Genomic DNA, 288,358 nt, shown 5'->3' on the forward strand with positions numbered 1-288,358 from the left:
GTAAAACAGTCCTGCCTATTTCTGCCCCATGTAAACATACCCCAGTGATAACAGTGACCCCCCCCCCCAGCGGCCCCAGCGATAATAGTGACCCCCCCATGGCCCCAGCAATAATACTGCACCCCCACAGTAGCCCCAGCGATAATACTTAGCCTCCCAGTGGCCCCAGCGATAATAGTGACCCCCCAGATGGCCTCAGCAAGAATAGAGACCCCCCAGTGGCCTCAGCGATAATAGTGACCCCCTAGCAGTAATAGTGACCCCCTCCCACAGCGGCCCCCAGTATTACAGTGACCCACTCCCACAGCAGCCCCCAGTATGACAGTGACCCCCTCCCACAGCGGCCCCCAGAATCACAATGACCCCCTCCCACAGCGACACCCAGTTTCACAGTGACCCCTCCCATAGTGGTCCCCAATATCTCAGTGACCCCATTCCACAGCGGTCCCAGTATCACATTGACCCCCTTCCACAGAGGCCCCCAGTATCACAGTGACCCCCTCCCACAGCGGCCCCCCAGTATCACAGTGACCCCCTCCCACAGTGGCCCCCAGTATCACAGTGATGCCCCACAGCGGCCCCCGGTATCACAGTGACACGCCACAGTGGCCTCTAGTATCACAGTGACACCCTACAGCAGCCCCCAGTATCACAGTGACCCCCACAGTGTCTCCAAGTAGCAATAATGACCCCCCCCCCCACAGCAGCCACTAGTAGCAATAGTGACACCCCACAGCTCTTCCCAGTAGTAATAGTGACACCTCACAGTGGCCCCAGTGTAATAATGACACCCCATAGCTGCCCCCATTAGTAATATTGACACCCCACAGCTGCCCCCAGTAGTAATAGTGAAAAAAAGAGCCAAACAAGGAACACAAGTTGTGTCTAGGAGTGCAACTCAGCATATTGTGAATTCTTTTGTTAGTTTTCTTTGATTTTCAAATAATGTAGTTTACCAGGGCCAATATACCCCCCCCCCCCCTCACACCCCCCTCAAATATGTGTACTTCACCTGATGTGTGTTGCAGCAAGCATTTTGCCCCGAACATATCTATGAGAGTCATCCTTGGTATCGGTTCATATTGTGCGGGCTGGGTTTGTTGGCAGTCTCCCCTTGCCCACCCTGGGTTGAGTTGACTGGCTGCCCAATCAGCCTGCACCTGAACATTTTTGCTCCTCTATAAAGCAATCTGGCTTTCTACATGATATCAGGTTAAATGGTGAGTGGGCATTTCCTGTAGTATATCTCTTGTATCTGGCTGCCTTTTCTGTGAGTTATGGCTGTTAGTTAACAGGCCTTAGCTAGTGACGCTAATTAGCTGAGTCTCATTAATTGCATCCATTGTGCAATAGACAAAAAGGAGACTTGCTAGAGGCAGATGTATTTTGCCTACGTGGGTCACGTGGACTTATGTTTGGGGAAAAAAATCTTGATAATATGTGTTGATGAATGAAATAGCTTTATCAAAAGGGCCGTTAATCAGACAGTGCATGCCCTTTATAAGTATGGGGGAAGAGTATTCAGCCATGTGGCAGAAACATTAAAATTATCATCATTTCTAAAGGGCCTAAGGCAGACTGGCAATAAAGTTTCTATTGGTGTGACCAATTTTGAAGCACCACAAAAGACTGCTAGGGTGTGACGTGTAGTCTGTGGGTGCAGACACTGTGGGAGGACAAACCATGCATTTAAATGGGTACACAAACAATGTGAGTTGCTTTACAGGAGTGGTTTATACACACTGGTAGTGGGATTGAAAACATACAATTCTAACATAAAAACAAGCCGTTTGTACAAAGTGTTTTATCTTCTACATCACCTACTGGTGGCTCCTACTGCGATATTCATTTCTACTTACGGGGCAAGGTCCATAATTGGCCGCATAAAATATAAATGGTCTGCAAAATTGTAGGCTTGTGCCTATGAGCCATGATCTCGTCGCTTTTGGAGGTTCTTGCGAAATCCATCACGTCTGGAGCGCCATAATGTCATAACTTCAGAAACTACAAACGTATAATACAAGATAAAGCAAAGTAATCAAACAAATGTCAACGCAGCATAAACATAAGAAAGTCGAAAAATAAACCCAATAACATGTACAGTATCAGGACACAAAATAAAGTCACAGCAAAGGGTCCAATGCATGAGGCAATGGCATGCAAGTGTTTAAGGCCAGTAGGTCAGACTCCATAAATATCATAAAGGCACATACACAGCAACCATACTTCATGTACACAGGCTAAAAAACACAGACTCATTAAACTGATACTTATAAGCAATTTGGGGGCGGGGCAGCGATAATTGGGACATAACCCGCTTTGGCAAAAGCAATAACATAGTGTGAGCAGGGTGCAAAAACAAACAATTAATTCAACTCACTTTTTTGTTGCTGGGTATTGTTGTTAAAAGAGCACCATTGTATTCTATTGGTCGCTTGGGCTACCTCCTCCCACAGCAGGATCTTCTGTTCGCGATTCTTATAGGCGCTGCATCGTGTATTTCACAACGCGGGGTGACTCTCCACAGCGCCAAGTATCTGTGTTTTGTCCATTTTGTTTTTATATATAAATGCCAGCCGTACTTCACCCAGTAACCAGGAATCTTTTATAGTGGAGACACAGAGGCGGGGAACATACACCCCTAATTAATCGAAAACAGTTGTGAAAAATTCGAAGGTCATAGCTTTGGGTTAATGGAAGCGGCCAAATTTACATATGCTTGAACAAAGGGAAGCGTACTAAGCAGGTTTGGAAATACATGAATCGAAGTCCAACATAATTACAGACGATTGCAACATTCAGGTGGCGACGTTGAAAATTCCAGGAAGCAAAACAAGTATGTTAATTGTAATATTATATGTTTTGGCCTTTAAATAGGAGAACTATTTTAATTTTAGCTGATAGCGGCTGACCAAAATGAAATAGGATTTGGTAACGAAAACAAAAAGGCTGCTAAAACGCATACGTCTATGAGCCTCCGCCAGGAGGGTGTAGACCATGCAAACCTTCTTTAAATGCCTCCATTCATACGACCCCTTTGCCCAGAAGTTACACAGTAGCCCCAGTAAGGGACAACATTATCAATTTCGGAGCCTTTGCTCTTGAATTCACTTTCACATAGAAGCTTATGCATTCGTTCCGATGATGGGAGTACATGCGGAGATTTTAAATCCCCGGCTGCTGATAGCTCAGCAGCGCTACAGAGCCGGGGACAGCGGCAGAAGTCGCCGCTGAGCCCCAGCAGCCGTCAATGGCTTTTCAAGGAAGGGCTTCATAAGCCCCTCCCTGAAAAGCTATTTAAAATAGTGAAAAAATAAAATAAAATATTCCCCTGCCGGGGCTCAGCCGCTCCTTCTGCAGCTGTCCCCGCCTCTGTAGTACTGAGCTATCAGCAGCCGGGGATTTTAAATTAGGGCTTATGAAGCCCTTCCCTGAAAAGCCATTAACGGGGATGCCGGCAGCAGGATTCTCTACCGGTTGACAATTGAAGAATTCCTCTGCTGCATCTGCCACAGATGTGACAGATGTAGCAGCAGGGAATTCTTTTAACTAGCGGGGGTGAAGGAAACATCTGCTGCATGCAGCAGATGTGTTCTTCATGCCCGTGGGGGTCACGGCAGCAGCAGAACGGTAATTTTTTGCTTTTTTTTTTACACTAAAATGTTTCTTTTTCAGGGAAGAGCTTATATGTAAAGCCCTTTCCTGAAAAAGAATGCAGAGGGTCGGCAAAGCATTGTTTTCAGTGGAGCTGCCGGCAGCAGCCGCAGCTCGATTGACAACAAGCATGCAGCTGTGTTTGATCATTTGATCGCTTATACAGTATAATGCAATAATATAAAATTGCATTATACTGTACTCTTATCAGCGATCTATTAGGACCTGCCAAGGGCATGACTTAAAAAGTGAACAGAAGGCCCTACACTGCTATGACACCCAGATGTCACCCTGCGATCTAATTGTGGGAGAATTGTTAGGTACATGGGAACATCAATCTGGAAATTTAAATATTACTGTCAGAATTGTTATCTCCAATAATGAACGTTGCAGGCTGGTGTTGACTCTTAAAGATGCTAATTTTTAATGCTTCATTACCTTTCTTATGGCACTACAGTACACTGCAATACAACATGCCTGCCACAATCCCCATCAAATAAGGGTTCCAACTGTGTGACACCATGTGATCATTTTATGGTTAGAGGGCCCTTCAGATGACATGTAAAGTCATAGGAACATAATTTTTAGTCCCTCCCCCCATACCCACCTTCCCCCCCACACACACGCACATATTATATCATAGAGTATAAATTCAGCTATAATTACAATTATAATAAAGCAATTACAATATCCATCTTTAAAAGCAGCCAGGATTGAATGGGCACCAGTGAGACAAGTTCCAAGGTCTGACACAATAACAGGCAACAAAAGCTAGAAGACATCACCATTTGGCAGTGAATAGGGATGAGTGAACTTTTGAAAATTTTAGTTTAGCCATATCGCTGAAAAAGTGCCAAAAGTTTGGTTCAGCCTGAATTAGTTTGAACCGAACTAGAAGTTGACCAAGACCCCTAAAACTACTTTATGACAGTCTAAGGGTGCGTTCACACGAACGTATATCGGCTCGGTTTTCACGCCGAGCCGATATACGTTGTCCTCATGTGCAGGGGGGGGAGGCTGGAAGAGCCCAGGAGCAGAAACTCAGCTCCCGCCCCCTCTCTGCCTCCTCTCCACCCCTCTGCACTATTTGCAATGGGGAGAGGCGGAACGGGGGTAGGGCTAATTCCCGGAACTTAGCCCCGCCCTGTTCCGCCTCCTCTCATTGCAAATAGTGCAGAGGGGCGGAGAGGAGGCAGAGAGGGGGCGGGAGCTCAGTTCCTGCTCCTGGGCTCTTCCAGCCTTCCCCCCTGCACATGAGGACAACGTATATCGGCTCGGCGTGAAAACCGAGCCGATATACGTTCGTGTGAACGCACCCTAACAGCCATAAAAGCCATTTGAAAGTCTAAGACAGTGTTATATGCTAGTATTCAGGAGTTGAGCAAGCTGAACTAGCAGTACCTTGTTTCAAGTAGAACTTTGCTAAAAGCTTAGCTTGGGTTCGTGCTGAACCAAACTTTTAGCAAAGTTTGACCTGAAACAAGGTTCTACTGGTTTAGTTTGCTCAATACTTGCAGTCACTTTGGAGCCAATCACTTACCACTATGGTCTATTTGTTATGGGATGATTTACTAATAACCTATTAGACCTTATTGATGATACATCTTGTACATTCAATGACAACAATGAAATTAAAAGTAGATGTGCCTCTGTTTAGAGTCCAATAGATGAAGATGGCCCTCAGAATCTTTCAAGGAGCATGTCCAAGATTTGAAGAAGCTAACTTGTTTTCTGATCTTTTCCAAACAGTAGCATGCTAGTTTTTGCACTGCAAATAATAAAAAGTAAAAGTAAAATGAAAATACAAAAAAATGGATATAAAAAGTGTTGTTGGATTTTACAAGTGGTGACTATGAAGGCAGCATTATTTAAAAGTGGAGTTTTGCTTTTTAACATTCGCGGACAATAGTACCTACTGTATTCTCCATTAATTTTATTCATCACTTTGAAGTATGTTACTAAAAAAGCTGATATTGAGGATGAGAAAAGTGAAGTGATGAATAAATAAATTCAGCAAGTGTAAAAGCGCAATTAGTCACTGACCATTAGTTAGGTGGTGAAATCTTTATGACATCATTTGTAGGTATTATTGTAACTATTCCACGCTCTCGGCTTTTATACTGTATCATCTTTATTTTATTCCTTTCATTTTGTGCTAAATGTAAAAATAAAGATGTGGAAATCTCATCAATTGTGTTATAAAAAGAGGAAAGAACTGGAATTATTTTAATTATATTTTGATTTATAGTCTCAGCCACAGAGGAAGAAGTTGACTCATGTATGTGTATTAACACTGCAAATTTATAGTTTTATGAATTAAAAGCTCCACTACATTAACTGCATATCAACAACTTATTTATTCTGAAATTCCTTGGTCTCACATTCCAGAGATCAGGTCCCTGTAGATACAGGAGCTTAAGCTGCTAATGTTACAATCAGCAGGCATTCTTCTGCTGTTTCATCATCTCCTGTCCTCTAGTGTGTTGTTGACGCAGTTGCTATGTAACGATTCTACAGTTGATCCATTAGAATGAGTCAACTAACCTCACTGCTGCAGCTCAGGCTTATTTGGAGAGGAGATCCTGATTGGTCAGCCACTCTTAAATATTCCTGGCTTCTGCAGGGGGTTGCTGATTATAGCATAAGCTATGTTCATTTCAATTCAGTATTCATTGTGTTGTAAGTAGAGTAGTTTGTTCATCTGGTTATTTTTTGTCCGGTCTTTACTTTTTAGGGCCGTTTCACATGGGCTGACATATCGTTTAGATTCCTGCCATCAGTAAGTATTAAATGATTGTTCTTCTATGTAAAAACATGTACAGGCTGAACGATAACTTATTTGACGTTCAATTTATGCATGTCTTAAAACTAAACAATAAATTTGCCAAGGAAACAGACAGTTGTTTATCTAGGAATGACTGCCTGTTTGCTGTGAATGGAGGTGGTTGGGCCAAAACTAACTCCATCTCCATTCACTGACAGATGATTGTTACTGGGCAAAAACACGTGAATGATCATCACTGGGACAACCTGTAAAAGGACCCTTAGCTTTGTAGTTTCCTATTTTTTTTTTCCATGTTTTTGACTTGCTTTCTAAAGTAAAAAATCAAAATTGCTCAGGAGGAGGCAGAAAGACTGATCGCCAAAAAGAGCAAGAATAACCCTAAACTATTCTTCAATTATAAAAACAGTAAAAGGATTTACACTGAAATCACTGGCCCTTTAACAAATAATGCAGGAGAAACCATAGAAAATAATAGGAGGAAGGCAAATCTATTAAATAGTTTTTTTTTTCAAGTGTATTCACGAATGAAAAAGAAATGTCACTCGGGATGCAGGAGAATAAAATGAACCCCCCACTCAATATTGCATGCCTAACACAGAAGAAAGTGCAGAGCCGGTTAAAGAGGATGAAAATCGATAAATCGCTGGGCACAGATGTAATACACCCAAACGTTCTAAGGGAACTAAGTGACATGATAGCTAGATCGCCATTTCTTATATTTATGGACACTGGAGACCAGGTTGCATCACTGGATTGGCACATTGCCAATGTGGTTTCAATATACAAAAAGGGGTCTAAAAAGAGCATGGTAACTACAGGCCGGTAAGTCTGACTTTAATAATTGGAAAAATATTTGAGGGGTTTCTGAGAGATGACATGTTAGACTACCTCAAGGAGAACAACGGAATAACTCCTCACCAGCATGGGTTCATAAGGGGGCGATTATGTCAGACCAATTTGATCAGCTTCTACGATGAAGTAAGCTCTAGGCTGGACCTGGGAGAGTCTATTGATCTTGTATATCTGGATTTCTCTAAAGCATTTGACACCGTGCCACGTAATAGGTTGATATTTAAAATGAGACAGCTCGGTCTGGGGGAAAACGTATGTTTCTGGGTAAAGAATTGGCTCTGAGATAGAAAACAGAGGATGGTAATGATTTATACTCTGATTAGGCCACCATCGCTATTGGGGGGGGCACAGGGTTCAGTATTAGGCCCCATTCTGTTCAATGTATTTATCAATGACCTGATAGAGGGGCTGCACAGTACAATATCAATATTTGCAGATGATACAAAATTATACAAGATAATTAATACAACAGAGGACAATGTACGGCTACAAACAGACCTAGGTAAGCTGGGGGCTTGGGGAGAAAAATGGCAAATGAAGTTCTATATTGATAAATGTAAGGTTATGAACATGGGCAGGGGAAACCAATATACACTAAATGGGGTACTGATAGGGAAAATTGATATGGAAAAAGACATGGGGTACTAGTGGACTATAGATTTAATTGGAGCAATCAATGCCAATCAGCTGCTGCAGAAGCAAATAAAGTCTTGGGGTGCATTAAAAGAGGTATAGGGGCGAGGGACGGGAACATTATTCTCCCACTATATAAGGCACTTGTCAGGCCTCACATGGAATACTGCGTACAGTTCTGGACACCGGGGCTCAGGAAAGATGTTGCAGTGCTGGAGGGGGTTCAAAGAAGGGCAACTAAATTATTAAACAGAATGGGAGAACTGGAATACCCAGAGAGGCTATTAAAGTTGGGATTATTTACCCTGGAAAAAAGACAGTTAAGAGGCAATCAAATAACTGTGTGTAAATACATGAGGGAACAATACAAGGATCTGTTCCATGATCTGTTTATACCTAGGAGTGTGTCAGTAACAAGAGGGCATCCTCTATTCTAGAAGAAAGAAGGTTTCATCACCAACACAGAAGGGGGTTCTTTACTGAAAGAGAAGTGAGACTGCGGAACTCTCTGCCTGAGGAAGTGGTGATGGCAAAATCCATAGAGGAGTTTAAGAGGGGACTAGATGTCTTTCTAGAGCACTATGATATTACAGCATATAGGCATTAGGTTACCAGCGGGGTTGTTGATCTCAAATGTTGATACAGGGATTACTCTGGTTGCCATTATGGAGTCGGGAAGGAATTTTTTTCCTCCAAATGAGCTAAATTGTCTTTTTTTTTTTGCCTTCCTCTGGACCAACAAGGATGAGGGGGGGGGGGGATTGTAACAGACTGAACTAGATGGACATTGTCTTCATTCAGCCTAACCTACTATGTTCCTAGTTCAGCTTTCTTCAACATAGTTTGCTTGTCCCTGGTCTTAGTGTACCCTTATTTTTTGTTAGGGACAGTATTTCAGATTGGGTTTCGAGGTTTACGGGGGTCTCAATGCATAGATGGGCTGGCTGCACTATTCCAGTCCGTCCTGTTTGAGGGATATGTGGTTTATATGCCTGCCCTCTTGTATCAATGTACCAGTAAGTATGGCTGCTTTCTGTGATTTTTGTCTGTTTGACAATTCCCTTTCTGTGATTTTAACTATTAGTGTAGGGACCCACAAGAAGTGAAGTCCCCTTGCCATGGGTTGTGCTGGTGTGGTGCACCTTTGAGGTGCAGGGCAGCCAGCTGGTTTCAAATATGGGGACATTAATAGGTTGCAAATCTGCGTGGTGCACTACACGTATGCTGTGGTCTGATATCCTATATTTGACTTTCTGGTGCATAAATTAATATTAAGCAACCACCCCCCTCATTATAAAGAGGGTATGTGAGTGGTTGTCTCATCAGTGTCCTCACATGTGCCTGTTTTTGGCTCTGCCATATAGCAGTCTGGACTCCGCATGCTTAAAGGATATGTGGTTTATATGCCTGCCCTCTTGTACCAGTGTGTCAGTGAGTATGGACGCTTTCTGTGATTTCTACTAGAGATGAGCGAGCATACTCGTCCGAGCTTGATGCTCGTTCGAGTATTAGGGTGCTCGAGATGCTCGTTACTCGAGACGAGCACCACACGGTACTCGTCTCGATTAAATGAGCACTGACTATTGAATTCAATGGAGCCGGCAATACAGCCGACTCCATTGAAAGCAATGGGCTGCCGGCGAGCGCGGGATGAATTTTTGGGAAGGGCTTAAAAATATAAGCCCTTACCTGAAAATCATCCTAAAATGTGTAAAAAAAAAAAAAAAAAAAAAAATTATACTCACCTTGCCTCACCAATCAGAGGCAGCTCTCACTCACACCCATTCATGAATTCATGAATGGGTGAGTGAGTGCTGCCTCTGATTGGCTCAGCGCAGGGATGACAGCTGAGAGCTGCCCCTGTTTGGTCCCTGTGCTGACTAATCAGAGGCAGCACTCACTCACGCATTCATGAATTCATGAATGGGTGTGAGTGAGAGCTGCCTCTGATTGGTGAGGCTGTGACCAATCAGAGGCAGCTCATTCAGCAGGCGGGGATTTTAAATCCCCAGCTGCTGAATACTACTCACAGCAGTTCAGGAGAACTGCCGGCCGGCCGCGCTGAACTCCGTCTGCCGGGACCAGGTGATTATATATATATATATATTTTTTTTACACATTTCTGGATGAATTGCAGGGAAGGGCTTATATTTTTAAGCCCTTCCCGAAAATTCATCCCGCGCTCGCCGGCAGCCGATTGCTTTCAATGGAGCCGGCTGTATTGCCGGCTCCATTGAATTCAATGGGCTAACATCATTCTTCTCTGCCACAGCTGTTACAGCTGTCGCAGAGGAGAACGATCTTTATGCTGACAGTGCGGGGGGGAGGGGGTCTCACTCTTGCCACTATTGTGGCTCAATAGTGAGACCTCGGAGCCCGAAATGCAGCCCTGCATGTTGCTCCTCACCTGCCCTATCCATTTCTGTGTTTTTTACATTACTTTGGTGATTTGCTAAGATTTTCACAAATGAAAACCTTAGCGGAGCACCAGTCATATACAAAAATGCTCGAGTCGCCCATTGACTTCAATGGGGTTCGTTATTCGAAACGAACTCTCGAGCATCACTGAAAGTTCGACTCGAGTAACGAGCACTCGAGCATTTTGGTGCTCGCTCATCTCTAATTTCTACCTTACTGTGCATGCACAGGATTTCACTCGTCTCGCACGAGTGTTACCCATCCAGCTTTACAGAGCATGTATGCGCATGCACAGAATCCACAACCTATCATATTGCCCTATTCTCGTCTGTTTCTCAATATGGATATATTCTTGGGACTAGGCATGCGCATCATCAGCTTTTGAATGTCTTGACTGGCAATTGGCAGTACGAAATGACCCCCTGTGATGAGATCATGAGGTCCTGTTTTGTTTCCATGGCAGCCGGGGGTCTTCTGAAGGTCTTTCCAGGCTGTCATGGCCAACTGCCTATCAAGCTATGCCTGTGACGTGGCTTGATAGATTGCCTGTCAGCAGTGTAATGCATTATACTTTATGAGCGATCAAATGATCTCTAAAAGAAATGAGCCTTAAAAAAAATGTATTTATTAATTAATAAAAAAAAAATGCAGCCATTTACTTCAATGGAGCCGCTGCTGCTGTCGGCGGCTCCATTGAAGACAATGGTCTGCTGCCACACCTGAATTGTTTTTCATGGAAGAGCTTTACATATAAGCCCTTCCCTGAAAATCAAGTAAAAGTGATTTAAAAAACAAAAAAAATGGATACTCCCTTCAGCTGCCAGGGCACAGCCGTGTCTTCCCCTGCTGTCCCCTGCATTGTGGTGCTTATATTCAAAGCCCTTCCCTGAAATCAATTGCCAGCAGCAGAATCCTCTACCGCAGCATGTGTGACAGCTGCGGTAGAGAATTAAAGAATTCCTCTGCGGGGGGACACAACAGCGGCAGACAGGTAAGTAATTTTTTTTTTTTTTACACTATTTTTAATTGCTTTTCAGGGAAGGGCTTATGAAGCCCTTCCCTGAAAAGCCATTGACAGCTGTTGGGGCTCAGCGTTGACTTCTGCCGCCGTCCCCGGCTCTGTAGCGCTGCTGAGCTATCAGCACTTCAGCTAATCACAATTAGAGCTATCAGCAATCGGGGATTTTAAATCCCCGGCTGCTGATAGCTGAGAACTACAGAGCAGGGGACAGCAGCAGAAGTCAACGCTGAGCCCCAGTAGGTGAGTATTTTTTTTTTTTTTATATTTTAAAAGGCTTTTCAGGGAAGGGCTTATGAAGCCCTACCCTGCAAAGCCACTGACAGCTGCTGGAGCTCAGCGGGGACTTCTGCCGCTGTCCCTGGCTCTGTAGCGCTGCTGAGCTATCAGCAGCTGGGGATTTAAAAATCCCCGCCTGCTGGTAGCTCTGATTGTGATTGGCTGAAGCACTTCAGCCAACCAAAATCAGAGCTACCAGCAGGCGGGGATTTTAAATCCCCGCCTGCTGATAGATCAGAACTACAGAGCGCCAGAAGTCGCGGCTGAGCCCCGGCAGCTGAAGGGAGGTGAGTATTGTTTTTTTTTTTATTTTTTGTACTATTTTAAACGGCTTTTCAGGGAAGGGCTTATTAAGCCCTTCCCTGAAAAGCCATTGACGGAATGCCAGCAGCAGGATTCTCTACCGCAGCTGTCATGTGTGAAAGCTGCGGTGGAGAATTGAAGAATTCCCTTTGCTGCATCTGCCACAGATGTGGCAGATGTAGCAGCAGGAAATTCTTTTAACTAGCGGGGGTGAAGGAAACATCTGCCACATGCGGCAGATGTGTTCTTCATGCCGCGGGGGTCACAGCAGCGGCGGAGAGGTAAGTTTTTTTTTAGTTATTTGTTTTGCACTAAAATGTTTCTTTTTCAGGGGAGGGCTTATATGTAAAGGCCTTCCCTGAAAAAGAATGCAGGGGGCCGGCAGAGCATTGTTTTCAATGGAGCCACCGGCAGCAGACACGGCTCCATTGACAACAGGCACGCAGCTGTGTTCACACGTGTTTTGCTCGTACCTAGGTGCGGATGTATGTACGCACCAAAACATGCTCGTGTGAACCCACCCTTAAAGTAATGCAGAATTCATTCTGCTCGGTGAATGTCATAAAACAAATGTACACAATGCCTGAATTGCGCTTTTTTTGTCACCCAGTCTCCAAGAAAATTTTTAAATAAAAACAATTTTATGTCCTTACCTTTAGAAACTATAAGGAATCCAACAAAAAACAAGCCCCCACACAACCCAATCGACAGATTAAAAAAGTTATGGCTATCAGAAGATAGTGGAAGAAAATAATCTGATTTTTTCCAAAGCTATTTTTTTTAAGTAGTACAAAAAAACCTACATACATTTTTTATCATCGTAATTGTACCGACTCACAGAAAAAAGTCATCATATTATTTTTTGGCTGTGGTGTGTACGCCATAAAAACAGGAGGAAGGAATTGTGTTTTTTCCATTTCAATCCACTTAGAAATTCTTAATACATTATGTGGTATATTAAATTGTTCAAATGAAACTGCAACTCGCCTAGCAAAAAACAAGAAGCCCCAGACAGCTACATAGATGGATATCTAAAAGTTAGGATTTTTTTAAAAGTGGGGAGGAAAAACTAAAAAAGAATAAAAAAAAGGTTGTGTTATTAAGGGGTTAAGGTCACTTACCATAATTGGGTTATGAATGAAGAAATTTACTGCCACTTTGTTATGCGGCCACTATGTTCCTAAGTTGCTGAAGTTTTGCTGGACGCATTCGATACCTTCTTGATACAAGACTTGCAAGAATTGCCATTTTATGGAATCCAAAGAATGGGAAGCCTCCTGGGGAGAGGTGGGGGGGGGGGGGGGGAGACAAAAGATCACCTGGTGATGTACATTTATAGAGGAATTACGTGTTGTCAAACTTTGAGGCTGAAACTGCTGCCTCTGGGCTCAGTCACACGGGCGCATCGGAACCCACACACTGACCAATGAAACCGGTCACATGTTCTTTCCTCCGGCGCTGCAGAGAGACGTCCGTCTTCAGGTACGACCGTCTGCTACCTGCAGTAACACGGGTGCCAATGCGCCCGTGTGACTGAGCCCTCCGATTGCTAATAATAGCATTATTGTGTCACCTTATGTACTGAAAGGCATGGAAGGACTTTAATCTAGGTAAGTAAAAGATCCTACTGTGTGCATGAGGAAAAGAAGAAATAAACTTTGTCCTAAAGTGACTTTTCGGTGTAGAGAAGATCCCATTGTTTGACTCAATTTCTAATTATGTCTGATGGAGATTTTCTCAACACACCATTAATTTGCTTGAAGCTCTTCTTCATGTTCGGAAGTCATTGTGACTCAATCTGCATCTTGACCATAATATTTATATGGAACACAAATGATTGTCATTATAAGAGTTCTATAAGACTGAAGATAAAGAAACTCAATACTAAAGGCGATGGCTACGACAATTACTGTTTTTCTTCCTGTTGTATTTTTAATGTAACTAATTTTATTTTATTGTAGCAATGTATGGACAGATGGGAGATATCGCCCACCATAATGGTTTGTTAGTAATTGCTCCAGAGTGGCTTTAAAAATCCAATTACCATGTACATGTTTATGTGCAAGATACACAGACTGTCTTTTGGCAAAAAAGTAATAAAGGAAGTTTTATAGCTTTTTGAAAGCAATAACCAACATTAATCTCCTTCTTACACTGAAGTTTCTTGCTAATTAAGAAAAGGGGAGGAGGGACAACAAAACCATCTTGAAGGCTTTTTACGTCTGGCCTCCAATTTAATGCCAAGGGTTTTTTTACTTTATAACTTATTTGCTGAGTATTCCATCATTTATATTATTTCTTCCGTCTGTCCAGTGGCGTTAGAAGTGGTTTTGGATGTACTCAGGCCCGGAAGCCTAAAGAAACCCAAAAGGTCCCTTTGCCAAATAGACCGGTTCTATAAATGGCACATCAAAGTTATAGCCTAGGAAATTTAAATAAGCCTCCAGAGTTTGTTTTCATATTTTTAATGGCCTTTGACACCATTAGCACTAGGGGTCATCTCGTGTTGTACCAGAATCTTCCATATTTGTGAAGACCAAGTTAGTTTACTCAATGAAATGAAGGTTGGTCCAAGACATTAGGTAAACTGAGAATTATTCAACTTATAATTATCACCCCCAATTAGTTTTGGTGGAAAGGGGAGTGGGCTTCCAGATTTACTCAGTGTGGTTTATCAACAGGGAAGGAGAAAGTAATGACAAATAGTTCAAATTCATATCATCTTGCATTACATTGGATCTTTTTACTCCATCCAATTACAGCTGGGCAATTAATCAACTTAATTCAATTAATTGCTATTTTGCTGAAGCAGGATTCTAATTTTTGTCAGAATTGCTAAATTTACATTAGCTCTGCTCTCTGTGGGTGTGACTAATATCGTGTTGGGGGGGGGGGGGTCCAGGATGATGGGGAGCTGGGCTTTGAAGATTGGTGGGAGGTAAGCACATGGGGCTGTGATGAGGGGGGAGAGAACAGCATATGGAGGCTGTGATGTTGTGTGTGCATAGCACTTGGGGAGCAGGGATGACTATTAAGTGTGGAACTCCATTCTTTATATGTATATAACTAAAGTTCATACCACAGTCTTTTACAGAAGGAAATCACATGCACATCAATTATTGCTTTCAAGTCTAATCAGCATATATTAAGGATTTGCATTGTGTACTATTCCTCTATGTAAGAAAAAGTGAATTGTTTTTTTAGTTTGTTTAGCAATAAAAACAAAAAAAGAATAAAATGAAGATTAAAATTGAGAAGAGTTTGAAAAAAGTAAAAATTTTAATTTCTGGCTAAATTGCTCAGTCCTACATTTTTTTTAAATAATGATGAGCCTTGATCAACAAGATTGGTGCGCTCATCTACCTAGCCTTTACACAGACCAATTCAGACCCTATTAGGAAATGAAAGATCTTACATATGATAGTTTGTCCCGCATAGAGTTTCATCATTGTCAGTAGTACATCACACTAGGAGAGATTCTGGCAACACTGATGAATTTGTGTGCCACATAAAGAGGGCCAATCACCCAACGAACAAGCTTTTTCTCATTCACTGGGTCATTAGCAGTGCCTGCACACAGCCCGATGATCGGAGAGATAAGCATTCCTAAGACCATTTTTGCCCAATCATTGGGCCCTGAAAAAGGCCCTTTAAATATCAGATGGCTTTTATACCTGTAAAAATTGATAAGGACTCTGGAAAGAACACAAATAACTACAGGAAATCTAGGGCTGGGTTGAATCATAGGTAAAAGAGCTGGGCAATCTTGGTAAAAATTTTAGACACCAACCATAGCAAGAAAGAAAATAAAAATTATTCAGTATACTGGTCCATTTTAGAATTGCAGTGATTTTGTCAAAAACAGCAACAAAAACAGCAAAAAATAAAACAAGAAACAGTAGAAACCAGATGTAATTTGTGAAGGCTACATGCACCAGTTTCTTTGTTTCCAGTTTCCTATACACAAACAGGGAAAGAGCTGTCACTCTCCATGATGTGGGCAGGCAAAGGCCGGCATGCCGTCATCCCTGTGATTCAGGGCACCCTTTCAAGTCAAACTTCACAGCATGTTAATTTGGAAATGCCACAGTTTTACAGAATAACATATACACGGGCACATTGTACATACTTATCCAGGGCTCATGCTTCCCATGATTCAGGCAGTATCAACATGGTGACAGATTCCCTTCATGTGGGTGAACAATTCCTTCAGAGGGGTTGTAGCATAATTACAAGATATCCCTTTTCAACCTCCATCTGGGTCATGAACGGAGTCATGTTCGAGGTCATGGCAGTTTTGTCCTCATACGTACTGGGCTCTGGCCACAACGGATCGGTAGTAGGCTTTTGACCAGTACTAAGCCTGTGGTATCGCTGTGCATCTTAGGCTCCTGGGGTAGGCCACACAAGGTTCATCTGCAGATGTGCTGCTCAAACACCTTTAATAATCACAGAAACAAGAGGCAAATTGTAACGGTGTGGTCACTCTACCAGATGGGGGACATGCTGGCCAAATCATAGCCATTGTTGCACGTAGACTACGGGAAGGTGATTTTTTATCCCAAAATGTATCCACTTATCTATCCTGATTATGTAATGCACCTTCTGTTTGATGTGTCTATAAAACCTATTAGGGGAATGGTTCACCCCAGAGCCATTTTTCCTTGATTGAATCAGAACATTGTGTCAGTCAGATTTTCTTATAGGCTGGGATCGTTTACGACTCTTTATTTTAATTCCACCTGGTGTGGTGAATTTCTTTCACAAGGGTTAGTTTTACTATTCTTGGCAACAAGTCTTTTTGTTTCCACCTTTACTGCTTTTAACATAATTAGTTTTTTGCTGCATCATTTATTAGTGCTTCTTCTCTGCCTTCTTGTTTTAGTAGTGTAAAGACTTTCTTTTTGTTGTCTATTGCCTTCTTTATTGAGCCACATTGGTTTTCTCCTATTCCTAACGCCTTTTATTCCTGTAAGGTATGAACCACTCACAGTAAGCATTTAGGATGTTTTTCCCATTTGTCGTCTGTATTCTTATTCCTGAGGATATTGTCCTAATCAATAAGGTTAAGGGCTTCTCTGAGCTGATTGAACTTTGCCTTCCTAAAGTTTAGTATTTTTGTAGCTCCCTTATAAAACTCTCTCTTGAAGTTGAAATCTATTATTTTATGGTCACTCTTTCCCAGGTACCCCCAACCTGCACACCTGTTATTCTGCAGGTCCGTTGATAAATATTAAGTGCAAAATGGACATCCCTCTAGTCAGATCCGCAGGTTTTGGCTTCCCAGTTTATATCCAGATGGTGAAAGTCTCCATATTAATTACCTCATTGTGATTTGCTGCTTCATCTATTTGACTTAGTAATAGATCTTCAGTAGCTTCTATTCTATTTGGTGACCTATAAAAACCCCTATGAGGATTTTATTGTTGTTTTTCCATGTATCTCTACCCATAGAGACTCCACATGTTCATCTTCCTCCCATATATCTTCCCATAATGTAGTCTTAATACATGATTTTACATTAAGACAAACCCTTCCCCTTTATGGTTTTCATGATCCCTTCTAAACAGACTGTTACCCTGTAAGTTTACCAACCAGCCACAGCTTTCATCCAACCAAGTCTCAGTTATTCCCACTATGTTGTAGGTTTACTCAGAAATTAATACTTCCAGTTCGTTAACTTTATTGTTCAGACTTCTAGCATTACACATAAATATAGTCCACCAGCAGCAAAAACTTAACCCTTCCTGGGGTCAGGCTGATATATGCCAAGCCGAGTCGGAACCAAAGAGCACAATTAGGACAAAAAATAAGTCATTACCTGTCTCACGACATTTTGTCGAGGCTAGGCACACCATTGGTCAATTAAAGTTCAGGGTGATTGACCATGTACCCACACTACCCAGAGGTGGGGACAGGGAAACACTCTTGAAAAAACGTGAGCTCAAATGGATTTATGAGCTGGACACCATGTCTCCCAAGTGGCTCCATCAGGAATATGTCTTTCAGCCACATCTGTAAATATCCTGTTGATCCATTTCAGAGTATGCATTGACATGTATATAATGATTTTAATATTAATCACATGTTTGTTTTTGTTTGTTGTAGGACTTCTATCATGTTGGTTTCCTCGTCTATGGTTGTCTCCAATTCATGATTCATGTTGTGTAACAAAACATGTTGATGCCATTATGCTGTATTTTTTTCAATAAAGAGTGTGTGCATTTGAGACCTTTGACTCCTTTGGTCTCTTTAATGAAAAGATATTTCAATATCTCTGTTTTTGGATTGGTATATATCGTGCTATTGAGTAATGCTTTTGGATATGAATAGGATAATATCAATAAATACCACCATGATTACATAATAATTGCAGGTCATATACCCATTGTCCCTACTACAATGAATTTTCATTTGGAATTTATGCATGGCCTTTCAATGGTATTGCCAGCATATTTAATGAATTAATAAGGGAGATAATGGGATCTTGTACCCCTTGGATATATATGTTTATTGTCTGATGAGCTATCATGATTGCATCACTGTTTTGTTAACAATGATGCAAGTTATATTTATTATCTCTTGGAATCTTGGTGATGGTTACATCTTAAATTTGTAATTATAGATACACCATATAAATATATGGAGTGTAGAGACCCGGATGCATCAATTACATGCCCAAATAATAATACCCTGTTTCCCCAAAAATAAGACGCGTCTTATATTAATTTTTGCTCCCAAATATGTGCTACGTCTTATTTTCAGGGGGTGTCTTATTTTGCCGCAGCAAATCCGTCTGTGGCCGCTAATCTCTCAATTGGCCAGCTTTGTGGACGAAATTTCTCAGAAATCTCGTCCCCATGGGACAACAAATCTGTCACGGCGATGCTGGGAGAAGCCGGTGTTGTGGTGCGGATTCACCGGCCACAGAAACGGAAAAGCGTGCAGCCAGGTCGCTTCAAAACAAGCGGCTGAGTGCCGTGGGTTTTGAAGCAGTGCTTTCCCGGCGGAAATCTCGCTGTTTATCGCTGTGGCCAAACTGCGAGATCTCCGCTGGAAATACGCTCTGTGAGAACCCAGCCTTAAGAATCACACAGGTTGCCTGACTCACACACAGAGCCATAAAAAAATAAGGGCTGTAAAGTAACATACCTGTCTGCAGACAGAAGTTCCTGTACCACTTGTAAGCAGGGATGGCATTGCAGCTTCCGGCCACCAGGGGGAGCTCATCACAGCAGACATGTACAGCAGGAACAGAACGTACAGTATGGACTTTTCCAGCCAGCAAAGGGAGCTCACAACAGCACAGCAGGGACAGGATAACAGCAGACTGTCTGCAGATCTACCTATACATCTGGAGGTAGGAGACAACGGGGATGGCAGCAGGGGACAGGCCTCTTGACTTGCCTGCACACTTTACTATGCCTTACTACCGGGGGTGCCTTATATTTGGGACTTCTGCACATTTCAAGGGGTGCCTTATTTTCAGGGGTGCCTTATTTTCGGGGAAACGCAGTGTTATAAACATAGATGTCTACTGGTATAGAACGTTTATTGTACACTTCATGTTTAAATACCATTAAAGGTGCGGGATGTATGCCTTTCCAAAACAGACACTCTTCCATGATACTTCTACGATTAACATTTTGTGTGATAGTTGTAGAAATACAGCAGACAAGTGAATTTGCTACAAATTTATTATGATATTATGAGGTATGAAGATTCTTTCCACATGCGCTTTCGCTGAGAGATTTGATGAAAATTCTCTTTCCATGCACCGGCGCTGCGCGAACGGCGAAGATTTGGACCTGTGATTTATTTTATGCCGCATATTTTATGACGGCGGTGTGGTCCAGGATGCCGATCTCACGATACTTCAAATTCTCGCGCATGCGCACTATGAAGAGGTGTTTCTTCAGGGATTCTAATGAACTTGTTCTGATGACATCATCTCACGAGCGCGGTAATCTCGCGCATACGCAGGAGTCTCGCGGCCCAGCGTTTCCATCACACACTAACAGGAGGAGACTATGGAGCGACCGGATGACGAGGCAATCAGCGATTGATAACCTACATCTGTATGTAATACGTGTCACACTGTGATTTGTTGATTGTAAATAAGGTTGTCTTTATATATGATATGTCTGTGGATATATGTATTAGCATGAGGAAGGCCACATAGGCCGAAACGTCGCTATCTGTGTAATGGGCAAATAAAGGAGTTTTTTTTGTATCCTTGCATATCCACCAATGCTGCCGGTCATTATTCTATACAGACTTCTAGCATTAGTCACCATACAGTTTAGAAGGTTTTGATTTTTTTTTTTTATGTTAGGTTATCCTTATAAACTGTTTTGCCAGTTCAAACTGTGGAATAACATCTTTTAATGTTGGAAAGACGTGGTCCAAGATGCTATAAAAAGAATAATTTACATAAAGTTGTGCAAAAACTAATAAAATGCCCAAATGAGTAAATATTATACAACTGATATTACTTAAGTCTCCCTCTTTAATAAATGCACTTCCCAGTATCATCAGATGAATGCTTTCATTACTGGTAATCTTTTGTACTGTAATCACGTCAGCTAATTTAAGACGCTGTAAATTTTTTTTTCAAATCGTTAATTGCCCTCCCGGGATAAAACTGGAGGAAACAGCATCTTGTTACTTAATTAACCATTTGTTGTTGAGACTCGCTGACTAATTATGTTAAATCAGTTGGTGAACTGGTAAAATCAATGCTTAGTACAAACGGGCGCCGTGGGAATGAGACAAAAATCTACAATAGTTACGTTGGATAATATAGAAAAAGAGCTTTTATCTCTCATTCAGCATTTGTATCAATTCTGTTATTTTAGGTAAACCTGCCTTAAAAAAAAGAAAAAAAAATTCTGAAACCAGCAGTGTGGGCTCCACAGTCCCCTGATGGGTCATCACTATCGATATTATTTACTAAACTACTGTGCTGTAATGTATCCTAATTCTGCTTGAAGACCATTACCCAACTGATGGCTTGTCTAACTTTGATTATTCTTACTTCCATTGTACTGTATATGAAATGGGGGCCCTTGGGTGGTGTAACGGTGCTCACTAGTTTTAGGAGATAGAGGTCTTACCTTGACTTGCCTCTTGTCCAAGACCCTGGTTGTGTGTTCCGGTGCTCGAACTCACAGCTCTGTTGCTGGACTGTAGGGCTGATAGTGAGCTCGATTACAGCTCTGCAATAAGGCTGACAGTGGCTCGTGCCGAAACATGAATGCAGTCGCTGATGCTTTAAATGGTTTATTGTGAAACAGTAGAAAAAAATGACCATCTGAATTCTTGGCAATATGGCACTTTATAGAAAATAAAATTGGCAACAGAAGTACTAAATGTCCTTGTACCAAAATATCCTAAACATCCTTGTGGTTAGGCTCTGTCACATCACAGTACTTATAGTTCTTCACTTAGGTCTGGATTGAACCTAGTAGTGGTATCAGTCTTCAGAATGACAATGCAGCAATGCACCTCAGCAGGGACCTCCACCGTAGCTGTAGTGGCCCAGAGTGAATAGGCCCCTTCCATAATGTTGTATGTCTGTCTCATGCCAATGCCTTGTCAGCATCTTATTTGTGGAATGCATCAAATTTATGTGTATTGGATGTTTGCAGGCCTGAAAGGGTTAATGTATGGGATGTGGTGTCCTGTCTGGAAAATGTATCGCATTTTGTGTATCATTTTATAGTCACGTGAGGATCTTAGATTTAACAAGAATGGAAGAGAGTCAGTCGGTTGCAGGGAGACCGTCAGTCACAGAGAGAAAAAGGAGAGGAAAGAAAGTGAGTGAGTGAGCCACACAGACACTGGACATCGGCCTGTGTGTGGGGAGAATGGAGGAAGCTAAGCGACTGCCTTATGCTCGGCCTGGGGCCATTCCACCCAGTAGACCTCAGTGCTGCTACTGAGCACTGGGAGTAGGACAAGCCGCTTTACAGTGAGAGTGAGTGTTAACGGGTAGATAGTCGCCGGGACCGGGATCACACAGATAACTTGGCTGTGGATTATCTGAATATCCCAAGAATCCTCCCTGTTGCACCACTCTGGTTTGTTGTATTTGTACCAGGATTGTTTGTTTGGAATTATGTTGAGAAGTTTACAGTAAATGGATAGAACTGACCATTCCCGGTTCTTGTTCTGAAAGTCGTGCTGTGTGTGGACTACTTTATTTCATTTTACAGATCTGCCACAGAGGACGGAACGGAGGTGTCACGAGTGTCAATTTGACTTAAGGTAACCTCAGATTTCAACCTCTGGGATCTCCTCCAGCAGTAACGTGGTTGGGTTCCGAGCTACCCCCAGGGGAGGAAATGGTAGAGGCCTGTAACAAGGCTTTTCTCCACCCAGTGGGCCCACTCCTCACACGCTGCATAGCCAAAGAGCTCTATTCAGGACGTATGAAGATAGCAGCAATAAGAATGCTGCAAACAATTTATTAACTATAACCAGGGCCACAGTCTATTATACTTCTGACCAGATCGGAGGCGGTCACACATGACCTGAATGTCCCCAGGGGCTTAAGGATCATCAGGGTTTCACTCACCCTCTGCTCAGTAACAGTCTCTGTTCTGTAGGAAACTTCACTGTAACAAAGACTGTGCTGTCAGAGCCCACCAAGTGCCAGTCCCAAACAAAAGTAATAGAGCATGCATGCAAGTGGCAGCAGAGGAGCACGTGGGCAGTCATTGCCATCCGAGAAATACAGCCATTGTCTCAACAACAGCGGGGTTACATCATCATCTCAGCAGCAAATCCTTGCTTCTAAAGGGCATAGGCCTGACTACAATGTAGGGACACCTTTGACCTGATTCAGCAACCAGCAGGTAGTCAATGCTTCCCATCGCTCTTCTGGCATAAACTAGTGTTGAGCAATTTTTAAAGTCATCAGGTTCAGAGTGATTGACCCGATTTAAAAAAAAAATCTGAATCAGGACTCCCTACTAGAAAGCTAAAATAAATAAGCCTACATGCTTTTTCTTGCACCACACTTAGACGCCTTTGCTTTAACTTTGGTGGCTGATGGTGTCATTAGATGAGTCACAGGCTCACCAGTGCCATAAAATCATTAAACCTGAGTTTAATACATTTAGTGAGCTGTCAGGAGAGTTTAAAGTTACAAGTCTATGGCAGTGCTGCTGTGCTTCAGGTGCCCGCTAAATTCAGTGAAGTGTTGCTAAGTGGCGGCGGGTCAGGAGAGAGAACAGTTGAGCTGAAGCTGTGGCCGGGTGAAGAGAGAACAGCTGAGCTGAAGCCACAGCAGGGGGAGGAGAGAACAGATGAGCTGAAGCTGTGGCCGGGTGAAGAGAGAACAGCTGAGCTGAAGCCACAGCAGGGGGAGGAGAGAACAGATGAGCAGAAGCAAGGGCTGAGGGCAGAGGTGATAAAAGAGGTAGAGAAAGGGGAGAGGGAAAGAGACACCCCAAACACTAAGTCACACTCTAAATAAGCATACTGACAGAGTGAGAGAGACAGATAGACACCTGTAGGATCACCATTCTGATTGCCAAAGGCAAAAAATCCCCCTAGGTAATATCCCCGAAATATAATCTAAATACTTTATTATTATTTAAAAGAGGCAAAGACATCGAATGACATTTAGAATAATGGGGCAAATGATGGCAATGAGATGTGACCAGCAGTCATCAGTCAGTATCATGTGTTAAAACATAGGCTGGATGGCCAACTGTCAAAAGCCTATGTGGAAATTAATAAATCAGCTCCTCCTAAACCCTATTGAAATCTAATCTATAGCCCCTCCGACATGTTTCACCTTGCGGCGTCCTCGGCGGGGGGGGGGGGGGGGGGAATAAATGCCACTGCTCCTTGACTGCGCCATGCAGTTGGCAGCCCTGTCTATGATGTGATCATTCACTTGTCCTTTACAGTACATTTCTGCTGGCTTTTCCGGTTGTTGCTCCCTGTAGCAACCGTACTATAAGGGGGGAGTGTTTTGTTTCTTAAGTTTAGTGTGCTACTGCATTGTTTGTGTAATTGTTCCCAGTGAGAGAAACCAAGTAATCTTGTAGATATGATACCTTTTAATGGCTTACAAAAATACATGATGTTACATCAAGTGTTTGGGGATATCTCACCCCCTTCGTCAGGCTAATGAATGGATGGCACATAATTATAACATACAGATGCAGAGGGGAGACGAACACATTCTTCTTGATCCAAATAAATGTTCACACACAGAAATTTGAGACTGTTTTCACTCAAAACTTAAAATACCAGACAAACTGAACCGAGACATAAATCGTAAATCAGTCCACTGAGCTCAGGACAGTTTTATGATGTATCTTATCTCTCCTTCAACTTGCACATGGAAGGAGATACCACACCACCTATTTGATGGCAACATTATTACAAGTCAAGTTCAGAATTTTTATGAAATTTTAAAGAAAGAAGAAATAAAAAATGATTGGAAAGAGGACATCCCTCTTCCCCTCCTTCAGACCTTTCATATTTTCCACTTATGCAAGAATCCTGGGCTGAGGTTCACTCCATTCTTGAGGGTATCAAACATGGCCATAAATTTGTACTCCCAAATTCTTCCCAAATGCCATAGCATTACATCATACTGTGATTAGGCAGGCAGTCTTTCAAGCCATCCCCATCGGGACAGCTTGATAGACAGTCTGCTAAGACAGCCCTAGGGATTTCAGTAGGATCCCTGCTGACATAACACCCACTCAGCTCCCTGTGTATGGGACCTCCAAACATCGTTAGGGGGATTTAGATGCCGCTGTCAGAATTGACAGCGGCATTTAAAGGTTTACTAGTGCTGATCAGCCGCGTAGCTGATTGCAGCTATTGCCCGCGAGTGTCAGTTGTAATAAACAGCCGGCGCCTGTGCTGTATGAAGAGAGGTCATTGAGTGATCTCTTTTCATACATACCCTGATGCTGCAGGATGTAACTGTACTTCCTATAGTGGGAAGAGGTTAAAGGACAGATGAGGTGGATTTAGGGAGAGGAGGAGTCCAGCTTCTGGTTTTCAGGCATGGCAAAGAGCAGAAGTGTGAACAAGAGAAATCATGCAGAGACACAGTTCTGAATAGCCAGTGGAGAAAGAAGGGAGCCTAATGGACAGCCATGAATGGCAAGTTATCAGTCCTACAGGCTTTTTTTTTTGCACTTCGACTTAAACCGGGCTCCACTAACAGATTCCACTTACTGTGTCTAGTCAACATAGCTACTTCAAAGTAAGGTCATCAAGATAAACCCAGCATCCAGGCCAGCCAACAATTACAGTGTTCTACGGACTGCCAGTAAACCGGCCGTGTTGCAGACACTCCAAGTACTATAGAAAGCCGGGTTCCTGGGTCTAAAGGACTTTGTTTCCGGCCGCCTGGCTTATTGTTAGTTGTTCCAGTTCAATAAAGGTTTAGTTAAGCATTAGCAATGTCTAAGGAGAAACTGTTTACAGCATTCTCTTGAAGTTCCAGGGTTAAAGCATTGGGCTGATGGGAGTTTCTGGAAAACCAGTACTTGCCACATCCTAGTTTACAGTTGCCAGAATCCAGCCATGAAGCCCTTATCTTATTTGTGCCCAAGACAGCTGTTACATCTACAATGACCCCCATTATGGTACAACCTTTGATGCAAACAGCGTATGCTATGCTGCCCCCATTGACATTAAGGCACTGTTCTAGTGCTCAAATAGCTGCCCTTTAAAAAAAAAAAAAATATATATATATATATATATATATATATATTACATCTCACTCATGCAAAAATCGCGTGAACACGGGATTTTCAGTTATGAAGTCTCAAGCCTAATTAGCAGTGAAATTACCCATTCATACAATCAGAGGTGCGTGGTGTGTGTTATCCAGCTCCATTGGAGTCTATGGAAACTCCCAAACATCACACACCAAAGATAGGTCAGGTCCTATCTTTTCTCGCACCACGGACCTCAGATGCAAGCTTTGCAGTAGCATGTCCTATCTTTGCTTGGTGCGAGTATTTTGCGCTTCTAAAATTCCTTCATCTGAACAGTTCTATAGGAAACCATTGGTTCTATTAGATGCTATCTTTTCACATGCCTATAATGTGCTAAAGCAGTGCTTGTGTGAACAAGACCTAAGGCGAAGATTGGCTTCTGCAGCCCCCTGGTGGATAAGGAGACATCCTATCCTTCTCCCAGGTGTTGCATCCTGACAGGACATGCAATCGTACACCAACACAAAAATAAGCACAGCCGTGCGTAGCACAAACAAAAGTGCGACCGTGCAACGTAAAACAGAACAAAACTAAGGGAAATTCTTACCTTGAAAACCCCGTCCTCAGGAGGTACCCCTGCCTAATCTGCAGGCCGATCGTTCTAATAGGCGCGGACCCACACATGCACTTTGTCCGCTAAGAAATCCCTACCAGGTAACCCTAAATACAAAAGAAACAGTACAAAGAAAACTCCTGTGGTACTTAGCTGTAGCAGAAGTCTGCAGCCAGGAAAAGGAGCTCCAGAGTCAGGCGGTGCTCCTCAGTAATCCCAGGAGGTAACAGAATTGACCAGCACAGAATTCAAATCTAAGTCAGACTATATATATATTGTGGCAAGTTGGGGTCTGCTTGCCACAGGATCACCCACTTTGTCATACCGGAATGGCCACCTCACACGAAACAGGCTCCAGAAACAGAAGTTTTTCTTCAAATCTGGCTCCTGCCAGCCTTTATTTCACAGCACACAACAGAATTATATACAGTCCACAAAAGCAAATAAGGTTCACAACTAGAGATGAGCGAGCACCAAAATGCTCGGGTGCTCGTTGCTCGAGTCAAACTTTCCGCGATGCTCGAGGGTTCGTTTCGAGTAGCGAACCCCATTGAAGTCAATGGGCGACCCGAGCATTTTTGTATATCACCGATGCTCGCTAAGGTTTTCATTTGTGAAAATCTGCAAAACCCAAGAAAGTGCTGGAAAAGACACAGAAACGGATAGGGCAGGCGAGGGGCTACATGTTGGGCTGCATCTCAAGTTCCCAGGTCCCACTATTAAGCCACAATAGCGGCAAGAGTGCCCCCCCCCCCTACCAATTTTTACTTCGGACAAACCCTCATTAGCAAGGCATACCTTAGCTAAGCACCACACTACCTCCAACAAAGCACAATCACTGCCTGCATTACACTCCGCTGCCACTTCTCCTGGGTAACATGCTGCCAAACCCCCCCGCACGACGCAGTGTCCACAGCGCACACCAAAGTGTCCCTGCGCAGCCTTCAGCTGCCCTCATGCCACACCACTCTCATGTCTATTTATAAGTGCGTCTGCCATGAGGAGGAACCGGAGGCACACACTGCAGAGGGTTGGCAGGGCCAGGCAGCGACCCTCTTTAAAAGGGGCGGGGCGATAGCCCACAATGTTGTACAGAAGCAATGAGAACTCCAATCCTGTGCCACCTCCATCAGGAGCTGCAAACGTGGGCATAGCAATGGGGAATCCATGTGCCACACAGTATTCATTCTGTCAAGGTGTCGCATAGCTCAATCCACATTGCAAGGGGAAAGCCGTCAGCGCTCTGCCCTCTAGCCAAGTCAGTCAGTGCCTTTGTGCAAGACAGGTCAAACACCGCGATGGGAACTAAGTTTGCACCAACAGCATAGGGGGGTCCTAGGAAGCCCAAGACATGAACAAAAAATTGATCTGAGCGGCCAAACATGGCAGACTTGCACCGCGCCCATGACATAGGCCTCGGCCCACAGCTTCAGCAATCCTAGGCAGGAAGCGGACTTTCACTGCACCAAGGACATAGGCCTTTTCACAAACCCTCAGCAATCGCGGGCCTACAGCGGACTCCTATGCTAGCGTAGCTGTGCACGTCTCATTAGCGCTGTATTGCTCCTGTAGTTTGTCCCAATGCAGTGCCCCGGATAGTAGAGCTAACGTCAGATTAAATACAGGTGGGCTTCGGCCCACACTGCATTCCCCAGTCAGACCGGGGTTTTTAATACACAGGCAGGTACAACTCACTAATGTGAAGTCCGTGTGGACCGACAGCATGGGTGGCTCCCTAAAAAACCCACCGGCGGTACATAAATATATCCCATTGCAGTGCCCAGCACAGCTGAGGTAACATCAGGTTTAATGCAGGTGGGCTTCGGCCCACACTGTATGCCCCAGTCAGAGTGGGGTTCTTTATAAGTAGACACATGCAGTTACAACTCTGTGTGGACCGACAGCATAGGTAGGTCCCAGGAAGCCACCGGCGGTACATGAATATATCCCATTGCATTGCCCAGCATAGCTGAGGTAACGTCCGATTAAATGCAGGGGGTCTTCGGCCCACACTGCATGCCCCAGTCAGACCTGGGTTTTTAATACATAGACACAGGCAGGTACAACGCACTAATGTGAAGTCCGTGTGGAACGACAGCATGGGTGGCTCCCTGGAACCCACCGGCGGTATATAAATAAATCCCATTGCAGTGCCCAGCACAGCTGAGGTAACGTCAGGTTTAATGCAGGTGGGCTTCGGCCCACACTGCATGCCCCAGTCAAACTGGGGTTCTTTATAAGTAGACACATGCAGATACAACTCCGTGTGGACCGACAGCATAGGTGGGTCCCAGGAAGACACCGGCGGTACATAAATATATCCCATTGCATTGCCCAGCACAGTTGAGGTTACGTCCGATTAAATGCAGGTGGTCTTCGGCCCACACTACATGCCCCAGTCTGACCGGGATTTTTAATACATAGACACTGGCAGGTACAAATCCCTAATGTGAAGTCCCTGTGGACCCACAGCATGGGTGGCTCCCTGGAACCCACCGGCGGTACATAAATAAATCCCATTGTAGTGCCCAGCACAGCTGAGGTAACGTCAGGTTTAATGCAAGTGGGCTTCGGCCCACATTGCATGCCCCAGTCAGACTGGGGTTCTTTATAAGTAGACACATGCAGTTACAACTCTGTGTGGACCGACAGCATAGGTGGGTCCCAGGAAGCCACCGGCGGTACATAAATATATCCCATTGCATTGCCCAGCACAGCTGAGGCTACGTCCGATTAAATGCAGGTGGTCTTCGGCCCACACTGCATGCCCCAGTCTGACCGGGGTTTTTAATACATAGACACTGGCAGGTACAAATCCGTAATGGGAAGTCCCTGTGGACCCACAGCATGGGTGGCTCCCTGGAACCCATCGGCGGTACATAAATGTATCCCATTGCAGTGCCCTGCTTAGCAGAGCTAATGTCACATACAATACAGGCGTGCTTCGGCCCACAGTGCATGCCCCAGTCAAACTGGTAATATGTACCTTAACAGTAACCGCGTTGGTGGGAATGTGGTGGCGACTGCGGACCTAGTAGCGCGGTTTTATTTAGTTGGTTTTCGGAATGTGGCCAGGATTAAGTGGGCTGTGGCGGGGGGATGGTAGGGGCCTCTCTTGTTGTGTCGGTAAAGGTGAAATTCTTGGACTGCCACCAGACGGACCAATACAAAGGTATTTGACAAGAATGTTTTCATTGTTGGAGAAGGAAGGAGATGTTTTTGAGGCACTACGTGTCCTCTCCACGTGTCCGTGGTTATATGCACCTTAACAGTAACCGCGTTGGTGGGAAATGGCCTCGCCGCCATCATGTCTTTGGGAAGCCTCCGTTTCCACACCCCAGTGACATAGCATTAGCAGCGGTATAGGCAGAGCCCAGAATTAGTAACATTTCAGCGGTAGCATTAGGGACAGGCCCCAGTAACATATCACTAGCAGCATTATAGGGGGAGCACAGTATTAGTTATATTTCAGTAGTAGTAGCAGTCCAGACAGGCCCCAGTAACAATTCCGAAGCAGCAGTATAGGGGGAGCACAGTATTAGTATTAGTAAAGCGCTGCGGAATATGTTGGCGCTATACAAATAAAGTTTATTATTATTATTATTATTAGTTCCATTTCAGTAGTAGTAGCAGTCAAGACAGGCCACAGTAACAATTCCGAAGCAGCAGTGTAGGGGGAGCACAGTATTAGTTCCATTTCAGTAGTAGTAGCAGTCAAGACAGGCCACAGTAACATTCCCGTTGCAGCAGTTTAGGGAGATAACAGTCTCTTTCACATTTCAGTAGTTGCAGTATAGACAAGGCCCCAGTAACATTTATGTAGCAAAAGTGTAGGCCAGCCCCACACACCTTGCTGTAGCATGAGTGCAGGCGAAGCCCATAAAAATTACTAGGATTACACTGTAGGCAAGGGCCCAAAAGAATTGGTGTACCAACAGTACTAATGTACCTCAGAAAAATTGCCCATGCCCAACCGAGAGGGCAGGTGAAACCCATTAATCGCTTTGGTTAATGTGGCTTAATTTGTAACTAGGCCTGGAGACAGCCCAGTTAAAATAAAAATTGGTTCAGGTGCAAGTTTCAACGCTTTAATGAGAATTGAAACGTATAAACATTGTTTACAAAAGTCATATGACTGAGCCTTGTGGGCCTAAGAAAAATTGCCCGTTCGGCGTGATTATGTGAGGTTTCAGGAGGAGGAGCAGGAGGAGGAGGAGGAATAGAATACACAGATTGATGAAGCTAAAAGGTCCCCGTTTTTTATGGTGATAGAGAATGATGCTTCCATCCGCGGGTGCAGCCTACGTATTGTTTAGGCACCGCTGCTGTCCGCTGGTGGAGAAGAGAAGTCTGGGGAAATCCAGGCTTTGTTCATCTTGATGAGTGTAAGCCTGTCGGCACTGTCGGTTGACAGGCGGGTACGCTTATCTGTGATGATTCCCCCAGCCGCACTAAACACCCTCTCTGACAAGACGCTAGCCGCAGGACAAGCAAGCACCTCCAGGGCATACAGCACGAGTTCAGGCCACGTGTCCAGCTCCGACACCCAGTAGTTGTAGGGGGCAGAGGCGTCACGGAGGACGGTCGTGCGATCGGCTACGTACTCCCTCACCATCCTTTTACAGTGCTCCCGCCGACTCAGCCGTGACTGGTGAGCGGTGACACAGTCTTGCTGGGGAGCCATAAAGCTGGCAAAGGCCTTGGAGAGTGTTCCCCTGCCTGCGCTGTACATGCTGCCTGATCTCCCCTGCTACCTGGCCCTCGGAACTGCGCCTTCTGCCACTAGTGCTGTCGGATGGGAATTTTACCATCAGTTTGTCTGCCAGGGTCCTGTGGTATAGCATCACTCTCGAACCCCTTTCCTCTTCGGGTATGAGAGTGGAAAGGTGCTCCTTATACCGTGGTTCGAGCAGTGTGTACACCCAGTAATCCGTAGTGGCCAGAATGCGTGTAACTCGAGGGTCACGAGAAAGGCATCCTAACATGAAGTCCGCCATGTGTGCCAGGGTACCTGTACGCAACACATGGCTGTCCTCACTAGGAAGATCACTTTCAGGATCCTCCTCCTAAGGCCATACACGCTGAAAGGATGACAGGCAAGCAGCATGCGTACCCTCAGCAGTGGGCCCGGCTGTCTCTTCCCCCTCCTCCTCATGCTCCTCCCCCTCCTCCTCAACGCGCTGAGATATAGACATGAGGGTGCTCTGACTATCCAGCGACATACTGTCTTCCCCCGCCTCCATTTCCCAGCGCAAAGCGTCTGCCTTTATGCTTTGCAGGGAACTTCTCAAGAGGCATAGCAGAGGAATGGTGACGCTAATGATTGCAGCATTGCCGCTCACCATCTGGGTAGACTCCTCAAAGTTTCTAAGGACCTGGCAGATGTCTGCCAACCAGGCCCACTCTTCTGTAAAGAATTGAGGAGGCTGACTCCCACTATGCCGCCCATGTTGGAGTTGGTATTCCACTATAGCTCTACGCTGCTCATAGAGCCTGGCCAACATGTGGAGCGTAGAGTTCCACTGTGTGGGCACGTCACACAGCAGTCGGTGCACTGGCAGATTAAACCGATGTTGCAAGGTCCGCAGGGTGGCAGCATCCGTGTTGGACTTGCAGAAATGTGCGCTGACCCGCCAGACCTTTACGAGCAGGTTTGACAAGCGTGGGTAGCTTTTCAGAAAGCGCTGAACCACCAAATTAAAGACGTGGGCCAGGCATGGCACGTGCGTGAGGCTGCCGAGCTGCAGAGCCGCCACCAGGTTACAGCCGTTGTCACACACGACCGTGCCCGGTTGGAGGCTCAGCGGCGAAAGTCAGCGGTCGGTCTGCTCTGTCAGACCCTGCAGCAGTTCGTGGGCCGTGTGCCTCTTCTCTCCTAAGCTGAGTAGTTTCAGCACGGCCTGCTGATCCTTGCCCACCGCTGTGCTGCCACGCCGCGCGACACCGACTGCTGGCGACGTGCTGCTGCTGCTGACACATCTTGATTGCGAGACAGAGGTTGCGTAGGAGGAGGAGGAGGAGGAGGGTGGTTTAGTGGAGGAAGCATACACCGCCGCAGATACCAGCACCGAGCTGGGGCCCGCAATTCTGGGGGTGGGTAGGACGTGAGCGGTCCCAGGCTCTGACTCGGTCCCAGCCTCCACTAAATTCACCCAATGTGCCGTCAGGGAGATATAGTGGCCCTGCGCGCCTGCGCTTTTCCACGTGTCTGTTGTTAAGTGGACCTTGGCAGTAACCGCGTTGGTGAGGGCGCGTACAATGTTGCGGGAGACGTGGTCGTGCAGGACTGGGACGGCACATCGGGAAAAATAGTGGCGACTGGGAACCGAGTAGCGCGGGGCCGCCGCCGCCATCATGTTTTTGAAAGCCTCCGTTTCCACAAGCCTATACGGCAGCATCTCCAGACTGATCAATTTGGCTATGTGCACGTTTAACACTTGAGCGTGCGGGTGCGTGGCGGCGTACTTGTGCTTGCGCTCAAACAGTTGCGCTAGCGACGGCTGGATGCTGCGCTGAGAGACATTTCTGGATGGGGCCGAGGACAGCGGAGGTGAGCGTGTGGGTGCAGGCCGGGAGACGGTAGTGCCTGTGTCCTGAGAGGGGGGTTGGATCTCAGTGGCAGGTTGGGGCACAGGGGGAGAGGCAGTGGTGCAAACCGGAGGTGGTGAACGGCCTTCGTCCCACCTTGTGGGGTGCTTGGCCATCATATGCCTGCGCATGCTGGTGGTGGTGAGGCTGGTGGTGGTGGCTCCCCGGCTGATCTTGGCGCGACAAACCTTGCACACCACAGTTCGTCTGTCGTCTGCACTCTCAGTGAAAAACTGCCACACCTTTGAGCACCTCGGCCATTGCAGGGTGGCATGGAGCGACGGGGCGCTTTGGGAAACAGTTGGTGGATTATTCGGTCTGGCCCTGCCTCTACCCCTGGCCACCGCACTGCCTCTTCCAACCTGCCCTGCTGCTGCACTTGCCTCCCCCTCTGAAGACCTGTCCTCAGTAGGCGTAGCAAACCAGGTAGGGTCAGTCACCTTATCGTCCAGCTGCTCTTCCTCCGAATCCTCTGTGCGTTCCTCCCTCGGACTTACTGAAATTACTACTACCTGACTGATAGACAACTGTGTCTTATCATCATCGTCCTCCTCACCCACTGAAAGCTCTTGAGACAGTTGCCGGAAGTCCCCAGCCTCATTCCCCGGACCCCGGGAACTTTCCAAAGGTTGGGCATCGGTCACGATAAACTCCTCTGGTGGGAGAGGAGCCATTGCTGCCCAATCTCGGCAGGGGCCCGAGAACAGTTCCTGGGAGTCTGCCTGCTCCTCAGAATGTGTCATTTTCATGGAGTGAGGAGGCTGGGAGGAAGGAGGAGCAGCAGCCAGAGGATTCAGAGTTGCAGCTGTGGACGGCCTAGAAGACTGTGTGGTCAATAGATTGCTGGATGCACTTTCTGCCATCCACGACAGGACCTGCTCACACTGCTCATTTTCTAATAAAGGTCTACCGCGTGGACCCATTAATTGTGAGATGAATCTGGGGACCCCAGAAACTTGCCTCTCTCCTAATCCTGCAGCAGTCGGCTGCGATACACCTGGACCAGGAGCTCGGCCTGTGCCCACACCCTGACTTGGGCCTCCGCGTCCTCGCCTCCGTCCACGTCCTCTAGGCCTACCCCTACCCCTCAGCATGGTGTATTACGAGATTAGCAGAAACAGAACGCTGTAATTAAATGTGCCGCTTATTGGCCTGTGGTTGGAGGCTGACTTTGCGTATGTAACGCACTGCAGAGGCAGGAAACAATTATGCGCAAGGCTGGGTATTAATTCACCAACTACTACCCCCCAGCAGAGACGCAGTAAACTGAAGGCAGTGACAGGCAGGCCAAATACAGTATTTTTTTGAAGTTCTTGTGAACAACCACACTGCCTGTGATATAGTCTGTATTTCGATTTCCCTGTTGGAGGCTGACTTCGCGTACATAACGCACAGCAGAGGCAGGAAACAATTATGCGCAAGGCTGGGTATTAATTCACCAACTACTACCTCCAGCAGAAACGCAGTAAACTGAAGGCAGTGACAGGCAGGCCAAATACAGTATTTTTTTGAACTTTTGGGGAAAAAGCCCACTGCCTATATAGCCAGTATACCTCTTTCCCTGCCTCACCAGTTCTGCCCCTATACTCTGTAAAATGACTGCAGACTGAGGATGCTATGGTCTGCACGCCCGATATACAAAAAAAAAAAAAAAATTGTGCAACACTGCTCCCAGCAGCCTCAACAGTACTGCACACGGTCAGATGTGGCCCTAAGAAGGTGTGGTGACCTCTTCTCCGCTTGTGTAGAGCTTGTTGACCACTAGATGCCTCTACGACGCAGAGAAGAGATTTCACCCTGTTACCAGTGTCTGAGAGGGGCACATTATTGGAATTTGAGAAGCTCGATGGTCATATTGACAAATTGCCCACCACCTTGGCCATTCTGAGAAGACTGTTAGAAGATGTTAGGACCAGTGGAGGTGTGAGGGTACGGCAACCAAACACCCTCAGTAGACCACCAGTAGAGAGGTTCCTGTAATAATCCAACAAGCATGAGCAGCTCCAATTGTTTCATTGTCTGCCATTCAGAGACAGGTGGCACCATCCTTGTAGGCCCCAGTGTCTCTCGGAGCAATTTCTAAACGCTTGGCTGAAGGACATTTGAGCTGACAGTGCCCATTACATGTACTGCTTTTGCCTTCTGTAGTCATATGCCCTTCTTGCAGACATGATCACTGAGGCCAGTGATTGGCTGCCATTGTCATGTGAATGTTGAACTGGACCATAAACATGACAGGAGCTTCTTGGACCTAGAATATTCTATGGGAGGACGCATTCTGTGTGTTTGTGTGTGTGTGTGGAGGGGGGTGGCTCTAGTTGCGTGAACAGCCTTGGGCCTTTAGTCCCCTTATTCCGGCACTGATTGTAATCACTTATTTATAACAACCTTACAATCACACATAAAACATTTAATTCTATTCCCACAAGTTCTTCTGAGCGATGGATTTTCTTTTACGAGTGTTTATGTGTCGGCTCAGTATAAGTTCTGTGTAGCAGCAAGCGGTTGTGTTTAACTAAAGAATGAATTGAAGCAAAGGCAAAATGTGAAGGGTATATATTATCAGATAAGGAAGCTAATGGCACTTGACAATTGTATAATTAGGTATTCCGCTGGGTTTTCAAACACTGTTAAAAAGAATTTTAAAAATTTTTGAAAAAAAATTTGAAAAAATCAAATCCGCTTCTCAGGGAGCGTTGTCTGTTCAAAGGTTCTTTACATCTGCCGCTAATTCTCCTAAATCTTGGCATTTGTATCCACATAGAAATATGTCTCAGCTGTTTTTTCTCAACACTTGTCCAATTTAAGCTTCAACTCGTATCCTTTAATGCTGCATTGTAAATCCCTCGGCGGACATTTTTTTAAAGCAATGTTTCTGGCATTATGCATTGACGTGGCAATATGCAAATGTCAGTGGGAAATGATTTTACTGTGGTTTCCACCTATTATATTGTCATGCATAATGGCTTCAGATTGTTAATGATACAGATACAAGCACTAACAATTCTAGGGAAAAAGAAAAAACCTCTCCGCCGATTGTTGTTCTTTATTGCTTCCTTTCTGGAGAATATTTAGAGGGAATTTATCATCATTAAAAATTCAACGTGCAAATATAACAAATAAATGAGGCGACATTTATGGAATGTTTCCAGTGCAGAAAAAATATATATAAGACATGAGACCGTGCAGTGCAATCTATCCTGCTGTAATGGGGAACCCTCCAGGTCAACATTGGGTAGATGTCCTAGGGCCACAGGCTGTCTGGCAAACATTAGCCTGGGGGCAAGCACACAGCACTGGCCCATGAGTGACCCAAGAGGTGGATGGCCACACAGAGTCAAACTATGTTCATCGACTGAGGCCAAGGGTCGTACTAATTATTGTCAACATTATGAGCCAATTGTATCACACAGATCACAGCAGCACCACGTAAACAATAGTACACTCCAATTGGAGTATTCACTTTGCAAGCCCCAATCCGGACCCAGACACCAAAGATCCACTTATCTGAAGCAAAATCATCTACCAGGAGAGGCAGCAAGTGGATGGGATCTTCATCCAGAAAACACGAGGAATCGTGTTAAAACAACCTCCCAAGTTTTATTAAATAAAAAACTGGCATTTCCAACAGCGACATTTCGGCCAAGATTTTTATGGCCTTTGTCAAGCTATGTCAAAGGCCATAGAAATCTTGGCTGAAACGTCGCTGTTGGAAATGCCAGTTTTTTATTTAATAAAACTTGGGAGGTTGTTCTAACCCGATTCCTCGTGTTTTCTGGATGAAGATCCCGTCAGTTGCTGCGTCTCCTGGTGGAACATTATGAGCCAATGGCCACCATAGGTAGGCATAATTTGGCAATGTGTAGCCAACCCCACCTGTTTATCTATTTAACATAACCAAGCTCTGTACATAAATGCAGCTCTAGAAACAAGCTAAGAACATAAATATGACACCAACATCAGTACATAAATATGGGCGCACTTCTGCTTCCCGGCCTGACCATGGGTCTACTGACCCGAACTGAAACATCATAAAGATATATCCTAATCACAATGGTTATACAGAGACTGATATTACCACCACAGAATGACCATACATATAAATGGGAGGTATAGACATGCGCTCTGCAGGCCACGTAAGGGATTACAGTACAAGTATATCTATAGATGCTCAGGTGATGTCCGCTCTGGAACTGTTCACTTTTCCATTTAGCTCCGATCTCAATAAAGATTTTTTCCAATCCCAACTCGTCTCCGTAAGGTTTACAGCACAGACATCTTTGTCTCTTTGCTTTCCCATCATCCCACTAACCCTTTTCTGATTTACAGTGCATAAACTCTGTTGCCAACCCAGTAATGTGCCTATTGCTGCCCTATATGTACGTTTTTTTGTACCTTCAGCGTGGCATAGTGCCTACAGAGTGCCAAACCGATAGTGCCCCATATTATCCCATAAAAGGTAGCGCTACATTGTAAAAGGGACACGTTTTGTGCTCTGAACAGTATGGTGCTACTTTTAGTGCCACATACAGTAATAATGCCCCTTTTGTGTCACCACATAGTAATAATAGCACCACCGTGACCCTTACAAAGTAACAGTGCCCTCTTAAAAATAATGTTCCTCCAAGGACCCACTTAATAGTAAAAGGACCTCCAAGTGCCCCCTTAACAGTAGTAGCACACCCCAGTTCCCCCTTAGTAGTAATTTGCCTCTTTAATATTTAAGGGATTCTGTCATCAGGTTCATCTCACCCCAACCACAGGCAGCATGAACGTGGGACAGGCATGCACATCGCCTCCGGTATGTTGTATTCTGAAATGCTGTGGCATTTTAGAAAAAGCATATTTTACATTTTGGCGTGAGAACGGAGCTCCGAGTCACAGAGATGCTCTGCGCTGGCCTCTCCCCGCCTGCAGCATGTAGACAGATGGCTCTCTCCCCGATTGTGTATAGGAGGGAGTCATCAGTCTACATGGTGGGGCGAGGAGAGGCCCACACAGCCCAACTCCCTGGTTTGGAGTGCCACCAAATAATATGACCACCAAATACCCCCTTAGGCCGGCTTCATGCAGGCGTATTTGTGTGAGCAAAACGCAGATAACAGAACTCATTGATTCCAATGGGTTCATTCACATTTCCATAACTTGCCTGCCATTTCAGTCATGCAAAAAAACAGAATGTGATATATAGAGTAGATAAAATGTTACCTTTTTTCTGCGGGTCGATACAATTACGGCGATATCAAATGTAGTTTTTTGTGTATTACTATTTCACTACTTACTGTGCTTACCGTGTGGTATAAATACTCGGAATATGCTACCTTTAGTCTTTGGGACAATACAATCATGGCCCAACCACAACCCTTTTTATTAAAAAATAAGTTGTTTTTGCATCGCCGCCTTCCACAACCCACAACATTTTAATTTTTTTTACCAAATGAGCTGCAGTAGGCCTTTTTTTTTGATGAGCTGTAGTTTACCTTTTGGAGTACATGAGACTTTTGGAACACTTTTTATTGAGTTTTCTTTTGCAGGCGGATGAATGAAAAATATAAAATGTTCACAATGTTTTTTATTTTTTTTAATGGTTTTATAGAACAAGTCATTACAAACAAGTGATATGTGAAATGTTTATTTTTTGTATTTATACACTAAGCTTGGTTCTGGTGCTGTATTTATGTACTGAGCTTGGTTCTGGTATTGCATCCATGTACAATGGTTGGTTTGTGCTATATTAATGTTATAGGCTTGGTTCTGGTATAGTATTAATGGTACGAGCTTTGGTCTGTTGCTGTATCTATGTACTATGGTTGGTTTAGGCTACATTTATGTTATAAGCTTTATTCTAGTGTTGTATTTAGGGTATGAGTTTTGGTCTGGTGATGTATTAATGTATTGAGCTTGGTTCTGATGCTGTAATTATGTTATAATCTTGGTTCTGGTGGTTATTCACTGAGCTGTTCTGCTATGAGTATGCTGTTATCTTGCTGCTTTCTGCAGATCAGAATACAGGCAGACTTGTAAATAATTTTTTAAAATTTATTATTATTTTTTTTTTTCTTATGACGGGGGAGAAGCACAAAAAATACAGGGTGGCATTTAAATGTAAGGTTGTCTCCAAGTGATTCCAAGATAGGAATGGCACTCTTCCCCATAAAAAAGTAAATAAAGAAAAAACTCAGACAATCCCTGAAATCCCACATTCATATAATGTGACAAAAAGTTGCAGAGCTCTGATAAATATTTCTTCAGGCCATTTCATCCCTGCCACTCCAGAGCCGCGACCATAGTATAATGTCTTCCCTAAAGTACTTCTGAATCTGCTTGATAAGGGCACTCAAAATGTTGATAGCTATAATCTTTATAAAAAGGGTCAAAGGAAGCAATCGCAGTAACATTTCAATGGCTGGCTTCTTGCTACTGAAGAGAGCAGTAAATGACACTCCGCAGCTAAATTTCCCACTTGATCTGGAGCTGCAGATAACTAGTCTGACTTTTCTCGTTAGACACTGCGCTAGATGGCTGCACCATTTAATTGAATAGTCAGCGATACAAATGCCGTAATTTAAATTTTATTTTTTATTTTTTTCTGAATTCGTAGAATAGAACTGCATGAATGTAACATTTTATCCCTTCCAAATTACAGTTATTACAGCTGCAAGAACCGAAATTTAGTTATAACTGCAGTTAACTCCATTATCCCCCCTCTCCCCCCACAGTCAGCATCGCCTTTTCATTAACCCCTTGGTGACAGCCTATTTTCTTCCGACATGATTTTTTGGGATTTTCATCTCCACTTATCAAAAGCCATAACACTGTTTTTCTATCGGCACGGCTGTATGAGGACTTGCTTTTTGCTTGGCGAGCTGTCGTTTTTATTAGATCCATTTTGGGGTACATAAAATGTACTGCATAACTTCTATATTTTTTTTTTGAAGGTCAGGAAGAAAATACATATCAATCCCGTCAATTATTTTTTACAGCGTTAATCATGACATGATAATTTTTTTCTGCGGATTGTTACGATTACAACATTACTAAAATTATATGTTATAACTTTCGTATTTCTCTATTGACAGAGCTCTCTGAGGGTTAATTTTTTGCCTGACGAGCTATAGTTTTTATTGGATACCATTTTGGGGTACAAATGGCTGTTTTAATCACTTTTCATTCCAAATAATTTTATTTTTTTTTGTAAATGATTAAATATATAAAAATAAAATCACAATAATAAAGTATATAATAAAAGGATAAGAAGCAGAGATTGTGGTCTGAGCTATTTAGTATGAGTCACTCAGCTTATACCCCCGCACACACAAGGTAGAAGGTACAGGCCCCAAACACCTCCACAAAGCGTAGCTTCCATCCTCATATAACGCCTTTTCAGTACCCAATAAATATCATCAATCACTGTGGTTAACAATAGAGGCGTAACTTGAAGATTCTGGGCCCCAATGCAAAATATGTTACAGGGACACCCAACTATAATGCTTCATTCATAGAACTGGGCTCTCTATATGGAGAAGATAGGTCTAATGGGCCGTCTAAAGGGTCCTGGGCCCGGGTGCAACCGCATTCCCCATAGTTATGCCCCTGGTTAACAGGCATATCCTGAGAATTTGAGCAACTTCGCCTATGGTCTCCTGAATCTATCCACTTGATCCAACAAGGAAACAATCAGATGTTCCATCAGGCAGCTGTGTTGAACCATTAAGAAAATTTTAGTTAAGAATGGTATATTTGTGCTTTTCCACTTTTTAGCTATGGATACTCTAGTTTACGTTAGGATATGGGAAATAATAAGAAGGTCTGTGAAAGTGTGTCTTCCATTCACAATGACCAAAGAGCAACATCTGGGCCCCACTGTACAATGGTCTGCAAAACATAGTGCATAGTGGACTTGGTCCCAAAGACACTCAGGGGGGTCACACAGCCACCAGATATGTAGTAGTGAGCCAACTCGTTTGTGACATCTCCAGCATATCTCAGTCTTGTGGATAGATTCTAGCTAGGCGGTATTGCGATAAGTGTAATGTCCCAGAGTTGGACACTATATAAGGTCTATGTGCTTACCTTTCATTGATGCGTATGCGTCTTTAAATGTTCATTTACTGGTAGAACAGTATTGCATAATCTGCCTTACAGCCATCCTGTTTCCTGATTGGCTGTCAGTTGCCTTGTTCACACTGTTCATTCTACCATATGATATCTGCGATTAGATTGGCTGCCAGACAGGAAGGGTGAAAGAGGAGCCCTGTGATTGGTGGATTGATTCCTGTCAGAGCAGAGCAGTGAGGAGTAGGAGTTTAGCTATTCAGGAGAGAAGTAAGAGACAAAAGCAGGAGCGAGAGCCAGTGTGGTGAGAAGGAGAGAGGTGTGAGTACAAAAAGGAGGATTGTATCTAAGAGAGAAAGATCAGGAAAACTAGTTTAAGAGGACAACAAGGATGGATAAAAGAAGAATTGATAGACAGGAAAAAGAGACAAAAAGAGAGACAAAAAGTAAAGGAGATCTATACAGATAAAAGCAGAGAGAGAGAGAGAGAGAAACAGAAAGGCAAAGCAAAGTGTACAGATGTGAGTTCCTGTACTTACTCTAATCTATTGTAAAGTAAAGCTCACAGAAGTGTTCCCGGTATTTACTTGTAATCATCTACCTCAGGAAAATAATAGATACAGATGTATTGCCTGTATGTCTAATGATATGTCCGACTTAATTTTTGATTTAAAATCTGATTTAATTTTTTAAAATAAAATAGAAAAATGTCTCCCTTTCCCCTCTGATATGTTCTGTGTTTTACTGTTAATAAAATATGCTTAGATGAGATTTTTAAATCATTGCATTCTTTTTTTGTTTACATTTACTTATATTTTACACAGAGGCCGTACATTTTTGAAGTTGGGATTGTACATACATACATAAAATACCTGCCGCACTTTACACATCCCCCCCTCCCCCAAAAAAAGGAAATAGGAGCCCTGGAGAGATGAACGGTTGTACTAAACTTGCCTACAAGGCAACAAAGGCCTAGAATTATATCTACCCTAGCCTAAAATCTTTATAAATAAATAGATATGTAAATAGTATAACGCGAACTATCAGGCATACATATAACCACACTAACAGTTCCCGCCTTTTTGCCAGTGCTCAGTGATACAAGTTTTTCCCTCTTTTGCCCGCTGAAGTCTTTCTTCTTCTCTTAGATATAATGGCGCTGTAACTGGTCGTCTGCTGTTATATCATCCGTGCGGAGGAACGGCGAGTTGTGAGTTCGGATACGTTAGTTTGAGCTGCAGTGTTGTATTCAGCCACCATTGACTATACAATGCTTGTTGGTCAGAAGGATTCTTGACATTCTCCTTTCGGCAACAAGTTGTCACCGTCCATAGGATCCCATTTTGCTGGACATTTTCCTCAATCGCGACATTCTTGGTATACTCTCCAATACAGAATAAAACCCCCCACAGTTAGCTGGGAAATCCTCATCCTAGCTAGTCTAACACCGATGACTGGGCCTCATTGGAAGGCGCTCAGATCGCTGGATTTTCCCATCGAATATAGATTCAAACGAAAACTGATCCGCGGAAAACTTGTTGTGTGATTTTATGCTGCATTCTGGGTCACAGGTAGAATTACCATACAGGGAAGCGCCAATCGTGAGAGGAGCGGGGGCTCTAAAAAAGGTCTAGTGCTCTAATAAAATTCCCATTTAGCGTAGGTACATACCGTATGCAGCAATCACCTGTCAATGGCGGCTGGCAGCAGCCTTGCAGGTCTTGGCTGTTATAGGAGAGCTCCCCAATTTTGAGAAACTTCTGGACAATTCAGAACAATGGGTGATTCTGCTATTAGCATTACTATAAACATTCTCATTAACATGCTGTATCATACACGTATACTATAGAAACACAATATGGCACGGTATATCGTACAACGGGAGATTTCTCATCCTCACTATGCAATGATTAGGGCCACTCGGCTGGCGTACAATATAAGCAATAACTGGTCTTCCTTGTCAGCCAGTGATGGTTTAAGCTGTGATTATAGAACCGCTGGCTCATTACAAAGAGGCAACAACACAGATTGTGTACAAGTTGTGGAGGTTTATGATAATGAAACGCGTTAGCCTTGAGTGCAATCAATGTTTTCCTCTTCACAGAAAGAACTTTTGCTTGTATAATCTGCTGAAAAGAAAACGTTCGCTTCAAGAACTTTGCCATTTTCCGTTCTGAATTCTGAAAGGTTTTCAACAATCTACCAGGAAAGATGTCAAATTTTTTTAGCAAATTCAAAGCTAAACATATAAAAAGTTTCACAAAATCTTTATTTAAAGTCATATTTTATTTCCACTCACCAAGTTGGGTGTTAATTTAGTACGTTTGCAATAGGATTTTGGGGAATGAAAATCTGCTTTTTGGGGGCTGAGATACTACGGAAGATGATTGATTATCCACAATTTTCTTTTGATATTTGTTAGAAGTTGTAAAGGCTTAAGGCCCATTTAGACACAACGATTATCGCTCAAAAGTAGAGATGAGCGAACGCGTTCGTCCGAGCTTGATATTCGTGCGAATATTAGGGTGTTCGGGATGTTCGTTATTCGTGACGAACACCATGCGGTGTTCTGGTTACTTTCACTTCCTTCCCTGAGACGTTAGCGCGCTTTTCTGGCCAATTGAAAGACAGGGAAGGCATTACAACTTCCCCCTGCAACGTTTAAGCCCTATACCACCCCCCTGCTGTGAGTGGCTGGCGAGATCAGGTGTTCGCCTAATATAAAAGTCGGCCCCTCCCGCGGCTCGCCTCAGATGCGGTGTGAGTTAGATGAGGGACAGTGCTGTTTATACCGGAGCTGCTGTAGGGAAAGAATTGGTAGTTAGTGTAGGCTTCAAGACCCCCCAAAGGTCCTTATTAGGGCCACTGATAGCTGTGTGTTGGCTGCTGTTAGCAGTGGGATTTTTTTTTCTTTCTCAAAATCGCCTCTGCAGACCGTTGCACCTGGCATTAGGGACAGAAGTGCTGCATAGGCAGGGAGAGTGTTAGGAGTGAGTGTAGCCTTCAAGAACCTCAACGGTCCTTTCTAGGGCCATATTTATCCGTGTGCAGTACTGTCCAGGCTGCTGTTGGCTGTGCTGCATTTTTTTTGGGCTTCTCAAAATCGCCTCTGCAGAGCATTGCACCCTCCATTGATACTGCAGGGAAAGAATTGTATAGGCAGGGCCACAACACAGTTATTATTCATAGAATATACGCAGTGCTGCCTGTTGGTGGGAAAAAACTGAAAAGAAATCTATTTGTCCAGCCTGTGTCCGTCCTTACGCCTGTGGAGACGTGTGAGCTGCGTGAAAAACATTGCTAAATCATACGCAGCCAGCTACGCTTTACTGCTGGGTTCGCCATTTGCTTTCCTTAATTGGGGAAAAAAATACCTGCTCTCCAAGAGTTATAATAACTCTGCTACCCTCACGTTCTGTGACACATAAGCAGGGACACAGCGCAGTTATTAAACTTCGCAGGTTCATTGAATATACGCAGTGCTGCCTGTTGGTGGGAAAAAACTGAAAACAAATCTATTTGTCCAGCCTGTGTCCGTCCTTACGCCTGTGGAGACGTGTGAGCTGCGTGAAAAACATTGCTAAATCATACGCAGCCAGCTACGCTTTACTGCTGGGTTCGCCATTTGCTTTCCTTAATTGGGAAAAAAAATACCTGCTCTCCAAGAGTTATAATAACTCTGCTACCCTCACGTTCTGTGACACATAAGCAGGGACACAGCGCAGTTATTAAACTTCGCAGGTTCATTGAATATACGCAGTGCTGCCTGTTGGTGGGAAAAAACTGAAAACAAATCTATTTGTCCAGCCTGTGTCCGTCCTTACGCCTGTGGAGACGTGTGAGCTGCGTGAAAAACATTGCTAAATCATACGCAGCCAGCTACGCTTTACTGCTGGGTTCGCCATTTGCTTTCCTTAATTGGGAAAAAAAATACCTGCTCTCCAAGAGTTATAATAACTCTGCTACCCTCACGTTCTGTGACACATAAGCAGGGACACAGCGCAGTTATTAAACTTCGCAGGTTCATTGAATATACGCAGTGCTGCCTGTTGGTGGGAAAAAACTGAAAACAAATCTATTTGTCCAGCCTGTGTCCGTCCTTACGCCTGTGGAGACGTGTGAGCTGCGTGAAAAACATTGCTAAATCATACGCAGCCAGCTACGCTTTACTGCTGGGTTCGCCATTTGCTTTCCTTAATTGGGGAAAAAAATACCTGCTCTCCAAGAGTTATAATAACTCTGCTACCCTCACGTTCTGTGACACATAAGCAGGGACACAGCGCAGTTATTAAACTTCGCAGGTTCATTGAATATACGCAGTGCTGCCTGTTGGTGGGAAAAAACTGAAAACAAATCTATTTGTCCAGCCTGTGTCCGTCCTTACGCCTGTGGAGACGTGTGAGCTGCGTGAAAAACATTGCTAAATCATACGCAGCCAGCTACGCTTTACTGCTGGGTTCGCCATTTGCTTTCCTTAATTGGGAAAAAAAATACCTGCTCTCCAAGAGTTATAATAACTCTGCTACCCTCACGTTCTGTGACACATAAGCAGGGACACAGCGCAGTTATTAAACTTCGCAGGTTCATTGAATATACGCAGTGCTGCCTGTTGGTGGGAAAAAACTGAAAACAAATCTATTTGTCCAGCCTGTGTCCGTCCTTACGCCTGTGGAGACGTGTGAGCTGCGTGAAAAACATTGCTAAATCATACGCAGCCAGCTACGCTTTACTGCTGGGTTCGCCATTTGCTTTCCTTAATTGGGAAAAAAAATACCTGCTCTCCAAGAGTTATAATAACTCTGCTACCCTCACGTTCTGTGACACATAAGCAGGGACACAGCGCAGTTATTAAACTTCGCAGGTTCATTGAATATACGCAGTGCTGCCTGTTGGTGGGAAAAAACTGAAAACAAATCTATTTGTCCAGCCTGTGTCCGTCCTTACGCCTGTGGAGACGTGTGAGCTGCGTGAAAAACATTGCTAAATCATACGCACCCAGCTACGCTTTACTGCTGGGTTCGCCATTTGCTTTCCTTAATTGGGAAAAAAAATACCTGCTCTCCAAGAGTTATAATAACTCTGCTACCCTCACGTTCTGTGACACATAAGCAGGGACACAGCGCAGTTATTAAACTTCGCAGGTTCATTGAATATACGCAGTGCTGCCTGTTGGTGGGAAAAAACTGAAAAGAAATCTATTTGTCCAGCCTGTGTCCGTCCTTACGCCTGTGTAGACGTGTGAGCTGCGTGAAAAACATTGCTAAATCATACGCAGCCAGCTACGCTTTACTGCTGGGTTCGCCATTTGCTTTCCTTAATTGGGGAAAAAAATACCTGCTCTCCAAGAGTTATAATAACTCTGCTACCCTCACGTTCTGTGACACATAAGCAGGGACACAGCGCAGTTATTAAACTTCGCAGGTTCATTGAATATACGCAGTGCTGCCTGTTGGTGGGAAAAAACTGAAAACAAATCTATTTGTCCAGCCTGTGTCCGTCCTTACGCCTGTGTAGACGTGTGAGCTGCGTGAAAAACATTGCTAAATCATACGCAGCCAGCTACGCTTTACTGCTGGGTTCGCCATTTGCTTTCCTTAATTGGGAAAAAAAATACCTGCTCTGCCACAGTTAATAACTCTGCTACCCTCACGTTCTGTGACACATAAGCAGGGACACAGCACAGTTATTAAACTTAGATAATTCATTCACTAGAGGCAGTGGGGCCTTTCGTTTTCCAAAAAGGGCAAAAATTATATTTGGCCTGCAGTCTTGCGCCAATTTATTTCCTGCCTGGGAAATCTAATCACTGGTAATACAGCATGCTGAGGGGTAGGGGTAAGCCTAGAGGACGTGGACGTGGACGTGGCCGAGGACGCGGAGGGCCAAGTCAGGGTGTGGGCACAGGCCAAGCTCCTGATCCAGGTGTGTCGCAGCCGACTGCTGCGCGATTAGGAGAGAGGCACGTTTCTGGCGTCCCCACATTCATCGCCCAATTAATGGGTCCACGCGGGAGACGGTTATTAGAAAATGAGCAGTGTGAGCAGGTCCTGTCCTGGATGGCAGAAAGTGCTTCGAGCAACCTATCGTCTACCCGCAGTTCTGCGCCGTCCACTGCTGCCAATCCGAATCCTCTGTCTGCTGCTCCTCCTTCCTCCCAGCCTCCTCACTCCACTACAATAACACCTGCTCAGGAGCGGGAGCACTCCCAGGAACTGTTCTCGGGCCCCTGCTTAGATTGGGCAGCAGCGGTTCCTCTCCCACCAGAGGAGTTTATCGTCACTGATGCCCAACCATTCGAAAGTTCCCGGGGTCCGGGGGAAGAGGCTGGGGACTTCCGCCAACTGTCTCAACAACTTTCTGTGGGTGAGGAGGACGATGACGATCAGACACAGTTGTCTTGCAGTGAGGTAGTAGTAAGGGCAGTAAGTCCCAGGGAGCAGCGCACAGAGGATTCGGAGGAAGAGCAGCAGGACGATGAGGTGACTGACCCCACCTGGTGTGCAACGCTTACTCAGGAGGACAGGTCTTCAGAGGGGGAGTCAAGGGCATCAGCAGGGCAGGTTGCAAGAGGCAGTGCAGTGGCCAGGGGTAGAGGCAGGGCCAGACCGAATAATCCACCAAGTGTTTCCCAAAGCGCCCCCTCGCGCCATGCCACCCTGCGGAGGCCGAGGTGCTCTAAGGTCTGGCAGTTTTTCACAGAGACGCCTGACGACCGACGAACAGTGGTGTGCAACCTTTGTCGCGCAAAGCTCAGCCGGGGAGCCAACACCAACAGCCTCACCACCACCAGCATGCGCAGACATATGATGGCCAAGCACCCCACAAGGTGGGACGAAGGCCGTTCACCGCCTCCGGTTTGCACCCCTGCCTCTCCCCCTGTGCCCCAACCTGCCACTGAGATGCAACCCCCCTCTCAGGACACAGGCACTACCGCCTCATGGCCTGCACCCACACCCTCATCTCCGCTGTCCTCGGCCCCATCCAGCAGTGTAGTTCAGCGCACCGTTCAGCCGTCGCTTGCGCAAGTGTTCGAGCGCAAGCGCAAGTACGCCGCCACGCACCCGCACGCTCAAACGTTAACCGTCCGCATCGCAAAATTCATCAGCCTTGAGATGCTGCCGTATAGGGTTGTGGAAACGGAGTCCTTCAAAAGTATCATGGAGGCGGCGGCCCCGCGCTACTCAGTTCCCAGTCGCCACTACTTTTCCCGATGTGCCGTCCCAGCCCTGCACGACCACGTCTCCCGCAACATTGTGCGCGCCCTCACCAACGCGGTTACTGCCACGGTCCACTTAACTACGGACACGTGGACAAGCACAGGCGGGCAGGGCCACTACATCTCCCTGACGGCACATTGGGTGAATTTAGTGGAGGCTGGGACAGAGTCAGAGCCTGGGACCGCTCACGTCCTACCCACCCCCAGAATTGCGGGCCCCAGCTCGGTGCTGGTATCTGCGGAGGTCTATGCTTCCTCCACTAAAGCACCCTCCTCCTCCTCCTCCTCCTCTGTCTCACAATCAAGATGTGTTAGCAGCAGCATGTCGCCAGCAGTCGGTGTCGCGCGGTGTGGCAGCACAGCGGTGGGCAAGCGTCAGCAGGCCGTGCTGAAACTACTCAGCTTAGGCGATAAGAGGCACACGGCCCACGAACTGCTGCAGGGTCTGACACAGCAGACGGACCGCTGGCTTGCGCCGCTGAGCCTCCAACCGGGCATGGTCGTGTGTGACAACGGCCGTAACCTGGTGGCGGCTCTGCAGCTCGGCAGCCTCACGCACGTGCCATGCCTGGCCCACGTATTTAATTTGGTGGTTCAGCGCTTTCTGAAAAGCTACCCACGCTTGTCAGACCTGCTCGTAAAGGCGCGCCGGCTCTGCGCACATTTCCGCAAGTCCCACACGGACGCTGCCACCCTGCGCACCCTGCAACATCACTTTAAGCTGCCAGTGCACCGACTGCTGTGCGACGTGCCCACACGGTGGAACTCTACGCTCCACATGTTGGCCAGGCTCTATGAACAGCGTAGAGCTATAGTCGAATACCAACTCCAACATGGGCGGCGCAGTGGGAGTCAGCCTCCTCAATTCCTTTCAGAAGAGTGGGCCTGGTTGGCAGACATCTGCCATGTCCTTGGTAATTTTGAGGAGTCTACCCAGGTGGTGAGCGGCGATGCTACAATCATTAGCGTCACCATTCCTCTGCTATGCATCTTGAGAAATTCCCTGCAAACCATAAAGGCAGCTGCTTTGCGCTCGGAAACGGGGGCGGGGGAAGACAGTATGCCGCTGGATAGTCAGGGCACCCTCCTGTCTATTTCTCAGCGCGTACAGGAGGAGGAGGAGGAGCATGAGGAGGATGAGGAGGAGGGGGAAGAGACAGCTTGGCCCGCTGCTGACGGTACACCGGCTGATTGCCTGTCATCCTTTCAGCGTGTATGGCCTGAGGAGGAGGAGGAGGAGGAGGAGGATCCTGAAAGTGATCTTCCTAGTGAAGACAGCCATGTGTTGCGTACAGGTACCCTGGCACACATGGCTGACTTCATGTTAGGATGCCTTTCTCGTGACCCTCGCGTTGCACGCATTCTGGCCACTACGGATTACTGGGTGTACACACTGCTCGATCCACGGTATAAGGAGAACCTGCCCACTCTGATTCCCGAAGAGGAAAGGGGTTCGAGAGTGTTGCTATACCACAGGACCCTTGCGGACAAGCTGATGGTAAAATTCCCAGCCGACAGCGCTAGTGGCAGAAGGCGCAGTTCCGAGGGCCATGTTGCAGGGGATGTGCGTAGATCGAGCAGCATGTACATCCCAGGCAGTGCAACAGTCTTTAAGGGCCTGGCCAGCTTTATGGCTCCCCACCAAGACTGTGTCACCGCTCCCCAGTCACGGCTGAGTCGGCGGGAGCACTGCAAAAGGATGGTGAGGGAGTACGTAGCGGATCGCACGACCATCCTTGGTGACGCCTCTGCCCCCTACAACTACTGGGTGTCGAAGCTGGACACGTGGCCTGAACTAGCCCTGTATGCCCTTGAGGTGCTTGCTTGTCCTGCGGCTAGCGTCTTGTCGGAGAGGGTGTTTAGTGCGGCTGGGGGAATCATCACCGATAAGCGTAGCCGCTTGTCAACCGACAGTGCCGACAGGCTAACACTCATCAAGATGAACAAAGGCTGGATTTCCCCAGACTTCTGTTCTCCACCAGCGGACAGCAGCGATACGTAAGCAATACGTAGGCTGCACCCGCGGATGGAAGCTACGTTCTCTCTCACCATCCAAAACGGGGACATTTCTGCTTCATCAATCTGTGTCTAATATTCCTCCTCCTCCTCCTCCTGCTCCTCCTCCTGAAACCTCACGTAATCACGCTGAACGGGCAATTTTTCTTAGGGCCACAAGGCTCACTCAAATAATTTTTCTGAACAATTTTTCTAAGTTTCAATTAGCTTAAAAGCGTTGGAACTTTAACTTGAACCAATTTTTCGTTACACTGGGCTGCCTCCAGGCCTAGTTACCACTTAAGCCACATTAACCAAAGCGATTCACCTGCCATCTTGATTGGGCATGGCCAATTTTTACTGAGGTACATTAGTACTGTTGGTACACCAATTTTTTGGGGCCCTCACCTACAGTGTAATCATAGTAATTTCTATGTTCTTCGCCTGCACTCATGGTACAGAAAGGTGTGTGGGGTTGGCCTACAGTTTAGCTACATAAATGTCACTTGTGCCTTGGCTATACTAAGGCTACTGAAATGGAACGAAGACTGCGCTCCCGCTATACTGCTGCTTCAGAATTGTTACTGGGGCCTGTCTTGAGTGCTACTATTGCTTACATGGAACGAAGACTGCGCTCCCGCTATACTGCTGCTTCAGAATTGTTACTGGGGCCTGTCTTGAGTGCTACTATTGCTTACATGGAACGAAGACTGCGCTCCCGCTATACTGCTGCTTCAGAATTGTTACTGGGGCCTGTCTTGAGTGCTACTATTGCTTACATGGAACGAAGACTGCGCTCCCGCTATACTGCTGCTTCAGAATTGTTACTGGGGCCTGTCTTGAGTGCTACTATTGCTTACATGGAACGAAGACTGCGCTCCCGCTATACTGCTGCTTCAGAATTGTTACTGGGGCCTGTCTTGAGTGCTACTATTGCTTACATGGAACGAAGACTGCGCTCCCGCTATACTGCTGCTTCAGAATTGTTACTGGGGCCTGTCTTGAGTGCTACTATTGCTTACATGGAACGGACACGTGGAGAGGACACGTAGTGCCTCAAAAACATCCCCCTCCTCCTCCAACAGGGAAAACATTGTTGGCAAATGCCTTTGCATTGGTTCGTCTGGCGGCAGTCCAAGAATTTCACCTTTACCGACACTACTAGAGAGCCCCCCCACCATCCCCCCGCCACGGCCCACTTAATCCTGGCCACATTCCGAAAACCAACAAAATACAACCGTGGTACTAGGTCCGCAGTCACCACCACATTACCACCAACGCGGTTACTGTTAAGGTGCATATAACCACGGACACGTGGAGAGGACACGTAGTGCCTCAAAAACATCCCCCTCCTCCTCCAACAGGGAAAACATTGTTGGCAAATGCCTTTGCATTGGTTCGTCTGGCGGCAGTCCAAGAATTTCACCTTTACCGACACTACTAGAGAGCCCCCCCACCATCCCCCCACCACGGCCCACTTAATCCTGGCCACATTCCGAAAACCAACAAAATACAACCGTGGTACTAGGTCCGCAGTCACCACCACATTACCACCAACGCGGTTACTGTTAAGGTGCATATAACCACGGACACGTGGAGAGGACACGTAGTGCCTCAAAAACATCCCCCTCCTCCTCCAACAGGGAAAACATTCTTGGCAAATGTCTTTGCATTGCTTCGTCTGGTGGCAGTCCAAGAATTTCACCTTTACCGACACAACGAGAGCCCCCACACCATCCCCCCGCCACGGACCACTTAATCCTGGCCGCATTCCGAAAACCAACAAAATACAACCGTGGTACTAGGTCCGCAGTCACCACCACATTACCACCAACGCGGTTACTGTTAAGGTGCATATAACCAGTCTGACTGGGGCATGCAGACACCTTGACAGAATGAATAGTGTGTGGCACATAGGTTCCCCATTGCTATGCCCACGTGTGCAGCTCCTGATGGCGGTGGCACAGGATTGTATTTCTCATTGCTTCTGTACAGCATTGTGGGCTATCGCCCCGCCCCTATTAAAGAGGGTCGCTACCTAGCCGTGCCAACCCTGTGCAGTGTGTGCCTGCGGTCCCTCGTCGTGGCAGACGCACTTCTAAATAGACGTGAGGGTGGTGTGGCATGAGGGCAGCTGAAGGCTGCGCAGGGACAGTTTGGTGTGCGCTGTGGGGGGGAGGGGGTGCGGTTGGGCAGCATGTAACTCAGGAGAAGTGGCAGTGGAGTGTCATGCAGGCAGTGATTGTGCTTTGTTGGAGGTAGTGTGGTGCTTAGCAAAGGTATGCCATGCTAATGAGCGCTTTTCAGAAGTAAAAGTTGTTGGGAGGGGGGGGGGCCCACTCTTGCCGCTATTGTGGCTTAATAGTGGGACCTGTGAACTTAGGATGCAGCCCAACATGTAGCCCCTCGCCTGCCCTATCCGTCACTGTGTCATTCCCATCACTTTCCTGAATTGCCCAGATTTTCACACATGAAAACCTTAGCGAGCATCGGCGAAATACAAAAATGTTCCGGTCGCCCATTGACTTCAATGGGGTTCGTTGTTCGAAACGAACCCTCGAGCATCACGGGAAGTTCGTTACGAATAACGAACACCCGAACATTTTGGTGTTCGCTCATCTCTACTCAAAAGATGTCTTTTGAGCAACTTTTGAGTGATAACACAGGTCTGCAAAAAATTTTGGGGGGTTTTTGGTTATTCCACGTACACTTTATATTTTTCGGTACGTTGAATCCAAAAATGACCTCCGTTTTGTCATTAGACATTACTAGAGATGAGCGAACACTAGAGATGAGCGAACACCAAAATGTTCGGGTGTTCGTTATTCGTAACGAACTTCCCGTGATGCTCGAGGGTTCGTTTCGAACAACGAACCCCATTGAAGTCAATGGGCGACCGGAACATTTTTGTATTTCGCCGATGCTCGCTAAGGTTTTCATGTGTGAAAATCTGGGCAATTCAGGAAAGTGATGGGAATGACACAGTGACGGATAGGGCAGGCGAGGGGCTACATGGTGGGCTGCATCTCAAGTTCACAGGTCCCACTATTAAGCCACAATAGCGGCAAGAGTGCCCCCCCCCCCCCCCCCCCCACTGTCAGCATAAAGATCGTCCTCCTCTGGCACAGCTGTAACAGCTGTAGCAGAGAAGAACGATGTTTGCCCATTGAATTCAATGGAACCGGCAATACAGCCGACTCCACTGAATGCAATGGGCTGCCGGCGATCGCAGGATGAATGGTCGGAAAGGGGTTAAATATATAACCCCTTTCCTGCAATTCATCCAGAAATGTGTTACACTAAAAATATATACCGGCGTATAAGGCGACCGGGCGTATAAGACGACCCCCCAACTGTCACCTTATACGCCGGTAATACAGTGGAGCAAAGAATAAAAAGCATTACTTACGTTTTTAGATGATCTGCGGCGCTCCTGCAGGCTGTCACTCCCTCCTGGTCCACGGCAGACAAGCTTTCTCCACGAAAGACTTTAAATCCCTGCCTCCAGAAGCACATGTGCCTTCAGCCAATCACAGCCAATGACAATGATGTCATTGAATGGCTGTGATTGGCTGTGTTTCTGGAGGCGGGGATTTCAAGGCTTGAAATCCCCGCCTCCAGAAACACAGCCAATCACAGCCATTCAATGACATCATTGTCATTGGCTGTGATTGGCTGAAGGCACATGTGCTTCTGGAGGCAGGGATTTAAAGTCTTTCGTGGAGAAAGCTTGTCTGCCGTGGACCAGGAGGGAGTGACAGCCTGCAGGAGCGCCGCAGATCATCTAAAAACGTAAGTAATGCTTTTTATTCTTTGCTCCACTGTATTACCGGCGTATAAGGTGACAGTTGGGGGGTCGTCTTATACGCCCGGTCGCCTTATACGCCGGTATATATTTTTAGTGTAACACATTTCTGGATGAATTGCAGGAAAGGGGTTATATATTTAACCCCTTTCCGACCATTCATCCTGCGATCGCCGGCAGCCCATTGCATTCAGTGGAGTCGGCTGTATTGCCGGTTCCATTGAATTCAATGGGCAAACATCGTTCTTCTCTGCTACAGCTGTTACAGCTGTGCCAGAGAAGAAGGATTTGTCTTCTATATGTTCTCAATGGGGTCAGCGCTGCTGCCGCTGGCCCCATTGAGCGCATATAGAATGCATCCATAGCGAGCAGCGGGAGGGGCAGACTTTCATATCAGGCGGACACCTTATCTCCCCAGCCACTCACAGCAGGGGGGTGGTATAGGGCTTAAACGTTGCAGGGGGAAGTTGTAATGCCTTCCCTGTCTTTATATTGGCCAAAAAAAAGCGCTAACGTCTCAGGGAAGAAAGTTTAATTTACCAGAACACCGCATGGTGTTCGTTACGAATAACGAACATCCCGAACACCCTAATATTCGCACGAATAGCAAGCTCGGACGAACGCGTTCGCTCATCTCTAGCGAACACCAAAATGTTCGGGTGTTCGTTATCCGGAACGAACTTCCCGCGATGTCCGGGTGTTCGTTTCGAATAACAAACCCCATTGAAGTCAATGGGCGACCCGAACATTTTTGTATTTCGCCGATGCTCGCTAAGGTTTTCATGTGTGAAAATCTGGGCAATTCAAGAAAGTGATGGGAATGACACAGTGACGGATAGGGCAGGCGAGGGGCTACATGGTGGGCTGCATCTCAAGTTCACAGGTCCCACTATTAAGCCACAATAGCGGCAAGAGTGCCCCCCCCCCCCCCACTGTCAGCATAAAGATCGTCCTCCTCTGGCACAGCTGTAACAGCTGTAGCAGAGAAGAACGATGTTTGCCCATTGAATTCAATGGAGCCGGCAATACAGCAGGTTCCACTGAATGCAATGGGCTGCCCGCGATCGCAGGATGAATGGTCGGAAAGGGGTTAAATATATAACCCCTTTCCTGCAATTCATCCAGAAATGTGTTACACTAAAAATATATACCGGCGTATAAGGCGACCGGGCGTATAAGATGACCTCCCAACTGTCACCTTATACGCCGGTAATACAGTGGAGCAAAGAATAAAAAGCATTACTTACGTTTTTAGATGATCTGCGGCGCTCCTGCAGGCTGTCACTCCCTCCTAATCCACAGCAGACAAGCTTTCTCTATGAAAGGCTTTAAATCCCTGCCTCCAGAAAGACACGTGCCTTCAGCCAATCACAGCCAATGACAATGATGTCATTGAATGGCTGTGATTGGCTGTGTTTCTGGAGGCGGGGATTTCAAGCCTTTCGTGGAGAAAGGAATACTTTGCCGTGGATTAGGAGGGAGTGACAGCCTGCAGGAGCGCCGCAGATCATCTAAAAACGTAAGTAATGATTTTTATTCTTTGCTCCACTGTATTACCGGCGTATAAGGTGACAGTTGGGGGGTCGTCTTATACGCCCGGTCGCACTATACGCCGGTATATATTTTTAGTGTAACACATTTCTGGATGAATTGCAGGAAAGGGGTTATATATTTAACCCCTTTCCGACCATTCATCCTGCGATCGCCGGCAGCCCATTGCATTCAGTGGAACATGCTGTATTGCCGCTCCATTGAATTCAATGGGCAAACATCGTTCTTCTCTGCTACAGCTGTTACAGCTGTGCCAGAGAAGAAGGATTTGTCTTCTATATGTTCTCAATGGGGTCAGCGCTGCTGCCGCTGGCCCCATTGAGCGCATATAGAATGCATCCATAGCGAACCGCGGGAGGGGCAGACTTTTATATCAGGCGGACACCTTATCTCCCCAGCCACTCACAGCAGGGGGGTAGTATAGGGCTTAAACGTTGCAGGGGGAAGTTGTAATGCCTTCCCTGTCTTTATATTGGCCAAAAAAAGCGCTAACGTCTCAGGGAAGGAAGTGAAAGTAACCTGAACACCGCATGGTGTTCGTTACGGATAACGAACATACCGAACACCCTAATATTCGCACGAATATCAAGCTCGGACGAACACGTTCGCTCATCTCTAGACGTTACATTTCCTGACAATTCAGTTATCTATGTCAAATAAGGCAATACCTCAAAATAAATGGAAATAGACATAAAATTAATTTTCAATTACAAATTTTACATGAAAATCATTTTTGAACTGAAATGAGCACTAAAACACACTAAAATAATTTATTCTTCCCTGTGAGGCTCATCTTGGTACAGTTACGCTTGTGAGTAGCATCTAGAATGTCTCTGTTAAGCATCTAACAGTAGCCTGCCATCATTGGAATGCTCCATTTTCCCTGATATCTTCTTTCCATCTCTTTAATGTCCTGGGGGAATCGTTCACCTTGTTCTTCACTCACAGCTCCCAAATGTTCAGGAAAGTAGTCAAGGTGGGATTGGAGGAAATGCACTTTCAAACTCATCAGGCAACCTAAAGCTTGAAATGGTTTCATCTTTCGTCCGACGATCTTTTTGTAGTCAGGATCTTTCTTATTGCCTAAAAATTTCTCTACAACCTCTTCAAATGCAATCCACCCTTCTTTTTGAGAATTCGTCATGGTATTGACAAAGTCTTGATTAGCTATAAGCCTTCTAATGTCTGGCCCGATAAACACACCTTCTTTCAATTTTGCCTCCGAAAGGCCTGGAAACTTGGTAACCAAATATTTGAAGCATTCTCCATCTCTTGGAAGTGATTTCACGAATTGCTTCATCAATCCCAATTTCATATGGAGAGGTGGTAGAAGAACTTTTTGTGGAGGTATCAAAGTTTTTCAGAGGACAATTTTTTTGACCGACTGTGAGTACCCTCGGCCTGCCAACTCTTCTTGGTCCAGTGTTTTTGTCGGCCTCAACTGTCCTATAGAAACAGAAAACAAAGGTATTTGGTAAATCCAGCTTGTTGCCTGAGCAGCACGCACAAGACCTTTAAATCCCCACAAACTTGCCAACCGTGATCTTCATATTTAAGTTTACAAAGAACCAATTCCAAGTTCTTGTAGGTTTCCTTCAAGTGTACGGAATGACCTACAGGGATGGATGTGCACAAACCGCTGTTGTGGAGCAAAACTGCTTTGAGACTTCTTTTTGAAGAATGTATGAAAAGACGCCATTGCGTTGAATCATATTGGATTTTGAATTGACCCATCAAACCTTTGACATCGATGCAATAAACCAACTTGTCTTCCTGGGCAAAAAAAGGAACGAACTGCTTTTCACGATGTCTGAACCATGAAAAAAACATTCTTGGCAATAATAAATTCCTGCTTTTCAACCTTGAACCGAGTAACTCAGCGGCATCTTTGGGAAGATTCAAGTCTCTTACCAAATCATTCATCTCATTCGGGAAAAAAAATTGGTTTTGTATCATCTTCAAAGTCAGAACTTGATTCGTCATCTGGTTCAGGTATAACTCCACCTTCATCACAGCTAAGTATCTCTTCCAAGGTAGTGAAGATTGGGGTATGAAATAGCATACTTCCATTTGGAATTCTACCCTTTCCCATTGCATGAACAAAAGTAACAGTCGTCACTATGGTTCTTTTGCTCTCGCCGTACCATAGGAATCCCATAACGGAAAGCTTTTTTTGTTACCCTTGAACCAATTTTGGAGTTCCTCAACACCCCATTTGCACACTTAATGAGGCACCCAAACTTTATCTTGATCTCCAAGTTTTAGTCCAAAGTATGTGAAGTATACTTTTTTCACAAAGTCTGTAATAATAATTAACACTGTAAATTCACCACAAATGAAACAGAAACTGTCAGGCGAATTAATACACTTCCACGGAGCCATAACGCTAACTTGGGGAAACATGATTTAAGAAAGACAAGCTAACACGAAGAGATTGTGGGAGTTACACCCTCTCTTTCCGTTTGTCAGCTGCCACAGCAGCAGAGAGCCGGCGTCTGGGACAGAGCAGAGAGGCGGCACAGTGGCACAGACACGTCTGCGAAGGGAGCTGTGAGGGAGCAGATGGCCAGGGGAGATGCTCTGCGGCTTCGTAAGTCACAGCGCAAGGGCTTCGCCAGGGGAGATGGGAGGGCAGTGGGGGGGGGGGGGGATTCCTAGAGCACGAAATATCCAAAAATGGGAACTAAAGTGCTTTTCACACAAGCACTTTTGTTCCCGTCTTTGGATATTTCATGCATAGAAAACCACTGTGACCGGATGGCAAATAAAGAGCTTGTGAGTATGCCTGTCAAATGGAACTCATTTTCCTATAGTAGGATTCCTAGAGCAGCTGCAGTATCACACTGTCAGCACAGGTGCTGCCTAGTGGTTCGCCACAGGGAGAAAGAAGGCGGACGGCTGCTCCGGGGAGAGTGATTGCTGTGGCGTGCTAGGACCTTGCTCATGGCAGCCAATCAGCTCCTGGGGGCGTCACCGCCCTGTCAAGCACCCTATATCTTGTCTCCACCCATACTTCCAGTGGCGTTCAGATACAATAGTACCACAGGTGAGAACCAAGAAAAAAAATTGAATCAAGCCCGTGCATGTCAGAGCCTGCTCAGTCAGCTTGCAACATATTGATGCTGGTTTCCATTAGCTCACTCTGGAAGTTCTTTTCTTTGAAAGTTATGTTTTTTTGGCATTGTATATCTTAAATGCACTGATGTGAATTAATTAATAGTAATTTTGACTTTAAATTTAGTTTAAAACCCTAAGATAAAAAATACCAAAAATTGAGAAACATTTGCTAAATTTGAAGAGAATTTTGCATTTTGTGGTAAATCCTGATGACTATGAATTTTTTCCAAAATTTTTTCGTTTTCAGCACACCAAAATACATGGAAATTAGTTGAAAATAATCAAACAGCTTTTTTTTAGACACTGTGTAATCGTTGTGTCCATTTGCAGCGCAAGGTGATCGCTCAAACGTTGCGCCCCTCAGCGGGATCACTTGTCTTTTGCATCCAGCTGTTCTCTGCACACAGTGCCTGGCTGTTATACAGCCGAGCGCTCTGAGCGGAGGATGCGGAAGACAAGTGGGGCCACTTGTCATCTGCATCCAGCTGTTCCCCACTTGGAGCGCCCGGCTGTTATATAGTCGAGCACTCCAAACAGAGGATTGAGAAGACAAGCGGGGTAGCCCCACTTGTCTTCTGCATCCAGCTGTTCTCTGCTTGTATAACAGCCGAGCGCTCCGAGCGGGGTATGAAGAATGCAGCTGGACCGCTCTGTACTTCATACCCAGCCAGTGTTCAGGGAGTGGTATACAGCTAAAACAATAGTATCAGCTGTATCCCACTGTGAATTCTTGATAAGGCTCATCGTTGTCTTTTAGCATGCTGAAAGACAATGATGAGCGATGGCTTAACGAAAGCTGCACAATGTCAGTGCAGTTAGACACAACGATTATCACTCAAAAGACAGCTTTTGAGTGATTTTTGAGAGATAATCGTTGTGTCTAAATGGGCCTTTAGGAGTTACCAAAGCATGTTCATGTGCATTTCTAGGACTCAATAAAGTGGATGAAGAAGCAATAGTGAGTGCTGAGATTTTTTTTTAGTATGTACTGTACTTGGCTATTTCAAACAGTGCTGTTAACTAAAAATGAAGTGGCATTTCACATGCTTAACTGAGTCCATTTCAGACTCTACCTAGGTTCAATATACTGAAAAACAAGTCTGACTCAAAGTTCCCCATAAGCATGCATTTGAAATTGAAATTCCCCCACACATCTATCAAAAGTGGTGGAAAGCAGCTTAGGAGGGTTTCTGCAGTCATTGAGGACAAAGGTGACCCACCACCATAGTGAAAATGTAAATAAAATAACATTTTATAACCTTCTATGTGTGTACAAATGCATTATGTATATGGACATGAGCATTATGAGAAGATATCTGCCATAATTAATTAATTTTTTTTAAAAAATTAAGCACCTAGAAAGTGATCAAGAATTTGGAGCCTGAGGTCCGGTGTGGATCAGGTGTGGATCACTCTGGGCTGTCACCAGTCTGACAGAGGAGGACACTCTCTAGACTCCCCATGTGGGGTCGGTGACAGCGTCCCAGTGGGTTGTTAACCCTGGATAATGGACTGCCTGCTGTGTGTATTGTGAAATTGCTGTACTGTGAAATAAATGCTGGCAGGCACCAGATTTAAAATAACTCCTGTAGCCTTTATACACATGTGGTGCCCATTCAGGTCCAAGATGTTGACAATCTGCAAGCGGGTAACCCCAGCTTGCCACTATATTTATATATTGTAGTAGTACAATATATATTGTAGTAGTGCAGTACACAGAAGGGCCTGTAGAGGGCAAGAGACAGGACTTCTGGTGTGAGGGTTAACCAAGGGGTGGAGCAGGAACCAGATAAAAGCCAGTTCCTGCCAAAAAGCATAGGAGAGAGAGGGCCAGCACAGCATATGGAGGTGCTGTAGGCTGGTGGCCTAAAAAGGCAAGAGTCCGACAGGGATGACGCCCCTGGACTCACCCAAGCAGAGCAGAGGCTGGTGGCCTGGAAAGGCAAGAGTCTGACAGGGATGATGCCCCTGGACTCCCACCCAAGTTGGGGTGCTTATGGACATTGATGTGATTTGCTGTGCTATAACGTCTGTGAAATAAACGCTGGCAGGAGCCAGACAAAGACATACGCTATTCCTGAGCCATGTTTACTCATGTGGTGCACCATTTCTGGTATGAGAGGTGAGCGATCCCGAGGCAAGAGTATCCCCCTTGCTACATATGGTGGAGGATGTGGGCAGGGTGCAATGAGTGCAGCCAACGCCCATGTGGAAGCCGGTGCAAGTATACCTCTAGTGAGAGAGGGAAAGAATAGTGAAGATAAGGGGTATAGGACTAGAAATGCTGGAGTGAGTAGTACTAGGCCTTCAGAGAGAGAAAAGATATATTGTACTAAATCGGCAAAAAAGAGACAAAAGAAGAAAAAGGCTGCTGCTAATTAGACAAGTGAGGTTGTCAGTGCAGATCCTGAAGATCAGGTTGAGACAGCAAGAGAACTCTTGGTTAAAATCCAGGATGGATTTGCACCAATGCAAGCTTATATAGCATCTCAAACTGCTAATGAAAGACTTGACGCACAGTTTGAGAAAGAAAGGACTAACTTGTGTCTGCTTGGAGAAGAGGTCAAGAGGAAAAGGCTGCTAGCAGAGGAACAGACAGATAAATTCCTAAAAGAAAAGGAAAGTATTCTTCAAGAAGTTGAGCAGCTGAATGCAAAGAGTCCAGCTCTCTTAAAGGAGAATGAGCATCTTGAGAGATTGGCTAAGTAGGGAGCTGATCACCGGGTGTTGCTGGAACAGAAGAATGTTCAGTGTGAACAGAGCTTTGAAGAGATGAGAAGTGAGAAAAAGAAGTATGAGGGATATCTTTCAACAGCCCATGAAGAGATACAAGACCTCAGAAATGTAGCCAGAGCTGAGGCTGATCGCAGAGTATATCTGGAGGCACAATCTGTGCAGTATAAACAGGACTATAAGAAACTGCAAATGAAAACCCAAGAGTTGGAGATGACATGTTGCGAGTTAGAAAGAGCTTCTACAGATGCACATAATCAAACTACAGGTTTGCAGAATCAAGTTGCAGAGTTGAAAATGCTGTTAGCAAAGAAAAATGGTGACTTGGAGTGCCAAATAAGTCAGCTTAAGGAAAAGCTGGAACTAGAGAAAGCTGCTTGCAGTCAGGCAGAGAAGCAAGCAGAGATCTTGAAAGACTTACTGGGTGACAAGAAAAACCAGGAAGCGCTGCATGAGAGACTGGTGTCCCAGCTACAGATGAGCTTGGATGAGAAAGCCTAAGTACATGGAACCGAAATCCAGGAGCTGGAACGGAGTCATGCTGTAGCTGTGGGGAAACTGTCCAAGCAGTTGAAGCAAATTGAAAAAGTGAAAGAAACATGGAAAAGTGAGTGTCTTGAGCTGACCCAAAAGGTGAAGGGGTTGTTGGAAGATAAGTGTGCACATGAGTGCAAGAGAAAAACAGTGGAAATGCAGCTTCAAGAGCTACAAGTAAAAGTTACTGAAGGTGACAGAAGGAAGACAGCACTGTCTGAGCAAGTGAATAGACTGCAGGTAAAGCTAGAAGCTCAGACTGAAGATTCTCAGAGGCTGGTGCAAGAAGAGACACAGCAGAGGCTTGGTCTTAGTGCACACCTGAAGATAATGTAAGATGAGAGAAATGTGTTCCTCAAGCAGTTAGAGGAAGATGTAGAAACTAAGAGGAATCTGTCAGAACAGATTGCAACACTTCAGGCGCAGGTGTCAGAGATGGAAGAGAAACTGTATGAGAACCCTGCATGCTTGGTCACGGTTGAAGAGCAAGACAGTGAAATCCTAAAAGAAGTGCAAGCGATAAATCAGCTGTTTTGTCTTCAAAGTGATGTCTATGATGAACTTGAGAAGTTTACAGTGAGTCTTCAGCAGGAAGTAGAAGACATTAGTGTGGAGCTTGGTTACTAATGTCAGATGGTGTCCAACGGGGAGAAGAAACAGAAGATGTGTGAACAGTGGCTTACTGAGGGGAAGTCGGTGTTCCCTAAAGTTGCAAAAGAAAGGCGTAGCAAGCGGGTGCGCACTGAAATGCAAGACTGGATTAGCGCCAAGACAGATGCTGAAAAGAGAACCCTGATACGGGAAAAGCTAAAAGGTGTGTTCCAACGACCGGTAGAAGAAATGGAGATCCTGTTGGAGAATATTAAGAAACCTTGAAGCGCCCCCCGAAGGTGGTGTCAGAAGAAAAAGTGGTATTGCAAATGTCCGCTAAGAAGTTAAATGCAAAGGTGAAGCTCTGGAAGTCAAAGAGTCATATTGCTGAAAAGAAGGTTCAGAGACTAGAGAGGTCTAGGGCCTAGTTCAGACAAGTGGAAAAAAGAAGACCCTGTTGAATTCTAAAAAAGAGATAAAAATTGTGAACAGTATTGGGAAAGTGATAGCTGAGCTACAGATAGAGGGTGAGCAATCCTCTGAAGTTCAAGTGACTAAAGAGAAGGCAGAAGGTGAAACTGCTGAAGCAGAGAAGGCCACAAAGGTAGCAGAGACTGGGGAAAAGGCCTCAGAAATTACTCCTGTCCTGGATAAGGAAGTTGTGCAAATGAATGGAAGTGTCTCGGTGGTAGAAGGCACAGAGATGGAAATAGGTGCACATGCCACTACTGAAGTGCAGACTGAAGAAATGGCCCCTGCAATAGTTGAACAGATGAGTGATGTACGAGGTGAAGTATTCAACATGGAAGTTGAGCTTCAGAAAGTGCCAGTTAGGGCAAGAGACCCCCGAGCCTGGAGCTTTGACCCTGGAGGGCCAAGAAGAAAAGGTGATACGGCTTACGGCCTATATCAAAGGGTGTGTGTGTGTGTGTGTGGGGGGGGGGGGTATGTAGTAGTGCAGTACACAGAAGGGCCTGTAGAGGGCAAGAGACAGGACTTCTGGTGCGAGGGTTAACCAAGGAGTGGAGCAGGAACCAGATAAAAGCCAGTTCCTGCCAAAAAGCATAGGAGAGAGAGAGGGCCAGCACAGCATAGGGAGGTGCTGTAGGCTGGTGGCCTAAAAAGGCAAGAGTCCGACAGGGATGATGCCCCTGGACTCACCCAAGCAGAGCGGAGGCTGGTGGCCTGGAAAGGCAAGAGTCCAACAGGGATAACGCCCCTGGACTCCCACCCAAGTTGGGGTGCTTATGGACATTGATGTGATTTGCTGTGCTATAACGTGCTGTGAAATAAACGCTGGCAGGAGCCAGACAAAGACATACGTTATTCCTGAGCCGTGTTTACTCGTGTGGTGCGCCATTTCTGGTATGAGAGGTCAGCGATCCTGAGGCAAGAGTACCCCCCTTGCTACAATTTATATAGTATATATCAGCAGGGACAGCTGAATGGATGTGTTAGGAGGTGTTAAAACCTAAAGACACATGGAGCCACCTGCTGAAAGCCAGAGACTGCAGAGGCAGTATCAGAGACTGAGAGCCTGATGTCTGACGCAGACCAGACTTGGCTCGTAATGAGTCTGACAGTGGATGATACCCCCTAGACGTCCTTGCTGGATAAAGTGACGGGGATCCTGCGCACTGTGAACCCTGAAATTGTATTGTATGCCGATGTGTATCCAGTATGTTGATGCCTGTAATCCTTTTCCATGTGTGAAGTAAAGCTGGCCGAAGCCTAAGTGTCAAAGTAATTGGGTGCCCTGAGTCTCTATGAAAGTGGCGCCAACCATCTTGGCTGGAGAAGATGCCATTCCTGGTGATTGAATAACCTTCAGGTTACTGCAATTGGTGGTTGAGGCGCTGGCAGGGAATGTAGCATAAAGCTGCAAGTTGCATGTAAAGGGCCAGGTGGCCGAAAGTGCGGTTGCTGTGAGGCAATAAAGGTCCAAGAATAGGTCTGGGCTGTGTGGATTGCGGATTAAAAATGCCAAGTGATCAAAGGAGACTACCATAAAGAGCCCTGCTGGGCATGTCTACAATAGACTTGCATACATGGATGTCCAAAGTCAAAGTGGGCAGTCAAATCCCACTGGAGTGCAGACGGAGTCTCATGGTCTACTGGTCTAAACAGAGACCAAAGCAGTCTCTCAGTTTGTCCGGACAAGCTACCAGATGAAGAGAAGAGTCCATGGAGTGGTGAGGCTATTCTAAAAACTGTTGGTTCTGTGCAGAATGGATTTAAAAAGACTGATAGATACAATGATACAAGAGTTGATACAATGTCTACAAATATCTAAAGGCCTGTCACAGTGCAGAGAAATCAGCCCTATTCTCATTTGCACAAAGAAAGACTAGAAGCAATGGGATGAAACACAAATTAGATATTAGACAGTGAGGGGGATCAATGAGTGGAACAGGTTACCACAGGAGGTGGTAAGTTCTCCTTCAATGGAAGTCTTCAGAGGCCGGACAGACATCTATCTGGGATGATTTAGTGATCCTGCACCGAGCAGGGGGTTGGACCCGATGACCCTGGAGGTCCCTTCCAACTCTACTATTCTATGATTCTATGAGTTCATGATTATAATGAATAATAATAGAAAAAGGTATAGATGCAGCTTCAAGAGCTACAAGTAAAGGTCGCAGAAGGCGATAGGTTAAAGACAGAGCTGAGCTGCCTGAGAAGGCAAGTAGACTGCGGGCGGAAATGGAAGCGCAGATCCAAGAGTCTTTTTAATTTTTGCAAGAAGAAATTAGTCAGAAGCTTGACCTTAGTGCACACCTGAAGAGAATGGAAGATGAGAGAAATATGTTCCTCAAGCAGTTAGAGGTAAATGCAGAAACAAAGAGAAACCTGTTAAAGCAGATTTCAATACTTCAGAATATGGCTGCAGATATGACAAAGAAAATGGAGGAGAACTTTGCATGCTGGGTCTCTGTTGAAAAAGGCCTTGAGAGGAAGAAGTTAAAGCACTTTCCTTGGTACACAACCGGCTCATGGTCAATGGCATATCTCGCAGATATGTTTTTGTCTTCAGTAAGCCCCTATTCACAAAGACTTGTTTTAAGCTTCTCTCATTTATCATAGACAGCTGCTTATTCTTCATACTGTTCATTTATAGCTTCAAATTCTTCTAAAATTTCGCTCTCTTGCTCTTTAACAGAGACCCAGCATGCAGAGTTCTCCTCCATTTTCTTTGTCCTGAGTCTCTATGAGAGTCGTGCCAACTATCTAGGATTGACCATAACAGCAGGCAATCAGTTCCAGCGCTGTTGTATCTAAAAGAAAATCACCATCGGTTCAGAGTGCGTCCGTCTCTTTCGTCTGCAGCGCTTTGTTCTCTGATAGGCTGCTGTACATGTAGTAAGCACATCGCAGGCTCTAGTAGCGTCAGACCTCTTTTATTTGGTGTTCAGAACTGCAACAATTCATCATGCTGGAGACTCCACTCAGTGATGAAATAGTTCTGCAGAAATATTGGCCCCTGCGGACAGGAAGCTTCTTGTTGTTCCTGCAGATTAGATGGAGTTGCTAACATGTTCTGATCAGCTGACAGGAAGGGGTCAGCGATTCATGCTGCTTGCAACAAATTCTGACCTCCCATCAGCAACAGAAATCTGGACCCGTCTGACCAGAAGATGTCTTCCCGCTGCTCAGTGATACAAGTTTTGGGCTCTTTTGCCCACTGGAGTCTCGTCATGTGGAAACCAGATAATGTCAGAATAGCTGATATGAGTATATAATTTGATGCAAATTAGGGAACATCTACACACTATATAAATATCAGAGTGAACTTCTCCAAATAGACCACTAATCTATTTCAACCAGATTTTTGGTGATAGGTTGTTAAAGGGCCACCCAGGTGAAAACACTTTTTCTCATTTTTACCCCCTCAGCTGATTGCTTGTCACACTCTGGAGGTCTCCTCTATGTATTCCAATCACATGGACTGTAGACCCCTGTCTAATGCTTATCAGGCTCCACCTTGTGAGTATTTTATTTTATTTTTATTTCCTATCAATCGAATAATACATTAGCTAAGGCTAAACCATTTTTGCCTGCTGGGTGAGGGGGGGGGGGGGGGGGGATTTAATTATTATTGTCTTATACAGTCACCTAAATAAGCTACAGCCCATAAGTATACAGTCAGGAACACGAGCTGTGGTCTCCTCTATTATACCTGTGTGACAGAAGTTGTATAATCATCAGTAACTGTGATAGGAGTGTCTGTATCCCCCAAGTAGATCTGAGCTGGTCAGAACTGAGATCACATGAGCATCTGAGGAACAAGAGGCTGAGAGTTTCAGATTGAGAGAAATAACTAACCGAGATAACGATACGCTGACTTATGTATACTGGGGAGGGGTTGGGTAGCTACATAATGAATAATTTAAAAGTAATCTCCAAGGTGGCGCTTTAATTTTATTATATCTTGAGTATATTGGCGTCAACCTTGAGAGAATCGTCCTCTTTAGAAGATCACTTTTCAATGAAATTTCAGACGGTCATCTCAAAGATAATAAATAAAGCTAATTGTAACGGTAAAAGGGCAACATGATTTGTTTATGCCAAACTAATCTTTGCTACATCTGTAGACCACCTATAAGTGATCGGCGCTCCCAGCAGTGAGGGGCTGGACGGGGAAGTTTATGAGCACAGATTGAATATTTGGCTCCCCGAAGACCACAATAACGGCAGCGTTATCAGCCACAACTCATTATTTACTTTTTTTTACGCTCCAATAAAAAACTTCAATTTGTGTTTTATGATATTGGACGGGATAAAAAATAAGCCGAAGAAGAAAATTACAAAAACAAATGAGCAGGGGAGTTAACGGAATCTAATAAAACCAGACTTAAGCACCGTTATTACTGAGCATGAGCTTCTCGCGGTGAGCAGAGTGAACGCTATAGGAGATACCGCCTATACATATTGTCAGCAGTGTAGAAATGAAAGAATATTATCTACCCTCCGGGGATACAAAGATGCAGCTGCACATACAACTTCACAGCAATGTCTCCAAGTGAGTTGTTATAGGGCTTGCAAAACAGGCATGATAAATTAACCCCTTAGTGATCAAACCTGTTTGAACCTTAATGACCAACTGATTTTTTAGTGTATTTCATCATTGCACTCCTAGAGCCACTTATTTCACATATTTCAGTTGACATAGTCATATGTGAGCCTGTTTTTTGGGGGGATAATTTGTATTTTTGTAAACAACATGATTTATTGGTGGATATAAAGTAAAGTGTAACTTGTATCCGTTTTGATAGGAAATGGGGGGGGGAAAGAAATTCGGACATTTCGTTTTGGATTTCATTTTTGCGATGTTCAGTATATAAAATAAATAACGGCATAAAAAGGCAATTGCATCAGAATAATGCGCTTAACGGCTACCTCTAAAAGTGGTATGAGCGGTTGTTAAGGGGTTAAAGGACTTGTCCAGATGTACCAATGACTGATCCAACGAAAAGGCTATGAATAGTATAGCTGCGGGGTCCACCGACCTGGGGCTCCAACTGAGCAGCTGTTTGCTGGGCCAGGCTGCTTGTGCATGCAGCTGATTTCTGCAGGAAGTAGACAGCTCTGCAATAGCCAGGCTTGGTATCATAGCTCATTCACTTCAATGGCAACTTAGAGCCGTCTGCTTCCACAGAAATCAGTTTAACGCGCATGCACAGTGCCCTGTGGAACATCTGATCAGTGGTGATTCCGGGTTTCAGAACCTCATCGATCTTCTATGAGTAGCCTATCCTGTGGATAGGCCATTGATAGTTTACAACTGGACAACCCCTTTAGGCTTACAGACTATATACAATAGAGCAGTCATGGTGTGTATTTAAAGGGAACCTGTTATCACATTTAAGCCCAATAAACTACATTATGGGGCTTAAAAGTGGGGAGTTTGGAGAGTTGAGTTTCATACTCACTTGGTGCCCAGTTCCTGCTCTGTGTCCCCACAAGGTTGCTGCATGACAGTTGCATGACTCTTCTCAGATGGCTCTGTGACTCTTTATCTCTATGGAAAAAACACACAGAGTAGTCAGAAAAGAGTCAAGCGTTTAAAACACCACTTCCTGGACTCCCTGTCCCCTCACTTGTAAGCCCCATAAAATAATTTATGGGTCTCAAAGATGATGACAGGTTCCTTTTAATAGTCCTTGTAACAGTACATATATATTCTTTGTAAAAAAAAAAAACAATCCCGACCCCAGAAGAAGTTGCCGTTTTGCTGCAGGACTCGGCATACAATTCCATCTCAGGCAGTTATGTAAATGAGGAGAGTTGTGGTGTGATTAGATGAAGGGTATTGTCACCGGAGACCCTAAAAGTGGTTCCCCCTTGTCCTATAAAAGGCTCTCAGAGGCTCCTTGTGTGCAGTGACCACTTCTTCCGCTTGTGTAGAGCTTGTTGACCACCAGACGCATCTTTGATGCAGAGAAGAGATTTCCCCCCGTTACCAGAGTCTGAAAGGGGGTGCATTATTGGGATGTGATAAGCTGGATTGTCATATCAATGAATTTTCCCCCACCGGCCGTTCTGACCAGATTGTTAGGAGGTGTTGGGACCAGTGGATGTGTGAGGGCACACAAGGTGACCGAGCTCAGGACGCCCCTACAGACGCTCAGTCGCCAGATTTATTGCCAATAGAACATGTATGGGACTATCTGGGATGTCAACTTTGACAGCCTACAAACCTGTATGCCCTTATGCCCACCCATATCACATTTTGCATCCAAGCTAGAGCCGGGGCAACAGGGTAGTTGAGCCTCCATGCCTGCCATATCACATCTTACATCCAAGCTAGAGGCGGTACAATAGGGAACTAAAGCCTCCTCGCCCACCTGTATCACATCTTGTATTCAAGCTAGAGACAGTACAACAGGGTACTAGAACTTCCATACCCACCTGTATCACATCTTGCATTCAATCTAGAGGTGGTACAAAAGGGTACTAGAGCCTCCATGCCAACCCGTATCACATCTTGTATTCATGCTAGAGGCAATACAAAAGGGTGCTAAAACCTCCATGCCCACCTGTATCACATCTTGTATCCAAGCAAGAGGCGGTACAACAGGGTACTAGAGCCTCCATACCCACCTGAATCACATCCAGCATTCAATCTAGAGGTGGTATACAAGGGTACTAGAACCTCCATGCCCAACCGTATCACATCTTGTATCCAACCTAGAGGCGGTACAACAGGGTACTAAAGCCTCCATGCCCACCCATATTACATCTTGTATCCAAGCTAGAGGTGGTACAACAGGATACTAGAGCCCCCTCGCCCACTTGTATCACATCTCGTATCCAAGCTAGAGGCGGTACAACAAGGTACTAGAGCCTCCATGTCCATCCGTATCATATCTTCTATTGAAGCTAGAGGTGGCCCAATAGGGTACTAGAGCCTCTCTTAAAGTGGTCTGTTTTCCACAATAAAGTATATTTTTGCTTACGCTATGATCACACGTATGAAATGTAATTCCATTCCAACAACTCTTTCTAACTGCTTGATATTTTCTGACAATAAGTGTATATGACAAGATGAGAGGTATGGGCATGAGCCATGTATATTTACAGAGGACCTTATGCTTCCACATTGCAACTGAAAAACCAACATAAGGCCACTTCCACACAGCCGAGAAACTCACACGAGATTTGAGTGTTGAGAGGTGCACAAATATGAACCCCATTCTTTTCACTCGAGTCACATACACCAACGATCTTATTTCTTCTTGTCCCATGGAACGCATGGCCCATTGATTTCAATGGGACCTTTAAAGCATCGCCTGCCTCTCGCATGCAGTGCAATGTGCATGTGAGGTTTCCCATTGAAATCATTGGCACACACTTCAGATCCTCTACTACGCATGAGAGGATAGAAATTTCGCTCTGTACCACCGATAGTAGTTGCACCCATGCTTATCAGAATGAGACCTAGGGCTGGCTTCATGTCAATGTATTTGCCCGTGCAAAATGTGTGCGCACAATATGCAGTGATCCATTGATTTCAATGGGTTCATTCACATGCACGTATTTTGTGTTAGCACTTTCAGCTGGGCAACAATGTAGAACGTGCTCTATCGTACTCCAGATTTGTGCATCAAAGGCTCCCTGAGAATTCAATGGGGGTGCACGAATGCTCCATTTCAATCAGTGCATTTGTTTGCTAAACGCCAATGAACATGCCTTGAGTGCAAAAAAAAGTGTGGTCAAAAATGTCGATAAATGTGTGAAAAAGGCTCGTTCATGGCGCAAAAAAGTTGCTTTAAGGCATGCACAATTGCGCTTATGCCTATGTAAAGCTGGCCTAATGTCCTACTCACATGCGTGCCAGAGGCTCCAAACAGAACCTCTGGTACAGATCTGTCATGGAAGAGAGCTGTATGCCGCACCATCCGACCTCCAGTGCCTTACGGCAGACATGCTCCTGATCTCTCTCTCTCTCTCTCTCTCTCTCTCTCTCTTTCTCTCTTTCTCTCTCTTTCTCTCTCTCTCTCTCTCTCTCTCTCTCTCTCTCTCTCTCTTTCTCTCTCTCTCTCTCTCTCTCTCTCTCTCTCTCTCTCTCTCTCTCTCTCTCTCTCTCTCATTTTAAATCTCCTTCTCTGAAATGTATTCTTCTTTTATGTCTGTGGCCCCAAGATTTCTATTTATGCCCCTGCTCAATCTTCAAACTTTTTTGCACTCACAAAATAAATAATAACTGGTGCTAGTAAAAACACGGCCCATCTAAAGGGAAATAAAAAAAAGTTGTGGGGTCTCCAAACAGGGAAAGTAATTTTTGTTTAAAAAAAAGGGTCTATTTACTATTTAAAAGTAGTAAAACATAAAACACCATAAAAATTTGGAATCACCATAATAATCATATGGCCTTTTCTCTTCACCATGAATGCTCAAAAAACGAAACCCACCAAAGATGGCGCAATTGCATTTTCTTTTCATTTCACCAAGCTTAATTTTTTTAAAACGTTTTTTTACTACATTAAATGGCACCATTAAAAAATAGCAGTCGACCCCCAAGAAAAACAAGTCCCTCTGTGGTTATGTTGATGGAAGAATAAAAATCTTCTGGCTCTTGGAAGGTGGGGGCACGAAAAAAACAAGATAAAAAAAAATGAAACAATCTGTGGTCTTGAAGGGGTTAAACTATTACTTGAAATATTCGCATATGAAACTATTATTAGAAGATAAAATTATAAGAACCTTCAAACAATATATTCATTTCTTATATGAAGTCTTCTGATTTCTTTAGTTACTTGCCGTTTTTCAGCAGCAGCAGATGACAAGCTCCTCCGGCATCTTCATTACTGGCGTCGCCAGCATCCTTTTTCTTAATATTTCCTTGAGAAGTCACGGCGACATGTTTATTGGCGTACATTAATACCGCACTAAAAAGTAAATATAATTATAACAAGGCATGGAAAACTTGGAGTGTCATACCCAGAGCTTACGACGTGTTTTATGGGCTGTAATTATGGTTCATTATTGAAATTTTATTTATTAAATGTATTACTAGATGGAGCTGCAAAACGCCGCGGTCAGAGAATGGCGCTCCCTCTAGGTACGAGATTAATTCATTCTGTTATAACTGTAAATTGACACCATAACTCTATGAAAAACAGCAGCTAATCCGGTCACAGGTAACATACATAGATGTTGCGCAGTGTAGCACATGTAGTACAGGGAAAGAGCCTACAGAATAGGTAATGAAAGGCCTCAAAGAGCATAACGCAGCGGCCATTGACTGCGGGGACGTACCGTGCCTTTAAGGCTGGTGGGGGCTGCAATCCTGGCTAGAAGCACCTGAAAAGGGGCATTGATAGCAGGGGTTAAAAGTTGCAGAATGGGGAGGGTAAGCTACCTTCAGCAACTGGCCAAGTCAGCACAGCAAGCCTTGCTGGAGTTTATGATGATATCCCTAAAGCTGCTCCTCTTGGGGAAGGTGTCCCAGGAGGATCAACTATGGTTAGAAGAATTCCTGTAGAGGTGTTGGCCATCCAATTCAATGGTGGATGTCGGTCCCTGCCATGAAAAAAAAAATAGAAGTAGGTCATGGTGGCAACATCACTTACCTTTCATCTCAGCCCCAGTCCTGCTGTGAGGAACAGCAGGTCCAGGAAAGAAATGGGCCAGGAGCATTTGCGGATGTGTCTTCTTGTTAGGGCCCCACTGAGCAGTCTGCCGTTGTGCTGTAACAGTGGGAGGCGGGATTGCTGGTGGGAGCTTTGGCAGAGCAAGTGTGACTGCATTGCAATTGGATGAGCTGTGACTTCCTTCGTCTGGTGGCTCTTTTTCTGGCATGGGGTTTTGTTCCCCCAAGGCCAGAGATAGAGATCAGTGAGGGCTTGTATCTTGCAAGGAAATAGCAGAGCATCTGGCTGTGGGCAGCAGGCCTGCCCGAGTGGTGGCAGTGCAAATTGGGGTGTACAGTTTGTTCAGTCTGTGCTGCCTCTTCGTTCTTCTTCCTCACTGCTGACTCTAAATACCCTGAGTCTGCCGGCTTTGGGTGACCAGCATGGGACAATGCGAGGAACTGCATGGTTATGTAGAAGGCTTTAGGGCAGAAGCTATTGCTTCCAGACTGGCAGCCGCTAGTGTAGCTAGCCAGGAAGAAAGAAAGAAGAGTTCTGCTGTGCAGAGAACAAACTCCTATGTCACAGTGGCATCAGTGGAAAGCGCAGTCATGGATTCAGATATTGTTTTGACAGTAGCGCTTCAGCATTTCATGTGGGTCCTTGAGAATACCATCTCTTCTTTTTCCACAGGTCAACAGTTGCATCATGCAAGTGCATCCAGGAGAAGTGACAGCGTTATGCAGGTCGGTTAGGCTGGTAGGCTGACCATGATCACCGGTCCTATAATTCTCAACACAGGTAAACACGTTCCTCTTCTTTGTCAGAGATTTTGTCCAGAAAAAGTCAACATCAGCGCTAAAGTCTCAGACATTCTTTACATTGAAGCAGTTGCATGAGGACCAGAGATGACTGCAAGCTGTCAGCCCGGTGGGCTTCTTCTAATACTGTCAGTTTAGATCAGCCCAAGGGACAGCCTTCTATCGAAGCGCCAGCTCCGCTTTCACCTTTGCCAGTCACAGAACACAGATGGGACAGGGAGTTGATCTGCCAGCGTGCCTGGTCTTCAGGGTCTGTTCCTGGTGTTTCTAAGGATTGTGACCTCGTTACTGTACTTATGCAGATGTTGTCACAGTTTGAACATGTAAATTGAGCAGTTTGCCCTTTTGTAACACTGAGGGGCATATCGTCTCCACCTGATCTGGATGTGGAGCCGTGTCGTTCTCCATTCTTGCTGGTGGCAGTTGGGTTTGTACCCTTCGGAGCTTGGCACTTATTCATTTTGGATTGGTGCTGCTACTACATTGCATGCTTGTGATCTTGATGTTGACACGGTTAAGTGGTTGGGTAGGTAGATGTCTGGGTGTTCAGGTCACATGTAAGACTGGATTTGTTGACTTTATAGTATCACTATATTCTAATTCTTATAGTTATAGTAGGTAGTTTAGTGGTGATACATGCTATTTTGTCTTTCTTATTTCAGATTCCCCGGTCATTTAGATCATCGGCCATTTTTACACATACTGGGCTGAGCAGAGAGCAAAGGAACATCCGTGCGGCTTGCAGCTGGGTTTCACTGAAGTTCATTGGCATGGCATTAGAAGCCCATTTAGTCCAAGTAGTAATCCGAAGTGATTCAAGTAAGTCGTTTTTTAACTGGCCATGTAATTATACTTCTACATAGTGATCATCGGAGATTTTACCCATCCAGACATTTGTTGGGAATCTCTCAGGTTAAAATAATGGATCCAACAAATTCTTATCCGCTCTTGCTGACAACTTTATCTTCCAAAAGCTAGAAGAGAAAACAAGGGGATCTGCTATCTTGGACCTAATTCTTACCAACAAGGAGGGAATGGTTGAGGAAGTTATGGGGCTCCAACTGCACCTCTGATGTGGAAAAGAAGACTGGAAAAGGGCAGATGTTGTCCCTATCTTCAAAAAAATGTGAAAGAACTTTGCACAAATTATTAATCAGCATGTATGCAAGTACTTTAATAAGAATGGAGTAATTAACCAGAACCAGCATGGGTTTGTAACAAACAAGTCATGCCAGGCAAATCTATCATATTGAATACCCTGGCTACTGCAATGGATAGTGGTGTGTTTTTATCTTAAAATATCTGTCCTGCACTGTCTTTTCTCCTGCTTCCTTTTATTCATGTTGTTATGTGGTCTCCAAGCAACTTGCAAACTATCCGATTAGAAACCCGGGCCTATCCAAAATGTAATTGTGGATGCACTGCAATTCGATCAGTCCCATAGAGATGAATAGAGCCCATCTGCACAATTCTGCTAAAAAAAATTGCAATTAGCATCTGCACATCTCCTTGAAGATGTGGAATTTAATGCCCTCCAATGGGCAAATATTACAGGGGATCATCCATGTGGGTGCCGATCGCGAATTCCGCAATTCAAATCCATTCGTCTGCAAGTGGCCTTAGTCAGACCATATCTGGAATACTGTGTCCAGTTCTGGGCACCCAATTTAAAAAAGACAGAGACAAACTGGAGCAAGTTCAGAGAAGAGTTACCAAGATGGTGAGCGGTCTGCGAATCCTGTCCTATGAGGAACGGTTAAAGGATCTCAAAATGTTTAGCTTGCAGAAGAGAAGGCTGACAGGAGACTTAAAGGGGTTATCTCGCGAAAGCAAGTGGGGTAAAGCACTTCTGTATGGCCATATTAATGCACTTTGTAATATACATCGTGCATTAAATATGAGCCATACAGAAGTTATTCACTTACCTTCCCTGCGCTGGCGTCCCCGTCTCCATGGCTCCGTCTAACTTCAGCGTCTAATCGCCTGATTAGACGCGCTTGCGCAGAAGGGTCTTCTGCCTTCGGGTCTGTCCGGCAGCAGCGGCGTTCTGGCTCCGCCCCCTTCTACGCGTCATTGCGTAGCTCCGCCCCATCACATGTGCCGATTCCAGCCTCCTGATTGGCTGGAATCGGCACATGTGACGGGGCGGAGCTACGTGATGATGCGTAGAAGGGGCGGAGCCAGAACGCCGCTCGTGCTAGACCGAGCCGAAGGCAGAAGACCCTTCTGCGCAAGCGCGTCTAATCGGGCGATTAGACGCTGCAGTTAGACGGAGCCATGGAGACGGGGACGCCAGCGCAGGGAAGGTAAGTGAATAACTTCTGTATGGCTCATAATTAATGCACGATGTATATTACAAAGTGCATTAATATGGCCATACAGAAGTGCTTAACCCCAATTGCTTTCGCGAGACAACCCCTTTAATAGCTGTCTACAAATATCTGAAGGCCTGTCACAGTGCAGAGGGATCAGCCCTATTCTCGTTTGCACAAGGAAAGACTAGAAGCAATGGGATGAAACTGAAAGGGAGGAGACACAGATTAGATGTTAGACAGTGAGGGGGATCAATGAGTGGAACAGGTTACCACTGGAGGTGGGGAGTTCTCCTTCAATGGAAGTGCTCAAACAAAAGCTGGACAAATATCTGTCTGGGATGATTTAGTGATCCTGCACTGAGCAGGGGGTGGGACCCGATGACCCTGGAGGTCACTTTCAATTCTGTCATTCTATGATTCAATGAAAACATTTTTTATGTTCTGCAACAAAAGTTCAGAGTTTTTGTTTCCATTGCTAATAAATTTATGTCATTAAATGTGAGTTATGAGGGTTTCAAATTGGTAAAATCATTTGTACTAATCCTGTAAGATACAAACTCATTGCACTGGAACCAACTAGAAGTGCGTGTCATCTGAACAGCTCTGTGTTTCACAGGCCGGAAGTCAGCCAGCATTCCAGATTCGCTGCCGGAGCTACCTGAAAATTTGAGATAGAGCTTGCAGAGGGGGTAACTGGTGACATCAATAATGATGTCATATAATGACCAGATATAGTGTTATTCCTTATGGACACTTTCAAAAAAATGACCTAAAAGTATGACTATACTTTAAGAAAATCAGAATGAGATACAAAGTTACCATATAAGATCATATATCTAGTTTGCACATCAATGTCATAAACTTAGATGAGACCGAATAATTACTTTTGGGCTTTTTTTAGCAGGTTTGTTTTTGCACTGTAGCATAAGAAAATGTAAAATGACAGCAGTTTTCCTGTTCAACAAGAATGCGACAGACGGCACCTGTTACATGATAACTTGCATAACAAGGGGTTCTAACCTGTTTTATAGCCCCATTTTTCACTTCTAAATTTTCAGCTCATCTCCTCCCCATCCCCCACAACGTACATATATTTTAATAATTGCAATATATATCCATATGTTCCTTTTTCACGAATGACAGATGGTGGATTCACAATACCGTTCTGCTCAGTTTCATGCTGTCAACATTTGGAGCTATTATCAATGTATATTACATGGAATAAAATAAGTAAAGATATTCTGCATTTCTCAGCATTCACCAGATATGTTAATGATATGCAAATGAGGAAAAAATGGAAACAAAATATTCAAAACATCTCGATTTATTCAGTATAGAGTATGAGCGCAACGCACAGAAATACATGCATTCACATGCCTTGGCATGTTATCACTGGGGTTATTGATGGTTGTCTGAGGAATGTTGTGCCTTGCTGCATGCACTTGATGGGCTTGATTGGATACAAGTCCAGAGATGCCGCAGGCCTCAGTAGCACAAGTAACATCCGGCTGGATGTTGGCAGGTTAAACAACGGCTCCTGAAATACTTTGTAGAAATGGTCGTATCACTGATAGCGCTCAACTGTTAGTCTACCTGGGATTAAGACCAAAGGGGTCCGGCGACCATACATTATGCCACCCCACATCAAAATTCGTGGAGTTGGATCGGTGTGACATTCCCTCGTGAAGGTCCCTTTATGGCATTATCTACGTGGTCTACAGACCAATCTCCAGCTATCATTGCATCTGAGACAAAATCAAAACTCATTGTGGAAAAGTATAGACATCTATTCCAGCCTCCATGGCCATCTTTCTCTGCACCATGATAGCCTTTGAGAGTGGTTGCGTAAAGTCAATAGGGCACCTGTCTGGTTCGAAGCCCAATGTCGTGCAAGTGACTTCTGATGAAGTGTAGGCATTGTTCGACACCCTAGGCTTGGGATAGGATGTCCAATTTCACTCAAAGTACAGAATGCATCACTACACGCCATTCCTCTACATGCCATGCAGAGTTCATCTCTGTGCACCTCTTGCTGTCATTCAAGTTCATCATTGATCTCCCAACCATTGGGATATGCAACATTGAAGAGTGCTGACATCTTGGCCTATGCACGTAGCGATCTGCTGGTGTGATAAACTGAGGTCTCTTAGTCTAAGGATTCTGTCCCTCTTAGTTTATAAACCAGTGCTGATAACTGACATGTTGACAAACAGAAAACATACCACAAGACCTTATCTGATTTTCGAGGTTTCTTATGGCTGAAAAAAATTGCCTTCGATCTGGCTTTGATACCATTGAAAATTTGATAATTTGCATATCTAGGCAACACCTGCTACTTCCTGTGTAGAAAGTCCACAGTGATGAAAAGAGGGGGACACAGAGCCCCTGTTCTCAGGCTTGGTGGGGTGCTCAGTTGTGAGACTCAACCATTATATCCAACCCAGGAGTATAACTGTAGTGAATGCAAAGAGTGTGGTAGCACCTGGGTCCTGGAACCTTAGAGGGGCCACAAGTTCTCTTATCCCCTTATGAGGAGACAAGTTCTATAAATTAACCCTTTAAGGACCAATCGCAGTAAATTTAAGGAGCTTGATCCTGGGCTTCAATCCTGGCTGATAGCAGAAGTACGGTGCGGGATTAAAGCTCCTGCATTTAAGCAGGTTGGGTCCTTTGCTATCAGAAACAGCCAAGGACTCGGAGGAGAAGGGAAAAGCAATTTTTAAAACTAAAGACTGGAAAAATAGTTAATAAAAAAAATATTTAAAAAATAGCCCTATATATCACGGCAAAGAAAAAAAGCTGCAAAAGTAATTTTGGTAGCTGAAGAAAAAAAAAATAGGGCAGTAAAACTACCACATGGGTAAAATCCCTAAAAAGTGTCTAGTCCTTTAGGACCAAAACACAACTTTAGATCCTTTAGGGGTTATTCCCCAAATTGATTTTTAGCACTTATCCACAAGATTGGTGATACAAGTCTGATTGGTGGGGGTCTCATCGCTACCCCCTTTCTTCCTCACTGCAGGATCACTACACCGCCAACTATGAGGAGGAACTGAATTCAGTGATAGTCATGCATGATACCACTCCATGTATCTTCAATGGAACTGCTGGAGATAACTAAACACTTGTACTTGGTAATTTCCTTTAACACCATTGAAATGCATTGAGCGACACTGCACTTATTCGACTGCCTCTCCATTTAATCTCCATGTCATAGTGGGCGGGTGCAGCAAACCTGCAATGAAGAGAAGTGGGGGGTCATGGGAATTCTGTTCTCTGGATTGATGGGGGTCTCAGTGTTGAAACCCTCACCGATCAGACTTTTATCTCTTATGCTATGAATAGGAGATAAAAGTAAATTTTGGGAAAACCCTTTAAGCAATATAGTTGGAGGCCATGTTAGAGAATTTGTATTGGGGCCCAAGTTACCCCTCTGCTCGCACCTATGGGTTTCTAGTTGTTACAACACTACAACTCCAAGCACGCTCTGTGATTTGTAATTTACTTTAGCTCAGTCTTTCCCAATTACTGATGCAGGCAGTATATTATCCCATCATGAGCTATGACTTAGATTTCCTCTAATTAGAAGTTCAGTTTCGCAGTTGAGAAGCCATTCTGGTCCAGTATCCCCGAGAGCTAATTCTACTTGTAAAATGAGTGCGAGTTGTAGGGATGATAACATCCTGCAAGTTGGTGCAATAACCAATAAACCTGTCACACACTCGTAAATGGCCGTTTTTTAACATCTCCTCCTGTAACCGAATCTCTCCTCAATGGCCTATAAAGATGGGAGTTTAGTGTAAAAGTATTGCAAATATCTTACCCGGAATATTTTACAATGTAAACTTTAATATCTAATTGCGGTGCTCACTTAATATGTCACTTTTAAATACAGAGTAATCACAGTAGCATTAAATTAACCTTCACTCCACAGCGCAATTTCATTATAAATGGCCTGCTGGCATTTCAGAATTAAAAAGATACTTGAAGACAGGAGATGCTGCAAAACCGCCGGGACTCTGCCTAAAATAAGCAACCGAAAAGTACATGTAAAGACCCCCGTACATTACCTCCAGCAAGCAGGTCTCGTCTCTGTATAAAGTATTGGCATTCATTTTTTTTATTATGCCAAGAAAAATATACACTATGATGACAAAAGTATGTGCCCCCACCAGTCCTGTGCTGTCAGTTGATGTGTGAGCATTATGTATAAAGGAGAGGATCCCACAGCAGACCCTAGTACAGAAACCATCAGATGTACCCAGATGCAGAGCTGGCAATGGGGTCTGGTGGTGGGATGTCATCAAGTGTAGAGCTGAGAATGGTGTCTGGTGGGGGGATGTCACCAGGTGTAGAGCTGACAATGGGGTCTGGTGGTGGGATGTCATCAGGTGTAAAGCTGACAGCGGGTCTGGTAGTGGATGTCACCAGGTGTAGAGCTGACAACGAGGTCTGGTGGGGGGATGTCACCAGGTGTAGAGCTGACAATGGGGTCTGGTGGTGGATGTCACCAGGTGTAGAGCTGACAATGGGGTCTGGTGGTGGGATGTCACCAGATGTAGAGCTGACTATGAGGTCTGGTGGGGGGATGTCACCAGGTGTAGAGCTGACAATGGAGTCTGGTGGGGGGATGTCACCAGGTGTAGAGCTGACAACGAGGTCTGGTGGGGGGATGTCCCCAGGTGTAGAGCTGACAACGAGGTCTGGTGGGGGGATGTCACCAGGTGTAGAGCTGACAACGAGGTCTGGTGGGGGGAAGTCACCAGGTGTAGAGCTGACAACAGAGTCTGGTGGTCCAAAAACAGGAATAGGTTCCCAGCAGCACTGCACTAGTCCTCTGATAGAGTCAGGCAATAAAGATGCAGACGCCAGTAAAGGAGCCCAAACCAGGCGAGCTCACCAAATGCAATCCAGATAAAAATAGCAGTAACCGGTAGCAAACAGGAATGTAGAAAGATACAAAAATATTTATTTACCCCATTACAGAAAAAATAGTAGCGACGTTTCGGTCAAATAGACCTTTCTCAAGCTAATACAAACTCATTGAAGTGCACACTATATACAGGGAATGTGAAATGAACAAACCAATAAAACCATGATATACACAGATGTACCTCATAGATCGCTGATTGCCCCGTTCTCCACGTCTAGGCTGGTATCTGGCGCATGATAGATGACATCATATCCTAGTCGACTCGAAACGTGCAGCTGCATATATGCGGGCCCTGCAGTGCCGTCCCCGCATCTGCGCATGCACGGGTTCTCAGTCATCGCGAGAGCCAGCACTCGGCCCCATTGGAACGCGGAAGAACTTTGTATTATCCCAGCGCATGTGCTATGTAGCGGAAAAGTCTACTTAGCTCTTCATGAATGGTTACCATAGTAACCCGCTGTATTAAATACACACAACGGACTATATGTTGCATAATCAGAGATCCTTCCTTGTCATAGCAGGGATGGAAAGACCTGCATATCCCCAGATTTTGTCATATTATTGCATACATCCAGCCATAGATTTATCTCACATATGTATATGGGGAAATAGAGTTATTCACCCCATATAATAAATGTATAATACGTTAAAGCAGGTAAGTTACAATCAAGGTGGACAAAGTATAATGAATACATGCACAATTTTGGGATCTGTCCCAATAATTTGTTTGTATACTGTATAGCATAGAATAGGGAAAATAGTAGTGACTATCTCTATCTCCAAGAGATGGGAAAGAAGACAACCAAATGGGCATGTCAATATAATATCCCCAAAGTTACCTGGAGTTTCAACGAGATCATTTTATATATCTATTAGAGATGAGCGAACGTACTCGGATAGGCACTACTCGTCCGAGTAATGTGCCTTATCCGAGTACCGCTGTACTCGTGCTGAAAGATTCGGGACGCGCTGCGGAGCGGGGAGCTGCAGGGGAGAGCGGGGAGGAACGGAGGGGAGATCTTTCTTTCCTTCTCTCCCGCCCGCTCTGCCCCGCTCCCCACTGCGACTCACCTGTCAGCAGCGGAGCGCCCCGAATCTTTCAGCACGAGCGGGGAGGTACTCGGATAAGGCACATTACTTGGACGAGTAGTGCTTATCCGAGTACGTTCGCTCATCTCTAATATCTATGATTTCTATTATTGAGGAAATCCAAATTGTCCCATATGTGCTGTATTAACTATTCCACCACGATGAAACTATAGACAAAAAATACAGGAGCGGAAATGATATCTGACATGCTAAATCACATCTTTATTAATATTACATATGAATTTTTCAAAAACACAATGTTAGAGATTGTAACCACAGCCGACGTGAGACAAGGGAACCAGCGATAGAGGAATCCTGTGAAGACAAACAAAGATGTAATTACACATATACCCAAAGATAAAATAAAAAAAAAATGAATATACATATTTAAAATTGTATGCACAATACATATACTGATGTGTGTCCCAAGATGTTAGAGAAATGGCTGACAGACATATTCTTGGTTAAGTCCCTTAGGGTGCATGGTGTCCAGCTCGTATATCCATTTTAACTCACGTTTTTTGAGTAATGACTCTCTGTCCCCTCCTCTGGGGAGCAGGGGGACATGGTCAATGACCCTATATTTGAATTGGCTAATACTATGTTTAGCCTCCACGAAATGTCGTGATACCGGTAACTGCAGATTTTTCGTCCGGAGAGTGCTCTTGTGCTTCACCATACGTGATCTCACCTCCATGGTGGTTTCACCAACATACCCCATGCCACAAGGGCAGGTAATGAGGTAGATCACGTATGATGAAGCACAAGTATACCTCTCTCGTATTTTGTAGCTATTGCCCCTGAGGGGATGGCGGAATTCATCGCCCCTAACTAAATTGTTGCAACAACAACAGGCAAGGCATGGAAAATTACCCCTCCTGGGGGGTTGTAAGGCACTCTGGACGCTGGATTTTTTTGGGACAAAATGTGAATGGACCAGACGATCGCCTATGCTCTTCCCTCTTCTATATGCCATTAAAGGTTTGTTGTTAAATTCAGGTATCAAAGAGCCATCCAATGTCAACAGTGGCCAATGTTTCTTAATGATGTTGCCAACTGTACCACTGAGGTTATTATATGTTGTTACAAATGGAAATCTATCCGTCGTTTTTCTCTTCTGTTTTTGGACCAACAGGTCATGTTGCGGTATTGTCCTGGCCTGTACCACTGCCTTTTTAACGATATGTGCAGGGTATGCCCTGTGTAGGAGCCTCCTGCACATCTCATCCAACCTTTGATCAACGGTTTGATCATGTGCTATCCTTCTTACGCGTAAAAGCTGGCTCCATGGGAGCGAATCCTTCATGGCAACAGGATGATTGCTACTGTAGAGCAATAAACTGTTGCGATCAGTTTGTTTTGTATAAAGATCTGTTTGTAATCTTTTCCCTTGTTTTTTGATCAATACGTCGAGAAATTGAATTTCCACAGTGGAGCACGACATGGTGAAATGAAGCTCCGGGTAAACGGAGTTTAAGAAGACGTGAAATTCATGTAAGGCTTGGGAAGAGCCCTTCCAAATAACAAACACGTCGTCGATGTACCGACCCCAGTACATCAACGACGCTCCGTACACGGAAGAATAGATGTAATTTTCTTCAAATTCGCGCACAAAAATGTTGGCGTATGTGGGTGCCATATTTGAACCCATAGCAGTGCCCTGTCGCTGTCTGTAGTACACCCCCCAATCAAAAAATAATTGTTCTGAGGATGTACTCCAGCAGCGACAGGGCAAACTGCATGCATTCAGAGGACATTTCAGAGGCCATCAGAAATTGTCTGACAGCCTCCACTCCCTTATTGTGACTAATGGAGGTGTATAGAGCAGTCACGTCAAAGGTGACCAAGATAATGTCATTGGTCACCTCGAGTGCTGCAATCTTGTTCAAAAAGTCAGATGTATCCCTGATATGTGAATCCGCCTCTTCTGCAAATCGTCTCAAGATTTTATCTAAGAAACGTACAATATTGCAGAAGAGTGAGTTTCTACCCGATACAATTGGCCTGCCCGGCGGGTTCTGCAGATCCTTGTGGATCTTTGGTAGGGTATACAGAGTAGGGACAATTGGATGTTGGATATCCAGGAATTTAAGTAATTTGTTATCAATGAGACCTGCCAGTAATGCATCATTAAACATATTTCTTAGTTGATGTTGGAATCGGATTGTAGGATCCGTTCGTAATTTTTCATATACATTCTCATCATTGAGTTGTCTATGAATTTCTGCTGTGTACATGCTAGTGTCCATTACGACTATGGCCCCGCCCTTGTCCGCTGGTTTGACTGTGATATTATCATCCTGTGCAAGTGTAGTAAGGGCTTTCCTCTCAGTCATATTTAAGTTGTTTTTTAACTTGTTCTTTTTGCTGAGTGTTTTAGATCTCGGTTTCTCTATGTCTTTTAGCACTAATTTTGCAAATACCTCAACTTGAGGGTTAGACATAGGTGGTTGGTAGGTACTCCTGTTGCGAAGACCAATTCCAACTAGGGAAAAAGACCCCCGGGAATCAGTCTGTGCAACAATACGTGTAGGCTGTGAAGAGAAATAGCTTTTTAGTCTTAAATTCCTGAACAAGCGATGTACATCAAGATTTAAGTCGAACCAATTCATAGATGAGACAGAACAAAAGGATCAGCCTTTACCCAATACAGCTGTCTCATCAGGCGACGATACTCTAGAGGAGATATTAACTACAATACCGTCATTACTTGTATCACACGGTCCATCACTACTTATTTCCTGAAGTCCATCAGAGGCGGTCTCTTGGTGGATCGGGTTGTCAACCCGTCGGGATCTCTTATATGTCCTGTGATGTTTTCGTCCGCCTCGGCGATGCCGGATGGTCCCTCCTTCCTCTTCATCCTGCTGGAGGCTAGACGGCCTAAAAAAGAAGATGTAGAGGCCCCCACATTATCATTTTTAGCAGAGTCATCCGTAGAAATAGAGCCCCGAGAGGAAAACCCAAACTGGCTTCTATTCCTGGGTGGGCGGCGTCGTTGTCGTCTTTGTTTGGTGTTAGATTCAAAGGGATCTGTTACTTTGTTCTTAGATGATTGCCAACAGAAAACACGACCATGGGTGTAGTCATCAACGTCTCGAAACCACTTGGTTTTCTTAATATTTTCTAGTTCCTCTTGATGGCGTTTCAGAGACACTGCTTTTTTATACTTGTGTTTATTCCAATCTTCTGGTGTCAGAATCTCCAATATATTCTTTTCAATAGAAGATAGACGAGTCGTACTCTCAGCAATCTCCACTGTAAAAACTCAACATTCAAGATAATCATATTGAAGGAAAATTTATTTACTATGCCTTCAAATTTTGAACAAAACATCTTGTTGTCTGCCATTAGCGTAGGTCGCACATGTGGGCATAACCCTCTGGGTATACGTCTGGCTTTGTAGTACTCACATAATGTAGACATGTGTAGAGTGAGGGAGATGTTCTTTTTGCTTTCCGTCTCCCACTTTCGTAGTAACATATCCACCATAGGCATTTCCAGATAGCTGTTTTTACGTGTAGCTCCTGAAAGAATCTTGTTCACATCCACATCAGAATATGAAAAGGTAATGGGGTTACCTGGTATATCAGGATCTAGGTGTCTTTCCATTTTGTGCCTGTCTGGTGGTGGGATGTCACCAGGTGTAGAACTGACAATGGGGTCTGGTGGTGGGATGTCACCAGGTGTAGAGCTGACAATGGGGTCTGGTGGTGGGATGTCACCAGGTGTAGAGCTGACAATGGGTTCTGGTGGTGGGATATCACCAGGTGTAGAGCTGACAACGTGGTCTGGTGGGGGATGTCACCAGGTGTAGAGCTGACGATGGGGTCTGGTGGGGGGAAGTCACCAGGTGTAGAGCTGACAATGGGGTCTGGTGGTGGGATGTCACCAAGTGTAGAGCTGACAACGGGGTCTGGTGGGGGGATGTCACCAGTTGTAGAGCTGACAACGGGGTCTGGTGGGGGGTTGCCACCAGGTGTAAAGCTGACAGTGGGGTCTGGTGGTGGGATGTCACCAACCAATCAGTACGGACATCTCAGTGCTTTTGGACCTTCTAAAGTACACTTTTGATCATGTTATTCAGAAATAGAAACCAACTGATGTGTGTGGTGCCTCCAAATTCAAGGAGACCTTGTAAACTGACAAAACGTAGATAACGGAGCCTTGTAGGAGCTGTGAAGATATCACATACATCGTCTGCCCTTGCTCAGGGGATCTCACAGGCCATTGGAACATCCATTAGCACCAGAACCCTCCGTAGGTAACTGAATGTGAAGGGTTACCATGGACAAGCAGCTGCACACAACATCCCAGAAGTAACTGCACAGCGGCGCCTGCAATGGTGTTTGGAGTGTCGGATTGTAAATGACTGGAAGCAAGTGTTGTGGACAGCTGAATCACAGTACCCCATCTTCCGTTCAGATGGCTGCAGTTGGGTGTGGCAGTTGCCTGTAGAGCATTGTCCCAGCAGTGAAGATTGGAGGAGGTTCTATTATGGTGTTGGAGGTGTTTCTGCTGGAAAGGACAGGGGCCAATGGTTATAGTGAAGTCCACCCTCAATACGAATGGATACAGAGACATTCTGGACAATGTGGCATTACCTATCCTGTGGCAATGCTTTGGTACAGCCCCATCGTTGCTTTTTAAAAGCTATAATTTTTTTTTCTGTCGACATGGGTATGTGAGAGTTTGTTTTTTGCATAACCTTAGTTTTTATTGGTACCATTTTTGGGTACATAAAATGTATTGTAAAACTTTTATTAAAAAATTGTTTGAGATAAGGGAGAGAAAATTCTGCAATTTTTTAGTGTTAATCATGCAATTCTTAATTGTTGTTCAGTCACTGCTGCGTTTATGCAGAATGATTATCGTTCAACTGTGCACAATCCAACAGTTTTTGGAACAATAATCGTTCCTTATAAAAAGGCCTTTTGACCACCAATGCACTGTACCTGCTCTCTGATTGGCCAGCACTGATCCCTCGAGCAGCCCTGGCCACCTATCAGAGAGCAGTGCATAGGGTGCATTAGATAATTTGAAAATTGTGACGGGCATCTTGGACAGCTGGAAACAAGACCTGAAACCAGCTGATCGGGGGAATGGCAGAGATGAAAAACTGTAGATCACAAATACCTTCAAGCTCTGGTCCAGAGGCAGAATTGTGTCTCAAAACTGTAAGGTTGCGTTAAGCACATGTTATTTCTATTTTCAAGACAGGAGATGTTGCCTATTTCATGCTTCGGTGCTTTTTGAATCTCCTCTCCTTCTGTTCCAACCATTAGGACTTGGGAGTGGGGTGAGGGGTCAATGCACCTGTAGTGCTTGCTCTTACTTATCATTATAATGGTGAGATCTCATCTCATCTCAAGAGGCTACGCTGAGCTTTAGAGAGACTGCTTTGATATTGACACAATGCGGTTACTAAAGTCACACACTTCTGACACCCTCTGAAGACTGCAGAATCTGACTTTGCTGTAAAGGTCTGTCTGTTTATTAAAGGGATTCTGTTACCAGCTTCATGAAGTTTGACTTAGAGCTAAGCTCCAAGTCACAGAGGCGGACCGCTCCGGCTTCTCCCTACCCACAGCATGAAGAGTGACAGCCCTCTCCCTATACACCAAAGTTGAGCTCCGAGTCAAAATGAATGAACCTGGTGACAGAATCTCTTTTAAAGTTTGTTTTGGTTTGAGCATCAAAGGACTGCCTCTTGTGGTCTTTTCTCGTGTATCCACTTACCTCAGTCATGCATGTCCCATATCTCTGAACCACTAGGGAGAGGATGTTTTCACCTGACCCATTGCAGCTGCATATCTGTCCGGCAATCTGTTGCCCACCACCACCACCACTCTTACCTGACTGGCCTACCAATCAACCCTGCTTTTATCAACTCCACAATGATAAAATCACTCACCTGTCCACGAGACTAGGCCCTACCTGCTGCAACTTTCATGCAACCTCTCTACACAAGGATTCCCCGTGTGCATGTTGTATTGACCAAAAATCTGCAGGTCTACCGAGGTTCCTCCTATTTGGTAGGGTCTGAAGTTTTTAGCTACCAGAAGCCAGGGCCCAATTTTTCAAGCTGTGGAGCTGCTGTTATAATGCCCAAATAATCAGACTGCACATATAATTATGTAAAGAAAACTGTAATCAGGATAAAACAGATGAGCAAACGTAACAAAAATGAGTGACATTCCCTCTAAGTCTTCGTCAGAAATAATAACATTCACAACCAATTAGCGGTGACTTCTCTTTAGTTCTTCAGTCTACATCGGGAATAATACGAGTCGACAACTTCCTATAGTGCCGTCCCGGTGATGGACATTTCACCGAGCATTTCAGTGTAGACAGTTGATGTGGAATGAATTAAACTAATTTATAAGATAAGTTCCGAGAGATATGGCAACACTTATTTTGAAGCTCAACTTGACGTTTAGTAATAGGGACAACTACTAATTTTCTCTGATGAAGTGATCATCTGTTGTTTTGCAGTTTTAAACAAGGATAAATTTAGCTGATATTGACTGTAGCCGGCAAGATCCCACATGGAGTACCAGAAACCCATAGCTTGTAGCAGTTATGCATAGTGCAGTAGTCATTAAAGGGGCACTTTGGGGAAATTATGGAAAAAAATAATTATGTAACTAGTTCCCCCAGTACACTACTGAAAGTAATTGGACACCTAAGCAAAAATCAAAAATAGTATGTATTTCCATATGTTATATTTAATGGTGCTCCTTTGGCCCTAATGTCATCAGATGCTCTACTTTCTACTAACTTCTTATACTCCAGCTGGTGTTTCCTTACATTCATCTTGCAAACATCTGGTGAGCTCTGTCAAAGAAAATGCATTAAACTGTCTACAAAGGTGCAAGAAGCATTGGACAGCTGAGCAATGGAAGAACATTTTATGGAGTGTCAAAACACCCTTCTCCATCTTCACAACGGATGGATGTACCTGGTGTGGAGGATCCTGGGAAACTTCCTTTCGCTGGAGTGTGTTGTGCCAACAGTTAAGTATGGCAGAGGATATGGTCTGGGGATGTTTTACATGTCATGGCCTCATCTGCTGATTGCAGTGACAAGAACCATGAACATGGAGGTGTACCTTGACATTCTAGACAATAATGTGCTGCCAACAAGCTGGCAATAATCTGTGAATGGTCGGCCATACTTCCAACAAGACAAAGCACCTTGTCACAAATCCAATGCTGTTTTATGTTGATTTGAGGAAATAGCATCCATCTTCGTTGGGAGAACTCACCAGATGTTTGCAGGATGAATTGAGGGAAAAAACAGCTAAAGTGTATCAGATGTTAACAGAAAATAAGCAACAGAGAGTATCCGATGTCAATAGGGACTTTAACCCCTTAATGATGTGTCCTTTTTTTGATTTTTGGTTTCTATTCCTCACTTAAAAATCATAACTCTTTTATTTTTTTGTCCACGTAGCTATCTGAGAGCTTGTTTTTGGGGTACGAATTGTATTTTTCAATGATTCTATTTTATGTACCATATAATGCATTGAAGTACTTTTAAAAATGTATAAGTATAGTGCCATGGAAAAAAATGCAGGGGAGACTATTGTTGGTACAATGTGCATACTGCAGCAAGAATGACATGATACCTTTATTCTGCAGGTGAGAAGAATTAAGACGATACCAAATGTATTTTGTTTTTATTTTTTTGTTGTACTGTTTGAGAAAAATAAAATATGTTTAAAAAAAAGAGGCCAATAATTGGCCGAATGGTCACATGAGCAGAGAATGGCAGGTGACCATTGCAGTCTCTACCACCATCGGACCATCAAGGACCAGAGTGGTGGTGCTGGACGAGGGAGCCATTCGAAGGCTGAGTGTAGGTTTTTTTTCTATTTTACTCCTGTATCTGCTCCCACCTCCACCCCCCGTAATTTTTTTAAACACTTGGGAAAACCCATTTAGGCCCAAAAAACTTTTTTTTTTTCCAAAATATTTTTCATTGGATTTCACAAGAATTTAATTTACATAACAGTGTTTTCTCACAAAATAAGATACAGATAATGGGACAATTAATATCATTGGCTTGAAGAGTCAACATGAATAGACAATTTATATGAGAGTTTGAGTATAGCAACTCATTCTATTGTATGTGAAAATGATGTATAATTGAACTGAAAACATCGAATGTGTAATATAATTGAACATGATATCAATGTTTATTGCAGCCAAGGATTCCAATTGCTGTTAAACCTATCGAGTCTATTATTGGATCTGGCCTACATTTTTCATAAATATAGTGGCCGGCTACCATGTCTGTTAATTGTTTAAGACTAGGGGGGGTGCTTGATTTCCATTTCCTGGCTATAACGAGTTTGGCTGCAAGCAAAAAATGACATATCCATTTCCTATTTTCTTGTGGAATGGAATTGCACTCCAAAAGCAGTAAAGCTCAGTAAGGGTTGCATGTCAAGGTAATACGAGTTATAGCCTGAATGGTCTGGAATACCTCCCCCCAGTCGGACTGTATTCGGGAGCATTTCCAGAAAATATGATACAGTGTACCATCTTATCCACACTGCCTCCAGCATTTACTACTACGCTTAGGGAAGCTTTGCGCTAACTTTGAGGATGTGAAGTACCATCTGGTTAGAACCTTGTCCTGGGTCTGTAGAAGGTTAGCAAATAAAGTAGATTTGTTAGCCCACTCGAAGGATGTCAACCACTGAGCTGGAGACTCATTTTCAGGTCTCTCTCCCAGTGGATTTTTTTAGTTTCTCCGTTATAAAATCTCCTAGCTAGGAGACTTCAAACCTTCAGATAAAAGAGCTAGCAGATTAGCTGGGCAAGTGAATTTCTCCATATGAGAGCTGAGAGGAGTGAATCTGATAATATGAGTGAAATTCATTAATGGATACATTGTATTTCTCCTTGAGTTTATGAAATAGAATTATTTCCATGCCAACAGAGAGGTCTGATATAACCCCAATACCCTGTTTTCTCCACTCTCTAATATTCAGGTTGGGGATGAAATACGTGAGAGTTTCTAGGAGTAGTTTGAGATGTTTCCTGTCCAGAGCCAATTTAAACTTGTATAGACATAGGTTCCAAGCCTGGAGTGTCGACAGCATAGGGGTTGATAGGTTCTGAATATCCAGGGAAAGAGAAAGTGTTGGATTTAATATAGCAAGCATTGAGGCTTTGAGGAGGGAATCTAAAGATCTGTTTCTATTGAGTTGTTTTTCTATTATACTCCAAGTACCATGTTTCCCCAAAATAAGACCTATCCTGAAAATAAGCCCTACCCTGACTTTTCAGGAGTTTCAAGGAGTATTGAAACATAAGCCCTACCCAAAAAAAATGCCCTAGCTACATTACATTTTTAAAAAAAGGAATACATTAACTAGCAGACACAGTTTGGGTCCCTCGCACTGCTCTCTGGAGGTCCGTGATGTTCCCACAGTCTTCAGAGTTCTAGCCACTCATACAATTTTTTTTTCCTGGTTAAGAGATTCATAAATCCCGCCTCTAGGAAATGATGGCTGTGATTGGTTCTTGAGCGTAACGGCTCAGCCAATTCATAAAATTCCCCTTTTAAAACTTGATGGATGTTGATTGTTTTTTGTTCTTTATAATGGGAAGGTTCATTTTGTCTAAAAGTCACTTATACTAGTGGAGTTGGGTTGGGGAATAGGGGTGTCATCCTTTAAATTATATAGTTTGGCCTAAAAGGATTTAAATTCCTCCGCTATGGCTTGAGGATGAGATAATTTACTTGTCTGATCACTAGTTTTGACGATAAATGGGATTTTGGCTTTAACATGTCTATTCTTTGTCATTTTCGCCAATGATTTTGAGGGTTAGTCTAAGGAGACGTAGAAATTTGAGAGTTATGCAAAGATGATCGCTCAAAACTGTCACTCAAACTGTTGTCTAAGTGATTTTTGAGCAATCATTGCTCCGTGTAAATGGGCCTTTAGGTTTATTTCGCAGTAATGCAGATAGTAATTTTGTTAGGAAGTAATTTAATTCGGATTGGGAACTATTTTGGGGTATGCCCCAAAACTTCACATTATTCCTCCTGCTATCCTTAAGGTTAGCCATCTTGCTCCTCAGGAGTGCAACCTCCTCTTCCAGGGCATAATGTGCATTTATCAAATTATTATGGGAGATAGTGAGTTCCTCCATTTTGGTTTCTATGTGCTCATTGCACACTCCCAGTTCTTGCAGGGAGGTTTTGAACATTGAAGAAATATGATTTAGGTCACTTTGTATGGATCCTCTTACCATAATTTTAATAAAGTCCTCTGTTGATAGCTGGCTAGATGAAGGGACATTTGTAATGGGGGAAGAGCATAGGTCTTTGCTTTCCGGGGCTTGCAGACGGGGTAGCGCGGGATGGGAGGAGTAGTGTAAGCTCTGTCACCATATTCTTATTAATATTATTGCTGCAGAGAACCTCTCCGTTTGTGTCACTCACCCCATCTTGCAGCAGAGTTGCTGGTGAAAGACTCTGTCGTGGTCTGATGATCACTGCTATGACAGTAGCTGAGTTAGGAGAAGCCAGCATTTCATACTCACACGGAGGATCCAGCAGAGAAGGAAAGCTCTTAGGAGCTTGGTCCCAGCCAGTGCCTCGCACCTGAAGAAGTTAGAAAGGTTCTGTGGTGGTGCTTTAGAGGTCTTTATTTTGGTCATATTCAGTGTTCAGGTGGGACACAATATTCTTTCTTCACTTTTACTGCTGGTTTCTCTTGAAAGATTGGAAGGCTGGTTTTGAGCGGAGCTCACTGAGAAACGTCCGTCCTAGACTGCAATCAGGCCACGCCCACCAGGACAGAGAAACTTTCTCACATAGGTTGTGTTTGGTGACAAAAAGCCTTCAGCCGGATCATAACACTTCTCATAGATGTTGCTGAAATTTTCGTGTATTGATTCTTTCCGGTTGTAATATTGGGAAGCGGTAATCTGAAACTGGCTCATGTGCGTAATAAACTGCCAGCACAATCTGCTAAGGAGAGTACAGACACCCATTACTCATCAGTGCTCCCCACCCGCAGCATTCTGCTCGAAGAGGTGAATATTTTGTGGCATTTTTCAGACATCTCCCGATGTCTTTGAAATGCTCTAGGGTCAGAAGGCTCATGAAGCCAGAGAACAATTTTACTAAAAGTACACAAAACATAATTTTAGGTTATTTCTAAAGTGCCGGATAAATAGGATGCACCAGTTGTTTTCTCCATAATGTAATGCATAAAGATAAACATTTTTTATGAACTGTCTTTAGCGCTGCCAATTTCATGGCTAATCCTCCAAATATGCACTACAAAGAAAACCTGCACACCTGTTACTGAATAGAACATCCACGCAACGATTTCCAGGCATAACAAGAATGTATTGTAGATAGTTAACTTTTATATGACTGCCAAAAAGCCACTAGAGGATCTTTGAGAAATGGAGATAGGTAAATGAATAACGCAGCCCACGTCTACTAAGAGAACCGCTAACCATGTTAGTATTTCTAATGGGAAGCTTAGAGATGCTTTCTTTATTAGAGAATCCCCTCATCAAATCTTAATATAGTTTATCATATAATTTCTACCATATTAAAGTTTTATTCTGCGCTCAAGGGTAATGAGGATAATTTCCATATAGGAAAGCGCCAATTGTGAAAGGGTCTGGGGCTCTCATAAAGGCTCCGAGTCTTTAACAAAGGGTCAATTCGGTATATATAGTATGACATATATAATGACCATGATTTATTTTCAAAATGTAACAAAATTTAAGACATTTGTCATGTGACACTATTTATACGGCTTTACATTGGCGCTGCAGTCCCTAAACTTCCATCATGTCTCTAAAAATATTATTTTAAAATTCTCCTTCAAATCAACTTTTTTTTTTCTAAGAACATATAAAATTTCACAATTCGATGTATTAATCTCCATGACAAAACCATTATAATTTCACGGAGATTATAAAAATGATTCACATATGTTATGTTCCTGAGGCAAGAATTAATTATATAATGAACAACCTTAATGTATTCATGAGTATTAATTCCCACTTTGATATAAATGCCACAGGCGTGAAATCGCGAAGCTTAAACGGGAAAGTGATTTCATTTAAATAGAATAATCAAAGAATTGTTTGTAGGATTTTTGAGGATTTTTTTTTCTGCATAGCTTCAAATCTTTTTTGCAGCTTTTTCATTTCAATTGATGTAAAATATATTAAAATGATGAAGATATAGTTCACAGGAACGGATGAATCTATAGTCTGACTTCTGTCTGCCCTACCTGTCATTTACATATTGTAAATGAGCTTTTAAGGAAGTTTCCTGTGGAGGCCAATTATTAAAAGAGGTGAAATCCTAGTACATTTTTGAATGTTAGTTTAAGAGATGAGCAAACTTTTCAATCGTTTGGCGCACCCCTGTATAACACTGTCTAGGCAGTGGCGGCGGTCCAAAGTGGCTCAGTGGTCAGAACTGCTCTTTTGCAATGCTGGGTCAAATCTGACAAAGGACAACCCCCGCATGGAGCTTGCACATTCTCCTTGTGGTTTTTCCTCTTAATGCATGTATGCCCTATATAAGGTGATTATTTTTATCATGATGAAACCCACACAAACACAGGGAAAACTTACAAAGTCCATTTAGATGTTGTCCTTAGTCAAGTTGAATCTAGGACTCCAGCAATCCAAGGCAACAGTGCCAACTACAAAGCCACATTGGACCTCCACCACCACCAATGTCTCCCAAGACCAAGATGAACTGCCCGTGATTCGAGTTCGCATTGAGACAAACTTTTAGCAAATTTCGACCAAAACAAGATTTTACTGGTTCAGTTCAGTGAACACTAGTTTATATTTCCTGAATAGTTTTTAGAGATTTACTTCCAGGTGATAAAAGTATGATCGGTGAGGGTTTTGCCACTGACACCTCCACCAATCAGACTTTTATCACCTAACTTATAGATAGATAATAAAAAAAATCAGTTTTGGGAATACCCCTTTAAGGTATTGTAAAGAAGAGGCAAGTGAGCATGCCCTGGTTGATGCAAATTACTATTTTGTTGTGATTTTGATATGACATGAACACCTCAAAAGATTCAATGGTCCCATTCGAGAGGACAAATATGTAATTAATGAAGCATCCCCAATAAATAATATTTTACTCTACTCTGCTGTATGCCAGAAAACCAAAGTGTCCTCCATCAAGCTCAAGAACAAATTAACATACATGGGGCACAGGCTCCCCATCGCAGTTCCCCTAATCTTGTGGAAGAGGGTGGTGCCAAATTGAAAGACATTGTTGCAAAGAATGAACTGTAACAATTGAGTGCCCCTTATCTGCAGAAAGTAAATAACTGACCCGAGCCCCAAACCATGTGGGATGTGGCTGTACAATGCTTAAACATCGATGGATGCCAATAACACATTGTCATCCACCGATATTACATCAAGTTTAAGGAGTAAATCAGAAGTATCACACAAATAAGAAGGCGAGGCTTGAACAAAATCATGGAAAATCCTATCCACATAGATGCTATTGTTCTGGTTGATAGAATTCACCCTGACACTATTGATCTCGCCTTCAAATTCTAAAGACTGTTATGCACTTTAGGTAATACCTAATGGGCGGTCATTTGCGGGCGACTGGGTATTAAAACATCAAATTCTTTCTTATTAATCAAATGTGCCTTTTTGAGCATATTTTTCAGACCTGCCATAAGTTCCTTATTAGGGTTAATTTTACAAACTAAATCTATTCTTAATTACCAATCAGATCTATTACATACGGGATTTTTGTAATAGTGAGCCGGAGGCGGTTGTTTATCTCTGCAGATGTTCCTACCCGTTGAACTATGTGGGGAAAACCTGAAGGCAGTTTAGAAGGAGGGTTGGTGATCATCTGAGGAATATCCATCATTGGAAAAACATGCCAACTGCAAGGCATGTATGGGCTAAACATGGAGGTAATCCGGATGTCTTAAGACTCACTATTCTGGAAGTGTGCAGGAAATCTCCAAGATGGGGACATTGGGATATAATAATAATCCTTATTTGTATAGCGCCAACTTATTCCGCAGCGCTTAGGGATGGACATATACATTGTAGGGAGGCTTAATGGATTTTTCTAATGGAATCTACAGTGCCATCTGGTTTAGTGAGACTCTTGTCTTGACTAGTTTCCTGTAATTCCAATATAGATATGATGGGTATCAAGTAAAAATCTACCTGGATTATATTTCATCTGTCTATATAGGATGCAAACAATTAGTGTTTTTTTATAGTTGCTCCTTTTGGACATTTGCTAATCTGTCTTTAGGTTTTTGATTTTTTGTAAAATTGATTGTGATGTTTTTTGCTCCTTGGGTCATTGTTCACATTGCTCTATTTCTTTGCTACGATGGATATATCATTAATAGGCATGCTCTGTGTGATTTGCCCATAGGTTTATATCCTCTTGCCAATATTTGGAGCCTTTTCACGCATGCACATGTGCAGATCTGAGCGCTGGAGCGAGTGTTATGACGTATAAATTCTGGGCGAATGTTGATATCTTTGGGCACATACGTATATTTACGTATGTGCCCAAAGATATTGTATGGTGGTTTTCGTTCCATATGTTGCTGTTCACATTGTTCTGTTTTTTCGCCACCAGGGTTAATATCATTAATGGTTATGCTTTAGAGATGAGCGAGCAAACTCGTCCGAGCTTGATGCTCGTTCGAGTATTAGGGTGCTCGAGATGCTCGTTACTCGAGACGAGCACCACGCGGTACTCGCCTCGATTAAACGAGCACTGACCATTGAATTCAATGGAGCCGGCAATACAGCCGGCTTCATTGAAAGCAATGGGCTGCCGGCGAGCGCGGGATGAATTGTCGGGAAGGGCTTAAAAATATAAGCCCTTCCCTGAAAATCATCCTAAAATGTGTAAAAACAAAAAAAATATATATACTCACCTGGTCCCGGCAGACGGAGTTCAGCCGCGGCCGGCAGCAGTTCTCCTGAACTGCTCTGAGTAGTATTCAGCAGCCGGGGATTTAAAATCCCCGCCTGCTGAATGAGCTGCCTCTGATTGGTCACAGCGTGACCAATCAGAGGCAGATCTCACTCACACCCATTCATGAATTCATGAATGGGTGAGTGAGTGCTGCCTCTGATTGGCTCAGCGCAGGGACCAATCAGGGGCAGCTCTCAGCTGTCATTCAGCTGAATTCATGAATGGGTGTGAGTGAGATCTGCCTCTGATTGGTCAGGCTGTGACCAATCAGAGGCATCTCATTCAGCAGTGAGTATATATATTTTTTCGTTTTTACACATTTCTGGATGAATTTCAGGGAAGGGCTTATATTTTTAAGCCCTTCCCGAAAATTCATCCCGTGCTCGCCGGCAGCCCATTGCTTTCAATGGAGCTGGCTGTATTGCCGGCTCCATTGAATTCAATGGGCTAACATCGTTCTGCCGGGACAAGGTGAGTATATATATTTTTTTATTTTTACACATTTCTGGATGAATTGCAGGGAAGGGCTTATATATTTAAGCCCTTCCCGACAATTCATCCCGCGATCGCCGGCAGCCCATTGCTTTCAATGGAGCCAGCTGTATTGCCGGCTCCATTGAATTCAATGGTCAGTGCTCGTTTAATCGAGACGAGTATCGCGTGGTGCTCGTCTCGAGTAACGAGCATCTCGAGCACCCTAATACTCGAACGAGCATCAAGCGCGGACGAGTATGCTCGCTCATCTCTAGTTAGCATCCATCATCATGATGCTCACATCAGCGGGGGATAGCGGTTATGTCTGCTCTGCATTGCCCTCCATGCTATGAATATCCCAGATGATCCTGTCAACTATCTTTATGCATTAGGATTGGATGTGGTGTTGGTCTTAGGGTTTTGTAGGGTTACAGTAGGGTTAGTCTCCGAGGGGTGCCCTTGTCAGGGCAATATAGGTATGGTGATCGCGGGGCCTTTTATATTAATGATTTTAAAATATTTCTACTAAAGGAGTATATTTTTAGGGGGTATCCTTTTGCAGTGATAAGAGCATATTAGAGTACACCTTTATGTCTGTTTGTAGACGGCCAATAGCGAGTCCTGCTGAGACTGTCAGAGGGTAAACAGTGGCTTAGTGGTTTGCACTGGTGTCTTGCAGTACTAGGGTCTCAGGTTCAAATCTGTCCTAGGACGCATGGAGTTTGTGTGGGTTTCTTCATAATAATACCCTTTAGTTAGATAGCACATACATATTACACAGGAGGAACAAGAATTGGAAAAAGGAGGAAGGAACAGCACAGCGGCTCAGGGTTTGGTGCTGTTATCTTGCAGCATTGGGGTCCTGGGTTCATAGCTAGCCAAGGACAACATCTGTATGAAGTTTGTATATCCTGCCTCTGTATATGTGGGTTTCTTTTTCTTAATAATCACCTTTGTTGATATAACACATACATATTGCAGTGGTTAGTGTTCTTGCCTTACAGCATTGGGGTCCCAGGTTCAAATCCGGCTAAGGACAACCTATGTATGGAGTTTGTATGTTCTCTGTGAGTTTCCTAATAAAAACAACTTTATTAATTAACCAGATTTTTGCTCGCAATGACTTCTTTAACGAGGATGAGGATCAGATCATCACTATCACTATCAAATAATTATTTGACCTACAGATATTGAATATGTTTCACTGTAGTCCTATGGAGTACATATAATACAAAGATCTATACCCAATGTCAATTGTCATCCCTCGCCTCTTCTATATTAAGAAACTGAGCTCAGCTACATCCATATAACACCATATAGGGTACAAAACATAAAAAATCTGTGTATACTTATACATGGATTGTGATTATAAGCTTTTCTATAAAATTGATAAACAGAGAGGCTCGGAAACTGAAGGCTGAGCGACCAGCTTGACTCTTCTGGGTATATGGCTTCTCCAAACGATCACAATGACAGGAAAGAGATTTATATGGCATTTACTTTCTGCAAGCAAACTGCATTAGTTACTGACACTGCAAGATTCTGTATATTGTGGTGTCGCAATCTAATAGATGGGCAGCGGAAAGGACACAAATAACTCTACCGGGACTATGATTTGATGAAGGGCTATCAATCCTCTTCTACCCATCACACCTTATTTCCAGTCTAATGGCCTGTAGTGTAGCTATCATGTCACCTTACTTCAGAAATGTAAGCATGTAATAATCCTATTCCGGAGCCTAAATAGGTCTAGCAACAGAAAATAATTGTATTCCATATATCTCGGGGGCATGTACATATAGAACGTAGCCTTCTTTTCATCCTCCAGAAGTACAGGGACATTTTCGGCTACTGCATCAGATTTATCAACCTAACATCTTATTGACTTCCACATCAGAATGAATGTGTATGGATGATATATGCCCCGTCATACAACACTTATTAAAAGGACACTTCTGTGAGTATACATTTCATAAGTATTGAGTTCCATTATACGTGAGTCAATGGATGCGTCCTATTGGCCATTTGCCAGGCATTGGGATTTCTTTGGCCAATGGATTTTTTTTAGTTTTCAGATTCAGATTTGCCAAAATGTAACACTGTAGAAGAACTGATTTTGCCATAAGGGTATATAAGGGGGTAGGTATTTTGCTTGTTTCTAATTTCTACATACGAGGGATTATTCAAAAAAAACAGTGGGCTTCTGGTTCTGGCGGTACATTACTAGTACCGGCTTCTATTGCTAGGTGAATGTCTGCGGAGCCCTTCTGAGTTGGTGTACCGGCCAACGTTGTTTGGAAAGGTCATGCTCGGCTCCAGTGAATTTTGTTTCAACAACTTGTCTAGGCATTGTGTGGCACAGAGTGTTAAGGCAGCAGAATGCAGTCTCAAGCTTTTGCTCACGACATGACGGTTGCAAGTTCAATCCCCACACGGTTCAGGTATCCGGGTCAAAGTTGAGTCAGCCTTCCATCCTTCCAAGATCGGTAAAATGAGTACCCAGCTTGCTGAGGGGGTAATAAATGAATTACCTGGAAGCGCTGCAGAATAAGTTGGTGCTATACAAATAACAAGATCCCCCAGTTTTTTACCTAGTTTGTGATGCCTGATTTATACGACCAATGTGGAGCTGTGACATTTGGTTAATTTTCCACTGCTCAAAGCACTCATTAAAAAAAATGTTGCACAGATAGAGATCAGGTGAATACGGATGGTGAGGTGAGGGTGTCATCCTGTTTTCACCAAAAATTGCTTAACACTCAGCACTATGTGGACAAACAGTTCACTGGTTCTTCCATCATGACAACATACCTGCCCACACAGTGGGGGTTGCCATTGCAGATAGCCTATGAAGCCATCCCTGTGGTGGGTCTTGATAATCCTGTGGTATTACGTTATAATGCAGGAGCAATCAAACCATTACAAGTTCAAGTCCCCTATGGAGACCAAAAATGAGTAAGAAAAAAGCCTCATCAATTCTTAAAAAAAATAAGATTATAAAAGTTTTTAAAAACACTTTTTCCATATTTATAATAAAAAATATTTTTTTAAAAATTGGTATCCCTGTGTCCATAAAAGTGCGGTCTATCAAAATAATGGATTATTTATCGAGCATGATGAACATCGTCAAACAAAAAAAATTACACAAGGTCAGAATTGTTCTTTTTTGTTCACACCATCTCCAAGAAAAAAAATAATAAAAAGCAATCAAAAAGTTGCATACACTCCCAAATTGGTCTAATAGAAACTACAGACTGTCCGTCAAAACGGAGCCCTCACACAATTATGTCGATGGAAAAAAAGTTATGTCAGAAAATGGCAGCAGAAAATAAATATATTTTTTCCAAAGATATATATATATATATATATATATATATATATACATTTTTTTTTTTTTTTAAGCTGTATAGCAAAAAAAAACTAAATAAATTTGGCATCATTACAATCATGCTGACCTCCAGAATAAAGTTATCATGTAATTTTCGTTGCACTGTATACGCTGTAGAAACAAGACCCCCCAAAGATGGTGGAATTGTGGGATTTTTTCCCATTTCACTCCACTTGGAAAAAAAAGCAGCGTCCTTAAGGGGTTAAAAGCATCGCCATAAATTTTACAAGGAGAATGTCACGTCTGATAGTTTGTGCTCCTGGGTCTTGCGGTTCTATGCACTTTGAGGAAAACTCTACAGGTGTGGGTTGATTTGGCTGGCTGATTGTATGGATTGCTCTAGTTAGCCAATCATCTGGGGTCTGTACACATAAATACCAGCTCCGCTTGCTAAATGGTGCTGGTCATTATATATATCTCATCATCTCCTAATGGAACACTGATTATAGCATCGTTATAAGTGTTTCTGTTTGGTTTATGACTGAATTCCCCTCCGTCTGTAGTAGTGCAGGCACCTAGTCAGTGTGAACTAAGTCCTGCTTGGCTTATGTCTGAATTCTGACAATCTGTAGGTGTGTGGATGTTTGTGTCTCAACTATGTCCTGTTTGCAGTTTGCTGTGTCTGGAGCTGCTCTAACCCTCTCTGGTTTTACCTGCTTCTTTCCTTATGTCCATGTGGGGTGAGTTATGTTTACCATAGGTTCCTGTGTGGAGCTGTCCTTATTGGGATGATTGCCCCGCTTTTAGGCAGGGTTCCCCTACTTCTGTGGTGTAGGGTCAGACTTCCCCTTGTTTCTTGTTTGGTCTGTATGGTGATCTCTATGTCCAGTCTTGAGAGTATACACATGCCTCTAGCTATAAATATATCACTATTGGGTAGGTCGCTGTTCCCATGCCCTGCACAAACTTAACAGAGAAATTCTGCCAGATGAAGCAACACTCAAGCATGGGTCTGCACCAAGGAACATCTGTAGAGCTACCAAAAATGTTGCTATGCTAGGCAACCGGTGTGCTACTTGTTTTAAAATTAATCTCATAAAGTTTCTAAAGGACAAATTCTACTAGATGAACAGAACAGCCGAGCACAGACCTCCTCCAAGGAAAAGCTGCAGAGCTACTGGTGTTTTTTGTGCTTTGGAAAGTTTTGGTTTTGTCAGAAAGAGGAGAAGAAAACATGCAGAAGGAGAGCAACAGCAGTTCTACCACCAGCAGCAGCACCAGCAACACCTTGAGGACAGAGTGTGATCCTGAGGACTTATTCTGACGTGTGTATATCGTCCGGGTTTTCACGTCCGGCCGATATATGCTGTCTCTCTCTGCAGGGGAGGAAGCCGGACAGAACGGGAGCAGTGCACTGAGCTCCTGCCCCCTCTCTGCCCCTCGCCAGTATTTGCAATGGAAACTTAGCTCCCCCCCGTCCTGCCCCTCCCGTTGCAAACAGTCCCTGTTGAGAGGGACAGCGTATATTGGCTGGGCATGAAAACCCAACCAATATACGCACGTCGGAATAAGCCCTTATGGAAACATGAGATCTGAAGCTTCGTATTTCCATATCAGCATATTTTTGTTTGAGGGCTTGTAGTAGGAAACATGGCAGATGCAGAAGTAGAGCAGCAGCAGCACCACCACTAACACCAGCAAATTAAGGGCAGAGCGTGCTCCTTGTGGGAACATGAGAATTGTAGCTCCATATTTCCAGATTGACATATTTTTTATTTGGGTGGAAGTAAAAGAAGGAGAGCAGCACCATCACCACCTACGACATCACCTTGAGGGCACAGTGTGGACTCTGATATAAATCTATGCTCAGTTTGGTCTGTTTGGTCATAAGTCAGTAAAGGTTTCTAGCATGCTAACTAATCAGTGGAATCTGCCATGGGGGTGCAGAAGTCTGGTAAAATCCACACCTGGTTCATTTTTATAAATGTCAGACGATCTACATTATCTGTGGCAGGCGGATGTATCTGCCAGTTATCAGACCCCCAGCTGTGCTAAACACCCCTACTGATAGCACACTGGCAGCAGAGCAGACATGCAACTCTACAGCATGTCCTGCAAGCTATGGTTAATCGTCCAGCTTAGACACCCAGAAGTCAAAGGGGCCATTGCCCTGTCTGAGTACATCCACACAGGAGCTGACATACGCTTGGACCATCATGGATAAGTGCTGCTTGTGACTGTCAATCCTACCTTGTGCTTTTGCTGCAGGCTTCAACGGGCGGAAAAAACTATCCCACATTAGGGCTCCCACATACTTGCGTTTTTTTTAACACGATTGAAAATGGGGACTTTCTAATGTTAAAAACACATCGCAAGTTTGTGCTTCTGCGATTTTTGTGCGATGCGTTTTTAACATTAGAAAGTCCTATTGACATTTTCGTTAAAAAAAACGCAGCGATATCGCAGCATTAAAAAAAACCGCAAGTGTGTGGGAGCCCTTAGACTGTCCCTGCCACCATTTGTGGTGCTGCTGCAGAGCCTTCCTGCTTTTCCGCCATGAATGCAGAGTTGTCATCTATTGCAGATGCATCACCATGGCCATGGAGAAATGATCAGCTCAAGCTGCTTAACAATTTATCCTGATAGTGCCACATTCTGAAGTCCCACTCCACTGCTGGAATGAGCTTAGTCACTTTGACCTTGTAGCGGAGATCAAGGAGGGTGGTCACCCGGTAGTAATCTGATGTTTTGATGTGGGCTATGTGACAGTCCTTCTGCAAGCAGTGCAGCATAAAAACACTGATATGCCTCAAAGTGCCTAAGTGTAATGGCCCACATTCCTTGGTGTCAGGCCTAAGAGTGTCCTCTGGCAGGTCCCGCTATGCACGTAGAATAGCTGGGGTTGGTGATGGATGGAAGGAAGATTTCAAAGGCCCCTTCGCTACCTCTGGACCTATTATCACCCCTCTTACTCCTCTTTACTTCTCCCATGGGTGGAGAAAAGTGTTGGAGAAGATGCCTCCCTTTCTTGCCCAATGCTGTTCTCCCTGCAGTGTTTACCAAGGCCGGACTGGCCAGACAGTTTGGAGATTGGTATCCCTTCCTCCTCCTCCCATGACAACAACACATCATTGTCACTGAGGACAATGTAGCATCTGTTTCAACAAGCAGACAACAGTGTATCATCACAACTGATCATTTTGGTTGCTTCCTCAAAGCAGGCTAAAACAGCACACGTCTTTGATCTGCAGCCACTCCAGTGACTGACCTCCATACAGTGCGTATTAATGGCATGCGACGTCTGATACTCCCTGATTGGGCTCTGCTGCTGGCTTAATTTCTGCAACATTAGCAACATGGGATTCCATCATGTAGGTACTTTACAGATGAGCCTGTTGGGTGGTAGCCCAAGCTGTTTCTGTACCTCTGCCAGACAAGAGATGGCAGGGTGTGAATGATTAAACTGTGATTACAGTTCCCTGGCCATTTCTAGCACTGGATGTAAACCTAGGTAATTATTTAGGAAGCGCTGCACTACCAGGTTCATCACGTGGGCCAGGAGAGGTACGTGTGTGAGATTCCTGAGGCTAAAGGCTGCCAGCAGGTTGGCCCCATTGTCACACATGACTTTGCTTCGCTACAGAATGTGCGGGGTCAGACTGGGCCTGCAGAGCCATCAACAGTCTTTCGGATATGTCCCTGTGCTCACCTAGACGTATGAGTTTTTGAATAGAATTTTGTTGTTTACCGTGTGCATGACTGAATGGAGGTCAAATTTTGTCACATAACAATATCGATGTGAAAGATGTTAAAAATTGGTACGAAGCTGTAAAGCAAAAGAAAAGAAGGAGGAAGGGGTTAGGAGGGACAGACAAGGATGAATGTCCCATATTTCTTGAATGTCTCCATGAATGTCCACCTGCAGGACATTGACTAGTATGCTATTACAGATATATATTGTCCCTGGTTATTCTTGCTGGACCACGTGTTCCTGGTCAGGTGCACCCTATCACTGACAGCATTCTTCAACACCAGGAAATTGTTATCACTTACATTGCGGTGCATGCCTGGGTGAGTTTTTGGGCAAAGTAATGGTGGTTGGGCATCTGATGTAGTGGGTTAGCATGGAGCATCATGTTGTGGAAGGCGTCCGTGTCCACTAGTTTGAACACAGCATTTCCATTACAAGCAGCTATGCAATGCTTGCATTCAGACTCTGTGCTCATGGAAGGTTGGGGTGCTATTTTTTTGTGTTCCCATAGCTGGGGGACGGAGGGCTAGCTGCTAACTTGGGACATGTTGCAATATGGGGTAGATTTCAATGTTGGTGAAGATGGTGATGATGGTGGTAGCTAAACTTTTGCTCTCCATTTCCCACTCCTGGCTGTGATGCTTGCAGCCCAATCGTCAATAGTGGAGGAGAGGCATAAAGTAGACAGGCTACTGCCCCTACACAAAACCGCCTCTCTGTGCTCAAAGATTACTGCATGACCAGAGAGGAAGATGGAGGAAGAGTCAGCTACAGTAGAGGAAGAGGAAGCAGGATGGTGCCGACTCTTTGCCTTCCGGTCAGAAGGGCTCTCCAAGGCAGCGGGTGGTGGAAGTTCATGTGACTGTTCATAGACATTATGTTGAGGTTGTTTACGTTCTTTGCGCATCTTAAATACTTACCACAGATCTTACAGATGACTGCTCTTCTGTCATCATGCGTGGTTTCAAAAAATACCCAGGCTGCCCAAGTCCTGTGAGCAGACCTAGCTGTGGCCTGATGTTGATTCTGCAACTAGTAGTAGCTGAGGGTGGTGGCCCTGTCCTTAAGTTTTTCTGTGACAGACTACTTGCTGCCTTAGCAGGATGCTGCCCCTCAATGTCCACCTCTTCCTCCGCACCCTGCAAGCTGCGATAATGATTCTCCCAGCCTCTCCAATGTAGATTGAATACTTAATCCTCTTCCAGCTCCTCTTTTTCATCCTTCTCCTTCTGAGTGGACTCTGTCACACCGAGCACCGGAAAGCGGCACCTCCATTTCCCAATTTTCCTGAGTAGACATTGCCTGTGGAGGCCTGACTAACCTACCCTCATCTTCCCCTTCGGAGAACAAAAATGGTTAGGCATCAGTGCATTCAATGTCTCGATCTTCTCACTCCGGTTGTTTGGACTGGCCAGTTGACACCTGAGCCAATGAATGAACAAACAACTCCTCAGACTGATCCATGTGGGCTACTTCAGAATCTTTTGATGATATTATGTACTGTAGATGGTGGATATTCAAAATCTTCTAATTTTACATTGAGGAACATCTTTCTGAAGCTGTTCCACAATTTGTAGATGCTGTTTTTCACAGATTGGTGAGCCTCTGTCCATCTTTGTTTCTGAGAGACTCTGCCTCTCTAACATGCTCTTTTTACACATAGTCATGTGACTTAGTAGAAAGTCGACCCTCCAGCTGTTTTTCATTAGTACCACTTACTTTTCCAGCCTTTTGTTAACTCTAGCCCAACCTTTGTGAGATGTGTTGTGACCATCAATATCTAAATGAGTACATTTTTTTAATGAAATGGAAAAATGTCCCCACCCCCCTTCTGATGTGTTTTATGTTCTACTGGGAATAAAATATGGGTATATGAGAATTCCAAACCCTTTCATTCTTTTTTTCTTTACAATTATTTACATGTTATATGGCGGCTAAACTTTTTTGGAATTGGGGCTCTAGATAGATATGAGACAGATATGCCCTGGCATCACTATACACTCTCTAGTCATCTATTATTCCTTATAGCTTATATGCATCTCCCATGAGCCGTTCTCTGAGTTTAAGGCTTCTGTTGCTTTTCCCCTGACACATACTTTATCAGCTCATCACCTGCATAGTCCAGATGGGGAAAGCAATTAGCTTGCCGTCCACAGATTTTCCAAGAAAAAGTTTAGTATTGTTAGTTCGGTAAACATTAAGATTCGCAGTCAATCTCTCATTACAGTCCGGATATATCAACGCTTTATTTTTGTTGTATTCCTCGAATATTCTGTGATTTGCGTGTGAGGGGAAGTAAATGTTTTCAGAGGAGACTAAACACCTTGCTTAATTAAGTCTTCTTTGTGATTCACTGGAGCAGACAGTATTCATCAACTATCATTAAGATTTTAAAGCAGATTATAATTACATGTATTCCCTTGTCATCTTGCTAGCAGCCATGGAAAACTTTCAGCGCTTTACTGTGAGGCTGCCAGTCATCATTATAAAATCACCATTTATATTCCTCATGGTGAGGAGAGGGAAGAACGCTTTCTGGTTATTAACCCTTAAGCAGCTATAAATTCACATCTGATATATTAGTTATTGCGGGTTGGTTGAGAGAGCGACATTCCCTGCCTCTCTGTTGTGTATCCTAGCAATGTAACACTTACTGTAGCTCCTACGGGAGCCCATAGCAGCGGCCGTAGGTGGGAGGGAGTTTAGCAATGTGGCTGCTCAACTCTCACCCTATGCTCTCCTCCTCCCCCCACACCCTCGTGCAGGATCACCTCTCGTCTCCTCCCCGCTCGTTGTGTACAATGGAAGGGGGCGATATGGGGGCGGAGCTAAGCGCTGACCCACTCCGTCTCCTCCTATTGATGGCTATGGACAAGGGGCGGGGTGTGGGTGGAGCTAAGCTCCCATTGCAAAGAATGATCGGGGAGGAGACAAGAGGTGAGCCTGCGACGGGGAGGGAGGGGAAATGGGCGTCAGCTCTATATCCTATCTATGTGTCTCATATCTATCTATCCATCCATCTATCTATTTCATATCTATCTATCTATCCATCTATCTATTTCATATCTATCTATCCATCTATCTCCTATCTATCTCATATCTATCTATCTCATATCTATCTATCTATCTATCTATCTATCTATCTATCTATCTATCTATCTATCTATCTATCTATCTATCTATCTATCTATCTATCTATCTATCTATCTATCTATCTCATGCCTATCTCATATCTATCTCTTTCTCTCTGCATCTGTCTTCCGCTGATACAGTAATACCCCCACATTGTCAAAATCTATTTTATAAAACTTCAAGCATTATAAAGTTTTTGGATCTGTTGTTTCGGATTCTGCATGGTCAGCTCCTGCGGTTGGTGGTATTTTCGCTGTATACTTGCAAGCTATATCAAAGATAATTCTACCATTTTGACATGTTTGTCAAAAGATCTGTAGGATTCGCTCAATTCACTGATATCCTCCCTAACAAATGAAAAACAGCTGAACTACACATAAACAGCGAAGTATCCATCCAGAATAATGATTGCAGCGAGCGGAGAGTCTAGTGGTACCGGGAAACAGGAAGGAAAATAATAGACATTTTTTTAAATTCTCACTTGTGAAAAGTGGAATTATAAGCAGACTAGTAATAAAGCCACGTATGCAGAAAATCCTGCGGGTTCTAGAAAACAGATTTTGGTCATTTCTATCATTTTCCATTAAATATTAACCCTTTGATGCCATCTGTCGTACATATACGGCAGATGTGTGTAAAGGGGGGCCCCTGGTTGGTGTCGGGGCCCTCTTCATGCTCACTCGATTGGGGTCTTACCTTGGAACTGAAGCCCAAAGAACAGGTGCATCTGTGGATCTACTAGTCGGAGAAGACGTTCCTCTGGGATTTCCTCCATATCCATGATGTCAGAGATAACCGAGGCCACAAGTCTGCCCTGAGTGGATAGGGGCTCGTGACGAGTAACCATTACATATACAAGCTAGTTTTGATGCACAAGTGGAAATTTATTGTAACTCATTTTACAACAGCTGCTTACAATTAATACACCCGCTTAGTGGAAGAAACAGTTTTGGTTTATAATTAATGCATCCACCTAGCGGAGGAGACAGTCTTTAAAAGAACCTTGCGGTAACAATTTAGTAATACCGCCAATCACATGTGAAAGAGCTTTTGCTTTCCCTCAGTTTCACAGGCAGCGTCAGAAGCCTGCATGGCAAAATACAATTCTCTTCTGGGGTGAGTGGGCCATAAACAGGAAATTCTCTCTCACAGAGCTCTCCTCAACAAAGGCCCGGGCTGTAAGCCGGAACCCTTTACAAGCCGTAGCCGAGTATCCCCACCGGTAGCCAGTCAGAGCAAGAACAACAAGTGGCGCCAACCAACTCCTGCGATAAGCACAGGTGTATCTCCTTTATACAGAAAGTGATGTCACAATGCCTCCACGTGACCTCCCGCAACCAATGACAGTTATTCTATGTTTTTTCCTATAGAGGTCAGTCAACAGCACTCTAAACCAACAGCAGAGGGCGTTCCAACATATTTGATACAGCAATATAATCACATTTTACTCACAACATTAACTCCTTCCTTATCACATCTGTTCTCAACCACTGAACATTTTAAAAGACTAGCTAATCTACCCGGCTTCACCCGAGTTAATTTGGTACCGGTGTTTACCTGTTGTTCTCACAGAAAATTTTATGAAGTCATGGTTAGTTAAGAAGAACTGAGGAATACAATATGCATAGACATAGAGGAGCATTAGATTCTGCTCAGGCTGCATGTACCAATGTCCCTCTGCAGAATGTGCCACCCCTCCCACTCTCCTCACATTTTACCCTTAAAGGTAACACCTCCTTTTATTCAAATTTACCCCCAGTCTGGAGGTTACAGCCCCTTCTAAGCCTCAAAGGCTCCATCCCTGCATGGCCACTTACATATGTACTTTACATCCTTTAAATATATACACACACAGGTCAGTAATATTCTCCTCAGTTTATACAGATAGAGGAGAGGTAGATTCTCCTCAGTATATAAACATAGAGGTGAGGTAGATTCTCCTCAGTTTATACAGATAGAGATGAGGTAGATTCTCCTCAGTATATACACATAGAGGTGAGGTAGATTCTCCTCAGTATATACACACATAGAGGGGAGGTAGATTCTCCTCAGTATATACACACACAGAGGTGAGGTAGATTCTCCTCAGTGTATACACAGAGAGGTGAGGTAGATTCTCCTCAGTATATAAACATAGAGGTGAGGTAGATTCTCCTCAGTATATATACATAGAGGTGAGGTAGATTCTCCTCAGTATATAAACATAGAGGTGAGGTAGATTCTCCTCAGTTTATACAGATAGAGGTGAGGTAGATTCTCCTCAGTATATACACATAGAGGTGAGGTAGATTCTCCTCAGTATATACACACATAGAGGGGAGGTAGATTCTCCTCAGTATATACACACACAGAGGTGAGGTAGATTCTCCTCAGTATATACACACAGAGGTTAATGATATTCTCCTCAGTATATACACATAGAGGTGAGGTAGATTCTCCTCAGTATATACACACAGAGGTTAATTATATTCTCCTCAGTATATACACACAGAGGTTAATTATATTCTCCTCAGTATATACACATAGAGGGGAGGTAGATTCTCCTCAGTATATACACATAGAGGTGAGGTAGATTCTCCTCAGTATATACACATAGAGGTGAGGTAGATTCTCCTCAGTATATACACACATAGAGGTGAGGTAGATTCTCCTCAGTATATACACATAGAGGTGAGGTAGATTCTCCTCAGTATATACACACATAGAGGGGAGGTAGATTTTCCTCAGTATATACACATTGAGGTGAGGTAGATTCTCCTCAGTATATACACACATAGAGGGGAGGTAGATTCTCCTCAGTATATACACACACAGAGGTGAGGTAGATTCTCCTCAGTATATACACACAGAGGTTAATGATATTCTCCTCAGTATATACACATAGAGGTGAGGTAGATTCTCCTCAGTATATACACACAGAGGTTAATTATATTCTCCTCAGTATATACACACAGAGGTTAATTATATTCTCCTCAGTATATACACACAGAGGTTAATTATATTCTCCTCAGTATTTACACAATGAGGTCAGTTATATTCTCCTCAGTAAATACACATACAGGGGAGTTAGATTCTCCTCAGTATATACACACATAGAGGTGAGGTAGATTCTCCTCAGTATATACACATAGAGGTGAGGTAGATTCTCCTCAGTAAATACACATAGAGGTGAGATGGATTCTCCTCAGTATATACACATAGAGGTAAGGTAGATTCTCCTCAGTATATACACATAGAGGTGAGATAGATTCTCCTCAGTATATACGCATAGAGGTGAGGTAGATTCTCCTCAGTATATACGCATAGAGGTGAGGTAGATTCTCCTCAGTATATACACATAGCGGTGAGGTAGATTCTCCTCAGTATATACACACAGAGGGTAGGTAGATTCTCCTCAGTGTATACACACAGAGGTGAGGTAGATTCTACTCAGTATATACACATAGAGGTGAGGTAGATTCTACTCAGTATATACACATAGAGATGAGATAGATTCTCCTCAGTATATACACACAGAGGTTAGTTATATTCTCCTCAGTATATACACATAGAGGTGAGGTAGGTACGTCTCAGTATATACACATATACACACAGTGTTCAGTGATGATGGGACTGTAGCGGGGATGAAAGAATCCCCTGTCACTGCTGTTACAGCTGTGGAAGAGGAGTGCGATGGTATCTCATTGCTTTCAATGGGGTCGGCGCTGCTGCCGCCCCATTCAAAGCAATGGGATGAAGGCAACCCCCGCAGCAATGATTTTTGGGCAGGGCTTGGACTCTAAGCCTTTTCCCAAAAATCATCCCTAGCTGTAGAAAAAAAAAAAAAAGTTACCTCACCTCAGCTATCCTGCTCTTTTTCCCATCCCAGCAGTCTTCTGTATTTCTCATGGCCGGGGATTGAAAAATCCCCACCTCCAGAAAGCGCTGCCTTTGATTGACTGAGTGCTGTGACCAATCAGAGGCAGCGCTCAGCCATTCATGGAAAATCATTGCTGGGGGGGTTGCCTTCATCCCATTGCTTTCAATGGGGCGGCAGCAGCGCTGGCTCCATTGAAAGCAATGTAATAGCATCGGAGTCCTCTGCCACGGCCGTGGCAGGGGATGCTTTCGTCCCCGCTGCAGTCCCATAATCACTGAGCACTGTGACAGTGCTGCCACAATGTTGGGTGATGAGGGTACCTTTGTTGAGCTGCTGCTCCAGTGAACGGGCAAAGTTTCATGCTTTTTCCACATAAGCGAGGAGCGCATTTTTTTCGCACATGGGCATGCAAAAAAAACGCTTGTCTGAATGAGGCCTCACTGTGAATTGTGGCGCGGGAGTTTTATAAAGTACAGTACTGTGTTTCCTGGTGTTACTGTCAGACATGCATGTAATGGGTTTCTTACAGGGAAAGCAAGTCCCTGACTTATATGTGCGGCACTTTTTGGAAAGCTTGTAGGTGAATTCAGGATTTCAATTTTCTACAAAGGAGCGCAGACTGTCTGCCTGATCACCGCTACTAGAAAGTAAACAGCAAATGATATTTATTCAGTAGGAAATTGCATCTGATACTATGAAAGCGTAATACATTACATACTGTAAATCCCAAATTATATTTATACAGTGAGTAATTACATCTCATAGCTTACCCTGCACACAGGAGACAATGCATCTGCTCCGGTATCGCTATGTATTAGCCATATAACACGGGGTTCTCCTAATTAATTATGTCAGGGCCTAATTTTATCAGCTTCAATGCAATAACATCAAATGTCGGTAGGATTATAAAATCTATCTATCTATCTCATATTTATCTATCTATCTCTTTCATATCTATCTCATATCTATCTATTAGAGATGAGCGAACGGACTCGTCCGAGCTTGATACTCGTTCGAGTATTAGCGTGTTCGAGATGCTCGTTACTCGTGACGAGTACCACGCGATGTTCGAGTTACTTTCACTTTCATCTCTGAGACGTTAGCGCGCTTTTCTGGCCAATAGAAAGACATGGAAGGCATTACAACTTCCCCCTGCGACGTTCCAGCCCTATACCACCCCCCTGCAGTGACTGGCAGGGGAGATCAGGTGACACCCGAGTATTAAAATCGGCTCCTCCCGTGGCTCGCCACAGATGCATTCTGACAGAGATCAGGGAAAGTCCTGCTGCTGCTGCTATAGGGAGAGTATTAGGTGTTATATTAGGCTTCAAGAACCCCAACGGTCCTTCTTAGGGCCACATCTGACCGTGTGCAGTACTGTTGAGGCTGCTTTTAGCAGTGTTGCACAATTTTTTTTTTTTGTATATCGGGCGTGCAGACCATAGCGTCCTCAGTCTGCAGTCATTGTACAGAGTATAGGGCCAGTACTGGTGAGGCAGGGACAGTGGGAAAGGTGAAAGAGATATACTGTCTATATAGGCAGTGGGCTTTTTCAAAAAAATTGGGGGAAAATACTATATTTGGGCTGCCTGTGACCGTCTTCAGTGTACTGCATGTCTGCTGGGGGTAGTAGTCCTAATTAATACGCAGCTAAGCATTACAGCAGGCTTGCGCAAAATTGTTTCCTGGCTCTGCTGTCTCTGTTACATCACCGCCGTCATCCCGCCAGAGGGAAACAGTATACATATATACGCTGCCTACAGTATCTGTCTGCTGTATCAGCTCAGCATTTAAAAGAATAGAAGCAAAATACTTAAAGGGGTTGTCCCATGAAAGCAAGTGGGGTTATATACTTCTGTATGGCCATATTAATGCACTTTGTAATATACATCGTGCATTAAATATGAGCCATACAGAAGTTATTCACTTACATGTTCCGTTGCTGGCGTCCCCGTCTCCATGGTGCCGTCTAATTTCAGCGTCTAATCTCCTGATTAGACGCGCTTGCGCAGAAGGGTCTTTTGCCATCTCTTCGCTCAGGCACGAGCCGGCGTTCTGGCTCCGCCCCCTTGTACGCGTCATCGCGTAGCTCCGCCCCCGTCACATGTGCCGATTCCAGCCTCCTGATTGGCTGGAATCGGCACATGTGACGGGGCGGAGCTACGCGATGACGCGTACAAGGGGGTGGAGCCAGAACGCCGCTGCTGCTGGAGCGCATGAAGGCCTCCTGGAAGCACGATGCACCGTGGGACGGGACAACACAGGCGCCATCTTAGCTGCTGAACTTTATAAGTTATTATTTCATCTCAACAGTAAGTAGGAAGCGGTTTTTAAACGGTTTAAAGGGCTGCTTTATGCCGGGGGGTGACTGGGGGAATGTGCAGATTTAAAATTTTGCGGTTTTGGCTCGGGACAACCCCTTTAAGGCCTACTAGTGGCCTTTGGCCACTTGACTGCTTCTGCGCTGTGAATTCCACTAGCTCAGTGATATGCACCTACGTCTCACTACAGGCGTGCGCAAAATTGTTTCCTGGCTCTGCTGTCTCCGTTACATCACCGCCGTCATAGCGCCAGAGGGAAACAGTATACATAATATACACTGCATACAGTATCTGACTGGTGTTTCAGCTCACCATTTAAAAAAATAGAAGCAAAATACTTAAAGGGGTTGTCCCGCGCCGAAACGTTTTTTTTTTTTTTTTCAATAGCCCCCCCCCGTTCGGTGCGAGACAAACCCGATGCAGGGGTTAAAAAAGAAAACGGGATAGTGCTTACCTGAATCCCCGCGCTCCGGTGACTTCTTACTTACCTGGTGAAGATGGCCGCCGGGATCTTCTCCCTCGGTGGACCGCAGGTCTTCTGTGCGGTCCATTGTCGATTCCAGCCTCCTGATTGGCTGGAATCGGCACGTAACGGGGCGGAGCTACAAGGAGCCGCTCTCCGGCACGAGCGGCCCCATTCAGAAAAGAAGAAGACAGGACTGTGCAAGCGCGTCTAATCCGGCGATTAGACGCTGAAAATTAGACGGCACCATGGAGACGAGGACGCTAGCAATGGAACAGGTAAGTGAATAACTTCTGATAACTTCTGTATGGCTCATAATTAATGCACAATGTACATTACAAAGTGCATTAATATGGCCATACAGAAGTGTATAACCCCACTTGCTTTCGCGGGACAACCCCTTTAAGGCCTACCACTGCCCTTTGGCCACTTGACTACTTCTGCGCTGTGAATTCCAGTAGCTCAGTCATACGCACCTACGTCTCACTGCAGGCGTGCGCAAAATTGTTTCCTGGCTCTGCTGTGCGTTCCGTAAGTGAAGTCAGCCTCCAACCATAGGCCACTAAGCGGCACATTTAATTACAGCGTTCTGTTTCTGCTCTACTCGTAATACACCATGCTGAGGGGTAAGGGTAGGCCTAGAGGACATGGACGCGGGCGAGGACGTGGAGGCCCAAGTCAGGGTGTGGCCACAGGCTGAGCTCCTGATCTAGGTGTATCACAGCCGACTGCTGCGGGATTAGGAGAGAGGCACGTTTCTGGCGTCCCCAGATTCATCTCACAATTAATGGGTCCACGCGGTAGACCTTTATAAGAAAATGAGCAGTGTGAGCAGGTCCTGTCGTTGATGGCAGAGAGTGCATCCAGCAATCTATTGACCACCCAGAGTTCTGCGCCGTCCACTGCTGCAACTCTGAATCCTCTGGCTGCTGCTCCTCCTTCCTCCCAGCCTCCTCACTCCATTACAATGACACATTCTGAGGAGCAGGCAGACTCCCAGGAACTGTTCTTCGGCCCCTGCCCAGAATGGGCAGCAATGGTTCCTCTCCCACCGGAGGAGTTTGTCGTGACCGATACCCAACCTTTGGAAAGTTCCCGGGGTCCGGGGGATGAGGCTGGGGACTTCCGGCAACTGTCTCAAGAGCTTTCAGTGGGTGAGGAGGACGATGACGAGGAGACACAGTTGTCTATCACTCAGGTAGTAGTAATTGCAGTAAGTCCGAGGGAGGAGCGCACAGAGGATTCGGAGGAAGAACAGCTGGACGATGAGGTGACTGACCCCACCTGGTTTGCTAAGCCTACTGAGGACAGGTCTTCAGAGGGGGAAGCAAGTGCAGCAGCAGGGCAGGTTCGAAGAGGCAGTGCAGTGGCCAGGGATAGAGGCAGGGCCAGACTGAATAATCCACCAACTGTTTCCCAAAGCGCCCCCTCGCGCCATGCCACCCTGCAGAGGCCGAGGTGTTCAAACGTCTGGCAGTTTTTTACTGAGAGTGAAGACAATCGACAAACTGTGGTGTGCCAGGTTTGTCGCCCCAAGATCAGCCGGGGAGCCACCACCACCAGCCTCACCACCACCAGCATGCGCAGGCATATGATGGCCATCACCCCACAAGGTGGGACGAAGGCCGTTCACCGACTCCGGTTTGCACCACTGCCTCTCCCCCTGTGCCCCAACCTGCCACTGAGATCCAACCCCCCTCTCAGGACACAGGCACGACCGTCTCCCGGCCTGTACCTACACCCTCACCTCCGCTGTCCTCGGCCACATGCAGCAATGTCTCTCAGCGCAGCGTCCAGCCGTCGCTAGCGCAACTGTTTGAGCGCAAGCGCAAGTACGCCACCACACACCCACACGCTCAAGCGTTAAACGTGCACATAGCCAAATTTATCAACCTGGAGATGCTGCCGTATAGGCTTTTGGAAACGGCGGCTTCCAAAAACATGATGGCGGCGGCGGCCCCGCGCTACTTGGTTCCCAGTCGCCACTACTTTTCCCAATGTGCCGTCCCAGCCCTGCACGACCACGTCTCCCACAACATTGTACGCGCCCTCACCAACACGGTTACTGCCAAGGTGGAAATCTACGCTCCACATGTTGGCCAGACTCTATGAGCAGCGTAGAGCTATAGTGGAATACCAACTCCAACATGGGCGGTGTAGTGGGAGTCAGCCTCCTCAATTCTTTACAGAAGAGTGGGCCTGGTTGGCAGACATCTGCCAGGTCCTTGGAAACTTTAAGGAGTCTACCCAGATGGTGAGCGGCGATGCTGCAATCATTAGCGTCACCATTCCTCTGCTATGCCTCTTGAGAAGTTCCCTGCAAAGCATAAAGGCAGACACTTTGCGCTCGGAAACGGAGGCGGGGGAAGACAGTATGTCGCTGGATAGTCAGAGCACCCTCATGTTTATATCTCAGCGCGTTGAGGAGGAGGAGGAGGAGGGGGAGGAGCATGAGGAGGAGGGGGAAGAGACAGCTTGGCCCAATGCTGAGGGTACCCATGCAGCTTGCCTCTCATCCATTCAGCGTGTATGGCCTGAGGAGGAGGAGGAGGATCCTGAAAGTGATCTTCCTAGTGAGGACAGCCATGTGTTGCGTACAGGTACCCTGGCACACATGGCTGACTTCATGTTAGGATGCCTTTCTCGTGTCCCTCGCGTTACACGCATTCTGGCCACTACGGATTACTGGGTGTACACACTGCTCGACCCACGGTATAAGGAGAACCTTTCCACTCTCATACCCGAAGAGGAAAGGGGTTCGAGACTGATGCTATACCACAGGACCCTGGCAGACAAACTGATGGTAAAATTCCCATCCGACAACACTAGTGGCAGAAGCCGCAGTTCCGAGGGCCAGGTAGCAGGGGAGGCGCGGAGATCAGGCAGCATGTACAGCACAGGCAGGGCAACACTCTTTAAGGCCCTTGACAGCTTTATGGCTCCCCAGCAAGACTGTGTCACCGCTTCCCAGTCACGGCTGAGTCGGCGGGAGCACTGTAAAAGGATGGTGAGGGAGTACGTAGCCGATCGCACGACCGTCCTCCGTGACGCCTCTGCCCCCTACAACTACTGGGTGTCGAAGCTGGACACGTGGCCTGAACTCGCGCTGTATGCCCTGGAGGTGCTTGCCTGTCCTGCGGCTAGCGTCTTGTCAGAGAGGGTGTTTAGTGCGGCTGGGGGAATCATCACAGATAAGCGTACCCGGCTGTCAACCGACAGTGCCGACAGGCTAACACTCATCAAGATGAACAAAGCCTGGATTTCCCCAGACTTCTCTTCTCCACCAGCGGACAGCAGCGATACCTAAGCAATACGTAGGCTGCACCCGCGGATGGAAGCATCGTTCTCTATCCCCATCAAAAACGGGGACCTTTTTGCTTCATCTATCTGTGTATAATATTCCTCCTCCTCCTGCTCCTCCTCCTGAAACCTCACATAATCACGCCGAACGGGCAATTTTTCTTAGGCCCACAAGGCTCAGTCATATAATTTTTATAAACAATTTTTATACGTTTCAATGCTCATTAAAGCGTTGAAACTTTCACCTCAACCAATTTTTATTTTTACTGGGCTGCCTCCAGGCCTAGTTACCAATTAAGCCACATTAACCAAAGCGATTAATGGGTTTCACCTGCCCTCTCGGTTGGGCATGGGCAATTTTTCTGACGTACATTAGTACTGTTGGTACACTAATTTTTGTGGGCCATCGCCTACAGTGTAATCCAATAAATTTTTTGCCCAGCTGCATTAAAGCTGATGTTACATCAGCTGTGCTGGGCACTGCAATGGGATATATTTATGTACCGCCGGTGGGTTCCAGGGAGCCACCCATGCTGTGGGTCCACAGGGAGTTGTAAATGCATCTGTCCACTTCTAAAGAATCCCGGTCTGACTGGGACATGCAGCGTGGACCGAAGCCCACCTGCATTAAACATGACATTCTTACATCAGCTGTGATGGGCAATGCAATGGGATATATTAATCTACAGCCGGTGGGTTCCAGGGAGCCACTCATGCTGTGGGTCCACAGGGAGTTGTAAATGCATCTGTCCACTTCTAAAGAACCCTGGTCTGACTGGGGCATGCAGTGTGAGCCGAAGCCCACCTGCATTAAACATGACATTCTTACATCAGCTGTGATGGGCAATGCAATGGGATATATTAATGTACCGCCGGTGGCTTCCTGGCACCCACCCATGCTGGGGGTCCACAGGGAGTTGTAAATGCATCTGTCCACTTCTAAAGAACCCCGGTCTGACTGGGGCATGCAGTGTGGGCCGAAGACCACCTGCATTAAATATGACATTCTTACCTCAGCTGTGATGGGCAATGCAATGGGATATATTAATCTACAGCCGGTGGGTTCCAGGGAGCCACCCATGCTGTGGGTGCACACAGAATTCCCATTGCGGAGTTGTACCTGCCTGTGACTATTTATAAAAAACCACGGTCTGACTGGTGCATGCAGACACCTTGACAGAATGAATAGTGTGTGGCGCATAGGTTCCCCATTGATATGCCCACGTGTGCAGCTCCAGATGGAGGTGGCACAGGATTGCATTTCTCATTGCTTCTGTACAGCATTGTGGGCTATCGCCCCGCCCCTTTTAAAGAGGGTCGCTGCCTAGCCGTGCCAACCCTCTGCAGTGTGTGCCTGCTTTTCCTCTGGCAGACGCACTTATAAATAGACATGAGGGTGGCGTGGCATGAGGGCAACTGAAGGCTGGGCAGGGACAGTTTGGTGTGCGCTGTGGACACTGGGTCGTGCGGGGGGGTTTGGGCAGCATTTAACACAGGAGAAGTGGCAGCGGAGTGTCATGCAGGCAGTGATTGTGCTTTGTTGGAGGTAGTGTGGTGCTTAGCTAAGGTATGCATTGCTAATGAGGGCTTTTCAGAAGTAAAAGTTGTTGGGGGGGGCACTCTTGCCGCTATTGTGGCTTAATAGTGGGACCTGGGAACTTGAGATGCAGCCCAACATGTAGCCCCTCGCCTGCCCTATCCGTTGCTGTGTCGTTCCCATCACTTTCTTGAATTGCCCAGATTTTCACAAATGAAAACCTTAGCAAATATCGGCGATATACAAAAATGCTCGGGTCGCCCATTGACTTCAATGGGGTTCGTTATTCGAAACGAACCCTCGAGCATCGCGAAAAGTTCGTCTCGAGTAACGAGCACCCGAGCATTTTGGTGTTCGCTCATCTCTAATCCTGTTTGATGAACTTTATGTGGTGTCCCAAAGGGCAACTCAGGACACGAGGCCCACACTGAGAAACTGGGAGGATAAAGCTGTCACTTGTCATGGTGGCTCTGACCAGACTCCTCCCTAGAGAAACGCACGTAACCTCGGCTCAAGTACCACTTGGCCTCTTCCGGAAACCCCTGGGACAAGGATGGCCTATAAACTTGTGGTGAACTGTAGATATGTCACGCGTGACACCATTGTTCCTTACTCACCGGAATGAACCTCGGTGGAGAAATGATGGAAGTCCACACACACAGTAACTTTTTAGTACCTCAGTCCCTGGGAACGGTCAGCGGCTGGCAAAACTTTACTTGTAGCTTTGACAGTATACAGCATAAAACATACCAGCGCAGGATGATATCGGTCCTGCAGTGCAAGTTATCTGTCAGGTACCACTGCTGGAAGGGGAAACTCTCCAGACGAGGATGAGGGTAGGGTCACTCCACAGACACTCACTTGATAAGGACTTGAATCTCTGCATGGTGGACTCTTCACTTCTCTCTCTCTCTCTCTCTCTTCTACTCTCACAAATGGTTCCTGGAACTGGGGACCTCAGGATACCGCTCTTTCTCCTTCATCACTCTTCACCCCATGAGGGTTGAAGGTACCCCCATGTCGCTGGCACCCCACCCCACTCTCTACCATTGAAAATGATCAAGACTCTCTGACTCTGGCCCACATTGCTCTTCAACACTCATACTTATCGTGTCTAGCAGACCACATGACAGGACATAAATTGATACTTTTTGCAAACATATCCCAGCCACATCCAGACATTAACCTCTTACACACTGTAGCTGTGCAATACACATAACAAAAAACTAGACAGTTTGCACAGTGCACCTACACAGAAGACATGACATGTATGACATTTATGGAGGGGTCAGAAATAGGTGTTTCGGGCCACTACATTTACACCATTGATGCTGCCTGTCTGTATTTCATGTGCATTATATCCTGGATCTGGGTCAGATCCGCTTTGGGGCGTGCATCCTTCACCACTCTGCCATATCTGGTATATTTGGTGAGTGCTGCTGACAAACACATTATTGGAACTGCATCAGCTTGAGGGCTCACACCCACTGGCGTTTTTTTCTCCACTGCGCTGCGAGAGTAAAGGAAAAGTATCGCAGGACAGTCCGAGAAAAAAAATGGCATCATGCCGGGATATCGCCAATCTTTTCAATGGGGCCAGCGGCAGCAGCGCTAGCCCCATTGAAAAGAGATGGAGAATGCCGCGGACTTCTGCCACAGCTGTCACAGCTGCGGTAGGAGTTTGTTTCATCCCCGCAGGGACTGCGGGGATGGAGGAATCCTCTGCCACAGCTGTCACAGCTGTCACAGCTGTGGCAGAAGTCCGCAGCATGCTATCACATTGCTCTCAATGGGATCGGCACTGCTGCCGATCCCATTGAAAGCACTGCTTTCTGAAAAGCCCTGAAGTATGATTATCAGGGAAGGGCTTGAAATATAAGCCCTTCCCTGATAATCATCAATAAGTGGTTAAAAAAAAAAAAATTACTCACCTCTCCGCCGCTTAGACGCGTCCTCCGGCTGGCTTCACTCACTGCTGTTAAGCTCTCTCAGCAGGCGGGGATTTAAAAATCCCCGCCTCCTGAAAGGGCTGTGCTGATTGGCTGAGGGCTCAGCCAATAGCACCTAGTGCTTAGCTATTGGCTGAGCGCTATGCCAATGACAGATAGCCCTTAGCTATTCATTCATGAATAGCAATATCTTAGCTATTCATGAATGAATAGCAAAGGGCTATCTGTTATGGCTGAGCGCTCAGCCAATAGCTAAGCACTTTTTTTTTTTTAAAGCAATGGGATGGCATGCCGCGGTCCCCACGGGGATGAAGGAAACTTCTGCCACAGCTGTCACAGCTGTGGCAGAAGTCCGCGGCATTCTCCCTATGTTTTCAATGGGGCTAGCGCTGCTGCCGCTGGCCCCAATGAAAGCACTAGCGATATGCCGGTTCTATTCCGGAGTCGTTCTTGCGCTGCGAGAGTTTTCCCGTCCTCTCGCAGCGCAAGAAAGAAAATATCGTCAGTGGGTGTCCACCCTTAAGGAATGGAGAAATCTTTGTGGTAGATGGAGTTGCAACTAATTGCTGATAAGCTGTCTGGTGATGCCTTGAGCATGTGAGCATAAAGAAAGTCCGTTCTTGTGTCATTGATAGAAGGAAGGTGGCTCACATCATTTGCTGTTCACTAATCAACATATCTGTTTGCAATTTCTCAGAGTCCCCAGTAAAAAGAAATTTTGAAGCCTTATCCTTGTCTGTCTTTCCTTACTCTTGTGCTATTTTTGTACCTGCTTTCCTTTTACAACCCCCCCCCCTTTTGAAGACCATTCTTGACTGCAATTTTGAGTCCTTGTCTTCTAAAAGTTTCACCATATTACATGCAATTTACTTAGTCTTCTCTACTATACCATGGGTCACACTTTAAGAGGCTGTTGCAAATTATTTCTTGGGTTTTTGTTTTGTTTTTTTAAATGGGTTTTCCAAGTTGTAGCATTTCTGTAACATCAAATCCTCATGCAATATCATAACAAATAAGCCTATACTCAGCTATCTCCTTTCTCGCAGCGCTGCTTGATTCTCTGCTCCGATGCTTGTTTACAGGCTGCAGTTCTGCCCGGTTTATGAGACATCACAGGCGCTGCAGCCAACAGAGCTCAGCAATCGAACTTGGGCAGCCTGTAAATGTTTCTGACCAATAACCTATGGTCAGATTCAGGGCCTGCACTCGTACTGTAAAGGGAGCTTATGCTTTGAAGTCTTCAACTGAATCTTCAATTTAGCGCTAGACATGTGCCAGGAAAGCTCAATGTTGCAGCTGATATGCTGTCCGGTCAACACTGGGATGGTTTCTGGGAAGTGTCACCAGGGGTGTGCAGGCACAGCACCCCTTTTCAAAAGGAATTGTGGTATCTGGTCAATTCACAATTGTTGGCCTAATGCAGTCTTCGTTAGCACTAAAGATGAGCGAACACCAAAATGTTCGGGTTCGCGTTATTCGAAACGAACTTCCCGCGATGTTCGGGTGTTCGTTTCGAATAACGAACCCCATTGAAGTCAATGGGCGACCGGAACATTTTTGTATTTCGCCGATGCTCGCTAAGGTTTTCATGTGTGAAAATCTTGGCAATTCAAGAAAATGATGGGAACAACACAGCAAGTTCTCCTCTGCCACAGCTGTAACAGCTGTGGCAGAGAAGAACGATGTTAGCCCATTGAATTCAATGGAGCCGTCAATACAGCCGACTCCACTGAATGCAATGGGCTGCCGGCGATCGCGGGATGAATTGTCGGAAAGGGGTTAAATATATAAGCCCTTTCCTGCAATTCATCCAGAAATGTGTAAAAATAAAAAATATATATATACTCACCTGGTGCCGGCAGACGGAGTTCAGCGCGGCAGGCTGCAGTTCTCCTGAACTGCTCTGAACAGCTGTGAGTAGTATTCAGCAGCCGGGGATTTAAAATCCCCGCCTGCTGAATAAGATGCCTCTGAATGGTCACAGCCTGACCAATCAGAGGCCAGCCCTCACTCACACCCATTCATGAATTAATGAATGGGTGAGTGAGGGCTGCCTCTGATTGGCTCAGGGGCAGGAGAGCCAATCAGAGGCAGCCCTCACTCACCCATTCATTAATTCATGAATGGGTGTGAGTGAGGGCTGGCCTCTGATTGGTCAGGCTGTGACCATTCAGAGGCATCTTATTCAGCAGGCGGGGATTTTAAATCCCCGGCTGCTGAATACTACTCACAGCTGTTCAGAGCAGTTCAGGAGAACTGCAGCCTGCCGCTCTGAACTCCGTCTGCCGGCACCAGGTGAGTATATATATATTTTTTATTTTTACACATTTCTGGATGAATTGCAGGAAAGGGCTTATATATTTAACCCCTTTCCGACAATTCATCCCGCGATCGCCGGCAGCCCATTGCATTCAGTGGAGTCGGCTGTATTGCCGGTTCCATTGAATTCAATGGGCAAATATCGTTCTTCTCTGTCACAGCTGTTACAGCTGTGGCAGAGAAGAAGGATTTGTCTTCTATATGTTCTCAATGGGGTTGGCGCTGCTGCCGCCGGCCCCATTGGGCGCATATAGAAAAGATTTCTCAGGGAAGAAAGTTAAAGTAACCCGAACATCCGAACATCGTGTGGTGTTCGTTACGAATAACGAACATCCCAAACACCCTAATATTCGCCCGAGCATCAAGCTCGGACGAGTACGTTCGCTCATCTCTAGTTAGCACCCAAAACCTGAAACTACTACGAGCTGGTGTGGGAAGAGTTCTGTTTGTCATCACCTGATTTTAGAGGGTCACCAGGTGAAGACAGTGTGCAAATGTGTGTTGAGCAATTCATGGAGAGGCTGCTTTCCAAAGGCATGACCGACCTCCAGTATGGCCAAGGGATTGATGGCAGTGGCCTTTTATCTGAAGTGAGAACATCTGCCAGAAGCAACAAAGTTCTTTAGGATAAAGCAACATGGGGCCAAGACGTTTAACCTGAGACGCCTGATCACCATAGAAATTTGAAAGCCATGTTAGATTTGCTGCATAGTTTGGTTATCTCGAAGTTCATTCATTCAAATTAGCTTTTCTCTAGGAATTTTTTGGGGCATTTCTTGTTTTAAAATTAGTGAGTGTTCACTGAGGTGGGGGTATTGCATATGGCGAAGTGGTAGGTGATGTGGATAAAGTGCACATTTGGTTCAGCAAATCTAAGATGGCAGTGAGTTGGTTTTAAAGGCCATCGTCGATAATAATTTGTGTCTGGTTTTAGCTTACCAACAGTACTGTGTAGTGTAAAAGTAGAACCCTGGTCGACTCACAGGGATTGGACTCTTCTCATGAAGTTTACATCTTTGGCAGTGATGCACAAGGTCTTAAAAGCATTGAGGATGGACGAGAAGGCAATCAAAACGCATTCGTCTAAGGACATGCAGAAACTGAAGCAGCTCACATTGGTTTAATGAACAACAGAATTAAAAAGTGGGTTGTTGGAAGTCAAAGGTTTTCCAGCTAAATGTAAACGCAGGGAGAGTAGTGAATGTGGTGAAAATCAACGGGTTATAGCAACAAGAATGTTCTAAAAAAAAAAGTAACTGTAACTGTGTACGGTGTTTATTGGTGTGGTTGTGATTGCATGTTTTTCTTCTTTTTCAGGCAAAACTTCATGTTCAATATGGATTATTCACTTATTATGGGAGAATTTAATTATCTGGATTTAAAGTTGGAAGCCGAAAACCTGCGGACCTCATAAAGGTAGAAAAATTTGGTCAATAACTAAAGATAATTACCTTACTAATTTTTTCAGGACCCAACTACAGGGACGGACATTTTGGGCTTAATATTAACCAAAAGACCAGGCAGGATGACAAGGGTGCAGGTCGGGGGGCACTTGGGAAATTGTGACCATACTGTGATAAATTTCAACTTGCCTTTCAAGGGAGAGTTTTATAGGGAAGCTAATACTGAACTTTAGGAAGGCACAATTTGATCAGCTCAGAATTGTCCTCAACCCTATTGACTGGGACAATGTCCTCAAAAATAGGAATTTAGACAATAAACCGGAAATGTTTAAAAAAAGTTGAAATACTTACCGTGAGAAGTTCATACCTTAGAGGGACAAAAGGGTTATGAGTAGGAGAACACTTATGTGTCTCAATAAAGATGTTAAGGGGCAATAAACAGCAAATAACAAGCATTTAAACTGCTAATACAAGAAGGCAGCAAAGAAGCACTAAAAACCTATAAAGAAAAAAAAAACTATATAAAAAGCAGCAAAGGATGAGACAGAGAGACTTAATCTTCAACTATATAAATAGCAAAAAGATTAATACTGAAAATGTTGGCCCTTTAATAAATAATGCAGGAAAAATTATAGAAGGTGATGAGGAGAAGGAAAATCTGTTGAATACTTTTTTTCTCCAGTGTATTCGCAGAGGAAAATGCAATGTCAGATGAGATGTAGAGTGATAAAGTAAACTCTCCAATAAAGTCTAATGGACTTTTTACACAGTGTTACACAGAAGTGAGTATTGTTCACATTGCTCACAGTGCCCGCCTCCATTCACAGTAAGCAGTCGTTCAGTGGCTACATGCATTTACACAGGACTATTATTCTTTAAATTCCCATATGAATGTGGAGATCTGAATGATTCTGGACAATTAACACCCTATGTAAATAGGACCATAACCCAGGAAGAAGTGCAGGACCGCCGTAAAAAAGATTAAAATAGAGAAATCGTTGAATCGCCCGTTCCCAATGGCATACACCCCCGGGTTTTAAGGGAATTAGGCAATGTGATAAACAGACCGTTGTTTCTTATATTTAAGGACTCTGTAGTGATTGGGTCTGTTCCACTGGATTGGCACATAGCCAATGTTGTGCCGATATTCAAAAAAAGTTCAAAAAGTGAACCTGTAAAACTACAGGCCGGTAATTTTTATCTCTATTGTAGGTAAAATGTTTGAAGGGTTTTTTAGAGATGCCATCCTGGAGTACTACAAGGAAAACAGCTGTATATCTCCATACCAGCATGGGTTTGGGAGAGATCGCTCCGGTCACACTATCCTGGTCAGCTACTATAAGGAGGTAAGTTCTAGACTGGACCGAGGAGAGTCACTGGATCTTGTGTATCTGGACCTTGCCCAAGCGTTTGATACTGAGCTGCATAAAAGGTTGGTATATAAAATGAGAATGCTTGGTCTGGGCGAGAATGTGTGTAAGCGGGTAAGTGATAGAAAACAGTGGAGGGTTATAAATGGTACATACTCTGATTTGGTCACCATTACAAGTGGGTTACCACATGTGGCAATATTGGAGTGGTTACTAGTGGGGTACCACAGGGGTCAGTATCAGGTCCTATTCTTTTTAATATATTTATTACTGACCTGGTAGAATGATTGCACAGTAAAAAAAAAACAATATTTGCAGATGATACAAAGCTATGTAAAGCTATGTAAAGAAATTAACATGGCCTTCGTTCCACCTAGAATGGTGCTTAGCTAAGATGTGCCAGCATGTGTGCCTTGCTGATTATGGTTTGGCCCAACTAAATTGTTAGGGGGTCGAACACCAGGCTCTTGCCCACAATTTGGCTTAATAGTGTGACCTGGGAGCCTCAGCTGCCCCTGCTGTTCCCTATCCATTTTTGTGGTGTTTCCATCACTTTCTGATGTTTTCAGGTGAATCACCCAACCTCGCCTATGCAGAACATGGGTCACCTTGAAAAAAGCTCGAGTCTCCCATTGACCTTAATGGGGTTCGTTACTCGAAACGAGCTCTCGAGCATTACGAAAAGCTCGACTCGAGTAACGAGCACCCGCGCATTTTGGTGCTCACTCATCTCTAATAGGGATGTGGTTCGCATACTGGGTTTTTTGTCAGGTGTACATATAGTATGTTGGGAGATGGTCCCGAGACTTTCTTGGTGGCACTTCAAAGATACAATGGCAGTTGACCAAGTGAACAAAGAAATGGTCCCTTTTGTGCATAACTTGAGAGGGTTTGTACTGCAGCACAGGGCTCTGGAAGGAGACTCCAGGGTTTGTTTTTGCTCAATGGGGTACACCTGATGGAAGTGGGTTCAGATATGTTTTAACAATGGCCTATAGAAGGGTATTGGGGAGGCATTAAAATGAATTGTTGGAGGGGCTCAATAGAATTGAGGAAGTCCATTCAGCTGGCTAATGGTGGGAGTTAAAGCCACTTATTTGTAATGTAGAAGGGGTTGGGGTTTCCTGATCTCATTCACATGTACAGCATCTTTGGTGTCAAAGGGTTCTCAGGTGTAGGGGTGGTCTCCTTGGAATTGTTCATGCATTTATAATTAATAAATAAACCCATCTTGGCCTTTTGTTTTACCATGCAAGCAGGAATAATTTGGTCTTTCGCCATGGTGGTTACAATGTGGGGGTTGTTTGAGTGATTATAGATATGTATTTCATGGTTTAAAAGCATCCCTGAGCTGTGAGAATCAAGAGACTTACTAACGAACAACCCTGGCAGGTGGGATGTTCACAGACTTTAGGTTTACCCAATGAGCCTAACTGCGTACCAGTAAACAGGAAGGACTTTGTTCTACATGTTTCGGCACTCAAGTTGTTTGTTTGATAACATCCAGGAACTGTAAAACATCTTTGAAAATCCTGAATACAAGAGTTTGAAAGACATTTACCATCACGATTTGCCTTGTTCGCACCATTATCTGATGAGTAAAGTTACATAAGCGGCACAATGTCTTGTGATAAGAGTCTTGCCAGTTGACTGCGGTTGGCACCTGCAGGGAAATACCCCATCCTTCACCCCGGTCCATCCTTTCAACACTTTAGAAGAGCATCTTCTCTACAAGCACATGTCTCTTAATAAACCTGCAGTAGTTTACAGCGTTCAGCTATGAAACCAAACGCACATTTTGCCAACCTGTCTGCTTGATCCAAAGATATTTCTTCCAGCAAATTCCCAATTTAGATTATTGCAGGTGATAAATTAATTATTCTCTCCTGAGATACTAAGAACACAGTAAGTGCAATTCAATAGAAATGATGAAAGCCACAGGGTAATGAATGACAAGCAGAAAATGAGAATTACCGTGGGCACCACACAATTACAGCACATAAAAACCATTTGAAGGATATAATTCATAGGATAGATGCTAAACAGTCTGCAGGAGAGATTGCTGCCAGTGCCAAGAGACTACAGTAGGTTAACCTAACCTTCCCATGACCATAAGTAGCATGATAAAAACATTTATCTATATGCAATAAGTATGTAAGCACTTGCTGTGCAATGTGTACTCGTATAGCATAGTAGTCGTATAGCATAGTAGTCGTATAGCATAGTAGTCGTATAGCATAGTAGTCGTATAGCATAGTAGTCGTATAGCATAGTAGTCGTATAGCATAGTAGCTGGGTCCAAGTGATCACCTGGAGACCGTGACTGTGATTGACTGTTAAACTGCAAACTATCCGCTGGAATCTGGGGAAACTCTAATTCTAGTTGTTTAATCTTATAAGTATCTAATCAGTACTGATCACACAAGGGTAACAAATAACAGGTACTCCCTTTGACACATTCCGATTCCCTTTGACAGTCTAAGCCCGTATTTGGAGTGTCCCTCACCAATTTAATCATATTTGACTGGAAAGATAGTGCTGCATAAAGTTAATGGGGTCTGGTGTGTGGCAGTGGTGTCCTTTGCACATCAGAATCAGCAAACTGTTATGGCTTCCATTTAAAGGGCAGCAAAAGGCTACTGTGAGCAAAGCTGAATACTGATAGTCCTAGACCCTTAAAGGTGATCGAACTTGTAAAGTTCCAACAGAATGTTACATTAAGTTAAAGAAAATGTTTAAAAGTCCCCCCCCCCCCCCCCCCCAAAAAAAAAAAAAGTAAGACACACTGGAAGAAAATTCAAAGCGATAAAAAATAGGTGAAATGGAAGAAAAAAATGTAATAAATATTAAATAAATTTTAAAAACATAAAAGAGGGTTCTTTACTATCGTCCCTTACTGATGAAGGATGTGGTGATGAGGAACTCACTAAAAAAGTACAAGAGGGGCCTGGAGTATAATAATATTACATGTTATATCACCGATCACTTGAGAAGGGTTGGTCATCCAGGGATTATTCTGATTGCCAAACTTGGAGTCGGAAACACATTTGTTGAGGAAAATTGGCTTCTACCTTATTAGCTTTTTTTTGTCTTCCCTATGATCGACATTGCAGGGTAATGAACTGATAGACTTATGTCTTTGTTCAGCATTTTATATGATGTTACTAAGTAATATTTGTTACAAAAACATCAAGAAGCAGTAAAAAATATAAACATTTAAGTTATATATATATTTATAATGACCCACACAGAAAAGTTATGCCATTTATTAATGTGAATGCTGAATGTCGTAAAAGAACAAAACCAGCAATGAGGGGTTTTTAAAATGCTTTCCTCCATATAAAAATATGTGCAAATCAACTGATACCATATATGCACTGGATAATAACTCATGCAGACCATGCCTCAAAAAGCTAAAGAAAAATAACTTATAACTAGATTTTGAGGGTCAATGGCCAAAATTACCTAGAGCCTAAAAAAAGTTTTTCTTTTTTTGCTTGTAGTAACCTAAACTAAGTCATGTATTAGCAGTAGTGATGAGCTTAATTTTGAAAAATTTGATTTGGACGTTTAACAAAAAGACCGAACCAGAAGGTCACACTACTCTTAAAAGAAGTGCACATGACTGTCTAAGAGCCATAAGATCTTGGTATAACACGTTGTAGAAAGGTTGTACACAGAATGGCCTGTAGGGGGCTGTAGACGGGCATTTTTGTATCAGATATGAGCGAGAACACCTGTGGTTATGGCAGGAAGTAAGATAAAAGAATCAATTCCTGCCACACTCAAGGGGAAGCTGGCTGCCAGACAGAGCGAAAGGCTGTAGAGGGAGCATTAGGAACTTGGAGCCTAAGGTCCATTGTAGTCCAATTTTGGCCACATAGTCTGACAGACACCCCAGGTGTGGGACAGTGACCCTGTGGGTTGTGATACCTAAAATCATTGTATGTACCACAAGTGTTTTCGGTGATGTGAAATTAAAGATGGCGATCCTGTAAGCAAGTAACCACCAGGTTGCCACAATTGGTGGAGGATGTGAGCAAGGAATGGCACACAAAGTGCTGCAGAGTGCTGGATTGCAGTAAAGAGCCAGTGTAGCTGAAAAGAGACCTGCAGAGGTAAAGTAGATGTGTAAGCTGTAAGCATTGCTGCAAATTGCATTTAAAGGGCCAGCTGCCCAAAGTTTAAAAGGACTGTGAGATGGTCTTTTCTGCTGTGGGAGTGAGCGATGGAAGAACTCCTCAGGCAGATAATGCAGAGGAATGCCAAGCACTGAGAGATGAATGCTCAAATGAAGAAGTATTCTGATCATCTCCAGGCATGGTAGGAGGGGGACTACGTGGCTATGAGGACACATAGGAGGTGTCCCCACCAAAGGACTTTGTTGTCAATGGTCCAAGCTTCTGCTCTTCGGGAGGAAAAGGGGAACGAAACATGGTTGCCACGGTCAATAAAAAAGTATCGTCCAAGCAGAGGTCCGAACTTTATTTGATTGCGAAGCAAAGATGGCGGTTATCATGGGAGACCACCAAAATAGCTCTGCTGGGGTTGTTCACAAATGCACTTTTGCATGCATGGAGGTCTTGTGGAAAAGTGGCATATCAAACCTCACTGGAGTGCAGCAGGCGTCACACAGTCTACTGGTCTGAACAGGGACCAAAGAAGTCTGTCAGTTGATCCAGAGAGGCTTCTATACGAGGAGAAGAGTCCACAGAGTGGTGAGGCCATTCTAAAGACTGTGGGTTCTGTGCAGCATAGACCTAAAAAGACTGTAAGATGCAATGGAGTAAAAGGTTATGTTGCCAATGATAAGGCAAATGTAATTGAAATGTTGCATAAGATGTTTGCTTTGCAGGATGGCACAATAAAAACTACGCAATGTGCATTGATATTTAATGATCACATGTCTGAAAACTGTACTGTAAAATATGTGTTACAGAAAAAGTATTCCATTAAAACAGAAGTCTCATGTGAGGGGAGTTTAAGGAATGTTTGGTTCTGTCCATGGAAGGTCTAGAATGTGCAGATGTGTTTCCCAATCAACCCACATGAAGGCAGAGTCTGAAAGGCTTTTACTGGGAGTTCAGCCACCACCTATGTCAGAGTTAGCTCAAATATGCCTCTAGTGGTAGAGAAGAGAAATAGTGAAAAGAATGCATGTCATACTAAAACTGAAGGCAAACGAGAGAGAGAGCAGTTGCTGCTGAAACCAAAATAGTTGCTAGTAGCAACCAAACATCCGCTGGGACTACAGACAGTAAAAGTACCAAGAAGAAGAAAAAGAGAAAGAAGACTGCTTCTAGTAAAACAGAAGATATTTTCAGTGCAGACCCTGAGGTTCAAAGTGAGATAGACAGTAAACACTTGCTCAGAGTTCAGGATGAACTTGCCACAATGCGTGCTGTCATGAATGCTCAGGTGAGGCAAGGGTTACTGATAGAGAACGAGACAGAGAGACTCCAGAGGGAAAGAGAGGATGCTCAGGTGAAAACATAAAGTGCAACTGTCTTAAAGGAGAATGAGCGCCTTGGAAGATAAGCTAAATCTGATGCTGATCACAGATTATGTCTCTGAGAGCAAGCTGTGCAGTGTGAACAAGACTTTAAGAAAATATAAATGAGAGCTCAAGAGTTAGAGATGTCATGTTGCAAGTTAGAAAGAGATTCTACAGATGCATGTAATCAAACTACAGATTTGCATAATCAAATTGCAGAGTTGAAAATGCAGTTAGCAAAGTGAACTGGAGTCTCAGGTAAGTGAACTCAAAGAAAATCTGGAAACAGGGAATGTTGCTTGCAGCTAGACAGAGAAGCAAAGATCTTGGAAAATATACTGGACTTCAAGGAAGCACAGGAGGCACTCCACCAGCAAGTGGTTACTCAGCTGGATAAGCCTGGATGAGGGAGCTGAAGTATATGGAGCTCAAATCCAGGCACTTAAACAGAATCATGCTCTAGTTATGGGGAAACTGTCCAAACGGTTAGAGCAAACTGTAAAAGTGAAAGAAACCTTAGAAGAGGCCAAACAGGCTTTGAAAAGTGAGCTGGGCTGACCCATAAGGTGAAGGTGCTATTGGAAGATAAGCGTAAGTCTGAATGCAATATAAACAAAGTAGAAATACAGCTTCAAGAGCTACAAGTAAAAATCACTGAAGGTGACAGAGTACAGGCAGAGCTGTCTGAGAAGTTGAACAGACTGCAGATGGAATTGGAATAATATTAACCCTTTCCAATCCACTGTCTGACATCTGAAGACACTCTGATTGAAGGCTGTACAGCTCTGATGTCAGAAGACGTCAGGCAGGGTATTCCTACTGTAGGTTACTGGACGCTCTGCTGTCAAGGGGCCTCTCCAGCATGTCACATACCGCAGTACTGGCTCTAGCCAGCAGATGGTGCCATTGTATGGTGGCAGAAAGAGAAAGCCCCCTAGGAAACCCTGAATCCAAAATTGGATTGCAAAGGGTTAAGTAAAAAACAAGGGACTACTACCTAAACACAAACACACATATATTTATAGATGATTGCGGATAATGCAATAGAGCAGAGATTTAGGACAGAGAATTGTCTACTGCTCCTAATCCCAGACCAAAAGACTGTGTTGTGTATTGTACCAAGTGTGTCAGTGCATCTCCTGTTGGGTACAATATGTGACACAGTACCGGTCCTTGTTCCAAAGTCATGGAACAATGAGAATAAGTGAATAAATTAGATTGGTAATTTTGGTCTGCGATTAAGAGCAGTAGACAATTCCCTGTCTTAAATCTCTGCTCTACTGCATTATCCACAATCATCTATAAATATATGTGTGTTTGTGTTTAGGTAGTAGTCCCCTGTTTTTTACTTAATATTATTAAAAGTTATATTTTAAGTGGTTCCCACCAGTGATTTAGTTCGAAATAAAGGAAACTTCTCTGTCTCTGTGACTTACGCAGGTGGAATTGGAAGTTCAGATGAAGAGTCTCAAAAACTGGTGCCAGAAGAGACATGCAAAAGACTTGGCTTTAGTGCACACCCAAGAGAATGGAAGATGAGAGAAAAGTATTCCTCAACCAGTTAGAGGAAGGTGCAGAAACAAAGAGAAACCTATCAAAGCAGATTTCAACACTTCAGGCTCAGGTGTCAGATATGGAAAAGAAAATAAAGAATACTGCATGCTTAGACTCTGTTGAAGAGCAGAAGAGAGAAATTCAAAGTTAAAAAGAAGCTTCAAGTTAACGGTATGAAGAAAAAGCAGCTGCTAATGATAAACTTGAATTTTCAGCAGGAATTAGAAGATATTATGGTGGAGCTTGGTCACCAACATTAGATGGTGTCCAAACTGGAGAAGAATCAGAAGACATGTGAGTAGGGGCTTACTGAAGAGAAAATCAGGTCTGTGAGATATGCCATTGAACACGAGCGTGCTGAGGAATGGGCTTGTAAGAAAGAGACCAAAGCTCTAACTTTGACATGCATTCCTAAAAGTGGTGTCGGAGGAAAAGGCAGTTTTTCTAAGGTTCTCCAAGAAATTATGTGTTTAAATGAAACACTGGCAATCAAATAGTTGTGTTGCTGAAAGGAAGGGTCAGAGACTAGAAGGGTCTAGGACCCATTTTTTTCATCAAGTAAAAGAAAAAAAAATGTTGGAGAATCTTAAAAATGGAATACAAATACTAAAGTATGCCAAATTATGCTTAGAAGGCGACTTGGGCACTTCTAACAGGTGAACAGTTTGTGAAAACTGGGAAAGTCTTGAGGGAAGAAATCTCTAAACACTAGTAAAGATATTGAGAAAGTGAGGGCTGAGCAACAGATGGAGGGTTAGCAATCCTCTGAAGTACAAGAGACTAAAGAGAAGACTGAATGTGAGGTTTCTGAAGCTGAGAAAGTCACTAAAGAAGCAGAGACTGAAAATGAAGCCTCAGAAATTGCACGTTAAGAAAAACATGTGAAAGCAGTTGCTGAGAATAGCAATCCTCTGTGTAAATAGATGAGCATACCTCTTTAAGTTAACATACAGCAAATCTTTCTTCTCTTGTTGTCAATGAGGTAGAGAACCTGTGAATTGGCAAATCAGGTCAAACAATTCTCTCATCTCTCTACTGTAAATTTTTGAAAAGTTGCTGCTAATTTTCATCAATGAAAACATGGAATACAAAGCATATCTTTTTATAAATGTGCCATTGCATTACAGGTGTTTAACAAAATAATAAATATAAGGGCGCCTACCCACTGGCGATTTTTTTTCCTGCGATGTTTTGCGTTTTTTCTCAAGAGCAATTAGTATAGAATGTGTTCTTGTCCATCTGGGGTTTTTTTTCCGTTTCGTGGGGTTTTTTCACATAGGAACTGTCAGTTGCATATGTGTCCTTATTTTTCTCTTAATGCACCCATGATTGTCAATGGAGGGCTGCAAAAAACGCCGCGAAAAACGCGCAAAAAACACGAAAAAATGTGTGAAAACGCCGCGTTTTTCACGCGCGAAAATCGGCAACGTAAGTGGGTAGGCGCCCTAAAGTAGGAATATAGTATAAATATATAAGGGACTCATTGGGTTAATAAGTTTTTTTAAACAGCATTATTCTTGTAATTGATTATGTCTAGTATTGAAATTTAGCACAATTAATCTGAATGGGAACTAGCTACCGTACAATACCAAATACAGCCACTGACAAAAGTGATTCTATTTGTAGAAAATAGAAAATAGAAAGCAGGCAATTTTTGAATGTCATAACTCAAGGCAAAAAATAAAAATGTAGCGTTTGGCCATAATCTTGTACCTTAACATGTTTTTTTAAGTTTACTTACCTGGATCTTGTCATTCCAAAGATCCATCATTGTCCTCTGTTAGGCTCTGGTTGAAACTTATGCTGACCATGACAACCGAGTAGCACTGGTATGAGTCAGGTGGCAAATAGTGTAGATGATACCATAAGTGCCAACACTGCAGATAACAGTTGTATCAGTAGCATACATAGAAGAGATGGGGTTTCTATAGCAAAAATTAAAATGGGTTTCCCATTATGATGCAAAACTTTGCCAAACAGAAAGGCTTGGTGTTTGTGTAGCCATCAACCCAATTAGCAGGACCTTTGGACAAATTATCCTCTCTTGCATAGTAACAATGCCGACAACTCTCGAAAACTGAGTACTGCAAAGGCTCTTGCCACCAAGTACCAAAAGGGATAGGACTCAAGAAAACTGAGTATCCTCTCCAAGGGCACTAATGCAGTCAAAAGATAGTAGGTTTGCCCATGACTTGCAGTATATCCAAGTCGTCTGCCAGGTGGCTCATGTCAGCACTATTTGGTTGTCATAACTCCATGGTCAACACAGAAAAGCAGGTAATGCCTGAATTTGTGGAATTCATGTAAGATTGTAAGGAGATGGAAAGCTCAGTGGGACTGTTCAAAAGCTGAATTTTCATATTTTTTTCACTTTAAGCGGACATTTTATCTGTATAGCACCAACCTATTCCGCAGCGCTTTCAGGTAATTTATTTTATTCCAACCTCAGAAGGATGGAAGGCTGAGTCAACCTTGAGCAAGCTACCTGAACTGTGTGGGGATTGAACTCACAACCTTTAGGTCATGAGCAAGAGCTTAACACTCTGCACCATACAAGGTGTTATACTTTAAGTATATTTTTGTCTTAAAATGGTTGTCAAGGATTAGAAAAACATGGCTGCTTTCTTCCACAAACAGTGCTTAACTGCTCCACAGTTGTGTGGGGTATTGCACTTCAGCCTCTTCAAAGGAACTGAGTTACAATCACAGTCCAAAGCCATTGACAAGGGCAGCTGTGTTTTTCTAATCCCAGAAACCCCCTTTAATTTGCCATTTTTAATATTCTAATTTATTTGTAAATGAATATTAAAATTCACTTTTTTAAAATTATGATAAACATAAAAAAAAACTTTCCCTGAAAATAATTTACAAACTGCAAAACAAGAATCCCCGACTTTCCTTTCTCAAGACAGTTAAACAATTCTGACCTTGACAGTCACTGAATGGAAACTCTTTTTTTCCACGTCGGTTCTCTAACCCCGCCATGATTAATTTATGTGAAGTAGTAAATACTTGTAGCACAAATTCAATCTGTTTTATTAGCCTTTCATTGGTTCTTTACTGCCTGGAGAAAGTGGCTACTAATGTATTAATATTGAATTAGGAGCTGGAAACAATCAAGCGTACCACCCAGTTATGATAGGCTCTGAAATAAATATCAATTGGCTTTTCAAGGGGGTCATAAATCTCTCCACATAATATTTTTGTAAGAGGTGTAAGTTCTCATGTAAGTCACTATCCATAGATCCAACACAAAAAAATTATTTCCTTTAATGGATGAACAAGTCGTTTAAGCTCTTATGTAAATGTGACCTTCAGGAAAGTTGAAGCAAGGAAGGGGGCATGTGTCTTCCCGAAGTATTAGGGTGCTTATTTCTAGACAAAGAGGTTGCTTCATGCTTCCAGCTCTCATGTTTAATCAGCAAAATAATCTTTTTATACTCTTTGTGACATAAAAGCCAGATTGTAAAATGTCATTTCTTAGTGTAATGTGAAATCCAGAGAAGAAACAAAGTAACTGAGGAGTCCCCAAGGCTTTCCTGACATCTTTACCATTTCAAAGCTTCCATTGGATTTCTTTGCTTTGAATATTAGGTGAGACAATGAATAGTGTAGCAGTCAATGAAAATGAGCATTCCTATTACTGTAAGTCCACATTAAAGTCAATATGTTATTGTCCTTACATCATTTGCAAAGGAGATTCTCAGTGGAGTTGGGCGGAGTCTCACAAATTTATCATGAAAGAAAAACAAAATGTCAAAATTTGAGAATAGACTTGTCTAGAAAAAAATAATCAGTTTTTTCCCACATAGAGTGCCACTCTTGTCCATAGGCTTAGTCTGGTAGTGCAGTATTCAAATCAATGAAGATGAGCTACAATAGTAGAAACGATCCATAGTTAAGATTGGTAATGTTTCTGGAAAAAATAGACCATTTTTATTATCTTGGACAACCCCTTTAAATGTCTTATTAGATTTTGGACCCTTTTGAGACTCTTTGAAGATTTGAGATCCATATAAGCCATAGAAATTCCCAGGTTAGTTGTCCTTGTGTCTCTATAGGCCTTATGGTCACATGATATACCCATAAAACTAACTTAAAGTGAAGGCATGTATTGGAATGCAGGCTAGCACATGCCCGGCATAGAAGGATTAGGCTGTTAAAGTAGTTCCCTACGTTCAGGCAAATACTATCTTCAGGGTAGGCCATCAATAGTTGAACACTGGGAATCCCCGTAATCAATTGATTGTCTAGCATGCTGTCAGTATAGCATGGCCGGACGTCATCATCGGAGGTCAAGGTAGGAAGTCTCAGAGGGAGCAATAATGGGATCAATGGGAGCAAAGCCACCTACGAGGAGCTGAAAGTGTAATAGGTTTTTCTCCTATTGCTTTCAATGAGAGTAAAGTCACCTCTGAGACTTCCTATTCTGACTCTGCTGATGACATCTGGCCCTTCTGCAATGATAGGGACCTTATTTATATGTCCAAAAGGGCATATGAACAGAGGTTGTGTTCTTGGCACAGCCCCTTTAATTACAATGTAAACCTTTTTCATTAATACACAGGGCATAACATTAATAAAGTTTATTGGGTTTTTTGTGAATCATCCCACAAGAAATAGGCTCTAGTGGCAAGCTGATTGTCTCCAATGCCACACCCAAGTAGTTTTGCCATCTATTGGACTTTTGGGGCTCTGTTGTATTATGGAGCCAATAATTGTGCTGTTGTGGACCAGTTCTATCCTGCATAAATATATCATATACATTGGTGAATGTAATTAACATGTAGAAGTGGAGACTATGCATTTTTATTTTTGTGAAATGGAAAAAAAACAGATTTGAGAACGATGAATACGAGATCACAGGACCGAAATCTCTATGACTTAACCAAGAAAAGATCAAAATGTATTTTAAATATTTTAAACATCAGAAATGATAAATAAAAGGTATTTCCTGGCGAAGGCAAATGCTCTGAGAGATCTTTAACAACTGTGATAAGAAAAGAAAGATCTTTGAATTGTAAAAAATATCACAAGAGTCTTTCTGTTATTTTATTCACTTGATCTAGCGATGAAGAATTGATGTCAGACTTGGTTCTGGCTTTGGAGACGTTATGCTCTGGGTTAAGGAATTCAGGGAAATTCTGTGAAAAAGTATTCAAGAGGATCCAATGTTAAAAAAAAACACCTTGACATAGCAAGCTAAAAAGTCTTGAAAGGTTACAAACTTCTATCCAATCACCAACTGACATCCCTTGACACAATGATGTTGTTGCTTCTCTGCAACTGGATGTCAATGGCAGATGGTAGATTCTTAGCTTTAGTTTTCTTGGCTATACATGTTATTCCATTCTGATTTTCCCTGTTATGTTGCTTCTTTCTTTGTGGAGGAAGGTATGGTAACATCAGCAACATTTTTAAAAAACATTTTAAATAGGTTACATTAATATAATGGGGGTTAACTAGCTGTGGATGCTATCATTTATGTTGTATAGTGATGCAGTACCAGCAAGAGTCGTTAAAGGGATTAATGGCAGGCGGATTAAAGAAATGTATGATAGAAAAAGGGGTGTTTTCTGCCCATTAATCAGGAGACACCTGACTGGGTGTGTTTCCAGGAAAGCAAAGCTCATGAGTTTCTGTCCTTGGGTTCCATTTCTTGGTTCACTGTGGTCCAGTGGAGTCTGCAGGAGAGTGAAACTGGAAGCCAAGAAGTCTGACAGGAAAAGGACGTCACCTAGACTGACACCTATGATAGTAATAGACTTTGACACACTGCTATGCTATAGTACAGTGAGACATTAGGTCGGACAATTAGGATTAAAGATCCTTTGCAGTTAGTGGCCAGATGGCCAGGTATTGCTTTGTTACAAAAACTGTGGTGTGGAAGTGAATTCATGTGGTGTTGCCACCCATCTTATGCAAAAAAGATGGTGGTCTGAGAGATTTACACCCAAGTTGTCAAAGTTGTCAATTATCAGTAATACATTTCTTAAACATCACATTATATGCCCACTCACGCTGATGCAGCATTCAAATAGCTGTAAGCTGGACCCTAGAGGATGGAAGACCACAGGAACAACTATTGTCTCAATAGTGACTAAAGCATGCAAACAATTCTTGTTGGGCGATTTTACATAGAGGGATTGAAGTTCAGTTGTTTAATTTTGCATTTACTGAACCAATTTTCCAGAACATTTCCATGGGCCAAAACATTAATAATAATCCTTATTTATATAGGGCCAACATATTCCACAGTTCTTACAAAACAGGGGGAACAGAAAAACAAAAAAATAATTAGAAAAACCATGGCTACATGTAGTAATTAATTGGTGGAGACAGTAGGGGGGGAGGGGCTCCAACGATCTTACATACTACAGATAATGGGGTGATACTAAAGGTAAAGGGGCTGGAGATGTGCAAGGTAAGGCAAGGTGGAGAGTGTGGAGTGTGAGATGCTATACACATAGACAGTGGTCAAATTGAGCCATATAGTGGCTGAATCGGTATGGCTGCAGAGGGGGGTTGATTGTGGCAGGGATTGCAGTCAGTAGGTCAGGAAGCATGTTATCAGGTGGAGTACAGAGGGGTTTGGTTAAGGAGATATGGTGTGCGTTTTTAGAGCATGCCTGAAGTTATGTGTGTCGGGGACAGTTTTGGGTAGCGCATTCTAGAGGATCGGCTCTGGAGAAGTCTTGGAAACGGGAGTGAGTGGTTTGAATTAATGGGGCACTTAATTTGATTTTGTTAGCGGGGCAGAGGGCGCAGGCTAGGTGATGGATTGAGATGAGGGAAGCAATGTAGGGCGGCGCGGTGCTGTTGAGAGCTTTGTGGATGAGGGTAGTGAGTTTCAATTGTATTCTGTATTTGACAGGCAGCCAGTGCAGGGACCGGCACAGGGCAGAGGCATCTGAATAGCAGCTGGACAGGAAGATGAGCCTGGCTGCTGCATTCAGGTTGGATTGGAGGGGGGAGAGCCTGGCAAAGAGGAGGCCGATTAGCAGCGAATTGCAATAATCGAGCCGCGAGTGGATAAGCGTGAGCGTTTTGAACGTGTGCTTAGTGAGAAAAGGGTGGATTCTTGTGATGTTCTTGAGGTTCAGGTGACAAGTTCAGCATAGAAAACTAGGTGTAGGGGGTAAAGGAGAGATTAGAGTTGAATATGACCACAAATATTGTCTACCATTTAGATGGCATGAAGTATTTGAAATTTCTACACCTTCCCAATGCATGTACAACAGTTGCTGAGTCCACTGAAAGCACATGAGTACTTCTGAGCGGTCTTCAGTGAACACTCGCTGCTGCAACACTATATTCCTTTGAAGGCCAAACTTCAGCAGTGAGTATATCCTTGAAGACTAAAACAAGCCAGTGACCACAGCGGTGAATGTTCTTTCACAGATCAATAGAGACTATTCAGTCGGGGATCACTTGTATGTATTTATGTGTTTTTGGGAACCAATGAGTGTTAAGTGGGAGATCAAAATGTAAAAAACAAAAAGTGGGAGTTAATCAGCATTTGGTGAGAGGTGCACGTCCAACAAGAGCACCCCTCCCTGCAACGTTGTTGAGAGACAACAATTACCTGTTTACCCCAGATGATAATTATTCAACCACTTATTACTTTTTAGGTGAACTGAAATGAAGCGACTAGTGGCTAGTGAACAAATTCCTGTTTGTTATCAGCTTGATGGTCATGTTCACACAAAACAACTTACATTCGCCCTATCAAGCGACTACTCTGACAATTAGAGATGAGCGAGCACCAAAATGCTCGTGTGCTCGTTACTCGAGTCGAACTTTCAGTGATGCTCGAGAGTTCGTTTCGAGTAACGAACCCCATTGAAGTCAATGGGTGACTCGAGCATTTTTGTATATCGCCGATGCTCGCTAAGGTTTTCATTTGTGAAAATCTGCAAAACACAAGAAAGTGATGGAAACGACATAGAAACGAATAGGGCAGGCGAGGAGCTACATTTTGGGCTGTATCTCAAGTTCCCAGGTCCCACTATTAAGCCACAATAGCGGCAAGAGTGAGACCCCCCCCCCCACACTGTCAGCGTAAAGATCGTTCTCCTCTGCCACAGCTGTAACAGCTGTGGAAGAGAAGAACGATGTTAGCCCATTGAATTCAATGGAGCCGGCAATACAGCCGGCTCTATTGAAAGCAATGGGCTGCCGGCGTACGCCGGATGAATTGTCGGGAAGGGCTTAAATATATAAGCCCTTTCCTACAATTCATCCAGAAATGTGTAAAAATAAAAAATATATATATACTTACCTGGTCCCGGCAGAACGATGTTAGCCCATTGAATTCAATGGAGCTGCCCCTGAGCCAATCAGAGGCAGCCCTCACTCACCCATTCATGAATTCATGAATGGGTGTGAGTGAGGGATGCCTCTGATTGGTCAGGCTGTGACCAATCAGAGGCATCTCATTCAGCAGGCGGGGATTTTAAATCCCCGTCTGCTGAATACTACTCACAGCTGTTCAGAGCAGTTCAGGAGAACTGCAGCCTGCCGCGCTGAACTCCGTCTGCCGGGACCAGGTAAGTATATATATATTTTTTATTTTTACACATTTCTGGATGAATTGCAGGGAAGGGCTTATATATTTAACCCCTTCCCGACAATTCATCCCGCGATCGCCGGCAGCCCATTGCTTTCAATGGAGTCGTCTGTATTGCCGGCTCCATTGAATTCAATGGGCTAACATCGTTCTGCCGGGTCCAGGTGAGTATATATATATATTTTATTTTTACACATTTCTGAATGAATTGCAGGGAAGAGCTTATATATTTAAGCTCTTCCCGACAATTCATCCCGCGTACGCCGGCAGCCCATTGCTTTCAATAGAGCCGGCTGTATTGACGGCTCCATTGAATTCAATGGTCAGTGCTCGTTTAATCGAGACGAGTACCGCGTGGTGCTCGTCTCGAGTAACGAGCATCTCGAGCACCCTAATACTCGAACGAGCATCAAGCTCAGACGAGTATGCTCGCTCATCTCTACTGACAATACTTGTCTCAAGTTCACTTTGACTGCAGTAACATACATGTCCAAGCATGATGGTTGCAATACTTCACACTGGTATGTACAGTCATAATAACAACTACGTAATAGCAAAGCAGACTGGCAGTTGGTGTGCCTCAGGTGACAAATGGGTGGATTGAACAGACAGGAGATTCCAGCCTTCTAGTCTCTGTACTAGGTTAGCCTCCACACAATCAGGATCCTTCTTGTTGGATCAAACGGGCCCTTTCTTTGGGCCTGTAGAGCATAGCATAGCCCTACCCATCTCACTCTCAATCGGTTGGTTCTTGTTCTGACTCCTCAATAATTCTACCACACTACTTCTTATCTGGCTTGTCATAAGTTCCCCCTTTTTACTGCATATTGCACTTCTACCTCCTTACTCATGCATGGGGTTTCTGGTCCTATACCTGCTATTCTCTCACACCGGACTACCAGTACACAAATATATGCAAACATTACATTTTCATAAACCAAAACAGTAAAGAACAGTTACTACACAACATGAATTAGAGCAGTAACATTAAAGGGGTTTTCTAGTTGTAAACTATTGATGGTCTATGCTCAGCATAGATCATCAGTAGTATAGTGGCGGGGGTCTGCTTCTTGGGATGCCAAACAATTAGCTGTCCTCTGGGCCATGCACTTGTGCAGTGAGGTAATTTCTGCAGGAAGCAGACAGCTCAAATCCCACTGCAGTGGAGAGGCTTGGTATTACACCCAATTACTTCAATGGGAACTTAGACTGCAGAACCAATTCTGGTCATTGCAGTGGGAACGGAGCTGTCTGCTTCCTGCAGAAACCAGCTCACTGCACAAAGGCATCTGCTGAAAGACTAGCTAATCAGTGGGCATTCCAGACAGCATACCCCTGTCAATGTACTATCTATCCTCAGGATAGAGCATTGTTAGGTGCTGTTCAGACACAATCTTCTGCTTCTGTGTCTGGCAAATATGGGCGCAGTCCAATTCTCTCTGTTCTCTGAGCTTATAGTCCCTCTCTTCCAGCACTCCTAGGGTTAATAGCTTCTGGTCTCCTGTTCAGCTGATGCTCCTTTTCTAATCACTGTCCTACATAGCTGCCCTGGGCCTTTCAGAGCTTCCTGCAGTGTTGAGAGAGTTTGTTCCCTTCACTTCATGTTCAGACGCTGCTTCGGCAGTTACCTTGCTACCTTGCATTCTGCTTGTGTTCTGTGTTCTTTGTTCATGTACTCTGTAGTCTGTTGTTCCGTTGTCCGCTTCTCTGTTTATCTTTGTCAGCTTGTTCCTCCTTTGTTTCTGTACTGCATGTTGTTGTTCTATCTTTGTCCTATAGGTGTTCTGGCTCGCCAGGGTAAATCAGTACCTAGAGGAAGACCGTGGGGTCGTCCTTATCAGGACGAGTGCTCCGCTGGTAGGCAGAGGTCTCCCTCTCTTGGTTATCAGTTCAGGGCAAGATACCTTCCCTAGTTTCTATCCATATATGGGGCTGTTCATCTGGTATCTTACCTCTCATGCTGGGATTGGCTGTCAGCCGTGCTGGATCAGATCTTCATCTACCCGATAGGTTAACACAATGGTTCCACATCCACAGTCCTTACAACCATCACTAATATACAACAGGACAACCCCTTTAGTATACTATAGTATACTAACACCTTATAATCCCATATTGCTACGCCACAGAGAAAGTGTTCATGTGTGCTATACCTACTGAAGCCATAAGATGTGACAATAGAATATGACAAGAGCATTTTCTGAATGAGGGTTCTTCATGCTCTTGTTAATTACCCATGTTTCTCCATAATAGCACACCTTGTGGTCAGACATGGTATTATAAGATAAAAGTATCGATATGTCTGTTGTGAAATACTAGCAATGCTATTGTTTTCCAAAACTGCAAACAGATCAGAATGTGTTATTTCATTTTTTGTCAAAACACAGAAGAACAAGTTAAATATTGGCTCTAATTAAATACTTGAGGGATTAGACTTTAAATGTTGCCTTCCTAAATATGAGTAGAATGACGTGCCTGATGGTGGTATCACAAATGGGGCAATCTTCTCAAAAAGCCTAAGGATGTGACAGACTTCCAACTGAGTCACAAATGTTTGTGTTTTAGACATATGTTCCCTACCACTTGCTGTGTAGCATGAGGAAATCTGACAGCTTTTCTAGGTTCAAGCAATCTGTCAAGTTTAAATAATATAGTTCCATTGCATAGTGCGTTGATGATGTGGAAGGCTCATGTGAAAGGCACCATGTAACATCTCTCCAACGGGCTCATGATGTGGCGAGACACCTGATGAAAAACATACTGCATGATAAAGACATGAGAACAGCAAAATCTGTCTTTCGTGCTGGAATTATTGTGTCAGTACCACCAGCACTGCTCCTTAGTCTAGTCATTAAGGGACATATTGTAGCAAAGCACCAAGTCAACCCAGTGGGCCATGAAAGACAAGCATTGGCTCATCTTTAATCACTACTTTAGTTAACTGTAGTAATATGCACCTAAACATAAAAATGCGGAACTGTTTTACGATCTTCCTGCTTGGATGAACCAGTTCTATCGACTCGCAATGCAAATTGGACTCATCTTTGCAGTGTAGCATTGACCTCCATGGAACCCAACAGCACTTGCAGTGATTGTAGAAGCAATTCTATCACCACCAAGACCAACAGAACCCAACGATGATAATCAAAGGGGAATTCCAGTCACAAGTAGTTAATGTTTACTATAATATTAAAGCGTTTGTCTGAGTGTGAGAGAATTTTTTTTTTACATGGATCCAAATCTGTGAAAAAATAAAAGCAGCAGTACTTACCCCTCCTCTTGCAGCCCTTTGGTTCTCACGATCTTTGCTTAGGAATGGCTACCACCTGATTGCTGCAGTCAACAGGAGACCGTGATCAAGTGCCATTTTCCAGAAGAATTCCAGTAATTCCAGAAGAATGGCATGTGACTGCTGCGACCTCTGATTGGCTGCAGTGGTCAGGTGTTCTTCCGATCTTAACAAAGATCGGTAGCATTGTTGGACTGCAGTTCTAGATGGTATAAGGAAAAAGAATAAAAAAAAAAAACAGGTTGCTTCTTCAACCAAATATTCCTCTTTATTATCCCAAGGTTAAAAATAGACAGCCATCATGCGGAGCGCGTTTCGGCTAGACGAATAGCCTTTTTCAACAGCTTTCCACCCATTAAAAAAAAAATTGTCTTGCACACGGAGAGCCCTTTTATTTATATAGGTATTAATATTTGGCGACTTTATTTTATAGTTTTGGAGCCAATGGCTCGCATGTAATACTGGGATAAGGTGCTGCCACTATAGGCAAGTAGCAGTAGTCTATAGTCTGACCCATGTGACATACAAGATGACTATTTTCCCTTTACGTCGGTGGAGTTTAGTTTTCCGTTACTTTGTGATAATTAATTATGAAGATTATTTGCCTGAAACCGTTTTCACAATAGGAAAATACTACTCCATAATGGATGAGTGTTTGTTACTTCTCCTGTTTTATTCTGCAGACTTTAAACCATTAATGTGACAGAGATGATGCCAGCCCCTCTGAGGCATGCCATGAAACATTTTGTTAAGCCAGAAATGCAAGAAGGAACTCCTGGCAGGCGCCGGTACTTTTTTGATGGAATGCTTGAATGGAGAATTATGCAACAGATGCTTAGATCACCTCCAAAGAGAACTGCCTGCTGTTATTGCCAGGAATCGCTTGGCACCAGCAGGGCAATATTGTCCTAAACATTTTGACGGTTGCCATAGATATTTCTATAGCTTTGACTGGAAAAATACATTTTAACTTATCTTATATCTACTGGAATTAATTGTGAGAAGGAATTGAGTTTGGTGTTTTATAAATGAGAATTTAATATTTCATTTATATTCTTTGGCTAGATAATGATTCACAGAAATCCCTGCTGCGCGTTATCAAGAGAAAACATAACTTTTATTGAATCATTTAAATATATAAAGATATCAAGGAGATGAAAAACCAAGAAAATAAAAATAAAATACGTGTAGAAAGGGGGAGGGCCCTGAGATACAGCCTATAGTGATCTATGGTGTCAGCTAACAATACAGAGCAACCTCCCTGAAATGGGTGACCCTGTGCTGAAACCTCACCCTATATATCACTAATAAACCCTGAATGAAGGGACAACAAAGGAAAAAAACAAACAGAGAAGTAAACCAAACGAAGAGGACTTGAAATGTAAATAAATAAAGAAGAAAGTAGATGATCTTTCTGAATAAACCGTGTAAGTAGATAGTTGTAAGAGGATAGCTGAAAAAACATACGCAGAGTAAAAGTAACCATAAGGCCTCAGTCAGACGAACGTTTTTTTGCGCACAAATAGCCGTGCAAAAAGATTGCATCTTTTAGATCCACTGGTTTCCTATTGAAGCGTTCACATGAAAAGATAGGACATGCGTGGACAGAATGCACACATCTAAAGCTCGTGCTACAAGAAAACATAGGACCTGCGTTTTGCGCCAGAGTTCCCATTGACTCCTATGGGAGCTGGTTAACATGCAGCATGCACCACGGATTGTGTGAATGAGCAAATTATGCGCAAATGTAGATCGCGCCTTCACACAATTTTTCCACACGCGAGATGCAATCTTTTTGCATGGCTATTTGGTGGATCGCCCATTGTATGGTCGGAGGTTAATTTGCCTATGGCGCATGGCAATATGAGGAGGGATATCTTAGGAATGGTAACCCACTGGAAACCAGTAAAGGTATCTATGAATTCCTCATTACAGCACACATGTGACGGTAATCTACTGTATCACTAAAATTAGGTGACTGACTTCTTTCAAAATGGGAGTTGGGGAGGTAGGACTTGCCTGGTCTGCCTTGGGCACCAAATTACCTTGTCTTGGCCCTGGAGACTCCCCAGAACTCATTACTTTAGTTTATGGGGCTTATATGAACAGTAAGAGTCCCTTTAATAGGAAACAATCTAGTTGGTGGCCTAGAGCATAAATTCAAGAAAGGTAAGAAATTGGATATTATTGTCCAGCCCCTGGCTCCCTTCTCTGGAATTATGGGAACCAAAGAACACTTAAAATGATCAATGACTTCTAAAGTGTCGACATCTCCATTTTGCCTGAGTAAATGCAGCACCTCTGTCACCCAAACACATAGATTAGTGCCCCCCACCCTTCCCAATCACCGCCATTGCCAGTATGAATAAACCTGGAGTATCTTTGTACCCTTCTGTATCATCGTGCATCGAAAAATAAGAAAAAAGTCATTTGCTTGTTTTTTTCTATGCAGATATCCATCACTTCCCCGCAGAACATGGTAATATTTTTTGTTAAATTACCCAAATAACAGATGTCTAGCCGGATATACATGAGAAATTGAGGCCGAGAGAATTGCAGCCCGGGAGATGATTGATAGTTAACAATATCATTGTTATTCTGCAGAAAATGTGTTTCTTTAGGTGGAGTAGTGACCCCTTCAAGTGACCTGTAATAACAAATCAGCACTGGGATTTGGCAGATAAATAAGACTTTGACAAACAACCCTATACCTGCTGTCAGAGGAGAAGACGAGACTCGCTAGTCAGACTCTGTACCGCTCTGTATGATGAATGGACCTATTCATAGTGTATGTGTTATAGAATGAACTGTCACCGAGTTACAAACTACATCCCATGATTGAGAAGGAAGACAATGTAACACTGGATAGGACGAGGACCGCCGGGGGTAACGGAGGGGGTAACGAGGTTACCCCTAAAGGCTGTCCGCTCACCTAAATCGTTTAATCAACATGAAATTGGGGATCCCTGGGTGGTATTTGGACCCTCGCTCGGTTCAAGGGGAAGGGATCTTACTGGTGGGTCAGCCTTGGTTTCTTTAACGCCTCAAAAGTAACACTAAAATTGGAAAAATCCTAATTTGCCTTAAATGCATTTTTAACCCCTTAGGCCGGTTTCACACGGGTGTATCTGCATTCACAATATGCAGACCACAGAACCCATTGATTTCAATGGGCTTGTTCATATTTCTGTATTTTGTGGGCGCATTTCAGTCGTCCCCCCAAAAATGTGTATTTGCGCAAGGAGATGCGTGAAAAACTGCGTAATTGTGCTGGAAAAGAGCCCATCTGGAACTAATTAGCCATTTCAAATTGGTGTGTTTGTTTGCCTCGGGCAGAAAAGATACAGAAACATACGCCACTGGGCACGCAAAAAGGCCTTGTTTATTGTGCAAATACGTTGCGCTGAGGCTCACAATTGCGCTTCTGTTCGTGTGAAGCCGACCTTAGTGACATGACTAATTTTAACCTTACGAGTCAGTCAATCATTTCCCCTTTTGGGCTCCAGTGACCATAACATTTTTATTTCTCGTCAGTGGCGCTGTACGACATCTTGTATTTTGTGTGTTGACTTCTACTTTTTATAAGAAGCAATTTCAGGTACAAATAACGTATTCAAGAACTTTTATTAACTTTTTTTTTTTTCACTGCAGAGAAACGGAAAAAGCTATTTCCTCAGTATTTGTGTTATTTATTTTTATACTTATGTCACCTTTATTCTATGAGTCATTATGATTATGACAACACCAAATTATTAGAAATTATATTACGTTTTATCAATTCTGCACAATATGAATATTTTTTTAAAATAAAAATTAGAGATGAGCAAGCATACCCGTCCGAGCTTAATGCTCGTTCGAGTATTAGGGTGATCGAGATGCTCGTTACTCGAGACGAGCACCACGCGGTACTTGTCTCGATTAAACGAGCACTGACCATTGAATTCAATGGAGCCGGCAATACAGCCGGCTCCCCGGCAGACGGAGATCAGCCGTGGTCGGCCGGCAGTTCTCCTGAACTGCTGTGAGTAGTATTCAGCAGCCGGGGATTTAAAATCCCCGCCTGCTGAATGAGCTGCCTCTGATTGGTCACAGCCTCACCAATCAGAGGCAGCTCTTACTCACCCATTCAATGGGTGAGTGAGAGCTGCCTCTGATTGGTGAGGCTGTGACCAATCAGAGGCAGCTCATTCAGCAGGCAGGGATTTTAAATCCCCACCTGCTGAATACTACAGAAAGCAGTTCAGGAGAACTGCCGGACAGACGCGGCTGAACTACGGCTGCAGCGGAAAGGTGAGTATACATTTTTTTTTATTATTTTTACACATTTTAGGATGATTTTCAGGTAACGGCTTATATTTTTAAGCCCTTCCCGAAAATTCATCCCGCGCTCGCCGGCAGCCCATTGCTTTCAATGGAGCCGGCTGTATTGCCGGCTCCATTGAATTCAATGGGCTAACATCGTTCTTTATGCTGACAGTGTGTGGGGGGGGAGTCTCACTCTTGCCACTATTGTGGCTTTATAGTGAGACCTCGGAGCCCGAAATGCAGCACTGTATGTTGCTCCTCACCTGCCCTATCCATTTCTGTGTTTTTTACATGACTTTGGTGATTTGCTAAGATTTTCACAAATGAAAACCTTAGCGGAGCACCAGTCATATACAAAAATGCTCGAGTCGCCCATTGACTTCAATGGGGTTCGTTACTCGAAACGGACTCTCGAGCATCACTGAAAGTTCGACTCGAGTAACGAGCACCCGAGCATTTTGGTGCTCGCTCATCTCTAATAAAAATACTTTTTGTGTGGCTTCACATTTTGGGACCAGAGCATTTTTATTTTTCAGTAAACAGAGCTATATCATGCCTATTTTTTTGTGGGACAACATGCAGATTTTATGGGTACCATATTGAGATATTCATGACTCTTTAATTGTTTTTAATTGCTGTTTTGGGGAAGCGAGATGATCAGAAAAGAACTAATTCTTTTTTTTTTTAAATGGAATTCACCGTGCTGAATAAATAATGTACTATTTTATGTTTCAACAAGGTTTTATTGGGTTTAAATATTAAAGTTGGCAACACTCTGCCCCAATAACCCCACGCAGGGGGATATATTCAAGTCTTTTCATTAGGGTACAGAGCTTCTATATTTTAATAAACTGTAACAAACAGGGGGAGGTATAAAGTAGGGTAAAAATTCTAGTTGTATACATACAAAAAAAAGCATATTTCCGTATATCTCACATAAAGGGCGGAATGGATCTTGATAATTCCTTCATTTATTCCATTATAGTTAGAGTGGAATATAAGGGTGTAGGGACGTATAGGGGCTTTATTTGGTCAACTAAAACATTATTTGGTTGTCTTCAATTTAGAGACTTACAAGATAGTGTAAATTAGGGATGTAGGTATAGGTTATCCAGGGGCTCCAAATCTTGTCGAATTGTAGGATATTGTCTTGGCGTATAGCGGGATATAAGGGATTCAAATGGGAGTGATGGTTTTCACCATTGTTGTGCAATCAGGATTCAGGCTGCCATGGTGATATATTGGAGTAGTTTGAAAGGAGCGTTGGCATTCCTATGGGTTTATTTCCTAAGAGTAGGATAAAGGTACTAAGTCCAGGACTTTTCCCGATCACTGATGCTATGAGGTGGGAGACCCTTTTCCAAAAAGCTTTTGCTATTGGGCACGCCCACCAAATATGGTGTTGAGAGCCCGTGTCGTTACATCCTCTGAAACATAGATTGGGAACTTCCGGGTAAATGGCGTTCAACCTCTCGAGCACTATATACGCTCTGTGTAGTACCTTTAAGGATGTCTCTGTCAGTGAAACTTGCCAGCTATTTTTGCTTAGGGTCTCAGCAGTGATGCCAATGTTCCAGTGATAGGGAGGAGCGTAGGTCAGATTCCCATTGTAGCATAAAGGGAAGCTTGGAGTCTTGTAGAGTATTATTTAGCATGTCATAGAAGAGTGCCTGGGTGGGTGGGCAAAATTTGCATATGGCCTCCATTCGAATCATCTCTATTTTAAGTGATGGAGGTAGGATTGAGGACCAAAAATGGAGGACTTGCATTTTTCTCCACCATTCTTGTGGCGGTGGTCTATGTTGGCTAATGAAGGAGGACATCGAGATCAGGTGGCCATGTATTAGGAAGTCATACAAAGATGTTAAATTTTTTGTTTTCCACCATGTAAATTGTGTTGCATCTAGACCGGGGAGAAAGTCCGGGCTATGAAGCAGGGGAGTAAGGGAGGATGGGGTAGGATGTAGATTTAGTTTAAATCCGAGCTGTCTCCGTAGCAGGATGGGGTAAAAGGAGTAGCATGTGTTGGTTCTGAAGTTAGGGGGGGGAGGGTGTTTTTGTCCGAAGTAAGGAAGACCAAGTGTATGGAGAAAACTGAGTCTCTTCTATTGTGGTCCACAATGGGGATTGGGGACCAGCATAGACAGGTGGCATTTGACTTTATAGTATTTCAGGATGCATGGGACAGAAAGACCTCCATATAACACCTCCTCTATAACACATTATAGACTTGGAGATCCTAGGGCGCTTATGTGCCCAGATAAATGCAGATATATATTTTTTTTTAAACGCTCGCAGATCTGGGGTTGGAACCGGGATGGGGAAAGTTCTAAACAGATAAAGCATTTTTGGGAGAAGAGTCATCTTAATACTGTGGATACGTCCAATCCACGAGAGATAGGGGCAATCCCATCTCTCTAGGTCCAGGCTCAGTTGTCTGAAGAGAGGTTCATAGTTCCATTTGTATAAAGAGTCTAATGTATTTGTAAGTTTAATTCCCAAGTAAGATGTGTAGTGGCGCTGAGTTTTGAATTGAAAGTTGATTTTGATTACTTTTTGTGTATTCGGAGCTGTATTACAGTGGTGAATTTCCGATTTAGACTGATTTATTTTAAGACCCGAAATAAGGCTGAATTTATTTAATAGTGTCAATAGGTTAGATAGGGAGGTTAGGGGTTTAGTTAAGGTTAGGATTAGGTCGTCGGCGAATATGCTTAGTTTGTTGTTAGTATTACCTATCGACAGACCTGTGATGTTGGGGTTTTCACGAATAGCGCTGGCCAGTGGCCCCATCGCTAACGCAAATAGGGCTGGTGAAAGTGGGCAGCCTTGGCGAGTTCCTCTTAGTATTTGGATTGGGGTTTGGTGGGTTGAGGGGATTTTAAGATATGCTGAGGGGTTGGAGTAAAGAACCGAGATTAAATTCAAGAAAGGGCTATCAAACCCTAATATCTGGAGAACCAGTTTGAGATAGGACCACGAAAGAGAGTCAAAGGCCTTCTCTATATCTAATGCCAATATTGACATGGGGGTTTTGGTGTTGTTTGCATAATGTATGAGATTAAGGATTTTTCTCACATTATCGAGGGCTTGTCTACCCAGTATGAAGCCCACTTGGTCTCGGTGTATTATTGAGGGGAGTAGTCTGTTAACCCTGTTAGCTATTATAGAAGTGAAGAGTTTTAAATCGATGTTGAGGAGGGAGATTGGTCTATAGTTGGACGGGATAGTGCAATCTTTTCCTGGCTTAGGAATGGCTGTGATTAGGGCCTGTAGGAAGTCTTGGTGGATGTGGCCTTGTTGGAATATATGATTGAAGAGAGTAACTAGATGAGGTTTTAATATTTGGGCGAATTTTTTATAATATAAAAACGTAAATCCGTCTGGTCCTGGTGCTTTGCCACATTTAAGGCGTTTGATCGCCCAATCAACATCCTCTTCAGTAAGATTAGCGTTGAGGTCTGGGGTAGCTTGAATTGGGAGAGAAAGTCAGAGATGTAGGTCTCTGGAGGGGTTTGCTGATTTTTGTATAGTTTTTGGTAGTATTGGTGAAAAGTTTTATATATTATGTCGGGATTGGAGTTGAGGTGGAGTCGATGTTAGGGTCGTTAGTGAAGTTGAAATCTCTGCACCATATTAATGTAGTGTAATCTAGAGGAATGAGAATGTCACAAATTGTTAGGAAGAATTCAATTGGGTTATCATTTGGTGCGTAGGTATTGACAACACATAATTTGTCATTATACAGCTCTCCTACTAGAATTATATACCGTCCCTCATCATCGCTTAGGGAATTGGTTAGGTTTAAGGGAAGGGAATTGCGGAGGAAGGTAGATACTCCCCTGCTTTTAGTAACATATCATGCTTGATAATGTGTTTGGTATCAGGGGATGAAAAATTTAGGGGTGGACGTGTTTGAGAAGTGTGACTCTTGAATACATATGATATGTGGTTTATGTCTTTCATAGTCTATGAAAGCCTTTCTGCATTTGTTTGGGGAGTTAAGGCCCCGAAGGGTATGACTTAGTACTCTAAACATAGTGATTTATGGCGGAAGGGGTGCTGGTGTTAGGAGTTAGTTGATTGGATCTGTTCCTGTGGCTGGGGGGAGCTTTAGGTTTCTTTTGGGGAGTGAGATGCATTGTTGAGGACCGGAAATAATACCATGTGGTGAAAATAACATTCAAGTAAACAATACTAAAAACATTCATGTAAACCATAAACAAGGAGATATTAGAGATGCAAGGGGGGTCCTTATATTGGACCGACCTTAGTCGCATATACCAGATGGACAGCATATTGTCCCTGGTGGTGGTAGTGATCTTTAAGGAAGCTGAAAGCGTCTTACGGGCCGCGTAAATTACAACTCAAGGTTAGATGAAACGCTACTGTTGTTGTAGATTAGCGTTTACAAACGGGTTAACTCTTTAAACTCGGGGGAACACTGTATGGAATGTAGTTTTTTAAATGTAAGTTTAAGAAGAATATACATTACGGTTCAGAAGAAAGTCCGAGGTAGTCGGAGTCATTGTTGTGAGGTCTCTTGTGAGGACCTTGTCCTGAGCCTCCGATATCTATTTTCCCAGAGTCTTTCTGGGCGCTGAGATTGTGGGGGTTGTTGTCTTGAAGTAGTTGAGTCGTCGATAGGGATATTTGCAGCCTGGAGAATTTCTTGATCTTCAGAGAGCGTGCGGATAATGTAATCTTGTTTTTCAATTCTGAAGGATAGCATAAAGGGGAAGCCCCTGCGGTAACACAATTGTGCTTTTTGTAGTGCCATGGTGATGCGGCGTAGACGTCTTCTGCGTTTAAGGGTGGATGGCGCCAGGCGAACATTTGCACTCCCTGTTCTGTACCTGGAAGTGGTGACACATCTCTAGCGGCTGCAAGGATCATGTCTCGAGCTTCTGGATAGTGGAGTTTTAATATTACGTCTCTGGGCTGATTTGGATTGCGGAGTTTGTTGAGGGCTGTATGGATGCGATCCATTCTGAAGAGGTTCGGGTCAGTTCTTGACCTGTTCTCTAGGTCCTCTAGCTTTAGTTCTAGTTGGTCAATCTTCTCCTGATTTTCTCTGATGTGGTTTCTGTCTAGGTCCATTGTTTCTATGATTTCGTCAGTTTTGTTTTCGATTTCGTCGACTCTTTGGCCCAGTTCTTGTATTTGTTTAGAGAATTCGGAGATAGCTCTCGATAGTTCTTTTTTAAATAGTTGTTGGATGTTCTCATATAGATCTTTAATGTCCACATTTGAGAGACGGGAGCTGCCTTGGGGCGCGTTTGGTGGGATTGGGTCATTGTTTTGAGAGGTGGTTGGGTGGTTTGAGTCTTGATTCTCCATCTCTGGAGGTTGTTGAGGGTGGATTGATTTGGATAAATTAAGATCTGAAGCTGTCTTGGAGTATATACCGTATTTTGGCATAGTAAGTTGGAGATTGTAGTAGGGAACAACAGTTCGTTAGCGAGGTTATGAGTTGTAGCTTAGTGGAATCACTTGCCACCAGACGGTCGGGGGTCAATATAGTAACATTAGACCTCCGAGGATGCGTCTACTGGGTGGGTAACTTAGAAATTACACAGTTTGGGTTTGGCAGTGCTCAATGGCCTCCTGTAACTGCAGGGATGGTGAATACTGTGCAACTCAAGATTGTTAGAGAATTGGCTTCTCATGAAAAAAATTAGGGCTCTAAGTCCCTTTAGCTGATGAGAGTTTAACTTTATGGGGGTTTCTGTGCAGTGGCTGTGTGATTGTGGCCTGAGTATCGCTGCGGGTTGCGGGTGTATAATTGTAGATTTTGTCTATCAGCTCCTATATTTAAGGGGTTGATCTGTGCTTATAAGGAAAGTTTTGTCACCCGAGAAACAGCAGCAGGGTGCGAAACTTTGGGCAATTGTTGTATGCCACTATCTTTGAGGAGTGTGAGAGAGGGGGAAGAGGGGGGGGGGTGGCACAGTCTCCTTTGTTCTTCGGGGTTCCAGGCCCCACTGTGAGCTTCAGTCCCTTATGAGGGTTGCCTCTGGAGTTTGGAGGCACTCCTTAGAGACCCCCTTAATGCTCCTTGGGCTTTCTTGTTTTAGTTTCAAAACTCTTTATTCAAGAAGCCAACAAGATACGTACAGCATTACTGTTTGTTTCACCAAGGTTTTCCCTCGCAGGGGATGTTATAGATTGTTCAACATATTTCTTAAACTGGTATAATTATCTCTGACTTGTACTTATTATCTCTTCAATTGCAATTAACTTATCTAACTGATATTCTATGTTTATTCATAAATTTTATCCTTTAAACCAATAAACATTAACTACATTCAGCTTTGGTCGTCACTCGTTTCTACTCCAAATCCCAGTTGATGTTTATAGGTCGACTGGAGGACGTGTCGGAATCCCGGTATATCTATCATGTTTATCCATGGTTCCCAGGTCTCCCCGTATTTTTCTAGTGTGTCCGTCCCTATTGCATGTAATCTTTCATATAGTGCAATCCGAGAGACCCTTTCCATTACCTCCTGAAAGGACAAAGTTCTTTGCTTCCATCTGGAGGCGATATGAATTCTCGTCGCCATACAAATCACCTGGATCAGCTTATGTGCCCGGTATCTGACACCCGGTTGTCGGTCGCCGAGGAGAAGTACTGTTGAAGACCTGTGCAGGGGGCCTATAAATAGTCTCTGTATGAGCCTATGAACCTGTGTCCATAGCCTCTTCACTACTGGGCATGTCCACCAAACATGGACTTGGGTGCCTACCTCCGCACAGCCCCTAAAGCAGAGGGGTGAGACTGATTGGTGAATTTGATGTAATCTACTCGGTACCAGGTGGGTTCGGTGGAGGATCTTTATGGATGTCTCCATCAAGGACACCTGTTGGCTCCCCCTTGCAATTGTCTCGCAACACTGCCTCCATCTTTCCGGCGCCATGTCTATATTTAGATCCTTTTCCCATTTTTCCATATATGGTAATCTTCCCTCCCCATCTGGTGTGTTCAGAATATTATAGATCAGGGCCAGGGAGCCCTTTCTCATTGGGTCCCTCAGACACATTCTCTCAAATGTAGTCAAGTCCGGGAAGGTCTGTGGAAGCTTGAGTGAGTTCAAAAAATGGTAGACTTGATTAATTCTGAAGTTTTCCGATGTGGGGGGATTGAATTTAGCTTTAAATTGGCTTATCGTCAGTAGCCTTGAATTTTCTACCAAGTGGTTTACGCTTGTAACTTCGTTTATTTTCCACCATTGGAAGTACACTAGAGCTTTACTGGGGGGGAACTTTTCGTTTGTTATTATTGGTATTAGTCTAGATGGGCTAGTTGACAGTTTATGCTTGTGTCTAGTCTCTCTCCAAATCCGCATTGAGTGGTATGAGAGAGGGCTCATCTCCAAAAGATTTGCCTTTATAGTACCTCTGGACCAGGTCAGTTCCCTGGGGGTGTAGGGGTGTAGTTTAGCTTCTTCCATGCTGACCCAGAGGGGAGCTTTTGCTTCCCCGAGGGTTTCGTTCCACTGTGCTAGTCTCGCCGCTGTATAGTATTTCTTTAAATTAGGGACCGAGAGTCCTCCCCGACTCTTGTGATGGTACATGATTTTATTCTTTATTCTATGCCGCTTGTTAGCCCATATAAACTTGAAAATGCATTTCTGAAAGTTGTTTAGTACCTCATTCGGGATGGGGATAGGGAGGGTTCGGAATAAGTATAGTATTCGTGGCAGAGTATTCATCTTTATCGCATGTATCCTGCCTATCCATGAGAGCATTGGGTCCTCCTATTTATCTAATTCCGCAGTTAGTTTTTTTATTAGGGGGGGTAGTTACATTTGTATAATGTAGAAAGTGAGGGGGTCAGGTTAATTCCCAGATATGGAATGTATTGGAGTTGATGTTTGAAGCCAAAATTTAAATCTATTCATTTTATTAGTGGTGAGGGTGTGTTTATGTGGGATATGTCGCTTTTATCCGCATTTACTTTTAATCCTGTCAGACTTGCCCATTTGTCCAGTAGGTTCATTAAATTAGGTAGTGATATTAGGGGTTGGGTAATTGTAAGCAGCATGTCATCTGCAAACATGCTCAGTTTATATTCCTTGCTTCCGAGAGCTACTCCTCTTATGTTTGGGTTCTTTCTTATGGCGATTGCTAATGGCTCCATGGGGAGTGCAAAAAGTGCCGGGGAAAGCGGGCATCCCTGGCGGGTGCCTCGCTTAATTGGAATTGGGGTTTCTTTGGTGGATGGTAATTTAAGTAGGGTGGTTGGTAGGGAATATAGGGATTTTATTGCCTGTAGGAATTCTCCCTCAAAACCCATCCGTCCCAGCAGTTTAAAGAGATAGTCCCAGGATAGGGAATCAAAAGCCTTCTCGATGTCTAGCACTAGAAGGGAAAGCTGGCTGTTGTTCCTCTGGGCTTGATCTATGATGTTTTGAACCTTTCGGATGTTGTCTGGTGCTTGTCTCTGCGGGATGAAACCTACCTGGTCCTTATGTACTAATTTTGGGAGAAATTGGTTTAGTCGTTTTGCTAATATACTAGTGAAAATTTTGTAATCCAAGTTTAGGAGCGATATTGGCCTGTAATTTTTTGTGGACAACGGGTCTTTATTTGCTTTGGGTATTACTGTGAGGTTAGAGTTAAGGAATTCTTTTGGTGGGGTTTGGCCTTCCATTATAGTTTGGAGCATTTCTCTTAGGGGCCCAATTAGTGTGTCTTTGTATTTTTTATAGTATATGGCCGTAAGACCGTCAGGGCCTGGGGCTTTCCCTGGTTTTAAGTTATCTATGTCTTCCTCTATTTCCTCGTTAGAGATGGCGATGTTTAGTACATCCCTCTGCTCATTAGAGATAGCGGGGATTGGAAGTGCCTCCAGAAATTCGTTCCTTTGGCTTCCGCTTCCTCCTTTATGCTCCTGGTTGAGGGAGGTGTAGAAATTGGCGAATATGTCGTAAATTTTTTCGGGGTTTGTTGTTGTATTGCTATGAGGGGTGTAAAGTTTGAATACAGAGTTGAGTCTCTGAGTATCACGCAGTTTTGCAGTGAGCAATCTATCTGGTTTATTGGTGAATTTGTAGTATTTTATTTAGTCCAATGTAGTGCCCTCTCTACTTTCTCAGATAGCAGGGTGTTTAGTTGTAGTTTGATGTCTCTTATTTCTTTTGTGGTTGCCCGTGAGGGATTGCGTTGGTTGAGGTCTTCCAAAAGGAACAACCTTCTCTCCAGCGCTTGGAAAGCCCTTGATTTTTCTTTCCTTTTCTGGGAGGAAAGCTGAATTAGTTGGCCTCGAATGTATGCTTTGTGGGATAGCCAGACCCATTGCGGCTTGGCTTCTGGGCCCTTATTGAGGTCAAAGAATTTCGCGATTTAGCTTGTGATTTTGTTTGAGCTAATTGAGTCTTTCACTAGTGTCTCATTTAGCCTCCATCTATAGGTGTTTTTTGCTATTTTCCCCAAGTCTAATTCGCACATTACCAGGTCGTGGTCCGACCAAGCACATGGGAGATGTCTGGTGGTCGTGAGTTGGGGTAGGAGCGATGTTGAGGTCAAGACATAGTCAAGTCTTGAAAATGTCTGGTTGGGCACGGAAAAAAAGGTGTACCCCCTATCCCTGCCTCGTATCTCCCTCCAGGAGTCCGCTAATCTGTGTTGTTCTAGTTTGTTTTCCCACTCTTTTCTCTGTTTGGCGGAGAATCTGTCTGGATTGTTACTTGACCTATCTAGTGTCCTGTGAAAAGGGAAGTTAAAGTCCCCAGCCCACAGTACCCTGTGGTGTGGAAATCGCGCTAACTGGTTTGCTACTCTTTTCATCGTGGGCCAGGGGTTCTCAGATGGGGCATACATGTTGACTATCAGGAAAGGTTGTTCTTGTTGTAAACCCCATGTGAGACAGTATCTGCCCTCCTGATCACTCTCCGATTGGATCTCCTGAAGGGGGAACGAGTTGTGCAAAAGTGTCACTACACCTCTGTGTTTTTTACTAGCTGCGGCTGAGAAGCTTCTGGTGTAATTCCGATCAATGTATCTAGGAGCCGAATTGTGGGAGAAATGCGTCTCCTGTATACATATTATTTCTGGTCTGTGCTTAGCATATGTCATGAGGGCCTTTCTCCTTTTGCCTGGGGAGTTAAATCCTCTTACATTATGTGAGATTAAGCATACCATTTGTTGGCCTGGTCTTGGCTCGCTAAGATGTTTTCATCGGGGGTTTTCCCTCTGTACCTCTGTAGTCCTCCAGTCCGACCTTTTTTCTGAGTGACGACCTGTGGTCTGAAATCACTATCATTAACATACAAACTTTCAAAGAAAGCAACTTTGCCCCATTGACTTTGGGGAGTCAATGGCGTGAAACTCAACTTACAATTAACTAGGGTCCTCAGACCCTTTTGGCCAGAGAGTGGATTTACTTCACCCTTCGGCGATTCGTCCATCTCTGCAGAACTCAACAACTAGTAACCCATCGTTGGGCCTAGGCATCATATTAAATAACAATACAACTCAAAATGTTGATATATCCATTTCATTTCCCCATCGTATGAGGGCGATCTCCCTTGTTTACTGTCCTCGAAGCCATCCCCGACCCACTCCCGAAAATCTCTCAGACCTGGGGTCTTTTATCTTTTCTTCAGAGTCTCATCCCACGTCCCCCCCCCCCCCCCATACCGGGAGTCAGGGGTGGCGACGGGGAGAGTCCCAGGTAACTATTATACTTCGCCTTCCCCGGAGTCAAGGTTGGTGAGGGCCGTTGCTTCTTGAAGCGCGGTCTCGTGGTCTCGGCCTGTCTTGTCTCGGGTGTGGGGTAAGCCAGGAGCGTCTGGGACGCGGGCGGGCTTTCCCATCCTCCTGTGCTCTTTTGACTGGGATCTGCGCTCTTTCCAGGGCCTCATAGGCTTCGTCTAGGGTTTTCGCTGCATACGATCTACCCTGGTTTGGGAAAATGATCGCAAAAGGAAATGCCCATTTGTATCTTACGTTAGCCGAAATTAGGGCTTGGGTGATTGGCCGGAAGGCTCTCCGTTTTGCCAATGTTGAGGGGGCGATGTCCGCATAAAGTTGGACTGCTGGGAGACATCCCTGGGAGTGGAGCGAGATCTCTTGCTGCTGTCAGGAGCTGGTCTCTCACCTCGCTATAATGCAGCTTGAGCACCACATCCCTGGGCAGCTCAGGATTCGGGGGTTTGGCCAGCGCCCTATGAATTCGATTGATTCTAAGAGATGCCTGGTCGATCTGGGGCAGGAGTGCCGAGAAGAGATTTATCGCAGTTTCTTTCAGAGCTCTAATTGACTCTGGTAGGCCTCTTATTCTGATGTTCGATCGTCGGGATCTGTTTTCGAGATCCTCGAATTTGGCCTCCAACTGGTCGTATTTGGTCTCCAGATCGGTTATGTAGCTGCGATCCGTTTCTAGAGCGTCGATTATATCATCTGTTTTCTTTTCTAGTTCGTCAGTCCTCTGCCCCAGATCTTGAATCTGCTCGGTGAAATCTTTCACTGCTGCGGAGAGTTCTGCTCTGAAGATGTTTGTCATTTTCTCTGTAATTTTTTCTAGCAGCTTGGGGAGGTCTGTGGTGTCTTGTCTGGTCTCCATCGCGTCTTCTTCTGCGTCGACTTCTGAGGGGGTTCTGGATGTAGTGGGGGTGGGTGAGTCCGTATGCGGCTGAGATGTGAACATGTTCATTATAGTGCCTTTTGATGGGGTTTTCGCTGATTTACCTTTGGGTTTGGTCATGCTTCTTAGCTGGTTGGGTGATTACGCCAAAGGATGCTGCTGTGTTTTGAGCTGGAAATCTTACAGCATGATGCAGGTGGCCTGATGGAGCAGAGGCTAGGGGTTCATTATCCCGTGAATCTAGCTCCGCTTAAGCGTTGAGTGGGAACTTGTAGCTGTGCAGGAGATTGGTGCCCACCCTTTTGCGGATGTAGGAGGGCTGGAACCCGTAATATATGGGCACCAACAGTCTGCTGTGGGTTGTTTGCCATCGCCCCTTAGATTTTGTTTGCCGGGGGGGCAGGGGGTCCCCTGTGTAGGCGGGTTGGCGTTGAGGGCCTACAGCTGTGTGGGGCTTTCTTGTTTTACTGGGGGTGGCAGGCAGTGTGGCCCTGTAAGGCTGTGTTCCTGGTGGTGTCGGGTTAATGGGTCTTCTTGCCGTGCTTGCGGCTGTACCCCCATCGCCTGCAGTCCCTCCAGAGCCCTCCCTCACCTCCTTACACTCAGTGCCTCCCCACCGCCTGTCCTGGCAGCGGCTGTAGTGTCCAGTCCCCCCCCCCCCCCCCGCTTGGGCACAGGTCTTCCGTTTCTGTCGCGCTTCCTGCTGCACTTCCGTCCGGCAGGGTCTCCAAACTTTAGGCCACAGCTGCAGCTACTGAGGTAGGCCGCAACTCTCTTCGGCACCTACAGGTTCGTGGGAGGGCTCAAACTGTGCCTTTCGGTCTGCGGAGGCTTGCTGGGGAGCTTTCGGGCGTTTTGGGGCTACTCTGAGCTGCCAGGGACCGCTTGAGACAAGTTCCTGTGGAGGAGCACTGAGGAGTGTGTCTGCTCCCGCTTCCCATCAGGCCACACCCTGTACTATTTTATAGTATGAGTTGTTATGGATGTGGACATACCAATTATGTGTAAGGGTTTTTTTTTTCTTCATTTTTTCAATATTTAAAGCATTGTGCAAGGGAAAAAAGTTTTTTTTTTTTCTGTAGAAACATTTAGATGCCACTGTCAGCAATGAGTGCAACGTCTTCAGGGCTAAGCAGTGTAAAGGAGTGATTAGATGAGCAAGTCCTCATCATTTCACTTCTTTTCTGGGGAAAACCCCATATGTGACAATCAGAGAACAAATATGCTCTCTGAATGATGTGAGGATGATTGCTAGGGCTGATAGTTGTTGCCCAACTCATCGAATCATTCTTAACGTGGTGGTTGCGATCACATCCATGCAACATCAAGGAAAGTTGTTTATGCTTTGATGGAGCAAATTCACCAGACATGGCCTTGCAGAAGTAAAGCAAACTTTATACTCTTTTATCCTTATAACTCAGCGGTAAGACCGGAGGTACGTGGCTTGAGCATTATACAACAATGCAAAGCCCTATAATCCCTGAGAGCCTGGTGACACAGTTGCTGTAATGTCCAGGGATACCCTGTACTCTAGACCATAACAAACCACAGGCCAAATCAGATTTTGGCTGTACCAGATGTCTTGATTCAAGCACCAACTGGTAGCCGTGCTGCTCAGTGTCTCTCTTCTCTGGCACAAACTCAGAGCGGAACAGTGTGCTCCTTCCTGTATATCTTACTTCCTGTTTCTAGCATCCTGACATCCTATGTGACGGCCTCAGCCAATCAGAGCCTATTCTGTATCTCCATGAGATAGGCGATATCAGGCAGCACCAGTATAGGGCGCTGAAGGCTTCTGTAATGAACAGTAGTCATAAAATGGCAGAGTACAATAAAATATCACACATTATGCAGAACCCCCTCTACAAGCATGCCAGGGAATAGGACGCTCCTGATGTCCCGACATCCCATCTGATGCAATTTATAGGACACTTCTATCCAAGTGGCAGATGTTTAGTCCAGAACATTAGAATGTGGTGAAGTAGAATTAAGTTAGGAAATTCACTTTCCTAAATGCAATATTCAGAACAAGTCCTTTTTTATTTAGCTTTAACCTCTTTATGTCTTTTTCATGGCAAAACTTTCTACTTTGATTCAGATTAATATGCTGAAAACAGAAATCTAATTTAGAATATTAACCCACTAGTGACACCATTTATTTTAGTCCATAGACCGCAATGATTTTTGAGGAAATTTCACCTCCACTTTTCATAAGCCATTTTTTTTAATTTTTCCGTCCCCATGGCCATATAGGGCTTATATTTTGTGTGACGAGCTGTAATTTTTATTGGTATTATTTTTTGGATACATACAATGTACTGTAGAACTTTTATTACATTTTTTTCAAAGTGCAGGGAGAAAAAAACATCAATTCTGCCATTTTTTTCTTAATGTGTTAGGGCGCCTTCAGACAATCGTATATCGGTCGGATGCCGATATACAGCATCTCTCTCTGCAGGGGGAGGAGGCTTGAAGAGCCGGGAGCAGTGCAGTGAGCTCCCGCCCCCTCTTTGCCCCTTGCCACTATTTGCAATGGGTGGGGGCGGAGCTAAGTTATGAAACTTGGCTTTGCCCCTGCCCTGCCCCCTCCCATTGCAAATAGTGACGAGGGGCGGAAAGGGGGCTGGAGCTCAGTGCACTGCTCCCTGCTCTTCCAGCCCTCTCCCCCTGCAGAGAGGGACGCTGTATATTGGCATCCGGACGATATACGGTCATCTGAAAGCGCCATTAATCATGCAGCATAAATGACATCATTATTATTTTTCTGCGATGTGGTACGATTACAACAATACCAAAATTATATATATATATATATATATATATATATATATATATATATATATATATATAATTAAAAATTTTTTTCCAATTTAGCACAATAAAATGCCATTTTTTGGCTTTTTTTTTTTTTTTTTTGCATCACTGCATTAAAAGTCCTTTAACGTTTTTTTCCATTCAAGGCTTGCTTTTTGTGTTAGAAGCTGTACTTTTTCTTGGTACCATTTTGAGGTAAATTTGGTTTTTTTGATCACTTTTCTAGCATTTTCGAGAGGCAAAATGAAAGCATTTAGGCTCAGGTTTTTCAAAAGTTTTTACAGTGTTTGTCGTTTAGGATAAAAAGTTTATTGTATACGTCATAACAGATGTGATGATGTAAAACATGTAGGTATTTTGTTTCTTCATCTTTTTTTAAACAAATAGGAGATTGTGCACAAAATAAGTTTTTTTACTATTTTGTACGTTTTTTTATCATTTTTATTTTTCTATGTCCCTGTAGGAGACTTGAATATGAAATACTACGATCACTTTAACACATTGTGGTACTTCTGTACTGCAATACATTGGTACTATTGATAGCAATCACAGGCCATGGAAGACCAGAACACCATTGTCTGGTGTCCAGTTGCCATGGCAACTCATTGGCTCTCCACAATTATATGGTGGGGGGGCTGATGATATCAAAGGGGGGGTTGCTCTTCCTCTGTGAACCCTTTATGTGCTGCAATCAACATTAACAGCAGAGATCAGTTTCTCAATGGGAGGATGGCTGTCAGTCACAGCCAGCTCCTGCTGCAGGTGACACGGGCTCAGCTTTGATTACATCCATTTGAAGGAACTCCAGAGTGGGTATTTTTATCTATACATCAGAATTAGAGATGAGCGAGCACCAAAATGCTTGGGTGCTCGTTACACGAGTCGAGCTTTTCGTAATGCTCGAGAGCTCGTTTCGAGTAACGAACCCCATTGAAGTTAATGGGGGACTCGAGCCTTTTTCAAGGTGACCGACGCTCCGCATAGGGGAGGTTGTGTGAATCACCTGAAAACATCAGAAAGTCATGGAAACACCACAGAAATGGATAGGGAACAGCAGGGGCAGCATGCATGGATACATCCGAGGCTCCCAGGTCACACTATTAAGCCAAATTGGGGGCAAGAGCCTGGCGGTCACCCCTCTAAAAATTTACTTGCGACAGACCATAAGCAGCAAGGCGCATGCGCTGGTATATCTTAGCTAAGCACCACAATAGGTGGAACGAAGGCCAATCACCGCCTGCGGGTGACACCACTGCCTCTTTTCCTGTGTTATATGCTGGCATTGCTGTCCAATCCCCTGCATGAGTCTGCGTCCACAGTTTACTGAAATTTTTCCCAGCGACGGGAGCTCAGCGATACCGTAGGCCATTCCTTTCGGCTCCTGATGTCCGACGGACCGACGCTGCCCCCGCGCGGAGCATCACGTGAAAAAGGAGCAGCCCCATCCTCTCGTCCCAGGGGGTTCGGGTCAACCGGCCTTTGTCCGGGAGTACTGGGTGAGATATGTATGATTGTAAGTGCCCTCCCATGCCACCTCCGTCGCAGCACTACATTAGCCACAAATGCCAGCATTGGGGTAACTCAGAGGCCAGTACTTCTACATTTTTAATGAAGAAAACAACCCATTTTAAAAAGAAGATATTATTTTTACCAAGATTGCAGGTGAGAACCTGAAAGATTTTTTGAGCGAGAGTGCAGGGTATTTGTTTACCAAGAGTATAGGCGAACCCCTGAAACATTTGTTTACCAAGACTATAGGCGAACCCGTGAAACATTGGATTACCAAGATTATAAGCGAACACCTGAAAATTTGTGTACCAAGACTATAGGCGAACCCCCGAAACATTTGTTGACCAAGAGTATAGGCGAACCCCTGAAATATTTGTGTACCAAGAGTATAGATGAACCCTTGAAACATTAGTTTACCAAGAGTATAGGCGAACCCCTGAAACATTAGTTTACCAAGAGTATAGGCGAACCCTTGAAAAATTTGTGTACCAAGACTATAGGCAAACCCCTGAAAGATTTGTGTACCAAGAGTATAGACGAACCCCTGAAACATTAGTTTACCAAGAGTATAGGCGCACCCCCTGACACATTGGTTTACCAAGACTATAGGCGAACCCCGGAAACATTGGTTTACCAAGAATATAGGCGAACCCCGGAAACATTGGTTTACCCAAGAGGATAAGGCGAACCCCTGAAAAATTTGTGTACCAAGAGGATAGGCGAACCCCTGAAACATTTGTTGACCAAGAGTATAGGCGAACCCCTGAAGCATTGGTTTACCAAGAGTATATGCAAACCCCTGAAAGAATTGTGTACCAAGAGTATAGGTGTACCCCTGAAAGATTTGTTTACCAAGAGTGCAGGTGAACCCCTGAAATACTTTTTTAACATAGAGCTCATACTTGCTTAATGGGATCCAGGTGGCGGTCCACCGACAGGCAAGCTACCGCCTGTGCCAGCCCCTGCCTCTCCCCGAGGGGCTTTTTAACCAGTGCCCCAGGGAAAGACAGCATGTACTATTAAGAAATTAGAGTGACCAAACCAGGACAATTCATTCTGTCTCGGTGTCAGATAGCTGGACACTGCGCTGGCATACATTTGTGGACTGTGTGGGCGTATGAAGTTGGAAGCAGCACGTTTGCTGAACTCTAGTGGTGAACCTCTTCAAAATTGGGGGCAAGAACCTAGAGGCAACCCTCTAGGCGAGAACCTAGAGGCGAACATGAGGTGAAGTTTTTATGCTTGTAGGTCACCTGATCCGGCCAGCCAGTCACTGCTATATACGTGCAAAGGGTTGGCACGTCATAGCAGGAGGTGCCAAAGCCTTCCCTGCATGCTTATTGGCTAAAAAAAGGCGCTAAACATGTGGGGAGGAGAGGGTGAAATTTTCTCGAGCACCAGGTGGTGCTCGCTCGAGTAACGAGTACCTTCGAGTATGCTAATGCTTGAACGAGCATGCTCGCTCATCTCTAATCAGAATGAGTCAATGTAAATTATCACTGCTCAACACTTAAATTGTTACTGACTTAAAAAGGTCCCAATCTGTAGTATCTTGGTGTGCTAAACACGAATATGACCATGAAATTTTTTTATTGGCTCTGGCTTTAAAGATATTTCTTATAGTTCATTTTCTGTGTTTTACCATGTAAATGTGTCCAGTAGAACTGTAACAACATCCTTACAGTTACAGTTACCCTTGCAGTTTGAACCAGACAGCAGCCGTGTGCTAACAGGCCCTGTGATGTCACCATCATGTGATCAGTCACTGCCTCTGAGCTCATTACCTCACACCTACCCCCAACATAACCAGTACACCATGTTAACTCCCACATTACCAGTGTATGCATCAACACCTAATCACTAATGTACTATATAAAGCTCAGGCGGAAAGGTTTGGCTTTTAAATTTTTAAGACTTCGTGGGATACAGTTTAAGCTAGTGTTGCATAAAACTGTTATTATTTTATCCATTTAGTTACAATACTGAACACTAATGCCTCAAAAGTGCATTAATACTGTGGACAAGTTTTGCTGTGTTTGTGGGAAAGTGACATTTGCCAACCTGAAGAAAAGTATCACTACTCAAGTGAAGAAGGCATATCATCTTTACTTCGGATGCAAGATTGGTGACCAAGACAAGCCTTGGGCCCTGCATATATGCTGTGCTACATGTACAACACAGCTTTCACATTGGTTGAATGGCAAACGACCATCAATGCCATTTGCAGTCCCCATGGTGTGGAGAGAGCCAAGCAACCACACAAATGACTGTTACTTCTGCTTGGCTCCTCCTCTTTCTGGCGGGATAATGAAGCAAAAGAAGTCAAGAATACTCTACTTCAACATTCCGTCTGCATTGAGACCAGTTCCACATGGTGAGGGACTTCCTATTCCAGAACCTCCAGCAGAATATTCTATTGATTCAGCTGATAAGGATGAGGGTGAGATGACATGTTCTTCTCCTGGTCCGTAAGCATGCAGTGATCCAGATTTCCACTGTGGTGCATCATCAACCCTATAGAGAATAACAAAGTAAGAACTAAATGACCTGGTTCAGGATTTGGACTTATCTAAGAATAAAGCAGAATTGCTAGGTTCAAGACTCCAACAATGGAATCTTCTTGAAGAAGATGTTGCAATTACTTCATATCGAAAGGGACACCAGCAGTTTGAGTATTTATTCAGAAAGGAAGGTAATCTGGTATTCTGTTCCGATATTGAGGGCCTCATGAATGCCTTAGAAATCACTCATGACCCACAAGAATGGAGACTATTTGTAGACTCTTCGAAACTGAGTCTTAATGCTGTGCCTTTGCACAATGGAAACCCTCTTGCATCTATTCCAGTAGCGCATGCTGTCCACATGAAAGTGACGTACAATAACTTAAAGCAGCTACTGAATTCCATTGAGTATAACAAGTACAGCTGGCACCTCTCTGGTGATTTGAAGGAAGTTGCCCTTTTAATAGGACTGCAGCAGGGATATACAAAATACATGTGTTACTTATGTGAGTGGGAGAGACGAGCACGGGAATGGCACTACTTGTGGAAGGAATGCACTCACAGGCAAAATGTAGCAGTTGGAGAGAAGTAAATAGCACCCAGCTCTGGTCAAGGCTGTCAAAATCCTGCTACCACCCCTTCACATCAAACTAGGTTTGATGAAGAACTTTGTGAAAGCCATGGACCGTATGTCGCCAGATTTCCAATACCTTCATGAATAATTCCTTTGACTCAGCAGGCAAAAACTAAAGAGCGAGTTTTTGTGGGTCCTCAGATTTGAGAGCTCTTCAGAGATGACTGGTTCAACAAGTTGCTGCAGGGTGATGCGAAACAAGCATGGAATGCTTTTCGCTTAGTGTCTACAAACTTTCTTGGGAATGTTAGGGCAGAAAACTACAAGGAACAAGACATGCTGATGCTGGAGCAGAAACTTGGCTGCAATATGTCTCTAATGATCCGCTTCCTTCATTCCCATCTGGATCTCTTTCCAGACAACTGCGGTTAATGATGAACATGGCGAACATTTCATCAAGATATCGCAACAATGGAACAAAGATACCAAGGGAAATGATCCACTACCATGCTGGCTACCTACTGCTGGACACTCCACAGAGATGCCCCCGAACAGCTGGACAAGAGGCAGGCAAGAAATCTAAGACATAGTATATGACTTGATTTTACAGGTATTAACCATAGGCCTACTACTATTGGAATGCATTTTGTGATGTAAACAATTATTGCAGATTACAAAAAAGAGCCAATTTTGCATTTTGACTGTTATATTTGTGTTGAGCACATAAAAATTGATAAGAATTGACGATTTTTTTTTCAGTATTGTAAAAATTTGTTGACCAGTTGGATTAGGGTGTTGTCCAGTTATAAACTAGCAATGGCTTATATTAATGATAAGCAATCAGCAGTGGATCATAGTAGATCAGCAGTAGTCCATCACAAGGGACGCCCACTGTTCACCGGACCAATGCAATTGTGCACTGAGCAGATTTGTGCAGGAATCAGACAGTGCTGTTCCCACTGCAGTATCCACGGTTGTTGTTGTAGTATCCCACAGTTGGGGTCCCATAGCACTGTTATAGCCACTTCCTAAAATGGTGTGTACATAACTTTAAATATGTAAAATGTGAATGTTTTACTTTAAATGTGTTAATTGGGTGTGCCTATGCAAGCAAACCCTGCATGAGAGGGCAAAATTCACCATAACCTGCTCTCACACCTGCCTTTCACCCCTAGCTAGTTCAGGAATTGGATGGTTAGCTTTCCCCTAGCTCAGGATTGGTTAGCAGGGAGTCTATAAAAGGTAGACAGTGGGCGGGGTTAGTCGGTCTAGTCCTGGAGTCAGTCTAGTCCTGGAGACAGCTGAGAGAAGACAGCCCAGAGATAGAGACCAAGAAGGAACAAGGAGAACATCTACAACAGCCAGTGTGGTGGGAAGCTAGAAATTCCAAAGTGTCAGTACACAAACTTTAAGAAATGTTTAGGAGAGAGAAAAAGAGAAAGAAAGAGAAAGAGAGAGAAGAAGAAAAAGAGAGAGAAAAAAAGAGAAAGAGAGAGAGAAGGAAAGAAAGCAAAACAAGTCAGCAAGACATGTTTAATGCAACAGTCAGAGCCAGGGAAAAAAGCTGGAAGTTATTATCAGTTCCCTGAGACAAGTTTATCAATGTTTGAAGGGGTAATTCTAATTCATCAATGTCTGGAAGTGTAATTCCCCAACTACCTCAAGTGAAGGAAATAATTTTTGTAATACTTCTGCAAGTCCCACAGTTCCTTCTCTCCCTGCCAAAAAAAGTTAAATTGTTTTCAACATCTAAACTCTGCTTCCTGGGGTGCTTCACACCAACTACAACATCTGCACTGAAGGACCTCACAACACTACAAGGGATCAGGTCTCCCATTATTATTTAGTTCTTCACTTTTTATTTTAGTCCGGAATGGGTCCCTACTAGAGATGAGCGAGCATCCTCGCTAAGGGCAATTGCTCGATCGAGCATTGCCCTTAGCGAGTACCTGCCCGCTCGGGAGCAAAGGTTCGGGTGACGGAGGCGGGCGGGGAGAGGCGGGGGAGAGCGGGGAGGAGCGGAGGGGAGATCTCTCTCTCCCTCTCTCCCCTGCTCATGGCCGCAACTCACCTGTCACCCGCGCCGGCACCCGAACCTTTGCTTCCGATCGGGGAGATACTCGGTAAGGACAATGCTCGATCGAGTAATTGTCCTTAGCGAGTATGCTTGTTCATCTCTAGTCCCTACCCATATACAAGTTAGCATCACAACAAACTAATACCTTCCCCGCAGGTAGCAGGTGTTAATATCTGTTTGTATTTTTCCCACTGGTGTAGCTGGACCTTAAGAATAGCATTTCTTGCACTCTGCCATGAGGAGTAGCAGAGCCACTGTGACTACCATCTGATCTCTGCCCCCGCTGCTTAAACACCTCCTAGGTCCGAGTCGCTGCATTATTACAAACCAAAGTCCCATTAATATTTGTCAGACATTTGCCTCCAATACCAAGCCTGGCTACTGCAGTGGGAACGGGACTATCCTGCACAAATCAGCTGAGTGTACAATCAGACTGGCTCAGAGAACTGCTAGTTGGAGGTGGTCTTGGCTGATAGTCTATTATTAATTACCTATCCTAAGGATAAGATATCAGTAGTTTACAAATAGACAGCCCCTTTAATTATTATCACAACTGTGTGGTTCCTTAATACAAGCACATTATTGGTAATTTTAAGGGGCTATCAAGAACTACAGAACTTTCCTTTGGTTAGGTCATCAATATTAGAGTGGTTCAATGAGCTGCAATACTCATAACAGCCAATAACACAAGCATGCAGCAGTGCCTAGTAATCAAAGAAGTGTATTCAATGCTCAGTGGAACTCCATGGCAATTTTAGTAAGCTGATTGGCAGGGCTGTTACTAGTCAAACATCCACCGCTCTGATACCTCTGTCTTACTTCATACCACCTATTTGTTGGCTTACTTCATGGCAATTTTGCCACAATTTTTTACACACAGTGTCACATTCAGGCCATGCCTTTTTTTCTCATGAAGTTACACCCCTTCAACAAAGCCATGCCGTTTTGGGCATTGCACGCAAAGCATACAAGAGAGTTTACTTTGACACTGTTGATTTCAAAGGATAAAGTCAGGATTGCTCCCACCCCTGAGTGGGTTCCCCATAGGCTCTGGGTCTGTCTGGTGCTGACACTGGCCAGCCTACTATATGCATAGAGGTAATACCCAGCATAACAGCTGTACAGCCAGGGCATTCACCAGCAGAAGTGCAAATTGAAGTTCCTCAATTGAAGATGGGGGCTTTTTGATTGCACAGGGGCACAGTCGGAGCTATACATGAATAAAGGGCAATTAGTGGTGCCTTACTAATTGCTCAGAGGGAACAGGTGGCATATAAATAACTCAGGGAGCACAGTAGGACTTATAAATTGCTAAAGGAGCACAGTGACACCCACATATTACTAAGGATGCATAGTGGGTCCTATAAATTGCTAAAAGGGCACAGTGGGGCAAAAGCCCTAAAAAAACTAAAAGGGCACGGGGGCAAAAAAATTACTAAGGGGCACATCAGTGTTTACAAATTACTAAGGGTGCACAGAGGGGCCTACAAATTGCTAAGAGGGCACAGCGAGTCCTATAAATTACTAAAAGGTGCACAATAAGGTCTATACATTTTTAAAGGGGCACAGGGTGTTATTAATTATTAGGAGGGCAGAGCAGGGTCTATAAATTACTAAGGGAGCATAGTGGAGCTATAAATTACCAAGGGTGCATAGTGTGCCAAAGAATTTCTAAAGGGGGCAGAGTGGGGCCTATAAATTCCTAAGGCACACATGGGGCCTATAAATTAGAGAGGGGGCAGAGTGTGTATTTTAATTATTAAGGGGGCAGAGTAGGGTTAATACATCATTAATGGGGCATAGTGGGGACTATAAATTATTAAGGGGCAGAGCAGACCTATAAATGGCTAAAGGAACAAAGGAGGACTTAAATTATCAATGAGGCACAGGGAGACCTATAAATAACTAAAGGGGCACAGCTGGGCCTATAAATTATTATGTGATAATAGTAGGATTATGAATTAATAAAGAAGCATAGTGAGGACTATAAATTATTTAGGGAGCACTCTGGGGCCTATAAATTTCTAAAGGGGCACATTAAGGGCTATAAATAACTAATGTGTGACAGGGAGGCTGTAAAATTACTGAGAGAGCATAGTGGGCCCTATAAATTACTACAAGATCACAGGGGCTATAAATTAAAATGGGGATAGAAAGGGCCAAAAAAACTTACTAAGGGGCATAGTGGGGGCTATAAATTACTAAGGGGACACAGTGAGCCTTTTAAAATGCTGAAGGGGCAAAGCGGTGATATAAATTAGTAATGGTGGCATAGTGGTACTATTAATTACTAAGGAACATTGGGGCCTATAAATTACTAAAGTGGCATAGTGAGGCTAATAGAATACTAAAGGGACACAGTGGGGCCTCTGAATTACTAAGAGGAGACAATGAGTCCTATAAATTAATAGGAGGTTGGTGGGGGGTGGGGGGGTATAAAATATTAAGGGAGCATAGTGGGCCCTAAAAAGTACTAATGGGGCACTGCAGGGCATATAAATTGCTAAGAGGCACTATGAGCCTATAAATTACTAAGATGGCACAGTAGGGCCTTTTAATTACTAAAGGGGCACAGGGGGTCTATAAATCAGTTAAGGGCAGAATGAAGCCTATAAATTACTAAGGAGGCACAGCGGGGCCTATAAATTACTGTCAGAACAAGGGGGTCTATAAATTACTAAGGAAGAACAGTTTGGACTATGAATTATTAAGGAGGCACAGTGAGGTTTATAAAATACTAAAGAAGCACAGTCGGATCTATAAATTACTAAGGGGCACAGTGGGGCCTATAAATTGCTAAAGGAGTACAAGAGGGCATATCAATTACTAAAGTGGCAGAGTGGGGCCTATAAATTACTAAATGGACCCACTATGACCTTGTCATCTAAAGGCCCAGGTAAAGCTGGACCTGGCACTGCCTGGTCAAAAATATATTTACCTTCCCAATCCTCTCTAACTTTCGAGAAACTATTTCACCCTTATTTTGAAGCTGAACATTTTAACCCTCGTTTTCAACCAAGAAGAGAATTGTAAAAAGGAGCAGAAATGCAAATTATATCGATATGATTGTCAAGTGGAAGATACAATAGAACCAAATGAGAGAACAAGAAGAAGAGGAAGAAGAAAGCAATTACATCAAACCAGACAGACCTGAATGTAACATCTGTGCCCTATAATATTCACTTATGGTGCATTCAGTCCCAGCAAGGATAAAGTAAAAATCCTTACAGCAGCAGAAGATTGATAGAAGGTAATAAGTGCAGATGTTCAATGGCCAGGGCAACCTGAGCTCCATCATGTTAGACGTATCAGGAAGGATCATTTCCAACTGTAACAAAACGGTGTAAACGTTGTTCCAGTTCTACCCGTCTCTCAATGGTGATGAATGAGTAATCGTATCATCATCCTTCCCAGACCTACTGCACTTTAGTAGCAGGCAGACTGTTCAATGGTGTCTGAGGTTTCACTAAATCTCAGTAAAATGTTTCATGACTGCCAATTTCCTCAGTTCCTGAGGGTTTCCAGCTCGCTATGGGTTATTTTTTACAAGATAACTCTTACTTATAATAGTTGGGAAAATGTTTAGCAGTGTTAAAAAGGTGTCGAGCTAAGAAGCCGGGGATTTGTAATATTATACTTTATTTTATAAGGCATCTTGTGAATTTTTTCTTAACTTTTTTTCTGTACTCCTGAATACTAGAAATATGCAGCATGTGAAGGAACGGTTATTTAGATGGATTTTACTGTAGATACACATTTGTTTAACTATATAGTATTTATTTATTTTACACCCTTATATAGTACATACTTATTCATTCTGCACTTACTGTACATCACTTGGAGTCCCCATTGCACTCACAGTCAAGTTCCCTATCAGTATGTTTTTGGAGTGTGAAATGAGTTCACCTGGAGAAAAGCTATACAAACACAAAGAGAATGTATAAACTACATGCAGATGTTGTCCTTGGTGGAATTTGGACCCATGACTACTGACCACTAACCTCTGGGCCACTATGTCCCATTTTTATGGCAGGTCTGTTGATTAGCTGCTTTTTGAGGTCAATGCTGGCTGGATGCTACACAGCAAAACTGGACTTCACTTATAGAAGTTGACTTTTCACCAACTTGGCTCCGGAGTCCGCTCCATACACATTTCAGGACCACAGAACAGTTAGTCTTTCCGTGGTCCAGAAGTAGTTAAGCATTGTGGCGCCATCAGTACCTTAGTGGTAGAAGCTTGAGTGCTGCAAAAAAGAAAGCCCTTCACAGTTATAGACACGTAAAATAATAATCTTTATTGAGCAACTCGTTGAAAATTAGAGGGCTACCAAAGTTCGAACGTCTAAGTTGCTCAATAAAGATTACCTTCATCCACAAATCCTTCCACAGCGCAGCACAACCCTGTATTGCCTCCCTCATCTCAATCCATCAACCAGCCCGGGCTCTTCGCTCTGCTAACGAAACCAGATTGAGCGCCCCTTTAATTCAAACATCTCACTCTTGCCTCCAATACTTCTCCAGAGAAGCACCAGTCCTCTGGAACGCACTACCAAAGGCTACCCGAGCAATCCAGGACTCGCGGAACTTCAGGCGTGCTCTAAAAACGCACCTCTTCAGGGAGGCATACCGCATTCTCTAAACAAACCCCTCTGTACTCCGCCTGATAACATGCTCCCTGACCTACTGACTGCAATCCCTGCTAGCCATCATAAACCGCTCCTGCAGTCATACCGTTTCTGCCGTCACACGGTCAAATGTCTGACCATTGTCTATGTGTATAGCATCCCTCACTCTCCACCTCGCCATACCGTGCACATCTCCGCCATACCTGCACACCTCCAGCCCCTTTACCTTCTGTATCACCCCATTACTTGTAGTATGTAAGCTCGTTGGAGCAGGATCCTCGCCCCTACTGTTTCCATCAGCTGATTACTATGTAACCGTGGTTCTGTAATGTTTGTATTTTGTCTTTCTGTATCCCCCTGTCTATGTAAGCGCTGCGGAATATGTTGGCGCTATACAAATAAAGATTATTATTATTTTAAGTGTCTATAACTGTGAAGGGCTTAGATAATTGATTACATAGACAATTACTGCCTTATTGAAAACTGCAAAAAAGGAAGGCAGGTAGGTGGCATTACTTAGCTACTCTTACAACAGTATGACAGGCATGGCTAGTTCCAAAAGTAGAAGTGGGGCATCACTGTAGAGTAAAGAAAAGCTGGCCTCTGTCCGGTTTGACCAAGCCAGGAAGCAAGGCTATGCCAGAGATAAAGTTCAGCTTTGCTGGTTGCAGTTGTTTACTCCTCTAGAATAGATTGAAGTCTGCCAGTTCACTGCAACACTCAGCAGCTTCTCACTTTGGTCCTTAAGAGCAAGAGAAAGCACAAAGTTCTATAGTTCCAATACAGTTGAATGTGTGTCTGAATGAAACAAATTTAGTGGATTCCTCCCCCCGACACCAAGTAACCATGCCGAGGGCTTGGATTGGCCTGTGATTGGTTATTGGACCATAGGTTCCAGTTGTAGTGAATGCCATGCCTTCTTCAAAATCTATAGTCTTGCTACAACTGAATAGGTGATGCTGGGAAGCTGGAATCCTTCATGTCCCAGAAAGCCGAAAGCAGCAACAAACATCTGCCAGACTCCATGCTTCATCAACACAGAAAAGTAAACGCATACAAGACTAGGGACTCACCATTAAATGACAGGGATAGAGGGTGATGGTAACAATGATGATGAACATGATGAAATTGACAGTGGACATTGAAACAGATGGTATGAAACAGAAATAACAACCAAAAGAACACCTTTCCCTAACCCAAGCTCTCTCTAAGTCTTTCCCTAATCTCTCTGGCATTGACCTCAACATGAGACACCACTGTCCTTAAGTATCCTCAGTTTTCCTTGCAAGTTACTTTGTCTAAATACTATTCCTGAGAATAAGGGGCACTAGGACCCAGACAAGAAGCCAAGCAGGTAAATTGAATAATGAACCAAGGTTAGGAAGATGAGAGTAAGAAAGGAGCAGAGAAAACCAAAGGCTAGGAAACAAGAAAAGACTAGAGACTCGAGCCATGGAGACAGAACCACACTGTTACTAAAACTAAACAAGGAACCCTGGGGAAGATTTACTATTAAAAAATTTCCAATTTTTTTGCACAAATTGCACCAGAAAACTGCCTTACTAAAAAGAGCAATAGCATTGCAGGAAAGGGATATGGCCTTGTGGGGAAAGGTAGTGGAGGTGTAGTGACCTGAATGTATCTTTTTTTTCCAAAAATACACCAACATTTATGTGTAAAATACATCTTAACCCCTTAGTGACCAAGCCTGTTTGTCCCTTAATCACCAGGCCAAATTTTGGAAATCTGCCATGTGTCACTTTAACATGGAATAACACTGTAAAGGTTTTGCATATCCAAGAGATTCTGACATTGTTTTTTCGCCACATATTGTACTTAATTTTGGCAGTAAAAATAGGCTGATAGAATTTGTGTACATTTATTAAAAGCATCAAAATTGGTAACGTTTTGAAAAAAATTGACAATTTTTCACATTTTCAACTGCAATATCTTAAATATGTGCAAACATAATATAGAAACTTCTGATAAGATATATATTTCTAACTGTTTGCTTTATTCTAGGTGCCCATTGGAACACTTTGTTTTTTTTAAGCATTTAGGAAACGTACAAATTTATCATTAATTATTAATATTTTGAGGAACACTTTGTTTTCCTACACCAAGCCAAGATTGCAAAGACTCATTGGTGTCAGAATAATAGACACCCCCACAAATGACCCTATTAATAAAAAATACACTCCTGATTATATTCATTAAGGGTGTCATGAGTATTTTGACCCCACAGTTTTTCAGGAATTAATGCAATTTACGGGAGAAAAAAATAAAATTTCCTATTTTTGCAAATATGGCATTTTAAAGACATATTTTTTTTTCTATAGGGCACATGAAAATGAGAATTTGCACCACAAAATGTATACTCTGTTTGTCCTGTGTTTAGAAACATACCCATTGTGGCCCTAATATTATGTCTGTAAGCACAACGGGGCCCAAACCGAAAGCAGCAGCCGGTGGCTTTCAGAACAGACAGTTTGCTTGAAAGTGTTTTAGGCCCCATTGCCCACTTGTAGAGCCCTTAAGGGGCCAAAATGATGCAAAGCCCCCACAAATGACCCCATTTTGAAAACTAGACCCCATAACAAATTCATCTAGCGGTGTACTGTGCATTTTTTTTCATCATTAGTTTTTTTATAGTACAAGTCATGGGATACAGTAATATTCACATGTATGCTGACTTTGTTATTTCAATTGTTGAATATCTTTGCATATAAACCAGTTTTAGATAAACAAACAAGAAAACACTATGCCTTTTATAATAGGTAGTATTTAGCATAAGTAACAACTACCCTTAGGCCTCCTTCCCACGAACGGATTTACGCCGCGTAAATCCGCGGCAAAAATCCGCTGCGTTGCACCATGCTATTAGGTTCTATTGAACCTAATAGCACAATGCTCACGATGCGTAATTCCACCGCGGAATTACGCACCGCGATTTCTCCCGTCCTCACCCGCAGCATGCTCTATTTGCTGCGGGAGAGGACGGGCTGTACGCGCTGACGGCTTCCATTGCAGTCAATGCAAAAAAAGCCGTCCGTTCACGCTATCTCCCGCTGCAACCAGCGGAAGATAGCGTGAAAAAACGCTTCCCCGCCTACCGCCGCGCGTCACGTGACACGGCCGGCCGCGTCATGTGACGCGGTGGGCGTGTCACATGACGCGATGGCGGTGGGCGGGGAAGCGTCTTCACGCGATCTTCCGCTGGTAAGTATGGGGTCTCTGGGGGGCGCCGTGACGGGCTTCACTGCGGAATATTACGCGGCGGAGCCCGTCACGCTCGTGGGAAGGAGGCCTTAGAGTTAGCTTAATAGGCATGCAGTAGGTAAACACAATACAAAATTGTAACTAAATTCACTTGGCATCCGTATATTTTACTCATATTAGTCGTTGGTAAAACTTTTCCATACACCCCACGACTCCCCGTATTGTTTTAGAGAGTTGCTACGAAGTGCCAGCCATTTTTCATATACACATTGCTCTGCCATAGGTCTTTAAACTCTCTTATTTCTGGGGGGTGAAGACTCCTTCCAATGTTTGGCAATAATAGTTTTTGGTGTCATTAGAGCATGGCCTAGAAGATATCTGCTAATTATTGGGTATTTATCTAAATCCATCAAAAGCAAAATCAATTTGGCATCTCTAGGGATATGGGTCGTCAACATAGCTTTTAAAAGGTGGAGTATTCCCTCCCAGAAATCTCTCAGTACCGGACATGACCAGAACACATGTGAAAGAGAGCCTTTCTGTCCACAATTTCTCCAGCACAGGCCATCTCCACTATTGAATCTGCTAGCTAGCAGCGAAGGAGTGTAATACCATCTCATCTGTATTTTTGCTTGAACTTCCAGTATACTCAGACCTTTACTGGATTTCTCTGCTGATCTGTAGGATTTCCCTCAAATTTCAACAGGTATTGTTTCTCCCAGTTCACTTTCCCAACTTAGCATATGTGTTTTCTTAGTTACTTTATTAATTCTGAGATATTTAGACATTTCCCCATGTGGCAACCCATATCTAGACTGAAGATCTTCAAAGGAACGTATGTTATTTGTACAAATTAAGTCAGCTATCCATTCTATTCCTTTTTTTCCTCCGTGACTCCACCTCTAAGTCCGGCATGAAAAGGCCCAGGAGGTTAAGAGACACCATCGGCTTTTTCAAAGTACTGTGCACAGCCGATTTTTGTGTTAAGACTTTCCATGAGTCAATAGAAATTTGCATAGAAAGAGACATTCCCATGTTCGATATTTTTAACTTTGGAGAACCTAACATAGCTTCTACTGATGCTGCATAAAGTATTAGTTGGCCAGTAACTCCTTTCGCTAATCTATTTTCAATGCCTACCCAAGCTGGACCGCACTTTTTTTTACCCAGCTTCTGGTTTGGTTTAATACTGTGGCTTTAAAATACATCTCCATATTGGGAATCCCCCCCCCCCCTGTTTCCAGTGCATAGCTAGAATTGGTAGCGATAACCGCGTCCCCCCCCCCCCCCTTCCATCCCTCAAATAAAGTTCGATAGTTGGATCTGGTCAACATCTCTTTGGAAATTGTTATTGGCAAAACTCCAAAAAAATACAAAATTTGGGGTACATTAAATTCAATTTAAGTAAATGGTCTATTTCTTTCTGAATAGTCATTAGACGTGCAGGATAATTCTCTTTTTCTGGATCCTTAATATTAGAGGTTAGGGTAACTCCTAGATGTGGTATGCTTTCCTTTCTCCATGCAAAGGGAATTCAGTTTGGATTGCAGATTTTAGACTATTTGAAATGTTTGCGCCAAGGATTAACGATTTACCTTCGTTTAGTTTATATAGAGAGATATTGCTAAATTGTTTCAGGATTTGGTAGGTGGTTCTTAAGGATTCCAAAGGACGGGTCATGGTCAGGATTATGTCGTCCGCGAACAGTCCTATTTTATATTGATGGGTATTTAGAGGAATACCGCGTATTTCCGGGGAGGACCTGATTAATTCCGCTAGTGGTTCTACCGTAAGAACGTGTACTGTGCATTTTGACACCATAGTTTTTGAATGAATCTAAGCAAAGCAGAAGGAAAACTTGTGATTCTTAATTTTATAGCAATTATGTCATTTTAAAACATTTTTTTTTTGTATAGCACACATAAGAATGAATACTTTAACCCCAAAATAGATACCTCCATTTGTCCCGTGTTCAGAAACATACCAATTGGGTCCCTAATATTATGTCTCTATGCACAACGGGGCCCAAACCAAAAGGAGCAGCTGGTAGTTTTCAGAATAGACATTTTGCTTGAAGGTGTTTCAGGCCCCATTGCCCACTTGTAGAGCACTTGAGTGGCCAAAACAATGGAGAACCTCCACAAATGACCCAATTTTGAAAACTAGACCCCTTATCTAATTCATCTAGGGGTGTACTGAGCAGTTTGACCCCACAGTTTTTGAATCGAAGCTAAGTAGAAGAAAAAAACTATGATTTTCATTTTTTTGACAATTGTGTCATTTTAAAAATAGCTTTTTTTGTACCGCACACATATGAATGAAGACTTGCACCCCAAAATGGATCCCCCCATTTGTCCCATGTTCAGAAACATACTCAGTATGGCCCTACTCTTCTGTTTGGATGCACAACGGGGTTCAAACCGAAAGGAGCATCAAACTTTATCTGTCTTTTAACTTTTACATGATGTTTGCATGTGAGCAGAGACCACTCACCATGGCCCTCGGTCACTGCTCCAGGCTCTCCACTACCATTAGTAGCCAGGAGCAAGGAGTTTTAAATGTCCTTGGCCCTCCCAGCTTTTGTGTTTGCGTTCGCCATTTTGGCAATGGGCGCATGTGCCAAAGCTGGGGAAAGGTCCACGGATAAGGATCCCTTCGGGGGACATCGCCGGAGGCCTTAGGTAAGTAATTTCATCTCCCCTCACCGTTCGGATCCGTGACAGGAGGTGAAACTTTAGCTTTTTTAAACTTTTACTTAATTGCTGTTATCCATTGGATAACGACGATCATGTGACCAACAACCAGGTACTGTCTCCCCCCATCCCCCCCCCCCCCTCACCAGGAGATCTCCAGGCTCTTGGAAACATTTAGTAGCCAGGTACGGGGAGATTTTAATTTACTCCAGGAATCTGTGGCTTTTGCGCATGCTTCCGCGATTTTGGCAGCAGGCAGGTACGCAGAAGCCGGTGTACGGTCCATGGAAAATCCGGGACCTTATGTACCTAATTTCATCTCCCCTCATGGATATGACCCATGAGGGGAGATGAAACAAACTTTTTGTCTTACACTTTTTAAAACTTTTCTTAACTTTTACACGATCGCTGTTATCATTTGGATAAACATATAATCACGGAAATGTGGACACATGCGGAGGGTATTCTTTGCTTTATTCAAATAGTGCTTTACATAATCAGATAAGCGGAAGAACGCGTTTCAGCTACATAGAGCCTTGTTCACAAAGCAAAGAATACACTCCGCATGTGTCCACATTCCCATGATTATATGTTTATCAGCAAGCGCAAACAATCTGATCGAGTGGTTCTGGACGTGAGTATATTCTCCCTGCTATTGGAAGTTAACGGACTTGCACAGATGAAGGGAGGTGAGACCTTTTGCATTTACAACGTGAAGATTGCTTATCAATTGGATAGCAGCGATCATGTGACCGGGAACCGCATACAGAGGCTCCCAATGACACCTCCCTGCTCTCGACTACTAATACTAGCCAGGAGCAGGGAGTTTTTTAATTACCTGGGCGTCCTGGGACTCTGCGTGTGACGTAAGGAAGCCTGGCGTGCATGTGCAAACGCCGGTGTCAGGTCCTGCGAGACCAGGGGACGGGGGTGAGCATCCTTACCTCCCCTTACGGATCTGATCTGTAAGAGGAGCTGAAACTTCAACTTTTATTAACTTTGTATTGACTTTAATGTAATCCACCGTATCCAGTGTATACCGGCGATCACGTGACCGGGGGGAGAACAGTTTAAGGATGTCCGACAGCATGGAGCAGTCACGTCCAGAGCCTGCAGGGTTTTAATCCCCAGAAGAAGCATGTTTCTACGTTTTCGGGGACTAAAGCCCAGCATTCCAGGACGTAAAAACACAATGGGGTGGTCACTAAGGGTTTAAAACTAAGCCAAAGAATAGGTGGTATAAACTTTATTGTGCCACTGTTCATTCAGTACTTCACATAGGAATGTGAAACACTGAATGAGGCCTGAGGACTGCATCCTTCTCAAGAATCATGCAGCCTAAATGGGCTACCCGAGTGCGAACAAGCTGGTGGTGACATCGGTGCAACGTATTTGCGCTGTGAACGAGTCTTTTTTTCGCATATATCGGCGCATTTTATTGTACTTTTTGTGCTTCCAGGGCATGTTCAATGGAGACAAATATGCCCCAATTTAAATGGCTATCTAGTCCAATGAGTTCCAGATGTGTTCTTTTTCTTGCTGAATTCTGCAGCATAATCTGCATTCCTTTGTGCATTGCGTGCGCATTTGTGCACCCCCATAGACTTCTGTGGGGACTATTGGTGCGCAAACATGTACAAACGTAGAGCACAATGTGATTTTTTCATGTGTGTGTGAAATGCGTGCACAAAATGGTGATGGGGACGAACCCATTAAATTCAATGCTTTGTGAAGCCGCCCCACACACAGATTTTGAGGCTGATTTATGCTGTGGAATTTCAGTGCAGATTTCACATCTTCCAATACAGAAGTTGGGGGAGGGAAGTTGACATCAGCAATACGTAGTCCCTAGAAGGAGTTATTGTTTTGCTGCAGATCCCGGCATGCAGTTACATCTCAGGCCGATATGTAAATGATGAGAGTTGTGGTGTCATTAGATGAATGGTCTTGTCACCGGAGGCCCTAAAAGCGATTTCCCCCTTGCCCTATAAAAGGCTCTGGGTGGCTCCTGTGTAGTGACCTTTTCTTCCGCTTGTAGAGCTTGTTGACCACTAGAGGCTCCTACGACACAATAAAAGAGATTTCACCAAGTTAACAGCATTTGAGAGGGGGCGCATTATTGGAATGCAAGGAGCTGGATGGTCAATATTGACAAATTGCCTGTGACTTGGGACATTCTTACCAAACGGGCAAGTAGTCTCAGGATGCCCTCGACAGACCATCAGTAGAGAAGATCGTCTGATCATCCGACAAGCACAAGCAGGTTCAATTGTTTTGCTGTCCACCATTCAGAGACATGTGATACCATCACTATAAGCCTCTGCATCTGTTGGAATTATTTCCAGGCGCTTGGCTGAGGGATATTTGGTCTTGCGGTGCCTATTACGCGTACTGACTTTGACACCCACCTACCCTTGCCTCTGTTTACAGTGGTGTCATGAATGCCAAAACTGGATTGATATGGAGTGGAACCCAGTTGTCTTCAATGACGAATCCAGGTTTAGCTTGGGAACTGATGATGGCTGTGTATTTGTCTGGAGACGTAGGGTACAGGGGTGAGCGTCCTCAGTCCTGCTTTTCTTATGGAGTGGCACACTACCTCAATTGCTGATGTAATGATCGAGGGGGTGACAGTCGGTCACCCCTAATAGTAGTATGAGGGCCAATGAAAATTGGGTAAAAGGCGTGACCTACAGACAAATGTAATGACATGGAATGAATTTTGCCAAACCTCTCTGTTTATTTATAAAAGCAGTAAATGTCCTGTTGGGGGACTTTCTATCAGGAAAACAGGACAAAAACTAAAAGCGAGGATGAGGTCCCACTGCCACACAATTAGAGAGGGAAAGACTGAATTTCCTGTGGCAAAACATTTTTGTAATCAGGGCCACAGCATAGAGCAGATGAGAGTTATCATGCTGAATGGCAATTTCAAGTTGCAGCTTCACAGAAGAATTTGGGAGTACAAATTTATGGCCATGTTTGATACCCTCAAGAACCCCGGAATTCTTGCATAAGTGGAAAATATGAGAGGTTTGAAGGAGGTCAAGAGGGATGTCCTCTTCACAATCATATATTTTTTTTTAACTTCATAAAAATTCAGAACTTGATTTGTAATAAGGTTGCCATTCAATAGGTGGTGCTGCATCTCCTTCCATGTGCAGGTTGAAGAAGAGCTAAGACACATCATAAAACTGTCACATTCCTGAGCTCAATGGACTGATTAAGTATTTATGCCTCAGTTCAGTTTGTCTGTTGTTTTAAGTTTTGAGTGCAAAATAGTCTCAAATTAGCCTGAGGAAGGATCAATAGAGGATCGGGAAAGCTTTCTGTAACATCATGTATTTTTGTTAGCAATTAAAAAGTATCATATCTACAAGATTACCTGGTTTCTCTCACTGAGAACAATCACATTTTATAAAAGCAGCACACATACTTGTTTCAAGTTCAGCAGACCTTTATTGCATTTATTGTCTAAAAGTTTACCCAGTGGTCGGCTGCACCGGCTATTAATAGGAACTCTCCCCTCCATTTAAAGGCTTCAGTCCATTATGCTCCAAAAAGAGGACAAAGTCCTCATTATTCTTCTACTTTTTTCTCGGGTTGCTCCAACTTGCTTTTTCTATTCTGTTCATAGGACACCATATGTAATCTGTATGGCTCCATGCCCGCCCATATCACATCTTTCATCCAAGCTAGAGGAAGTACAACAGGGTACTAGAGCCTCCATGCCCACCATATCACATCTTGTATCCAAGCTAGAGGCAGTACAACAGGGTACTAGAGCCTCCATGGCCCCCGTATCACGTATTATTTTTTAAGCTAGAGGCATTACAGCAGGCTACTAAAGCCTCAAAGCCCACCTGCATCACATCCTTTATTCAAGCTAGAGGTGGCCCAACAGGGTACTAGAGCCTTCATGCCCACCAAATCACATATTGTTTTCAAGCTAGGGGTGATACAACAGGGTACTGGAGCCTCCATGACTCTCCGTATCAAATCTTGTATCCAAGCTAGAGGCAGAGCAGCAGGGTACCAGAGCCTCCACGCTGACCGTATCACATCTTGTATCCAAGCTAGTGGTGATACAACAGGGTACTAGAGCCTCCATGCCCCCCGTATCACATCTTGTATGCAAGCTAGAGGAAGTGCAACAGGGTACTAGCGCCTCCATGCCTGTGGGTATCACATCTTGTATCCAAGCTAGAGGAAGTACAACAGAGTACTAGAGCCTCCATACCTGTTGGTATCACATCTTGTATCCAAGCTAGAGGTGGGACAACAGGGTACTACTGCCTCCATGCCCCCCTCTATCACATCTTGTATCCAAGCTAGAGGCAGTTCAACAAGGTACTAGAGCTTCCATGCCCCCGTATCACATCTTGTATCCAATCTAGAGGCGGTACAACAGGGTACTAGACTCTCCCTACAAGGGGTGGGTTCTCCACAATAAATGATCCTTTTGTTCTGAAATTGTAATCACTTTACAATCATTTCATTCTGGCAACTCATTTTAGGGGCTTGTTTTTTTTTGGGGGGAAATGAGTCTAAATATAGATTATTATTATTACTAATCATCCTTTTCTTCCTTATTAGACCTTCTGCCGAAGCTCTAAATTCCTATTAGACAGCCATTTGCTTTGTTTCGCTGCAGTCACAGAAGATTCCTCATGACATAATTTCGCAGTGAATAAACAGTGTGGATTGTGTGCAGACATTCGGCATCAGACGCTCCTCCGTAGAGGTGCCACCGAGCGCAGACACAAGAGCTTGTTCCTTCGCTTTCACTCCCACGTGAACGGATCTCACTCCTACTCATCTGCCCTACTTACAGTTCCCTTTGAGAACAGATCTTGAATGCTAATATGATATTTTTCCATTCGATGACTTGTTCTGGCTTTTGCAACTATAAACTAATGTCTTTTCTCCTGCTATTTATGCTGCCACAAAGATGTTATTTTAGTTTACTGTCAAATAAGGTTTTGCATACAAGAGTGGAATAATAAAGCGATTTACTACACAAAGACTTGGGACATGGAGATTAAACCTTCTACCGCTGGTGCATACACAGACCTTATGACAATGACATCTTACACATATGATATAAAGCCAGTGCGCTCTAGTTTAATATACTTCTGTGGCATTAGAAGACAAGTTTCTAGATGGCAATCTACAGTACCTGCCATCACTAATTACTGTAACAACAAATTAATATATACACTGACCAGCCCCTTTATAAGTGACCCCCATCTAGGAGAGCGCTGGACTCCTATGGCCTTTAGAACCGCAGCAATTTGTCATGTAGATTCCACCAGGTGATGAAACCGTTCTGCAGGAATATCGGCCCCTGCGGACAGGAAGCTTCTTGTAGTTGCCGCAGATTAGATGGCGGTGCTGACATGTTCTGACCAGCTGACAGGAAGGGGTCAGCGATTCATGCTGCTTGCGCCAAATTCTGCCCTCCCATCAGCAACAGAAATCTGCATCCATCTGACCAGGAGATGTTTTTCTGCTGCTCAGTGATACAAGTTTTGCGCTCTCTTGCCCGCTGGAGCCCACCACGAGTTGTGCATTTGGATACATTAGTTGGAGCACCAATGATGTATTCGGCTGCTCCTGACTGTGCAGTCCCTCTTGGTCAGAATGATTCCTGACATCCTCCTCTGGCCCTTTTGGTAACCAGTTATTTCCATCCACAGGATGTTTTTCTCGATCACGCCATTCTTGGTATAGTCTCTACATCGTTACATGGGAACCCCCCCCCCCTCCCCCGTGGTTGGCAGTGAGACCCTGGCTAGTCTAGCGCCAATGACCAGGCTTTGTTGGAAGTCGCTCAGATCGCTGGATTCACACTGAAACTGATCCATGGAAAACTTGTCAGGTGATTTTATGCCGCACTCGGGGGTCACGGAGAGAATTTCCATCCAGGGAAGCGCTAATTGTGAGAGCGTCAGGGGCTCTAATAAAAGGCTGGGGGTCTTAATAAAGGGGTCATTCAGTGTGGAATTTATTAAAAACAAGCATCAGCCAACTTACTACGGAAAATAAAGCCTACTTAGATATAAAATAATAAATACAAACAGAATGAACATTTGATGAATGTTATTAAGCATAAGAGTGTAGCAGGGTTCAATATATCATTTTTCTCCGTTTTTCAGCTACAGTAGAGTAAAAAAGCAGCAAAATAGTATGATCCAAGCTCAATTAGAAACCAGTAGGAACCTTTTGCCTCTAGTAATGCATTTGAAAAGCCAAGCGGCTGGGGCTGACAAAAGCAGGATCATGACCCGTGGATAGTATGTCCGATGGAACCACATCATGGCTCGAGGACAGGGCCTTCCTGATGGGTTGACTCCTGAGAGGTTTGTCTGCACCTCCGAGCTTGTCGATACAGGCTCATTTTTCAGTCTACTTAGAATGGACATCATGGATGCAGTTGGAGGGGTCTGTCAGTAGGATCCCTGTACAGCTGGGGGCACTTGATGGCTCTCCAAAATACTTCTGGGGCTCCATAATAATGATTAACATGCACATTGTTGTTGGGTAACCACTGTTTTTTTAGTTTTTTTTTTACTTTGTTTTCTTGAATACACCATATAATTGGTACATGGACATCTTCCATATATCATTGTATATAATGACAATTGAACCTGTTTCAGGATCCAAACTCATCTCACAACTGCATTTACAGTTCTTATTGTCCATTTTGCTATCTACAAACATCTTTGAGACACCAATAGAACGTTTTTTCAAACAATAAACCTTTCGGCGTTGGTGTTTATTTAGGTTGCATGGTTATCATATAGAATTAGTTATGTTGCAGAGTGGTACAGGCATTCAACCATGGATCCCATATTTTTAGTTAAATTTAATAAGGCATCCTCTCTTTTGGTAGATGACCTTTTCATAAGGTGAAACAGTGTTGATTTTTTTTTTTCCATCCCGTAATGGAAGAGGATTCCGTCACTATCCATTGTGGAGCAATCGCCTTCCAAGCTAAAAAATAGTACCTCCCTCCTAAAGATTCGTAGGTGATGGGGCCATTGTTCTCCATCTAATAAGCCAAATAATGCAGTTTTAGAATCTAGAGTGAGTGTGTATGGGGAAGGTAAGAGCATAGACAAAAGTGTTGCCACCTCAGCCCAAAAATCTCTGCCAAAAGTCAGCATTAGGGTGATGACATCTATGACAATCTGATGTCGTGGTTCTGCCCATTTTATGTAGCCGTATGGGTGTAAGGTAAGATTGGTGTATTAGATACAGTTGTATCAGTCTGTTGTTTACTGTTGGGAATACTAATAGATGGGATTTCAGTATATCTTGCCAATCCTCCGGTGTTAGCTCTGGAATGAAAGCTTGCCATTTATTTTGAATTGGTAGTGGATTCTGACCAATTTTAATTGATAGCAAATGTGTATACAGCGCAGATATTAATCCTTTTGGGCCTTGGGATCGAAAAATTTCTATGATGGGATACGTAGAGACCTGGAATGTAGTGGCAAAAAATTAGACGTTTGCTGCATGTCACGATTGAAAGTACCGAAAAAGCTGCAAGTAGGGTGTTTGCAATTCATCTTATAATTGCATGTAAGAGATAAACATATTAGCCCTGTACATATCTCATAATGTTGTTACCCCTAGTCCTGTCCAGTAATGAGGATCTGGCACCAAACCCATTGCTGTGAGAGTGGGATTATTCCATATCGAGTGTTTAAAGTGTTGATTGGATTTCGTCAGTCACCAGACAGCTAGGGCTAATTTATACAATGGGACTAAACCTGTGGTTTTAGTGTATTCCGGTCTTTCTAGGTAACTTAGTCATTTTTTTCCATTTACCATTTCAGCTAGATAGTAATCTTGTATGGAAAGTTCTTCATTTGAGAACCATGATCTCAAGTTTTTTAACTGTCCTGCAATGTAATAGAGTTTAAGATCTGGGAGGGCCATGCCTGCCTGGTCTTCGGGTCTTTGCAATGTAGACAGTTTCACCTTTGCACAGGACAAGCCCCCCCAAAAGATGGTGAGTATAGAGTTTATAGATTGGAAAAAAATGTAGCGGGATCTTGACTAGCATATGCTGCAGCTGTTTTTCAGGTTTAGACATGTGTTACAATGGACTTGCCCAATACCCCTCTGGTGTGGATGAGTTGGTTCAGCCCTGGACATTGGTATGAAAACCCCAGAGGTTGAGTTAAAAAGGTTAATATAAAAGGTGGGGGGGGGAGGGGGTTGCCCTATAGCTGAGAGAGTATTCAGCACATGTGGATCTATGTAAGAGCTACCCCTGGCAGTTGGGCAGATATTTTCCTACAGGCAAGAGTGCTACTTCATATTAGCTGTGACCAGGTAGGTCATAGTTATCAGTAGCCTATATAGTTTTTCTATATATTTGGTGCTGTGCATAAACTATAGTAGAGGGACAGATACTTTACTCTGCATTCACTTTCAGTTTCTCTGTGCAGAGCCAGCGACCCCCAACTCTGCTACATCTACTATTGCTGATTGGCTCTTTTATGTTTGGTGTGTTGGTCACTAATATGACCCATTGGTAACTGCTAAATCTTAAGCAGTTCTGGTTGATCATATGTGGCTATATCATATCCACAGTGGGACCAGTGTATTAGTATTTAGACAGGGAGCGGTATCCAGTATAGGGATAGCGACAGATCAGGTGATTGCTGGCCACAGGGACAGTAGTGGTCCAGTCACATTGGTAGACTAGATAGAGTTAAGGACCTAGTGTAGTGTAATTAGGCTTGCCATCATTATCATCTGCTTTCCTGTTTGACGATTCTTGGCTAAAGAAGCTTCTAGTCATCATCATCCTCACTGGTCTCTATATTTGTGCTATCCCCAATTATGACTTTATAAAGTTGCTGTGATGATCGTTATTGTTATTTCAGTATAATGATTGATGTTGTATAATGTGAGTATAGAATTGGTTGCCTTTTCATGGTAATGCAGTGGTAATTCTCAGGAAGAGATCCTTTGTTACGATCGTGTGGGCAACCTAAGCACATAGCCCACGCGATCGCACCCAAAATGGGAAATGTAATAGACGCACACAGGTAGCACCAGGGTCACACGGGATTCACACAGGTTTCAGGCAACTGACCCTGTACTACGCGGAAGGATGGCATGGCCCTACCTAAGCGGGGAACATTGCCCCAATAAGGGCAGCCCAACGGTCTTCGGAACTCGGCCCTAGCTGATCCTAGGAACCACGCCACAGAACAGGAGGCATACACATGCCACATGACAAAGACAGAACAGGATACACAGCACACAACATGCAACCACTAGAAACAGATAAGCTGAACGTAAATACCAGGTATTGGTTGACATGTTGTACAAGATGTTGGAAGCTAGCGGGCCACTTCACGGCTCCTGGTTATACTGCTAGTCCCTACACTAACCAGGAGTCCAACAGAACCGGACAGAGTTCACACAGAAAGCTGCAACAGGACCGGACACAGATAGCAGGTCACACAGCAAACTGACACGAAACTGACAGAATTTAAACGTACCAACGGACATGAACCAGCAAGACAGAAATCACTCAGCAGAGCTTGCAACAGGACAGAACAGAGCACTGGACACACAGCCAGCTGCATCAGGAACAGGACAGAGAACAGGGAACAGAGCCAGACAGACTCCACTCAGATCACATGCACACAGAAGGAACTCACCGCAAGTCTATGTGTCCTCATACGGGGGGAATAGACAGTCAGCTACACAAGCTGACATAAAGGAGTGTCCAGTTACACCAACTGACACCCAGAGTAAGACATAAGACTTCTGGAGGCTGCACCTGAACAGGGGGAAGGAAAAGGGGCTGCATGTACCGCAGACTAGGACGACAGGTGTCCAGACAATCTTGGGGAAGCAGAGCCACACAATAGACTTACTTGCAAACACAGATCAGAGTGGGAACAGGACAGACCATGACTGATAACAAGTTACAGGACACAGAACTAACATGAGTACTCATACTAGGGAACCCAGTCAGAGACTGACAGGAGCTGGGTTTATATGTGAGCACAGATCCAGGAGATTGGCTAGCAGGAAGTACCACACCCAGCCAGCTCAATTAACCCTCAACCGCCTGACTGTGCTGCTAGGAGTACATAGTACAACAGATCCCAGCAGCACACGTAACATCCTTGTTATGTCAAAAGCTCGGCCCTGAGTGGTGGCACTGAGAACAAGTAATTTATACACCCATTCTTCCACCCAGCGAAGGTGCCAGGTCTCCATGTTGAATTAAATGTAGTTTTATACTTGCAATATTTGACATCTTTACATGACTCAGCGCCTGTCAGTGTTTACTTCCCTTCTAGCATTATGACTCCTCTTGTTGACTTATTGACTGCCTGACCATACTTCTGTTCCTATCTTCTTGTCATGTCTGCTCCAACACTTTTAAGAGACTTTTGTTTTCGCCTATACTAAATGTATTTCTAATCATTGCCATTTGAGTCTGATTCTCCACCCACTAGGAATCAACCACCATATTGGACAGAGGCAACTGTGACCTGAAGCCAGCTGAGGATATTAACTCTAACCATAGTTCTGGTAAAAGGGCGTGAAATTGTGCTATCTAGTTGGTTCCCATCAAACCATTATAGGGTCCAATAGCTATCATGTGGTCCAAGTTTATGGTGGGTACTATATTTTCCTATTCTTTTTATTCAATCAAAGGGGTTGTAAGCAAAAATTAGATTTTTAATTGTCATCCGTTCATCCGGATTGTGGTTCGATAGGAGCAGAGGTTGAGCCAATACACCCTAGAGAACCTCCTCCTTCTAGCTTCATTTGAAGTTCATAATTTCTTATAGTGTTAAACAAATTTCTCAGTGTGTTCCTGGCTGAATTGTACTTACATGCTTGAGTTTTAATTATTGACCAAGGCATCTACCTCATCCCATCCTACATGTCATTAAGTACCAGACGTGTTGATGAGCAGGCAAAAGTGAAGAGAACCTTTTGAACCTATCATTTCTAATTAGCTCTTCAACAAAGTTCTGTGATGCCCTTGTCCATCTGTTCGAAAACTACTTCAACTTAGGGTCAAAAGCTTCAACTTTCAAGAGTTTTATGAGCAATGCTTGTTTCAGTGATATTTTCACATATCCAAGTGTGAAACATTGCACATTACGAATGAGTGATCATAGACAAAATCGCCCACTTACTTAAATATCTTTTTCTATACATTGTCTATGAGGTCTGTGAACATTTGATCAAATGTCTCTCGAACTTTCAGCTCTGATTATCCATTAATGTTGATGCTTTTTGTGATAGTTGATGTGCCAAAGACTATTATGGTCCAGAGACTTTCTTCATAAGACTTTGTTAACGCTTTTGCAATGTGCAGGCCTATGGGAGCACTAGTTAAATATTCTAGGAATGAATGTGAGTGTATCGTATAATTCTTAAAGGGAAAGTCCAGTTAAAATATGGGTTAGTATTTGTAATCTCACCTATAAACAAATCTAATGACCCCGTCCTCTCTTTTAGTTTTCTGAATACAGAATTAGTATTCAGAATTTGCCAAAACCATTTCATAGCAACAATTCAACAATGTAAACCGTAAATCCTCACTGCCCTGTGGTATGCTGTTGCCACTAATACTTCTCAGTGCTTATTCCTGTATATGTTTAAAAACGTTTTCAACCAGCCACTTCTGCCCTATAAAAAGGCTTTCCCAAACTCTCTTATTGAGGTAGGTATGCCTCTACACCATACTTCCAGACATTTTGCCCATTTAATAGACTTTGAGAGGAGGCATCATTGAATGAGAGAAGCAGGTTGGTTGTTTTGACAATTTTCCCACCATCTCAATTAAAATACTTTCAGAAGAGGCATCATTGAATGAGAGAAGCATCTAGGCCATTCTAACCAAGCTGTTAGGTGGTGTTGGAAGCAGTGGTTACATGAGAGCATGCACCCACCACCAGTAGAGAATCTGTCAGGGATCGAAACTGGGACCTCCTGTGCGCCAGCCGGCAGCTCTCCCTACTGAGCCATCCAACCCTTGGACAGCTCCTCAGCTAAAGCGTAGCAATGATCCCGTGTTCCTGGCCTGTTTCCCAGTACTCATTCTGCCCAGTTCCCAATTAGGCTAACTATAAAAGCCTAATCCTGCTACTGCTAAAGTATGTGATTATTGTGCTTCATAGCCTTAGTCAAGCTTCTCTCCAACCTGCTCCTCTACAACCTGACTGAGAACTTGCCTCCCCCTCTGAAGCCCTGTCTTCAGTAGGCTTAGCAAGCCAGGTGGGGTCAGTCACCTCATCGTCCAGCAGCTCTTCCTCCGAATCCTCTGTGCGCTCCTCCCTGGGACTTACTGTCCTTACTACTACCTCACCGATAGACAACTGTGTCTCATCATCCTCATCCACAAAAAGCTCTTGAGACAGTTGCCGGAAGTTCCTAGCCTCATCACCCGGACTCTGGAAACTTTCCAGATGTTGGGCATCGGTCAGGACAAACTCCTCAGGTGAGAGAGGAACCATTTTTTCCCACTCATGGCAGAGAACCGAGAACAGTTCCTGGGAGTCTGCCTGCTCAGAATATGTCATTTTCATGGAGTGAGGAGGCTGGGAGGAAGGGGGAGCAGCAGCCAGAGGATTCAGAGCTGCAGTCCCTAAGCCGGGAGTAGAGGACTGTGTAGAAGACTGGGTGGTCGATACATTTCTGGACGCGTTATCTGCCATCCATGACAGAACCTGCTTGCACTGCTCTGCTTGTAATAAAAGTCTACCCGTCGACGCGGCCGTATAAGGGCTCGTTTTTTGCGTGGCGAGCTGTAGTTTTTATCGGTGCCACTTTTGGGTATATAGACTATATCGTAAAACTTTTATTTTTTTTTATGATAACAGGGAGAGAAAACGCATCAATTCTGACAGATTTTTTTTTTTTTACAGCGTTAACCATGCAGCATAAATGAAACACTAATTTTTTTCTGCGGGTCGGTACGGTAACAATGATACCAAAATTGTTATATATTTTTTAGGTTTTTACACTTTTTTGCAATAAAACCCCCTTTTTTTTGGAAATCTTTTTTTTTTCTCTATAGCTGCATTCAAAGTCCTGTAACTTTTTTTATTTTTCTCTGTACGGAGCTCTATAAGGGCTTATTTTTTGTGAGACGAGCTGTAGTTTTTATTGGTACCACTTTGGGGAATGTACGGCTTTTTTGATCACTTTTATTGCATTTTTTGGGAGGCAAAATGCTAAAAATTAGCATTTTGCCTCTGTTTTTTAGCGTTTTTTTTACACTTTTTGTCGTACAAAATAAAAAGCGTGTTCAACTTTTTGTACACGTCGTTACGGACGCATCAATACCCAATATGTGAGGTTTTAATTTTTTTCTTCCCTTTTTTAATGCTAATATTAGAAAAAGCATAAAAAAGGGTTTTTTTTACATTTTTTTTTACATTTTTCTTTTTTTTACACTTTTCTTTTCTTTTTTTTACAGTATTTGAGTCCCTCTGAGGGACTTGCAGCACTATGCCTATGATCGCTGTTATAAGGCATGGCAGAGCTACTGCTCTGCCATGCCTTATCGCTTATACAGCGAGTATAGGCACAGGAAATACAGGACGCCAGTGTCTGTCGTCCTGTTGCCATGGTGACAGGCCGGGCTCTCGCGATGACATCGCGAGAGCCGGCCGGAGACACAGAGGGAGCGCGATCCCTCTGTGAACTCTTTCCCTGCCGCAATCTAGTTAGATCGCGGCAGGGAAGGGGTTAACAGCGGGGGGGCGCATCTCCGATGCCCCCCGCTGTTGCAGCGGGACGCCGGCTGTGACTGACAGCTGGCTCCCGCTGTGGGATAGCGCGGGATCTTATGTGATCTCGGGCTATCCCCAGGACGTACCGGTACGTCCTGTTGAGGGAAGTACCAGGCTCCCAGGACGTACCGGTACGTCCTGGAGCGGGAAGGGGTTTATGATTATAACACATAATATTGTATCACTAAAGAAAGATATCCAGACCCCTCTTGAACTCTTTTATCGAATTTGCCATCCCAATGGATTTAGGCAGAGAGTTCCATAGTCTCACTGCTCTAACAGTAAAGGACCGCCTTCTATGTCGGTGTAGAAACCTTCTTTCCTCTAGATGTAGAGGACGCCCCCTTGTTACAGTAACAGTCCTTGGTTTAAACAAATCATGGGGGAGAACTCTGTGTTGTCCAAATATATAGGTATACATAGTTATTAGGTCGCCCCTCAGTCATCTTTTTTCTAAACTAAATAATCCAAATTTTGCTAAACTCTGGGTATTGTAGTCCACCCATTCCGGTAATTACTTTAGTTGCCCCCCCTTTGTACCAATTCACCATCTTAAATTAGATATAACATTGGGTCGAAGCTTTGCATAGGTTTTTGAGGTGGAAATGTTGCAGTAGAGAACTCTAAATGATGGAAGTGCAAGGGCAATGGTTTTTACCCATGCTTTGATTTTATCCTGCATTGGGAATTACTCTTGCACTCAAATGCTCCTTCAAAAGAGCTATTACATTAAAAAATCATCCACTGATTTCCTCTTTGTTGGATCTTCCAGTGCTTCGAACAGTCGCTTTGATTTTATTCCGAGCCTTCAACTTGCTACATATTACCTGTATGTCTCAAGCTTGTTCATGGTTCTCTTCTTCCTAGTATCGCGCCCCTGGAGTTAGCTCATTTCTTATTAATGCCTTTTTTAAATGTGCTTCTGTGCCCAATGCCTCAACATTGCTTTTATTCTGATTTAAGAAATGATTCCTATTCCTTCTTATCTAGATCACCTCACCAGGTTATATGACTGGTGTGTTAGACTCCCAGATTTGTCAAGTCTAATTACTCTATAATAAAGCCTACAAGTTACTCTACCAACATTGATTTTCTTGATGTTTGCCAGAAACTTTAGCTGAACTTCAATATGAATTATACATTGCCTGTGTATAATTATATTGTCCCAATGGTGAGCTACAATAAGCAGGCCGATCATCTGGTTAAAATTGAATCTGTTAATAGCTATTGAACATTTAGTGTTTGAGCTACTTCAAATGATCTACTGTAATTATAACACTGGAGTGATTGAGTCCCCAAAAATAGCCAACTAAATGTATTTCAATATCGTACTCTAGAAGCGCAGAATTTGTTTTACATTTTGTTCTGAGGAGGCCGGTTGTACGTTCACGTTTTTTAGGACATTCAGAAGCAGAATGGTTGACCATGATAATGCTTTTCTATAACGCATCTCTACTTGTCCAAGAAGCATCCATTAGACTATTGTGTCTCATTCGACTTATCTAATGCTTATTATTTTTTTAACCACTTTTTTATGATTATCGGGAAAGGGCTTATATTTCAAGCCCTTCTCCGATAATCATTCTGCAGGGCTTGTCAGAAACCACTGCTTTCAATGGGATCGGCAGCAGTGCCGATCCCATTGAAAGCAATAGGATAGCATGCCGCTGACTTCTGCCACAGCTGTGACAGCTGTCACAGCTGTCACAGCTGTGACAGAGAGTTCCTTCATCCCCGCGGTCCCAGCGGGGATGAAGGAAACTCCTGCCACAGCTGTTACAGCTGTGGCAGAAGTCAGCGGCATTCACCATATCTTTTCAATGGGGCTAGTGCTGTCGCTGGCCCCATTGAAAAGACTGGCGATGTCGCAGCGATTTTGGGATATCTGCCTGCGTTTTTCTCGCACTGCGATGCGAGACTTTAACTTTAGAATCGCATCGCAGTGGAGAAAAAAACGCCAGTGGGTGGGAGCCCTTGCAGTCTGATCTCAAAATTGTCTATGTGTACGATATTAAAGGGGTTGTCCCGCGCCGAAACGGGTTTTTTTTTTTTTTAACCCCCCCCCCCCGTTCGGCGCGAGACAACCCCGATGCAGGGGTTAAAAAAACCACCCGCACAGCGCTTACCTGAATCCCGGCGGTCCGGCGTCTTCATACTCACCTGCTGAAGATGGCCGCCGGGATCCTCTGTCTTCATGGACCGCAGGGCTTCTGTGCGGTCCATTGCCGATTCCAGCCTCCTGATTGGCTGGAATCGGCACGTGACGGGGCGGAGCTACACGGAGCTACACGGAGCCCCATAGAGAACAGGAGAAGACCCGGACTGCGCAAGCGCGGCTAATTTGGCCATCGGAGGGCGAAAATTAGTCGGCACCATGGAGACGAGGACGCCAGCAACGGAGCAGGTAAGTATAAAACTTTTTATAACTTCTGTATGGCTCATAATTAATGCACAATGTAAATTACAAAGTGCATTATTATGGCCATGCAGAAGTGTATAGACCCACTTGCTGCCTCGGGACAACCCCTTTAAGAGAGTAAGAGATTAAAAGGTATGGTCAAGAAATAACTGCAATACATATGTTCCATCATTACATAAACATGTAAAATAAATTGAATTGGTCACAGATGGGTTATTTTTACCTTGATAACTTGAAACTACAAGTAAAAATATGAGGATCATGTAAAAATTATTGGCAGCTATGTTTTTATTTGGACATAATATATTTGGATGGCAAAAAACATATTGCATACCATTAAAATATTCCCTTACCATGTCCCGATACCCACTTCCAGATCCCTGGAAAATTTCTTCCTTAACTTTGAAACAGCATCCGTACAAGGGCTCCTTTATCTTTTGGTGCAGATCAAAGTCACATAGACCCATGTCTGGAGAGTAACGGGGATGTTCCAACAGCTCCAAAACCAATCTGTGTTGCAGTTTGTAGCTGCTTTTCTCTGTAGTCTGGAAGGAGTAGACCGAAAGAATGACAATGGTGGTTAGTGTAGGCAGGAGTGGGCAGGTTAGGGCATGGAGCCACCAGATATGCTGCTTATTAAGAGCTACAACCTTTTCACAGTTTGGGAAGTGGCTAGAGACATGGTCTAATGTAAATAAATGGACTGCATGTGTAGTGTCCCAGAGTTAGGATCCCTTTAGCTCTTGCTTGTCCCCCTCATGTGGATTGTTTTTGTGTGTTTGTGTGTGTATTTACATTGGTATTATCTTTTGTTATACACGTGGTGACTAGAGATGATCGAACATGTTCGGCCCCGCCCCTTTTCGCCCGAACACCGAACTTTGCGAGTACTTCCGTGTTCGGGCGAAAAATGTTCGGCGGTCGCCGTGGCAGCGCGGGGGGGTGCGGCGGGGAGTGGGGGGGAGAGGGAGAGAGAGAGGGCTCCCCCCTGTTCCCCGCTGCTGCCGCCCGCGCTGCCACGGCGATCCCCGCCCCCCGGCGGCCCCCGAACATTTACGTCCGAACACTGAAGTGTTCGGGAAAGCCGGTGTCCGGGTGCGTAAGTGTCCGTAACGGACACGTTCGATCATCTCTAGTGGTGACCTTTTTTGGTTATCCTTTAGTCTGTGTCTTGTGTTGATGTCACCACACTTTGGTGGTGTCTGTGTAGCTGTCACCCTAACCTGCTCTGTGTCCTATGATAGGTTAGGTGGTGGGGACAGTTGAAAAAAGAAGAGTGGAAAAGTGTAGTCGGTAGAGGAGGACATGTACGCCTGGGCTAAGCCCTGGCATATCTCATTAAGCCATGGGATGCAACCCCTCCGGGGACCCGATGTCAGAACCAGCTCTAGAAGAAGTTGTAAACGTTACAAACTTCCTTGCTTAACTACAGAGTTGAGAGACAGGACTAAGTCCGCTGCTTCAAGTCGGAGTACTAGTCTGGCATGAGTGTCTGCTCAACAGATGTCGCTAGGTCAGTGAGGAAAGGGCTTAATGAGTGAGTGGTCATACCAGGCCGCATCTAGAGGAGTCGGGAGGAGACAGTAGAACCACCATGAACGACCGTTGTATTCCCCGCTGTCTCCCCAACCAAAGGCCTGGACTTGGCCGTTGCCCATTCTACAGGATTTGTCCCTTTTTGCATTCTATGAAAGTTGGGAAGTATGCTACCACTGCTAGAATGTACACTCTTAATCATTGATAGTTTAATTAGATTTATTTTGCACTGTTTTACAAGTACATGAAAAATTATTAAAAAAAAAAAAGAGTACAATACTATCCAAAACATTCTATATATTCTTTTAACAAAATTTAAAAAAACATATGCAGGGTTATTACAAATCATCTTCCCGATGTGAAACCTTATAACTCTCATTCAATGACACTCAGATACATACATTTTTATTTGGTAAACAGTAAGACTGTCCATGCTCCTGGCAACCAATCACAGCGCAGTTTTCATTTTCAAGCTGCTGAGGTAAAATGAAAGCTGTGCTGTGATTGGTTACTATGGGCCGTCTTAGTGTTAGACAGTTTTGCTACAGACAATTGAGTGTTTTGTGTTCTTGGTTTTCTTGTCTGCCTGTTATTATTGTGCAACGTCACTTTCCAACAAAGTTCAGTGAAGCTCTGCCCAGTGGGCGCACGATTTTTAAACAACACTCCTATTTTAAGAAAAAGGTTACATCTGTAAGCAAAAATTATCCAACTATCTACTAGTAAGCGTGGAAACAGTGGAGCGCGCCTGTGGAAGTTTCACAGAAAGTCATCAGAAATCCACCATCAGAGCAGAGAATTGTACATCCCACAGCCAACCGGGCGGAAGATTCTGCGCAAACATTTGTAACGTTATCCCTGCTGACTGCAATTGGTCCTGATCCTGAAACCGGATGACAAAGCGCAGCGACGTTCTTCCTGCCAGAGTATGATAACTCTGATGGAAAGCAATGGTTTCATGGAGTCTCTAGTATTTAGTGATGAACCTGCCTTCCATCTGTCAGGCCCATTCACCACATAATGTCAAAATGTGCAGAGGGAAAACCCACCTGTCTACGTAGAGTATATATAGTATAGTATATGGGCGACTTCCCAAGGTGAATGTGTTTTGTGCTGTAACCTGTAGGAAAGTGTATGGCCCCTTTTTTCTCCATGAGGAAACAACCCCGGGGATTTAATTCCTGGACATTCTACAGATATGGCTTCTGCCACAGCTGGAACAGGAAATTTCAGATTTCATCACCCACTCCCCACTTGTCACAAAAAGTCTGAAGTGAGCGATGACTACCAAACAGATGGATTGGCTGTGCAAGTGGTGATGGTACTGAACTTCTTCCTTGGACTCTGTCGTGGCCTAGAGTTAGGGTGTCACTGGTTTATGTCTGTCTACCTCAATGAAAGCTGGACTACGAAAGCTGGACAAGATGACTGGACTCAGACTCATGGATTTTGGCCATTTTTCTAGAGTCATTAGAAAAATCTATAATGTTTGGACAGATCAGTGGCAAAAGAAGACCCAACTGCCAAAGGACATGATGGCTGATACTGTCTGAGTCGATACTGGCATGGATATCACACAACTGAAAGAAGCAGTGCAAAACTGAAAAACATGGAGGGAGCTCGCCTTTAGGGTTACCGAGGGTCGTGAATGACCAAACAGCTAGCGATAACAACAACAATATCCTCAGTGAGATCATCTTTGTGTCTCGGTGTGTGTATGTTAATCTACGTATTGTGTTGGGGTTGCCATTCTTGGTTGTGTCGGCATGTCTGTCTTCCAAATCTGCTCGTGGTGACATGATTGCTTGGTAGAATGGTTGGGAGGCAGAGATGGAAAAGTGGAGGAGAGAATAGAGATATAGTTGGCGGAGGAGGACGTGTGAGCAGGTGGCTTAGCTGCTTCCGCTTGGGAAGAGCCCGGGATTCCTTCCCAATCTATACAGGAAGTAATTCTTCCAGGGACTGGAGCACAGAGGCCGTAACCGCTTTATGGAGTTGATGGATGGAATCACACACTCCCCTGCTTAACTACATGTGTAAGAGAAATTGAGTTCAAGGATGCAATAAGTAATGGAGAATGAGTGTCTTTTTCCCTCTGTGTCTGGAATGTTTGTTCAAGAAGTCTACCGTCAGATAACTCAGACTGATGAGGACTGTACTAAGGAGAAGAGGAACTCTGAATCGTTGAAGTGTTGTACTTAAAGGGGTTGTCCCGCGCCGAAACGTTTTTTTTTTTTTTTTTAACCCCCCCCCCCCCCCGTTCGGCGCGAGACAACCCCGATGCAGGGGTTAAAAAAACAAACCGGAGAGTGCTTACCTGAATCCCGGCGGTCCGGCGTCTTCATACTCACCTGCTGAAGATGGCCGCCGGGGTCTGCTCCCTCCGTGGACCGCAGCTCTTCTGTGCGGTCTATTGCCGATTCCAGCCTCCTGATTGGCTGGAATCGGCACGTGACGGGGCGGAGCTACACGGAGACGGCATTCTGCACGAGCGGCCCCATTGAAGACAGCAGAAGACCCAGACTGCGCAAGCGCGGCTAATTTGGCCATTAGAGGCCGAAAATTAGTCGGCACCATGGAGACGAGGACGCCAGCAACGGAGCAGGTAAGTATAAAACTTTTGATAACTTCTGTATGGCTCATAATTAATGCACAATGTACATTACAAAGTGCATTAATATGGCCATACAGAAGTGTATAGACCCACTTGCTGCCGCGGGACAACCCCTTTAAGACTGCCTATTGTATGTTGTACTTGGAAAATCAAAGTTGAAAATATGAGTAAAAGAAAAACATGTGCCTGCAGTTTTGTAACTACACCTTTGACTGTGGACTTATTTGTCACAGGTGATTTATCACTCAGAAGAGGCACTGGCATCACGTGGGCAGATAAGTACTGAAAGTTCTAAAGTATCATTGCCAAGTTTATCCCCTGCATGCAGCTGGGATGGATCATGTGTTTTTGGCACTATCTGAGGAAGACGGTAGCGCCACCATGACTGAGCACCATCTGGTATCCCCGCTGTCTTTCCCGGCTAGAGAGTCGGACCGCCCAGCCACTGCAACTCCACATTCCCTGGAACTAAGGACTTTTTTTCCTGTGGTGGAGTTTTAGAGTTTACATGCCACTCTTACTGCCCACCATGCATGATCTGTGAGGACGCATCACAGAAGCCATCGCATCAGTCAATCTTGATACACTGCAAAGTGTACGGCAGGAACTTGATTACATGTATGTCCAGTGACAAAGAGGATCACGCTGACACTTCTGAGGGAAAACACACTTTTGATGTTGTGCAACAAAACTTTTTGAGTTTCTGTTTTCAACTATATCAAATTTCTGTATTAAAAGGGAGTTCTGAGGACATTTGTAGTAATCCTGTATGCTAGAACCATGAACAAACAAAAAGAAGGATCATATAAATGCTGAGCATCAAGCAGTATCTGCAAGTACCTCTTCGGTAATGCATAGCATAGACAATATCATAGACTAAGGGGGCATTCACACAGGTGGAATTATTTCACAACAGCTTTGCGGAGAATGCCGTCCTAGAATTCTGCCATTTTCGATTCTGTATCAAAATCTGCACATTGGCAGTGTGGATTTAGGTGCTGAATATTCCACAAGAGGGCATAATTCCACCTGTGTAAATGCACCCTTTCGAAAACTAATTCAAAAACAGTATAAAGCAACAAATAATAAATCATTAAACACATATAGAAAGTCCATGAATCAGTCACAGTATAAATAGTTATTGCATACCCAAATGCCTGCCACCCCGATGTTTTCTGGGACCCCCTCATGGACCATTGTCTGCTAGGAAAGATCCCATGTAAATATTGAAATCCACTACCCCATGTGATGGTGATATAAAATCCGAAATACTGGCACATGTAATATGGTGTAGGTACCCAGTACTGTACGCCGGACAGCAATGACACCATGGCACTCAAACTACCACTGTGCATGCACAGACTAGAATTAGGACAGGCACAGCATGAATATTGTTCAAATCTCATCAAGTAGATGTTGTCTTTGGTCAGATTTGAATCGAGGACCTCAGAGCTGCAGGGCAACTGCGCTATCCATTGAGAAGGAGGACTTGTTTTATGGCTCTTAGGCTGCATTCACACGAACGTATATCGGCTCGGCTTTCACGCCGAGCCGATATAAGTCGTCCTCATCTGCAGGGGGGGAGGATGGAAGAGCCAGGAGCAGGAACTGAGCTCCCGCTTCCTCTCCGCCCCTCTGCACTATTTGCAATGGGAAGAGGCAGAGAGGGGAGGGGAGCTCAGTTCCTGCTCCTGGCTCTTCCATCCTCCCCCCCCCCCCCTGCAGATTAGGACGACGTATATCGGCTCGGCGTGAAAACCGAGCCGATATATGTCCGTGTGAATCCAGCCTTAGTCAGCGTTATTCACCAGTTTTAGGGGTATTAATAAAGTTCCAGTTTTGGTTCAAACTAATTTGGATAGAATCAAACTTTTTTCCTGAAGTTCAGCATACTAGCAAAAAAACAAAACTATCACATTTTTTAATACATAACACATGATATTTACTAGTGCTAACAACAACGATGACAACAACCCCAACTTAGCATTACTTTTCCTAATAGGAATGAAACCAATTTTATCCAAATTAACAAACATTTAGAAACTTGATGGCAGCATTCCACAATCATATTACTATCTGACAAGCAGGATGACAGTAAGAAGAACAGTGCTTAAAGAATAAATATTTCTCTCTCCATATATACAGAAATGGAAATGTTTGTTAATGAGAACACAATGTCTGGAAGATAAAAAATAATTACAAAAAAAGCATAAATCCATTTTTATGAGATGTGGTAGTCATATCCCGGCTGGCATTAAGGATGACATTTTAGGGAGGTGACCTAATTAAGACTCCTTTGGCTTGGTGGAATAAAATAAAACATGCGAAGAAAGCAAACAGAACACAGATTTAATAGAAAGATAAATCATAACCTCGTGTAATTAGCTCTTGCATGATGAGGAGAAAGCCGGGGAGGCATTTATCAAATCTGTTCACACCATCTCAACCGAGAGCAAAACTTCCAACTGTTAATCAAGTGGATAGTGATGTTGACTTAAGTTTCTCACGTTGTATTAATCCATATATATGCGGCTTGTCGGAATATTAAAGATAGGAGTCTTTGCATGGAGAGAGACGTGCCAATCAAGCTAGAGGGCTCTCTTGCTGTATGTACCGAGCATTCGCTGCTCCTTGGCCCTTGCTGAGTCTTGTCTTCTTGTATTCGAGCAGGTGTGCTATATTTCGACTAGGGATTTTGGCACAGAGACAAGAATTGCAGCTTTATTGAAATGATACCCAGAGACGGCTATGTGTGAGGAATGAGTGAAAACACTTCTGGAGTGAGATTCCCAAAAGTGCATTAGAAGTCCTGTGTTTTGCTCACACGCTCTGAGTGCTAGGCTTTTTCCACCTCACACCTCTACAAGAACACGTCTCTGGGCTCCAACGTCTATCAAAAGAGTCGTAATGCCTGCTGTATTCTGCCTTTTAATTGATGTTGTGGAAATAAAGTAGCCCACATAACAGAATAAGTATTCCATAATGATCGGGTTGAGATTAAGGTCAGGTATTTGCTCTCGTCGATTGTTTTTGAAGGGAATATCAACTATAGTGTTGAGTGAACCAAGCCAGTAGAACCTTTTTTTTTCAGGTCGCACTTTGCTAAAAGCTTGGTTTAGTACCAGTTTGAACCAAGATTTTAGCAAAGTTCTACCCAAAGCAGGGTTCTACTGGTGCACTTTGTTCATCACTGGTCCTGAACACCGGTGTATAACACTGTCTTAACCCCTTAGTAAGCGCTTAGCTGTTGTCATAAGTAATGCGGTGTACAATCCTAGCGATCGAACAATCACATCAGGGACTAAAACAATAGCATCAAACACTAAGTTCAATTAAAGGAGAGGAAAATCTAGTTTAAGAAAAAAAATTTAAAAGAATTCCCACAAAAGCCCCTTTTAAGTGGTTAAAATACAAAAAAAAAGTTTAAAAAGAGCAGCACATAACAGGTATTATATTGCTTATAGCGACCCAGACAACGAAAATGTTTTGCTTTTTATGTCGCATGGTGAATGCAGCAAAAAGTATTTTAAAAAGTAACCCCAGAATTGCTATTTTTCTTTTGCTTGCCTCCCTAAAAAAGTCACATACAGGGACAGATTGGGGACCTAAGCCCTTACTGATACAAGATGTACACTTACATCCTGCAGGTTCGAGGAGGGTGATTGGGGGTCGATCCTGTTTCTTACCGCCGACACCCACCCACAAGAGCTCCGATCAGCAGCGCCATGGATTGGAATTGTTAACCCTTTAACCCTTTCGAATCCACTGTCTGACCTCTGAAGACATTATGATTTAAGGCTGTACAGCTTCGATGTTGGAAGACGTCCGTCGGGGTTCTCTTACTGCATATTGCCAGCCTCTCTGCTGTCGGAGCCTATCCAACGTGTCACATCATGTAGTACTGGCTTTAGCCAGCAGATAGCGCCGTTGCATAACGGTAGAAAAAGAGTAAGTCCCCTAGGAAAACCAGGATACAAATTGGATTGGAAAGGGTTAAGTGCCTCCGTTAATTCTGACTGCGGCATTTAAATGCCCCGATTGATGTTTGCATGGTGCCGTGCAGTTGCCATGGCACTCAGGGGCCTTCTGAAAGCTCCCTGGCTGCTATTGCCTATGGTGTGGCTTGATAGATTGCATACCAGATTAAAGTATAATGCTATGGCATTACATTATACTGCAAGAGTGAGAAAAAACATTGCAAGTTCATGTCCCCTTCAAGGACTAAAAAAAAGTAGAACAGTTTTATTGATTATTTAAAAAATAAAAGGTAATAAAAGTAAAATAAAAAGCTTTGGGAAAACTTATATTATATAAAAAAAAAAAAAAAAACATATTTGGTATTGCTGCATCTATAAAAGTCTGAGAGTAACGCATTATTTACCCCGCATGGTGAACGTTAACAGAAAAATAACTACACAACGCCAGAATTGTGCTTTTTTTGGTTTCCTTGTCTCCAAGAAAAAAATGTCATAAAAAGGATCAAAATGTTGTATGTACTCCAAAATGGTATCAATGGAACGTAGAGGCTGTCCCACAAAATATGAGTCATCGCAAAACTATGTCAACAGAAAACTCTAAAAGTGATGGCTGTCAGAAAACAGCGGCAAAAAATAACTAAAAAAATAAAAAATCTTTGGAAAAAAATAAAATGAGTACAAAAAACAAGCTATATAAATGTGATGTCGCAGTAATCGTACTGACCACAGAATAAAGAGGATATTACTTCCAATTCCAGCATGTCAGGTAATTCGTGTCTTACAACTCTTCAAACGAGAGGGTGAAATCTGCAGGAATCTGCAACAAGATATGCAACAAGTCCGCATGCAACACTTAAGGATTTTGCTGCCAATTATTTTTTGATGAAACGCAGAAAAATCCACAGCACAGAAAAAAACATCCCATGCCAATCCCTTAGTGACGCCCATTGATGCCCTAACGACCAACCAATTTGCCAGTTCTTTTCATTGTTGCATTCCTGGAGCCTTAGGTCGGCTGCACACGAACGGATTTATATAGTGGAATCCGAGGTTGGCATCCACACCGCGGATCCACAGCAAATGTCGTTCATAGCATGCTATGGAAAATCGCTTCTTCCTGCACACTCAAGGAAATGAACTGTGATTTCTGCGAGCGCAGGAAGAATCGCAGCATGCTCTATTTTCATGTGGATTCTGCACGGACAGCTTCCATTGAAGTCAATGGAAGCCATCCGATCTGTGGTCCTTCTGCAATTGATATTCGCATAGTGATGGCATGGGGAAAAAAAAAATCTGAACTGCGCATGTCCAACAGCTGAAGAACAGAAAAGGCAGATACGCGCAGACGCCGGCCGGGCACAGGGTCAGATATCGCAGCGCACTCCTGCATGCAGAAACGACCCGTTCGTATGCAGGCAGCGTTAGCTTTTTCATTTTTCTGTCAAAATAACCATATGAAGGCGTGTTTTTTGTGTGGGACAAGTTCTATTTGTAATGATATTATTTTGGGGGAGATATACTGTATTATTTTCTTATTTTATTATATTGGGAGGGGAGTTTGGGAAATATAATAATTTCACTGTTGTTGACGTTCATTTTTACGGCATTCAGCAGACAGAATAAATAATCCCATAACATTATTATAAATGTCCCATTGTAAATTCCTGTTAGTCCCCGCAGTGATTAACGGAACCCTTGGGGAGTTTCCTCATCCCTGCGGGGACTAACAGGAGTTTACAGCGGGATATTTAAAATGTGCTTTCTGGACAGCAGATGTTAAATGTCCTGCTGTAAGCAGCGGGGAAGCTATTAGCAGCGCAGGAGTTTCCATTAACTTCTGCTCCCATAGACGTCAATGGAAAGTCCTGCACAGCGCGGCACGGACCTGCATTTTGGCATTGTAGCCACACATGCCCTATCTTTGTTAGGTGCACATAAACACCGCTCGTCAGACCGAGCCCTTATACAGCTTTTTAATATCTTGCTACCTTTTCACGCTTTTCTTAAAAAAGGATGTATTTTTTGTATCATTGCATTCACAGACCCCCCCCCCCCCCCCAACTTTTGTTCTCCGTTATCTGGGTGGTTTCATGTTTTTTTTATTTTTGTGGAGAAAATTCTATTTCTCAGTACTATTGGTGATCCATATGACTTTCTGATTGTTTGCTATACCATTTTTGTGAGGTGAGGTATACAAAATTAGCTATTTTTGCCATGTTCTTTTTGACTGCATGCACCATGCTAATTAAATAATATGCTAACTTTTTTGTGCGTCATTACAAATACGGCAATATCAGATTTGTCATTTTTTTCACATAGTAAAGGGCGAAAGGTGGGGTTTTAAAGTTTTCAATATATTTTTAACACTTTTTTAAAACGTATTTTGTCCCACTATGGGACTTCAATATATCTACCTTTGATTCTTCTCGTAGTACACTGCTATACTTTAGTATAACAGTGTATGACATTGTCTACAAATTTCAGCCATGGGCTGAGCCTCATACACCACCATAGCTGGCAGTCCTGAAGGCCGTCTTTAAGCCTCTGGTTGCTATGGCAACCCATCGGGACCCCATAATTGCATCTCCAGGCTCCAAAGGGTGACAAAAGGAGCTGTGGTCGCATTGACTGCTGCATTTAAAGAGTTAAACAGAGTCAATGAGTCCCCAGTCTTTGAGCAACTACTAAGCTGTCATTTAACAGCTGAGCACCCACTCCCTTTGGCACAGGAGACCCATGCCAGTCTTCTGATGCAGCAACATAAAAGGCAAATGCATTAGAATAAGGCCCTTTAACAGCCGCTGTAAAAAGGGGTATGGGCAGTCGTTAAGGGGTTAATATAGGAGAAAAAAAATTCTGTTTCCATGTTAACATCAGACATCGTTCTCAGGAGAATACCCGCTGTGGCTTATGCTATGATTTCACAGTAAAAAAACTGGCAGCAAAATCGGCATGTGTTACATACAGATTTGCCACATATTTAATATGCACTTAGGCTAATTTCACAGGGGCGAGTCTATCGGGGCCCAAAGATAGGACCTGCTGTGATTTGTTTCCCACAGGGAAGGTCGGTCCATCGGGAAAATTGCTAGTATAATTCATTATCAATCCAGCCTTGGTCGCATCTACTCAAAAATGGTACCAATAAAAAGGAGCAGCAATTCCTCGTTAGTATAGTGGGGAGTATCCCCACCTGTCACGTGGGAAACCGGGGTTCGATTATCAGACGGGGAGTGCTTTTTCAAACAAAGGCTGGACGAATATTTGTCTGGGATGATTTAGTGATCCTGCACTGAGCAGGGGGTTGGACCCGATGACCCCGGAGGTCCAATCCCACTCTACCATTCTATGAATTCAATAGCTCTTTTTAAAAAAAAACAACGTATTTTTATTGTGCCAAAGCTGTAACAGTAAATAGATCTCTATATACTTGGTATCACAGTAATCGTGCCGATCAGATAAGAAAGTCATCAGGCTTTTTTTCTTGAATGGTGAACACCGTGAAAGCAGAATCCAAAAACAATGGAGGGATTTCTAGATGTATTTTTCATCTTCCTGACTTAAAAATGCAAGAAAAGTTATATGTACCCCAGAGTAGGGCCAGTAAAATATACAACTCATCCTAGGGAAAACAAGCCCCCATATGGCTTTCAATGAGTTATGGCTCTTGCAATATGATAATGAAAATCACCTGTTTCTTAAGGCACAAATAGACCGATCACTAATGGGTTAAGAGTGGTATACGGGGCCTGTATGGTTCTTAGAAAGTGTTATACACCAACTTTAGGAGTTTTGGTGAATTTCTGGTTCAATTTGAACTAATTTGGGCCAAATTGAACTTTTGCAAAGCTTAGGTGAACTGGCTTAACCAAACTTTTCTAAAGTTCACTAATCACTAATTATCTATTTAGGATTTTGCTTTCCGCATGGCAAGCAGGGGCAGAAGAAGCAGTTGTACCTGGAACCTGTAGCCTTAGGGGGCCCATTAAGTCTCTCTTACCCATAAAAGACCAGTAGTATGATTAAAGCAGTATAGTTGGGGGGTCATGTTACAAATTTCGCATTGAGGGAAAATAGCCTCAAGTTTACCTCTAATGGCAAGACTAATTACAACAACTTTGGGAGCCAGCTACCCTTGTATTATGTAAATGGTCATTCATCTGAATTTATCTTACTTTAAGAGTAAATACTAAGGGGCTTATCTCAAGATTTACTTTTATCACCTCTCCATTCAGCTTCAGTGGGACTGCCAGAGATAGCTAAGTGCTTGTACTTGTACATCTGCCCCATTGAAATGAATAGAGCAGTACAGTCCAAGCTCAGTCATCTTTCCATTTAATTCTGCCTCACCCCAGGTGTGCATTGAGCCCACTGTGTGGAGGAGAAGGGAATATGGTACCCCTCAATTTTTAGGATTGTGGGGGTCATAGTAATGAAATTTCCACCAATCAGACCTTTATCATCTATGGAAAGCTGGTTAAAGTCAATTTTGGAAATATCCCTGTGAATTTGGTAGGAACAAAGCCCTGTCTAACGATTATGTGACAGACACTGACCACCACTTCTTGCACTGTAATGGTGGTCTAACAGTGCACTGAGAGCCAGATAGTGGGCGGGGCCAGATCTGGAAGCATGAACAACTCAGAGATATGCTATGAAGTCGATATGTATGTAGTATCACAGAGTTGAGGTTTCACAGTATTGCTATTGCTAGCGCATGTAAAGTGTATATATGCATTAGTAAATATGCATAATTATGTGCATATGACTTTAAATGGACAGTAATAGGTTAACTTGTGGTGTCCCTACCACCTAACACTGCATGACTGTGCATAGAACACCCTAACCTGCTCTCACACCTGTCAGTCACCCCTAGCTAGATTGGGGATAGGCTAGTTAGCTTTCCCTTAGTTTAGGATTTGTGTAGAGGAAAGGTATAAAAGGTAGAGAGTGGGTGCAGCCTAGTCATGGAGGAAGTCTAAACCAGAGATAGAGACTATGGAGGAATAAGGAGACCATCTTCACTAGCAGCCAGTGCGGTGGGAAGCTAGAACAGCTAAGTATACCTAAAGCAAAGTTATGTTGGAGTGTTAGCAGTGGAGAGAGAGGGAGAAAGGGGTGCTGCTGTAAGTGCTAGGTGTAATAGGCTGCAAGAGAGAGTGCTGGAGGTTTCTGTCGCCATTGAGTGAACACTGGACACTACTGAGGAATGGCCATAGAGGTGCTTCGGCCTGCAGTAGAGCTGCCATCCAGGGTGCAATGGTCTGCTGGAGAGTGGAAGACAGCACTAAGGCTACAACTACAGGAGGACATATGGACAACCCTCCCAGTATTTCTGGGTATTGTGGGCCAGAAACATTCCCAACTACAGAGAAGTCAGAGTCAGTTGAAGCTAGTATGTCCATGCAACGTATGTAAGTGAGGCTTGCCTCATTAAAAACCGATCAGAGTGAACAGCAGTAGGGACTTGTCAGTTAGCCAGCAGGCCTTGCTGTCAGGGTAGCAAGGATCCAAGCACAATTCATTCTAACAACAGTGATTTAATGGAGGCTCAAACTGTTTGTAGCAGACTATCATTGGAGCAATAACCGGAATAGAGCCTGAGCATTTAGAGGCGGTATTAATAGAGTTTATGCAAACTGGTTCTGGATTTCGGAAGGCTTGGAGAGATATTTCTTTCTGTGATCAGCTGTTAAATTACCCTGTGTTAAAATAACGGCCTTGTTAAAACCTTAGTAACATGGCCTATTTTAGAACTTTTCTGCAATGAATTTTTTTTTTTTTTTTTTTGGGGGGGGGGGGGGTCATCTCCACTTCTCAAAAGCTGGAACTGTTGTATTTTTCCATCAACATGACATATGAGGGCTTGTCTACCGTGTGGTGAGTTGTGGGTTTATCTGTATCAATTTTTGGGGTACATATAATGTATTGTATAATTTTATACATTTTTTTAGAGGGAGAGAAAAAAAAACACATCAATTCTGCTTTTTATTTGCAGTTTTTTACAGAGTTGATCATACAACATAACTGGCATCATAATTGTTTACTATGAGTTGGTACAAATATAACAATACCAAAATTATTTTTTTTTGTTATACGTTCCTGCATTCAAAATCCCATAACTTTATTTTAGCATTGACAGAGCTCTGAGAGGGCTTAGTTTTTGTGTGATGAGCCGACTGCCATTGCATGGCATCAGGGTTGCCATGGTAACTCGTCAGCCCTCCGCAATTACATGGTGGTGAGCTTATGATGTTACAAAAAGAGTGCCCTCCCTATGTGAACCTTTTACATGCCATGATCAACATTGGTTGTGCCATGTAGAAGATTACCAGTGGAGATCAGTGTTTAAAAAAAAAAAATCTTGTTATCTTATAATGTTTTTATAGCGCCAACTTATTCCACAGCACTTTCAGGTAATTAATTTTTTTCAACCTCTAACCAGCTACTGGAACCACGTGGGGATTGAACTTGCCACCTCCTGGTCGCAAGCAAGAGCTTAGCACTCTGCGCCACACCAATTGCCACTGTTGCAGCTTCTGAACCACCACTCCATCTACAGAACCCAAATTTACATCCATTTGTGTTAACCCTTTTCATCCAAGACGTAAACTTATTTCCTCAGGTGGGAAGAGGTTTATACTGTGGTTACCAGCATTGTGATTATTCCAAATGAAGCGTGAAGTAGAGTTATTTCTTTGTGTGCAGATGGTAATATCTCTGGACCTTAGCTAGTGGTAGTTAATGTTAACAGTCGATTGGTTTTCTTGTAATTATACAATTATTCTTATATAGTTATTTGTTCTAAAATAAAAACTTCATATTTTTGTAACTTTCTCTACTTCATCACATTCTGGAACCTGTGTCACCACCTGCCCATGACAAGATAACAAATGCATCATCCTTGACTGCAATCTATGGGCGAGGGTAGAGGACGGGGTAGATTATATAATAGAGTGCCTGTGCCACCTTTGCTGGGTCTTCAAATTGTAGATAATAATAGCTATTTTTATGTCATCGCCCATCTTAATAAATAATGGAGTCATATTGGTGAAGCTAATAAGGAATGAGCTTACCCACGCTCACCCTTTGTATCCTGCAATATGTTTTGAACATGGCATAATGTCGTTATGTGTACAGCAAGACTCGACTCGTGTGAAGTTAAGAGGCCGTGGGCAGACAAATCCAGCAACTTCTTCAGTAAAGTGGATAAATAATTGTTATTATTATTTTGTGTCTGTTTCAGCTAGTTTCGCCGACAAAGGTTGCTCTGGAAACCGAGATATTCAGCGCAGCCGAACTTTAATAAACTTTTATTTTTCGTCTGTCTGGAAGGTAATTTTCATTTCCCTTTGTTTCTTGACTTCTCAACTGCTCTTGGCTTTGACTGTCACATAGCATGACTTCACTATTTTTCTATATTATAAGCACACGTCTTTTCTCAAAGAGAATAAATAATAAGAGAAGAAAAGTTTTCAGGGTTCACATCTGAACAGCATAATCATTTTACATTTTTGCAAGTTTGGCTGCTGAGTGGAAGCATGAACACACTGAAAAGCATTCAGGTCTGGGGAGGGGGCCAAAAAGTCTTCAAGGATCATCCAAATAATCCTTGAAAGGGACGGAGCTACGATAGCAATCACAGCTGCTATACAATGTACGGCATTGTGCCTAGTATTGACTGAAGCGATAGCAGAGCTCACAGCTCACCTGAGCACATCTGTTGCTTCAATCAGCTGATCAGTGGCATTCGAAGCGACGGACCCCCACCAATCAACTATTGATGACCCATACTCAGGATGGGTCATCAATAGTTTAATGCCAAAAAACCCATTTAGGCATTAGAGTATAAAACCCAAGTCACTTACACTTCAGAGATATCAACCTGTCTAATTAGGGAGCAGAAGTGAAGAGGAAGTCAATAACCAGGAAGAAAGCTGGGATGATTCTCTATTCACCAGGGAGCTATAACTGCAATGGTTGGCCATTAAAGGTGTGGTGTATCAGAGGCCAGTCTCGTCTGAGTTGCTACAGGCACTGCTCTCGGGGTCATGGTTGCCTTTTTGGCCATAGAAGGTAACAAGGTCATAAGGGTTTCATTACCTGGATCTGGCTAGTCTACCTTAGGCTGCAGCCTTTAACAGGTTTCCTTGAATTGGTTCCAAGGGAAATTCGGTGTATGAATGCTCATAGGTCATGCTTGCTGCTTCAATGGGAACTTTTATTAAAACAATGAAGAGCGGACAGCCTGGCCATATAATGCTTCAAACAGTTCACAAACAAATATAACAAGTGTGTTGCAACAGCATGAGTATAAGGCCGTATTTGGCTTAGGTCCATTAGAGTGTACAGTCCTTCACAGAAAGAGGCACAGAAGTCTCCAAGGTCAAGATGCACAGTCGTGGAAAGTAGAGTGCAGGGAGGCTGTGTACTCAGAGTCCATTTTATCAATAAAAGTCCCAAGGCTGGGTATCGGCTGTAGTATCAGCCAACTTCATCAGAACCTGCGTGTGCCCACTTCTCTTTCATGGTGTAGGAAGGGTGTAGCTCCGATGTTGCCTGTAAAATGAGTGGTGCTGGGTACCCTTAGGGTCCAGCCTGCAAACTCCTGGAGACTCTTGTTGATTCTCCTCTTCTATCTGAAGCCCGCTATATCCTGCCCTCTCCTTGGAAACTGGAAAGAGACATCAAACATAGAGAAGAGTGGCCACACGTAGAGTCCCTTTTGTGCTAGTTCTCTATAACTCCCTAACAACTTAAAGAAACATAACATTACAAAGTGAAAGGAGCATCACAGTTACCCCTTACAGAAATGATTGTCAATCTATTTTCTCTGCTTTGGTGCTAATGAAAGTGACAACAGGAGCACTGGAGAGTTGACAGCAAGATAACCCCCAAAAAAGGACTAGAGACATTTCTTCTCTCCTTCTTCCTATCGTCTGATTCTTCTCTAGTTTTGCTGGTGTCCATTATCACTACTGATATATGAGGCACTACATGCAGCACAATTAGGTTGTATATGTAGTCCTGCTCTTCCAAGATGGCACATCCAGACGAGCCAGAGCAAGAAAGTTTGTTGTGTCTCCCAGCACAGTCTCAAGACCATAGAGCAGAAACCAAGACACAGGCCATTACACAAGCTCAACAGGGTCATAGAAGGACATCTACCCAGCATCAAGACCAGAGAAACAGGAGGAGCACGATCAGAGCTCTACAAAATTATCTGCAGGGGGATACTGACCTAACTCTCATACACAAACTTTATAAGGGCAAGCAACAAAGGGAAAGCAGAGTCATTGACTACACCAACACCAGCCGGCCAAATACTTACCAAATGTAAGTAACAGAAGAAAAAATATAAATAAGTACAAAGTATGGGTTAGTATTTTGAATACATTAGAATAAATTAGATCACAAGGCCACAACAAGGGTCTTCATTAACTTGTGGGTCCCCACTCTTACAAGACAATTAAACTCAGGAAAGAGAAGCCTGCCTATAAACGGGGCGATCGTCTCAATAAAGACGACCCCACACTGGAACCTAGGAGCCTAGCTTGCCCTAGATAAAAAATAGGCAGGGGGACGCCAACATAGGACATAATACACACTAGGCATCTGCACACCTACAGACAGACACTGAACAAGTCATAATTCAAACCAGGTGTCAGAACACCAACTAACAGACAGTAGACAAGACATTGTTCACTTCAGGTATCTGCACACCTACAGATACAGGGGAATCCCACCTGAATCTCATGTATACATACCCCAAAACAGGACATAGTCTAAATGTCCACACCCACACACGTAAGGGGCAGAGCATCAGACATCACCTATCTGACGGAGAAGAGACAAGGTGCCAGACATTACTGATCTGACAGCATAAAATACATTCAATGTCTGGAACCACACCTGAAAGAAGGGTAAGTAAGTGGGGCCCAGAGAACAGGGGAATCAGGTGTCCAGACCATCTTCAGGGAGTGTTGGAAAATGACTTAAACAGCAAGACAGCATGCATGACTATAAACAGTGGAGTTCTGAGAGAGAAGGATGAGGAATGGAGAATGACCAGCATCCTCTAGCAAGAGAGACTGGTATTTATATGTACAGAAGCATAGTGATTGGCTGGCTGAAGAACTCCACACCATCATCCAGCCAAAACAACCACATCTACAGTACTGTGTTCCTAGAAGCCAAAGAAAACCACAGTGCTGACAACCACAGCACAGCAGTGCCGCATGCACACTTTAGCTGAGCTCCTCCTGTCTCCGGTCCAGCACCACTTTCTTCCATCATAGTAACTATTGGTAATTGCTCTGAAGTGCTTAACAAAGTTTCAGGAAGCTGGTGGGGTGCATAGAAGGGGCACACTATTAATAAATGATGGCCACAAAGGGGAGACACAGTTAATGGTGGCCATAGATGGGACGCACTATTACTTAGTGGTGGCCACAAATCAGTTTTGTAAGGCCACATGGGAGCCATATGGGATAAATAATACATCTGTGCAGCACTATTTTCTACAAATAATTTGATTTAGTAACAATATGGTAATATTTTTAGTCACTATGTATCGCTTATGGTGTGGTAGTTATACTTGTGCAATGGTATTATTGATCTTTGTGAAGTATGCTTGTATTCAGTTACTGTATTGTAATATTATTCAGTCAATATCTAATGGTAACAATAGCGATCATGGTGTGGCGATACTATTTTGACCATGTATCTTGGTCATAGGTGTCCTTTGAATAGTGTGTTTTGTTGATCAGCAGTATGGAGGTGATAATCATTGTATAGAAGTAGTACATGGTCCACACATAGGAGCAACAATGTTATATGATAATTATAGATGTATAGAATTTTTTTTTTCTTTTTTGGCGGGGGGGGGGGGGGGGGGGTTTCAGGGCATATCCCCTGGGGCTTGTGCCCCTGTTCTTTTAAGACCCAAGCAAGACCCCTGCTCCTTGTTATCCTCTGGCATGTTACATTCTGATTCTTCTGCTGGTAATGGCCTTTGACTTTGTACCTGACCGCTTCACTGCTCCATCATTTTCACCCCTGCCCATCCGTCTATTTTGGGTTGCTAAACCTAGGAGTCCTTTTTCCTTTTGCAACAAAGCCCACACTTCTTTTCGAGGGTTAAGTGGGAAGAACAGAGGTTTCTTTACAGGAGATGAGCGAGCACCAAAATGCTCGGGTGCTCGTTACTCAGGACGAAAATTTCGCGATGCTCGAGGGTTCGTTTCGAATACCGAAGCCCATTGAAGTCAATGGGCGACCCGAGCATTTTTGTATATCGCCGATGCTCGCTAAGGTTTCCATTTGTGAAAATCTGGGCAATTCAAGAAAGTGATGGGAACGACACAGCAACGGATAGGGAAGGCGAGGAGCTACATGTTGGGCTGCATCTCAAGTTCCCAGGTCCCACTATTAAGCCACAATAGCGGCAGGAGTGCCCCCCCCTCCCAACAATTTTTACTTCTGAAAAGCCCTCATTAGCAATGCATACCTTAGCTAAGCACCACACTACCTCCAACAAAGCACAATCACTGCCTGCATGACACTCCGCTGCCACTTCTCCTGGGTTACATGCTGCCCAACCCCCCCCCCCCCCCGCACGACCCAGTGTCCACAGCACACACCAAAGTGTCCCTGCGCAGCCTTCAGCTGCCCTCATGCCACACCACCTTCATGTCTGTTTATAAGTGCGTCTGCCATGAGGAGGAACCGTAGGCACACACTGCAGAGGGTTAGCACGGCTAGGCAGCGACCCTCTTTAAAAGGGGCAGGGCGATAGCCCACAATGCTGTACAGAAGCAATGAGAAATACAATCCTGTGCCACCTCCATCAGGAGCTGCACACGTGGGCATAGCAATGGGGAACCTATGTGCCACACACTATTCATTCTGTCAAGGTGTCTGTTACCATGCAGCACGGCACGGGGTCCCGCGGCCGGCGCGCGTCGCTCCGGCGGCCTGGAGCCCTGTGTCGGGGTTATTCCAGCGGCTTGGGGTGGCCGGTGGGCGGTGGCGTGGGCGTGTCTGCCCGTAGGGTGCCGCCCGCACTCCTCCGTTCTTCTTATACAGCAGTGGGTGGCGTTGCCTCCCCCCACTCTCCGCCCCTGGGCGGAACCTTGTGGTTAAAAGACTGGCAGTGAATTGAGCTCACTGCCAGTTATTGGATCTGCTTGCACCTAGCCAGTCTGTCTGCGGTTTCCTCAGCCAGTCCCTAGTTGCCCGTCAGCTCCCTCTGGTTCCCTATTGTTCTGTCTGCTCTTGTCAGTTCTGTTAGCCTCTAGTTTAGTCTGGCCCAGTCAGCACTAGTTGCTATCCAGTATCATTCCTGTTTGCCTGTGAGTTCCATCTCCAGCTTTGTAAGTTTTGTTGGTCGGTTCCATCTGCCTCCCCTGTCGGCACTCTGTTCCCCCCATTAGGTAGCTTGCTTCTTGTCAGTCGCCAGGTCCCTAGCCAGGGCAGGGACCGTCGTCCAGTTGTCCGCCTGGGGTTAGCCAGGGCCGAGGCAAGTAGGCAGGGACAGTGGGGTGCGGGAAGATCAGGGCACCCCATCTGGCGCTCGGGGGGCAGAGTGCCGCAACAGTGTCTGCATGCCCCAGTCAGACCGCGATTTTTTATAAAAAGTCACAGGCAGGTACAACTCCGCAATGGGAATTCCGTGTGCACCCACAGCATGGGTGGCTCCCTGGAACCCACCGGCTGTACATAAATGTATCCCATTGCAGTGCCCTGGACAGCAGAGCTAACGTCAGATAAAATGCAGGTGGGCTTCGTCCCACACTGCATGCCCCAACCTGACCGGGGTTTTTAATTCATAGACACAGGCAGGTACAACTCCCTATTGTAAAGTCCCTGTGGACCCACAGCATGGGTGGGTGCCAGGAAGCCACCGGCGGTACATAAATATATCCCATTGCATTGCCCTACACAGCTGAGATAACGTCAGATAAAATACAGGTGGGCTTTGGCCCACACTGCATGCCCCAGTCAGACCGGGGTTTTTAATACATAGACACAGGCAGGTACAACTCCCTAATGTGAGGTCCGTGTGGACCGACAGCATGTGTGGCTCCCTGGAACCCACTGGAGGTAAAAAAATATATCCCATTGCAGTGCCCTGGATAGCAGAGCTAACGTCTGATTAAATACTGGTGGGCTTCGGCCCAAACTGCATACCCCAGTCAGGCTCGAGTTTTTTATGAGTATACACAGGCACGTACATCTCCCTAATGGGAAGTCCATGTGGACTGACAGCATGGGTGGGTCCCAGGAAGCCACCGACTGTACATAAATATATCCCATTGCAGTGCCCAGCACAGCTGATGTAACGTCAGCTTTAATGCAGGTGGGCAAAAAATTAATTGGATTACACTGTAGGCGAGGGCCCAAAAAAATTGGTGTACCAACAGTACTAATGTACCTCAGAAAAATTGCCCATGCCCAACCAAGAGGGCAGGTGAAACCCATTAATCGCTTTGGTTAATGTGGCTTAATTTGTAACTAGGCCTGGAGGCAGCCCAGTTAAAATAAAAAATGGTTCAGGAGCAAGTTTCAACACTTTAATGAGCATTGAAACGTATAAAAATTGATTACAAAAATTATATGACTGAGCCTTGTGGGCCTAAGAAAAATTGCCCGTTCAGCGTGATTCCGTGAGGTTTCAGGAGGAGGAGCAGGAGGAGGAGGATGAATAGAATACACAGATTGATGAAGCTAAAAGGTCCCCGTTTTTGATGGTGATAGAGAACGATGCTTCCATCCGCGGGTGCAGCCTACGTATTGTTTAGGTATCGCTGCTGTCCGCTGGTGGAGAACAGAAGTCTGGGGAAATCCAGGCTTTGTTCATCTTGATGAGTGTTAGCCTGTCGGCACTGTTGGTTGACAGGCAGGTACGCTTATCTGTGATGATTCCCCCAGCCGTACTAAACACCCTTCCTGACAAGACGCTAGCCGCAGGACAAGCAAGCACCTCCAGGGCATACAGCGCGAGTTCAGGCCACGTGTCCAGCTTCGACACCTAGTAGTTGTAGGGGGCAGAGGCGTCACGGAGGACGGTTGTGCGATCGGCTACGTACTCCCTCACCATCCTTTTACAGTGCTCCCGCCGAATCAGCCTTGACTGGGGAGCGGTGACACAGTCTTGCTGGGGAGCCAGAAAGCTGTCAAAGGCCTTGGAGAGTGTTCCCCTGCCTGCGCTGTACATGCTGCCTGATCTCCGCGCCTCCCCTGCTACCTGGCCCTTGGAACTGCGCCTTCGGCCACTAGCGCTGTCGGATGGGACTTTTACCATCAGTTTGTCCGCCAGGGTCCTGTGGTATAGCATCACTCTCAAACCCCTTTCCTCTTCGGGTATGAGAGTGGAAAGGTTCTCCTTATACTGTGGGTCGAGCATTGTGTACACCCAGTAATCCGTAGTGGCCAGAATGCGTGTAACACGAGGGTCACGAGAAAGGCATCCTAACATGAAGTCAGCCATGTGTGCCAGGGTACCTGTACGCAACACATGGCTGTCCTCACTAGGAAGATCACTTTCAGGATCCTCCTACTCCTCCTCCTCCTCAGGCCATACACGCTGAAAGGATGACAGGCAAGCCGCATGGGTACCCTCAGCAGTGGGCCAAGCTGTCTCTTCCTCCTCCTCCTCATCCTCCGCATGCTCCTCCTCCTCCTCCTCAACGCGCTGAGATATAGACAGGAGGGTGCTCTGACTATCCAGCGACATACTGTCTTCCCCCGCCTCCATTTCTGAGTTCAAAGCGTCTGCCTTTATGCTTTGCAGGGAACTTCTCAAGAGGCATAGCAGAGGAATGGTGACGTTAATGATTGTAGCATCGCCGCTCACCATCTGGGTAGACTCCTCAAAGTTTCCAAGCACCTGACAGATGTCTGCCAACCAGGCCCACTCTTCTGTAAAGTATTGAGGAGGCTGACTCCTACTGCGCCGCCCATGTTGGAGTAGGTATTCCACTATAGCTCTACGCTGCTCATAGAGCCTGGCCAATATGTGGAGCGTAGAGTTCCACCGTGTGGGCACGTCGCACAGCAGTCGGTGCACTGGCAGATTAAACCGATGTTGCAGGGTGCGCAGGGTGGCAGCGTCCGTGTGGGATTTTCGGAAATGTGCGCTGACCCGGCGCACCTTTCCGAGCAGGTCTGACAAGCATGGGTAGCTTTTCAGAAAGCGCTGAACCACCAAATTAAAGACGTGGGCCAGGCATGGCACGTGCGTGAGGCTGCCGAGCTGCAGAGCCGCCACCAGGTTACGGCCGTTGTCACACACGACCATGCCCGGTTGGAGGATCAGCGGCGCAAGCCAGCGGTCGTTCTGCTCTGTCAGACCCTGCAGCAGTTCGTGGGCCATGTGCCTATTCTCTCCTAAGCTGAGTAGTTTCAGCACGGCCTGCTGACGCTTGTCCACCGATGTGCTGCCGTGCTGCGCGACACCGACTGCTGGCGACGTGCTGCTGCTGACAAATCTAGATTGCGAGACAGAGGTTGCGTAGGAGGAGGAGGAGGGTGGTTTAGTGGAGGAAGCATACACCGCCGCAGATACCACCACCGAGCTGGGACCCGCAATTCTGGGGGTGGGTAGGACGTGAGCGGTCCCAGGCTCTGACTCTGTCCCAGCCTCCACTAAATTCACCCAATGTTCCGTCAGGGAGATATAGTGGCCCTGCCCACCTGTGCTTGTCCATGTGTCTGTTGTTAAGTGGACCTTGGCAGTAACCGCATAGGTGAGGGCGCGTACAATGTTGCGGGAGATGTGGTCGTGCAGGGCTGGGACGGCACATCGGGAAAAGTAGTGGCGACTGGGAACCGAGTAGCGCGGGGCCACCGCTGCCATCATACCCTTGAAAGCCTCCGTTTCCACAAGCCTATACGGCAGCATCTCCAGGCTGATAAATTTGGCTATGTGCACGTTTAACGCTTGAGCGTGCGGGTGCGTGGCGGCGTACTTGCGCTTGCGCTCCAACACTTGCGCTAGCGACGGCTGGACGGTGCGCTGAGAGACATTGGTGGATGGGGAAGAGCACAGCGGAGGTGAGGGTGTGGGTGCAGGCCAGGAGACGGTAGTGCCTGTGTCCTGAGTGGGGGGTTGGATCTCAGTGGCAGGTTGGGGCACAGGGGGAGAGGCAGCGGTGCAAACCGGAGGCGGTGAACGGCCTTCGTCCCACCTTGTGGGGTGCTTGGCCATCATATGTCTGCGCATGCTGGTGGTGGTGAGGCTGGTGGTGGTGGCTCCCCGGCTGATCTTGGCGCGACAAAGGTTGCACACCACTGTTCGTCGGTCGTCTGCACTCTCAGTGAAAAACTGCCAGACCTTTGAGCACCTCGGCCTCTGCAGGGTGACATGGCGCGAGGGGGCGCTTTGGGAAACAGTTGGTGGATTATTCGGTCTGGCCCTGCCTCTACCCCTGGCCACCGCACTGCCTCTTCCAACCTGCCCTGCTGCTGCACTTGCCTCCCCCTCTGAAGACCTGTCCTCAGTAGGCGTAGCAAACCAGGTGGGGTCAGTCACCTCATCGTCCTGCTGCTCTTCCTCCGAATCCTCTGTGCGCTCCTCTCTCGGACTTACTCCAATTACTACTACCTGAGTGATAGACAACTGTGTCTCATCGTCATCGTCCTCCTCACCCACTGAAAGCTCTTGAGACAGTTGCCGGAAGTCCCCAGCCTCATCCCCCGTACTCCGGGAACTTTCCAAAGGTTGGGCATCGGTCACGACAAACTCCTCCAGTGGGAGAGGATTCGGAACCATTGCTGCCCATTCTGGGCAGGGGCCCGAGAACAGTTCCTGGGAGTCTGCCTGCTCCTCAGAATGTGTCATTGTAATGGAGTGAGGAGGCTGGGAGGAAGGAGGAGCAGCAGCCAGAGAATTCAGAGTTGCAGCAGTGGACGGCGCAGAACTCTGGGTGGTCGATAGATTGCTGGATGCACTTCCTGCCATCCACGACAGGACCTGCTCACACTGCTCATTTTCTAATAAAGGTCTACTGCGTAGACCCATTAATTGTGAGATGAATGTGGGGACGCCAGAAACGTGCCTCTCTCCTAATCCCGCAGCAGTCGGCTGCGATACACCTGGATCAGGAGCTCGGCCTGTGCCAACACCCTGACTTGGGCCTGCGCGTTCTCGCCCGCGTCCACGTCCACGTCCTCTAGGCCTACCCCTACCCCTCAGCATGGTGTATTACCAGTAGTGCAGAAACAGAACGCTGTAATTAAATGTACCGCTTATTGGCCTGTGGTTGGAGGCTGACTTCGCTTACTGAACGCACAGCAGAGCCAGGAAAGAATTTTGCGCAAGCCTGCTGTAACACTTAGCTGGCTGCGTATTAATTAGGACTACTACCCCCAGCACAGACGCAGTACACTGAGGACGGTCACAGGCAGCCCAAATAGAAAGTTTTTTCCAAAATTTTTTTGGAAAAGCCCACTGCCTATATAGACAGTATGTCTCTTTCATTGTCCCTGCCTCACCAGTACTGCCCCTATGCTCGGTACAATGACTGCAGACTAAGGACGCAATGCTATGCACGGCCGATGTACAAAAAAAAAAAAAAGTGCAACACTGCAAAAAGCAGCCTCAACGGTACTGCACACAGTCAGATGTGGCCCTAAGAAGGACCGTTGGGGTTCTTGAAGCCTAAAATAACTCCTAACGCTCTCCCTATAGCAGCACCAGCAGCAGCACTTTCCCTGAGCTATGTCAGAATGCATCTGCGGCGAGCCGCGTGAGGGGCCGATTTATATACTCCGGTGACCTCTGATCTCGCCAGCCACTCAATGCAGGGGGGTGGTATAGGGCTTGAATGTCGCAAGGGGAAGTTGTAATGCCTTCCCTGTCTTTCTATTGGCCAGAAAAGCGCGCTAACGTCTCAGAGATGAAAGTGAAAGTAACCCGAACATCGCGTGGTACTCGTCACGAGTAACGAGCATCTCGAACACGCTAATACTCAAACGAGTATCAAGCTCGGACGAGTATGTTCGCTCATCTCTATTCTTTACATGTCTTTTCAAATGCTGTCCGCACTGACCGTGGACCTAAGCTGATCAATGGGGATCCTGGGCAGTCCTATAAGTCATTAACCCCTTAAGGACATGGCCTATTTTGGGCTTAAGGACACAACGATTTTTGGCGGATTTTCATCTCCATTTTTCAAAAGCCATAACTTTTTTACTTTTGTGTTGACGCGGCCGTATAAGAGCTTGTTTTTTGCGTGATGAACTGTATTTTTTGATGGTGCCATTTTTGGATACATAGACTATATTGTAAAACTTTTATTATTTTTTTATGATACCAGGGAGAGAAAATGCATCAATTCTGCCATAGATTTTTTTTTTTCCAGCGTTAATCATGCAGCATAAATGATACAATACATTTTTTTTGCGGGCCGGTACAATTACAACGATACCAAAATTCTTATATTTTTTTTAGGTTTTTCCACTTTTCTGCAATAAAACCCCTTTTTTTGGAAATCTTTTTTTTTTCTATATCGCTGCATTCAAAGTCCTGTAATTTTTTTTATTTTCTATGTACGGAGCTCTGTGAGGGCTTATTTTTTGCAAGACGAGCTGTAGTTTTTATTGGTGCCATTTTGGGGCATATACGGCTTTTTTGATCACTTTTATTGGATTTTTTGGAAGGCAAAATGCTAAAAATCAGCATTTTGCCTCTGTTTTTTAGCATTTTCTTTACGCTTTTTGCCGTACAAAATAAAAAGCATGTTCAACTTTTTGTACATGTCGTTACAGATGCGTCAATACCAAATATGTCACAAATATAGATCCGCGCCACCACACAAATGAACCGAAGTAAAGGGGATTTTTACTCACCTGGTGCACAGCGGGATTCTTCGTGAACGCAAAGAACCCGCTTGCACCGATGATCCCCGTTTGCCTGTAGAAATAAAGATGTTTCTTCTTGCAAAAAAAGATCCCCAGTGATCCTTAAAGGAGATGCAGCAGTAGGAAAAAACCCCAGTGGGTGATAACACCTTACAATGGGGAAAATACAATCTGTAGAAGACAAAAAATCCTCCTGCGCTCTTTGTTTGGGGCTTTTTGCAATCCGAAATAGGGACTTCCAAATCACCAAAATATACAGTCAAGTATATTTTATTTATACAAAAAGAACTATAAAAGTCTTGCAACGCGTTTCGATGCTATTCAGAGCGTCTTTTTCAAGCATGACATAACACAATCATAGTTGCTTTATATAGAGTCACTTACTTTTCCTCCATGTGCGGAGTCCGGGGCTCGTGGCATGGGACGCCGGTCTCGTCGCTGCTGACGTAACCATTCAAGCGACGGCAGTTTTAATATGACAGCGGAATTATAAATGTATGCTCTCCTATCGGAGTCCGGAGCCCAGCGCATAGGGACGGAGTTACGCAAACTACGTAAGTTTTTAACGTAGCTACGCCAATAGCGTAACTTCATTCACTAGAGCCGTCATATTAAAACTGCCGTCGCTTGAATGGTTACGTCAGCAGCGACGAGACCGGCGTCCCATGCCGCGAGCCCCGGACTCCGCACATGGAGGAAAAGTAAGTGACTCTATATAAAGCAACTATGATTGTGTTATGTCATGCTTGAAAAAGACGCTCTGAATAGCGTCGAAACGCGTTGCAAGACTTTTATAGTCCTTTTTGTATAAATAAAATATACTTGACTGTATATTTTGGTGATTTGGAAGTCCCTATTTCGGATTGCAAAAAGCCCCAAACAAAGAGCGCAGGAGGATTTTTTGTCTTCTACAGATAATACCAAATATGTGCTATTTTAATTTTTTTCTAACCTTTTTTATGCTAATATGTAGAGATGAGCGAGTATACTCGCTAAGACACATTACTTGAGCGAGTAGTACCTTAGCCGAGTATCTCCCCGCTCGTCTCTAAAGATTCGGGGGCCGGCGCGGGTGACAGGTGAGTTGCGGCGGGGAGCATAGGGGAGAGAGGGAGAGAAAGATCTCCCCTCCATTCCTCCCCGCTCTCCCCCGCCTGCCACCAGCCCCTGAATCTTTAGAGACGGGGAGATACTTGGCTAATGCACTACTCGCTCGAGTAATGTGCCTTAGAAAGTATACTCGCTCATCTCTACTAATATGATAAAAAGCACAAAAAAGGTTTTTTTTTACTTTTTTTTTTACATTTTTGTTTTTTGTACATTTTTATTAGCTTTTTTTTACATCATCTTTGTCCCTCTGAGGGACTTAAAGCACAGCACTGATGATCGGTGCGATAAGGCATGGCATGCCTTATCGCTTATACAGCGATCCCAGGCACTGGCAACACAGGATGCCAGTATCTGGCATCCTGCTGCCATGGCAACAGGTCAGGCTCTCTGCGATTATATCGCGAGAGCCCGGCAACTATATAGATCTCGTCAGGGAAGGGGTTAACAGCAGGGGGGGGGGCATCTCCGATGCACCCCCGCTGCTGCAGCGGGAGGCCGGCTATCACTGACAGCCAGTTCCCGCTGCGGGATAGCGCGAGATCAGTCATGATCTCGCGCTATTCCTATGACGTAAGGGTACGTCGTTTTGCAGGAAGTATCCGGCTCCCATGACGTACCTTTACGTCATGAAGAGGGAAGGGGTTAATAGCGTACTCCTGGAAAACCCCTTTAACTATTGAGTGACAGCTGCAGATCACAAGAGTGCACTCAGCTGCATGGACTCATGGTATTCCCCTGCATGCGAGTCACTTCAGTTCATAGCATAAACAGTGCCATACATCGTATAGTGGCTGTATCTGATACAGCAGCTCAATCTCATTCACTTGAGTGGGATTGAGATGCACGTGGTCATGTGATTAATGAATGTAACATCACATGCCTGAAAACAAGCTACAGTAGTCCCCTGACCTTTTCAACTGATTGGTGGGGATCTTGAGCGGTGGGCCCCCACCAATCAACTTTGATGACCTATCGTCAGGACAAGCTTTCAATATAAGATAGCAGCATCAGAGGTGTAAAAATAATCCAGGGTCACAAATCTGCTCCCATCTCATTCATTTATTGTTCTTCTATGGTCCTAACAATTTCAGCAACGGACGTTTCAACCCCTCACATGGGTCTTTCTCAAGCCAGTTCTTTGGGACTTTTACTATGGTCAGGACAAGTCATCAATAGGTAAGTCCCAGAAAACCCCTTTAAGAAATGATTGTGCATGGTACCTTGTACCCTTTAAGGCCTTAGTCACACGGGCGTTTTTTCACGCGATTTGCGGATCGCATGACGGATGCGCATCCGCAAATCGCGTGACCGGTGCATGCAAATCGCCCGCAAATCGCCCAAAAATCTGCTCCTAGCCGCGTTTCATTAGAAACGGGCCGGAGCTGTCCAGCACATTGCATTCAATGGAGTCTGTAATACAGCCGGCTCCATTGAATGCAAGCGCTGCGGGCGAGTGTGGGATGAATTGTCGGGAAGGGGTTAAATATATAACCCCTTCCCTGCAATGCATCCTGAAATGTGAAAAAATAATAAAAAAAATGTACACTCACCTTTCCGCTGCAGCCGGAGTTCTGCCGCGGCCGTTGGCAGTTCTCCTGAACTGCTTCTGTATAGTATTCAGCAGCCGGGGGTTTAAAATCCCCGCCTGCTGAATGATCTGCCTCTAATTGGTCACAGCCTGACCAATCAGAGGCAGCCATAACTCACACACCCATTCATGAATTCATGAATGGGTGAGTGTCTGCTGCCTCTCATTGGCTCAGCGGGACCAATCAGAGGTTCCACTAAACTGCTGGCATTGTGGCGCCCAGGAGTTCAGGTGATGATCCTGCAGCCTCTGATTGGGCGCAGCTCTCACGTAACTTACGGCGGTCATCTGCAGATGTGAAAGCGGACAGGACAGTAGGAGTCCCATGGGGGCAAGTCAGATTAGCATATTGTCTTTTTGTATTTTAGCACTTGCCCAGCCTTTAAAAAAAATTCCTATTGACAGACAACCACTTTAAAATGCAATACATTAAAAAAAAACTCGAACTTGTTTAATTCTAGAAGCTTAAACACAAGAGGTAAACACCAGGCGCCATTCAATGGTTTCTAATACACTAAACGCTCTTAGATGAATAATTCCTGTTTGTGTTGATTGTGTAGAAAATTCAGTTTTGGAAACATTATATTCCCACGTCTCAGGAAACAAGAAATTATATTTTCCTTCACATGAAAGCTGCTATTTACCTATAACTCAGCGCAGGGTATCATGGAAATAAGTGGCATCTATATGTAATTATTCGCTAATTGCCATTACGGTACACAACAATTTCTTTCAACAATTTATCATACAATTACTGTGTGATCTACAGGCATTAATAATCCTCTAATCAGGACGTAATATGCAATTAAAATGAAAGCCTCGGAAAGCCGGGGTAGTCACAAGAGAGTCAACTCTTTTGAGCAAGTTCACAGGCTGAAGCTTTTAATTTCCTGACAAATTCCTTTGAGTCTTTTTGTAGAGAATAAGTGCGGGGTATTTTTTATAAAATAATAATAGACAGTTACAAAAGGAAAGAATGTGTTGTGAAACATGAAAACACAGAAACGCTAAGATCGTTTGCTGTATTCTGGGAAGGTAAAACCTTTCATAGAACATTTCGTGCATAATCTTTTCCAATTCAATGCAGTTCTGAAATGTTAATCATTGTGTTTCTGAACACTTCAGATTGTACATAAATGTTGCAACTGATGGGGGCGAAGTTAGTGTAATATCCATAATTAGTTTGGGCGTTAGCAAATAAGAGCTAAATGGTCAAAACAGGCTTACTGATATTCTTTCTGGCAACCCTATTTACACTGAAAGACCTTTGGGCCTTTATCCAAGCCCCCAGACCTTTATTAGAGCTTTCAGCCCTTTACTAAAGCCCCCTGACCTTTATTAGAGCTCTTGGCCCTTTATTAGTGCCCCAACCCCTTTATTAGAGCCCTTTGCCCTTTCATGAGTGGCGCTTCCCTGTATGGAAATTACCCCCACGGCCCCGGAATGCAGCATAAAATCACGTGACAAGTTTGCCCTGGATCAATTTCAGTGTGAATCCACATTAGATGGGAAAATCTAGCGATTTGAGAGACTTGCAATGAGGCCGGTCATCGGTGCTAGACTAGCCGGGGTCTCATTGCCAACCACGATGTGGAGAGTATACAGAGAATGACATGATTGAGGAAAATATCCAGCCACTGTAATGAGCAGCCACTTTACCTGCACTAAGCTCTGCCTCCGTCAGACAAGGGAGGGGAGCAGGTTGACACCATGCACCAGAATTAGGAAACACATTAGAACATTGTGGCGCATGAAGCCACTTAGAGATTTTTTTACATTTTCCAATAGATTACACGACACAATAAATTATACAGTAGCAACAAAAAATACAACTTGTCCCGCAAAACACATCCACATCACTGGAAGAATACAATAGCTAAGAAAGTAGGGAGGAAAAATTAATGAAAAACAAACAAACAAAAAAAAAAGACTGCAGGGAGAAGAAGTTAAAGTATGCTCAACAGGTATTTTCACAGGGTAGCCCTGGGGGTCTCACGTGCCCTTAGGTAGTCATTATACAATGCAATCTAAAAACTGTGCAGTTCATAGATGCATATTAGGAATATAAGGGCTCTTTCACACGAGCGTATATCAGCTATGTCTTGATGCCCGGCTGATATACGCTACCCATCAGATGCATTGATTTCCAAAGCATCAGTTTAGATGGACGTATTCCTGATGTGTAAAAACATTCGGCTGTCAAAGATAGCACATTTGGTGCGCATGCTTTTACGCCGGCCAGAAAAGATAGTTCTGGAACCATCTTTGACCGGAATACGACGTTCGCTGTCATAGACTCCTATGGGAGCCTATGACAGCTGCTGGAGTAGGGAGGTGGGAAGGAGTTTACCATCCTGACCGCTAAACTCCCTCCCCTTTCCCTCTCCTCGACGCCCCTTGCCGGATGTCTGCAATGAGTTGGGGCGGGAGCTAGTGTGCTAAAGCTCTGCCCCCTCCCCTTTGCCAGCAGCTCCCATAAGCTGGAGAAGAGGGGGAGGGACTAGCCCTGCTAAGCCCCCCCCCCCTTGTCATAAGCCGGCAAGGGGCAGAGAGGGGGTTGGAGTTTAGCAGAGGGGCGTACCTCTTAAAGAGCGACTTGTGAAAAACTCTATGTACGCCATAGGATTAATCACTCTGGTGACTGGAAAAGGGCCCACAAATCGGGGAGCCAGCTTCAAGGAAGGCACTTTTAACTTCAGATTCTTGGAAGACAAGTATACCAACTGGCCCACAGAAAAAGTTCAGAAATAGTATGTGTAGCTCTACAGCTTCTTAGCACCACAGCCCTGGACTGCTTCAAGTTGCCGCACACCTTCTCCCACACCTCCCGCAGGTCCTGAATCTGAGTGTCTGCAGAAGGATTGTTAGAGGAAGAGGGGAAAGACACTGCGAACCTGGGATTAAAACCAAAATTACAGAAGAAGGGAGACACGCCAGACGCCGAATATATATGGTTATTGATAGCAAATTCAGCCAACGCTAAATAATTGATCCAGAGACTCTGACAATCACTCACGTACATTTTGAGGTACTGAACCAGTTCCTGGTTCATACGTTCCATCTGTCTATTAGACTCCGGGTGGAACGCAGAGGAAAATGACAACCCCATACCGATACTCTTACAAAAAGCCCTTCAAAACGGGGCAACAAATTGGACTCCCCGGTCAGAAATAATATCCCTGGGGACCCCATGCAGGCGCACAACCTCCATGAAAGATATGGTGGCTAACTCAGCAGCGGACAGAAGCTTCTTAAGAGCAGTAAAATGCGCCATCTTGGAAAATCTGTCAACGACCACCAAGATGACCGAACACCCCTGAGACTCGAGCAAGTCGGTAATAAAATCCATTGACAGATTGGTCCAGGGTCTCTCCGGAATAGGAAGATGACGAAGCGGACCTTCAGGTCGTCTCTGTACACTCTTCCCTCGGGCACAGATTGGACAGGACTTGACAAATTCCCTGACGTCCCGAGACATTTGTGGCCACCCATACATACGGCCACACAGCTCCAGGGTGTTTCGGACTCCTGGATGACCTGCTAAGACTGATGAATGAACTTCCTCCAATATAAGGAGCCGCAAGGCACGGGGAACAAATAACCTCCCCACAGGGAGGCCCTTGGGAACGGACTCTTGAGCCGCCAGGAGTAAAGCAGAGGTGTCAGACGTAAGGGTGGCTACCACCACTCCCGGGCCCAGAATATCCTCCGGCTGAGGCTCCTCTACCTCAGGTACCCCAAAACTGTGTGACAAAGCATCAGCTTTGACATTCTTGGACCCAGGCACATATGTGACTACAATATTGAAGTGCGAGAAAAACAATGCCCACATTGCCTGATGAGCGTTCAAGCCGTAATAGTATGACGAGCACCCTCTAAGAAATGTCTCCATTCATCAAATGCCCATTTTATGTCCAATAATTCCCTGTTGCCATAGTTGTGTTCTGCCTGATTAAACTTTCTGGAAAAGAACACACAGGGTTGGAGACCAGGTCGGCCTGGAGATTTCTGCGAGAGGACTGCCCCCACACCATGCTCAGAGGCATCCACTTCAATGATGAACAGGCGAGCTAGATCTGGCTGAGCCAAAACCGATGCTGTGGGAAAAGCCCTCTTGAGAAGTGTAAAGGCCTCCACGGCCTCCTGCAACCAGAAATCAATCCTAGCCCCCTTCTTGGTCAGGTCAGTCAAAGGCTTGGCCACCACCGAAAAGTTATTAATAAATTTCCGATAAAAGTTTGTGAACCCCAAAATACATTGTAATGCCTTTAAGTTGGTGGGTTGAACCCATTCAGTGATGGTCTTGACCTTGTCCGAGTCCATCCGGATGGCTGATGGAGAAATGCCATATCCAAGAAAGGCAATCTTCTGTACCCCGAAAAGGCATTTCTCCAACTTAGCATACAAATGATGAGCTTGAAGGCAGGAAATAACCGTCCATAAATGCTTGACATGGCTCTCCCAATCAGAAGAGAATATCAGAATGCCATCCAAATAAACAGCCATGAACTTGCCCAGGATGTCATGGAAAATGGTGTTCATAAAACCTTGAAAAATAGCTAGCGTGTTACATAACCCAAATTGCATGACTAGACATTCAAAATGCCCCCAAGGAGTATTAAACGCCGTTTTCCATTTGTCTCCCTCTTTGATATGGATGAGATTATAGGCACCCCGAAGATCGAGCTTGGAAAACCAACGGGCTCCTACAACCTGGTTGAGGAGGTCAGGAATCAGGGGTAAAGAGTACTGATTCTTGATGGGTATCCTGTTCAAGGCTCTATAATCAACACAGGGCCGAAGCCAACAAGCCTTCTTCTTCACGAAAAATAACCCCACCTCTGCGGATGATTTAGAAGGATGTATATGTCCCTTAGCGAGACTCTCCGTAATATACTCCTTCATCGCCTTGCGTTTAGGGACTGTTACATTATATATTCACCCCTTGGGGATCTTGCTCCCGGGAATAAGATAGATCTTGCAATCCCATTCCCAGAGCAGAGGTAACATCTCCGAAAGCTGTTTTGAAAAAACGTCAGAAAAATCCTCAATATACGGAGGTAACCCCCCTTACCAAATGCTCCCTGCAATCCAGCACCCATTGCACTAGTTCAGAGGTGGACCAATCAATCTGGGGATTGTGAAGCCGGAGCCAGGGTAACCCAAGGACTAAATCAACTGAAAGGCTCTCTATCACAAGAAAGGAACACACCTCAGAATGTAGCGCCCCTACAGAAAAAAAACTAGTTCAGGAGTCTTTGTACTGATTAACCCTGCCAACAACTGAGTGGAGTCAATACTCAAGACCCAGATTGAAGGATTCATTGGTAAAAGATATGCAGACATAGAATTCAAAATTAATGAAGTTCAAGGCAGCCTCCGAATCAATGAAGGCCCGACCATTGAGATGATGAGCATAAGAAATAGAGTATGGCACAAACAATTTGGAACATTCCGGAAGTACCTGATCTCCTAGGCGATCCCTCTGGATACCGCCTAGGAGCGGAAGTTTTCCAGCGGCTGTTTCTTGAGGCAGTTGGCGACCCGATGACGTGAACCTCGGCAATAAAGGCATAATCAGTTCCTGAGCCGGAATTCCTTGCGTTCCCATTTGGACATGGATTCCACTTCCATTGACTCAACTTCGTTGGTAGCTGAGGTCATGGACGGATTCTCAGACCGGGTCACGGGCAGTTTGGCCTTTACCGCAATAGTCATGGCCTGCTCTAATGTCTCGGGTTCTGGGTGCAAACAACAAAAGATCCTTTACGGACTCAGACAAACCAGTCAAAAACAAATCTTTCAGAGTGCGGTCATTCCATCTTGATTCCACAGAAAACTGACAAAACCGGGAGCAGAATTCTTCTGCGGGACGTCTTTCCTGTTGAAGACTCAATAGCTTACTCATGGCGTACCCTGCCCCATCATAAATCTGCCCAAGGGCCTTAAAAGAAGCATCTACCGATTGGCGAGACCACAAGCCAGGAGGTAGCAAGAATGCCCAGTTTTGAGGGTCACCCTTCAAACGGGACGAAATTCGAAATACAACCTGCAAGCTTCCCAGAAAGAGAAAAACGTCCTACGATCACCAGAGAAAATGTCAGGTAGAGAGATCTTGGGTTCGACCCCTGACCCTGGGGCTGCAGCAGTTGTGACCGAAGTACTGGTAGCGGTCTGCTCGTGTTGCTGGAGCCAAGTGGACAGGTCTTGCACCATACCTGTCCAGACTTCCCCACCCAGAGGAGCACGGCGAAGTCACAACACAACCAGAGGGAATCATAAAGCCTCCTTCCCCTGGAAATGCGCACTGACCCGAGCACCGCGTGGCCGATCAGTGGAAATGTGCGCCCATTCCCAGTGCGGAGGTAACATCTCCGAAAGCTGTTTTGAAAAAAACGCCAGAAAAATCCTCAATATATGGAGGTAACCCCCCCTTACCAAATGCTTCCTGCAATCCTGCCCCCATTGCACTACTTCAGAGGTGGACCAATCAATCTGGGGATTGTGAAGCCGGAGCCAGGGTAACCCAAGGACTAAATCAACTGAAAGGCTCTCTATCACAAGAAAAAAACACACCTCAGAATGTAGCGCCCCTACAGAAAAAACTAGTTCAGGAATTCTCGTACTGATTAACCCCGCTGACAACAGAGTAGAATCAATACCTGAGACCCAGATAGGAGTATTCAACGGTTAAAGATATGCGGACATAAATTTGACAAATTCAAAATTAATGAAGTTTGTGGCAGCCCCTGAATCAATAGAGGCCCGACCATAATGAGCATTATAAGAAACAGAGAATGGCACAAACAATTTGGAACATTCCGGAAGTACCTGAGCTCCCAGGCGATCACTCTGGACATTGCCTAGGAGCGGAAGTTTTCCAGCGGCTGTTTCTTGAGGCAGTTGGCAACTTGATGACCTGGACCTCCGCAATAAAGGCATAATAGGTTCCTGAGCCAGAATTCCTTGCATTCCTGTGGGGACATAGAGCCCACTTCCATTGACTCAACTTCGTTGGTAGCTGAGGTCATGGATGGATTCTTGGACTGGGTCACAGGCAGTTCGGTCTGCGCCTTGCGTCGGGCACTAAGACGACGGTCGGCCTTCACCGCAATAGTCATGGCCTACTTTAAGGTCTCAGGTTCTGGGTGCGACAACAACAGATCTTTTATGGACTCAGACAAACCAGTTAAAAACAAATCTTTCAGAGTGCGGTAATTCCATCTTGATTCCACACAAAACTGATGAAACCGGGAGCAGAATTCTTCCGCCGGATGTCTTTCCTGTCGAAGACTCAATAGCTTACTCATGGCATAGCCTGCCCCATCTGGCTTGTCATAAATCTGCCCAAGGGCCGTAAAAAAGGCATCAACCGATTGGTTAGACCGCGAGTCGGGAGGTAGCGAGAATGCCCAGTTTTGAGGGTCACCCCTCAAACATGAAATAACAATGCCCACCCTCTGGTATTCAGAACTCAACGAGTGGGGACGCAATTCAAAATACAACCTACAGACTTCCCAGAAAGAGAAAAATGTCCTACGGTCACCAGAAAAACGTTAGGTAGAGAAATCTTGGGTTCAACCCCCGACCCGGGGCTACCACAGTTGTGACCAAAGTACTGGTAGTGGTCTGCTCTTGTTGCTGGAGCCAAGTGGACAGGTCTTGCACCATACCTGTCAAGACTTGCACTTGATTGGCAAGGGCAGCCACATCCTCCATATCTGGGGTCAAGCGGGAAGGTCAAAACGGGTACCCAGCAGCAATATGGCCAGTGTTTCTGTTAGGACTGGCAGGGGCAGATGGACAGGGAACCCCTACGCCAGCCCTCTCCTGTATCCCTACCTACTTGCCCCCCTGGGCTAGGCCCCAGAGCGACGACTGAGCAATGGTACCTGCACTGCAGTAGTGACAGGGACCCCAAGGAAGGAGGGATGGGGACACCGGCAGGTGAGCGCCGTGTAGCTTACTGGAAGCAACAAAGAACAAACCAGAGAGCAGTCAAGATACAAGCAGGGTCAAACCGAAACACATGTGCGGCGTACAAGAGGGCTAAACAGAGGCAGAGTCAATTGAACGTTAGAAGTCAACCAAACAAAAGTCAGGTCAATGATTGCTGGTATAGGCAGACATGTCAAACCAAACACTGGCAACCAGAGTCAGGCTTAACAAGCTATATATGCAAAACAACCCGTCCAGAGGGGTGGGTCGAAGTCACATGATGACCGGAGGGAATCATAAAGCCACCTCCCCCTGGTGGCGTGCACCAGCCTGGGTGCCGCGTGGCTGACCAACGGGCAGGTGTGTCCGCGCACGACGTGGGATGCACTGCCAGCCACCACGACCAACCACCAGAGAGGGGGAACCCCAGACAGAGCCACCAGCCCGGGCCCCCGCAGCACCAGGATGAGCACCCCGCACCAACCGGAACCTGGCGCCCCTAGTGGTAACTCCATTTCTAACAGCACCAAGCCAATCGTACAACCCCCGTCTTGATAGTGTCCATAAATATAAGAAATAGTGGTCTAGCTATCACATTACTTAGTTCCCTTAGCGGGGTGTTCATTTTATTCCCCTGCATCTCATGTGACATTTCCTTTTTGTTCGTGAATACACTTAAAAGGAAACTATTTAATAGATTTGCCTTCCTCCCATCCTCTTCTATTATTTCTCCTGCATTATTTTTTAAAGGGCCAGTGCTCTCAGTGCAAATCCTTTTTCTGTTAATCTCATTGAAGAATAGTTTAGGGTTATTTTTGCTCTCTTTGGCGATCAGTCTTTCTGCCTCTCCTTTAGCAATTTTGATCTTTCCTTTACATATTTTGTTTTTGTCCCTGTATGATTTTAGCGCTTCTTCGCTGCCTTCTTGTTTTGGTAGTTTAAACACTTTATTTTTTCATTTATTGCCCCCTTATAGTCTTGTCGAGCCACATTGTTTTTTTCTACTTGTGGTTCTTTTTTTTTTTTTTAAGGGTATGAACTGCTCACATGAGGTAATTAGGATTCTTATAAACTGTTCAAATTTGTTGTCTGTACTGATATTTTTGAGGACGCTCTCCCAATTAATGTTACCGATAGTAGTTGAGCTGATCAAATTTTGCTTTACTAATGTTTATTTTTTTTATCGCTCCCGGATAAGGTTTCTTATTAAATGACAGCTGGAAATTAATTATATTGTGGTCACTGTTCCCCAAGTGTCCCTCATCCTGAACCCCCATTATTCAGTCCGGTTTGTTAGTTAGTACAAAGTCCAGAGTAGCCCTCCCTCTAGTTGGCTCCTGCAGAAGTTGGGTAAGGTAGTTATCTTTAATTGTTCTCAAGAACTTATCACCCTTGTGAGATTTGCAGGTCTCGTTATCCCATATTATATTCGGATAATTAAAGTCCCCCCTAATAATTACTTCATTGCGGTTTCACACCTCTTCTATTTGCCTCAATAATAAGATTTCAGTTTCTTCTGTTGCTTTTGGTTGCCCATAGAAGAGCCCTATCAGTAGTTTTTTATTTTTTCTCTCTGTATTTCCACCCACAAGGATTCCATGTGTTCATCTCCTGCCCTTATATCCTTCCATAGCCTCGGCATTAAGTAGGATTTAATGCACATACACACCCCTTCCCTTTTCTGTTCACCACGGTCTCTTCTGAAGAGATTGTAACCCTGTAAATTCACTGCTCAATCGCACTTATCATCAAGCCATGTTTCGGTTATTCCGACTATATCATAATTTTCATCAGTCATTGTCACTTCAAACTCACCCACTTTGCCGATCAAACTTCTTGCGTTCATTGCCATACAATTTATACGGTTGTTTTAGTTCTTTAAAACGGGAGTTGCAGCCGTGACTTGGTCACAGCTGCCTCTCGTTCTCAAGATTTTTGGCCGCGCTGTCGCCGTGGTACGGCTGGCTAAAAACGGTCCCACCCTTGTGAATGAAGCCTGAAAAACACCACCAAAAAATGCTCTGAGCCCCTCAGGTGGGGACATTACTACTTGTAATTAGAGTCGTTTCCAATATCAGAACTAGTTCCACTGAAAATAAAACTCCTTGAAAATATAAAATGTCAAAGTAGAGTTTTATCAACTATCGTGGAGCCTCGAACCACAGAATTGTATTGCGTTTCTTCAGGGATTAAAATAATTAGCTTTTACTTAATTGCTATTTTAAAATGCTCTCCGCAGGTAGTGGCTTTAACAGAAGATTTAAAATTCCATTAGCGGCAATGACAGAAATGCGACTAAGTGGCATGAGAGAAGGGGCCGCACGATCATTGTGCAGTGTAATTGATGATAAAATGGGAAACCATTAGCCGAATGATTGATATCAGCACCGATCTAATTACATCAAGCTTTTTCGGTAAAGACAGGTCAGGAAATGATACATTTTGGACCGGGGGGGTTTAGCTTTTTAAAAAATAATGATAATTTTAGACAATTGCTGAAATGTGCAACTAACAATGGTTACATTCCTTCTATTAGGTCGGAGCAGGAGTACGGCAATATAGTAATTATACACTTGCACTGCTAGAGAGAAGAAGTGAACCTAGCATTTGCCATTAACCGCTTGCCAACACCTGACGAGTATGCTCATCATGACTGGCAGACAACAGCGACATTAGGACAAGCATGCCTATCAAGGTGATCAAACCGGCATTACTACTCTGCCCGTACAATCATAGCTGCAGGCACACCAAGGGCCAGAAAATAAAAAAACACATATAAACAGGAGTTATTTTATGTGGCATCGACCTTTATTTACATTATTGTACACTGTATGTGTAAACAAAAGTCTCTTCCCTGGAAGGAGTACATATATATATATATATCTATTAGAGATGAGCGAACGTACTCGTCCGAGCTTGATACTCGTTCGAGTATTAGCGTGTTCGAGATGCTCGTTACTAGAGGCGAGCACCACGCAATGTTCGAGTTACTTTCATTTTCCTCTCTGAGACGTTAGCGCGCTTTTCTGGCCAATAGAAAGACAGGGAAGGCATTACAACTTCCCCCTGCGACGTTCAAGCCCTATACCACCCCCCTGCAGTGAGTGGCTGGGGCGATCAGATGTCACCAGAGTATATAAATCGGCCCCTCCCGCGGCTCGCCACAGATGCATTCTGACATAGTTCAGAGACAGTGCTGCTGATATAGGGAGAGCGTTAGGAGCTTTTTTAGGCTTCAAGAACCCCAACGGTCCTTCTTAGGGCCACATCTAACCGTGTGCAGTAGTGTGGAGGCTGCTTTTTGCAGTGTTGCACATTTTTTTTTTTTGTATATCAGGAGTGCAGAGCATTGCGTCCGCAGTCTGCAGAGTACAGGGCCAGTACTGGTGAGGCAGGGAAAGAGATATTCAGGCTATATAGGCAGTGGGCTTTTTCCAAAAAATTGGGGAAAAATACTATATTTGGGCTGCCTGTGACCGTCTTCAGTTTACTGCGTGTCTGCTGGGGGTAGTAGTCCTAATTAATACGCAGCTAAGCGTTACAGCACGCTTGCGCAAAATTGTTTCCTGGATCTGCTGTCTCTGTTACATCAGCGCCGTCATCCCGCCAGAGGGAAACAGTATACATAATATTATACGCTGCCTACAGTATCTATCTGCTGGGGGTAGTAGTCCTAATTAATACGCAGCTAAGCGTTACAGCAGGCTTGCGCAAAATTGTTTCCTGGATCTGCTGTCTCTGTTACATCAGCGCCGTCATCCCGCCAGAGGGAAACAGTATACATAATATTATACGCTGCCTACAGTATCTATCTGCTGGGGGTAGTAGTCCTAATTAATACGCAGCTAAGTGTTACAGCAGGCTTGCGCAAAATTGTTTCCTGGATCTGCTGTCTCTGTTACATGATCGCTGTCATCCCGCCAGAGGGAAACAGTATACATAATATTATACGCTGCCTACAGTATCTATCTGCTGTATCAGCTCAGCATTTAAAAAAAATAGAAACAAAATACTTAAGGCCTACTACTGGCCTTTGGCCACTTGACTGCTTCTGCGCTGTGAATTCCACTAGCTCAGTCATACGCACCTACGTCTCACTACAGGCGTGCGCAAAATTTTTTCCTGGCTCTGCTGTGCGTTCCGTAAGGGAAGTCAGCCTCCAACCACAGGCCAATAAGCGGCACATTTAATTACAGCATTCTGTTTCTGCATTACTGGTAATACAGCATGCTGAGGGGTAGGGGTAGGCCTAGAGGACGTGGACGCGGCCGAGGACGCGGAGGCCCAAGTCAGGGTGTGGGCACAGGCCGAGCTCCTGATCCAGGTGTATCGCAGCCGACTGCTGCGGGATTAGGAGAGAGGCACGTTTCTGGCGTCCCCACATTCATCTCACAATTAATGGGTCCACACGGTAGACCTTTATTAGAAAATGATCAGTGTGAGCAGGTCCTGTCGTGGATGGCAGAAAGTGCATCCAGCAATCTATCGACCACCCAGAATTCTGCGCCGTTCACTGCTGCAACTCTGAATCCTCTGGCTGCTGCTCCTCCTTCCTCCCAGCCTCCTCACTCTATTACAATGACACATTCTGAGGAGCAGGCAGACTCCCAGGAACTGTTCTCGGGCCCCTGCCCAGAATGGGCAGCAATGGTTCCGAATCCTCTCCCACCAGAGGAGTTTGTCGTGACCGATGCCCAACCTTTGGAAAGTTCCCGGGGTCCGGGGGATGAGGCTGGGGACTTCCGGCAACTGTCTCAAGAGCTTTCAGTGGGTGAGGAGGACGATGACGATGAGACACAGTTGTCTATCACTCAGGTAGTAGTAATTGGAGTAAGTACGAGGGAGGAGCGCACAGAGGATTCGGAGGAAGAGCAGCAGGACGATGAGGTGACTGACCCCACCTGGCTTGCTACGCCCACTGAGGACAGGTCTTCAGAGGGGGAGGCAAGTGCAGCAGCAGGGCAGGTTGGAAGAGGCAGTGCGGTGGCCAGGGGTAGAGGCAGGGCCAGACCGAACAATCCACCAACTGTTTCCCGAAGCGCCCCCTCACGCCATGCCACCCTGCAGAGGCCGAGGAGCTCAAAGGTCTGGCAGTTTTTCACTGAGAGTGCAGATGACCGACGAACAGTGGTGTGCAACCTTTGTCGTGCCAAGATCAGCCGGGGAGCCACCACCACCAGTATGCGCAGACATATGATGGCCAAGCACCCCACAAGGTGGGACGAAGGCCGTTCACCGCCTCCGGTTTGCACCTCTGCCTCTCCCCCTGTGCCCCAAACTGCCACTGAGATCCAACCCCCCTCTCAGGACACAGGCACTACCGTCTCCTGGCCTGCACCCACACCCTCACCTCCGCTGTGCTCGTCCCCATCCAGCAATGTCTCTCAGCGCACCGTCCAGCCGTCGCTAGCGCAAACAATACGTAGGCTGCACCCGCGGATGGAAGCATTGTTCTCTATCACCATCAAAAACGGGGACCTTTTAGCTTCATCAATCTGTGTATAATATTCCTCCTCCTCCTCCTGCTCCTCCTCCTGAAACCTGACGTAATCACGCCGAACGGGCAATTTTTCTTAGGCCCACAAGGCTCAGTCATATAATTTTTGTAAACAATTTTTATACGTTTCAATGCTCATTAAAGCGTTGAAACTTGCACCTGAACCAATTTTTATTTTAACTGGGCTGCCTCCAGGCCTAGTTACAAATTAAGCCACATTAACCAAAGCGATTAATGGGTTTCACCTGCCCTCTTGGTTGGGCATGGGCAATTTTTCTGACGTACATTAGTACTGTTGGTACACCAATTTTTTGGGGCCCTCGCCTACAGTGTAATCTAATTAATTTTTTGCCCACCTGCATTACAGCTGACGTTACATCAGCTGTGCTGGGCACTTCAATGGGATATATTTATGTACCGCCGGTGGGTTCCAGGGAGCCACCCATGCTGTCCGTCCACAGGGAGTTGTAACTGCATGTGTCCACTTCTAAAGAACCCCAGTCTGACTGGGGCATGCAGTGTGGGCCGAAGCCCACCTGCATTTAATCGGACGTTACCTCAGCTGTGATGGGCACTGCAATGGGATATATTTATGTACCGCCGGTGGGTTCCAGGGAGCCACCCATGCTGTGGGTGCACACGGAATTCCCATTGCGGAGTTGTACCTGCCTGTGACTATTTATAAAAAACCGCGGTCTGACTGGGGCATGCAGACACCTTGACAGAATGAATAGTGTATGACACATAGGTTCCCCATTGCTATGCCCACGTGTGCAGCTCCTGATGGCGGTGGCACAGGATTATATTTCTCATTGCTTCTGTACAGCATTGTGGGCTATCGCCCCGCCCCTTTTAAAGAGGGTTGCTGCCTAGCCATGCCAACCCTCTGCAGTGTGTGCCTGCGGTTCCTCCTCATGGCAGACGCACTTATAAATAGACATGAGGGTGGTGTGGCATGAGTGCAGCTGAAGGCTGCGCAGGGACACTTTGGTGTGCGCTGTGGACACTGCGTCGTGCGGGGGGGGGGGGGGGGGGGCAGCATATAACCCAGGAGAAGTGGCAGCGGAGTGTCATGCAGGCAGTGATTGTGCTTTGTTGGAGGTAGTGTGGTGCTTAGCTAAGGTATGCCATGCTAATGAGGGCTTTTCAGAAGTAAAAATTGTTGGGAGGGGGGGGCACTCTTGCCGCTATTGTGGCTTAATAGTGGGACCTGGGAACTTGAGATGCAGCCCAACATGTAGCCCCTCGCCTGCCCTATCCGTTGCTGTGTCGTTCCCATCACTTTCTTGAATTGCCCAGATTTTCACAAATGGAAACCTTAGCGAGCATCGGCGAAATGCAAAAATGCTCGAGTCGCCCATTGACTTCAATGGGGTTTGTTACTCGAAACGAACCCTCGAGCATCGCGAACATTTCGTCCCGAGTAACGAGCACCCGAGCATTTTGGTGCTCGCTCATCTCTAATATATATATATATATAATGTATGCTTACACTCACTGTCAGTTACATTCCTTCCCTAGAAATTGTCGGACTGAATGAAACTTTCTCTCTGTGATTGTAATGTTGTTATTATTAAGTGTTTACAATATCAGAGCAAAAAGATAAATTATTGTGGAGAACCGACCCCTTGTAGGGAGGCTCTAGTACCCTGTTGTACCTCCTCTAGCTTGGATACAAGATGTAATACGGGCGGGCATGGAGGCTCTAGTACCCTGTTGTACCGCCTCTAGCTTGGATGCAAGATGTTAAACAGGCAGGCATGAAGGCTCTAGTACCCTGTTGTAATCAAACTAAACTTTGATTTGTCGCTGAAGACAACCCGGTTCCTCTCCGTAATCGTTCATGAAATCACTACAGAAGCAGGTGACAGTGGGTGTCAGAGGCCGTACATGTAATGGGGGCCGTGAGACCAAATGTCCTTCAGCCAAGTGCCTGGGAATGGTCCTGACAGACACTGGATTGTAACAATGGCACCCCTTGTCTATGGATGGTGGACAGTGAAGCAGTTGGGGCTGCTAGTCCTTTTTGGATGATCAGACGCTCCTCTCTACTAGTGGTCTGTCAGGGGCGTCCTGAGCCCGGTCACCTTGTGTGCCCCATCCACTGGTCCCCACACCTCCTAACAGTCTGGTCAGATGCTCCTTTCTACTGGTGGTCTGTAGGGGTGTCCTGAGCCTGGTCACCTTGTGTGCCCCCATCCACTGGTCCCAACACCTCCTAACAGTCTGGTGAGATGCTCCTTTCTACTGGTGGTCTGTCGGGGTCGTCCTGAGCCTGGTCACCTTGTGTGCCCTCACACATCCACTGGTCCCCACACCTCCTAACAGTCTGGTCAGATGCTCCTCTCTACCGGTTGCCTGTAGGGGGTGTCCTGAGCCCGGTCACCTTATGTGCCCCCATCCACTGGTCACAACACCTCCTAACAGTCTGGTCAGATGCTCCTCTCTACTGGTGGTCTGTCGGGGGCGTCCTGAGCCCAGTCACCTTGTGTGCCCTCACACATCCACTGGTCCCAACACCTCCTAACAGTCTGGTCAGATGCTCCTCTCTACCGGTTGCCTGTAGGGGGTGTCCCAAGTCCAGTCATCTTGTGTGCCCCCATCCACTGGTCTCAGCACCTCCAAGGAAACTGGTCATAATGGCCCAGATGGGGGACAATTCATCTGTACGACCATTCAGCTTCTCACATCCCAATAATGCGTCTCTCTCAGATGTTGGTAAGGGGATGAAATCTCTTCTGTAAGACTGTTCATCTAATCACACCACAGCTCTCATCATTTCATGCCTGAGATGTAATATGCAGTAAACACTTGTTTTAAATGGGTTCATTTACATGGCCAAATTTTCTCACATGATGAATAATTACGTGAAAAAATATGCAGCATGACTTAAACACAAAAACATGCCATTTTGTATACGATTTTGCATACACTTTAGCAAAAAATAAACATGTGGGGAGGAGAGTGTGAAATTTTCTCCAGCACCCGAGCACCACATGGTGCTCGCTCGAGTAAGGAGTACTTTCGAGTATGCTAATGCTCGTAACAAGCATGCTCGCTCATCTCTAGTTGTAGCTATTAAAACGTGATTCTACCATAACTGTTGATTTGCTCATTTGTTATTACCACAGTATCAATTTTCATTCTTTCATTTTTTTAATAAATATTGTGTATTTTTGTAACTCCTTTTGCTGTAACTTATCCTGAGTCTCCATTGTGACAGCACCCACCTGCGATAATACAATTAAATGTTGCATAGCAATACATTTTGCCTTCTCTTTATAGATATGCAAAATAATTTAACATTTGCATTTCACTACCTGTTTCCTAGCACGAAGCAATTGTCTTTCTAGTAATTTACAATTTAACTGCAATTGTCCTTTAAACAATTAACTTTTATCAATCCCCTCTAACCACCAGCACCCTGGGTTCCATAGGTTTTACATGTTACTTTGAAGGAATCTTTTACACCTGGACTCCTCTCAAAAGGATACATCTTTCAAAAGTTTACAACTAGAGATGAGCGAGCACCAAAATGCTCGGGTGCTCGTTACTCGGAACGAACTTTTCGCGATGCTCGAGGGTTCGTTTCGAATAACGAACCCCATTGAAGTCAATGGGCGACCCGAGCATTTTTGTATTTCGCCGATGCTCGCTAAGGTTTTCATGTGTGCAAATCTGGGCAATTCAACAAAGTGATGGGAACGACACAGCAACGGATAGGGCAGGCGAGGGGCTACGTGTTGGGCTGCATCTCAAGTTCACAGGTCCCACTATTAAGCCACAATAGCGGCAAGAGTGCCCCCCCCCCCTCCCAAAAACTTTTACTTCTGAAAAGCCCTCATTAGCATGGCATACCTTTGCTAAGCACCACACTAGCTACAACAAAGCACAATCACTGCCTGGATGACACTCCGCTGCCACTTCTCCTGGGTTACATGCTGACCAACCGCCCCCCCTCCCCCCCACAGCGCACACCAAAGTGTCCCTGCGCAGCCTTCAGCTGCCCTCATGCCACACCACCCTCATGTCTATTTAGAAGTGCGTCTGCCCTGAGGAGGAACCGCAGGCACACACTGCAGAGGGGTTGGCACGGCTAGGCAGCGACCCTCTTTAAAAGGGGCGGGGCAATAGCCCACAATGCTGTACAGAAGCAATGAGAAATATAATCCTGTGCCACCGCCATCAGGAGCTGCACACGTGGGCATAGCAATGGGGAACCTATGTGCCACACACTATTCATTCTGTCAAGGTGTCTCTGCATGCCCCAGTCAGACTGGTAATATGTACCTTAACAGTAACCGCGTTGGTGGTAATGTGGTGGTGACTGCGGACCTAGTAGCGCGGTTTTATTTTGGTGGTTTTCGGAATGTGGCCAGGATTAAGTGGGCCGTGGCGGGGGGATGGTGGGGGGGCTCTCTTGTAGTGTCGGTAAAGGTGAAATTCTTGGACTGCCACCAGACGAACCAATGCAAAGGCATTTGCCAAGAATGTTTTCCCTGTTGGAGGAGGAGGGGGATGTTTTTGAGGCACTACGTGTCCTCTCCACGTGTCCGTGGTTATATGCACCTTAACAGTAACCGCGTTGGTGGGAAATGGCCTCGCCACCATCATGTCTTTGGGAAGCCTCTGTTTCCACACCCCAGAGACATACCATTAGCAGCGGTATAGGCAGAGCCCATAATTCGTAACATTTCAGCCGTAGCATTAGCGACAGGCCCCACTAACATATCACTAGCAGCATTATAGGAGGAGCGCAGTCTTCGTTCCATGACAGCAATAGTAGCACTCAAGACAGGCCCCAGTAACAATTCCGAAGCAGCAGTATAGCGGGAGCGCAGTCTTCGTTCCATGTCAGCAATAGTAGCACTTAAGACAGGCCCCAGTAACAATTCCGAAGCAGCAGTATAGCGGGAGCGCAGTCTTCGTTCCATGTCAGCAATAGTAGCACTCAAGACAGGCCCCAGTAACAATTCTGAAGCAGCAGTATAGTGGGAGCGCAGTCTTAGTTCCATTTCAGTAGCCTTAGTATAGCCAAGGCCCAAGTTACATTTATGTAGCTAAAGTGTAGGCCAACCCCACAAATTGCTATGATTACACTGTAGGTGAGGGCCCCAAAAAATTGGTGTACCAACAGTACTAATGTACCTCAGTAAAAATTGGCCATGCCCAACCAAGATGGCAGGTGAAACCCATTAATCGCTTTGGTTAATGTGGCTTAAGTGGTAACTAGGCCTGGAGGCAGCCCAGTTTAACTAAAAATTGGTTCAAGTTAAAGTTTCAACGCTTTAAGAGCATTGAAACATATAAAAATTGTTTAGAAAAATTAGATGAGTGAGCCTTGTGGCCCTAAGAAAAATTGCCCGTTCAGCGTGATTACATGAGGTTTCAGGAGGAGGAGCAGGAGGAGGAGGAATATTAGACACAGATTGATGAAGCAGAAATGTCCCCGTTTTGGATGGTGAGAGAGAACGTAGCTTCCATCCGCGGGTGCAGCCTACGTATTGCTTACGTATCGCTGCTGTCCGCTGGTGGAGAAGAGAAGTCTGGGGAAATCCAGGCTTTGTTCATCTTGATGAGTGTTAGCCTGTCGGCACTGTCGGTTGACAGGCGGGTACGCTTATCTGTGATGATTTCCCCAGCCACACTAAACACCCTCTCCGACAAGACGCTAGCCGCAGGACAAGCAAGCACCTCCAGGGCATACAGCGCTAGTTCAGGCCACGTGTCCAGCTTCGACACCCAGTAGTTGTAGGGGGCAGAGGCGTCACCGAGGATGGTCGTGCGATCGGCTACGTACTCCCTCACCATCCTTTTACAGTGCTCCCGCCGACTCAGCCTTGACTGGGGAGCGGTGACACAGTCTTGCTGGGGAGCCATAAAGCTGGCCAGGCCCTTAAAGACTGTTGCACTGCCTGGGCTGTACATGCTGCTCGATCTACGCACCTCCCCTGCTACCTGGCCCTCGGAACTGCGCCTTCTGCCACTACCGCTGTCGGATGGGAATTTTACCATCAGCTTGTCCGCCAGGTTCCTGTGGTATAGCAACACTCTCGAACCCCTTTCCTCTTCGGGAATGAGACTGGGAAGGTTCTCCTTATAGCGTGGGTCGAGCAGTGTGTACACCCAGTAATCCGTAGTGGCCAGAATGCGTTGAATGCGAGGGTCACGAGAAAGGCATCCTAACATGAAGTCAGCCATGTGTGCCATGGTACCTGTACGCAACACATGGCTGTCCGCACTAGGAAGATCACTTTCAGGATCCTCCTCCTCCTCCTCCTCCTCCTCAGGCCATACACGCTGAAATGATGACAGGCAAGCAGCATGGGTACCGTCAGCAGTGGGCCAAGCTGTCTCTTCCCCCTCCTCCTCATCCTCCTCATGCTCCTCCTCCTCCTCCTGAACGCGCTGAGATATAGACAGGAGGGTGCTCTGACTATCTAGTGACATACTGTCTTCCCCCGGCTCGGTTTCCGAGCGCAAAGCGGCTGCCTTTATGGTTTGCAGGGAACTTCTCAAGATGCATAGCAGAGGAATGGTGACGCTAATGATTGCAGCATCGCCGCTCACCACCTGGGTAGACTGCTCAAAGTTTCGAAGGACCTGGCAGATGTCTGCCAACCAGGCCCACTCTTCTGAAAAGAATTGAGGAGGCTGACTCCCACTGCGCCGCCCATGTTGGAGTTGGTATTCCACTATAGCTCTACGCTGCTCATAGAGCCTAGCCAACATGTGGAGCATAGAGTTCCACCGTGTGGGCACGTCGCACAGCAGTCGGTGCACTGGCAGATTAAAGCGATGTTGCAGGGTGCGCAGGGTGGCAGCGTCCGTGTGGGACTTGCGGAAATGTGCGCAGAGCCGGCGCACCTTTACGAGCAGGTCTGACAAGCGTGGGTAGCTTTTCAGAAAGCGCTGAACCACCAAATTAAAGACGTGGGCCAGGCATGGCACGTGCGTGAGGCTGCCGAGCTGCAGAGCCGCCACCAGGTTACGGCCGTTGTCACACACGACCATGCCCGGTTGGAGGCTCAGCGGCGCAAGCCAACAGTCGGTCTGCTCTGTCAGACCCTGCAGCAGTTCGTGGGCCGTGTGCCTCCTATCTCCTAAGCTGAGTAGTTTCAGCACGGCCTGCTGACGCTTGCCCACCGCTGTGCTGCCACGCCGCGCGACACCGACTGCTGGCGACGTCCTGCTGCTGCTGACACATCTAGATTGCGAGACAGAGGTTGAGGAGGAGGAGGAGGGTGCTTTAGTGGAAGAAGCATACACCGCCGAACATACCACCACCGAGCTGGGGCCCGCAATTCTGGGGGTGGGTAGGACGTGAGCGGTCCCAGGCTCTGACTCTGTCCCAGCCTCCACTAAATTCACCCAATGTGCCGTCAGGGAGATGTAGTGGCCCTGGCCGCCTGTGCTTGTCCACGTGTCCGTAGTTAAGTGGACCTTGCCACTAACCGCATTGGTGAGGGCGCGTACAATGTTGCGGGAGACGTGGTCGTGCAGGGCTGGGACGGCACATCGGGAAAAGTAGTGGCGACTGGGAACTGAGTAGCGCGGGGCCGCCGCCGCCATCATAGCTTTGAAGGACTCCGTTTCCACAACCCTATACGGCAGCATCTCAAGGCTGATAAATTTGGCTATGTAGACGGTTAACGATTGAGCGTGCGGATGCGTGGCGGTGTACTTGCGCTTGCGCTCCAACAGTTGCGCTAGCGACGGCTGGACGGTGCGGTGCGAAACATTGCTGGATTGGGCCGAGGACAGCGGAGGTGAGGGTGTGGGTGCAGGCCATGAGACGGTCGTGCCTGTGTCCTGAGAGGGGGGTTGTATCTCAGTGGCAGGTTGGGGCACAGGGGGAGAGGCAGCGGTGCAAACCGGAGGCAGTGAACGGCCTTCGTCCCACCTTGTGGGGTGCTTGGCCATCATATGTCTGCGCATGCTGGTGGTGGTCAGGCTGTTGGTGGTGGCTCCCCGGCTGATCTTGGCGCGACAAAGGTTGCACACCACTGTTCGTCGGTCGTCAGGCGTCTCTGTGAAAAACTGCCAGACCTTAGAGCACCTCGGCCTCTGCAGGGTGGCATGGCGCGAGGGGGCGCTTTGGGAAACACTTGGTGGATTATTCAGTCTGGCCCTGCCTCTACCCCTGGCCACCGCACTGCCTCTTGCAACCTGCCCTGCTGCTGCCCGTGCCTCCCCCTCTGAAGACCTGTCCTGTGTAGGCGTTGCACACCAGGTGGGCTCAGTCACCTCATCGTCCTGCTGCTCTTCCTCTGAATCCTCTGTGCGCTCCTCCCTCGGACTTACTGCCCTTACTACTACCTCACTGCAAGACAACTGTGTCTCATCGCCATCGTCCTCCTCACCCACTGAAAGGTCTTGAGACAGTTGCCGGAAGTACCCAGCCTCATCCCCCGGACCCCGGGAACTTTCCAATGGTTGGGCATCAGTGACGATAAACTCCTCTTGTGGGAGAGGAACCACTGCTGCCCAATCTGAGCAGGGGCCCGAGAACAGTTCCTGGGAGTGTTCCCGCTCCTGAGCAGGTGTCATTGTAGTGGAGTGAGGAGGCTGGGAGGAAGGAGGAGCAGCAGACAGAGGATTCGGATTTGCAGCACTGGACGGCGCAGAACTGTGGGTGGATGATAGCTTGCTCGAAGCACTTTCTGCCATCCAGGACAGGACCTGCTCACACTGCTCATTTTCTAATAAAGGTCTCCCGCGTGGACCCATTAATTGGGCGATGAATGTGGGGACGCCAGAAACGTGCCTCTCTCCTAATCGCGCAGCAGTCGGCTGCGACACACCTGGATCAGGAGCTCGGCCTGTGCCCACACCCTCACTTGGCCCTCCGCGTCCTCGGCCGCGTCCACGTCCTCTAGGCCTACCCCTACCCCTCAGCATGCTGTATTACCAGTGATTTGATTTCCCAGGCAGGAAATAAATTGGCGCAAGCCTGCAGGCCAAATATAATTTTTTCGCTTTTTTGCAAAGGGAAGGCCCTACTGCGTATATTCAATGAACAATAACTTTTATAACTGTGGTGTGGCCCTGAAAAAGTGTCACACAACTTTAGTGTAGCAGAGTTATTAACTCTGGCAGAGCAGGTATTTGCCAGTCAGGAAAGACAATGGCGCAAGCCTGCAGTAAACCGTAGCTGGTTGCGTTTGATTTTTGTACGTTCTCCACGCAGCACACACGTACACGGAGACCTTAGGACTGACACAGGCAGGCCAAATATAATTTTTTCGCTTTTTTGCAAAGGGAGGGCCCCACTGCGGATATTCAATGAACAATACGTTTAATAACTGTGGTGTGGCCCTGAAAAAGTGTCACACAACTTTAGTGTAGCAGAGTTATTAACTCTGGCAGAGCAGGTATTTGCCAGTCAGGAAAGACAATGGCGCAAGCCTGCAGTAAACCGTAGCTGGTTGCGTTTGATTTTTGTACGTTCTCCACGCAGCACACACGTACACGGAGACCTTAGGACTGACACAGGCAGGCCAAATATAATTTTTTCGCTTTTTTGCAAAGGGAGGGCCCCACTGCGGATATTCAATGAACAATAACTGTGTTGTGGCCCTGCCTACACAATTCTGTCCCTGTAGTATCAATGGAGGGTGCAATGCTCTGCACAGACGATTTTTTGAAAAAAAAAAAAATGCAACACTGCTAACAGCAGCCAGCACAGTACTGCACACGGTTAAATTTGGCCCTAGAAAGGACCGTTGAGGTTCTTGAAGGCTACACTCACTCCTAACACTCTCCCTGCCTAAGCACCACTTCTGTCCCTAATGCCGGGTGCAATGCTCTGCACTGCCGATTTTGAGAAAAAAAATAAAAATTTTTCCACTGCTAACAGCAGCCTGCACACACGTAGATGTGGCCCTAAGAAGGACCGTTGGGGTTCTTGAAGCCTACACTCACTACAAACACTCTCCCTACAGCAACTCCAATAGAACAGCACTTTCCCTCAGCTAACTCACCAGGCATCTGAGCCGAGCCGCGGGAGGGGCCGACTTTTATACTCGGGTGACACCTGATCACCCCAGCCACTCACAGCAGGGGGGTGGTATAGGGCTTGAACGTCGCAGGGGGAAGTTGTAATGCCTTCCCTGTCTTTCAATTGGCCAGAAAAGCGCGCTAACGTCTCAGAGAGGAAACTGAAAGTAACCAGAACACCGCGTGGTGCTCGTTAAGAGTAACGAGCATCCCGAACACCCTAATATTCGCACGAATATCAAGCTCGGACGAGTACGTTCGCTCATCTCTATTTACAACCTCAACACGATAGTCTCTCAAATCTCAGACATTCTCCCTGAGTGCGCCTCTTGACAGTTTGACAATGAGAAACCATGGTTCTCCATCTTTATAGTCAGCTCTCTTTTTAAACTGCTTCTTCTTTACCTCCTACCCGCTCTCCTCCACTTGCACACATAGAACTCTGACTTGCTTTCAGTCCCATGTAAAGGAGTACTTATCATTCGGTATTGGCTCACCACATCTGACTTCGGTTTAGGTTCACATCACAGCAGCTTGTCTTTTGTTATCTCCGTCTCTCCCCAGTATCTACATCAGCATGCACACACCAACCACCAGCTGTCATGGTTTTCTCAGGAACACAAGAGAGCACTCAAACTTTCTTGGCTCGCCATGATTTAGTCACACCTTACCTGTGCAGCAGCCGCTGCATAGACCTTTATCACACCTGCTGCCTATCAGTGACTAGTGAACAGCGAGGAGAGAGGTTCTCTCTTCTTCCATATACTGCATACGATCATATACTGCCTCTTGGTCTCTCTGGGCCTCTTTCTAGTCATTTTAGGTATTTCTAGCTTATGGAGTCAGACACTGTCACCATTATAATATGGGTTCCACCACATTCAATGGTTTTGCTCTTCTCTTATATTGTGCTGCATCATTTTTCCTTTTTATATCAAAACGGCACCTGCTTTTTTGACAATCCCCCCCCCCCACCCATCAAAAAGGAAAGACTAACTATATTGCACTAATGTGCTGCCTGCTTGTATTCTGCTTACACAGAAAGCAGCAAGATTGCAACACTACAGAGCAGCTCAGTAAATACTGTACCACAACCAATATCATAAAATAAATACAGCACCAGAACCAACCTCAGTAAATAGATACAATACCAGAACCAAGCTCACAATATAAATGCAGACCCATTAGCAAGCTTTTAACAGAATTACAGTAGCATAACTAAACTATTGTGTTGTAGTGGCACCGATGGGCTATTAGTGCTGCCTTGGAAAATCAGAGGGGAAGAGTTAGAGTGAAAAGGGGATGCTGTTATATTGCAGAAGAAAATAATCTGGCAGGCAGATCTAACGGGGGCAATCACCCCAGTCTACATCAGCTTAGTATCCCACCTATGGCGCCCTGTGCATGGGTCGCTTGTAGATAAAGCCGGCCATGCTTGAGGACATGACAATGCCTCTTTAAGACAGACTTCAGATTTAATGCCCTTTTCAGCCACTTCCTATATTGTAATTTCAGGAAATATTACATTTCATGGATTCGTGAAACGATTGGATACGGCATATGTTTCAAGAAATGACTTAACTTGGTAAAAGGTTCATGTTACAATTAAGTAATTCCAAGGTGGATATGTCTCATATTGTCAAAAAGGCTCGAGTCAAAGAAAAGACAGATTCTATTTCATCTCAACCTTTACTTCATTAATGGAAAGACATTTTTGAACTATTATTCCAGACTTCTAGAATCCTAAGGAGAACATGAAATTATCTGATCATGTAAGTGAATGATTTATCATGCCTTTATGGCCTAAATCAAGGACTTGCCCTGTCCAATTCATCTCCCGGGAAAATATGGTAATTGCAGTGGAAATTAAAAGTACATCCACCCCCGGCTCAGAATGACAGATACCATTATAAAGAGGAGCAAGCCTACAGGATGTGGATGAAATCTGACGACTTTTCTTCTTCCCTTTATTCGGGGATTCTTAACTTCAGCTGTCATTTGTCAATTTACATTTCTGCTTTTGTATGTGAAGATTAATACAAATATCCATCCATTCCTTGAAGTGTTAATTTCAGACACATTAGACTGGGGGAAATTCTCCTTAATTCCTTCAAGAGGGATAATGAGTATGCTTGTCATGAGTGGCAGGCAAAGGAAGAAAACAAGGGAGGGAAGAAAATATAGTAACATAGTATGTTAGGTTGAAGGGAGACAAGGTCCATCCAGTTCAGCCTGTTTCCACCCCCTTGTTGATCCAGAGAAAGGCAAAAAAAAAAAAAACAATGAGGCAGAAGCCAATTAGCCCTTTTGAAGGAATTAAATTCCTTTCTGACTCCAAAATGACAGAATAATCAACATTTGAAAGTTCCTACCTGACTCTAAGACCCGGATAAACAATCCTCCTGGTTATTTAATGTCTATATCCTGTAATATCATAGCGCTCTAAAAAGATGTCCAGTCCTCTTTTAAACTCCTCTATGGATTTTGCCATCACTACGTCCTCAGGCAGAGTTCCACAGTCTCACTGCTCTTACCGTAAAAACCCCTTGTTGAAACCTTCTTTCTTCTAGACGTAGAGGATGCCCTTTTGTTACCATTGCAGCCCTGGGTATAAACAGATCATGAGACAGATCCTTGTATCATCTTCTCATGTATTTATACATAGTTATTTGATCACCCCTTAACTGTCTATTTCCAGGGTAAATAATCCCAGTTTTGATGCCTCTCTGGGTATTCCAGTCCTCTCATTCCATTTATTAATTTAGTTGCCCTTTTTTGAACCCCCTCAAGCACTGCAACATGTTTCCTGAGCACCGGTGACCAGAACTGTACGCAGTATTCCATGCCGGGCTTAACAAGTGCCTTATATAGTGGAAGAATAATGTTCTCACCCCTTGCCCCTATATCTCTTCTAATGCACCCAAAGACTTTATTTGCTTTTGCAGCAGCTGACTGGCATTGGTTGCTTCAGTTTAGTCTACAGTTCACTAGTACCCCCAGGTCTTATTCCATATCACTTTTCCCTAGCAGTACCCCATTTAGTGTATATTGGTGACATCCGTTTCTCCTCCCCATGTGTATAACCTTACATTTATCAACATTGAACTTCATTTGCCATTTTTCTGCCCAAGCCCCCAGCTTATCCAGGTCCGTTTGTAGCCGTACATTGTCCTCCGTTGTATTAATTATCTTGTATAATTTTGCATCATCGGCAAATATTGATATTTTACTGTGCCGCCCCTTTATCAGGTTGTTGATAAATATATTGAACAGAGTGGGGCCTAATACTGAACCCTGTGGCCCCCCACTAGCGACAGTGGCCGAATCAGAGTACGAACAATTTATTACCACCCTCTGCTTTCTATCTCTGAGCCAGTTCTTTACCCAGATACACACATTTTCACCCAATCCGAGCTTCTCATTTTATATATCAGCCTATTATGCGGCACGGTGTTAAATGCTTTAGAGAAATCCAAATATATGAGGTCAAAAGACTCTCCCAGGTCCAGCCTAGAGCTTACTTCATAGTAGAAGCTGATCAGATTGGTCTGACATGATCAACCCTTCATGAACCCATGCTGCTGAGGGGTTATACTGTTGTTCTCCTTGAGGTATTCCAGGATGGCATCTCTCAGAAACCCCTCGAATATTTTTCGAATTATTGAAGTGAGACTCACCGGCCTGTAGTTACCAGGCTCTCTTCTTGACCACTTTTTGTGTATTGGAATCACATTGGCAATGTGTCAATCCAGTGGTACAACCCCAGTCTCAATAGAGTCCCTAAATATAAGAAATAGTGGTCTGTCTATCACATCACTTAGTTCCCTTAGTACCCTTAGGTGTATTCCATCCGGGCCCGGCGATTTGTAAATTTTTAAGCTTTTTTAACCAGCTCTGCACTTCTTCCTGCGTTAGGCAGGTGATATTTAGTGGGGGTTCATTTTATCCTCCTGCATCTTGTTTGACATTTATTTTTCCTTCGTGAATACTCTTGTTAGCGAGCCAGTGCTCTCATTGCAGATCCTTTTACTGTTTATATAATTGAAGAATATTTTAGGTTATTTTTGCTCTCTTTGGCGATCAGTCTTTCTGTCTCCTCCTTAGCACTTTTGATCTTTTCTTTATATTTTTTTTCCTGTATGATTTTAGGGCTTCAAATGAACAAAAATGCATGATAATTGTTACATATGAATGCAAAGCCATCATGCGCTATTCATTTACTTTTTATTTGTCGCTCCCTTTCAACCAGCATAAAAATCATCGCTGTTTACTTACTTCTCGCTGCGTATGAATGCTCTCCGCTCAGTAATTCACATGAAATGAATCATATAAAAAAATCTGCATGTCTAAACATTCTACATGAGCGCGACCAACTAGTGATGATGTCACCCGCTCGTGCAGACTGCTTAGCAGACAGTCGTGCCATGTAAATGGGGCATTAGAAGGAACAGAGAATGTAAGAGTAGTATTGTATAGTCTTTGTAAGGCAGTATAAGAAATGTAGAGCTAAGCCAAGCTTCCTTCCTTTTCCCTTCCTGTTTTTTCTCCTTTCCCTTCCGCTTTCCTCTATTCTTTCCTTCCAGCCTGTAAGAGCAGATCCTGTGTGGAAGAATGTAGACCTTTTTCTGGTGTTAACCTTCTCCTTCTCTTCGTGAAAGCTAGTAGCCAGGAACTGATGTTTCCCACTGCCCAAAAACATTGGCAGAGGTTGGCATAGCTACCATGCACTATGTCCCACCAGCCTATTATTACATAGGATCACAGATGCATATACAAATAGGGAGACAACATGGGGCGCACAAACAGTGAAATAATAAACTTACGTTTGTAGACATCATCTAACATAAGGGACACTATGTGGACTCCTTCCTTCCTTTATTCCATGACCTATTGCTTTACTTACCTTCTTTCAATCTTCCTTCCCTCCACACACAATTTTACTTCTATGTGCTTTCCTTCGCTTATCTTTCTTTCTTCCTTTCCAACCTTTTTCTTCCTGCCTTCCACTATTGCTTTGCTTCCCTACTTTCAACCTCCTGTCACTCCTTCATCCATTCCTTCTTTTCCTCCTTTCTTTCCTTACACAATTTAATGTAAGTGGGGATAATGTCCGCTCCTCTCCTTTCCCTTCCCCTAATCTTTTACCTCCCTACTTCCAACCTTCCCTTCCCTCCTTCATCTGTTCCTTATTTTACTCCTTCCTCCTCTCTTATCTTATTCCCTCTGTGCCTTCTTTTGTTTTCCCATTTCCTCTTTTTATTTCCTTCCTTCATTCCTCCATTCCTTCCGTCCCACCCTTCCTTCCCTCCTGCTTCATCCCTCTCTTCCTTATTTCCTTCTTTCCTGTTACATCCCATTCCCTCTCTTCCCCATTTTCTTCCTTTTGTTTCTTCCTTCCTTCATTGCTTTATGTCCCTACTTCCAACCTCCCTTCCCTCCTTCATCTCTTCTTTCTTTTCCTCCTTTCTTTCATGTCCCATTTCTTCCTTCTTTTGTCATTCCATTCCCATTCTTCCTCATTTCCTTCCTTCATCCCTCCCTTCCTCATCATATTGTTTTTCTTCCCTCCTCCATCCTTCCTTCCTTTTTTCCTCCTTTCTTATCCATTCACTCTCTTCCTCTTTTCCCTCCTTTGGTCTTAATCCCATTGTATTCCTTTCCTCCTTCATCTCTTCTTTCTTTTCCTCCTTTCTTGTCCCATTTCTTCTCTTCCTTCTTTTGTCATTCCATTCCCTTTCTTCCTCATTTCCTTCCTTCATCCCTCCCTTCCCCACCATATTGGTTTACTTCCCTCCTTCTTCCTTTTTTCTTCCTTTCTTGTCCCATTCACTCTCTTCCTCTTTTCCCTCCTAATCCCATTGTATTCCTTTCCTCCTTCATACCTTCTTTCATCTCCTGCCTATTTCATTTCTTCTCCTCCTGGCTGAACTCTCCTAATTTTAATGCTTCAATCTCTCAAGTTGCGCCGACCTTACCAGATTGGTTTTGCTCGCCTGTAATGGTCACATTTCGCTGTCTATTTTAGCTCTGCACTTGTGAAATCTCTAATTTAATTCCAGCCTCACTCTTCTTTTGCATCATATGGAAATAAAGGTTTGAATAGAGGCATTATTTCATCCGGTGACTGTGATTTAGGTAAACACAGCTATCTGTACAAGGTGAACTGTAACCGCAGGCCTGGTTAACCAAGATAAGGTGACACAATCTTTAATGAGCGATCAATTATAGTTTGCAGAAAAGTGCCTTTACTTTTGTGTGATGGGTGCCAGGAATTTACATAGCTACAATATAGCGTTCATCTTCACGCTCCACCACTTGGAATAATGTATAAGAGGAACAAGGGCAGACTTATGTAAACCGACTACTGAAATGGAAAACGTATGAATATTATTAGCCGGGATGCAGCTAAATATCCTTTTTTACAGGAACAGCAAATATGACCTGGAGGTTTGTAATATCTGAAGAGTCTTGTTTCTTTCATTGCAAAGTGTCGGCTTTATTTTTAATAATTTGCATCTTTATGGTTTATTAACCTCTTTATTGATCTGCAGGAAATTACTTTGTTCTGACTGCCGTGTGACAGAGCGCTTTTATGGAGTATATAACACTTGAAAACATGGAGTGGCGAGCTCAATATTTGCCGCTATTACTGGAGTCACACTCTTAAAAACATTTCTTGCAGGGACTCTATCCTTATGGCTTCTCTTCAACCACAATTCAGTGTAGGAAAATAATAAAAATAAGGACCTTTTTTCACTTGGAATGCAGTAAACTACATTCTGAAGTGCCGAATATTAATTTGCTGACAGTTCCTTCATAAAATAAAAAGCTACCAAAAAGTTCTTGATGTTTTTAGAAGGGCATGTACAGGGGCGCAGCTACAGGCGTGCAGGGGCAGCAGCTGGACGCAAACTTTGTTGCAGCATCCCAACTATCCTGGATCCAGTGGGACAGTCCCAGATTTGTGGTCTCACACATCGTAAAGATGGCCCCTCAGGTCTAACGTTGATGCCCCTTACATAGTATGATGTCCCTTTAATGCCCCCAAACAAAAAGAGTGCTCCCAGTGCTGCTCTTATAGCGCCACCCATATACTATAAGGGCCTTCTTATTAACAGTACAAGGTTCTACCTTCTAGGATCTGCATTGGCCATGGCCAGAGAAGGGGCTTGCTTAGTTTTTGAAATGAGTCAGTCACCAAAGATGACATCACTGACAATGAGAGAAAGGAGGGGGGGGGGTGAGTTGGCCAGAAGTGGAGATGCTGTTAATGGTGAATGGATCAGGTAAGTATTTGCCCCCACCTCCCCCACAGTGAAGCCCATATCCAAATTGAAGAGGTGAAGACCAGCATTCCTCAGGTGAGGCCCAAAGTCAGATGCACTGATTCTGACATTGCCAATCGTTATTATAAAGTCACTTAAACTTCACACATTTGTAAAATTGGTTAACCCCTTCTTGGAGTACACCGTATATGTATGGCACATGTCAGGTATCTGTGTATGGAGCGGGCTAGTGAGACGATCCTGCTACATATGCTTCGTGTAAGCCATCTTTGACAGCTGATACCCACCGGCAATGCTGATCATGGCTGTTAACCCTTTCAATTCTGACAGCGGGATTTAAAGGGGTTGTCCCGCGCCGAAACATTTTTTTTTGTTTTTTTTTTTCAATAGGCCCCCCGTTCGGTGCGAGACAAACACAAGGGATGGGTTAAAAAAAAAAAACAGTTTAGTACTATCCCGAATCCCCGCTCTGCGGCGACTTCTTTCTTATCTTAGCAAGATGGCCGCCGGGATCTTCACCCACGATGCACCGCGGGTCTTCTCCCATGGTGCACCGTGGGCTCTGTGCGGTCCATTGCCGATTCCAGCCTCCTGATTGGCTGGAATCGGCACACGTGACTGGACGGAGCTACGAGGACCAGCTCTCCGGCACGAGCGGCCCCATTCACCAGTGAGAAGACCGGACTGCGCAAGCGCATCTAATCGGGCGATTAGACGCTGAAATTAGACGGCACCATGGCGACGAGGACGCTAGCAATGGAACAGGTAAGTGAATAACTTCTGTATGGCTCATAATTAATGCACGATGTACATTACAAAGTGCATTAATATGGCCATACAGAAGTGTATACCCGCACTTGCTTTCGCGGGACAACCCCTTTAAATGCCCTGATGTCCTGAACTGTTCCCCTGCTGTGTGATCAAGGAGTGCCATTCAGTTGTCATGACCTTCTGAAGGCATCCAGAGCTGCCATGTTTGTTTGCCTAGCGAGATATGTCTGGGCCATGCATTGATAGACTGCCTGTCACATCACAGTATAATGCAATACTTTGGCATTGCATTATTCTCTATGAACAATCAATCTCACGTACAAGTACTCTATGGGGACTAAAAAAATAAGTAAAAAAAAACCATATTATTAAATACAAGAAAAAATAAAACGTAAAAAAAACTCTTTTCCCAGTCTTCTCATCAAAAAATAAGAAAAAAATCAATAAAAAATTGGTATAACTGCATCTGCAAAAGTCTAAATTATTAAAATATAACATTATCAATCCCATATGGTAAACGCTATCAGAAAGCAAATATGCGCAATGTTAGAATTGAGCTTGTTAGTCACCCTGTGAAGGTATTAACATGTCCTGTTACACTTGTTATTTAAGGGGTTAATACATCTGCATCAAAAGCTTATGTAAATAGCGTGTCCTTGATATACTAGAGAGGTGGAGTGCTTCCTGGAGAACACATTTAGACATTATATCAGATTTTTTTGTGCTTCCTATTAAAGTAGCATAGTTTTACATATTATCAAACTTTGTATAATGATTCGTTATGTTAACACAGCGTTGCCCATAATGATCATAGACTTCTTCATGATACTTTCTGCAATAAAAACCCTTTTGAGTGGGTTACTTCCTTCAGAAGGGCTTCGGAAAAAGATATAAATACTCCATGATGTGTTCTTCGCTGGTATAATAACAATTGGGAACACCTGGTTGATGGGCTCTTTGGCCTCATCAGAGACGTAACTTGAAGCTTCTGGGCCCCAATGCAAAACCTTTAACAGGGCCCCCAACTATAATGTTTTATTCATAGTACTGGGCTTACTATATGGAGAGGAGAAGCCTTATGGGCCCCTTAAGGCTCCTGGGCCCGGGTGCAACCGCATCCCCTGCACCCTCTATAGTTATGCCAGTGGGCCTCATGTCCACTGGCTAATATTTACTAAATCCACGCGGGTGTCCCACTGGGATGCATTAGGCACCGGCAGGTAAGTAAATACCTGCGGATGTCATTTTTCCCTGGAGCATGGATCGCACATGCGGGAACTCACCCGCAGCATGCTCCATTTTCTGCGGGTTTCCCGCACGGACGGCTCCCGCAGGCTTCCATTGAGGCTTATAGAAGCCATCCGGATCCGCGGTACACCTGCAACTTAATTTCTGCTCTGCTGCGGGAGAGCAGGAGTTCAAAAAGAAAAAAGGAGTGCACAACACGTGCGCGCGGCACGCTGCCGGCGTTCCGAGCACATCCGCCAGGCAGAAGAAAAGAAGATCCGGCCGCAACGGGCGGGAACCCACAGCATCTGGACAGGTGAGTATATCAAACTATAGGCCTCATGTCTGCGGGAAAGGAAGGACTCGCTACGGGATTCTGCATAGAGAATCCTTGCGGGCCCGAATTTCCTAGTGGACATGAGGCCTTAAGGGGTTACTCCAACAACCCCATGTCCAAGAAAATGTTCAATAAAAAGTGATTCAAAAGTTGTATATACCCCTAAATTAAAATAATAAAAACTACAGGTCACCACGCAAAAAGGAGCCCTCGCCAACCAGACTGACGTAAAAATAACAGAGTGAAGGGGTCAAAAGATGCAACAGAAAGTACATTTTCCTTTTTTTACAAGGTATTTTTTTAAGTGGTGCTGCATTAAAAATATATAAATTTGGTATCGCCATAATCCTACTAACCCACAGAATAAAGGACACATTCTTTGTATTGCTTTGTGGATGTCATAAATGCAAATGCTCACCAAAAATTGTGCAGTTGCATTTTTTGTCATTTCTTCTCACTTAAAATTTTTTATAAGTTTCCCAGTACATTATATGGAATGTTAAATGGTACCGCTGAAAAATACAACGTCAACCGAAAAAACAAGCCCTCAGCGCTCGGCCAGACGAGCAATTTTTTAGCGCATGAATAGCTGCGCTTAAAAAGCGGCTCTATTAGAACTAATGGTTTCCAATGAAAGCGTTCACATGTAATCACACCTGTAAAAGATAGGACCTGTGAGTGCAAATACACCCGTTCACACAATTGTTTTACACATGATGTGCAATTTTTTTTTTAGTGTGGCTATTCGTGCGCTAAAAAAAAATTGCTCGTCTGACCGAGGCCTCATGTAGCTACGTCACTGGAAAAATAAAAAAGTTATGATTTTTTGGAAGTGGGAAGGAAAAAAAGAGCTGTGGCGGGAAGGGGTTAACTTGATACTGAGTCTTAGATGTAATCTCCTCTAAAATCATCATACATGAGAAATGTAGCCATTTTTACTTAAAGCATTAGTTAACACAAAAATGGCTGGGTGAAGCGAGTCCTCGGATGCCGGAGCCGTCAATCAGAACAATATCAAGTGTGGAAATGACAAGAAACATTACAGAAGATGAAGTCAGAAGGGATTATGTAATCATCCTCAAGTTGCTGATTGCAGCAAAAAGCATAAAATAAGAAATTATCCAGAAAAGACGATGTGCGGCATATTTAATTGACTGCCTCGCCTCCGCTCGCCGGAGGAACAGGTGCATCAAAGCGGAATTTAACCGTTTCTTCTGTTCTCCATAATAACTCATTGAGCCTCTTACAAAACTGTTTATATGTTATCTTAACGCATAAGGTTCTGCAGAGGGGCAGGAAATACATGTCACCATAACACACTAATGGGAAACCACTGGGGACACTGACATGGAGAAGGACTTGGGTTTTTTATAACTGTACGCTTTACTGGAGCAACCAGTGTCAGGCAGCTGCTGCCAAGGCAAATAGGATCATGGGGGGCATCAAAAGAGGTCTAGGGGCGCATGATGAGAACATTGTTCTTCCTCTTTACAAGTCACTGGTCTGACCACACATTGAATATTGTGGACAGTTTTGGGCACCGGTACTCAAGAAGGACATATCAGAGCTTGAGCGGGTACAAAGGCAGCAACTAAAGTAATAAATGGATTGGGCGGACTACAATATCCAGGGAGGCTATCAAAATTGGGAATATTTAGTTTAGAAAAAGATGGCTGAGGGGCGACCTAATAACTATGTATAAATATATCAGGGGACAATACTGAGATCTTTCCCATCATCTATTATACCCAGGACTGTAACAAGGGGGCGCTCTAATAACTATGTATAGATATATCAGGGGTCAGTACAGAGATCTCTCCCATCATCTATTATACCCAGGACTGTAACAAGGGGGCGCTCTAATAACTATGTATAATATATCAGGGGTCAGTACAGAGATCTCTCCCATCATCTATTATACCTAGGTCTGTAACAAGGGGGCGCTCTAATAACTATGTATAGATATATCCGCGGTCAGTACAGAGATCTCTTCCATCATTAGCGCATGCTAATAGCCCAAGGCTTTGTTCTCCTTTGTTCTCCTCAGATCCTTTGTTCTCCACGGGGGAAACAATGCTATCAGCACTCCCCTCTGGAGAACGACTGATTAAACTGATAGCTAAAATCAAGTGAGCTTGATTTTAACGATCAGTGAAAGGTGCCCGAAATACGGGTGCCCCGCGCCCATTTACACGCACCGATTATCACTAAAACGATCGCCGATGAGCAAAGTTTTAGCGATAATCGTCCAGTGTAAATGTGCCTTTACACACTGTGTTACCATGAAACCCCACAACATAGTGCTTTGGATCTTCTGTGCTCCTCCTCCTCCACCTTTTCTGATGACTGACTTGAGGACCTTTCTCTGTTGATGACTATATTGGATGTAATTGACATGGAAAACCCACCCAAAGAGATTATAGGAAAATGATGCCTGATATCCTCATAGATACGTGTGCAGATGTAGCACATGTCAACTTGTCTGTGGTAAGACCTCCCAACTGTCACCTTATACGCCGGCAATACAGTGGAGCAAAGAATAAAAATCATTACTTACTTCTTCTGACATTCTGCGCCGCTCCTGCAGGCTGTCACTCCCTCCTGGTGTTCTGCGGCGCTCCTGCAGGCTGTTGCTCCCTCCTGGTCCACGGCAGAGTATTGCTTTCTGGACGCAGGGCTTGAAATCCCCGCCTCCAGAAACACAGCCAATCACAGCCATTCAATGACATCATTGTCATTGGCTGTGATTGGCTGAAGGCACGTGTGTTTCTGGAGGCGGGGATTTAAAGCCCTTCGTAGAGAAATCAATGCTCTGCCGGGAACCAGGAGGGAGCAACAGCCTGCAGGAGCGCCGCAGAACGTTAGAAGAAGTAAGTAATGATTTTTATTCTTTGCTCCACTGTATTGCCGGCGTATAAGGTGACAGTTGGGGGGTCGTCTTATACGCCCCGTCGCCTTATACGCCGGTATATATTTTTAGTGTAACACATTTCTGGATGAATTGCAGGGCAGGGCTTATATATTTAAGTCCTTCCCGACAATTCATCCCGCGATCGCCGGCAGCCCATTGCTTTCAGTGGAACCTGCTGTATTGCTGGTTCCATTGAATTCAATGGGCAAACATCGTTCTTCTCTGCTACAGCTGTTACAGCTGTGGCAGAAAAGAAGGATTTGTCTTCTATATGTTCTCAATGGGGTCGGCGCTGCTGCCGCCGGCCCCATTGAGGGCATATAGAGAAGATTTATGGCCTTAAGAAGGACCGTTGGGGTTCTTGAAACCTAAAATACTCCTAACGCTCTCCCTATAGCAGCTCCAACACAATAGCACTTTCCCTGAACTAATGTCAAAATGCATCCATAGCGAGCCGCGGGAGGGGCAGATTTCAATACTCGGGTGACACCTGATCTCGCCAGGCACTCACTGCAGGGGGTGGTATAGGGCTTGAACGTTGCAGGGGGAAGTTGTAATGCCTTCCCTGTCTTTCTATTGGCCAGAAAAGCGCACAAATTTCTCAGGGAAGAAAGTGAAAGTAACTCGAACATCACGTGGTACTCGTCTCGAGTAACGAGCATCTCGAACACCCTAATACTCGAACGAGTATCAAGCTCGGACGAGTATGCTCGCTCATCTCTACTTGTCATGGGTCAGTAACACACCTGAGCCAGTAGGTCTGAACGAGCAGGGCTCGAAGGATCCCTCTGAGGAATGGGGTTGGTAATATAAACTAAAGTCACTCGTGACGCCAGTACCTTTGTTAGTGTGAATGAAATTAAGTCATGATAGCAAATTCAAAGGTACAAAAATGTACTCTGCTTCTTGTGTCGGGTCGTGAGGTAGATTTTCTTCAAAGCAATTACAGAAGAGTATAGCACATGGCAATAAGACTTGTACTGGTATACATACAGTATTCAGCAATACAGGGGAGAAGAGATTAGAGTAGCTATGCTATGTGCGGCTATGATAGACCAAACTGACTAAATAGAAATGCTAAAGTATTACTAAAATGACTGATTAGAAATAGAGAAGTATCCATGAAAGATTTTACTGTGCAAACATAGAACAATGGCCGCTGACACTGAGTGTAATAACTGATCCCAAGATGGCGGCCACTAGTTATCTGATCTTGTTTCTAGTGAGGCGCTGTTCCCTTCTGAGATGATGAAGAATGACTCGAGAAATGTTAGATGCTTTTCTGAGGTAAAATATTTAGGGAACTAACTCCGCTTGCTTATATATTCCTTTTACCAATCAGACTGAATGTAAACTTGAATTTCACTGAGGTGATTTATTTAGCTCAGGCCGGACACACACGTATACAGGTGCCAGGCATGCACCGGACTGTCATACATCAGGCCTGTATACAGGTGCCAGGCATGCACCGGACTATCATACATCAGGTCTGTATACAGGTGCTAGGCACGCATCTGACTGTCATACATCAGGTCTGTATACAGGTGCTAGGCATGCACCGGACTGTCATACATCAGGTCTGTATACAGGTGCTAGGCATGCACCGGACTGTCATACATCAGGTCTGTATACAGGTGCTAGGCATGCACCGGACTATCATACATCAGGTCTGTATACAGGTGCTAGGCATGCACCGGACTATCATACATCAGGTCTGTATACAGGTGCTAGGCATGCACCGGACTGTCATACATCAGGTCTGTATACAGGTGCTAGGCATGCACCGGACTATCATACATCAGGTCTGTATACAGGTGCTAGGCACGCATCCGACTGTCATACATCAGGTCTGTATACAGGTGCCAGGCATGCACCGGACTGTCATACATCAGGTCTGTATACAGGTGCTAGGCATGCACCGGACTATCATACATCAGGTCTGTATACAGGTGCTAGGCACGCATCCGACTGTCATACATCAGGCCCGCTTCACTCTCTGAGGCACCTGGTAGCTTCTGATTGTACCCGCACGGGAGCACAACCACTGGCATCCAGTCAGGCGGCATGTATTTGGAGGTGTGTAGACTGTGGAGGGATTTACCCTCAGTTTCTCATCTCACGTATAAGATTGAGTAAGTGAAACTGCATTAACCCCTTGCAGTCGGATCCACGTCACGTCCAGGGAAAGGGCATATTTGACAAAGATATTTTAGAATGTTTCATTTGCTCACATTTACTACTGATGCATTATTAATAGAGATGAGCGAGCCTACTCGGCCACGCCCCTTTTTCTCCCGAGCGCCGCGATTTTTGAGTACTTCCGTACTCAGGCGAAAAGATTCGGGGGGCGCCGTGGGTGAGTGGGGGGTTGCAGCGGGGAGTTGGGGGGAGAGGGAGAGAGAGAGGGCTCCCCCCTGTTCCCCGCTGCTACCCTCCGCCACGCCTCCCCCCGCCCCCCGGCGCCCCCCGAATCTTTTCACCCAAGTACGGAAGTACTCGAAAATCGCGGTGCTCGATCGAGTAATTACTCGAAACGAGTATGTTCGCTCATCTCTAATTATTAACCCTTTCCAATCCACTGTCTGACGTCTAAAGACATTATAATTGAGGACAGTACAGCTTCGAAGTAAGAAGACGTCCATCATGTCCTCTTACTGTGTATTGCCTGCCTCTCTGCTGTCGGAGCCTATCCCTCTCACAATTGATACATGCCTGTATGGTAATTCTCCCCGTGACCCCGGATTGCAGCATAAAATCACGTGACAAGTTTTCTGTGGATCAGTTCCCAGGTGAATCCACATTATATTGGAATATCCAGTAATTTGAGTGACTTCCAAGGAGGTGTGGTCATCAGTGCTAGACTAGCCGGAGCCAGGATTTCACTGCCAACCGCTTTGTAACATCCAAAAAAACAGTCCTAAGAATGGAAACAACCCGTCACCAAAAGGGGTAGAGGAGGATGTCAGGAATTGCTTTGACCAACAGGTACTGCACAGTCAAGAGTAGCCTAATAGAACAGTGGGGCTCCAACTAAGGGCTCGTTTACACGGAAAGATGATTGCTCAAAAATTGCTCAAACGACAGTCTGAGTGACAGTTTTGAGCGATTACTTTGCATTAGCTCTTAAGTAGCTAATTAGTTATTAGCGTGTAAATGAAGGTGCCTGCTGTATGCAGAAGACAGCGGGAGAGCTGTCTTCTGCAAACAGCTGCTTTGTCCTCAGGGCTATTGCTGAGAGCTCCCAGCATGATACCAGCTGAAAGAATAGTATCAACCAGTATCCCACTGAGGGCTCAGCGCATGGCGCTGAGAAGAGTCGTCATTGACTATTAGCTTGCTAAAAGTTAGCGATGAACGAAAAGTGTCCGATGGCCGTGCATTCAGCCACAAAGTTTATTGCTCAAAAGATGGCTTTTGAGCGAATTTTGAGCGATAATCGTTGTGTCTAAATGGGCCTTAACATGTCCGAACCGATAACTCACCATTCTTTAGCACAGATGGGCTATACCATTACAGCGCCATTGTGTCTAAGAGAAACAGAGAGACGTGACTCCATTGGGCAAAAGAGCGCAAAACTTGTATCACTGAGCAGCAGAAAAACATCTCCTGGTCAGATGGATCCAGATTTCTGCTGCTGATGGGAGGTCAGAATTTGGCGCAAGCAGCATGAATCGCTGACCCCTTCCTGTCAGCTGGTCAAGACATGTCAGCACTGTAATCTAATCTGCAGCAAATACAATAAGCTTCCTGTCCGCAGGGGCCGATATTCCTGCAGAATGACGTCATCATCTAGTGGGATCTACACCACGATGAATTGTTGCAGATCTGAAGGCTAAAGAAAGGAGGTCCAACACTACTAGATGGGGGTCTCTAATAAAGGGGCCATTCAGTGTATATGTATGGTATAGGCAGGAGGTTGACAGCAAAAAGAAAACTAAACCTTCATTTGTCACATAATATCCATTCTACTGTTAATAAATCAATTAATCCACGTTTCACTGATGAGTAAGACATATAGAAGCAAATAACTCCAGCCCTAATATCACCAGCTATGTGGAACGTCTCTGATAATGAATTCCCAGGACTCCATCTTCTTCTGACTCGCAGTGCATTCATTATCTCCTATGTGTAAGGAATAATGAGCGCATGTGTTATGTGGGAGGTGCGGGACTGCAGGCACATAAGAATGTAAACTGCAGCATTTATAACACATTGGTTAACGTCAGGCACAGTAGTCTCGGGTTATTTCATTGTGTTTGAGTATTTATCATGTATTACTGAATATTCTCAAAACTCAGCCAGAAGCCGCTGAAATATTAGTTTATTCTATCAAATTAAAAAAAATTACATTAGCTGTGAAATAATGAAAGATGAAGACTAATATTAGTTATGTTTATAGAATTCTTGTATTTCCTTGTTAACCCCAGTATATCCCTGCCCTCTAGGACTGACTCTGCCAGGCTGTTGTGCTCAGTGTGGCTCACTTTGAGATGCAGGGCAGCCTGCTGGGCTGAATCATATGGGGCATCACTAATAGGGTGTAAGCCTGCATGGTGCACCACACGTATCAGTGGGACTTGGCACCCTTGTAAGTCTTATCTATGTCTAAGTATAATACTGAGTCGCCTCTCCACCCAGGGGCGTAACTATACAGGATGCAGGGGATGCGGTTGCACCCGGGCCCAGGAGCCTTAGGGGGCCCATAAGGCCTCTCTTCTCCATATAGGGAACCCAGTACTATGAGTAAAGCATTATAGTTGGTGGGCCCTGTTACAAGTTTTGCATTGGGGCCCGTGAGCTTCAAGTTACGCCTCTGTCTCCACCCAATTTGTGGTAGATGTGTGATTGGTTGTTCATCAGTATCTTGCACTTGTATAATGCTCCCCCTGTAGAAATCCACCTGTCTGTGTGTACCGGCCCTTGTACATCTTTGTGTTAGTGTTTCGGTAAATATGTCCGCTGCCAGTGATATTTGAGTTGATTATTGCCTTTGCAGTGATATGTTTGTAAATATTGGTGTAGGGACTCAAGATCACAAGGACCCTTGAGCTATCTGGGACCCTGTTGGCTTCCCAGATGGTACCATACATGTTCTATTGGCAATAAATCTGGTGACCGGGCAGCCACGTTAGTGTGACAATGTTGTGGGGGCATTTCTGTGACCGCCTTGTGTTTTTAGATGAGAATTATCCTGCTGGAAAATGCCTCTTGGAAGCCACCATGAGAGGAACATATGGTGTCCTGAACATGTTACGGAGCCTTCATTGTCCCTTATACCACTACAAAGGTTGACCGACTGCAATGGCCCCCTAGACCATCACACCAGTAGTGGGGACAGTTTGCTGCACACACCAAAGGCAGGATAATGGTGCTCAACCCAAGTTCTCCAGTTGTAACTGCTGGTGGTTGTTGGACGATAAGACAGTCTTCTCTACTGGTGGTCTGTAGGGGGCGTCCTGAGTCGGGTCACCTTGTGTGCCCCCACACAACCACTGGTCCCAAACCTCCTAACAGTCTGATCAGATGCTCCTCTCTGCTAGTAGTCTGTAGGGGGTGTCCTGAGCCTGTTCACCTTGTGTGCCCTTACACATCCACTGGTCCCAACACCTCCTAACAGTCTGATCAGATGCTCCTCTCTGCTGGTAGTCTGTAGGGGGTGTCCTGAGCCCAGTCACCTTGTGTGCCCCCATCCATTGGTCCCAACACCTCCTAACAGTCTGATCAGATGCTCCTCTCTACTGGTGGTCTGTAGGGGGCATCCTCATCCCGGTCACCTTGTGTGCCCTTACACATCCGCTGGTCCCAAAACCTCCTAACAGTCTGATCAGATGCTCCTCTCTACTGGTGGTCTGTAGGAGGCATCCTGAGCCTGGTCACCTTGTGTGCCCTTACACATCCACTGGTCCCAATTACTCCAAACAGTCTGGTCAGATGCTCCTTTCTACTGGTGGTCTGTCAAGGGCGTCCTGAGCCCAGTCACCTCATGTGCCCCTATCCACTTGTCCCAACATCCAACAGTCTGGTCAGAACAGCCCATGTAGCAGATAATTCGTCGATACGATCAGCCAGCTTCTGGCATTCCGATTATGGGCCCCCTCTCAAATGCTGTTAACTGGGTGAAATCTCTTAAGTGACTTCGTAGAGACATGTCAAGTGGTCAACAAGCTCTACACAAGGAGAAAAAGAGGCCACTGCACACAGGGAGCCTCCGATAGCTCTTTATAGGCCGGGGGGGGGGAACCACTTCTAGGGCTTGAGATGACAAGACTGTTCATTTAATCACACCACAACTCTCTGCATTTATATAGCTTCCTGAGATGGAACTGCATGCTGAATTTGGCAGCAAAAAGATAACTCCTTCCAGGGCAGTGTTTCTCAACTCCAGTCCTCAGGATCCCCCAAGAGGTCTTGTTTTCAGGATATTCTATAGTACGAACACCTGTGGCAATGTCTGAGGCACCGACAATAATTACATCACCTGTGCAATACTGCGCATATCCTGAAAACATGACCTGGTGGGGGTTCCTGAGGACTGGATTTGAGAAACACTGTTCTAGGGGCTTGATTTTTTGTTTAAAGTGTATTTTGGCCAAAATATTAACTAATATGTTGTATTTATTGGTATTTATTGTTGTTTTTTGCAGTAAGCTTTATATACTGGGGAAACCTGGGGTGCCGATCTAGTGTGGCTCTCTTTGAGATGCAACACAACTCGCCAAGCTGAATCATACGTGGCATCATTAAAGGGGTTGTCTCGCGAAAGCAAGTGGGCGTATACACTTCTGTATGGCCATATTAATGCACTTTGTAATGTACATTGTGCATTAAATATGAGGCATACAGAAGTTATTCACTTACCTGTTCCGTTGCTGGCGTCCTCGTCTCCATGGCTCCGTCTAATTTCAGCGTCTAATCGCCCGATTAGACGCGCTTGCGCAGAAGGGTCTTCTCCCTTCTGGTCGGTCCGGGCACGAGCGGCGTTCTGGCTCCGCCCCTTCTACGTGTCATCGCGTAGCTCCGCCCCGTCATGTGTGCCGATTCCAGCCAATCAGGAGGCTGGAATCGGCAATGGACCGCACAGAGCTCACGGTGCACCATGGGAGAAGACCCGCGGTGCACCATGGGAGAAAACCGCGGTGCATCCCTGGGAAAGGACCGGCGGCCATCTTTGGAAGAAGTTTTATAAGTTGATGAAATGCTAGAATGGTGAGTAGAAACCTTCTTTAAACCTTCTTTACACGTGTACATTGTAATGTTTGATTTAGAAGGGGGACTGGGCAGAAAAAAAAATGTCACTTTTGCCTCGGGACAACCCCTTTAATTGGTTGTAAGCCTGTATGGTTCACCACATCTATCAGTTGGTCTAGCACCCTTTGTATGCTTTGTCTATATGCAAATATAATACTAAGCAGCCTGTGCCCCATTATGCGGTAGGTGTGGAGAATGGTTGTTCATCAGTTTCTTGCACCTGTAAATGCTCCTCTGTATAGCAATCTGGCTGTCTGCATTCTGCTGGGAAATAGTGTTTATACCTACCCTAGTATAACCTTCTATTGTATATAGGTAAATATGGCTGCTGGCAGTAATTTATCTTGTTAAAGGGACCTTCCAAGCAGATGAAATCCTCACCTGGACCTGTGATGTTATAACCGGGGGTTCCTGTTACTCATTCCCTGCAGCTATATTGTACCAGTTTATATATCTATATGATGTGCTGGTCAAGCAACAATGCTACACTGAATGATGACTGCATTAGGAACACCTACTCAATAACAGACTGATCCATCGTTTAGGGCGATCATGGCTTTCAGACATCGGGGAGCAGATTCCACAAGGTGGTGAACGTCCTCCATGCTCAGCGTTACCCATGCCCATTATCCCTTCATATAGTAATAGCTATAATACTTATTGATAGTTAAACTTTGTATTGATTTCACTGTTTCAAGATTATTCTAAGACAGTGTTTGAGGCATACTGGCACTAGAGATGAGCGAGCACACTCGACCTAGCTTTATGCTCATTCGAGTATTAGGATATTCCAGTCAATTGCATTTCCTTCCCCACATGTTTAGCGCCATTTTCTAGCCAATAAACATGCGGGGAACGCATTACCACTTCCTGCTGTGACGTGCCAACCCTATCCCACCCCACAGACACATGCTGGCAGAGGTTAGGGAAAGTGCTGCTTATATAGGGATAGTGTTAGCGTAGGATCCTGTCTTCAAGAACCCCAACGCTCCTTCTTAGGGCTACTCTTCATAGTGTGCATTACTGTTGTGGCTAGCTGGGAGCAGTAGCGCACCAATTTTTTTTTAAGCATCTCGGGCTGTGCAGGCCATTTCAGCTATAACATTCTCAGCCTGCAGTGCATTACGCAGAGTTTAGGGACAGAGCTGCTTCTATAGGGAAAGTTTTACAGGACTGCTGATCCTCAATGCAAGAATCCCAACGCTCCTTCTTAGGGCTACATCTCACCGTGTGCTTTACAGTTGTGGCTGGCTGGTAGCAGTAGTGCACCAACGTTTGTATTACACATCTAGGCCTGTTCCCAGCCTTTCAGTAATAGCGTTCTCAGCCTGCAGTGCTGTACAACGAGCTCTCACCGTGAAACTGCACTCTAAAATATTCTAGCCTACTGCAAAGTAATTCAGGTATACCATTCTGTGTGTGCAGTGCATTAGACAGCGGTCTCACCACTAAACAGTACTGTAATATTTCCTGGGCCACTGCAAAGTATTTCAGCTCTGCCGCTGTGCAGAGCATCTCACAATACCCTTTCCTTGGTGGGGTTGAGATAGACACAGTTACCAGCACTATCCATTGGCTTTAGAGTCTTCTCCCCCTCCACACAGCCTCTATTATCTACAAGTCTCTGCAAGCGGTAAATTACCCCTAGGTATCAGCGCAAGACAGCGGGTTTTCAAGTCACAGCATAGAGCCTCCGCTATCTACAAGTCTCTGTGTGCGGTGAATTAAGCCACAGTTGTCAGCGCTGTACAGTGGGGTAATTTATTTGGGCCCTGCTTTATTCTTAATCCGCCATGATGAGGAGTCGGGGTAAGGGTCAAGGATGTGGATGCGGGCGTCCAAGTGAGGGTGTGGGCACAGGCCGAGGTCCTGGGCGTGGTTAATCACAGCCGGCTGCTGAGGGTTTAGGAGAGAGGCAAGTTTCTGGCCTCCCCAGCTGGTGATGAGGCTGGGGACTTCCGGCAACTATCTTAAGAGCTTTTTGTGGATGAGGATGATGAGACACAGTTGTCTGTCAGTGAGGTAATAGTAATGGTAGTAAGTCCGAGGGAGGAGCGCACAGAGGATTCAGAGGAAGAGCAGCTGGACGATGAGGTGACTGACCCCACCTGGTTTGCTAAGCCAACTGAGGACAGGGCTACAGAGGGGGAGGCAAGTGCAGCAGCAGGACAGGTTGGAAGAGGCAGTGGAGTGGCCAGGGGTAGAGGCAAGGCCAGAGCGAAGAATCTCCCAACTGTTTCCCAAAGCACCCCCTCGTGGCAAGCCTCCGTGCAGAGGGCTAGTCGTTCAAAGGTGTGAATGTTTTTAGTGAGAGCGCGGATGACTGCCCTCACTAACGCGGTTACTGGGAAGGTCCACTTAACCACGGACATGTGGATAAGTACTGGCGGGCATGGCCACTATATCTCCCTGATGGCACATTGGGTGAACTTGATGAAGGCTGGAAGCAAGTCAGAGTCTAGGACCGTTCACGTCCTACCCACACCCAGAATAGCGGATCCTACTTCGGTGCTGGAATCTGCGGCGTTTTATGCCACCTCCTCCAAACCTTCCCCTTCCTCCTCCTCCGCCACCTCTGCCTCTCAATTAAGAAGTGTAAGCACGTCGCCAGCAGTCGGTAATGCGCGGCAGCACAGCGGTGGGCAAGCATCAGCAAGCCGTGCTGAAACTAATCAGCTTAGATGACAAGAGGCACACGGCCCCCGAGCTGTTGCAGGGTCTGATAGAGCAGACCAACCTCTGGCTTTCCCGCTAAGCCTCCAACCGGGCATGGTCGTGTGTGACAACGGCCACAACCTGGTGGCGGCTCTGCAGCTCAGCAGCCTGACACACGTGCCTTGCCTGGCCCACGTCTTCAATCTGGTGGTTCAGCAGTTTCTGAAAAACTACCCCCACTTGTCTGACCTCCTTGACAAGGTACGCCGTGTCTGCGCACATTTACGCAAATCCACCACAGACGCTGCCACCCTGAGGACTCTGCAACGTCAGTTTTAGCTGCCAGAGCACTGACTGCTGTGCGACGTGCCCACACGGTGGAATTCTACGCTGCACATGTTGGCCAGGCTGTATGAGGAGCGTAGAGCAATAGTGCAATACCAGCTGCAACATGGGCGGCGGAGTAGTAGTCAGCCTCCTCAATTCTTTACTGAGGAGTGGGCCTGGTTGGCAAATATCTGCCAGGTCCTCGGAAACTTTGATCATGCTGAACTGTCAATTTATATGCAGCCCAAAATGCTTTGCTTAAAAAATTAAAACGTTTTATCAGTTTTTAAAGTTTTAAAAGTTCAACTTAAACCAATTTTTGCAGAGGGCAGCCTCCAGGCTCTGTTACAAATTAAACAATAACGAGCTGTATCTTCAAAAACTGTTTCTGGGTTTCACCTGCCCTTGCGGTTGAGCAATTTTTCAGGGGTACACTTGTACTCTTGGTACACCAATTTTTCAGGCCATTGCCATTACTGTTAGCTAACTAATTTTTCCAGGCTTCGACTATACACTTGGTGCACACATTTTGACAGGTGTTCGCCTATACTATTGGTACACCAATGTTACTGGGGTCTGCCTATACTTTTGCTACAAAAATGTCACTGTGGTCCGCGTATACTCTTGCTACAGAAGTGTTACAGGGGTCTGCCTATACTTTTGCTACAGAAATGTTACAGGGGTCTGCCTTAGAGATGAGCGAACGTACTCGGTAAGGGTGATTTCGCAATTGAGCACCGCGATTTTCGAGTATTTCACTACTCGGGTGAAAAGTACTCGGGTGCGCTGTGGGTGAGCGGCGGGTTGGAGTGGGGGGGAGAGGGAGAGAGAGAGGGCTACCCCTGTTCCCCGCTGCTACCCCCCACTCCCCTCTGCAACCCCCCGCCCCACAGCGCACCTGAGTACTTTTCACCCGAGTAGTGAAGTACTCGAAAATCGCGGTGCTCGATTGCGAAATCGCCCTTACCGAGTACGTTCGCTTATCTCTAGTCTGCCTATACTCTTGCTACAGAAATGTTACTGGGGTCCGCCTATACTCTTGCTACAGAAATGTTACAGGGGTCTGCCTATACTTTTGCTACAGAAATGTTACTGGGGTCCGCCTATACTTTTGCTACAGAACTGTTACTGGGGTCCGCCTATACTTTGGCTACAGAAATGTTACTGGGGTCTGCCTATACCTTTTCTACCGAATGGTTTAAGGGGTTCGCCTATACTCTTGCTACAGAAATCTTACAGGGGTTCGCCTATACTTTTGCTACAGAAATGTTACTGGGGTCCACCTATACAGTTTCTACTGAATAGTTGGAGGGGTTCGCCTATACTTTTGCTACAGGAATGTTACTGGGGTCCTCCTATACTCTTGCTATAGAAATGTTACTGGGGTCCGCCCATACAGTTGCTACTGAATGGTTTGAGGGGTTTGCCTATACTCTTGCTACAGAAATGTTGCAGGGTCTGCCTATACTCTTGCTATAGAAATGTTACTGGGGTCCTCTTATACCTTTGCTACAGAAATTTTACTGGGGTCCGCCTATACTCTTGCTACAGGAATGTTACAGGGGTCTGCCTATAGTTTTGATACAGAACTGTTACTGGGGACCGCCTATATTTTTTCTACGGAATGGTTTGAGAGGTTCGCCTATACGCTTGCTAGAAAAATGTTACAGGGGTTCGCCTATACTTTTGCTACAGAAATATTACTGGTGTCTTCCTATACCTTTTCTACTAAAGGGTTTGAGGGGTTCACCTATACTCTTGCTACAGAAATGTTACAGGCGTCCGCCTATAGTTTTGCTACAGAAATGTTACTGGGGTCCGCCTATACCTTTTCCAGTGAATGGTTTGAGGGGTTCGGCTATACTCTTGCTACAGAAATGTTACTGGGGTTCGCTTATACTTTTGCTACAGAACTCTTACTGGGGTCTGCCTATACGTTGGCTACAGAAATGTTACTGGGGTCTGCCTATACCTTTTCTACTGAATGGTTTGAGGGGTTCGGCTATACTCTTGCTACAGAAATGTTACTGGGATCCGACTATACTTTTGCTACAGAAATGTTACAGGGGTCCGCCCATACTCTTACTTCAGAAATGTTACAGGGGTCCGCCTATAGTTTTACTACAGAAATGTTACTTGGGGCTGTCTATACAGTTTCTACTGAATAGTTTGAGGGGTTTGCCTATACTTTTGCTACAGAAATGTTACTGGGGTCCGCCTATACTTTGGCATCAGAAGTGTTACTGGGGTCCACCTATACCTTTTTTTTACTGAATGGTTTGAGGGGTTCACCTATACTCTTGCTACAGAAATGGTACAGGCGTTCGCCTATAGTTTTGCTACAGAAATGTTACTGGGGTCCGCCTATACCTTTTCTAGTGAATGGTTTGAGGGGTTCGGCTATACTCTTGCTACAGAAATGTTACTGGGGTCCGCCTATACTTTTGCTACAGAAATGTTACTGGGGTCTGCCTATACAGTTTCTACTGAATGGTTTGAGGGGTCCGCCTTTACTCTTGCTACAGAAATGTTACTGGGGTCCGCCTATACTCTTGCTACAGAAATGTTACTGAGGCCCGCCTATTCTCTTGCTTCAGAAATGTTACTGGGGTCTGCCTATACAGTTACTACTGAATGGTTTGAGGGGTTCGCCCATACTCTTGCTACAGAAATGTTACTGGAGGTTCACCTATACTTTTGCTACCGAAATGTTACTGGGGTCCGCCTATACTTTGGCATCAGAAGTGTTACTGGGGTCCGCCTATACCTTTTTTTTTACTGTATGGTTTGAGGGGTTCGCCTATACTTTTGCTACAGAAATGTTACTGGAGGTTCACCTATACTTTTGCTACAGAAATGTTACAGGGGTACGCCTATACTTTGGCTATAGAAATGTTACAGGGGTCTGCCTATACTTTTGCTACAGAAATGTTACAGGGGTCTGCCTATACTTTTGCTACAGAAATGTTACAGGGGTCCGCCTATACTTTGGCTATAGAAATGTTACTGGGATCTGCCTATACTCTTGCTACAGAAATGTTACAGGGGTTCACCCATACTTTTGCTACAAAATTGTTACTGGGGTCTGCCTATACTTTGGTTACAGAAATGTTACTGGGTCCGCTTATACTTTTGCTACAGAATTTTTACTGGGGTCTGCCTATACTTTGGCTACAGAAATGTTACAGGAGTCTGCCTATACGTTTGCTACAGAATTGTTACTGGGGTCTGCCTATACTTTGGCTATAGAAATGTTACTGGGGTCTGCCTATACTCTTGCTACAGAAATGTTACAGGGGTTCACCTATACTTTGGCTACAGAAATGTTACTGAGGTCCGCCTATACTTTTGCTACAGAAATGTTACAGGGGTCCGCCTATACTTTTGCTACAGAAATGTTACAGGGGTCTGTCTATACGTTTGCTACAGAAATGTTACAGGGGTCCGCCTATACTTTTGCTACAAAATGATTACTGGGGTCTGCCTATACTTTGGCTACAGAAATGCTACAGGGGTTCACCTATACTTTTGCTTCAGAAATGTTACAGGGGTCTGCCTAATTTCTGGCCATAGAAATGATACTGGGGTATGCCTATACAGTATCTACTGAATGGTTTGACGGGTTCGCCTATACTTTTGCTACAGAAATGTTACAGGGGTCTACTTATACTCTTGCTATAAAAATGTTACTGGGGTCTGCCTATACAGTTGCTACTAAATGGTTTGAGGGGTTCGCCTATACTCTTGCTATAAAAAAGGTAACAGGTGTTCACCTATACTTTTGCTACAGAAATGTTACAGGGGTCTGCCTATGCTGTGGGTGCAGAAAGACTTCCCATCGCAGTGTTTTACCACAAATACACTGGCACAATACACTGACTGACTTGGGCAGAAATGTGGGCCAAGGCCGAGGTCCTTGGCGGGGTGAAAATCTGCTATGTTTAGGCCCTCTAATTTCTTCCTGTGTAATGCCATCTTTGTGCACCCACAGCATAGACGAGCCCAAGGAACTCAAAGTATTCCCATTGCGGTGTTGAGCTGCCTGACACCTACACAGAATGAATTGTGTGGGGACACATGGATTTCCCATAGCTATTTTACTCACGGCACCTTGGGTCACACAAGGTGGAGGCTGGGACCGAGCCTAACCCTGGGCCCACTCACGTACTTCCCACACAGAGTATTGTGTGTTCTACCTCGGTCATGGTTTCTTGGCCTAATTATGCCACCTCCTCCTGCTTGGGGTCTGGGGATCAGCGCTGGGCAACATGTATTTTCTCTCATGTTACCACAGGTATCTGAGACACTGGTTTGGGCCAAACAAAAGGAGCGTTACTGCATTAATGAGACGTTCACGGCTGCACTAGCATCCGAGTCCGCTTTATGCCCATGATTACTGAGGGTGTGAGCCGAGACCGAGGGCCTTGGCAGGGTGAAACTGCCTTGTTTGGGCGCTCTGATTTTTTATGTGTAATACTTTCCTTGGGTTCCAGGGGCTCGCCTATGCTGTGGGTGCACAAAGACTGCCCATTGCGTTGTTTTACCTGTCTGGCACAAATACACTGACTGACTAGGGCAGAAGTGTGGGCCAAAGCCAAAGCCCTTAGCAGGGTGCAACTCTGCCATGTTTGGGCACTCAGATTTCCTCATGTGTATTACCATTTTTGAGTTCCTTGGGCTCGCCTATGCTGTGGGTGCACAAAGACTTCCCATCGCAGTGTTTTACCTGTCTGGCACAAATACACTGACTGACTAGGGCAGAAATGTGGGCCGAGGCCGAGGTCCTTGGTGGGGTGGGCACTCTGATTTCTTCCTGTGTAATACCATCTTTGTGCACCGACAGCATACGCGAGCCCAAGGAACTCAAAGACTTCCCACTGCAGTTTTGAGCTATCTGACACCTACACAGAATGAATTGTGTGCGGACACATGGCTTTCCCATTGCTATGTAACTTGCGGCACATTGGGTCACACAAGGTGGAGGCTGGGACTGAGCCCGACCCTGGGCCTGCTCACGTGCTTCCCACACAGAGTATTGCTGCATTGTGGAGATGTGTAGAAGTGCTGGCACCTGAGTCCCCTTTATGCCCACGTTTGCGGCTTCTGACAATTTTGTGACGGAGGTGGCACGGGATTGGAATGATGATCGTACGTCAATTTATCATCAATTCTCAACACTATTGTGGGCTATCGCCCATACTTTAAAAGAGGTTCCTGCCTAGCCCTGCCACCCCTCTGCAGTGTGTGCCTCTGGTGGTGTGGCTATGAAGCAAGAGTGTGGCATGAGGCCAGCTGAACGCTGCGCAGGGAAAATTTTGGACGCGCAGTTGACACAGGGTCGTGCGGGGGGGGGGGGGGGGGGATTGGACAGCAATGCCAGCATGTAACCCAGGAAAAGGGGCAGCGGTGTCACCTGCAGGCAGTGATTGTCCTTGGTTGCAGGTAGTGTGGTGCTTAGCTAAGATGTGCCAGCGCGTGTGCCTTGCTATTGAGGGTTTGTCCTAAGTAAATTGTTAAGGGGGTGATGCTAGACTCTTGCCCCCATTTTGGCTTAATAGTGGGACTTGGGAGCCTCAGATGCAGCCATGCATGCTGCCCCTGCCCTTCCCTATCCGTTTCTGTGGTGTTTCCATGACTTTCTGATGTTTTCTGGTGTTTGACAAGTCATCACCTATGCAGAGCATCGGTCCCATACAAAAATGCTCGAGTCCCCCATAGACTTCAATGGGTTTCATTACTCGAAACGAGCTCTCGAGCATTACAAAAAGTTCGACTCGAGCAACGAGCACCCGAGCATTTTGGTGCTCGCTCATCTCTAACTGGCACCACGCCTGCGGGCACCAACAATCTGCCCACAGTCAAAGTCACTCAAGTCAGCACATTTACCCATTGCTGACAAATGTTAGGCTTCATGTAATAAAAAATAGAGTAAAATAGTTGATTGAGTCATCTTCTGCCTGTAAGATAAGAATATAGAATGGAACGGTTCACGTGACCAAAACTACTGTAAGTGGATAACTTCCTATAAACTAACAAATCTGTAATGTGTGCATGATGTAGGTTAGGGGGCAACAGCTTGTTTACTCGACGATGATTGGTAATACTGTGATATGACATGATCAAACTTTCCCTTTACAGAAGGCCATAAATGAACCATACTGTGAACAAAGGAGAGAGGGGTATTGTTGTATAATGCATTAACCCTGTGTTGTGCTTCTTTGATATCTCCGGCTGTAGTACCGCTACCTAATAACACAGAGAGTAAACTTATAACAAGGCACTCTGTGTGCTCTAGCAAATTATTTTGAGAATCGCTGCCGCTGCCCATTTTGCAGATAATTTTTCCTTTTCCCACCAACATACAGTAGTTACATGAGGACTTGCTTTTTGTAGGATAAGTTTTATTTGTGAATGGTACTTTTTGATGTATAATGTATTTGAAAAGTTTTATACATTTCTAAGTGGTGAGAAATGCAAAAGAAACCAAACAAACACAATTTTGCCATTGTTGGGGGGTTGTGTGTGTGGCAGGGGGGGGGGGTTAGTTTGATTTTATGACATTAAGAATACAGTAAAAATGACATTTTATTAGAGATGAGCGAACGTACTCGTCCGAGCTTGATATTCGTGCGAATATTAGGGTGTTCGGGATGCTCGTTACTCTTAATGAGCACCACGCGGTGTTCGGGTTACTTTCACTTTCCTCTGTGAGACGTTAGCGCGCTTTTCTGGCCAATTGAAAGACAGGGAAGGCATTACAACTTCCCCCTGTGACGTTCAAGCCCTATACCACCCCCCTGCTGTGAGTGGCTGGGGCGATCAGATGTCACCCGAGTATAAAAGTCGGCCCCTCCCGCGGCTCGCCTCAGATGTGTATTCTGACATTAGTTCAGGGAAAGTGGTATCGTGTTGGAGATGCTATAGGGAGAGTGTTAGGTGTATTGTAGGCTTCAAGAACCCCAACGGTCCTTCTAAAGGCCATAAATCGTCTCTATATGCGCTCAGTGGGGCCGGCGGCAGCAGCGCCGACCCCATTGAGAACATATAGAAGACAAATCCTTCTTTTCTGCCACAGCTGTAACAGAGAAGAACGATGTTTGCCCATTGAATTCAATGGAGCCGGCAATACAGCAGGTTCCACTGAATGCAATGGGCTGCCGGCGATCGCAGGATGAATGGTCGGGAAGGGGTTAAATATATAACCCCTTCCCTGCAATTCATCCAGAAATGTGATACACTAAAAATATATACCGGCGTATAAGGCGACGGGGCGTATAAGACGACCCCCCAACTGTCACCTTATACGCCGGCAATACAGTGGAGCAAAGAATAAAAAGCATTACTCACTTCTTCAGACGATCTGCGGTGCTCCTGCAGGCTGTCGCTCCCTCCTGGTTCCCGGCAGAGCATTGCTTTCTCTACGAAAGGCTTTAAATCCCTGCCTCCAGAAACACACGTGCCTTCAGCCAATCACAGCCAATGACAGTGATGTCATTGAATTGCTGTGATTGGCTGTGTTTCTGGAGGCGGGGATTTCAAGCCTTTCATAGAGAAAGCTTTAGTCCGTGGACCAGGAAGGAGTGACAGTCTGCAGGAGCACCGCAGATCGTCTGAAGAAGTAAGTAATGCTTTTTATTCTTTGCTCCACTGTATTGCCGGCGTATAAGGTGACAGTTGGGGGGTCGTCTTATACGCCCCGTCGCCTTATACGCCGGTATATATTTTTAGTGTATCACATTTCTGGATGAATTGCAGGGAAGGGGTTATATATTTAACCCCTTCCCGACCATTCATCCTGCGATCGCCGGCAGCCCATTGCATTCAGTGGAACCTGCTGTATTGCTGGTTCCATTGAATTCAATGGGCAAACATCGTTCTTCTCTGCTACAGCTGTTACAGCTGTGCCAGAGGAGAACGATCTTTACGCTGACAGTGCGGGGGGGGGGGCACTCTTGCCGCTATTGTGGCTTAATAGTGGGACCTGTGAACTTGAGATGCAGCCCAACATGTAGCCCCTCGCCTGTCCTATCCGTTTCTGTGTCGTTCCCATCACTTTCTTGAATTGCCCAGATTTTTACAAATGAAAACCTTAGCGAGCATCGGCGAAATACAAAAATGCTCGAGTCGCCCATTGACTTCAATGGGGTTCGTTGTTCGAAACGAACCCTCGAGCATTGCGAAAATTTCGTGCCAAGTAACGAGCACCCGAGCATTTTGGTGTTCGCTCATCTCTACATTTTATCATGATTCTGTTAGTTAGTATGATTACTGCTACACTAAATTTGTGTGAGGGCTTATTCTACAAGGGTTGACCTGTAGTCTTTATATCACTTTTTTACTCCTTTTTTTAAGCTAGGGTGGCCAAAAAGCGCAATTCTGTTTGTTGTTGTTTGTTTTTTTTCAAGCTTTTAGTGCTTTTTTATTTTTTCTAGTAACTAATAATACTTTTCTTTACATTATCATTAGTCCCCAGAGAGCACTTGAACTTGTGATCATCTGGTTGTTTATACAGTATAATGCAATGCTACAATATTGCATTATACTGTGTGCTGATAAGCATTCTATTAAGATAAGACACAGGCCGCAGGGTCAGTTTAATAGGCGCTCACTCATGGTAGCACTGGAGACCTTCAGAAGGCCGCATGCTACCATGACACCTGAAAGGAGGCACCTCAAAATCTTATCACGGAAAGGCCATTTGGGACCCTGAATGCCGATTGCAGCATTTAGGCCTCATGTCCACGGGGAAAATAATAATTAAAATCCGCAGCGGATCACCCGCGCGCGGATCCGCGCCCCATAGGAATGCATTGACCACCCGCGGGTAGCTAAATACCCGCGGATGGTCAATAAATGTGAATTACAAAAATCATGGAGCATGAAAAAAAATGGACATGCTCCATTTAGGTGCGGATCACGCTCCGGATGGCCCCATTGATCTCTATGGGGTGCGGGAAATCCGCTGCGGGTGTTAAATGCCATTTATTTGGGTGCGTGAAATCTGCATGCGGATTACAAGTTTGGCTTCTTTTTCAGTGGCCTTGCATTTTTTTTCACGCGCAGATGCAAAAATGCCATCCGCGTGCATACACGCGTGAAAAAAAACGCATCCGCGTGTCATCCGCATGCAATAAAATACTATTTTAAGCTCATCCGCACTGCATCCGCGGCCCAAATCCGCGTTACAAATCCGGAGCAGATTTGATTTTCCCCGTGGACATGAGGCCAGCTGCTATCAGCATGAACGCTGATCGCGGCTGTTGCGGTTGGGTATCAGCTGTAAAAAACAGCTTAGACCTGCAGTGTATGTAGCGGGCCTGGCTCCTGAGCCTGTTCAATACACCTGATGTGGGCTATGAATGTATGGGTACATAGTGGGCCCTGCTGTTGAGACCACAACATACAATCACACGGGCTGCAGGCATACATGACACCCTTAGGCTGCCTGCACACGGTCGGATTTGCAATGCTCAATCTGGGGTGGGCATCCACCTCTGGATTCCACAACAAGTACCTGCCACAGCATGCTATGTAAAACCGCTTATTTCTGCCCACGAGCGGAAATTAATTGCAATTTTATGCTTGCCAGGGAAAATTGCAGCATGCTCTATGCTAAGGCAGATTCCGTGTGAACGGCTTCCATTGAAGTCAATGGAAGCAGTCCGACCAGCGGCCTTTCCACAATCATCAGTGTGGAAAGGTCGCGGGATACACGACATCGCCTAGCGATGGCGCAGCATTATCTGTACCGCGCTTGTGCACCAGCACATCGGACGACGCATCCGCAGTACCGAAAAGAGGAATGCGGACAGGTACCTAGGGGTCATGGGCCGGTACTGGGTTGAATTTCGCTCCAGGATCCCTCATGCAGAATCCGACCTGATCGAGTGCAGGCGGCCTTAGTTGTGGAGGTGTTAAAACATATTTTCTATAATCTTTCACAAGTTATATCTGGGAAGATGTGCTGCACATTTAATGTGCTCATTATACACCTTGCTGAAGGAAACTCTGTACATTGTACATAAGGAAACTGTTGTCATAAGAGGGACGTGCAGAAGGTGGAGCAGACGGTTGCCTAAGCGGGTGATGAAGAATGTTATTAAAAAATAACATTCTGCCCTTATTGTTTTTTGGAAACAATCAGCAGCATATATGTGTTTCTGGGACCTGTGTTTCTATGGTTTTCCAGGAGCACACTGATTTGGCTGGCTGATGGTGTGGATTTCTCCAGCCAGCCAATCATCGGTCTACTGCATATAAAAACAGTCCTCTTACTAGAAGGTGCTGGTCATTTTTCCATTTATCTATTATCCATTTTCCACTCTGTACTTGGTGTTATGCATGCTGCTAGTTTGAGTTGCCTTCCCTACCTGTTCTGCACGCCCCTTCTCTCTTCCCTTTTATCAGATGCGGCCTCCAGACACGTAATGTTCTGTACGTTGCTAGGTGGGTGATCTCTGACAATGTTCCTTTTACGTCAGTTTGGTGTCTGATGCTCTTTCCCCTTTCTTGATTTGTGGCCATTTGAACTAGCTCCTATGCATGCATGAGGTTCTCAGTGGAATTTCCCTCTGTCTGTGAGGTGGGCAGACATTAGGTGTGAACAGCGACTTGTTCTGTGTATGTCTGAAGGTGTGGACTACACTTGGTGTAAACAAGGTCCTGTTCAGTGTGTATGTTGTATTTCCCTTGTCTGATGTTACCATCTAGGGTGAGCCAGGAGTCTAGGTTCCAGCATGGGGCCGTCCCTATTGTGACGATCACCCAGCTGGTAGGCAGGGTTCCCTTTTTGTGGTTTTAGTTGTTTTATTAGAGTAGGGACTCGCAGGTTAATGAGGACCCTTGACGTGGGCTTGTGAGCTTACATATTCTGGCCAAACTACAAACCAATACCTCGTACGTGCTAAATTATTTTCAATTCCATCTGTCTATGTGTATTTGTTCATTGATAAGTATTTTGTCATCTTTGTTGTTATTATTTGTACTTTGTTGTTTTGGTGTGTCCATTCATGTGAGCCTATTCCTATTTGGATTGTGGTCATGTAGGACATTGTTTCCACGGCCTGCACGGATGTAACACTATATGAGAACATTGTGAATTGGTGGGGAAAAGAACAGCAGGAGACAATTAATTGAATGATTATCCATTCGACAGCTATGATCCTGAACCTCAGAGACTGAGGGGGGGATTCTGAAATCAGCTCCTTGGGAACCAGTAAGGTTTTTTCTGCACCTGATTTCTGTTTACTCTTTTCCCAGCAAGCACCATATGTGAACATCACACATCAGTTGGAGCTGGCTCAGAAGAAAATCTTTCCCTATACACAATGGGTCTTTGACAGCTGATAACCACCTGCCTGTCGTTAACCTTTAAATTCTAACAGCAGCATTCAAATATGTCAATCGGGATTGAGAAGTCCCAAATTCCTACCCCCTCTTGTCTGTTTGGGTGTGAACACAGTCTTGGGCATTCTGAAGATCCTCTGAGCTGCCATGATAGTTTACCTGTGGCACGATAACAGAAAAAGCTTGTTAAAATACAGTATAAGGGAACGTTCACACCTAGTGTATGTAAGTGCAGATCCATGCGAGAATTCACAGCATGATTGGCACTGCGGATCTTGGTGAGAATATGTGCCAAAATCCAAGGAAAAATCTGTTCCATTTGCTGTGGGTTTTGGTGTAGATTGGCAGCAGATTTCAACCTTTCAATTAACGCCTTCCCGCCCCATGACGTAAGGGTTCGTCAAGGCAGGGTGGTACTTCCCGCAAAATGACGTACCCTTACGTCATAGGGATAGCGCAAGATCATAGCAGATCTTGCGCTATCCCACAGTGGGAGCCGGCTGTCGCTAGTAGCTGGCCTCCTGCTGCGACAGCGGGGGGCATCGGAAATGTGCCCCGCCGCTGTTAACTCCTTCCCTGCCGCGAGAGCCCGGCTGGTTGCTATGGCAACAGGATGCCAGATACCGGCGTCCTGTATTGCCATTGCCTAAGATCGCTGTAATAAGCGATAAGGCATGGAAGGAGAGTAGTCCTGCCATGCCTTATCATAGGGATCATCAGTCCTGCAGTGTAAGTCCCTCAGAGGGACACAGATGGTGTAAAAAGAAGAGGAAAATAAAGTACAAAAAATAAAAATGTAAATAAAAATGTTAAAAAAACCTTTTTTTATGCTTTTTCTCATATTAGCATTAAACATTTTTTTAAAAATTAAAAATCTGACATATTTGGTATTGATGTCTTTGTAATGACATGTACAATAAACTGAACATGTTTTTTATGCTGCATGGCAAAAAGCATTTAAAAAAATGCAAAAAAAACCAAGGCAAAATGCTAAATTTTAGCATTTTGCCTCCCGAAAAACGCAATAAAAGTGATTAAAAAAAACGTGTGTATCCCAAAATGGTACCAATAAAAACTAAAGCTCGTCTTGCAAAACAATAAGCCCGCAGAGAGCTCCGTCCATGGAAAAATAAAAAAGTTATAGCAGTGAGTTTAGAAAAAAATAATAATTTCCAAAAAAAGGGTTTTCATTGTGGAAAAGTGGAAAAACCTAAAAAAATATAAGAATGTTGGTATTGTTGTAACCGTACCGTTCCGCAGAAAAAATGTAGTGTATCATTTATGCTGCATAATTAACGCTTTAAAAAAAAAAAAAAACTATGGCAGAATTGATGCGTTTTCTCTCCCTACGATCATAAAAAAAATAATAAAAGTTTTACAATGTAGTCTATGTAACCAAAAATGGTACCAATATAAACTACAGCTCGCCATGCAAAAACCAAGCCCTTATACGGCCGCGTTGATGGAAAAATAAAAAAGTTATGGCTTTTGAAAAATGTTGGCCGTGTGCTTAGGGGATAAAGGGGTGAAGTTTGCTGTGGATCCGCCTTAATATCTGTGTCAGAATCGGCAGCAATTCCCCATTGTGTGAATGTACCCTTAGACAATACTATGTTGGATTATACTGTATAGCCGTTTAAAAAATTGCAAGATCAAGTTCTCCATGGGAAGTAGAAATAAAATATTTTTTTAGTATTACGAAAATTAAAAAAATATATAATTTTAAAAACTTCTTTCCCAGTCTTTGTATTAACAAACAAATAAAAACTAAAAATGAAAAAATTAGTATCCCTGCATCCATGAAAATCCAATTTATTAGCACATCACATTGTCAATACCGCACAGTGAACACGCAGGCAAGCGCAATATCAGGCCATAAAATGCGGCCCGATAACATGCTCGCCAAAATGCGATGTCCATGCCGATGCAAAGCGTTTTGCGTTAAAACCACCTCATCACAGGAAGGTAGCGATCATGAAGTGTTTCTCATTGCTTTCAATGGGTAAACCTCACACCACACTTTCGTGCACCTCGCACACCGTGTGATGCTTTGCCGGCCCCATTGAGTGACGCGATTCAAGACATCAGTGGAAATGCTCAAAGATATCCCCAAGTAAGTTCACTCATACATTTCACTGCATTAAAAAGAATGGGATTCATATTTGTGCAAGATTTGTGCGTTCACGTGAAAAAATGTTAGACACACTAAATTTGCGCACCTAACAAAGCAAAGTCGCTTCAAAGGTCCATGGTGAGCACAAAGATAGGACCTGACTAGAGATGAGCGAACGTACTCGGTTCGGGTGTTTTTGGACCCGAGCACCGCTTTTTCCGAGTAACTGACTACTCGGACGAAAAGATTCGGGGGGCGCCGGGGGGCAGGGGGCGGTGTGGTGGAGCAGGGAGTACAGTGGGGAACAGGGGGGAGCTCTCTCCCCCCCCCCCCCCCACTCCCCTCTGCAACACCTCACGCACCCCCAGTACCCCCCGAATCTTTTCGTCCGAGTAGTCAGTTACTCGGAAAAAGTGGTGCTAGGGTCCAAAAACACCCGAGTACGTTCGCTCATCTCTAGACCTGACCTATCTTTGGTGCGTGCTTTACATAGACTCCTATGGGAGCTGAATAACATGCACCACGCACCTCGGACCGTGTGAAGGGGCTACTTCAAGTAGCAGGAATTAACCTGTTCACGCGATCATTAGTGCAGTAGAGCCGCGATCTTTGCATGCGGTTACACTGCGCCCACAGCGCTCGTGTGAACGAGCCCTCAGAATAAATAATACATGTTATTTTTACTACCTCAAGAATGCCTTAGTAACCCTCTCATCTAAAGAAAAAAAAATACAGAAGTGTTTTTTTCCCATTTTGCCCCACTTAGAAATGTTTCATTACATTACATGCTGCACTAAATAGTACCATAAAAAACTGACCTAAAGAGGTTACGTTACAAGAAAAAATAAAAACTAGTTAGGATTTTTTGAGGGTAGAGGAGAAAATTTTAAAAAAGGCTGCAGAGGGGGAGGGGTTATACTTACTCAAATTTGTAGGTGAAATATTTTCAGATTTTATAACATATTTTATTTACTTTTTTGTTCTATCTTGGAAAACACACAAATGGCTTACGAAAGTAGATTTATTGCTTTTTCTTTTCTTTTGTGCGTTATCTATTATTCTTTTTATTTTGCCTGAAAAATGCGATTTCTTTTCTGTTCCAATAAAATAACTTTTTGTTCAGGCTTTGAGAGTTAAATATACAACCGTGAATATGTCATACGAACACAAAGCGAAACGATAATAACATAAACGGCCTAAATTGTTCATTGAATTAGAAAACTGATGTTATTATTGCGGCAGTAACTAGCTAAGAGGTAACAAGATGAAATATGACTGGAAGAGAGAAATGAACTGGAAAACAAATGTTACACCTTCTTCTCTTCAGCTCGGGAAAATCAATAATATATTTCTTATTTCTAGAATGGAATTGCAGCCAATTTTCTTTTTTGCCTCCTGACAAGGTGACGAGGTGAAATAACAGCTACAATTCTGTTTATTGTATGTCCTGAATCCTCCTGTAATCCATTTTATGGCTTTAATATCAGCAAATGTATTCAGAATTTAAAGGGGCTGTGCGAGTTTAGCGAAACCCCTGTCACCGGATCCCCCATGGTGTCAAATAACAAATCAGCAGTTACTCACCTTGCTTTTACATGTTCAAATAATCAATGGAAAACATGGATCACTTCATTGATCGACAATAGAATACATAGAATGGATATTATGTAACAAATGGGGATTTTGTTTTCTTTTTGCTGGCTAGAGCCAACTAGAGGGAGGGCCATCCTGGACCTATTATTAACTAACAAACCTGATAGAATCACGGGGGTACAGGTGGAGGGACACTTGGGGAACAGTGACCACAATATAATTAATTTTCAGTTGTCATTTAATAGAAAGGCTTATCAGGGAGCGATAAAAAAAATGAGACTTTAGTGAAACAAAATTTGATCAGCTCAGAATTACTCTTGGCAACATTAATTGGGACAGTGTCCTCAAAAATATCAGCACAGGCAACAAATGGGAGAAGTTTAAAAACCTCCTAATTATCTCATGTGAGCAGCTTATAACCTACAAAAATAAAAGAAATACAAATCGAAGGAAACCAATGTGACTCAACAAGACTGTAAGAAGGGCAATAAGTGAAAAAAAAGGAAGTGTTTAAGTTACTAAAAC

The 288,358-nt window shown here is 44.6% G+C and overlaps 1 pseudogene; it reads left to right on the forward strand.

The window, feature by feature from the left end:
* Positions 1-61,507: 61,507 nt before the first annotated feature.
* LOC136578746 (myosin-9-like) lies at positions 61,508-62,725 on the forward strand (annotated as a pseudogene).
* The last annotated feature ends 225,633 nt before the right edge of the window (positions 62,726-288,358 follow it).

The sequence above is a fragment of the Eleutherodactylus coqui genome, chromosome 9 (genome assembly GCF_035609145.1).
Source record: "Eleutherodactylus coqui strain aEleCoq1 chromosome 9, aEleCoq1.hap1, whole genome shotgun sequence".
In the NCBI taxonomy this organism is placed as follows: domain Eukaryota; kingdom Metazoa; phylum Chordata; class Amphibia; order Anura; family Eleutherodactylidae; genus Eleutherodactylus; species Eleutherodactylus coqui.